This window comes from Mytilus edulis, chromosome 8 (assembly GCF_963676685.1).
Source record: "Mytilus edulis chromosome 8, xbMytEdul2.2, whole genome shotgun sequence".
Lineage (NCBI taxonomy): Eukaryota > Metazoa > Mollusca > Bivalvia > Mytilida > Mytilidae > Mytilus > Mytilus edulis.
In genome coordinates, this window is record NC_092351.1 from 89,836,434 (window position 1) to 90,106,593 (window position 270,160).

The 270,160-nt window shown below is 33.0% G+C and overlaps 8 protein-coding genes, 4 long non-coding RNA genes and 1 pseudogene across 14 annotated transcripts; 6 read left to right on the forward strand and 7 right to left on the reverse strand.

The window, feature by feature from the left end:
- The first annotated feature begins 20,448 nt into the window (after positions 1-20,448).
- On the forward strand, positions 20,449-24,205 carry LOC139486593 (beta-1,3-galactosyltransferase 1-like). Its single transcript, XM_071271519.1, has 2 exons — positions 20,449-21,299; positions 22,351-24,205. Exon 2 carries the CDS (start codon positions 22,783-22,785, stop codon positions 23,908-23,910), a length of 1,128 nt encoding a protein of 375 aa, XP_071127620.1. The 5' UTR covers positions 20,449-21,299; positions 22,351-22,782; the 3' UTR covers positions 23,911-24,205.
- A 15,627-nt stretch (positions 24,206-39,832) lies between these two features.
- LOC139484519 (ankyrin repeat domain-containing protein 29-like) lies at positions 39,833-40,483 on the reverse strand. Its single transcript, XM_071268250.1, has one exon. The coding sequence runs from the start codon at positions 40,481-40,483 to the stop codon at positions 39,833-39,835; it is 651 nt and encodes a 216-aa protein (XP_071124351.1).
- A 133-nt stretch (positions 40,484-40,616) lies between these two features.
- LOC139484520 (ankyrin repeat domain-containing protein 29-like) lies at positions 40,617-41,291 on the reverse strand. Its single transcript, XM_071268251.1, has one exon. It carries the CDS (start codon positions 41,289-41,291, stop codon positions 40,617-40,619), a length of 675 nt encoding a protein of 224 aa, XP_071124352.1.
- Positions 41,292-41,403: 112 nt separating this feature from the next.
- Positions 41,404-42,240, reverse strand: LOC139484521 (ankyrin repeat domain-containing protein 50-like). Its single transcript, XM_071268253.1, has one exon. It carries the CDS (start codon positions 42,238-42,240, stop codon positions 41,404-41,406), a length of 837 nt encoding a protein of 278 aa, XP_071124354.1.
- Positions 42,241-42,305: 65 nt separating this feature from the next.
- Positions 42,306-43,601, reverse strand: LOC139484522 (uncharacterized). The gene has a single exon (XM_071268254.1). The coding sequence runs from the start codon at positions 43,599-43,601 to the stop codon at positions 42,306-42,308; it is 1,296 nt and encodes a 431-aa protein (XP_071124355.1).
- Positions 43,602-50,334: 6,733 nt separating this feature from the next.
- Positions 50,335-183,542, reverse strand: LOC139484523 (ankyrin repeat and KH domain-containing protein 1-like; annotated as a pseudogene).
- Positions 86,519-91,538, forward strand: LOC139486605 (uncharacterized). 2 transcript variants are annotated; one of them, XR_011655619.1, is made up of 5 exons: positions 86,519-86,872; positions 87,225-87,303; positions 87,869-87,959; positions 90,776-90,854; positions 91,420-91,538. It is a non-coding gene; the product is annotated as an uncharacterized lncRNA (long non-coding RNA). The 2 variants fall into 2 exon arrangements; XR_011655618.1 differs by lacking the exon at positions 86,519-86,872 and adding an exon at positions 86,890-87,080.
- On the forward strand, positions 92,547-93,316 carry LOC139486607 (uncharacterized). Its single transcript, XR_011655620.1, has 2 exons — positions 92,547-92,630; positions 93,195-93,316. It is a non-coding gene; the product is annotated as an uncharacterized lncRNA (long non-coding RNA).
- On the forward strand, positions 109,998-124,906 carry LOC139486604 (uncharacterized). The gene is made up of 10 exons (XR_011655617.1): positions 109,998-110,078; positions 110,643-110,733; positions 111,766-111,844; positions 112,410-112,500; positions 113,542-113,620; positions 114,186-114,276; positions 122,833-122,911; positions 123,476-123,566; positions 124,141-124,219; positions 124,785-124,906. It is a non-coding gene; the product is annotated as an uncharacterized lncRNA (long non-coding RNA).
- Positions 143,766-145,276, forward strand: LOC139486608 (uncharacterized). Of its 2 annotated transcripts, none has more exons than XR_011655622.1 (3): positions 143,766-144,364; positions 144,513-144,591; positions 145,155-145,276. It is a non-coding gene; the product is annotated as an uncharacterized lncRNA (long non-coding RNA). The 2 variants fall into 2 exon arrangements; XR_011655621.1 differs by having other exon boundaries at positions 143,766-144,156.
- Positions 168,558-169,202, reverse strand: LOC139484524 (protein unc-13 homolog C-like). Its single transcript, XM_071268255.1, has one exon. The coding sequence runs from the start codon at positions 169,200-169,202 to the stop codon at positions 168,558-168,560; it is 645 nt and encodes a 214-aa protein (XP_071124356.1).
- Positions 183,543-210,235: 26,693 nt separating the features above from the next.
- Positions 210,236-213,455, forward strand: LOC139486594 (2-oxo-4-hydroxy-4-carboxy-5-ureidoimidazoline decarboxylase-like). Its single transcript, XM_071271520.1, has 3 exons — positions 210,236-210,282; positions 211,943-212,127; positions 212,972-213,455. The coding sequence occupies exons 1-3, from the start codon at positions 210,257-210,259 to the stop codon at positions 213,313-213,315; spliced, it is 555 nt and encodes a 184-aa protein (XP_071127621.1). The 5' UTR covers positions 210,236-210,256; the 3' UTR covers positions 213,316-213,455.
- Positions 213,456-216,377: 2,922 nt separating this feature from the next.
- LOC139486595 (DNA-binding protein SMUBP-2-like) lies at positions 216,378-256,119 on the reverse strand. Its single transcript, XM_071271521.1, has 16 exons — positions 255,928-256,119; positions 253,857-254,020; positions 246,684-246,879; positions 245,896-245,996; positions 242,148-242,308; positions 236,730-236,930; positions 235,600-235,824; positions 231,579-231,676; positions 228,050-228,232; positions 226,496-226,614; positions 224,002-224,096; positions 223,008-223,131; positions 220,307-220,483; positions 219,623-219,833; positions 217,974-218,106; positions 216,378-217,184 (listed from the first exon to the last, which is right to left on the reverse strand). The coding sequence occupies exons 1-16, from the start codon at positions 255,996-255,998 to the stop codon at positions 216,411-216,413; spliced, it is 3,033 nt and encodes a 1,010-aa protein (XP_071127622.1). The 5' UTR covers positions 255,999-256,119; the 3' UTR covers positions 216,378-216,410.
- Between the last annotated feature and the right edge of the window lie 14,041 nt (positions 256,120-270,160).

Consider the following 270,160-nt stretch of genomic DNA (forward strand, 5'->3'; position numbering starts at 1 on the left):
CATTTTTTTTTTGAAGGAGAATGATTGAAATCGCAGTGTCATCGTACCGTGCAACATGAAGTTCAAAGTTTAAATTCATGCACAATTTCTTTATACGGGTTAATAATCGAGGATGCGTTTTATTTTATTTTCAACTCCACGTAAAAAAATCGAGAAAAAAAGCATGCACAAAGTTAGGATAAAGATATGATGATCTTAAGACACATAATTAGTTGTCCTAAAGTTAGTAGGAGAAATGTGATATATCCCAAGTTAAGAGAGCTTCGAGAAAGACTTGTCAATTTAAGATAGTCTTAGGACACGCCTAATCCTAAGATAGCTTCGATAACACCACCCATTGTTACAAACTAAAACTGAGGGAAACACATCAAATATAGGATGAAAAAAAAACGAATCAACGGAAACCCTAAAGTGCAACAACAAAAAACAACAATGTAACACACACAGAAACGAACTATAAAACAACAATGTAACACACACAGAAACGAACTAAAAATAACAATTGCCCTTTTCCTGGCTTGGTACTGGACATTTTGAGAAAAAATAAATGGTGGGTTGAACCTGGTGTTGTGGCTAGCCAAACCTCCCGCTTTTATGTTTGTATAAATCAGGTCTTTGGTTTTCGCTTTTGAATTGTCCTATCTTGTGTTGGAGTTAATCGTTATTGAAACCTTTTGGGTGATTTTTTTGTTTTTCCAGTAAATATCGTCCTTTTAGTTTTTGATGCGTTTTAATATATTTCAGTTACAAAGAATATCAACAAACATGCGGTACACTCCAGAACAGCTGTGAAAGTCTTCATTTGGTCTATTTAATATGACAAAGTTCTTACGTGTTACCGGTGTCTAAACTCAGTTCAAACTAGTGAATCATGCAAATATCTAAAATATCGCCTGTTAAAAATTATTTTTTAGGTTTTGTATTGCGTTAATTTCACTCTGAAACAGTTGTTGTTAGGGATAAGGGATTGATAAATACCCTGCCACGTCCTGTTTTGCTTTTGTAGATATGTTCTGCGTTGTATCGATTTGATGAGTAAGCCTAGTTCATATATTGTTTGTTCTTGTGTTTGTATGTGCCTGTCCTTTGTCAATAGCTTGTAGTTCAGTGGTTTCATATATTTCATGACTTGGTCTTTTATGGCCGATGCAGTTTGTTTGTTCTCATTGTTGAATTAAGAAATAATTCATGGAAGCCATAGATTGTTGGAAATTTACACATGGCCTGGGCCGTGATATTCGAATTTCATCCTGAGCGTTTAGGGGCCAGCTGAAGGACGCCTCCGGGTGCGGGAATTTCTCGCTACATTGAAGACCTGTTGGTGACCCTCTGCTGTTGTTTTTTATTTGGTCGGGTTGTTGTCTCTTTGACAAATCCCCCATTACCATTCTCAATTTTATTTTTTATAATATAGTACACATGCAATAACTATCACAGCACAAAAATGAAGCACTAAAAGCAGAATATAAGCATAAGCTAGATATAAAGGCTAAAAGCATATAAGTGTAAACTAGGCATAAAAGCTGGTAAAAATGCATAGCATAAAAATTGAAAAAAATGGGATAAGATCTAGATGGTAAATAAATTTGCATAATATATAAACTAAAAGTCTGCACAAACTGTGCACTTACAGTCATTTCCATTCCATGACTTTAATAAATTTTGAACTGACTAAAATTAGCAATTTTTCTAAAATCATCAGGTAGATCATTCCATAAAACAGCAGCTGTGTATTTAAAAGAGTTCTTACCATAGGTTGTTGTTCGGACCCTAGGTATATCTACAATATTACAATATCTAAAATTATATTTACAGTCTTTCAAAACAAATAAATTATGTAAGCATGGTGGTGACAATTTATATAAAATTTTAAAACACTCAATAGCCATGTTACGCATACGTCTTATTTTCAGTGATGGAGCCTTTGCTCGTAAAAGTAGTTCATCATATGAACTAACATAGTCTTCATATATAAATCGTAAAGCCCTTTCCTGAATTTTTTCCAATTTGGTGGTGTTATTTTTGTCGCAAAAATGCCATGCCAAAGGACAAAAATTAAAATTAGATAAAATAAATGTGTGGAAAATTGTCAGTTTATTCAATTTAGTAAGGTAGCAGCCAATGCGCTTTAAAACATTCAGTTGTTGGGATGCTTTACGACAAATATTTTTAATGTGGTGATTAAATTAAGTTGATAGTCAATATCAATACCCAAAAGTTTGACAATCTCAGCACAGAATATTTTTGCTGACTGTATATTAAAAACAGGCTTTTTTGCAAATGTTTTATTTCCAACTGCAATGGCTTGGAATTTGTCAGGATTTGCCTGCATACAATTAAATCTGAACCAGTCAATTAAAAAAGCACTTTCTCTTTCGAGTGTACATAATAAATTATCAAAATCATTGTCAGCATAAGACAGAGTATTGTCATCGGCATAATTATACAAGGTACCATGTTCAATAAAATAAAATATGTCGTTTTTAAAAATATTAAATAATAGTGGCCCCAGGATTGAGCCTTGGGGTACCCCTTTCTGGATGTCAGCCCAACTGCTGAGTACTCCCTGAAGTTTGATTTGTTGCCTACATACAGGCCATGTTGACTTGCTGAAATGACTAAATATGCAAATAATGCAATAGAAAATCAAATAAAACAAAACCTACCTCAAAAATCAGTTTTAATACAATATCATACCTATTCCGATGGTTCACGTACAAAACAGAAAATTTTCAAATTTAGTGGTTTCATTTGTATGACGTCATGTTTTGAAATGACTTAAATGCGCCAAAAAGATAAATAGACTTTCGCGGAATTTTATTTAATTTTCATTTTGTTGACTTCTCCGAGCTCTTGTGCATTACTTCTTTTTATTATGCATACGAATAAGAATAAAAGTTATTTTGTCTTTTTTTAATTGCACTTTTTAAAACAATAAAATCGGCAAAGGGTCTGCAAATAGGTTCCAATATATGTAGATTTACGTGGGAAGTATATTGTAACAGTCATTATTATGTATATCTCTGAGTCTGCGCTAAGTATATTTTATCGAGAATTTTATCACAGTGTTGTTTACAAAGCTAAAGAAGCACGTCATATTAGAATGCCTTATAATTGTCTCTAATTACTTACATCCACTTCATTTAAACTTTGGTGGATAATAGTTGTCTCATTTGCAATCAAACCACACGTCTTTCTTTTTATGAATAATAATGTATTGTCGAGCCTGCAACTTTTGTTGCAGAAAAGCTCGACATAAAGATAGTGATCCGGCGGCGGCGTTAGCTAACTTCTTAAAAGCTTTATACTGTAGAAGGTGGAATACCTGGATGCTTTATTCTTTGTATATAGATGCCTCATGTTACGAAATTTCCAGCAGTCACATGTCCAATGTCCTTGACCTCATTTTCATGGTTCAGTAACTACTTGAAAAAAAAGTTCAGATTTTTTGTAATGTTAAATTCTCCCTTATTATAAGTAATAGGATAACTATATTTGGTAGGTGCGTACTATGCAAGTTTCTCATGCCCGTCAGACAGTTTTCACTTGAAATCAACCTCATGTCATGGATCAGTGAACAAGCTAGGTTAAGTTTTGGTGGTCAAGTCCACATCTCAGATACTATAAGCAATAGGTGTAGTATATTCGGTGTATGGAATCACTGTAAGGTGTACATGTCCAACTGACAGGTGTCATCTGGCCTTGACCTCATTTTCATTGTTCAGTGGTTATAGTTAAGTTTTTGTGTTTGGTCTGTTGTTCATATACTATATGCAATAGTTGTACTATATTTGGTGTATTGAATGATTGTAAGGTGTTACAGTACATGTCTAGCTGAAAGGTGTCATCTGACCTTGAACTCATTTTCATGGTTCTGTGGTCAAAGTTAACTTTTTGAGTTTTGTTTTTTTTTAATACTATATGCATAAGGGCAACTATTTTCGGTGTATGGAAATATTTTATGATCTATATGTCAGTGGCGCAGGTTTTATTTGACCTTGACCTCATTTTACGGTTCATTGCTAAGTGTTTAGTATTTGTGTTTTTGGTGTGTTTTTCTTAATTTATATGCAATAGGTCAACTATATTTGTTGTATGGAAGAATTGTTAGCTTTGAAATATGACGCTACAGTTTGTTAAATTAGATAGCAAGTACCTATAAAATTCCATGTCGATCAAAAAATTAAATATACCTTGCTTATAAAAAAGAAGATGTGGTATGATTGCTTGCTTGCATTGTTTTAGGATGCTTGCCCAAACATCGTTATTAAGATTGACACCTAAATTCAATGGACAGACAAAGTAACAGTCGAACGATAGAAATTCAATGGACAGGCGAAGTAACAGTCGACCGATAGAAATTCAATGGACAGGCGAAGTAACAGTCGACCGATAGAAATTCAATGGACAGCGCCATAATAGGCTCTATTGTCCGGAACTGTTAACTATGTTTTAGCTCGCTCTCTCTCTTCGCTCTCCATTGTAAACTAAACATCATTGTATACATGTGTTAGTCTGGAGCTGTATTAAACAAGTAACATTCAATTGCAGTTGAGTGATGACTTGATGCCCTGGTGTAGTTTCATCTTAACTGGCGTGGTGGCAGCGTGATTCGAATTTACGCCTACAAGAAAGGTTTATTATTCATCATATTGTTGAGACGAACATCGGGACTGACTAAAACCTGTCTAGGTCATCCGTAAATAAATATTTACCGTGAAACTTAAACTGCATTATAAATAAGCAAAAGCATTTAACACAATGGCTAATACTCACAGAGCACCTAAACAGTGGTGTCTTACTAAAATTGAAACTGTAAACTCATTTGAAAACTGGAGACAAAACATAATATACACGTTATCATTAGACCCACATTTTGCACCATTCTTAGGAGACAACGTACAATGGCAAAAGAAAACTAGGTTTGGTCCCAACCGTGGCTTTTTGAATGATGGTGAAGATGTAGCCGAAGCAAATAGGCGTACACGTGAACAAAAAGTCAGCATGTTAGAATTAATGCTTGGTCAAATAGCCAATTATTGCCCAGTTATATCTAGAAACACAATAGTAAAAAATTCTACTTCTATTGAAAATATATGGCAAACCATCCGTTTACATTATGGATTCCAATCAACGGGTGCTCATTTTATAGACTTTGCAGCAATACATTTTGAACCGAACGAACGTCCAGAAGACCTTTATCAACGAATAATGGCTTTTGTTGAAGACAACCTGCTCCGTCGCGATACCCAAATAACGCATCACGGGGGCGCAATCGAGGAAGATGAAGAAATGACACCGTCACTTGAAAACTTTGTCGTTCTAACATGGTTAAGACTAATACATACAGACCTACCGAAACTGGTCAAACAAAGATATGGAACAGAATTGAGATCGCGAACATTGTCGTCAATAAAACCGGAAGTTTCGCAAGCGCTTGACTCATTACTTGAGGAACTCCGTAATTCTGAGGATGCAAAAGTTATGCGAGCAGCTACTTCTAACTTTCCTGCAAAATCCAAGTTTGTTCATGAAGAAAAACTCAAATTATCTTATCCACGCTCTATTAAAAGTTGTCCGTTGTGTAAAGCAACAGGCAGACCCGACCGCCACTTCCTCAGCAAGTGCTCTTTCTTACCGAACAGCGACCGAAAATACATGGTTAAAGCCCGACAAATTGCCGGAATATTAGATAATTCAGATGACGAATTGTCAGACGTAGAAGTCGACAATGTTTCTAAACCTATGCATTCAGTAAACCGAGTCCAAGTCCGCCAGTCTCCGTATCTTGACGTGTTCCATACACATTATAACACGCGTTTAACTATTGATAGTGGTGCGACCGGCAATATGTTACGTGCTTCCGCAGCTAAACGAATGGGTATTGAAATAAAGTCTAGCTCACAATCTGCACATCAGGCCGATGGATCTTCACCTCTCAAAGTCATTGGGGAAGTGCACACTAATTTCACACGTGATGGACGTGAACTACATTTTGAGGGTTTAGTCGTCGAAACTTTGGATGTAGACATCTTGGCTGGTATTCCTTTTATGGAAAAAAATGACATTTCTATCCGTCCCGCTAAACGTCAAGTAATACTGGGTAACAATACCGTTTATACTTATGGCTCCGTTCAAAACACGTCCGAACATCATACAGTCCGTCGGGCACACGTTTTACGTGCTCCGGCTCAATTTACAACTATTTGGCCTGGTGATTTTCTTGAAATGCAATTACCATCTGATATTTGCTCAACTGATGATACATTCGCCATTGAACCAAGATTAGAGTCGCATGTTTCATCAATGCATGCTGGAAAGGATTCAAACGTGTGGCCCCCGCCAAATTTGATTACAAGTGTTGCCGGCAGAATTCGTATTCCAAATTTGACACAGGAACCCCATAGTTTAAGACGCAACGAACACTTTTGTCAAATACGATCAACATATGTTCCAGAGTGTATAAGTGATGCCGTCGAATCAACTGAGAACATTGATAAAATAAATCACCCAAGATTGACAAATCATTCAGAATCAGTAAAAATTGACCCAGATAATTTGTTATCTCAAGAGTTAAAAGTAAAATTCAGGGATACGGTCAAAAACTTTGATGATGTTTTCGACCCATATTTCAAGGGATACAATGGTGCCGCCGGTCCATTTCAAGCTAGAGTGAACATGGGACCAGTCCAACCACCGCAACGCAAAGGCCGTGTGCCGCAATATTCCCGTAATCAACTAGTAGAACTTCAACAAAAATTTGATGAACTTGAAGCAATTGGTGTTTTAAACGCCCAGAAGATATTGGCGTATCTGTAGAATATGTTAACCCGTCATTTTTAGTTAAGAAACCAAATGGCAGTTTCCGTTTAGTTACCGCATTTGCAGACGTAGGCCGATATAGCAAACCCCAACCGTCACTCATGCCAGATGTTGATTCAACCTTACGTCAAATAGCACAGTGGAAATACATAATAGCAACAGACCTTACTAAATCGTTCTACCAAATTCCACTTTCGAGTGATTCAATGAAATACTGTGGTGTAGTAACCCCCTTTAAAGGTGTGCGTGTGTATGTGCGCTCTGCAATGGGCATGCCAGGCTCAGATACAGCACTTGAGGAGCTAATGTGTCGTGTTTTAGGTGATCTGGTAGAAGAAGGTGTTGTAGCTAAAATAGCTGATGATCTTTATTGCGGTGGAAATACCCAACTCGAATTACTACAAAACTGGACAAGGGTTCTACAGACTCTGCAAAAGAACAGTCTAAATTTGTCTGCTACTAAAACGATTATCGCACCCAAAACTACAACTATTCTTGGATGGATTTGGCAATTAGGAACTATCAAAGCCAACCCGCATCGTATTTCTACCTTATCAGTTTGTCCACAACCAGACAAAGTATGTGGTTTACGGTCTTTTATTGGAGCGTATAAAGTACTCGCACGAGTAATACCAGATTGTGCTTCATTACTAGGTAAACTTGATGATATGGTAGCCGGTCGAGAATCTAAAGAAACTATAAAATGGTCAGACGAACTTACTGATATATTCTCACAGGCACAGAAAGCTCTTTCAACAAATCGTTCAATATTTTTACCTCAACCAAATGATCAACTATGGATCGTTACCGATGGTTCTGTGAAAAAACATGGCTTAGGCGCTACCCTTTACATAACACGTGATGATAAAATACATGTTTCCGGATTTTTTAGTGCAAAACTGCGAAAACGCCAATTAACGTGGCTGCCTTGTGAAATCGAAGCACTGTCTATTGCCTCAGCTATTAAGCACTTTAGTCCGTATATCATACAATCAAAACATAACACGTGCATATTGACCGATAGTAAACCCTGTGTTCAGGCATTCGAGAAGCTGTGTAGGGGAGAATTTTCAGCAAGCCCACGTTGTTCGACATTTCTTTCAACAGCCTGTAGATATCAAGTAACAGTAAGACATGTAGCAGGAGCTGCTATACTTCCGTCCGATTTTGCAAGTCGCAATGCACCAGACTGTGAGGATTCAGCCTGTCAAATCTGTACATTTGTGCAATTTACTGAAAATTCAGTTGTTAGACATATCTCAACAAAAGACATTCTTGAAGGGATTCAAAAACTTCCGTTTACAAGCAGGAACGCCTGGATATCAATCCAAACAGAATGCCCGGACTTACGGCGTACACATGCTCACTTGCGCCAAGGGACCCGACCGTCAAAAAAACTTACTAATGTAAAGGACATAAAACGCTATCTGAACAATGCGTGTATTGCTAAAGACGGTTTACTCGTTGTCAAGAGAAACGAGCCGATGGCTCCAACACGTGAATGTATTGTTGTTCCTCGTCAGGTTTTAGACGGACTACTTACATCGTTACACATCCTTCAACCTATCAACTTAAATCTGTCGTACACCGTTACTTCTTCGCACTTGATATGGATAAAGCAATTGAAACTGTCAGTAATGGATGTCATCAATGTGCCGCTCTTCAAAAAATTCCTCACAAGTTAAATGTACAATCTACAGGTGACCCACCAGAGACAATAGGGTCTGCATTTGCTGCAGATGTGATGAAGCGTGAACGACAGCTTATCCTAGTTGTGCGTGAATATGTTACGTCATACACAGCCGCTCGCTTGATCACAGATGAGCGCCAAGAAACTTTACGTGAGTCTTTATTGTGTCTTTGTGTTGAACTATGTCCACTCGATGGACCATTTGTCGTTGTTCGTACCGACCCTGCACCAGGATTCCAAGCCCTGGTCAACGATGAACTTTTGCGCCGACATAGAATTACCATAGAAGTTGGTCGTTTCAAAAACAAAAACAAAAACCCTGTAGCCGACAAGGCAATTCAAGAGTTAGAAGACGAAATTTTGCGACAAGACCCGAATACACGATGTATATCACCCCTGTCACTCACTCTGGCTATTGCCCGTTTAAATTCTCGCATTCGTAACCGTGGGTTATCCGCAAGAGAAATGTGGACTCAACGTGATCAATTCTCAAACAACCAAATACCTTTGACAGATCAGAATCTTATTCAGCGTCTACATGAGTTACGAAAGTCGAACCACAGTTACAGCGAAATTTCTAAAGCTCCCTCTGGAGCCCTACCCGAAACTCTGCATTTAGAAGTTGGTGATCTAGTTTACTTATATAACGACCGAAACAAAACTTGTGCTCGTGACCGATACCTAGTTGTTTCTACAGACAATTCTTGGTGCAACATAAGAAAATTTGTTGGTTCTCAGTTACGCAATACATCATACCGTGTAAAAAGGCGTGATTGTTATAAAGTCCCGTCACTATTAAACACTTTACGCCAACAGGATACTTATAGTCACGACAATTCTACATCTTCAGACGAGGACGATAATACAGTGAAAACACAAAGCCCGCCTAAACCTATTGACATTCCGAATGTAATATCCATTCCTCATTCACAGGAGTTAGAACCGGAACTTTTCGAAAACGAACCAAGTGACTTAAGCTTACCAATAGGCGAAAATGAATTACAACACGACCCTGATGATCAAGTAAACACCGATGTAATTCGACGATCCACACGGAAACGCCATCCTCCTAAATTTCTTCAAGACAATTATTTTCTATCTAAGTGAGAGACAAATCATTGTGTACTAATATAACTAGTGTGGACCATAAGCACAAAAACAATTTGCGTTGGAATAGCAAATTTGAACTATTATTTGTTTGATTATTATTATGTATAAGTGGGGCAGAATAATCCCCGATAACACTTGAGGGCAGTCTACCCTATGAAAGTGTTTTTTTTTTCAACAATTAATATGTTTGTTCTTGTAACATTTATGCAGAGTCTTAAAAGTAACTTTAATTTAATATATGAGGAAAGAAAAGAAAAACTGGTAACGCCATAATAGGCTCTATTGTCCGGAACTGTTAACTATGTTTTAGCTCGCTCTCTCTCTTCGCTCTCCATTGTAAACTAAACATCATTGTATACATGTGTTAGTCTGGAGCTGTATTAAACAAGTAACATTCAATTGCAGTTAAGTAATGACTTAATGCCCTGGTGTAGTTTCATCTTAACTGGCGCAGGCGAAGTAACAGTCGACCGATAGAAATTCAATGGACGAGAGAAGTAACAGTCGAACGATAGAAATTCAATGGACAGGCGAAGTAACAGTCGAACGATAGAAATTCAATGGACGAGAGAAGTAACAGTCGAACGATAGAAATTTAATGGACAGGCGAAGTAACAATCGAACGATAAAAAATCAATGGACAGGCGAAGTAACAGTCGAACGATAGAAATTCAATGGACAGGCGAAGTAACAGTCGAACGATAGAAATTCAATGGACAGGCGAAGTAACAGTCGACCGATAGAAATTCAATGGACAGGCGAAGTAACAGTCGACCGATAGAAATTCAATGGACAGGCGAAGTAACAGTCGAACGATAGAAATTCAATGGACAGGCGAAGTAACAGTCGAACGATAGAAATTCAATAGGTAGGCGTAGTAACAGTCGAACGATAGAAATGCAATGGACAGGCGAAGTAACAGTCGAACGATAGAAATTTAATGGACAGGCGAAGTAACAGTCGAACTTCGGCTTATCGTGTCGGTCTTGTACATGTTCACACTATGCTTCATATTCGTAGTGCATTAAATAATGTAAAATCAAATGAAAACGATTCGCACAAAAGAAATATAATATTATTCTGTACGTGCATGTCTCTATTCAAAGCAAAATATTAAATCGTTGTCATTTTTGTTTGTTTTGTCACATGCTATATTTCCTGTTACCACAAAATTAAAACACACATTTTAATAAATGAAAAGGGAGATTATTTTACAGATTAAAATACTGAATAGCATTAAAAAGCTTCTTTACCATCGGTCGATAACTTAGTCAGGTGAAGTGCTACACAATAAAATCCAGGTTGACCATATTAGGTTGATTGAATAAAACAGGTAAGTCTTATTTAAATTTATAGCAATTACTATGCTTGTTTCGATTTCTTAATAATTGCTGCAACATTTCAATTCATCAATTCGAAGAAAAATCACAAAAATGATAATCTGTCATCAAGAAATCTGTTCGTGGAACATTTTAAATATCCTATATTTGCAATTTGCACCAGGATTTCAAATACACTGAATGAAATCAATAATGTGTATCTGAAGTTACCTTCACATGGATCGCCCTAACCTTTGAAACCTAAGCAGGATGAGTAAATATCTTAAAATAAATAACTATATGATCTTCAAAGAAGAGCAAAAATGATAGAGGGTGTGGACGGGGTTTACAGAATAGAAAAAATAATGAGGGGAAAATCAGAACAACAATGTTATGGGTTGCTAAAATATAAATAAAGACTTACTGCAAAAATTAATAATTGGTAAATTATATTGATTACAATCAAGAACAATGTCCAGAATACAGTTATGCTTTTACAGAATAGCTATTATTTTTTAAGATAGAGAATAATGAGTGAAACAAATAAGAAAACAGAAATGACGGACATAATCCTTACCCTCCTGACATCCTTACCCTAAGGCCACACCAATTTGATTTATAGTTCTTTGGACAAAAGCTTCAAAAAATATGGGTCGAGCGAGCGAAATGTTTTTGATTGTAAAAAATTCTTGAAAATGAGTTTTGTTGAGGCGGGCGCTCTACAAGTGGAGCGAGCGGTATATTTTTTTTTTAAATTGTGCAATTTAGAAAATTTATGTACTTGTTAAAACTGGGTAACTTCAAAGAAAAAGGAGGAGAAACGTGCTCTTATGCATATAATTTGATGTAGTTGTGTCTGTAGTACAGTCTATAATACCATACCCAACTTTCTGGTTCGCTTTGGTTTAGAATAATTTTGACTATTTCCGTCAAAAAGCTTTAACTGTGTGAATTTTTATTTAAATTCACACAATCATGTGTATATATTAAAGAGGTGAAAGCGGATTAAGTTTATCCAGAGGCATTATGGAAGGTAAATAATATATTGTATGGAATAAAATTAATTAAGATATGTGTAAATATGTAAAAACAAAATGCCCTTGAAAAATTTAAACATCTTTAATATAGTGGTTTTCATATATGGTAGTGATAGTTTATTGGCTGCTTGACATCTAATTAGAACTATTTATCCATAATATATAGGATCAACATAAAGAGTGAGATGAATATTCCAACACATTCTTGAGAAAATAGTTATGTCAGTTATATTGGTATGCATGTAGATCTCATTGTAGTGCACATACGTATTCCCTTTAAATACATAAAAGTCCTTAAACCACATTCACATGCATTATTCTGATTTGGCAAAATACATTTTCCTTTTGCCCCTGAAACTTGAAATGTATTTCAAACTGAAAGTGGTTGCATCAACATGTCTTATTATTATTTGCAGGCCACCACCACTTTGATCTCGAATATTTGAACTCTTAAGCTTTAATTGTCAATTACAAACGAGTTCTGAGTGCATGTCAATAGACTAACAGGGGATATGGGTTTTCATCAAAATAAAATAATGTCATTTTTTTTTTAAATCATGTTAATTTAATGTCAATTTCATCAAAGACAGAATAGCTCTATCTATGCCTGTTTTAGTCCAAGTTTACTCTGACGTCCAACGACTGTTTTGCCTGACAAGATGGGGCCATTGGGCACCTTGTCTGAGACCTGAATAACATATAATGTTATATATCAACCACTTTTCAAAACAATATATCCCAAATAAACGAGTTATAAAATGTTGAAAAAAAAACAATTCACATTAATAAGTAATCGATTAACCGTGTACGTATGTGCAATATTTGTGGCATAATGTCATTCTAGAGATTTGCATTTTTAATTAAAATCGACCACCAGGTAAATACAGATAGAAGTGACGTACACATCAGTAAGTCGCTGACAACCATTTATTCAAATATGATTTCGGGGAAGACATGAATATCAAGCACCTTTTATTATTTTTATATACTAAATTCAGTACAATAAAACACAACTCCATCAGAGATGGTTCTTTTTACTTTCAATGAAATAAGTAAAGCCTATACCGCATATTCACCTATAAAAGGCGCCAAAATGACAAATGTAAAACAATTCAAATGAGAAAAACAACGACCTAACAATTGTACATAAAAGATGAACGAAAAACAAATATGTAACACAGCAACAAACGACAACAACTTACTGATTTACAGGCCATGACTTGGGACCGGCATAGATTCATATTTCATAATATTTTAATATGCTTCTCTTTTGAATTGTTTTACATTTGTTATTTCGGGGCCTTTTATAACTGACTATGCGGTATGGGCTATGCTTATTGTTGAAGGCCGTACAGTTGTACATTTCCATGTCATTTGGCATTTGGTCTCGTTGGAGAGTTGTCTCATTGGCAATCATATCACATCTTCTTATATCAAGTAAACATAAAATTTTAACAAGTTATATTTGTTAATGCCCGCGTCACACTGTCCCGATTTTAACGCCGATAGCAACACGATTATGGAAATTTTCAAAATCGGGACTGATCGTATCCAGATCGGGCTATTTGTAGTGCCATCTTTAACCATCGTAGAACCATCGTCCACTTTTTCTAGCATTCGGGGACAACTTCGGGAAGGGTTCTAAATTTTTTAACATGTTAAAAAATCCCCGAAGGTGCGTCCGATGTTTAGGGTTCGTATTGAGTTCGTATCACCATCCTCACCATCGTAATGTCACCGGGAACGCATCTTTGAATATCGTATTGCATTCGTGTTTCCATCGTTTCCATCGGGCAGTTTTGACATTACGATGTCTACACGAATGAATAACGAAGATAACCGAAGGTCTTACGATGGGAACACGACTTCGTGAAGACCTCGTAATCCCGTCGTGATGCCATCGAATAAAAGTACGAAGGTGACAAGATGGAACTACGACGGCAATAAATCCAGCTAAATGTAAGTTAATTTTCGCGCTTAAATGCATTTAAAGTACCATGCGCGATATGCACTGGTCAGTCTAATACGACAGTTAAGAAAGACGTTCACAAAACATGGACCTCATATCATATGATTCTATGAGAACAAGAAAGGCGACAGCGTTGTTTCTATTAATTCAAATGGAACAAGAAGAGCAGGTATTACAGGCTCAGGATTTACTTTTTCAAATAAGATATTATTTTTTGTCAATTTTTCATATCAAATAACATAATAAAAATCATAAACGCGCCTCGTATACCAACACTGCAGGTACACGTATATAGGGAAACCAACTTTTTTTTCATTATTCTGATTTTTTATGTATCGTCTGAGTTGTTGTCACACGAATGTTTACTCCATAAACATTTTGTTTTCTATATGTCATATTATGCCGCATTTGTTGCTTTCCCCACAGACCTTCTTTCCTTTTGAATAAAAGGGATCAACGAACCCATTACCTTACCTTTAAGATAGATCAGTAAACATGGGCATAATTATGGGTGATTATTCAGACTAGTGCTGCTGCACACATTTTACAGTTCAAACAAGGCAATGCCGAGCGTGGCATCCCCTCGTATGTAACATATTGGGGACAAATATGGACACTATATTTGTATATGACACATTTAGAAAATGGTAAATTGAATACGCATATTTGATACATAAACTATTTTTTTTCGAAATCAACCAAATTATTCAGTAACTGGAAATACCCACGGTCTTCCGTCTTATGATTAAACCAAAAATTAAATGTACAATATAATGTATATTCAATATTGATCAAACAATTTAAAACGTGTGATGCCTTCGACATATAATTTAAATGCATCGTAAGCTGTACACGACGTCTTTTAGACATCGTATGGCCATCGCGCTATCATCGTAATCCATCGTGTAGCCTTCGTGATCCATCTTGTAGGCTTCGGCTGAGATATGAAGCTTAAATACCGTCTTCGGTTAACCTTCGTATGTCCATCTTTTGCTATCGTATATACTCTCGGCACCCTCGTATAGACTTCGTTATTCATCGTACTTGCTTCGGTCACTTTTGGGTATTTTAACGAGATCGGGACCAACTTCGTACGAACTTGCAATTTTCGCATTCGGTTGTCCATCGTATATAAAAATCGAGACAGTGTGACGCGGGCATAAATATGTATAATAACAATGTTTTAGAACATATTCATCCCTTCTCTTCCAATGAAAAGTCAGTTTCCTCCTCTATTTTTCATAGTACATGGTTTTTAATGCACAATGAAATACTATACATGAATGACTTCTCATTGTCAGATAATTATCTAAGTGAGCACTAATGATGTGTATAATCCCCTGAGGCATTTTCCCCGGGAAAAGAGCATACTTATTAAAGATGAAAGAGCAAATATTAAAACAAAACCTTTTGAATTTTGCAAATGTTCATACATTTTCTAATGGTACACATATATAGAATAAAACAATGGGGGTAAGGATGTATGTAAAATAATATTTATTATATACCTGGCATTTGAGGGATTTTTTTTCTTTCAAGAAAACAATGCCAGACTGCTGAAATATACATGTAAAGCAAAGGATTTTTTTCGGAGAAACACAATACATATGAAATTATCAATAAAAAGTAAGCATTTCATATTTAATGGTCTGAATTTAAAAGTATATATACAGAGAGTTTTATATTTATAAAAAAAAAATGAGGAAGTCTCGTTTTGGAAGGTCACTCCAAAGTGTGAAGATGTTCTAAATTGGTCAGACAATACTTGGTCATGTTTTGACTTGGGCTTAAACCTTCATAAAACAGACCAAGTATTGTCTAACCTATATGTATTGACCCATACACGAGATTTAATCCTGTACAATATTTGTTAAATGAAAGGATTTATAAACTTATATGTTATCGATTTAAATTCCAATACACAGGTATTTATTTATATAATAATATTATATATTAAAGAGGCATTAGAATATAGGAAAATGATCTTGACCAATTAAATTGTTGGATTTGATTTTTCTTAATTGTGGAGAATTGATCATGTTCTTAGTATGGCATTATACTATTGTTTAAGCCTATTTAAAGTTCAAAACAATGAGTTTCTGCAATAAGTTAAAACTGCTTCGAGGTACATTTAGCAGATTGAAATGATTTGACCATTGAAACGGATACTGCGGAAATTTACCCCAAAGAACTTACTTTAAATAAATCAAATTTATTCGGTAATAACTGTCCTTTCCTGGATTTAGATATTTCGGTTTTAAACGGGAAACTCCACACTAAAATTTACGACAAAAGAGACGATTTTTCGTTCCCTATTGTTAATTTTCCATTTTTAGATGGTGATGTTCCTTTGGCACCATCTTACGGTGTTTATCAGAGGCGGATTTAGAGGGGGGCCCAGGGGGCCCGCCCCCCTCCCCCTTTTTGGGAAAAAATTTGGTTGCTTATATAGGGAATCACTGAAGCGTGACTGGAGCGGGCCATAAATTACTTAAAACCTTTACTAAATTTGTCCATAGATATAAAGATTTGGTTTTGAAGTTTGTTTGTACCTGTAGAAAACTTATTTCAAACGGAATAGCACATGCTCATTCTTTACGGAAATTCTGTTAACAGTGCTCGGAAATTTAGAAATGATCCATGTAAACTTGTCGCTCCTTTAAATAAACTTATTCTAAAAGGCTACCTATTCAACACTGTAATAAGATCATTGAATATTGTTTTTATTGGTATAAATATTGATTTTGTTACCAGTAAACTAAAAGCTAATTAAATATTCCTAGTATGTTATATGTATATACATATTCATGGATCTACAATCTGTCGATACCTGTAACTTGGCATTGTACAAGGTCATGTTTTTCTCTGGCTGTTTATGACGTCTTTACACTAAATCCATTGGACGTTGGATGTGTACGGATTGATAGTTTAGTCTTAGTTGCATGATTTTTTTATTAGTTGTTAGTGGCTTTAAACTAGCTGTCAGATAACTGCGAGTACTCTCAGATCTGTTCATTGTGTCTTTTTGTGTCGGGATGTATAAGTACCGGGCCACGTCCACTTGTCTTTTTGTCCATCTGATGAGTTAAGCCTTTTCAACTGATTTTTATAGTTCGTTCTTATGTTGTACTGTTATTCCACTGTCCCAGGTTAGGGGGAGGGTTGTGATTCCGCTAACATGTTGAACCCCGCTACATTATTTATGTATGTGCCTGTCCCAAGTCAGGAGCCTGTAATTCAGTGGTTGTCGTTTGTTTATGTGTTACATATTTGTTTTTCGTTCATTTTTTTTTTTTACATAAATAACGCCGTTAGTTTTCTCGTTTGAATTGTTTTACATTGTCTTATCGGGGCCTTTTATAGCTCACTATGCGGTATGGGCTTTGCTCATTGTTGAAGGCAGTACGGTGACCTATAGTTGTTAATGTCTGTGTCATTTTGATCTTTTGTGGATAGTTGTCTCATTTGAAATCATACCACATCTTCTTTTTATAAGTCAGGAATCTGATGTACAGTAGTTGTCGTTTGTTTATGTAATTTATACGTGTTTCTCGTTTCTCGTTTTTTTATTTTATATAGATTACACCGTTGGTTTTCCCGTTTGAATGGTTTTACACTAGTAATTTGGGGGCCCTTTATAGCTTGTTGTTCGGTGTGAGCAAAGGCTCCGTGTTGATGGCCGTGCATTGACCTATAATGGTTTACTTTTTTTAAATTGTTATTTGGATGGAGAGTTGTCTCATTGGCACTCACACCACATCTTCCTATATCTATATATAATTTAATTCCGAAACAAACAAACAAACAAAAACAGAAATTTACTGGTGTAGTAAAATAAGTACTAGTAATGCTATTGTTATAATATCAATAAATTCAAACCACTTGAAAAATTAAACTACACAAAAGCAATGCAAACAACTTTTTTTTAAATTAAATGTTACAAAATATCTAGCTAATAGATAGAATATATACTTTGTTCTCTAAAAACTAAATACAAGTTTTCAAAGAAACATATAATATAAATACATATACAATAGTTAATGTAAACAAATACAATAAGATATTTTAGAAGTACAAAATTATGGTTAAAATAATCTGTATAATCTTTGAGTGTGCCTTGTCTTCTATTTTTTTGCCTGCATTCGTTGTCAATCCATGATTTATTCGATTTCCGTTTTTGTGTATTGATATGAAATATTAATCCACATGACAAAATTGCTTTCATTTTCTCTAAGCCGGACATATTTTAAAATCTCATCTTTATGTCATGGAGTCATTTTGGACCTCATTTTATATTATGGTGAAAATTTAGTTTTCAGCAAAAAGACATAAGTTTAAGATATTTTATTTATTTAAGGGGGTTCGCGGGTCTAAATCATTTATATAGGATTTCTGTAAATTTTAAGATAAATGAACTTTATTTTAAAGGTCACAGAAAAATAAAATAAAAAAGTGGGGTCACCGTTCATTTGCGCTCACAATCTGCCTTCGGAAGAAGCATACATTTTTGTAAAGATCATTGTTTTCTGTTGAGGTAATAGGAGAAATAAAGGTAATATCGGAAAAAAAGAAAGAAATTTATTACAGAAATCACTCACATTTTACAATAATTTAGTTTAAGTACAGCTTATATGGAAATTATATTAAAAAATATAGGTCACCGATGAGTTAAAAAAAGATATTTCAATTTTAAAGCCAAAAAATGGCATTTTTCTAAAGGGCAGATAATTTGGAACTTTTTCAATGATTAATACATTTTAAAAGTCATCTGGGGCCAACACGAATTGTTTGTTTTGAATGATTTTTGTACCATATGATAAGTAACAACTACAAAAGGTAACAAATAAAATTTGAAATGAAAAACAAATGTTTATTTTTTTTCTGAAATTTTTATACCCTCGAGCCTCCTTAATGTTCATTTCGAAGCTGCAGTATTTATTAAAAGTATTTTTGTTTTATATTCGTTCATTATTGTTGAAGGAAATCATTTTTATATTCTCGAAACATTTAAGATAAGAATTTCACATCTGATAGATATTTATTTTGGCATTTGTCATTTAGATTTTCTCTTTGTTAGGCTTTATTTTTTTAAGATGTTTAGCGACAAGCTAAGTGGACACAATTAGACATGTTTTTTTACTAATTCTATTGTCCGGTAAACACAAACAAGTTGTTATGTAAACAACCATGTCTAGGTAACCTGGTCAATTAGGGTTCTTTGTCCTGTCCAGCAAAGACCTTTCCACGCCCCTTTTTACCCCAAAATATCAGGGTAACTAAGATAGCTTGATTGTTTAACGAATCTGATTGGACGAACCTGAAACAGTAACGCAAAATCGAACAAGTGAATTTCGGTCCCAAAAGTGGCATTATCGAATGCGCTTTAGAAGATATAACATCTAAAACCATCTTCACTGTGTTTGTTATAACTGTTTTCAGGCCCTTACCCATACTCATTAGTCCGTAAGGTGTGCTGTTGGTTAAGTCCAACCATAACAGGCAAACGACAGTCCACCCAACCCAGCATCCGACAAACCAGATAACAGTCAGAAACTCCAAGTCTGATAACTATATAACAAATTATTAGGCAACCCGATCGTCTAATTGATAAGTTAAATCTGTTTTTCATTTTGAAGTAAATTAATAAGCCTACCACAACTCTCAATTTTATCTTCCTGAGGTAGAAAACTCCTCGCTCTAAATTTAATAGTACATACCTTTAAATAGAAAAACAGATATAACTGTAACTGCACGAAGCAAGACACAACTGATGTTTTACGGTGTAAGCAATATACAAGTCACTTTGTAAGTAATGAAGTTTATGAGAGGCTGATGCTATGTTTCCTTCTGGCTTTTTTCATGACAATTTTATCGCGGTAAAGCTGTGATGTTTTATCAACATTTTTTTAGCAAACTATTCAGAATAATTGTATGATAGCAATATTTTTCCTTTTTTTTTAAACTGAGAATCTGGATTGAACGTTATACTTCCCATCCCACTATAAAGTACGCGGCTGTTATTCTATAGAAAATAACTTTAATATGTTTATTTGATCATTTGTTAGAGTAAAATGAATATAGAGATTTATTAGCTTAAGAACTGACACGAAGAAGGCACGAAATCTTTATACATGTACATGTAAGACGAAAAACGAATATCAATGGGTCGAAGAATGATTTCAAATATTACAATGTGAATCGATCGGATTTTTATAATCCAACACACCGATGTGTGAAATCTCTGAGGTGGATTTTTTTTTTTGGAGGGTGAGTGCAGGTTGCCCTACCCCCTTTTTTGTGGAGATATTTTTTATTATAAAGATTAAGATAGTGAATCACTAAAGCATGAGTGGAGTAGCCCTCTTATGCAGTCGGTCCCCCTTTCCCACAATCCCTACCCCAACTCACTTACGAAAGTTTCTGGATCCGCCACTGTTTTGAAAAGTTTTGCATCATTACATGTACATGTCCCATTATTTTAACGATAGCTTAACAAAGCTTTTTTATTACATACCTTATTTGTTTCGAAAGTTAAAATGTGCGACAAATTTATTTTTGTTTTTCGGTATTTCTGTCTTGAAAACAGAGGAAAATATTGTTTTTGTCTTATTATAATATTATCAAAGATGGAAATGTAAGAATTTAAAACCGTAATTGGCAATAACACACACTTACTACCAAACGAATTATACGTTAAAATTATAGTTTGCACTTTTATAAGGAGAAATAATTACCATGCATAGGTCACTATTTTATATCTTGAAGCATTAAATTTTGTTGAAACTTGATAACCGGACGTTTTAATTAAAAGAAAATAAATCCATACAGGTATTTAATAATCTATAGAAAGTTCATTCAAGATTGTATCCTTATGATAAGCCTCGAGCTCTAGAACGCATCATGACACACCGAACAGGCTTTCTTGTCTTTAAAGGAAAATACATAACTTTAATAAACTCAAATAGATCACACGTATTATAATAAAATACGAGGTGTGTGCCATGATTATGAATAGATGGCGATGATACAGTATATAAAGTAAATTGATAAAGTGAAACATTATATACACGTTAGGAAAAGTAGGAACATTTGTATATATATAGGCACAGTACTTATAGTTAAAAATATGATATCTCTCTTTGTTATTACGAGAATGACATACGATGTTTTTAAATAATTATACATGTACTTAAGAGTTAAATAATATACTTTTTTTACTAGTATATGGGACAGAAATATCTGATGTTTGGATAAAATAAAAGGGGGTGTATGGTTAGTATGGATATATTCATAAAAAGTAAACAAAGTATATCGCTTACTGCAGAAATCGTTGGGAAGCTGGGATGCTTTTGGTAAGTACATTTATTAGCTACGGAAATTTGATGAACAATGGTATATGTTTTGTATGTATTTGTTCAAATCTTCAGGGTTAAGATATAAATTAATTGCCACAATTTAATCAAAAAACTATATAAATACTTGTTCCGGTTTCATACTAAAATGAAATACCACTCAATAAAGAGACAAGTTTTTTAATATGAAAATATTTGGAAACTTTTCTATTTTGTTCAAAACTTAACCATTGTTTTATCATTCATCAAGCAATATCGAAACTATCAAGGATATTTGGAATTTAGAAACCACCGATTTAAAAAAAAAATGCATGTGCACTGATAATAAGATAATAGCATTCAACTGGAGATTCACAGACAATAGACAATACTTTATTTTACATATTTAATATAGTTCATTTACTGAAGGTAGACTACAACAAAAAAACTATCTAATGGAAACTACTATATTTGTCAAAATGACAACAACATAGAAACCCTGTTTTAAGGTGGTACCTAACACTACAGGGAGATAACTCTGTAAAATCAGCTAAACGTTTTAATTACGTTGTGTTGAAAAGGGAATATTAAGCTTCTCAATGATCAAAATAAGTGTTTGTCAAACTGCTATATAACCAGTGTAAAATGGTTGGTTCAAATTTTTTGAAATTTTTATATTTTTGTCATAGGGTCAAAGTAAATACTCTGCTGTTGTTTTTTATTTGGTCGGGTTGTTGTCTCTTTGACACATTCCCCATTTCCATTCTCAATTTTATTTGTCAAAATTTTATGAAAATTAAACGAGCCAAATTAATTTTAGTTAAAGTATTGGGTACCACCTTAAGGGTTTTTTTGGTTTTTTTTGTCAAATACATACATGTATATATATTCTGAATACATTGTACTCCTGTTTTATCCATGTAATGCCTTTAAAAATTTTACAATCAACTTTTCTTTTGAGTTTTGTTCTTTCTTTATTATTCAATTGCAAAAGATATAAATATTATTTCAACTTTCGTATTCGTATTTATTTTATTTCTTTATTTATACATGGTATAATTTGTAATTGCAGATGTCGGTTTCTCATAGGAAATATATGTTTATTGAACGATGCCGTTAGTATCTAGAAATACCTTAACCACACAATAATCCATTTGACATACAGCAGTACAAGAGGCAGATGCAACAGTATTGTCTATAAACTATGTGCTCATAAACAGACTCTCGTATCTGTTACCCTGTTTCATAACAAAAGTTTGTTACATAGAGAAACCTACAAAGGTCTTCCTGAATTATTTGAACAAGCGATGTACGCAGCTGACTTGGATAGACATAGACATAAAATGGTCTAGTCAACTCGCAAAAATTCTAGCTCAGAATGAGGATACAGTTATTGTAAAAAAAAAGATATAAAATTTGAAGTATTTGAGTGAAACTATACACATAAATACTCGTTTTAAAATTAAATTTTATACTTCAACATAAGAAATAAAGTTTTCACAAAATGACTGAATTGGACAACAACAGATCTAAATCTTCGGTTGGCTATTTCTTACTTGTTTTTGTTACCCTAGTGTTAATGGCCTCATTATCTCTGTACGCTATAACCAGTGGTCATTTCAACAAGAGAAGAAACATTGTTGAACGGAATACTGAGAAGTCTTATATGCATATGGTGGTAAATACACTAACTGGAACAATAATTGATGAGGACCAAAAATATGCCATAAATGGTTTTAATCAATCGATACTTAAAGGGTCAACATTGAAATGCTTTGGACATGACTTTGAAATTCTTATTAATGAGCACACACTCTGTGAGAAATCGGATGATATAGACATTCTCATTCTTATATCAAGTTCCCAAAATCAGTTTAATGAGAGAGAGGCCATTAGAAAATCATGGGGATCCAAATGTAACCGAAACGACACGGCAATTAAGTGCTTATTTGTGATCGGAAATGACCGGTTAACTTCGGGTGTTTCTACGAAGGATTCCGGTTTACAGGAAGAAAGTACATTATATAAAGATATTGTACAAATTGACTATATCGACTCATATGGGAATTTAACATACAAGACTGTGTTCAGTATTTCATGGGCCGCGAGATATTGCTCGTCAGCTAAGTACGTTATGAAGACAGACACTGATATGTATGTAAATACGAATCTACTCCCCTTTATCACAAAGAAAGCACCAAATACGTTCATAGGTGGATATTGCTGGGGACTGTCGACCCCACACAGAAATAGAAATTCTAAATGGTATGTGTCGTTCAAAGGCTATAAGGAGAACAAATTCCCCCCAATGTGTTCAGGAACTGGATATATTATCAGTATGGACTTAGTCCTAACTATTTTACAGACGACTGAATATATTCCATTCTTTTATCTAGAGGACGTGTACATTGCAATGTGCTTGAAAAAAATGCATGTTACGCCAACCTATTTACTGGGTTTTAACAATATGAAACCGCGCTTCAATCCATGTTTTTATAAGAATGATATCATTACGTCACATGGTGTAAAACCAAGAGAACTGGTTACTTATTGGAACCAGATTAAATCGTGTAATGTTTCAATTGTACAAGAAAATGTATACAAACCACGCCCATTACTGAGAGTTAATTGATGAGCAGACTCTACCGAGAAAGTGTTTAGTAGTTAAATGTATACAAACGACGCCAATTGCTGAGAGTTAATTGATGATCATACTCTACCGAGAAAGTTTAAAGTAGTTAAATGTATACAAACCACGCCCATTGCTGAGAGTTAATTCATATTCAGATTCTACTGGTAATTGAGATTATGAACTAAGACAAATAATTAAAAAAAATTATCATAGCTTAAACTCAAATATATTCGTTCTATGTAAAGGCGTAGATTCTAATTGTTAAATTAAATGGGAGAAAATATTTTGAAATAATTTGCATTTGGATAATTTGTGGTCGGGATTAAAACAACACACATGTGCACTGATAATAAAGTAAAAGCATTCCACTAGCGATCTATACACAATATTTCATATACTGAGGGTAGATTACAAAAAGAAACTATCAAATGGAAACTGCCATATTTGTCAAAATGTCAACAACATAGAAACCATGCAATACTTATTTTTTTAGTTGTTGTATACAAGGTAAATAGATATATGAAGATGTGGTATGAGTACCAATGAGACAACTCTCCGTCCAAGTCACAATTTGTAAAAGGTAAACCATTATATGTTAAAGTACAACCTTCAACACGGAGACTCGGCTCGATTCGAACAGCAAGGTATGAATGGCCCCAAAATGACTAATATTAAACAATTCTAACAGGAAAATCAACGGCCTTATATACATAAAAACATACAGACGGTTATAAACTTCACCAGTAAGCGACAACCACATGACTTACGACAAGTACAAACAAATGCAGCGGGTACACATTTTTTATAACGTTTTTCATTAACCTGAAACAGTAGTATAACATAGAAAGACACACTATAAAGTATCAGTTTGGAAAAGGAAATATTTACAAATTCAAGTAAATATAAATCTGAACGAATAAATTTGATATATGAAACAATATAAATACAATATGTAAAACAATTGTCAAAAAGACAACTATAACCTGGGACAAAATGGCGTTAAATAAAATAACGTACACAGGAGACTTCAAATACAATAATTTTGTTGTAGTACAGAAATGTGTTTTACAAAAAAAAGTTTGTTTATAGTTTGAGAACATAAGTCAGAATCATTTTAATACTAAAACCAAAAGGTGGTACATATAAAAATAATAAGACGAGATATAGCATGAAATAAACAAACATTAAATAAGAAAAATGCATTACAAATTGTGTCAACAGGTCAAATCGACACGAAAGTACGATTTCAAAGTTAATTTTAAACTTGCTTCAAGTAATAATTAATACTTAGTAATACTTCCAGGTCTTTAAAGATGGCATATTTCGGCTTTAATATTGATTCACCATATAGGATATTTCCATATGGAATTCACATATTTATTCTAAAACTAGGTGTTGGCATGATACAGGTTATACTCGTCTCATATATTTCATGATGGTATGATACTCAACCCCTAACGGGATGGATTGTGCTTGATATTCGTATGATGAAGACATAATCTTTCAATTAGTTGAATTGATGTATGGAGCTGGCATGTCAGTTCTTTTAAGCTTGAGTTTCATTGTGCGTATTGCTGTGTGTTTTTCTACATTGGCTAAAGGTATAAGGTCTTTGTTAGTCTTGTATGATTTTTGATTTTAATTTCTTTTATATATTTCGGAGTTTAGTATGACGTTCATTATTGTAAATTCAGTTATTTTCGTGTGTACCAATTTATTTGGTTTGAGAAAATCTTGCATTTTCGTGGATATTCAATGTTGTTGTTTTGGCAAAGACTGCATGCATTCCTTTAGAAATTTGTACTTGGTTGAAAATTTAAATTCATGGTTTGCCTGTGCCCACGAAATCCACGAAACTTGGTATCTAACGAATAATAATGAATACACAGTATAACTGAACTAGTACACATCTTTGTTTGGGGGCCAACTGAAGCACGTCTCCAGATGTAGGATTTTCTCGATGTATTGAAGACCCATTAGATGTCTTCGGCTGTTTTCTGCTCTTTGGTCGGTATGTTGTATCTTCAACATATCCCCATTTCCTTTCTCAATTTAATCATCCAATAAGACAGGAATAAATGATTCCATTATAGAAAAAGGCATGGTGTAGAAATAAACACTGGAAAATTCAAATATGACAACTTTCTAAAAACAATTATTACATAATATAAATGGAATCTATTGAAAATCACGAAATTAATTCAATAATAATTTTTTTTTAAACCACACACACACACAAGATTAAGTTCCAGAATTTTGGCAGCCGCATAGACAGCGGGGTTAAACCTGTTTCTAGATCCCCACTGTCCCCTATACCTCTAGCCAAAGTGAAACACCTGCACAGTAATTCGCACAGTAACACTCACTTTAAGTCAGAGTCCGATGTAAGAACAGGTAAAAGAAGAAACTTAGCAAAATGACAATGATCAACATAAATTAACAAAGTGCTACTAGCAGTAACTGACATGTTATCTCGAGACCTTATTTAAACTAATTGAAAGACTATGTCTTCACCATATGAAAATCAACCACAATCACATCATAAAATATCAAAGAAACCAAAGGGACAGTAAAACTCATAAATCGAAAATAAACTGACAACGCCATGGCTAAAAATGAAAAAGACAAACAGACAAACAATAGCACACATGACACAACATAGAAAACTGAGGAATAAGCAACACGAACCCCACCAAAAACTAAGTTTGATCTAAGGTGCTCCGGAAGGGAAAGCAGATCCTGCTTTACATGTGGCACCCATCGTGGTGCACATATTATGGGTGCCACATGTGGAGCAGGATATGCTACCCTTCTGGAGCACCTGAGATCACCCCTAGTTTTTGGTGGGGTTCGTGTTGTTTATTCTTTAGTTTTCTATGTTGTGTCATGTGTACTATTGTTTGTCTGTTTGTCTTTTTCATTTTTAGCCATGGCGTTGTCAGTTTATTTTCGATTTATGAGTTTTACTGTTCCTTTGGTTTCTTTCGTCCCTCTTTTACTTTGGATTTAAAATACGTTTCAAAAATAAATCTACACGTTACGGTTGTAGAATCATTGATTCTTTTGGATTCGAGCGTCACTGATGAGGCTTTTGTAGACGAAACGCGCGTTTGGCGTTAATACAAAATTTTATCCTGGTATCTATGATGAGTTTATTTACAACCGCTGGGTCGATGACACTTATGGTGGAGTTTTAATTCCCCGAGGGTATCACCATTCCAGTAGTCAGCACATCTGTGCTGAGATGAATTATCATTGATAAGGTCATAAAAGGGGAGGTTTTGCATGCCACAAAACCAGGTTCAACCCACCATTTTTTTCTTTAAAAATGTCCTGAACCAAGTCAGGAATATGGCCATTGTTATATTATAGTTCGTTTCTGTATGTGTTACATTTTAACGTTGCGTCGTTTGTTTTCTCTTAATTTTGAGTGTAAATTCACATTGCGATAAGACGTGTCACGGTACTTGTCTATCCCAAATTCATGTATTTGGTTTTGATGTTATATTTGTTTTTTCTCGTGGGATTTTGTCTGATGCTTGGTCCGTTTCTGTGTGTGTTACATTGTAGTGTTGTGTCGTTGTTCTCCTCTTATATTTAATGCGTTTCCCTCAGTTTTAGTTTGTTACCCCGATTTTGTTTTTTGTCCATGAATTTATGAGTTTGAACAGCGGTATACTACTGTTGCCTTTATTCATAGTTATGAATTAAATGTTTACAAAACTTATGAATTTTTGAAACACTAAGGCTTTTTTTTACCTCAGACAAAGATTATCTAAGCTGTATTTGGCAAAACTTTTAGGAATTTTGGTCCTCGATACTCTTCAACTTTGTACTGTATTTGGCCTTTTTAACCTTTTTTAAGACGTAGACACTCTTTCCGAATGGATTAAGGCAGCGAGGTCGTTGATACAAATCAGAATTAAGAAACTGAATGGGTCTATCAATGCCCATGCTAAGTCAATCTTTAAAGGGAAAATTCACGATTTTTTACTTATGGTTTAAATATGTTCATTATGACATAATATATATATTCACAAAGTTTTATCGCTATATGTGCAGTAATAAAGGAGAAATTCAATAATTAATGAAAAAATATCAACTACTTCCTGTAGGTCGCGACGTTTTCTCCTGATTTTTGCATGCCGGGATTTAAAATACAATCATTAAAAGTCTTGGTTTTTAATCATATTTTAACGTAATCGTAAGCGCGCCGATGACTTGTGCTTTATCTAATAACCATCCGATAATAAGAAGATAAAACGCACAGACGTTCAATTGTACACATTCATGAGATAAACTTTCTATGTTAAACGTATATATTCGAATTATTTTTGTAGAAAACACTAAAAGTTATAAATTTATTTTTAATAAATGCATTTTCGGACTGATAAGGTGAACAAATTAAAGTACAATAATCTGTTAAGACAATATATTGGTGTACTCTTATTGACCTTTTACTATCTCTGCTATAACTAGATTTATACGATGTGTGTATTCACGGTTCTGTGTCAATACTCGTAGATGGCTTGTTGAAAGGTAAATTGTTATTTGCACTTCGGTATTTAACCACGCCTCTAGGGCACACCTTGCCAGGTGTGACTGTCTATTCGGATCAATGGATTATAAAACAAGGGAGCATTCAATACACACATTTAAAATAAATATTCAAGTTGGTGACAAATAAAAATTGATCGACGTGGAATTATCTAATTATATTTGGTGCTATTATTTATTTAAATTCAAATAAGTTAATTTACTAAGAAATACACAATTTTCGGTTAAAGACCGGAAACTTAATTCATATGTCAGAATGAAGTTATATACACCTCTTGTCTTTGATTTATGTCTCATAAAAAAGGGGAACTTAGAAATAATAAATAGCTTTACCAAAGCATTTTAATTTGTCTTTATCAGGCGAAAAAATGTACGAGAACACTTACATTTAGGTTTTTGAAAGCCATGTATTAATTAATATCTGAAACTATCTGAAGATAACTCTACCGAAGCGGAATATAATATGTACGAATAAAGAAAAAAATACTTTTGTACTTAAGAGGTTTAAAGAATTGACAGGAAATTTAAGGATCTTCTTGGAATGGAATCGAAAATTAGGAATAGATATTCTTTTCAAGTGTGAAAAACGTCAACCAAATTTATTCACAATCGGGAACTTCCTTAATTTAAATAATCTTCGTCTCCCAACATATATAATACTTAAATAACTATTTGACCAACGAGGTTTAAAATTAAAAGTCAACGAATTTAATGTTATCTTTCTCTATTTTTGAATGTAATTATAAGTCCGTTCAACTTGCAAGAATACCCCTAAAGCGGACAAATATCCGACAAGCAGTTTATTCTTTAAATTGCTGTCATTGAATATCAAGAAAGAAAATAAATTCCGAAATTGATTTGAAACTTTAATACTCAATAGTTCTCCTAGAAAATATTCACATCCCTTGTGGATTATAGTGTACGTCCAGTTGCATATATATTACATGAAAGTCGGAAAATTGTGTTGATGACGAATTTCGTCCTTTATTCGAGAACAATCTAATTGATATATAAATCTGTGATTTTACTATGTTCATAACTTCGATGAACCAAAGCAAGTTATATATCGACCTGTATTTAAATCAAATTGTTGCTTTTTTTCTTCTTCTTCTTTTGGTACAAATAGTCTATCGAATTCGTTGATTATATACTGTTGGCATACTAGTACTATACGTGGACTAGTCTATTTACAAAACTTTGACCCCAATTTACACAAAATGTATGTTTCTTTCTTATGTTCAATGTATACATGTATATATTTTGAATTGCGCTATAGTTCCGTAACTTTCTATCCAGGCGTATAAACGAATCGTCGACAAGTGCGCACATTTTTTTAAATCAATATGTCTGGTATGTTCCAATCTGTCCTAAACTATTGACAACGAGTATATATTACATTTTCCCAAATTAACCCTTGAAATATGTAAATAGATTTGTATTTCTTCAAATCTTTTTTTTTTACATTATTTATTATTTTTATAAATAATATTCTTTACACCAGAAATGTTATTTAAAAACAAGCGTATTAGTTAAGTAATGACTAGTATATTATATCACTTTCGGACACGCAAGACAGAGATGTATATTATACATGCACCTGATAGTTCAAGATGGAAAGTTATAAGTGATCGGTCAGGTACACTGATCAATACCTACAGAGGTGTAACGATGCATGAACTTGCAAGCCCGCCGGACAGGAAATCGATTGAATACCTGGACGTGTCACCTTACACCCCTCACAATACATTTGGGAGTAATACCTTTAGCCATGCTGGTGATCAGATGAGGGAAGATCCGAATTTATTTGAATAAAGTTTATTACTTTAATGAATTATGAACGAATTAGATTTTCGAAAACAATTTCCACAGAACACTTATTTATGATTTGAACTTTGACTTTTTAACTAATTCCAATATTAACTGTTTAAAAATAACAGACTACTAGATATGGTTATTAAAAAAAAATAAGAACATTTTCCGTATCAAGTTAGTTATTCAGATAAAACAACCGTACGATTGAAGATATCGACACGTAATTACGACTACATCGGTTACTGTAGTTTTGTTCCTTTGTGGTTTATAGACATATCGTGACTTTTCATCGTAGAAGATGACAAAATGGCGGAACGCAGAGAATTGATACTCAAAATTTAAAATCGATGAGGATCTCTTATTTAGCGGAATAAAACTTTAATATCTATAAATTTGAGCATTTTTATTCAGAATGGACATAATATCAATTTTTGATTTTTTTGCGAAGTTTCCCTTTAAAGACCCAAATGTTGCAAAACACCTATCCTACCTCCATGACAAATATGTTGTTGTCCCCGCAGATAAAGCCCCAAACAACATCGTTTTTGTGTGTAAAACTCATTACATTAACTGCTTGATAAACGAATTAGGTATTGACAATTCACTTGGAAACTCAACATATACCCTCACGACACTTACCAAAGAGGAAATCCTGGATAATCATAGGTCTGTTCTGTGTTCCTTTGGAATTTCAACCAAAGATGAAGAACTAGATCTGCCATCACTGTATTGGATACCTAAACTACATAAGTGTCCTTACAAACAACGGTATATTGCTGGGTCTTCCAAGTGCTCCACGAAACCTCTTTCTAAATTATTAACATCTATTTTATCCGCAATCAAAGACGGGCTTCAAAGTTATTGTGAAACTGCCTATTCTAGAGGGGGCGTGAATCAGATGTGGATACTGAAAAATTCCAAAGATCTTTTAGAGTACATACATTCTAACTCTCTTTCATCTTGTAACAGTATTAAAACATTTGACTTTTCTACTCTTTACACCAGTATTCCACATTCCAAACTAAAATACAAATTGCAAGAGTTGGTATTGCTTTGCTTTGTAAAAAAGAATGGCCAACGTAGATACAAGTATCTTGTCTTAGGGAGGGATAAATTCTACTTTGTAAAGGATCACTCTGATTCGAACAAAAAATTCTCTGATATTATCAAGATGCTTGATTTCTAGATTGACAACATATTTGTTACGTTCGGAGGACGTGTTTTTCAGCAGACTGTCGGCATTCCAATGGGAACAAACTGTGCCCCTCTACTTACCGACTTGTTTCTTTATTATTATGAGGCTGACTTCATGCAGGAACTTCTTAGGAAGAAAGAAAAGAAGTTAGCAATATCATTTAACTCTACTTTTCGCTATATAGATGATGTTCATTCATTAAATAATTCAAAATTTGGTGACTATGTGGAAAGCATATATCCAATCGAGCTAGAGATAAAGGATACTACAGATACAGTTAAGTCGGCCTCATATCTTGACTTACATCTAGAAATTGACAATGAGGGTCGGTTGAAAACAAAACTTTACGACAAAAGAGATGATTTCAGCTTTCCAATTGTGAATTTTCCATTTCTAAGTAGCAACATTCCAGCAGCACCTGCATACTGGGTATATATCTCCCAATTGATACGATATTCCCGTGCTTGCATTTCCTATCATGATTTTCTTGATAGAGGGTTGCTGCTCACAAGGAAGCTAGTAAACGAAGAGTTCCAAATGGTGAAGTTGAAATCATCCCTTCGTAAATTTTACGGACGCCATCACGAGATGGTTGACCGTTATGGAATAACCGTTTCACAAATGATATCGGATATGTTCCTTACGTCGTAACTACAATCCCCTTCTCTTTCATGAATGTGACTTACCGAATTATACTATTTACCGGATTTGATATCACATAAGCAACACGACGGGTGCCGCATGTGGAGCAGGATCTGCTAACCCTTCCGGAGCACCTGAGATCACCCCTAGTTTTTTGGTGGGGTTCGTGTTGTTTATTCTTTAGTTTTCTATGTTGTGTCGTGTGTGCTGTTGTTTGTTTGTCTTTTTCATTTTTAGCCATGGCGTTGTCAGTTTGTTTTAGATTTATGAGTTTGGTATCTTTCGTCCCTCTTTTTTGACCCTTTTTTTTTTTTATCAAAAATACATAAAATACGGATAAAAGATTTTATAATGGTCCTTTTTTGTCTAATGGTTATACAATCAACAAGCTATATTTCTATATAAATATAATGAAAACAATATAGAACTTCAACTAACAATTGGTAACAAGATTTTGTTATAACCTGAAAAGGAATTTGACTATAAACTTCAGTCTATATTGCTGACATGACACCTAAGAATAGTTTTAGCTTCATGTTGAAAATTGACATTGTTGCAATAGAATTTATCAATAATGCAGTGTAATCTTTGTCGGGACTACCTGAGCAATATATATATTTGGATCATTTTGTTAAACAAACTCCATTTAAGATCTAGATGATATATGGAAAAATAATAATGCAGAATTGAATGACTATTCAATCTGACAATAAGGTTTCATAGGTAGTGATTTTGAAAAGTTGAAAGGAAATGAATAGATAGACTACAGCCAATGGACATAAAGTGATGACAACTATAACATAGCTTTCATATGTACTATATGGAATGTAATACAATTGTACCAAAACCAATTATGTGTCACTGTCACATGTTTTCAGAAGACCTTAAAACTGGATAAATACATTTTATTGACATTGGAATATTCTTGTAATTCATATCAATACTATTAGTTCTTTTAATATTCCTCTTTTTCAGTAAATCAATGACTCAGAAGAATAAAAAAATTATATGATGTATTACAAGATTCAGTTAATGGCAGGGATAATACATCTGAGTATACATAAAGATACGGAATATGTAACATGTAACATAAATAGTAAAATGGAAAATTTAAAACTTAAGGTGGTACCTAACACTACAGGGAGATAACTCTGTAAAATCAGCTTAACGTTTTAATTACGTTGTGTTGTTAACGAAATATAAAGCTTCTCAATTATCAAAATTAGTATTTGTCAAACTGCTATATAACCAGTGTAATTTTCTGATAAAATGGTTGGTTCAAAATTTTTTTGAATTTTTTGTCAAAGGGTCAAATAGTGGAGCGGCGGAGAGGACAATTTTAGAAATTTAAATTACCTAAATACCTCATGGGATTTTAATAGCTCATTGGAAAGCTGAAATCGTGTAGTTTTTGAAAATATGTGACGTAAATATAAAATCTGGTACAATTATACCGAAAATCAAGGTCAAAGGTCATCACTTAAAAAATTCCTATTTTCATCTGGAGAAACAATACCATTGATATTTTTCAAAATTAATAATCTATTCAATAAATTATATGAGTGGTGTTAAGTAGAAATGCGTTAGTTCATACAAAATCTTTTTCATATTTGCACATGACGTCAGAACAACGTTTTATTTAACTTTTTTTAAGGTTATCCGTGGTATACAAGTTATAAAGCCTAATAAAAAACAGTAAAAGAATTACCTTCAAGTTGATATTTGACCTCGGCAAATAGCATTTCTTGAATACTTTATGATAAAAGTTTTCCAAAGAGTATCCGAAATGCATAGTTGATAAATCAAACAAAATGTGCAGCCATGTTAAATTTCAAGTTTTCAAGGATTCGACATGTCACTGAGTTTTCTTAAAACGAATTCCAACTATCTCAATACAAGATATCTTTTCTTCATATAATATAGTTATTGGAATGATATATTACTCGATGTGTGCAATCGTGTTGTAGAACAAATTCAAAATTTGCGACATGACCGTTTTGGTATCTATGGTGAGTTTATTTTCATACCAAATGAAACGTCGAAAAAATTATAGCAAATTAAGATAAAGTTACCAAATATTACGACAAGAACTATTTGTCATGTTATTTCATCTGTGTCATCACCTGTGGCGGCTGATTCTGCCCGGAAATTGTTACAACTACCTAAATTTTGACAAAAACATAAATCAGTGCAAGGAAGACCCTGGTCCTTGCAAACACATGCTGCCTGGCATGCTTTTCCCCCTTACACGAACAAATGAGATCTTGTAGAAAGTCTTATGCCATTTGTCCCTCAAAGAAAACTAGCTCTAACTTGTCATTTTTTGCAGTTTTCCAACCAAAAGCACCTGGGGAGCCATTATTATTTTTGGTTGGCTAAATATGTTAAAATGGAACAAGTTGTTCGGTACAGTTACTAGACAATTCATGTGGCAAGACAGATCCCTCTCTGCACATTATTCTACGAATTACCCACAACAAAGGTAAAGGGTAAGCACTGCATTAGCGAGGATACCTTTTCGTCATAGACTAATGATTTGTCCTGTTTCCGTTCAAACCGTTGTCTGATACTAAATCCGAATGTTCCATTTAGATCTGAATTTTGGAATATAGCACGCGCCATCGAGTGAAATTTGTTTTTACCGTCAATCGTTTCGGTATTAAGGTCAATATTGTCCACACCTTCTTGGATTAAGGAACCACAGTTAGCTATACCGAATGGGACATAATAACCACCTTGTATTTTTGTTATTTCAGCATTCGCTACACTCGTCAAAAACCTCCAAACCTCGTCATACTTGACACAAAAACCATGTGCATTTAAATTTTCAATCAAAGACTTCGATTCGAACTCATGCTACAACTGTGCTGCAAGATTAAGACTAAATGGAGTAGTTATGTTATTACAATTTGACACCAGGCACTTTGCGAGAGCAGCACATTTTCTTCGAATTTCATGCGAAATATCCATTGATACTGAAGAAAATGTTTCAAAAGACTTTTTGTCAAGAAGTAAACAAAACTTATCAAACAGGGTGGTATCATTACTTCTAACATGTCCAACGATACTTCGTCATTTGCAGGATAATAATAAGATATATAAACATTTTTCATTTTGTTTTTCTTTATATTGAGGCTTCTTCATAAAGTACATGCATATCGGTTTGTTCGTTGTATTTAAGTAGGCTTTTATCTCAAAAATTTCTAATTCTGCTTAGATGTTATTCGCTGCTTTACCAGCGTCTCCAATGGAAATATCGCTAGCAAATACAATGCTAGATTTAGCTTGACCTTGTTGAGCAAAAAATACAATGACATCCGTAGTAGTACTTCTCAAGTTAAGCCTTAAGTTTAGAGATATTACAGTATGTCTTAATTACTTGATGAGGTAAAAAAAAGACTGGTACATTGTCAAAAGTGATGACAATACAAGAGACTTTTTGTCACAAATAAGGTCACTCTCCACATTTTCAACTAATCTTTCAAATGCCAAATCATACGCAGATTTATCAGTGGATTTTTGTCTATATGCCAAGTATGTGGTCCGACATGGTGCGTGATACACTGCATTATTGAGCAAATTATCTGGCTCTTTTCGATTAGTCATTTCAGCGTCGCATGCTCTAACAGCAGCTTTTAAAGATTGACTAACCATTCAGTTGATGAAATTGTATGTAATTGTTTTCACCCTTTTATGAGACATTTTTTGCAAATAATACACTTTGATGTATTGTTATCAATATTTTCAAGCACCAAAGAATTAGATAAATCGGAATGTATATCTGGTGTTTCCTTTTCAGATGAAGAACAGGATACTGATTTGAAATTCTGCTTACTTGAGTAGCTTTTATAAAATGACCTATGATACCTAAATACTGGTAATTCACTTGCTGTTTCATTGCAGAATTTATTCAAATAACTGAAAAAATCATCACGTCTCTTTGCTGCAGCATTTATCAGACTTTTTCTTCCAGATTCTGTTGATGTTATTAAAATTTCTTCAACAAAAGAATCGCAGATAGTACATTTGTCAACACCAACATCCACTTTTCTTTTTTGGCATCTGGCGGGACCAGTTTTAACACAGGCAGACAAGTGCCTGTGTGTTTTAACGAGACTGTTAAATTGTCCATTTGATTGAATAAAAAACAAATCAAACACACCTGAAATCCAAACAAACCCTACAATGATATTCACTTTCCAAGTTAAATTCAACAAAAACGAATAAAAAACTATACCAAACAACATAAATTAATCTCAAGGCTTCGGAAATTATAAAATGAACAAAAAATATGCTTGAAAATGATTACAAATGACCTTCGCTAAATCGCTGAATATGGGACTGTAACTAGAAACCACAACAATGTCGGTAAATCTGTGACAAATATTCGGACTTTAAATCTGGATAAAAAGCATATATTTAGCCAAATATCTATCTTATTAGAAATTAACTTAAAAAAGTAAATCGGGTCGATTGAAGTATTATAAGGTGGCTTTACTGTTGTGCCTTTAAAATACACCTATACTGCACGTGCAAATAATGCTAGGTGAAAAACGATGAGTTTTCAGTGTTATTTTCAACCATTTTGCAGATGCATTGTGCTTTACATATAGGACTATTTGGAAATGCTCTTATATTGTATGAAGTTCAAGAATAACTGTATTTGCCAATTTCGTTCACAAATTATTTTTTAGAACGGGTTTGTTATGAATTTTGTCTACCGAATCAGCAGTGGGGTATTCGATGCAAATTGGGTAACGTTAGTTAAGGCTATTTTTAACGTCATTTGTATCACATTTGATATTTACGACAAACATTTTTCTAAAGCTGAATAATCGATAGACAATTTAAGACCTTAAAATTCCATGAGGTATTTAGGTAATTTAAAATCGTTAACTAAGCGACTTTTTCAACATTCGCCGCTCCACTAAAAGTAAATACTTTCTCAAAAATTTATGAAAATTAAACGAGCCAAATTAATTTTAGTGCTGTTGGGTACCACCTTAAATGGGTATACAATACAAATATTAAGCATAAAGATTGCAAGAAAAAGGTGTTTGAACCTATAAATTGTCAAAATATGAAAATACATGATAAAATTGATATCTGGCTCCTCAACCTCGTGAAAAAAAAATTTATATATTGTAAATGAAGTAAACGTCACCCATCTATATACTGTAGATTCATTATTATTCGTTACATACCAATTTTCGTGTATTCCGTTTAATCTGGAACCACAAATTCCAATGTACAACGAATGACAAATTTTCTATAAGAATTAATAATGACTTTGGCAAATCCAAGAAATCAACTATTCACGAAATCAAATATCCAGGCAAATTCATGTTTCCAAAATCCTTAAAAATTTGTACCCACGAAAATGATGAATCATCAGTAATGTATTTTACCACATCTTACAATAATATCTTCAAAGTTTCAGTACTCACAAATCGTTCAAGTACTTGTCCAAAGAATCTTGACATTTTATGTTGTTATATCCATCTAATCAATCATAATCTTCTTTGACGTTTTTGTACAGTTAAGGTTGTTGTAATGATTTGATTGGTTGCTAGTTCAAAACTGAGCCATACGTTATATCTAATTACATTACGGTTTTGTTGTTCTTAAGTTTAGGGTATTTTCTTTACTGCAACTTAGATGTGTTATAAAGTCTGTTAACAAAATTTACGATGTGGTTAATGTAGGAAAGCAGGTAAACAGGACAAAAACATAACATAAAACTGACGTGAACAAAATGAGACATATAAAATTGAGAATGAATATGGGGAATGAGTCAAAGAGACAACAACCCGACCATAGAACAGACAACAGCTGAAGGCCACCAATGGATCTTCAATGTAGCGAGAAACTCCTGCACCCGGGAGAGTCCTTCAGCTGGCCACTAAACAAATATGTTACTAGTACAGTGATAATGGATGTCCTACTAAACTATTATCACATGTGGATACTAGATATTAAACATTACAAATGTAGGATCTAAAAATTATACACTTTAACATAATCATAAAAGGAATCTTTTAAATACCACATGTTACATCTTTAGGGTTATTTAACACCACAGCAAATTTAACATAACACATGTGGCATCTACAAATTATACACTGAATCAAAACCATATACAAAATCTGACATAACACATGTGATATCTACAAGGAACACACTTAAACAAATCCATATAAAAAATCTGACATAATACATGTAATATCTAGAAAGAACACACTGAAAAAAATCTATATCAGAAATAAGACATAAAACATGTGAAATCTACAAAGAATACATCTAGACAGTAATTCAACAACACAACAAAAGCCTTCAAGAAATCTGTCATATTAAATGTGGCATTAAGACAGTTATTCAATAACACAACAAAATTATTCCAAAAATCTGTCATAACACAAGCGGCATCTTGAGAGTAATTCAACACCACAACAAAACCAAATAAGAAATCTGACATTACACATGTGGTAATAAGACAGTAATACAAAACACAAAAAATCTATAAATAGCTGAAGGTCTTCTTATATATCTATGTATAAAATCAATTACATATCAAAGAGAAACGTCAGCAAACATAGAAATAAACAAAAATTGGGACTCCATATTTATATTCAGTGTAACTATATCATACTTTAATTGAAATATGAAGCCCATCATCACAACAAAACCAAATAAGAAATCTGACATTACACATGTGGTAATAAGACAGTAATAAAAAAAAACATAAAAAAATATATGGAATAGCTGAAGGGCTTCATAATATATCTATGTATAAAATCAAATACATATCAAAGAGAAACGTCAGACATCAAACAGAATTAATCAAATATTGGGATTCCATCTTTATATACAGTGTAACTGTATTATACTTTGATTGAAATATGAAGCCCATCACATGAAAGTTAAATAGCACAAAAACTGATCTGACTCTTAAGTAAAACGAAATGCAATTTTAGAAAACAATGAAATATTTCAAAACTACCAAGTATTGATAGAATTACAAGGTTGATAAAGTGTGGTGCAGATGTATTTATTGGCACATAATAGTTTTACTGTGTCTAAATCAAAAAATGTTTCTTCTGTTCCTAGTGATAATATAAAGAAAAAATAATGTTTTGTGAGGCTTAGCTGTACTTTTGTTATATAAGAACGAACCGCTGACTATTATCACGAGTTAAGAAGATTTTTTTTTCTCTTTCTTCATGTGTTTGTTACAATCATTACTATAGATGTATGTCCATTTTATGTTTGGACATTAATGTCTGGGTTATGTTTCATTAATATATTTTTTTATTCTGGTGTGGTAATGGAGAGATGACCTGATCAGTTGTGTGCCATCCTTGTCACATAGATCAACCTGAGGATTATTGCCATGGACAGAGGACTACAACCATCATTGTCACATAGATCAACACAAGAATTCTTCTCTGACAGTAACTTTACTATATCAGTATGTCCTTCATAACTTGCCATCAACAGAGGACTACAACCGTTCTTGTCACATTGACCAACATTAGGATTCTTCCTTAACAGTAACTTTACTATTTAAGTATGTCCATCCTGACTAGCCATGTTTAAATGACTACAATCATCATTGTCACATAGATCAACATGAGGATTCTTCAATAACAGTAACTTTACTATTTCAGTATGTCCTTCCAAACTTACCATCAACAGAGGACTACAACCATTCTTGTCTCATTGATCAACATTAGGATTCTTCTCAAACAGTAACTTTACTATATCAGTATTTCCTTCCTGACTTGCCATGTACAGAGGACTACAACCATCATTGATCAGCACCTTCTCTAACAGTAACTTTCCTATATCAGTTTGTGCTTTATAACTTGTCCAGAACAGAGGACTACAACCATCCTTGTTACATAGATCAACATTAGGATTCTTCTCTAACAGTAACTTTACAATATTAGTTTGTCCTTTATAACTTGCCCAGAACAGAGGACTACAACCATCCTCGTCACATAGATCAACATTAAGATTCTTCTCTAACAGTAACTTTCCTATATCAGTTTGTGCTTTATAACTTGTCCAGAACAGAGGACTACAACCATCCTTGTTACATAGATCAACATTAGGATTCTTCTCTAACAGTAACTTTACTATATTAGTTTGTCCTTTATAACTTGCCCAGAACAGAGGACTACAACCATCCTCGTCACATAGATCAACATTAAGATTCTTCTCTAACAGTAACTTTACGATATCAGTATGTCCTTGATGATTTGCATGGTACAGACGACTACATCCATCCTTGTCACATAGATCAACATTAGGATTCTTCTCTAACAGTAACTTTACAATATCAGTATGTCCTTCCTGTCTTGCCATGTACAGAGGACTCCAACCGTACTCGTCGCATAGATCAACATTGGGATTCTTCTCTAACAGTAACTTCACAATATCAGTATTTCTTTTATAACTTGTCCGGTACAGAGAACTTCAGCCATCCTTGTCACATAGATCATATCTTTACTATGTCAGTATGTCCTTCCAGACTTGCCATGTACAGAAAACTCAAACCTTTATTGCAACATAGATCATTATTAGGATTCCTCTCTAACAGTAACTTTACCATATCAGTATGTCCTTGATCACTTGCATAGTACAGAGCACTACAACCATCCTTGTCACATAGATCAACATTAGGATTCCTCTCTGACAGGAACTTTACTATGTCAGTATGTCCTTCCAGACTTGCCATGTACAGAGAACTCAAACCATTATTGCAACATAGATCATTATTAGGATTCCTCTCTAACAGTAACTTTACCATATCAGTATGTCCTTGATCACTTGCATAGTACAGAGCACTACAACCATCCTTGTCACATAGATCAACATTAGGATTCCTCTCTGACAGGAACTTTACTATGTCAGTATGTCCTTCCAGACTTGCCATGTACAGAGAACTCAAACCATTATTGCAACATAGATCATTATTAGGATTCCTCTCTAACAGTAACTTTACTATATCTGTATGTCCATTCTGACTAGCCATCAACAGAGGACTACAGCCATCATTGTCACATAGAACAACATTAAGATTATTCTCTAACAGTAACTTTACAATATCAGACTGTATGTCCTTCCTGACTTGCCATGTACAGAGGACTACAATTGTCACATAGATCAACATTGGGATTCTTCTCTAACAGTTACTCTACTATCTCAGTTTGTCCTTTAGAACTTGCCATCGACAGAGAACTACAGCCATCCTTGTCACATTGATCAACCTTAGGATCCTTCTCTTACAGTAACTTAACAATATCAGTATGTCCTTGATCACTTGCATGGTTAAGAGGACTCCAGCCATCCTTGTCACATAGATCAACATTAGGATTTTTCTCTAACAGTAACTTAACAATATCAGTATGGCCGATACAACTTGTCATTAACAGAGGACTCCATCCATCATTGTCACATAGATCAACCTTAGGATTCCTCTCTAACAGTAACTTTACAATATCAGTATTTCCTTCCACACTTGCCATGTACAGAAGACTACAACCATCCTTGTCACATAGATCAACATCAGGATTCCTCTCTAACAGTAACTTTACTATATCAGTATGTCCTTGATCACTTGCATAGTACAGAGCACTACAACCATCCTTGTCACATAGATCAACATTAGGATTCCTCTTTAACAGTAGCTTAACAATATCAGTACGGCCGATACAACTTGCCCTTAACAGAGGACTCCATCCATCATTGTCATATAGGTCAACCTTAGGATCCTTCTCTAACAGTAACTTTACTGTATCAGTATGTCCATAACAACTTGCCATAAACAGAGGACTCTGTCCATCATTGTCACATAGATCAACATCAGGATTCCTCTCTAACAGTAACTTTACAATATCAGTATTTCCTTCCTCACTTGCCATGTACAGAAGACTACAACCATCATTGTCACATAGATCAACATCAGGATTCCTCTCTAACAGTAACTTTACTATATCAGTATGTCTTTGATCACTTGCATAGTACAGAGCACTACAACCATCCTTGTCACATAGATCAACATTAGGATTCCTCTCTAACAGGAACTTTACTATTTCAGTATGTCCTTCTAAACTTGCCATCAACAGAGGACTACAACCATCATTTTTATATAGATCAACCTTAGGATCCTTCTCTAACAGTAACTTTACTGATCAGTATGTCCATAACAACTTGCCATAAACAGAGGACTCTGTCCATCATTGTCACATAGATCAACATTAGGATTCTTCTCTAACAGTAACTTTACTGTATCAGTATGTCCATAACAACTTGCCATAAACAGAGGACTCCGTCCATCATTGTCACATAGATCAACATTAGGATTCTTCTCTAACAGTAACTTTACTGTATCAGTATGTCCTTCATAACTTATGGAACAGAACAGAGGACTATAACCATTATTGTCACATAGATCCACATCCGCATTTTTATGTAACAACCACTGAACCATATCAGTATAACCATTACAACAAGTCTCTACCAGTGGAGTGGAACCTAATCCATAGTGCTCCTTTGGTGTCACTGTATCCTTGATGTTAGCTAATGTTTCTTGTTGTGATTTGTCCAGTTGCTTTAAGTGATGTAATAACTGTTCTCTGAATGATGATACTTTCATGTTATTGTTATTGAATACGACTGTCACCTTGCCTGCTGACCAGTCCTTTATAAATCTTTTTAAATATGATTGGAAAAAATCTTTTGGTATTTCAATAATGAAGTCTATGTTACTGTTCTTGTCATCTGGTGATTTCTGATAAATAAAACGTTCATGTACTAAATCACTGTCACCATGATCTATCAAACATTCAATCATTTTTTGACCAAAGTAATGAACAAGAAAGTCAAACAATTTATCATGTAGAGCTCTATAAGTGCCGTTCTTGATATATATAAATGTACCATCTAAAGTGTCAAGTTCCTTCTTCAGTTTTGCCTTTGATGTACTTCTGTTGATATCACAAGCATTACATGTGTCTTCTATGACATTTCGTTGTTCATCTGAAACTTTACCCTGGAACCATGTTTCTTTCATTTCATTATTAAAGAGAACTAATAAAGCAAGACTACATATTTTATACTTGCCTTCGTCATTTCGCATACTTAAATTGTCTAGTTCATTTTTATAGAAATTAAACGGATTATTGAAAAATTCTTTAACATCTCCATTTTCTACCCCAGGATATAAAGAGCATAAAAGTGGAAAGAATTCATTCTTTTGTGATAATTCATCAATATTGTCAACGTGTGTACCAATATAGGTTTTTGCTATAATATTTTTTTCTTCAGATGTAAGACATATCTTATCTGATATTAAGTTACATTCACAGGATTTAAATGGTGATAATATTTTAAACTTTTCATCTTTATAGACTTGTAATCTACAAGATACAATAATCTTACAACATTTGTCTGCAATAGTTGTGTCAATCACTGGTAACATTTGCCTCCAGTTATCAATCTGCTGTTACAAATTTACTTTAAACGAAAAACTAGCTTCTCTATAACTTTACCAAAAAAACCGGTTTATTTGTTTAAGAATCATATGTGTAATCTATCCTATCTCTTAAACAACACGTACCTCATAAAAGATAACACACAAAAATAACCTTTCATTCTGATAAAAAAAAATGTGTATAATATTCATAATTTTTGAATTGACCTATAATACCTTTAAAACACTCAATAAAAAGTTTTATTTGAACCACATCTCGTGAACAAACTTCAGATTTTCAGCCTTTTAAAAATACGGCCTCACTTCCTTTAAAATCAAAAACCTTACTTAATATGTGTGCCATCCCTTGAAAAGCCAATTCTACTTGTTGCACTGACATAGAAATATCTTGATTTTCCATTAAGAAAAATGAAAGTAACTGAGTTCTTACCTTTTATATTCCTTCGCGTTATTTTAGACAATCCAAGTCGATCGTGGTCAAACGGCATCAAATTTTGACTTATGTGACGAAGTCAATATGATTAAATATATTTTATTAAGTAATTACAAAGTCAAGAAAGATTCTAAAGTTCAAATGTTCGAATGTTCACAAACTGTCTTTAAAGTTGAATTGTTCGAATTTTCAATATCTCACACGGGCACGTGATCGTATAGTATAACTGTTCGTTCCTGTTAGAGTATTACGGATATTAAGCGCAAGAGTTCCAGCCTACCCACGAGGGGGGAGACCTTGGCGGAATCTCCGGTACCAATCTGTCCTTATCGAATTCTCGTCTAATCGAATTCTCCTTGTAGTCCATTGAGGGATCTTATATAGTCCAGTGGTCCATACAAATGTCTATAGCTGTAGGCCGGTTACATAGTCGTCTGTTTATGGAGTAATAGTAATATGTGGTTAATTGTCAAACCATGCAATTAACCCCTGAAGGATACATGTTATTTCACAGTAGACATGGTCATTTATTGGCTGCAGGTTATATAAATTTCTTTTCGTTATAAGGCTTAACGAATACTGTATGCGTAGTAATTTGCACGGGTGGATTCACCCGTGCATACCTTAGCGGGAATTAAATCATTCGACGGTTTGCATTCAATCAGTCTACACGTTTATTTTAATTGCTGTTAAGGTCTGTTTGACTTTTTTCTCCTTCATGTCTGACGAGGAAATCCTAAGTTCTCCTGAATGTACATCTTCAAGAAGTCATCATAGGTGTGAAGTTGCAATCCTACAAGCAACCCTACAGCTGATGCTTTCTCGTTGTTTTCCACAGGACATTGGTCGTCTTACTGTCCAGAAAAAGCCAACAAGTCTAATAACATCAACAGTTCCAAATGAGGTATTATCTTTGATTGACTTTAATTTATGCTTAGACACGTATGAGAATGAGTTAGTACAAGTTTATAATGTAAAAGGTCTATTATACAATAGCTTACAAATTTTGAAAATAAAACTTTTATTGGCCGATTTAAAAAAAAAAAAAAAAAAAAAAATAGTTTTACCTATACTTGAATCTGGCTATTTTTTGAAAATTACCGATGCACCTACTTCTGTATTTTTGAATAACAAAACATCTGCTTTTGAACATAAAGATTTCGTTAAACGTGCAATTGCAGATTTGGTATGCACGGGAGTTAGCACTCCCCCTTTTGTTGTTAATCCTTTATCGGTGTAGGTCAACTCGATTGGTTGATTGTTGACCTCAGACACGTACATCAATACGAAATGTTATTAAAATTTAAATACGAGGTTGTAAAAGAGGCCAAAATGTATGCAGCAAATAAACATTTTGCATTTAGTTTGATTTAAGACATCATCGGGGTACTATCATATAGATATGCATGTTAAATCACAAAAGTTCTTGGGTTTTGATAGAAAAGCGACACTAAAGTTAAATATAACACATTAGTTTTATCTTTTGTGCTGAGCTCAGCTCGTTACATTTTCACTAAAATGGTATGCCCTCTAGTAAAAATGTTGGCAAAGTAAAGGATTCAAAATAATTGTATATCTAGATTATGGACTTGGATTTGAACATACTGAAAAATTATGTTTAAAAGTTTCAAAAGAAGTATTGTCTGATTTATTGTCAGCTGGGTTTTTGCCAAATTATGGGAAATTTTTTTTAGACTGGCTTGATTTTGTATGGCATTTACATAGGGGTACTTCGAGTTTACCCGAACAGAAAATGTTTGAATATTTTGATATTTTTTTTGTTGCTTTATCACTTATAAATCCTTCTAATACGACTGCAAGGAAAGTTGCAGCGGATATTGGTAAAAATCATTGCATTATCACCCTTATCATTGTCTTGTATTGAAACTTGATGCTAAAATGAATGAATGAAATTTGAGTAAAAATTTCTTTATGCGGACCTTGACGCTTTTTGTTTTCTGATATTGTATGTAGATTGTACAGTGTACATGTGTTTAATATGCGGACCTGGTCGCTTGTATCACGGACCTGGCCGTGTTTTTCTGTCCTTGAAGGCTAGGATATTGCATATCTTTCCATGTCTTGTATTGAAACTTGATGCTAAAATGAATGAATGAATTTTGAATAAAAATTCTTTATGCGGACCTTGCCGCTTTTTGTTTTTTGATATTGTAACTATAGATTGTACAGTGTACATGTGTTTAATATGCGGACCTGGCCGCTTGTAACACGGACCTGGCCGTGATTTTCTGTCCCTCAACGATAGGATATTGCATATCTTTCCATGTCTTTTGTAGATCTCTGTGAGATAAGGAATGGAAAGATATCTACAAACTCTTGCGCAAACGTGGGTTACTTAATACAGCTTTTGCAGTTATGGATGTAACTAAAAAGAGTAAATCATATTCCACAAACAAGATATACGATTTATATTTTAATAAATTCAAAAAAATATTTGGTGCAGGAAGTACAATTTTAAGTTTTTGACAGTGAAAAAATATATCTACGGTGTCCTTGTATCTCACAGAATTAATACAGTCAGCTTGTTCAGTGTCCATACTTAATTCTAACTTTTACGCAATTAAGTGGTATCACGAACTGTGTTTATATCCAAACCGTGGTTACATTGTCTTAGAAAGAGAAAAGAATTTTGGCGAAACCTTTACAAAAGAAAGAACCAATCACAGCGGATATGATTGCTAAACTATTTAACCTGTATGTGATAATTGGCTTATGCTTAATTTTTTAGATACAAAGAACTCTCGCTTATAGGAACGAGTGATATCAGTTTTTTAAAACACACGTTGAAATTATAGACCGATATTTAAAGACAAGGTAGTATAGTTATGGTAGCAAGTACGGATATACCGACTTCATTATCCTGTTAATTTTTTAAAACATTATTGTGACTTAGCAAGTCTTAAGATTGATTCTTCGGAGTACAATTTTGTTCTTTGCAGTCCCAAAAAAAAAAAAAAAAAAAAGATACCTTAGTATTGAGTAATATAAATAAGCCTTTATCTTATACTAGAGCCAGAGAAGCTTTAAGCGCAATAGGGTTAGACTAATAAAAATTTGGTTTGCATAGTTTACGAAACGGAGGCGCTACTCAAGCCGCAAGCAACGGTGTTTCAGATACGCTTTTCAAAGTTTATTATATACAGTCTTTCGCCTTTTGTCTCGACTGGATGCTGCAAACCTACATCCCATAGTATATTTGTGTTTTGTGTTATTAAGCCTTGTATATAAAAAAAATGCTTAATGTTCGGTTGAACCCGTGAAAAAGAACATAAATGTCTATAATATTCGTACAGATCGTTATTAAGTGTCCAAAGAGTACATTTCATTGAATGTTCGGTTATGCTGTAATTAATTCCTTTTCAATGAATTTCCTAATTAATACTCCAGTAATAATAATAATAATTAATGATATGAAACACAAATTGTGTTACACATGTGGTATCTACAAAGTATACACTTGCATAAAACCAGACGACAAATTTGTTATAACACATGTGGTATCTACAAAGCATACACTTAAACAAAACCATACGAGAAATTTTATATAACTCACATGTGGTATCTATAAAGTATACACTTAAACAAACCCAGACTAGAAATTTGATATTACACATGTGCACTCTAAATTAATAAACTCCAACAAAAGTATATAAGAAATCTAACATTGCACATGTTGTATCTACAAAGTATATACTTAAACAAATCTTTATGAAAAATATGACATAACACATGTGGAATCTACAAAGTATACACTTAAACAAAACCACACAAGAAGTCTGACATAACACATGTTGTTTCTACAAATCATACACTTAAGGCGAAGTGTACGTAATTGCACGCCTCTAGCGGAATACGGGATTAAAAACGTTCGTCGTTAGTTACGCAGGTTATCTCCCTTACTCCAAGAAAGGATATACAAAAGAGAAACTACTTTTTGCGGTCTATGATCATGAATCCAACAAGCACACTTGTCTTAAAACCTAATAGAAATTATCTGAATTACTCCAATTAAAATCCAAAGCATTCTGTACGTTGTTCTGTGTACAGGCTGACTTTAAAACACTGATTTTTTTAGACGCGTAGGAGAAGGCATTTCGTGTTTATGATATCAACAGATAGAAAAAAACACCTCACAACAAAATTATAAACAAATAAACAAATAAACATGTAACAATTTTACTTCTATTGATATCAAATTACTTAAAATGAAACCTGAAATGACCCAAAAATATCGTTTTAAAAAGCCGTAGTCTTGAACGAAAAACACAGTATTCAACGTAAAGTTTTAAAAAAAGGTTAAAAATTAATGAAAGACGTGTGAATTTAATTGTTGAATAAAAAAGACGTTGACATGTTCGTATTTTGTGCAATTGAAAATTTTAGGACATGATTTATATTCATATAAGAAATGAGACGACACCAAGAGAATTATTTGACCACTAGTGCAACACTTACAAGTCGGAAGAACAAAGATGGAAAAGACAAAACATAAACAAATCAGGCCAAAAATATTACTCAGTAACTTAAAAGTTGTCTCACTCTAACATTTATCTTAGAATATGTCATTTCAACTCCCAGTTTTCAAGTTTTTCTACCAGGTGCAGAAAATAAACAGGTGTCTTCTATTCCGTCCGCAATTTATGGGAAAACTAAATCTAAATTTAGAACCAAATTGAAATTGAAAGTACACATGTAAGATACAATATTACATGTCATTTCTTCTTTATCTAATTCCACTTTCGAAGATATATATAGCGAAATCTGTTTTCTTTTACTGCGCCTGTGTGCATCATTCACAATTAGGGATTGCAATTTTAAAGTAACAAGTCTCAAGGTTATGAATGAATGGAGTATAGTATTACGAGGGGGGAGGGGGATAGGACCTTTATCGGGACTCCGGGATCGGGGTTTTAAGCTCCGGATTTCGGGATTGACCCTTTCGGGATCCAGGAATTCTATTTCCGAATTTCGGGATGTCGGGATTTAAATTTATTTAAATTGGTGACCTCGGGATTACGTGTTTTTAAGCCCGAGATTTCGGGATCTGGACCCCTCCTTCCCGCCTCTCTCTATTACAGTTTAAGAAAATAGGTCTGGAAAGTTTTGTGACACTTGTAACTGCAATTTAATATTTAGTGGAATAAGAGGTGAAATGTGTTCAGACTATTACATTTCGATTGCATTTTAAAGATTTTTATTTTAAAATTTAACCAAAGTTAACTGCAACGGATTTTTAACGACCTCGATGATTATCCATGAGAATCTCGCACTCGTTAGCTCTATGCTTTCACCTAGTTCATGATCATACAAGAATTGAGATGCCTGTGGTTTACTAGTCTTATTATATAAGACTTTGGAGTTCATATCATTTACATTCAACGAAATTGTAACACATGTGGTCAGCTACAAAGCATACACGTAAACAAAACTCTACGAAAAATCTGACATAACACATGTGGTATCTACAAAGCATACACTTGCACAAAACCATAGAAAAATCTGACATATCTTACACATGTAAAATCTAAAAGTATATACTTCCACAACACCATAGAAGAAATCTGACATAACATGACACAACTCACATCTACAACATGTACAAAGTATACATCTAAACAAAAATATGTAACAAATCTGATTTGAAATATGTGACATCTACAAAATATACACTTTAACAAAATCATATAGGAAATCTGACATCACACATGTAATTTGGAAGAACCAACTTCTTCCTTAAAAGCATAACCGACTGACTTCTTGCAGATTAAATCTCTTAAATTTGATGAAGACTTTTCTACAATCATGACGGTCTTTATAATATCTAGTTGATGGTTATCTGCTATAAAAAAATTCCTAAGTAAACATCTATCTGAGCGTCAATGATAAGTCTTATGTAGACGAAACGCGCGTCTGGCGTACAATCCTGGTACCTTTGATCACTAAAACCTTCAGCTTTGTTGTCTAACAGTAACTTTGTTATCTTTTTGGTTCCATGCAGGGCACTTAGCTTTTAAGTACTACCACCTTCATCGATCTAGGCATCAATGTCTGTGTTATGTTTAATTAACAGCTGTTGTATTCTAGTGTTTTTTCTGTTACATGAAAGGATCAGTGGTGTATGGCAATAATAATTTGTAGCCGTCGGCTGTTTTCTGTTCTTTGATCGGCTTGTTGTCTGTTTGACACATTTCCCATTTTCATTCTCAATTTTATCACATACATCAGCATTATGATCCGTCTCTAATAGAAACTTTATCAGTATTTCCTTCATGATTTGTACAGAGGACTTCAGTCATTATTGTCACAAAGATCCACATTAGGATTCTTCTCTAGCAGTAACTTTAATATGTCAGTATGTCCTTGATAACTTGCCAAGTGTAAAGGACTAAAACCATCCTTGTCACATAGATCAACATTAGGATTCTTCTCTAAAAGTAGCTTTACTATGTGAGTATGTTCTTCCTGACTTGCACAGTACAGAGGACTCCAGCCATAATTGCCATATAGATTAACCTTAGGATAGTCCTCCAACAGTTATTTTGCTATATCAGTATGTCCTAGATAACCTCCCCGATATAGAGGACTATAGCCATCATTGTCACATAAATCAACATAAGGATTCTTCTCTAACAGTAACTTTACTATGTCAGTATGTCCTTCATAACTTGCCAAGTGCATATGACTAAAACCATCATTGCTACATAGATAAACATTAGGATTATTCTCTAACAGTAGCTTTACTATGTCAGTATGTCCTAGATAACTTGCCCGGTATAGAGGACTACAACCATCCTGGTCACATAGATCAACATTAGGATTCTTCTCTAACAGAAGCTTTACTATGTCAGTATGTCCTTCCTGACTTGCACAGTACAGAGGACTCCGGCCATAATTGTCACGAAGATCAACATTCGGATTCTTCTCCAACTGTAGCTTTACTATATCAGTATGTCCTTGATAACTTGCCAATTGCAGAGGACTTACACCATAAATGCTACATAGATCAACATTAGGATTCTTCTCTTACAGTAACTTTACTAAATCAGTATATCCTTCCTGACTTGCGATATACAGAGAACTCCTGCCGTTATTGTCAAATAGATCAACCAAAGGATTCTTCTTCAAATACAGAGTAAGCTTACTCAAAAACGTGATGAATTCTGTTTTCAAAATACACAAGACTTGTACAAAGTCATTGCTTCCAAAAACTTTACTTATTCAAAAAATGTTGTTTACAATGAAATATCAATAGATGAAGATAAAATATCTTCACTTCATAAACAATATAAATCTGATTTTACTAAAGATGAGTGGGTTAAAATTTGTCTCTTTGAAATCCATTTTTTAACTCGAGTTTGAAGCAGCTGAAGATGCAGAGTTTGAGGAACAACTCGCAGCAAAATACATCTTTCTTCAGAACATAGATGCTGTCAAAGAGATATCAAAATCTATAAATCGGACATCAAAAAGAACTATAAAATCAAGACAAAAGAGACAGAACACTGCATCTGAAAATGACGAAATTCACTTATATTCTGAAAAGGTTCACATTGTCAAGAAGGTAGAGTTTGAGCTTACAAATTTATTTGAAAATGAGATTGAGAAAGTTGTTGTGTCAAATTGTATCAACAAATGTAAACATGTGTTCTCCTGTCATGTCTTTGCTGAGTTGAAAAATGAGCACTGTTTGAATAATGAAGAACTGATTCAGACTATTCAGCTGCACTTAAACCGAAAGCATGACCTTAAATGTGGTTTAATTATTTTATTACAACCTGACACATTTGCCTCTTTCCTAGCAGATAATGGCAAAATAGCTCGCTTTAAATTCTTAGAGGAGTTCCAACAAACAGGTCTTCCAGAGAGCATTATATTTTCTTACAGACTACCAGATCTGACAACAAAACCAGATGTTGATATTCCTGAAACTATTCCACAATGTGAAGAATGTCACAGAAGTGACGATAAACCATCAGCTCCATTGCATTGGAAAAATTTCAACTTGTTACAAGAATGGTCACTTGATGTACCATTGTCGGTACAAATATTACTTGAATCTTTTGTCAACCAGAAAAGCTTAGACAGGTCATCTGAATTAGACAATTTTGTAAAGACCAAACTTTTGAAACTTTATAGTATATATGATACACTCTTGAATCTTACTAATAGAAAAAATTACTGTGGAGTTTTACAAGATCTAAATACACAGGAACTTGCCATGAATTACCAATCAGTTGGTACAGTGTTTAGCATTTCATCAAATAGTGGTGCTACTCTTAGTCTCAATTCTGCAGAAAAGAAATTAAAACAGAAAGCTGCGGATGACATATGCAACTACAATACCTATATCCGGAGGTACCCCATGAAATATCAAACATTGGCAAGAATGAGAGACAATCTGGTATCTTTACAGGAGTGTTTAATAGTTGTAATTATGGATAACTTAGTACGGCTGAAGGATTCTTCTCTAACAGTAACTTTACTATGTCAGTATGTCCTTCATAACTTGCCAAGTGCATATGACTAAAACCATCATTGCTACATAGATAAACATTAGGATTATTCTCTAACAGTAGCTTTACTATGTCAGTATGTCCTAGATAACTTGCCCGGTATAGAGGACTACAACCATCCTGGTCACATAGATCAACATTAGGATTCTTCTCTAACAGAAGCTTTACTATGTCAGTATGTCCTTCCTGACTTGCACAGTACAGAGGACTCCGGCCATAATTGTCACGAAGATCAACATTCGGATTCTTCTCCAACTGTAGCTTTACTATATCAGTATGTCCTTGATAACTTGCCAATTGCAGAGGACTTACACCATAAATGCTACATAGATCAACATTAGGATTCTTCTCTTACAGTAACTTTACTAAATCAGTATATCCTTCCTGACTTGCGATATACAGAGAACTCCTGCCGTTATTGTCAAATAGATCAACCAAAGGATTCTTCTTCAAATACAGAGTAAGCTTACTCAAAAACGTGATGAATTCTGTTTTCAAAATACACAAGACTTGTACAAAGTCATTGCTTCCAAAAACTTTACTTATTCAAAAAATGTTGTTTACAATGAAATATCAATAGATGAAGATAAAATATCTTCACTTCATAAACAATATAAATCTGATTTTACTAAAGATGAGTGGGTTAAAATTTGTCTCTTTGAAATCCATTTTTTAACTCGAGTTTGAAGCAGCTGAAGATGCAGAGTTTGAGGAACAACTCGCAGCAAAATACATCTTTCTTCAGAACATAGATGCTGTCAAAGAGATATCAAAATCTATAAATCGGACATCAAAAAGAACTATAAAATCAAGACAAAAGAGACAGAACACTGCATCTGAAAATGACGAAATTCACTTATATTCTGAAAAGGTTCACATTGTCAAGAAGGTAGAGTTTGAGCTTACAAATTTATTTGAAAATGAGATTGAGAAAGTTGTTGTGTCAAATTGTATCAACAAATGTAAACATGTGTTCTCCTGTCATGTCTTTGCTGAGTTGAAAAATGAGCACTGTTTGAATAATGAAGAACTGATTCAGACTATTCAGCTGCACTTAAACCGAAAGCATGACCTTAAATGTGGTTTAATTATTTTATTACAACCTGACACATTTGCCTCTTTCCTAGCAGATAATGGCAAAATAGCTCGCTTTAAATTCTTAGAGGAGTTCCAACAAACAGGTCTTCCAGAGAGCATTATATTTTCTTACAGACTACCAGATCTGACAACAAAACCAGATGTTGATATTCCTGAAACTATTCCACAATGTGAAGAATGTCACAGAAGTGACGATAAACCATCAGCTCCATTGCATTGGAAAAATTTCAACTTGTTACAAGAATGGTCACTTGATGTACCATTGTCGGTACAAATATTACTTGAATCTTTTGTCAACCAGAAAAGCTTAGACAGGTCATCTGAATTAGACAATTTTGTAAAGACCAAACTTTTGAAACTTTATAGTATATATGATACACTCTTGAATCTTACTAATAGAAAAAATTACTGTGGAGTTTTACAAGATCTAAATACACAGGAACTTGCCATGAATTACCAATCAGTTGGTACAGTGTTTAGCATTTCATCAAATAGTGGTGCTACTCTTAGTCTCAATTCTGCAGAAAAGAAATTAAAACAGAAAGCTGCGGATGACATATGCAACTACAATACCTATATCCGGAGGTACCCCATGAAATATCAAACATTGGCAAGAATGAGAGACAATCTGGTATCTTTACAGGAGTGTTTAATAGTTGTAATTATGGATAACTTAGTACGGCTGAAGGATTCTTCTCTAACAGTAACTTTACTATGTCAGTATGTCCTTCATAACTTGCCAAGTGCATATGACTAAAACCATCATTGCTACATAGATAAACATTAGGATTATTCTCTAACAGTAGCTTTACTATGTCAGTATGTCCTAGATAACTTGCCCGGTATAGAGGACTACAACCATCCTGGTCACATAGATCAACATTAGGATTCTTCTCTAACAGAAGCTTTACTATGTCAGTATGTCCTTCCTGACTTGCACAGTACAGAGGACTCCGGCCATAATTGTCACGAAGATCAACATTCGGATTCTTCTCCAACTGTAGCTTTACTATATCAGTATGTCCTTGATAACTTGCCAATTGCAGAGGACTTACACCATAAATGCTACATAGATCAACATTAGGATTCTTCTCTTACAGTAACTTTACTAAATCAGTATATCCTTCCTGACTTGCGATATACAGAGAACTCCTGCCGTTATTGTCAAATAGATCAACCAAAGGATTCTTCTTCAAATACAGAGTAAGCTTACTCAAAAACGTGATGAATTCTGTTTTCAAAATACACAAGACTTGTACAAAGTCATTGCTTCCAAAAACTTTACTTATTCAAAAAATGTTGTTTACAATGAAATATCAATAGATGAAGATAAAATATCTTCACTTCATAAACAATATAAATCTGATTTTACTAAAGATGAGTGGGTTAAAATTTGTCTCTTTGAAATCCATTTTTTAACTCGAGTTTGAAGCAGCTGAAGATGCAGAGTTTGAGGAACAACTCGCAGCAAAATACATCTTTCTTCAGAACATAGATGCTGTCAAAGAGATATCAAAATCTATAAATCGGACATCAAAAAGAACTATAAAATCAAGACAAAAGAGACAGAACACTGCATCTGAAAATGACGAAATTCACTTATATTCTGAAAAGGTTCACATTGTCAAGAAGGTAGAGTTTGAGCTTACAAATTTATTTGAAAATGAGATTGAGAAAGTTGTTGTGTCAAATTGTATCAACAAATGTAAACATGTGTTCTCCTGTCATGTCTTTGCTGAGTTGAAAAATGAGCACTGTTTGAATAATGAAGAACTGATTCAGACTATTCAGCTGCACTTAAACCGAAAGCATGACCTTAAATGTGGTTTAATTATTTTATTACAACCTGACACATTTGCCTCTTTCCTAGCAGATAATGGCAAAATAGCTCGCTTTAAATTCTTAGAGGAGTTCCAACAAACAGGTCTTCCAGAGAGCATTATATTTTCTTACAGACTACCAGATCTGACAACAAAACCAGATGTTGATATTCCTGAAACTATTCCACAATGTGAAGAATGTCACAGAAGTGACGATAAACCATCAGCTCCATTGCATTGGAAAAATTTCAACTTGTTACAAGAATGGTCACTTGATGTACCATTGTCGGTACAAATATTACTTGAATCTTTTGTCAACCAGAAAAGCTTAGACAGGTCATCTGAATTAGACAATTTTGTAAAGACCAAACTTTTGAAACTTTATAGTATATATGATACACTCTTGAATCTTACTAATAGAAAAAATTACTGTGGAGTTTTACAAGATCTAAATACACAGGAACTTGCCATGAATTACCAATCAGTTGGTACAGTGTTTAGCATTTCATCAAATAGTGGTGCTACTCTTAGTCTCAATTCTGCAGAAAAGAAATTAAAACAGAAAGCTGCGGATGACATATGCAACTACAATACCTATATCCGGAGGTACCCCATGAAATATCAAACATTGGCAAGAATGAGAGACAATCTGGTATCTTTACAGGAGTGTTTAATAGTTGTAATTATGGATAACTTAGTACTGCTGAAGGATTTTTCTCTAACAGTAACTTTACTATGTCAGTATGTCCTTCATAACTTGCCAAGTGCATATGACTAAAACCATCATTGCTACATAGATAAACATTAGGATTATTCTCTAACAGTAGCTTTACTATGTCAGTATGTCCTAGATAACTTGCCCGGTATAGAGGACTACAACCATCCTGGTCACATAGATCAACATTAGGATTCTTCTCTAACAGAAGCTTTACTATGTCAGTATGTCCTTCCTGACTTGCACAGTACAGAGGACTCCGGCCATAATTGTCACGAAGATCAACATTCGGATTCTTCTCCAACTGTAGCTTTACTATATCAGTATGTCCTTGATAACTTGCCAATTGCAGAGGACTTACACCATAAATGCTACATAGATCAACATTAGGATTCTTCTCTTACAGTAACTTTACTAAATCAGTATATCCTTCCTGACTTGCGATATACAGAGAACTCCTGCCGTTATTGTCAAATAGATCAACAAAAGGATTCTTCTTCAAATACAGAGTAAGCTTACTCAAAAACGTGATGAATTCTGTTTTCAAAATACACAAGACTTGTACAAAGTCATTGCTTCCAAAAACTTTACTTATTCAAAAAATGTTGTTTACAATGAAATATCAATAGATGAAGATAAAATATCTTCACTTCATAAACAATATAAATCTGATTTTACTAAAGATGAGTGGGTTAAAATTTGTCTCTTTGAAATCCATTTTTTAACTCGAGTTTGAAGCAGCTGAAGATGCAGAGTTTGAGGAACAACTCGCAGCAAAATACATCTTTCTTTAGAACATAGATGCTGTCAAAGAGATATCAAAATCTATAAATCGGACATCAAAAAGAACTATAAAATCAAGACAAAAGAGACAGAACACTGCATCTGAAAATGACGAAATTCACTTATATTCTGAAAAGGTTCACATTGTCAAGAAGGTAGAGTTTGAGCTTACAAATTTATTTGAAAATGAGATTGAGAAAGTTGTTGTGTCAAATTGTATCAACAAATGTAAACATGTGTTCTCCTGTCATGTCTTTGCTGAGTTGAAAAATGAGCACTGTTTGAATAATGAAGAACTGATTCAGACTATTCAGCTGCACTTAAACCGAAAGCATGACCTTAAATGTGGTTTAATTATTTTATTACAACCTGACACATTTGCCTCTTTCCTAGCAGATAATGGCAAAATAGCTCGCTTTAAATTCTTAGAGGAGTTCCAACAAACAGGTCTTCCAGAGAGCATTATATTTTCTTACAGACTACCAGATCTGACAACAAAACCAGATGTTGATATTCCTGAAACTATTCCACAATGTGAAGAATGTCACAGAAGTGACGATAAACCATCAGCTCCATTGCATTGGAAAAATTTCAACTTGTTACAAGAATGGTCACTTGATGTACCATTGTCGGTACAAATATTACTTGAATCTTTTGTCAACCAGAAAAGCTTAGCCAGGTCATCTGAATTAGACAATTTTGTAAAGACCAAACTTTTGAAACTTTATAGTATATATGATACACTCTTGAATCTTACTAATAGAAAAATTACTGTGGAGTTTTACAAGATCTAAATACACAGGAACTTGCCATGAATTACCAATCAGTTGGTACAGTGTTTAGCATTTCATCAAATAGTGGTGCTACTCTTAGTCTCAATTCTGCAGAAAAGAAATTAAAACAGAAAGCTGCGGATGACATATGCAACTACAATACCTATATCCGGAGGTACCCCATGAAATATCAAACATTGGCAGGAATGAGAGACAATCTGGTATCTTTACAGGAGTGTTTTATAGTTGTAATGATGGATAACTTAGTACGGCTGAAGGATTCTTCTCTAACAGTAACTTTACTATGTCAGTATGTCCTTCATAACTTGCCAAGTGCATATGACTAAAACCATCATTGCTACATAGATAAACATTAGGATTATTCTCTAACAGTAGCTTTACTATGTCAGTATGTCCTAGATAACTTGCCCGGTATAGAGGACTACAACCATCCTGGTCACATAGATCAACATTAGGATTCTTCTCTAACAGAAGCTTTACTATGTCAGTATGTCCTTCCTGACTTGCACAGTACAGAGGACTCCGGCCATAATTGTCACGAAGATCAACATTCGGATTCTTCTTCAACTGTAGCTTTACTATATCAGTATGTCCTTGATAACTTGCCAATTGCAGAGGACTTACACCATAAATGCTACATAGATCAACATTAGGATTCTTCTCTTACAGTAACTTTACTAAATCAGTATATCCTTCCTGACTTGCGATATACAGAGAACTCCTGCCGTTATTGTCAAATAGATCAACCAAAGGATTCTTCTTCAAATACAGAGTAAGCTTACTCAAAAACGTGATGAATTCTGTTTTCAAAATACACAAGACTTGTACAAAGTCATTGCTTCCAAAAACTTTACTTATTCAAAAAATGTTGTTTACAATGAAATATCAATAGATGAAGATAAAATATCTTCACTTCATAAACAATATAAATCTGATTTTACTAAAGATGAGTGGGTTAAAATTTGTCTCTTTGAAATCCATTTTTTAACTCGAGTTTGAAGCAGCTGAAGATGCAGAGTTTGAGGAACAACTCGCAGCAAAATACATCTTTCTTCAGAACATAGATGCTGTCAAAGAGATATCAAAATCTATAAATCGGACATCAAAAAGAACTATAAAATCAAGACAAAAGAGACAGAACACTGCATCTGAAAATGACGAAATTCACTTATATTCTGAAAAGGTTCACATTGTCAAGAAGGTAGAGTTTGAGCTTACAAATTTATTTGAAAATGAGATTGAGAAAGTTGTTGTGTCAAATTGTATCAACAAATGTAAACATGTGTTCTCCTGTCATGTCTTTGCTGAGTTGAAAAATGAGCACTGTTTGAATAATGAAGAACTGATTCAGACTATTCAGCTGCACTTAAACCGAAAGCATGACCTTAAATGTGGTTTAATTATTTTATTACAACCTGACACATTTGCCTCTTTCCTAGCAGATAATGGCAAAATAGCTCGCTTTAAATTCTTAGAGGAGTTCCAACAAACAGGTCTTCCACAGAGCATTATATTTTCTTACAGACTACCAGATCTGACAACAAAACCAGATGTTGATATTCCTGAAACTATTCCACAATGTGAAGAATGTCACAGAAGTGACGATAAACCATCAGCTCCATTGCATTGGAAAAATTTCAACTTGTTACAAGAATGGTCACTTGATGTACCATTGTCGGTACAAATATTACTTGAATCTTTTGTCAACCAGAAAAGCTTAGACAGGTCATCTGAATTAGACAATTTTGTAAAGACCAAACTTTTGAAACTTTATAGTATATATGATACACTCTTGAATCTTACTAATAGAAAAAATTACTGTGGAGTTTTACAAGATCTAAATACACAGGAACTTGCCATGAATTACCAATCAGTTGGTACAGTGTTTAGCATTTCATCAAATAGTGGTGCTACTCTTAGTCTCAATTCTGCAGAAAAGAAATTAAAACAGAAAGCTGCGGATGACATATGCAACTACAATACCTATATCCGGAGGTACCCCATGAAATATCAAACATTGGCAGGAATGAGAGACAATCTGGTATCTTTACAGGAGTGTTTAATAGTTGTAATTATGGATAACTTAGTACGGCTGAAGTATCATTCAGACCCCAATCCGGGTGAAAATAGATCAATGCAGCTATGCACACTGCCTATAACTATAAAAGGTGTACCTATTAATTCACTTGAGATAGAAGAAACATGGCATGATCAAAATATATGTGACCAATCTAATTATTGTCCATGCAAACTAGACCAAATACTCACAAAAGAAGATTTTAACCAAAGAATTCTATCACTGCTACCAGAGAAAGAAAGCTGTTTTACACGGTTCAGAAATATGATGACCTGGACATTATTTGATATTTGGAAACAGATTGCTGAAGGTTAGTATACATTTCAAAATAACTTGTAGATTTGCAATTTAAATCCAATTTTAAGGAATGGTGGAAGTGCTCTTGAAAAGAATCAACTAATGCTAAAAAAAATTAAATGACAAAACATAAAAAAGTTTCTATCTAGCAATTCAGAGAAAGGTAATATATTTCATCTCAAAGCAGTACACACTATCTTCTCATCACTGGCATGAACATGGTACCATACCATATGGATCACTTGGTATATTATAATATATACTGTAATTAAGGCAAACTTGCCACTGGTATCAATGAATGAAATGGTACAAATCTCTGTAAGTATGTTAATGGCTCCCCTGTAACAGAGGTGGCATTTATGTTTACCCTGTCCGTCCATTCATAATTGGTTGCCGTTCTTTAACTTCAGTATGTCTCAACCAAATGATTTGAAACTTATACATAATGTTCATTACCTCACAACATAGATCAAGTTGAATTTGGGTGCAGTCACTTTAACCTTTCTGCAGTTATGCCCCTTTATTACATTAAATGCAAGCATGTGCATCATCTGTGTCCCATGGACACATGCTACATTTATTTATTTCTAATGTCCTCTTTTAAATTACAGATACCAAATTTCCCTTTTGTCCTAATCATTCTGACTGTTTAAGCTAAATAAATACAGTATACCATTTAAAAAAAAATCAGTTTCCATTTTAACTCTCAATTTTAGATGACGATGAATTTCTGAGGCTTGGTGGTTTGGAAAGAAACATTTGCGAAAGTGATACATTAGAGAGATCTTTTGCAGCATTGGATATTCAACCAGAGGAAATGGGGGATATTGAAGTAATTTGATTCAACATAAAAAAAATGTGTGCTATTTTTTTTAAAGAAATTTATTTGGGCAACAATATGTTATAGTTTTTAAATGTATACATAACAATTATTTTTGAACAGATTAAAGTGAGAAAAAAATCCATAAGTTTAATGCAACATAATTGTTTTTGTTTTAAAATTATAAAAAAGATTTATTGGTTGCTTTTTCTTAGAAAGATTAACAAAGATGCTTTGAAAGGGTGAAATGGTAGTTTATTACAAACAATCATAAGACAACAGTTGTTTCAAGCTAGATACATATTAAGCAGTCAACATTTTGTTTTAGATTCACGAAGAATTAGTGCAAGAAACAGATTCTGAAGGTAGTGACTGTTCATTATCTGAAAAGAGGGACGAAAGATACCAAAGGGACAGTCAAACTCATAAATCTAAAACAAACTGACAACGCCATGGCTAAAAATAAAAAAGACAAACAGAAAAACAATAGTACACACGACACAACATAGAAAACTAAAGAATAAACAACACGAACCCCACCAAAAACTAGGGGTGATCTCAGGTGCTCCGGAAGGGTCAGCAGATCCTGCTCCACATGTGGCACCCGTCGTGTTGCTTAAGTGATTACAAATCCGGTAAATAGTCTAATTCGGTAGGTCATATTCATGAAAATGACGAAGACAAAACAATTGATTATGAAGTATGTTTAAGTGAAGATGAGAATAGAGAATAAGCATCAACAGCAGAAGAGATAGATATTGAAGAAGAAATCTACTTGCAGAACATTTTTGAAGATGTTGAGATCAAAATTACATCTGACACAGAATTAGACAATTTGGACTCTTATTTTAAACCTTTGGATCAATCCACTGATGAAAATACACAAGAGTCTGTTGAGTCAGAAAATGAAGACGAAAATGTACAAAGTACAGATGAAGTGGTAACAAGCCAAAGTTCAACAATTAACCATGACCTGGTTGCAGGGAGATTTGGATTTAGGCAACATCAATCACCTCCGATGTTGACAAGACACCCACCCCCTGCAACAGGCAGAGATGACGATATACAGAAACTTAGAGAGGTACTTGATAACATAATGACGAAGGTTAACTCCAATGATGCTGCACAAGGTGGTTTGAAAATACTATTTGCTCCGGACAACAAAATAGGCAGTAATTTGCTAAAACTCTTGTCTTCATCCAAAAAATATAAAAATTTTCTTCCCGAATTTCCGATACTACATTTGCGTAAATCAAAGATAACAAACTTTTGTACTGCATACAGAAATGCAGGTATTATAGAAATACTAAAATATCTGAGAGATGAGGAATTCAATGACTGGAAAAAACTCATATCAGCCGAGCACATCAACATGGCATCCAAATACATAAGGCGTTTATCCATTGCTCTGAAGGTTGCGTTTGTTACTAAATTTTTGCAAACCTTACAAGTTGAAGAACAAAATGTCATGAAAGATGATTTGAAGAATGAGAATGCAAACTGTATGAAATGAAATGATCAATTTGAGAATTTTTTAAAATACGGAAAGTCGCAAAATGCTACATTTATGCTACATACTGAAATATTGAATCATAGTGAAGAAATAAGTGCACTGTCGTTTGCTGAACGACTTGGTGGTTTGGAGGGATATTTACTAATGTTACCAGCAGTTAAGATGTCCTTACCTTTTGCATTTCTAAACGGTTCTTCGTCATATGCAGCCTATGCTGTTAATCTATTACACGAACATTACAAATCTGGTATATTTTATCAAAATGTGAAGGCTGCTTTGTTCACAACAACACATCAAAAAAGTCCGTACAATTTTGGTTTGGACACCCAGAGAGAACTAGACCACAAAGATGTTCTAAAGAGTTTTAGATCTGGAGCAACAATGTCATATGTTGTGCCAAGAATGGCTTTAATAGACTCTTTAAATGAAGCGCATGATGCAAGCAGTAGTACAAAAAGTTTTAATGTAGACTAAGGACGAAATAAGTAGTGATCATAAGCGGAACAATTTACTTGGCCTTTCATTAAACCAAACTGACATTAACTATATCCTTAGGATTGCACGTTTGATCCTTCGACAGAATGCCTTATCAACAGACGATGACATTAAAGTTGTAAATGTTTATTCAATGCCAACAAATATTTTGCCAGAGACAATGCTTGATTCAGCAACATATGAAGCAGGAAAGTACTTGATAACAAAATATATTGCATCCTTTGAATTGTTTGGATACAAGAAGTGTGACATCCCAGATGTTGTGACAATTGAAGGTCCGAAAGAACTATTGAAAAAACTGAAGGTTACGAAAGGTGTCACTATCAGAAGGACTGGTACAAAGCAAGAATCACTGATCAAAAGTGAAAGAGATGTCAAAGAAAGTAAACGCAAAAAGACAGTTACCCGACAACATAAAATAGTAGATAGTTTAAGTTCAGAAATGAATGCATGCCAGGCATTTATGAATTCTGATTGCTCAAAACCGAAAGTTCAGAAGTCGACTGGAATTCAAAAGGCCTTACTTGGTAAATAAAAAACAGCTTATCTATAATTAAGGTAGATAGGGTGTCTTCCTCCATCTTGGATTTTGAAATACTAAAAACCAAGGTCTAGATCTTTGATGAAATGTTCAAATTTTTATAGTAGTAGGTAATTCATGTGTAAGAATTTTCATTATAATAAAGAAAATGCCATGTTTGATCATATTTATGATTGTATTTTACAAAAATAAGAATTCTTTTGTTTGATTCATTTTTTTCCAACTTTGTCAAATAAGGGGAGGCAACTCAAATGCAAGGGCAGATAATTCAGATAGTGTTACTTTTACAATAGAATGTGTTAGGAATTTACCAATTTTTACATGTAGCAAGAAAACGAGTCCGGTGACCCCATTTTTTCTTTTTCTTATCTGAAAGCATAATATTGAAGCTATCTTTTCATATTTTATCTCAAAATTCTATGGTGTGGTTTGCGTTTTATGGCGGAAAAATGGGTTTTCCATGCATAATCTATACAAAATCTTGACAATTTTGAACAACCTGTAGCGTGAAAATAAGTCCGGTGACCCATTCTTTTTATTAATGTTTTTATACAAGCAGGATATGAACTACATTTTGGCAAATTATTAAAAGATTCTATGGATTATAATTTAGACACCCCATCTACCTTAACAAGACATCCAGTGAATATAATGCTGACCTAAAAGATTTTCTACTACTTGGACAAACTGCTGTACCAAGTTCATTGTTTTCAGCAGCAACTCATGCAACCGTTGAGTTTGCTGGTGTAAAGTTTAAGACACGCTCTGTAGATGGGAAACTCTACTTAGAATATGTTGAAAAATCCATTATCAACAAGATTTTGAACATCGCTCCTTCACTCCAACGTTTAGTAGTGTGTGAGGAAAAATATACCTTTACGCCAGATGACTTTAAAGCTGCAACAAGATCCCAAAGGCAAAAGACACAAACCTATCCAATTTCACATTTGAAAACGAAAGAAGAAATTCTGAGCGCAACAAAATTTGACAAGACAACAATTATAACAACAACTGAGGGTAAAAGTACATATTTGGCAAGTAATGCAGAAGACCTGAAGTTCCAGAGAAATATAGTCGTTGATTTTGATAGTGAGCTCCATTTGTCACAGTGTAACTGTATTTCGGAAGAATGCCAATGCGAAATATATACAAACCCCATTCAGTATAACTTTAGTCTTTTGGGAGAATCATCAATTCATACATTAGAGGATATAAAACAGTGCAAAGGGGAAGTAGAGATGGCGCAGGTAGATTGGCTCCTCCATTACCTTCCTGATTTAAAACCTGGCAAGTCTTGTATAAGTTTTTTATCATCTGGTGACATTGATGCAATCACAATTCACATGTTTACACTGTCATATATGTGGCCCCGATCAGTTGATGGAAAATATCTTCATCCTGTGTATATTGTTTTACAAAAACCTGGGTCTGTAATGGATGTATACAATATAACAGAAATCCTACAAATTCTTGAACAGGCCTGGAATGACCCTTATATTGGAATCAAAATGTCAATATTTTTGTCACTTGGTGGAAATGACTTTCTCCCAAAATTTTATGGGATATCACATTCAACTATCTTACAGACTATAATGAAAAACCAAAATTTGCGAGAAAACTTAGTCAAAGTACAGCACAACAACAATAAAATTGAAGTAGAATTTGACCCAAATTTGTATGTTGAATTAATGAAGATTTTGTACTGTCCCAAGGCCTATAACTACTCTGAACTATCGTTTGAGGAAGTAAGGCAACTTACTATTAAAGTTCCAACTATTAAAGACACTAACCAGAATAGGAATCCAAAATTGTGGTTACCAGCATCCTCTGTGTTAAGAAAGTTGTCTTTAAATGTCATCTGCTATATTAAATATTTATTGACCGCAGGAACTGCTGATACTAGACTTCCTAATTTTTTATCAGACGGTTGTCTTACAAAATCAGTTTCTGGTGAAATTGAATTCGAACTAGGAGAAGAAGCTCATGTTGAAGATATAAATAGTATGATATTAGTTCCATCAAATGTTTTGTTGGAGAAAAATAAACAAACAAGAAAGAAAAAAACGTCCAAACGGAAGCAAAATGAAACACCACAGAAAGGAAGACGCAAGAAACTTCAAAACAGGACATCAACTCCCAAAAAGAATTGAGACATCTAACTCTGCACATTTTACTTTATTTTTACTTTTTGACAAACTTGTTATTTGTATTTTTTTTTGCTGATATATTTATATAAATACATGTACTGAATTATTAATCTTCCGATTTCTACACTTTGATTCAAATAACGGGAGTTTCTCATAGTTAGTCAAGAAAAAAGAGATAGTATCTAATGCTCCCCCGCTAAGCACAAAGCATTTTCCATTTCCTGCAAAAACTGGTCAAATAGGAATACGAATATTCATTCTAATATGACTAATTATAATGTAACACTTTCATTTGTCTTGATTTTTCAAAAGAAGGGGGATTCTGCTAGAGCCTTAGTGTACTTTTCTTTTAAAGAAATTACAGGTAATTGTGAATCCCTTCATCCATATGGATATCTAAATCATTTGTACAATTTAAATGTAATCTTATTTTTATTTTCCATCCCCCCCTTTAATTTTGTTTTACTGTAGTTTAAAATGTATGACAAGCACCAAATGTGTGTGATGAGTAGTAAAGAACTGAAACAGATGTGAAAATATGCATGTTCAATTATAAAATTATATTTTAATTTCAAACTTTGCATATTTATTATACACACAACTAAGTTTAACAGTTATTTTTCTTGTTTTTTTCTATCTTAAAGATAGTGGGACATAAAATTATTTTATTTTCATGAACGATATTATGTGTATTATAATACATCTGAAATTCTGTTTAATGTTTTAAAAATAATATCATCCAGTTGTGTGTACACACTGTATATAATCACAAAGGATGCAGAAATTATCGATTGCACCTGTGTAATGTTAATTTTACTGATAACATGTCATTACTAAATGAACGGTGAAAGCCACTTAAGTTTTATGTTGTTTTTATCTCAACAGTAGTTGTATGAAAATTTTCAATTTGAGGGCTGTGTGTAGCACTGTAACAGTAACTTCACTATATCAGTATGTCTTAAATAACTTACCACGTATGTAACAAATTATAGACCAATTTCTGTACTTCCCGTTTTATCAAAACTTTACGAAAAGCATGTATCAAAACAATATATGACTACCTAAAAAGATTAAATCTTTTACACCCAGCACAGTCTGGGTTTCTACAAAAACACTCTTGCCAAACTGCCTTTATCAATGTCATAGATAAATGGATACAGGATATGAATGATGGTGATATCAACTTAGCAGTCCTGTTGGATCTTAAGAAAGCTTTTGATGTAGTGGACCATGATATTCTCTGTAAAAAACTTGAAATTTATGGATTTGATAATACTGCTGTTTCTTTTTTTAAATCATATTTGAATGAAAGAACTCAACAAGTACACATTGGTAATGCTCATTCTGAAAAACTTTATCTCAAGTATGGTGTCCCCAAGGCTCCATATTAGGCCCCCTTCTGTTTATATTATACATAAACGACCTTCCTATTTATATAGAAAAATTGTTGCTCTGATTTATATGCCGATGATTCAACTTTACATTTTTCTGGTAATTGTTATCAAACTCTACAGTCAAAGGTACAAGAAGATTTGCATGGTGTAGAGGAATGGTGCAATGATACCAATATTTTCATCAATAAAAATAAAACAAAATATATGATTGTTGGAACGAAAATCTTTATATAAAATCGGACATAATACACGCAATATCTACAAAGAACACACTTAAACAAATCCATATAAAACATCTGACATAACACATGTGATATCTACAAAGAATATACTTAAACAAATCCATATAAAAAATATGACATAACACATGTGATATCTACAAAGAATATACTTAAACAAATCCATATAAAAAATCTGACATGACTCATGTGATATCTACAAAGGACACACTAAAAAAAAATCCATATAAAAAATCTGACATGACTCATGTGATATCTACAAAGGACACACTTAAAAAAATACATTTAAAAAAATGGGACATAATACATGTGATATCTACAAAGAACATATTGAAACAAATCCATATAATAAATCTGACATGACTCATGTGATATCTACAAAGAACATACTTAAAAAAAAATCCATATAAGAAATCTGACATAACACTTGTGATATCTACAAAGAACACACTGAAACAAATTTATATAAAAAATCTGACATAACACTTGTGATATCTACAAAGAATACACTGAAACAAATCTATATAAAAAATCTGACATAACACATGTGATATCTACAAATAACACATTTAAACAAATTTATATAAAAGATCTGACATAACACATGTAATATCTACAAAGAACACACTGAAACCAATCCATATAAAAAATATGACATAACATATGTGGTATCTACAAAGAAAACAATTAAACAAATCAATATAAAAAAATCTTACATAACACATTTGTAGATATCTACAAAGAACACACTTAAACAAATCCATATTAAAAATATGAAATAACACATGTGACATCTACAAAGAACATACTTAAAAAAAAATCCATATAAGAAATCTGACATAACACTTGTGATATCTACAAAGAATACACTGAAACAAATCTATATAAAAAATCTGACATAACATATGTGATATCTATAAAAAATCTGACATAACACATGTGATATCTACAAAGAATACACTTAAACAAATCCATATAAAAAATATGACAAAACATATGTGATATCTACAAAGAATACAAATCCATATAAAACATCTCACATAACACATGTGATATCTACAAAGAATATACTTAAACAAATCCATATATAAAATCTGACATAACACATGTGATATCTACAAAGAATACAAATCCATATAAAACATCTGACATAACACATGTGATATCTACAAAGAATACACTTAAACAAATCCAAATATAAAATCTGACATAACACATGTGATATCTACAAAGAACACACTGAAACCAATCCATATAAAAAATCTGACATAACACATGTGATATCTACAAAGAATACACTTAAACAAATCCATATAAAAAATATGAAATAACACATGTGATATCTACAAAGAACACACTTAAACAAATCCATATAAAAAATCTGACATAACACATGTAATATCTACAAAGAACACACTGAAACCAATCCATATAAAAAATCTGACATAACACATGTGATATCTACAAAGAATACACTTAAACAAATCCATATAAAAAATATGAAATAACACATGTGATATCTACAAAGAACACACTTAAACAAATCCATATAAAAAATCTGACATAACACATGTGATATCTACAAAGAATACACTTAAACAAATCCATATAAAAAATCTGACATAACACATGTGATATCTACAAAGAACACACTTAAACAAATCCATATAAAAAATCTGACATAACACATCTACAAAGAACACATCTAGACAGTAATTCAACAACACAACAAAACAATTCATGACATTTGCCATAACACATCGTCGCTGGGCTTCTAAAATGTCGTATATGACTTTTTTGGCTAATAATGCTTTTTGACACCAATGGTCTGGGCGGTAGGAAATCTTTGGTATTACAAAATAGCATACAGTTAGACCAATCAAAATGTGTGAAATAAGACAAATTACAAAATTGCCAATTTCTGTGAAAATGATTTTAGTTCTTGGATAATCCAGAAATGTCAAAGTTTTTATTTCACTGCTATTTACAAAAATGTTCAAGTTCATATACGACATTTTGGAAGCATGCATTTTGCCAAAATTTTCAAAGCCTGTTTGTGAGACATTTTTTTCTTCAAAAATTTGTAATTTACAACATTTTAGAAGCCCAGCGACGAAATGTGATATCTTGATATCTTTAAGAAATCAGACATAACACATGTGGCAACTAGACAGTAGTAGAAAAAAATCTATGGAATAGTTGAAGGACTTCATTATATATCTATGTATAAAATCAAATACATATCAAAGAGAAACGTCAGCAAACATAGAAATAAACAAAAATTGGGATTCCATATTTATAAACAGTCTAACTATATCATACATTCATACTTTAATTGAAAAATGAAGCCCATCGCATGAAAATCAAATAGCACAAAAACTGATCTGACTCTTACGTAAAAAGAAATGCAATTTTAGAAAAGAATGAAATATTTGAAAACTACCAAGTATTGATAGAATTATAAGGTTGATAAAGTGAGGTGCAGATGTGTTTATTGGCACATTATAGTTTTACTGTGTCTAAATCAAAAAAAAATCTTCCCTAGTGATCATATAAAGTAAAAATAATGTTTTGTGAGGCTAAGCTGTACTTTTTTTTAATATAAGAACGAACCGCTGAATATTAACACGAGTTAAGAAGAATTTTTTTCTCTTTCTTCATGTGTTTGTTATAATACTTACTGCAAGTCTATATTACGTGTATCTGCTCCTTTATTTTACAAAATATGTCTAATATCCTCATGCCCTACTTTACATGCAATAAACATAGGGCTGTTGCTATATTGATGTTAGCATTGTGGTCGAAAGGAAAACTGACTGTATTTATCTTACCCATAAAACAGGCTATGTGTAATTGGGTAGAACCAGCTACTACCTCAAAGGCATTATCCAATGACTTCATACAGATGAAACCTTTTACATTTGACGAAGCCTTTTCTATGAGAAAATTAACCAATGTCCGTCTTTTTTATATAGTGTTAATCTTTGATGGTTATTATATTTATCTGCTACGGCCTTTTTTATAATGTGCATATATTTATTACAGTCAGCATTGTTCTCTAACAGTTACTTTTTTACTTTACGATTCCATTCTTTACAACCTCCATCATATGTTTGGACATTAATGTCTGGGTTATGTTTCATTAATATATTTTGTATTCTAGTGTGGTAATGGAGAGATGACCTGATCAGTTGTGTGCCATCCTTGTCACATAGATCAACCTCAGGATTCTTGCAATGGACAGAGGACTACAACCGTTCTTGTCACATTGAACAACATTAGGATTCTTCTCTAACAGTAACTTTACTATTGAAGTATGTTCTTCCTGACTTGTCATGTTTAAATGACTACAACCATTATTGTCACAAAGATCAACATGAGGATTCTTCTATAACAGTAACTTTACTATATCAATATTTCCTTCCTGACTTGCCATGTACAGAGGACTCCAACCATCATAGTTACATAGATCAATATAAGGATTCTTCTCTAACAGTAACTTTACAACATCAGTATTTCCTTCCTGACTTGCCATGTACGGAGAACTTCAACCATTAGTGTCACATAGATCAACATTAAAATTCTTCTCTAACAGTAACTTTACAATATCAGTGTGTCCTTTCCGATTTGCCATGTACAGAGAACTACAGCCATCATTGTCACATCAACCAACATTAGGATTCTTCTCTAACAGTAACTTTACTACATCGGTATGTCCTAAAACACTTGCCCAGTACAGAGGACTACAGCCATCCTTGTCACATAGATCAACTTTAGGATCCTTCTCTAACAGTAACTTTACAACATCAGTATGTCCTAGATGACTTGCCACGTACAGAGGACTACAGCCATCCTTGTCACATAGATCAACTTTAGGATCCTTCTCTAACAGTAACTTTACAACATCAGTATGTCCTCCAAGACTTGCTTTGTACAGAGGACTCCAGCCATCCTTGTCACATAGATCAACCTTAGGATCCTTCTCTAACAGTAACTTTACCACATCAGTATGTCCTCGATGACTTGCTATGTACAGAGAACTACAGCCATCCTTGTCACATAGATCAACTTTAGGACCCTTCTCTAACAGTAACTTTACAACATTAGTATGTCCTTGAAAACTTGCCCAGTACAGAGAACTACAGCCATACTTGTCACATAGATCAACTTTAGGACCCTTCTCTAACAGTAACTTTACAACATCAGTATGTCCTTGAAGACTTGCCACGTACAGAGAACTATAGGGCTTAAATTAAAATATTGTTTGTTTGCCCTTTACCGACCGACCCTATCAATTCGTTCCGCCTGAAAATCTTTTATTTGTATTTACCAGCAAGATTTTATTTTATTTTATTTTTTCGTTCCTACAAAAAATCTTATATTTGTATTTCCCGCTCAAAACTTTTTTACCGGAATCCTCGGGTTTTATGTTTATCGTATAAGGTCTAGTCCGTTTGGTATCACGTGAGCGTTTGACATGCACACTTGCATTTAGAGTTTCAAAGCATTTGTTTGAAATCGATGTTGAACGCTTTGAAACCATGATATGACGTACGTTAACTCTGTATCTTTATACTTGAAGAGCAGGGTTCATTTACTTGTTTAATACAAAATAATCAACGTGTGTACAAACTATTTTGTGTAAACGGACGTTGTATTCTATGTAGGGGTGGCCTTTTGTGATCCGTAGATCAGGATGATTATGTTAACAATGCCTTCGACCAGCATTGCTATATTATTTATATCTGACATGAACATGATGAACCAAAGGTTACAAAAGCCTGTAAAGTGGAGAATATTTGGCAGTAAAATCGCCCAAGTTTTCCATACAGATCATTTATAAATGCGATGTAAAATACGTGACAATTGAGTTTAATTCTTGTAGCATTTTTATTGGAAACATAGGCACACACGCAAATTTAAACACTAGGGACCTTTTCTACTAGTAATGTATGTCTGCCCGGACATATTTTACCAGGACAAAGTTATCTCTTACAGAAAACCTTTAGGTAGAGGTAAGCGTACAGTACAGAATATTAGTGCAAGTTTAAACTCTTCAAAGTTCCAGGCATATATAAACGTTGAAAATATGCGGCACAGCTCTATATTTTGATATTTGAAAACAAAATAGTAGTGCATATGAATTAACTTCACATTCTTCATGATATTTTTTTTCAAAAAATAGTCCCAGAAACTTATTAGCAAAAGCAAAACAGACAAAAATGACATTATGCAGATTTTGTATCTATAAAATAAAATATTATACCTACCTGCCTACCCATGAAAAAAAATATACCGAGCCAACTTATTTTTCTGGGGAAAAAAATTAAATATTTTACCTACCTACCTACCCTGTTTCAAAACATAGGGTCGGAAAAGGGCACACAAACAATATTTTAATTTAGGCCTAGCCATTATTTTTACATAGATCAACTTTAGGACCCTTCTCTAACAGTAACTTTACAACATCAGTATGTCCTTGAAGACATGCTATGTACAGAGAACTACAGCCATCCTTGTCACATAGATCAACTTTAGGACCCTTCTCTAACAGTAACTTTACAACATCAGTATGTCCTAGAAGACTTGCCACGTACAGAGGACTCCAGCCATTATTGTTACATAGATCAACATTAGGATTCTTCTCTAACTGTAACTTTACAACATCAGTATGTCCTCCAGCACTTGCCCAGCGCAGAGGACTACAACCATCATTGTCACATAGATCCACATTAGGATTCTTCTCTAACAGTAACTTTACAACATCAGTATGTCCTTCAGCACTTGCCCAGCGCAGAGGACTCTGTCCATCATTGTCACATAGATCCACATTAGGATTCTTCTCTAACAGTAACTTTACAACATCAGTATGTCCTCCAAAACTTGCTATATACAGAGGACTACAACCATCCTTGTCACATAGATCAACATTAGGATTCTTCTCTAACAGTAACTTTACAATATCAGTATGTCCTTCATCACTTGCCCAGCGCAGAGGACTATAACCATCGTTGTCACATAGATTCACATCTGCATTTTTATGTAACAACCACTGAACCATATCAGTATAACCATTACAACAAGTCTCTACCAGTGGAGTGGAACCTAATCCATAGTGCTCCTTTGGTGTCACTGTATCCTTGATGTTAGCTAATGTTTCTTGTTGTGATTTGTCCAGTTGCTTTAAGTGATGTAATAACTGTTCTCTGAATGATGATACTTTCATGTTATTGTTATTGAATACGACTGTCACCTTGCCTGCTGACCAGTCCTTTATAAATCTTTTTAAATATGATTGGAAAAAATCTTTTGGTATTTCAATAATGAAGTCTATGTTACTGTTCTTGTCATCTGGTGATTTCTGATAAATAAAACGTTCATGTACTAAATCACTGTCACCATGATCTATCAAACATTCAATCATTTTTTGACCAAAGTAATGAACAAGAAAGTCAAACAATTTATCATGTAGAGCTCTATAAATACCGTTCTTGATATATATAAATGTACCATCTAAAGTTTCAAGTTCCTTTTTCAGTTTTGCCTTTGATGTACTTCTGTTGATATCACAAGCATTACATGTGTCTTCTATGATATTTCGTTGTTCAACTGAAACTTTACCCTGGAACCATGTTTCTTTCATTTCATTATTAAAGAGAACTAATAAAGCAAGACTACATATTTTATATTTGCCTTCGTCATCTCGCATACTTAAATTGTCTAGTTCATTTTTATAGAAATGAAACGGATAATTGAAAAATTCTTTAATATCTCCATTTTCTACCCCAGGATATAAAGAGCATAAAAGTGGAAAGAATTCATTCTTTTGTGATAATTCATCAATATTGTCAACATGTGTACCGATATAGGTTTTTGCTATAATATTTTTTTCTTCAGATGTAAGACATATCTTATCTGATATTAAGTTACATTCAAAGGATTTAAATGGTAATAATATTTTAAACTTTTCATCTTTATAGACTTGTAATCTACAAGATACAATAATCTTACAACATTTGTCTGCAATAATTGTGTCAATCACTGGTAACATTTGCCTCCAGTTATCAATCTGTTGTTGGTTAGCAGTAAAATTACCACAAATATCATCTACAATGAAAACTGTCTGTTTACCAGGCTTGTAATAATCTCTTATATCTGTTGGAGCATACACTGGTATTATTTTGTATCCCTCTTTCTTAAATACTAGTGCTGTATGTCTACTGATAAAAGATTTCCCAACTCCTGATGGGGCAGTTATAGTCACACAGCTATTGTCCTGTAAACATTCCATGACATAATCACTGGCTCTTGTAGTCACAAACATCTTATCTTTCTTTTCCCAGTCTTCTACTCGAATTTTTATTTGCTCTGAAAAATATGTTAGTGCAAATTAGAAATAATTTCAATTCAGCATTATACCTTATCATTTAAAACAGACATGAAATAGTAAGTTATGGTTGTGTTGTGATTAAAAAATAAGTACCAACCACAAAGTATATATCTTATAGTATAGACTATAGCAAGTAGTCTACAAGATAAATTGACCATTAAATACTTCTTTCACCGATTCATAACAAAATGGTTAATTAGTGTGAAGTTTATATGCATGGTATACAAATAATAAATGGGAAATGTGTCCAAGGGACACAGATGATAATCCCGCTTGCATATAATGTTATAAAGTGACATAACTCATCAACTGTAAAAGCGACGCCACCCTTTGTACTTAATCTGAGTTTTGTGGTAATACGCATTGTGTATATGTTTCATAATATTTAGTTGAGGCAAACATAAGTTAGAGAACGGAAACGAAAAATCAAGCATTTTTCCATTTGCAAAGGGGCATAACTCTAGAACGTTTAAAGTGACGCACAAAAAATTCAAACATGGTCCGTATTAAGTGGTAATAAACAATGTGTATAAGTTTCATAACAATTGGTTGAGGCAAACTTTAGTTGGCTCTTTTTTAGAAGAAATACACAATAGACAATTGTCAAGAAGGAAATGTAAACTTCTTAGAACTATAGACTATATTATTTTCATACTTTGGTTGGGACAAACTAAAGTTAGAGAACGGAAACGAAAAATTTATAGCAATATTTCCATTTGGACAGGGGCATAACTCTAGAACGGTAAAAGTGATACCACAAAAATTCAAACGTGATCTGTGTTTTGTGGTAATGAGCATTGTGTATAGGTTTCATAACAATTGGATGTGGCAAACTAAAGTTAGAGAACGGAAACCAATTTTGGGATGTACGGACGGATGGACAGACAGATAAGAGTAATAATTGAATTCCCTTTTTAGTTTTCCATTGGTATCATTTTAATTTATCAATTGCTTTTAAATATAGATATAGGCAAATCTACTCACATGAGAACCTTAAAGGTGAAAAAATGACAAACAAAGTAATTGACCAGCAACTACTGATAACTGACTGTTTTTATGGCCAGGAAGATGCCAAGGGTACTTTAATAGTCTGACAACTTCGTTTGTGGAACCAAAAGAAAAGTAATTTGGTCCAAAAACCCAAAATATACTTTCATGTAAGAAACATAATAATTTGACCATAAAGTTGAAAGTCGTATGTTAGTCATGTATGAGGGCGATTCTTACACATGTTAAATATCATAAAATCTGACCTGCAAGTCAGCATGTACAAACAATCAATTTGACTTTGAGGTGAAAGATCAACTGTGTAATGTAATGAAAATTACGATAGTACAAGTAACCTGCTTTTATGAGAGAAAAAAAATACAAGTAATTAGACAATACATTGCATGTTGACAGTTATTCTTTTGTTCATGAAGATGTCAATGTTCAACCAAAAAATGTCTAGAATAAATTAGTTATGGTCCTGAAACTAAAGAGACAGACGTTGTCATTTGGTTATTTCATACCCCTGCTTGCCAATTATCATATCGAAAGAAAAACTAAAGACATTAAAGAAGCCTGTATCAATCACCTGGTAAATTGATAAAAATTATGCAACAAGAATATTTGTATTGAATGGAAACTGTGTAGGTCTAAGAAGATCTGTCTAGCTTACCAATTCAGCTAAACCAAGTTTTTGTATATATATTTTCTATGACTTTTTTTATGTCAGTTTTACTGTATCTGCTTTAGTTTTTGGGATAAGAGACGAAAGCTGCAGTTTTACCCCTATGTTTTTTTTTTCGCAACAGTGGCCATATTTGTTTATGGGTATAATCCCTGGATATGTTTTTGAAAATATATTTGATAAAAAAAAATCAGGTAAATTTTACCTATTTTTTCAAAGAAGAAAGTTTTTTAAGATAACAACGAAGGACAGACAACAACGGATCCAAGTGATTGCAATAGTTTAGTTGACCCTGTGGATCAGGTGAGCTAAACGTTATATAACGGATGACCTTGCATAATCATCTACCCTTTGAATTAGATGAGATTGAAATAAATATACCCTGAATATGCTTTGGAATTGGATCTTCATCTTGTTTTTGCAATTCAGTTTCTAGGTTTTCTGAAACAAAAAAAGGTTACTCAAACATCTATTATACCGAACATGCTTTAAAATATGCTCATTTGGATTAAATAAGTTAATAAGTAAGACGTGGCTATATATGATTTGTGACATTAATGGGCGATGACACATGTCAAAAGTTTAATACTGACCAATAAAACTTTACTGTGCTTTTAATGAATTAAATATGTCAATCAAAAAGTGGCACGATTACTATATCTTATTTTCAGAAAATTAACACATGCAGCAGATGTTAGTTGGATTTGTATTTCAGTTCATTTACTCAAAAAACAAAGGAAAACATGCCGTTTATGTTACATTTTATACTCATTAAGCACCTGTTTAAACTTAATGATAATTTAAAGTTTTGTCTATTTGGTGCAGCGCATACTTGAAAGAATAGGATAACGTATGATTGTAACAAAAGAGAGGTGAAAGATACCAAAGGGACATTCAAACTTATTAGTCGTAAACCAACTGACAATGCTATAGCAGCAAGATGTTAAACTGGTTGGCATGATTTCTCTATATCTGGTTTTACTACACCAAACCAATTAAACACTGTTCGATATGATGATATTGTTTCTTTGTTAATTTGTATAATTGTTTTTGAATTGTTGATTTCGCTCCATTTTGTGCCTTATCAATTGAGTTCTGACAATACATGTCAAACTGCAAAAGAAAACTTCAGTTTATTTCTTTGACATTGATATAATTGGTGATTTTTTTAAACACTTAACTAAATCATGTAAGAAGTGCTGCTGGTTGTGAAAAATGAAATAGTTAAAATGTTATTTGTCAGTTTGCTGTCTCGTTGACATTTATCCAAAGTGTCCATTTTTTAAAGGACAATCAAAAACTCTCAACCAGTTACTTTGATCTCAATATTCTACCAAAGTATAAATGTAATAATTTAGATACTCACTCAATTTCACATCATGCTCCTTATATTTCTAAAATTCAAAACAAATTAACATTAAACATGTTAAAGGTCAAGGTACAGTCCATAGTCTATGTCACAGATTTTAGTAAAATTTTGCATTCAACTTTGGCTTGTTGAACCATTATTGAAAATCTAGCTAAAAAATAGTACATTCACCTCTTTTATTTTCTGAAATATTACTAAATGAAATCTTTCAAAACAATCGAACATTTATATAAAAAGCACATACAACATGCATTCTTGAATTAATTTCTTAAAATCGTCCAATTACAAATGCATAAATTTGTTTTAAAAAATGATATGCTATTAATACATAAATTTCCGTTTAAAGGGCATAAAATAATCATAGGGTCGATTTCTTTGTTTTTGGCGTATTAATCAATCTGTAAACTATTTGGGAATAAAAAAAATCAAATATCAAATGTTACAATGTGATGACGTTACGCTTATTTCGATGTTTTGTGCTACTGCTACACCTAAAACACAATTTTTATTGATGTGTACTTTAACAAAATCTTTTATGCAAACATAAAAAGTTTTATTTTTTATATATTAAATGATTAAACATTGTATCCCTGCATTGTAGTTGTTTAAATGAAATGTTTTGGATATGATAAATTGATTGAATAGTTGACTGTATTTAAGACAACATTTCGCACTTTTGGTTATATCGTGGCTGCCTGATTTTGTTAGAAGTAATAATAATAATAATATAATAATAATTCTTTGTTTAAAGAGGGTTACACAGTTAGTTATAAATCTAATCTTCCCTGAGACCCTCATTAGATACATAGATATATAACAAACAAGAATCATGACTATTGGCAGGAAAACTGTCAATCCTATGTAATTAAGATAATAGAACATCCCTTCTACGAACAGGGTTTGAACCCACAACCTCAGTGTTCATGAGTGTTGACAGGCTTTGTGGTCACTCTAAATTAACAACTTACAACCACATGGACAATGAGGCACATGACAACGACAAAGTATTTAACAAATAAACACAAAATAAGATGTAAAGACAAGCCGATTCCTATATTTATTCCCAAGAGCCTTATAGTATGGATAGAGGCTGTATAATAACTGATTTTTTTTTAATGTTACTTACACTTTCTAAATCTGTTAACTCTTTTTGAACTGTGCCGAACTGTCTGTCTGTCTCTTTACAAACCCTCTGAGCATATTCACTTAGAATGTGTGTCTGCTGGCGAATTTCGGCCACTATTTCTACATCAAGTTTTGTTCCACTCAGAAAATTCTGACCTGTAAAAGAAGTTGAAATGTAAGCTTCTTCATAAGGATTTGCAATTTCCATTCAAATGACATGATGTTGTTTATCAAGCCTGAAAATTTATACATGATCTAGAAATTCCTTAAATATTCTTATGTTAAAAGTTTACCAATTCAAAACCAGTGCTTTCAAAAGTAACCGGTAGTTCCACCGTCTATGCAATATAAAGGTGCCGCCTACTTTCACTTCACCAAAAAACTATTTCTGAACATTTTTATTTGACAGGAAATTTCTTAAAATATTTACGCTTTAAAATATGAAGCGATTCAAAAAAGGAAGAAAATCACTTGTGTTTACCTTAGTAACATATCAAATTTAAGGTGTGTCAGTCATTCTGATAAGTCTATATAAATATTTTATCCAATCAGGTAACTCTTTTCAAAATGCCTCGTAGGTAGTGAAGGTCGTTAAAATAACCTTGTTGTCGTTTCAAAGTACAAGTGTGTTTTCCAATGGGAATCACTCAGGCTTTTCACTTAATAATATGGTTGAGTTACGATAGACCCAGGAGTAAATGAAACGTGCAAGTTTGCTTGACACAGGCACTTGTTTCTTCTATCCATGGGATGATCCACTATCGACTTATATTTTAATAGGAGCTCCCAATAGATAGAAACAAGTGTCTTTGTTGCTTGATCATGGATTACAAAACGACGAAAAACAACAGATGAAGATATAAGTATGACATCGAGTAAAATACAACAAATTCGTTAAACTGTCATTCTCAATAAATAAAGTCATAAAAAGAAAATCCTCTCATGGTTTTTAGTGCAACTTCAAGCATTATTTGTTGCCTAAAATTTAACAACATAGATTTTTATTCTTTTTGTCATTATTGACTATGAATAAATAAACAAGATAAATGAAAGACTAAACAATTATCATAGGGTTCACAGTTATACATGAAATTTGTTAACAGAATCAAATAATTTTGATGATGTTTACTTGTATTGTAGATAATTTATTTCATTTTATCAGGATTACTATCTTTACTGGATGTAAATAAAATTTGAAATGATTTTGAATTTTGGATTTTAAACTTAATAATTATTTTTCTAAACATAAGCTATTTTAATAATCTATATCAGTAAATTAAAACCATACTAAATAGTATTGTTATACACATATGCACTTTCACAGTACTACAATCTGTCAATACCTATATTTTGGCATTGCACAAGGTCATGTTTTTCTCTGACTGTTAATGACATCTTATTACTAAATCCATTAGATGTTGGATGTGTGCTGACTGATATTTCAATCTTGGATACAGGATTTTTTTTATTAGTTGTTATTGCCTTTGAACTAGCTGTCAGTAACTCTGAGAACTCTCAGATCTGTACTTTAGAGTCTTTTTTGTTGTGGAGATGTATAAATACTCTTCCATGTCCGGTCTGTTTTTGTTAGATGTGTTTTCTGCTTTGTAACAATCTAATGAGTTAAGGATGTACACCTTTGAAAATGCCCAATTTTAATGATTTTCCCATTTTTCATCGATTTTTACCTATTTTTGGGCTATTATCGTTAAAAAAATCACAGTTCAACAATTAAACTTTTTTTCATACTTTCTAAAAAGATGGAGTGGACCAATCTGAATAAATTTTACTTAAAAAAAACTATAGGTAGGTGCTAATATAAGAAATTTTTATCATATTTTGACGCTTTTTTTTGTAAAATTTACCATTCTGTCAACTTTGTATTTTTGTGATTTTTCTCAGTTTAAAGAACAACATGCATATTATTTCAACTTTTTTGTTATAAATGATTGAAAAAATACATATCTAAGAAATTTGAAAAGACCAAAATGATATGGGATATACATGAATCTTGTAAAATGTTTGTTTTTTTTATCCCTCACCCATTTTCTCAAAATTTTGGCTAAAAATACAGACTTGATTGGCCGTAAAATTAAAAAACTGGATTACTCAAAAACCATTCATTGTAAATACACAATTTTTTCACAGAGTTATGTTTGATTATAATATTTTTAAAATTCATTGATATTTTCAACATGTATTACATGTTTTGGAAATAATTCAAGAACGAGATTTCAACGAGACTGAACGAGACTGAAAAGTCAGAGGAATACATCCTCAAGCCATTTTCAACTGATTTTTATAGTTTGTTCTTATGTTGTCCTGTAACACCACTGTCCCAGGTTATGGAGAGAGTTTAGTGCTCACAAATATGTTTAACCCTGCCACATTCTTTATGTGCCTGTCCAAAGTCAGGAGCCTGTAGTTCAGTGTTTGTCTTTGGTTCATGTCTGTCTCATATTTGTTTTACGTACATTTTCTGTTATAATTAGGGTGTTACTTTTCTCAATTGATATGTTTCATACCGGGGCCTTTTATAGCCAACAACATGAACAATACAGTATTGAATTTCTCTTTGTTGATTGCTGTACTGTTGCCTATAATTGCTTACATCCACTTCATTAAAACTGTGGTGGATAGTTGTCTTATCATGCAGCAATCATACCATATCTCTCAATATTATATTAATATCATTAACGGTGCAAATTTTACTTCATCAGATGTGCATTTCGACATTTAATGTCTCTTCAGTGATGCTAAAAACTTTGAAAATCAAATACATAAAACAAACGTTGTAGAGTTGATTAATCATAAAATAACAGTATATATAAGTTTCTAAAGTTGTTTGTCATTCTCTTGATATTTTGTAGCTGTGATATTTTCTGTGTAACAATTCAGGTACCAGCAAATCATTTTGTGTTTATTTTTGATGCTCTTGTAAGAGCAGTGTACTTGTGTTCACTGCTATTTGGGCACACAGTATACACTAGAACACACCGCGAAATCGCGGGCATTTAGAGCGTGCCTGAAAGTATGTAAGCCGTGGTTGGATGAATTTTTATAAAAGATTTTATGACTGGAGAATTTTCAGGAAAGGTATCAAGAGTAATAGGTACTTGGGGACAGGACAATTGTTTTAGCCCTCCCCCTTTTTTCTATTAATTTCAATTATTTTTCGCGTTTTTCTGTATACTTTGAACAGACATATACTATAATCTATATATAACATATGACTGCCGTTGAAAGTAAACTTGGAATTGATAGTAAATAGCAAATACAATGTACACTTTATTTATAGTATGTGTATGTTCATATAGCATACAGAAAAAGCGAAAATGATTGTCCTATCCCCCAAGTACCTATAGGTGGCACGGTAGTATTAACTGGCCCATAACGGATACTGATAGCCTTTTTAGGATTTTCACAACTTTCTAACACTGCCAAAAATTCTACATACACAGTTAACTGAAGTACTTTCATTTATACTAATCAGAAATAAATTTGAATATGTATCATGACCGTTTACTTTTTTTGCTATTTTTGAAAACCTTAGGCCACTAAAAATTCATTTTCACCTGTACACCTGATTCATCCCTCAGTTCGGAAAAGTATGTTCAGTTGATACTGTATTTTTGTCCAATCACATTGTTCAGATACATTGACTTAAGTAGGGTACACAAAAGAGCAACCTAAATTCCGGAATGCAAATACTACCGTGCTACCTTTAAAAATTATGTGTAATTTTAAACAGTCCTAAACGGAAGTCTTGTCTATGACTTAAAAGTCAGTCCACTGACGGAAACAATATCCGGATGCCTGTATTTTCGTTTTCCTCCCAAAATAACCCAAACGGAATTATCATAAGCGAGGATGACAAATGCGACTATGCATGGTACCTATAGGACACAAAGGCATGTTGATGAATTTACTGTGGAAGGAACAGAAGCGACACACAAAATGAGGTTTTCTCATTTAATAGTATAGATTTTCTGCCTCTGTAATTCAGGTAGGAGTTATTTCTGTGCTGCTGATATTTCATCCTCCTTTTCACTTTTTTATAACAGTACTTAGTGTAGCTATTTCTTATCATATTTTCTTTTTATCAAAAACTAGAGGCTATAAAGACCCGATGTCGCTCACATTGGTATATTGTATATTCAACATAGGGCAGTCTCCAACATTGTAGATGAGAATAGAATTCATGACAAAAACCTCTGTTTTGTTGATTTTGTATTGCTGATCATTTGACGGTTAGTTTCTCTTTATCGTCTTTAGATTTGCCCAAAACACAAAAGTGGGTATTTATATTTGCTCAAAACACAAAAGAGGGTAAAGAAGCATTCTATGAGTATTGCATGGCAATACATAGTCCCCTACCGGTTAAAAATTCTGCATTGGAACAAAATTCTAACTGGATCTATAACATGACATGGTGTAAACTATATAACAATTATCAAGTCAATATCGTCAAGCATGACGGAAAAAAAAGATTGAAAACTGATTATTTAAGTGAATTTTCTAAGTTCAAGGACCATAACTCTGCAAAAAATCATCAGACCGGAACGAAATTCGAAATTGATCTGTAACTTTTCATGATAAAACTACATACAAATTTTCAAATCAATATCTTCAAGCATGAAGAATAAAAGTTTGGAAAACTGATTTGCCGGACTGACGGATGAACAGACAGACAGACAGAGTGTAAACCAAAAGCCCCCTTCAACTTCGTCGGTAGGAGACTAAAAAAAATCCTCATTTAAGGGCAATCAGTCCTATAAAGAGTGACAGTCTACTAACTATATCAGCAAAATTTGACTTGTTAGCAGAGCTTGACTTGCTGATCATTTTTTGTGTTTTAAAGTGTCTACTATCAATTATAATTTTTATCATATAGAGCTAAGTGCCCGCCAAAAATGGTGAAAATCGTCATTTAATGCCAATAACTCGAAAAAGGAGTCGTCGGACTATTTCCTCCATCATCTTAATTGTAGATCTTGTATTGCTGATCATTTTTGCTTATTTTAGTTTCTATATATCTATTCCAATTTTTAAGATATAAGGCAAAAACGCAAATAATTGGTAATTTGGTCACAACATTCAAGCAAATAAATCAAAGGGTAATAACTCTAATAAGGATTCGACTGACAGTCTTGACGTATATAGACAATTGGTAGAGCTCAACATTCTGAACATTTTTGATCCAGTCAGATTTTCTCTATTAGTAATGGTTTTCAAAATAATAGGCAAAACTTGCATTTTACTCCTACGTTCTATTTTTAGCCATGTCAGCAGTATTAGTTGGCAGGCGGGGCATCGGACACATTTTTTAAAACTAGATACCCAATGATGATTATGGCCAAGTTTGGTTAAATTTGGCCCAGTAGTTTCAGAGGAGAAGTTTTTTGTTAAAGTTAACAGACGACAGATAACGGACAACGGACGACAAGTTATGAGAAAAGCTCACTTCTAATTGACCTTAAGGAAGCTGGCTTGTCATGTTTTGGATTTTTTGTCAGATTTTCAGAATCCTCTGGTTTTATCCATTTGAATGCCTTGAAAAATATTGCCCGGTGACCCCCATTTTTCTTTTTGTAAATCTTCTACATGTATAATGATAAGCTATCTGTAAAAGTCTTATAAAATTTTAATTACTTTTTAACAGTTTTTAAGAACTTCAACCTGTCAATGATAAAGCTATGAAAAGTCAAGAGAGAATATTTTCCCGCCAAAATTTCAATTGCTTATATCTCGAAAACAAACACGTTGACCTATATATTTTTTTTTGCTCTTTGAATTCCTTTATTAATTCCCTATCAATATAAACTAATGTTTTGAAAAGTTAATTACTCTGAAACTGAGAAGCGAACTCCCTTAAATCCAGATCATGTTGGGAATTCTGCAATGAGAGAGCAACAAAACAACATATATCATACAATCATTTACCATTTGTTTCCCATCTGTTTAGCTCTCCTAAGATTCTGTTTTCCTCTGGTTTACTCAGACTGAGGCTGGTAATAAGTTGTTTCATCAACTTGAAGGAATCTGCATATTTTTTAGTAGTCCATTCGGTAAAGTTACAATGTGCCCAAGGATTACGTATGTCTATTCGTATCTTATAAAGAAATATATATATATATTACATGTGTAACCTTCATATTCATGTATACAGACAATTGTAATAACTATTCACATGACTTTAAGGGCTGTAGAATTACAATATGTTACAGAACATTAAGAATAAATCATAAACGTCAAATAGGTTGATATATATATATATTTTTGGTTTCCACAAATTCAGCAAACAAATCTGCATAAAATTTGCATTTCGTTTAGCCATGACTCACCCACAAATCCTGTTCCCTTAGATAAATTACAATCGATAATTTGTGTTTTCCTGGACATTTGATTTTGATGCTTTGCCAGAGTCTTCCTACAAACATATAGAAAGTTAATGCCTCACTGAAAATTTAAATTTGTGGATACCAACAAAATGAAAGAAAATTGGAACTCCTCCAATTATAATGATTCCTCTGTACCTGGACATCCTTTACCTGAACTGGTCTTAAACTCCCTTGTGGCACAAAACAGTCAAGAGAAGTGCCATGAACCCTTGATACACTATCCCCCTTTTAGCTCATCTTTATACTTTAAATGAACTTATATGATCAACTAGAAGTACTGTGAGCACTCCTCAATTAAACCCCTAAAACAATAGCACACAGGGGTACATACTTACACAAAACATGAATAATTTGGCATTAAGGCTACCTTAAGTTTAGCTAAGTTTGTGGCCTAAATATTTTAACATATAAACTTCTATAAAAGTCCAAAGTGTTAAAATGGACATTTTTTTAGAGATTTTTCAGCGAATAAACTTTCATGATTTAGCAATATCATATAAGAAATTTATCCGAAAAAAAATTAAAAGTATATTTCGATAAATATAAACAATTAAACAAAGTTCAATGAAAAGTGCTAAAAGTGTTTTTGTGTTATTGTCGGGAAACTGGAAAAAATCCTACTTTTGCTGTTGTCTATGGGGAAATAAATATTCAAAAATTTCCTCTAGATACTATCTTTTGATTTTACGAAGCTAATGCCAAAGTTTGGTAAAAACCCAGGATGGTTTATGAATCTAATAATGTTTTAAAAACTTTAACTGCAGACTGTATGCAATGTTAACTGGAAGAAAAACTAAGTCCATTTAAAAGTAATATACGGATAAACAGGAAATATTTTTTTTTACAAAATTTCCTTCTAGATACTTTCTTTTGATCATAAAAAAGATTCTGTCCAAGTTTTTAAGAAATCCAAGGAAGTTTAAGAAAGTTATTAAAATTTTAACCACAGAGTGAATGTACTGTTTATTGGCAAAAAAACTAAGTCTATTTATAAGTAAAATACGGATATACAGGATTTTTTTATACAAAATTTACTTCTGGATACTATCTTATGATCGAAAATGTATAAAGATAGAAAGGGAGTTTACTTCAATGTATATAAACAATTTACCAAAGTTTCATGACAATTTAAGAATTTTTGAGTTAATGTCCAAAGTGTTGACAACGGACGGATCAGGACAGAGGGTGAACGGTATACTACAATACATCCCGTAAAGGTGTAATACCACCAAATCATGGTAAGTCACATCCGGTTGCATACGAAAGTAGGCCTAAAAAAATATTCCCTTGAATTTGACAGTTGTAGAAAATTAACCCTGCATTTCAATGCACTTAAATTTTTCTGAGTCGTAAATATGTATGTTGGATGTCTGAAAGCATCATTCTTTTTTTATTTGATGGTCTTATAAAATATTTTGGAACGTTAAGGTTACGTAGTTACCAAAGCAGGTAACATGTAAATAACAGTGTAAAAATTGGGTTGTTTACTTCCGGCGATGATTATTTTCTTATATGCAATGAAATGTAGTGTGAAATTTTCACTGTATCACTGGAAAGGATTAAACTTTACACATGCAAAGTATTTTTTTGGTTGAAATAAAGGTAAATACTGTACAATTTTTTTAAAAGTGCCAATTTAACAAAGACTAATAGGGAAAAATCAATGGTGGTATTACACCTATTTAGGGAAACTACATATGCACTCGTGACCTTATTGTACTTTCATTTTTAAAAGTTATTAATAAACCAGTTCATACATTGTAAACATGGACTATTCGGAATGGATTTAGACACAGAGAGCACGTTTGAGGTAAAATTGCCTTGAAATGAGGGTTTACGGGTGTTTTCTAAGTCAAATGAGTGGACAGACAAAGCTGTATTTAGTTTACTGTGTTAAATTTTAAATTACCCTGACAGATTTGTTTATACAACATGTGATTTTTTTTTATTTCAGTGTTAACCATGTTCTGAAGAGCATTCTGTTGAAAAATCTCATATGTGAATTGGTCTGCAGATGACACTTCAGCATTAAAGTAAGTATCAGCTATCATCATGTTTTTTGTTTTTTTTTTGGCCGCAAAAGTTTACAATTTGCCATTGTGCCGTCTACATTTTGCACAGACAATAAATCATCTAAACACTTATTTGCCCTGGATTTATACACATCAGAATCCAGTCTCACATACTTAAACTTTATAATTCTTACCAATTATTTTTTGTACCAGCATTCCAAGGGACATAACCCTTTTTAAAAACATTTTGAGGTATTTTTTTATTACTCTTTCTCCCCATTTTCTAATGTAAAATACAAGAAAGTGGACTCTTTGTGTAAATCTATTAGAAATATACTGTTATGAGTAAATAAAAAGACTTTGATACCAGTTACAATAAATGATTGACTGAAAGGGAACCGTTATTTGTCACACTAGGCGAACAGACCAAAAACTTGAGTTACACATAAGGGCTTATAGAAACTTCCGTGTAGACTGTTAACATTTATAGAGACAGTTCTTTCAGCTAAAACACTTTAATTATTGATTTAACATTACATTTATTTCATTTTTGCGGGGAAATAATCACATTTGTTTTAATTTTTAGACAAAAGATATCAAGTTTTGATGAAAAAGGAAGGAAGGAGGAAAAATGGACCAAAACAGACCAAAACAGACCTTCAAATGAACTCTAAAAGGTGCAATAAAATTGTTTATCATCTTAAAGTTGTCTTTTGTATTCTATATAATTGTTTGAATGCATAGATCATGAGTTTATGATCAGATATTAGTCAACACTGCATTTTATAATAATACACTGAAATTAGGATTTTTCGAAGAAATTAGACTGAAATTGCCGTAGGATATGGCCTTACATTATAGTGATTTTCTCTGAAACTATAGCTCTGACTGAGACAAAACTTGACAGTTATGCTTGAAATAACTTGCAATTGGAGGGGAAAAAATTACATTAAGTTTTTTTGACATTTAGGTGTTCTAAAGGTGTAATACCACCAAATCATGGTAAGTCACATCCGGTTGCATACGAAAGTAGGCCTAAAAAAATATTCCCTTGAATTTGATAGTTGTAGAAAATTAACCCTGCATTTCAATGCACTTAAATTTTTCTGAGTCGTAAATATGTATGTTGGATGTCTGAAAGCATCATTCTTTTTTTATTTGATGGTCTTATAAAATATTTTGGAACGTTAAGGTTACGTAGTTACCAAAGCAGGTAACATGTAAATAACAGTGTAAAAATTGGGTTGTTTACTTCCGGCGATGATTATTTTCTTATATGCAATGAAATGTAGTGTGAAATTTTCACTGTATCACTGGAAAGAATTAAACTTTACACATGCAAAGTATTTCTTTGGTTGAAATAAAGGTAAATACTGTACAATTTTTTTAAAAGTGCCAATTTAACAAAGACTAATTAATAGGGAAAAATCAATGGTGGTATTACACCTATTTAGGGAAACTACATATGCACTCGTGACCTTATTGTACTTTCATTTTTAAAAGTTATTAATAAACCAGTTCATACATTGTAAACATGGACTATTCGGAATGGATTTAGACACAGAGAGCACGTTTGAGGTAAAATTGCCTTGAAATGAGGGTTTACGGGTGTTTTCTAAGTCAAATGAGTGGACAGACAAAGCTGTATTTAGTTTACTGTGTTAAATTTTAAATTACCCTGACAGATTTGTTTATACAACATGTGATTTTTTTTTATTTCAGTGTTGACCATGTTCTGAAGAGCATTCTGTTGAAAAATCTCATATGTGAATTGGTCTGCAGATGACACTTCAGCATTAAAGTAAGTATCAGCTATCATCATGTTTTTTGTTTTTTTTTGGCCGCAAAAGTTTACAATTTGCCATTGTGCCGTCTACATTTTGCACAGACAATAAATCATCTAAACACTTATTTGCCCTGGATTTATACACATCAGAATCCAGTCTCACATACTTAAACTTTATAATTCTTACCAATTATTTTTTGTACCAGCATTCCAAGGGACATAACCCTTTTTAAAAACATTTTGAGGTATTTTTTTATTACTCTTTCTCCCCATTTTCTAATGTAAAATACAAGAAAGTGGACTCTTTGTGTAAATCTATTAGAAATATACTGTTATGAGTAAATAAAAAGACTTTGATACCAGTTACAATAAATGATTGACTGAAAGGGAACCGTTATTTGTCACACTAGGCGAACAGACCAAAAACTTGAGTTACACATAAGGGCTTATAGAAACTTCCGTGTAGACTGTTAACATTTATAGAGACAGTTCTTTCAGCTAAAACACTTTAATTATTGATTTAACATTACATTTATTTCATTTTTGCGGGGAAATAATCACATTTGTTTTAATTTTTAGACAAAAGATATCAAGTTTTGATGAAAAAGGAAGGAAGGAGGAAAAATGGACCAAAACAGACCTTCAAATGAACTCTAAAAGGTGCAATAAAATTGTTTATCATCTTAAAGTTGTCTTTTGTATTCTATATAATTGTTTGAATGCATAGATCATGAGTTTATGATCAGATATTAGTCAACACTGCATTTTATAATAATACACTGAAATTAGGATTTTTCGAAGAAATTAGACTGAAATTGCCGTAGGATATGGCTTTACATTATAGTGATTTTCTCTGAAACTATAGCTCTGACTGAGACAAAACTTGACAGTTATGCTTGAAATAACTTGCAATTGGAGGGGAAAAAATTACATTAAGTTTATTTGACATTTAGGTGTTCTAAAGGTGTAATACCACCAAATCAGGGTAAGTCACATCCGGTTGCATACGAAAGTAGGCCTAAAAAAATATTCCCTTGAATTTGACAGTTGTAGAAAATTAACCCTGCATTTCAATGCACTTAAATTTTTCTGAGTCGTAAATATGTATGTTGGGTGTCTGAAAGCATCATTCTTTTTTTATTTGATGGTCTTATAAAATATTTTGGAACGTTAAGGTTACGTAGTTACCAAAGCAGGTAACATGTAAATAACAGTGTAAAAATTGGGTTGTTTACTTCCGGCGATGATTATTTTCTTATATGCAATGAAATGTAGTGTGAAATTTTCACTGTATCACTGGAAAGGATTAAACTTTACACATGCAAAGTATTTCTTTGGTTGAAATAAAGGTAAATACTGGACAATTTTTTTAAAAGTGCCAATTTAACAAAGACTAATAGGGAAAAATCAATGGTGGTATTACACCTAAATATATTTAGGGAAACTACATATGCACTCGTGACCTTATTGTACTTTCATTTTTAAAAGTTATTAATAAACCAGTTCATACATTGTAAACATGGACTATTCGGAATGGATTTAGACACAGAGAGCACGTTTGAGGTAAAATTGCCTTGAAATGAGGGTTTACGGTTGTTTTCTAAGTCAAATGAGTGGACAGACAAAGCTGTATTTAGTTTACTGTGTTAAATTTTAAATTACCCTGACAGATTTGTTTATACAACATGTGATTTTTTTTTATTTCAGTGTTAACCATGTTCTGAAGAGCATTCTGTTGAAAAATCTCATATGTGAATTGGTCTGCAGATGACACTTCAGCATTAAAGTAAGTATCAGCTATCATCATGTTTTTTGTTTTTTTTTTGGCCGCAAAAGTTTACAATTTGCCATTGTGCCGTCTACATTTTGCACAGACAATAAATCATCTAAACACTTATTTGCCCTGGATTTATACACATCAGAATCCAGTCTCACATACTTAAACTTTATAATTCTTACCAATTATTTTTTGTACCAGCATTCCAAGGGACATAACCCTTTTTAAAAACATTTTGAGGTATTTTTTTATTACTCTTTCTCCCCATTTTCTAATGTAAAATACAAGAAAGTGGACTCTTTGTGTAAATCTATTAGAAATATACTGTTATGAGTAAATAAAAAGACTTTGATACCAGTTACAATAAATGATTGACTGAAAGGGAACCGTTATTTGTCACACTAGGCGAACAGACCAAAAACTTGAGTTACACATAAGGGCTTATAGAAACTTCCGTGTAGACTGTTAACATTTATAGAAACAGTTCTTTCAGCTAAAACACTTTAATTATTGATTTAACATTACATTTATTTCATTTTTGCGGGGAAATAATCACATTTGTTTTAATTTTTAGACAAAAGATATCAAGTTTTGATGAAAAAGGAAGGAAGGAGGAAAAATGGACCAAAACAGACCAAAACAGACCTTCAAATGAACTCTAAAAGGTGCAATAAAATTGTTTATCATCTTAAAGTTGTCTTTTGTATTCTATATAATTGTTTGAATGCATAGATCATGAGTTTATGATCAGATATTAGTCAACACTGCATTTTATAATAATACACTGAAATTAGGATTTTTCGAAGAAATTAGACTGAAATTGCCGTAGGATATGGCCTTACATTATAGTGATTTTCTCTGAAACTATAGCTCTGACTGAGACAAAACTTGACAGTTATGCTTGAAATAACTTGCAATTGGAGGGGAAAAAATTACATTAAGTTTATTTGACATTTAGGTGTTCTAAAGGTGTAATACCACCAAATCATGGTAAGTCACATCCGGTTGCATACGAAAGTAGGCCTAAAAAAATATTCCCTTGAATTTGACAGTTGTAGAAAATTAACCCTGCATTTCAATGCACTTAAATTTTTCTGAGTCGTAAATATGTATGTTGGATGTCTGAAAGCATCATTCTTTTTTTATTTGATGGTCTTATAAAATATTTTGGAACGTTAAGGTTACGTAGTTACCAAAGCAGGTAACATGTAAATAACAGTGTAAAAATTGGGTTGTTTACTTCCGGCGATGATTATTTTCTTATATGCAATGAAATGTAGTGTGAAATTTTCACTGTATCACTGGAAAGGATTAAACTTTACACATGCAAAGTATTTCTTTGGTTGAAATAAAGGTAAATACTGTACAATTTTTTTAAAAGTGCCAATTTAACAAAGACTAATAGGGAAAAATCAATGGTGGTATTACACCTATTTAGGGAAACTACATATGCACTCGTGACCTTATTGTACTTTCATTTTTAAAAGTTATTAATAAACCAGTTCATACATTGTAAACATGGACTATTCGGAATGGATTTAGACACAGAGAGCACGTTTGAGGTAAAATTGCCTTGAAATGAGGGTTTACGGGTGTTTTCTAAGTCAAATGAGTGGACAGACAAAGCTGTATTTAGTTTACTGTGTTAAATTTTAAATTACCCTGACAGATTTGTTTATACAACATGTGATTTTTTTTTATTTCAGTGTTGACCATGTTCTGAAGAGCATTCTGTTGAAAAATCTCATATGTGAATTGGTCTGCAGATGACACTTCAGCATTAAAGTAAGTATCAGCTATCATCATGTTTTTTGTTTTTTTTTGGCCGCAAAAGTTTACAATTTGCCATTGTGCCGTCTACATTTTGCACAGACAATAAATCATCTAAACACTTATTTGCCCTGGATTTATACACATCAGAATCCAGTCTCACATACTTAAACTTTATAATTCTTACCAATTATTTTTTGTACCAGCATTCCAAGGGACATAACCCTTTTTAAAAACATTTTGAGGTATTTTTTTATTACTCTTTCTCCCCATTTTCTAATGTAAAATACAAGAAAGTGGACTCTTTGTGTAAATCTATTAGAAATATACTGTTATGAGTAAATAAAAAGACTTTGATACCAGTTACAATAAATGATTGACTGAAAGGGAACCGTTATTTGTCACACTAGGCGAACAGACCAAAAACTTGAGTTACACATAAGGGCTTATAGAAACTTCCGTGTAGACTGTTAACATTTATAGAGACAGTTCTTTCAGCTAAAACACTTTAATTATTGATTTAACATTACATTTATTTCATTTTTGCGGGGAAATAATCACATTTGTTTTAATTTTTAGACAAAAGATATCAAGTTTTGATGAAAAAGGAAGGAAGGAGGAAAAATGGACCAAAACAGACCAAAACAGACCTTCAAATGAACTCTAAAAGGTGCAATAAAATTGTTTATCATCTTAAAGTTGTCTTTTGTATTCTATATAATTGTTTGAATGCATAGATCATGAGTTTATGATCAGATATTAGTCAACACTGCATTTTATAATAATACACTGAAATTAGGATTTTTCGAAGAAATTAGACTGAAATTGCCGTAGGATATGGCCTTACATTATAGTGATTTTCTCTGAAACTATAGCTCTGACTGAGACAAAACTTGACAGTTATGCTTGAAATAACTTGCAATTGGAGGGGAAAAAATTACATTAAGTTTATTTGACATTTAGGTGTTCTAAAGGTGTAATACCACCAAATCATGGTAAGTCACATCCGGTTGCATACGAAAGTAGGCCTAAAAAAATATTCCCTTGAATTTGATAGTTGTAGAAAATTAACCCTGCATTACACAATATACCACTCCTTTAGCCCCCCCCCCCCCCCCCCACAAAAAAAAAATTATCTTCAATTTTTGACCCCCCATTTTAAAGAAAAAAAACCCTTTTTACATCCAAAATAAAAATTTTACCAACATTTTTGTGTGATTTTTAACTTCAAAATTAAGAAGAAAAAAAACACACTTTGTATTTATACCCCCCATAAAAAAAATAAAAATTTTTTTTTGTAAAGAGCACACCAAAACCTTAATCCTGGGGTTTTTTATAAAACTCATTTTTTCCCCTAAGGGGAGTAGTATAGTACTTGAACGACTCCAGCGCCCCCCTCCAAAAAAAAAAATTTGACCCCCAAAAAATTACCCTCATTTCAAGTAAAAGAGCCCTAAATTTTCATAAAAAAAAAAGCAAAAAAACACCCCAAAAAACACCAAATTTTCTTACTCCCAAAAAAAAACCGGGATAACAGGCAGAGAAAAAATTCTGTGGGATTTAAGAGAAAAAAAAAAAAATCAATTTTTACTTTAAAAAATGAAACAACCTACAGCTCCTGATTTATATCCAGAATTACCTATAGAAGATGGACAAAACTATAGATTACAAAAAATTTCAGAAATAGAAAATTCTTTAAAAAATGAAAGAGACAAAAGAAATTCTTTATATAAAAAATATAAAAGAGGAGTAAACTTTACAGATGGAATAGATACAACTTTAATTTCAGCATCAGTTATTTCTGCAGGTATAGGTGTTGCTATTCCTATTTTATTACCTTTACAAATAACAGCAGTTGCATGCGGAAGTGTTGGTGGTGTAATAAAATTAATAAGAAGAAAGCTTACTTTAAAAGCTAAAAAACATTACGAAATAAAAACTTTAGCAGAATGTAAATTAAATAGTATTAAAGATTTAATTTCTAGGTCTTTAACTGACAACAAAATAAGTGAAGAAGAATTTAAACTTATTTTAGAAGAGCAAGAAAAATTTAATGAAATGAAACTTATAGAAGAAACAGAAAATAGAGTAAGAAACGAAATAAAAAAAAAAATGGAAAATCTATAATTTTTATAAATAAAGTTATAATTTCTTCTATTGAAAATCCACCAAACTATGAATCGATTTTTTAATTTTTTTATTAAATAAATGGAAACTGAAAAAATGCAATGCGCTAAAAAAACAATTCAATATATTTTAGAACAAGAAGAACCATGTGAAACAGATTCTTCAGATAAAGAAAAAGGTCTTGCAAAAAAACAAAAAGATAAAATTATAGAAAGTCTACAAATAATGGTTGATAATGAATTTAAATATATCAATATACTATTTTTTTTACAAAAATTAATATTAACAGGTAGTTTTTATTTTTTAATAACAGAAATATTTGGTTAATTAAAAATGGCATTTTTATTTTATTTAATTAAAAATGGCAGAAGGGGGTTATGAGTTTAAAATAGATGATTATGATGATGCTGATTATGATGATGAAGAAAAAACACCATTAATGGATAATGATGATGAAGAGTTTCAAAATTATATAAATAATGAATTTGAAAATTCAATAGCTTTATCAGAAAATGATGCTAAAATTCGTAAAAAAGAAACTATAAAAAAAATGATTAAACAATTTTATAAAAAAAATGGTGAAACAACACGTAGTGAAATAGGTTTTTTAGTTAGAGAAGATTATAAAGGAAACCAAATATTATATGTAAAAGATGAAAAAGGTAATAATATTGCATTAACATATTTTAAAAAAGGAGTATTAAAGTTTTATAAATTTAGCACTCTTCAAAAAGAATACGGTGTTAATTTTGTCAGGGATGTTTTAGGTGTAGATGATTTTAAAATATCTGATAATTTAAGAGAAGCTAGAGCAGATTTTCAAGATTTTCAAAGAACGATAAAAGCACCAATTCGTGAACTCGATTATATAGAAATTCCATTACAAGAAATATCTACACAACAAGAAGGACAAGAATTATTAGAAATAGCAAGTAATGAAGAAACACATGTGAAAGAAATAGAAACTTCATTTATTGAACAAGGAACATCTTTCATAAATGAAGAAACACAAACATATATGAAAAAAAGAGAGATGGATGGTATAATCAATGCAATGACATCAGTAAAAGAAGAGATTGCAAATGAATTAGCAAAACTGAATGAAACAAATAAAGACTTAGCAAAAGAAAATGCCAAATTAGAACAAGCTAAAGAAGACAATGATGAATTTCAAATAGATAGAATAAGTAGTCGAATAAGAGAGTTAGAATCTGAAAGAAGTACAAGACTAGAAATACTTAATGTTAATAAAGAAAAACTACGTAGTCAAGTGAACAGATTTAAACAAACAATACATAAAATGTTAAACGAAGACAAAACATTAGGTGAAAGAATAAGAACATTATTCAGAGAACAAGGAATAACAATAGTTAGTGTTTTAACTGCTTTTGGAATGATTATTGGTGTTATTGTTGAAGCATTTACTGGTGGAACTACTTCTCCTTCTCCTTCTCCTTCTCCTCCATCAAAAGGTGGTGGTGTACAAGATTGGATAAAAAAACAATTAAAAAATCTTGGAAAACTATTATCTTTTCTTGCAGAAAAATTAGCAGCTGCATTACCAGGTATTATAGGTTCTATTGTTTCTTGGTTATTGTCTGCAACAAAAGACGTAGTAAATTGGTTTGCAAACAACTTATGGGCATTGCTTATTTTAGTTGTTAGTTTATTGTTTACTGCTGCTAGAGATTATTTGAAAAAATAAAGTGCTGTAAATCCTATTACAATACTTACAAATATTATTGCTTGTTTATTATCTTCATGATCTTCATGTTCAATTTTTTTTATTGGATCTATTTTTGGTTCTTTAGGCTTTTCAGGTTTTATAGGTTCTTGTGGTTTTACAGGTTCTTTTGGCTTAAAATCAACATGATCAAAATTTTTATTATTTAAATCATCATTTAACCCAAGTGTTTGATTTTCTGTTGCAATTATAATTTTATTATTATAACCAACAATGGTGCCAATTTGTAAAACCATATCACTGGGAGACATATATAAACCAAGTCCATAAGCATAATCAACTTTGCTTCTTGCGTATTTTAAAACATTTTGATAATTTGATATCTGAGTGGGTAAATCAATAGGACTATTAATAACATCTTGTACATTTGCTAAGAATTGTTTTTGTGCATCAAATCCTGTTCCTACTTTTAAAATTTCTGTTTTTGTTTGAGATTGTGCACCCAACAAAGCCCATACATAAATTTTTATACTTTCGTTTATTCTTTCAATTCCTGGTTGTGTAAAACCATTTTCATTATCTAAAATAAAAGTAGTCCAAGCCATACTTATATCTTTTTCATGTTTAAGTGTATCACGAATATGAAAGAAAGGACCATCTTTTCTATGATTTTGTCTATATTCATCACTTGGTTTATAAAATTCTTCAAAACTTCCTAATCCTTGAGATGAAGATTCTAGTTTTTGTCTCCAATCTGTATTTGGAGAAATATTAAATTCATCACATAATTTTTGGTATGCAGCTTTGTCATATGGGTTCTTGTAATAACAGAAAGAAGAATCTGTTGGTAAAGGTGATTTAAGTTCTTTTAAAATTCTTGCAATGCAATAATATAAATGAAACATATAAAAAGACTTTGTAAGATTTGCGTCAAGCGAAGTATTTTGTATATGTTCATTATATGAAACACCACAACCTGAAGTTGCACACCATACAGCAAAGTTTAATTGACATTGCCACCAATCAAATGAAGAATGAATCCATGTATTCCATGGTTCGTTAGTGTGTATTGATGGGTTTTGATAGTTTTGAAATAAATCAGGAAAAGATGTTTTAAAGTTCTCTTTTTGATTTACAAATATTGTTTGATTTACAAGATTTGTTTTTAATTGATGATCTTTTTCAGAATATTTAATACCTGGATTATATGAAACATTAGGATTATATTTAAATTCTTTTGTTATCATTTTTTTATATTAAAAATGTTTCATACTATTTCAAATATTGATAATACAATAAACTTAGAACAATACATAAATAACAGAAATGGAAATAAACGTATTGGTTTGAAATTTATAAGATACAGTATAGGTTGGTATAATGTTTATCATGGGTTTATTACAAAAACCGGAGAGGAACAACAAAGGATTATGAATGGTTATTATAGTTTTCAACAAATAGTGGATGAATTTCAAAAAGAAAATATTGTATTATCCGTAAATGAAGCAAATGGTATCGCTTCATTAAACACTACTACTGAGTTAAAGATAAGTAAGGGTTTGGGAAATATGTTAGGGTTTAATAATAAACGTAAATTCGAACCTGATGAATTACATTATGGAAACAAATTTGTGGATTTTGCTATCCATAAATCATTATATATCCATTTGGAACAAGTTAGCACTTCTCATAATTATCTTGATGGTAAGCCAAGTACATTATTGGCTGTTATTCCAGTCGAGAATAAAGAGTTTGGTGAAGTTATAACAGCGAGATTTGAGCATCCGGAATATAAGTGTTTAGTAAATGATGTTATAACAGAATTGAAATTAGAAATAAGAGATGAAAATAATAACAAGATAATTAATCATTTACCAATTAATTGTGTTTTAGAAGTTATATAATTTATTTAATAAAATGAGCATACTTGGTGTCAAAAAAAAAAACGTAGAAAAAGAAATATTAAATATGAAGAGTGAGCTTCAAACAATGGATACTAAGGATAAAAATTTACATCGGAGTGTCGCTGCCCTAAGCATCAGAGTTTTAAATGTTGAAAATATAGTTGGTAATATTAAAAATAAACCAGACAGAAAAATAATAAGTATATATGCTGGAATTGATGGTCCAATACATGGAAATAAAAAGTTTAATTTTGGTGTTGGTGGTGGTTATTATGTAATGAACTTTCCAGGACAAATATTGGGTATTAGTTTAGTAAGTTTAAGAACAAGCACAGATATTATAGCCATTAAGATGATTGTTAATGATAAGTCAACTAGTTACAAAATGAGTTTGGATAATGGTGTCACACACGGTTTTAATAACTTTCATACACCTTTTGAAGTTAAGGCTGGAGATTTAATAAGTTTTATTAGTATGACTAATAATTATACATGTATCAATACTCTAGTATCAGTGGTAATTGAATTATTTTTATAACAAATTTAATCCTTAAAAATGTCGGCATACGGAAACAAATTAAATCCTTACAGAAAAATAAGAGAACCTCGTGGTGTGAAAGGTATTCGTCAAAGTGTATCAATAACAAATAATCCTTCAACTATTGATCAAAATCAACAGCTATTAGTGAGATTCCCCAATCTAAGCAATAATGATGTTATTGTTCCTGGAACAACCAGATTGGCATTTGAAATAGAACTCACATCTACAGACGACAATGCAACTATATATCAAAACATAGGAAGAGCAATAGTTAAAAAAACAACAATTCGTATAAGTGGAAATGAAATTATGTCAATTGATGATAGTGATATTTATCATTGTTATGTTGATTTATGGAAATCTACATCTGAACGTTTAAATATGGCATACCAAGGAATTGGTGAAACAAACATGTTAAAACACAGAGTTGGCGCGGATGATAAAGCATCAAACACAGGCGATGAAGCAATTGCAACTGCATATGGTACAAGATTTTGTATCCCACTTGATTTTGAACTATTAGAAACTCATATGCCTTTTTATCAAGCAGGTCTTGGTGATAGACTTGAATATGAACTTACATTTAATAATTATAGCAATGTTATTAAATCAACAGATACATCTGCAAGTTATACAATCAAAAACATTTGTTTAGAATTTGATATGGTTACTGATACAGAATTAGCAAGACAGATAAGACAACAAGTTAATGGTAAGATGGTTATTTTGTACGATAGAATACTAAGACATAGAAAAATAACCAAAAACAAATCTGATACATTGTGGAATATTAATTTAAATGTTCCAGCTAGAAGTATGAAAGGAATTCTAATGTTGTTCGAAGATCCTGAAAGAACAAGTACCGAAACTTATTATAATCCTAACATAACAAAAGTAGAAATGACAATAGAAGGTGTTCCAAATCAACTATACAGTCAAGGAATGAAAGCATATCAACAATGGGATGAAATAAATAAATTCTTTGCTTTAAATTCAAAAAGAAATAAAACAACAGAAGAAGTTTTAAAGGATTTAAATTTATCCTATACAACATTAGAAAAATATCTTACAACTAATTATGCATTATGGTTAGATTTACGTTCAACAGATGACAACTCATTACACGGTTCAGGTAGAAGAATTGAAAATGCTTCTGAAGGTATTACTATCCAAATAACTAAAACAGCAGGAGCAAATAAATTAATAAATGTTTATCTGTTTGTTATACAAGATGCACAAATTAATTTTGAAGATGGAAGATTTAAAGAAGTTAATTACTAGGAATTACTGTCTTGACGAACAAGTTCTGTTATCCTATTATGTTCAGAAATTAAATCACTTCTCTTTATTTCCAATATAGTCTTTTCTTCATTCTCACAGGTTCTTTTTGTTATGAATTTTTTAAGCTTAGTCTTTGCACTAACTTTTTGTCTTGTTAATCGAAGCCAAATCCGTCTCTTGTTTCTGTCACCAAAATCTTCCTTAGTTTTATTTATTCTCTCGGTTAAATATTCAATGTCCTTTTTTATGCCGTTTATCTCCATATCTTGTAAATTTATCGTATTATTACGTTTCACTAATAATGTTTCAAGTTTTTCTAATTCATCCGACACTTTAACTAAATAACATCTTCTCAATTCAGATTCCATTTTGAAGTTACTGTAGCAATATTAAATGGCAAATTTAATTAAAAACCGCACTTTGTTACCTGTAAATATTTACAATGATCGATTTAGTTTATTTAAAAGTCATATCCTATTGAATTAAATATAAACAGTTTGCTTGGATACAGTAAACATCTCCTTAGTTACAATGAACACTTACTTAGTTACAGTAAACAACTCCTTAGATGCAGTAAACAACTCCTTAGATGCAGTAAATACTTACTTAACTACAGGTTATTGTAAATTTTACCTGAGAATTTTGTTTACAACTATTAAACTTTTACTGACGCAGTTAATTAGTTTGATGCATGATTTAACAAACGAATTCAAGTATGTTTCTTACATTTTGTCGATATTATTGAATTTGTTCTTTTATTAATATATATAATATTACAATTGACTGTAGTTAGATTTAAATATCAAATTCACAACGTTTCAACTATTCAAACCAGTAATTACTGTTTGCTATACAAAACAGACATTTAAGATTTAATGGATTTATTCAATGGATTTTAAATCTACCTAGAGATTTAAAACTTAGTCAAAAGTAATTCTTGTTCATAGAAAGCACCTGTTATTTCTTCGCCTTTTAAATCAATTATTTTATAAGTAAAAGGAATTGTATTTAAAACTTTTTCAATTACAAATATTTCTTTTCTCCAACGAGTAGTATAACCCTTTTCAAATTTACCTTTTTTTTTTGTTATTCTTACTCTAGTACCTGCTTTAAATTTAGGTTTTTTAATTTTCTCTTCCTTTTCTGGATATAAATTTTTATACACTGTTAATTCATTTTTTAATTTACTTGCTTCAACAGGTGTCATTTTAATTGAAGAATGTACTGTATTATTATAATTTTTAACTAATTTATCTAGTATATCATAATATTTAAAAGTTTCATTAGCAGTAAAGTATTTATACATATGTTGTTTCATTGTTCCTATCCAGCGTTCCACTACACTGGATTTTTCTTCATTCTCAGTTGAATATAACTTTATGTTATTATCTTTTAACAATTCTTTTACTTGTCGATTATAAAATTCAGATCCTTTATCTGACCAAATATATATTGGTTTTCTTTCTTTAAATAATGTTTTAAATGCTTCACTTACTGCTACTCCTGTTTTATTTTTCAATGGAATCAACCAACCATATTTACTAAAAATATCAATAACTGCTAATAAATATTTATAGTGTTTATTTTGTTTTGAATATTGTTGTATATCTATTAAATCAACTGCCCATGTTTGATCTATTGAATTAACATAAACACGTCTTTTAGGAAAAGATTTTATAACTCTATGATGTAATTCATCTGCTAATTTATTTGTTAGATTTGTTTTAGACATTTTGAAGTAACTAAAATGTTTTCTTTAAAAATGGAGGCAAAAAAGGATAAAATTTTATCCAAGCGAGGAGATTCATATAAACTTGTTTTGACAAAAGAATATAAACATAAAGCAAGTATTTATGTATTTAATTATAAAATTAGTCTAAAGGATGAAAAACAAGAAACATTTACAAATGCTTTTGATCACATGGTAGACTATTCCATAAAAGATTACCCTAATGGAAGAATTAAAATAGTACCTATTCATGAAATCATAATTACTAAACATAAAAGCTGGCCTATAAGAACATATAATACAGTTAAAAAGTTATTCATGGATCAAATGGAAAGATTATTAAATAGTGCTGAAGAATTAAATTTAGAAGAAGTTATTTTTGAAGTTACTATTATACCCAATAAAAGAGGAAAAGGTAAAGCTTTAAAAATATTAGATGTCATAAATAAAAGAAGTATTATCAAAATAAAAAATGATGATACAATATGTTTATCAAGGGCAATTGTAACTTCTTTAGCTTCAAACAAGTTGTTAGAAAATTTTACAAACTCACAATTAAAACACATTAAAGAGGGTAGACCATTACAAAAAAGATTAGCTGAAGATTTGCATGAACAATCAGGAGTAGAAATAAAAAAAGAAGGAAATGATTTAGATGATTTAAAAGCTTTTGAAAATTATCTTAATATTAGGATAATTGTTTTTACATCAAATAGTACAGAATATATTTTATATAATGGTAATGAAGAATATAATGAACAAATATATTTATATTATCATGATGAACACTTTGACACTATAACAAATATAACAGGATTTTTAGCTAAACGTAGGTTTTGTAAAGTATGTTTAATTGGTTATACTGAACAACATACATGCAAAGATAACACAGTAACAACTATCAGAAAACAACATATTTGTGATAAATGTAACAAAACATATACAGGTAAAAATCACAAATGTGGTGAAAAAATATGTTTAATATGTTATGAAAAATACACGGAAAGTAATGAAGAACACTTATGTTATATGAAACCATCAGTACCAAAACAAGTAAAAAATAATAAATATATATATTTTGATTTTGAAGCAAATCAAGAAACAGGAATACATATAATGAATTTTTGTATAGCTTACGATTTAGAAAATATTTATTGTTTTAAAAATAACTATGTAAAAGTATTTAAATGTGATTTCAATATTGATAATTTAAACTTGTTAGAATTAGACATAGATGATTGTTTTAGTGATGTAGAAAAAATTCCCTTTAGGGAATATGAAACCCCTATAGGAAATTCTGTAATAGACAACTTTTGTAAATATTTCATAAGAGACAAATTTAAAGACTACACTTTTATTTCACATTATGGAAAAGGTTATGATATGCAACCGATTTTAGGATACATTGTAAAAAATAAAATTGAACATAACATAATTTCTTCTGGACTAAAATTAACATCTATATTTATTAAAGGAATAAATTTAAGATTCATAGATTCTATAAATTTTACATTATGTGGATTAGCTGCTTTTCCAAAAACATTTGGATTTGTGGGTAACAAAGGTTATTTTCCACATTATTTTAATACAACAGAGAATCAAAAATATAAGGGAATTTATCCTGATAAAGAATATTTTGGTTATAATACTATGACAATTAAAAATAAAGAATTATTTGATGAATGGTATAATAAAGTTAAAGAAAAAGAATTTAAATTCTATAAAGAAATATTTTATTATTGTCTATTGGATGTTTTAATTCTTGCCAAAGGTTGTACCTTATATAGAAAATTATTTTTAAATATTACCAATAATTATATCGATCCATTTCAATATATTACAATTGCTCAATGTTGTACAAAAATATTTAAAACATTAATGTTGACAAATGAAACAATTGGAATTCACAAAAAGATGACAATTAAAGAAGTACATTCACAAAAATCAATACAATGGTTAAAGTATATTTCTTTAGAATATAATATAATGATTCAACATGCTAAAAGAGGAGGTGAAAAGAAATTATTCATTAATAATAAATGTTATAAAGTCGATGGTTATTATTATGATAGAGAAAATAAAATGCGTAATGTTTATGAATTTTTTGGATGTTATTGGCATGGATGTCCAAAATGTTATAGTCCTGAAGAAATATGTAAAAAAGATAGAAATAAAAAAACTATGAAAGAGTTATATGGCCAAACTAAAGAAAGACTTAAAACTATTGAAGATTATCTAAAACCAAATGTAAAAATTCATACAATATGGGAATGTGAGTTTGATCAACAAAAATATCCTGAAGTTGATCCACATTTAAAACCTATTGATAAAAGAGATGCATTTTATGGAGGAAGAACAGAAACTATTCAATTATACAATAATCTTTCTAATTTAAAAGGTAGATATGTAGATTTTTGTTCTCTGTATCCATCAGTAAATAAATATTGTAAATATCCTATAGGACATCCTATTACATATACAGATATTTCTGTAGATGATTATATAAAAAATCCCCATAGGAATTATTTCGGAATAATGAAATGTAAAATATTACCACCTAAAGGATTGTATCACCCTGTTTTACCTTATAAACAATTAACTAGTGATAATACACATAAATTACTTTTTGGATTATGTAGAACATGTATGAATAAAATATCTTTTAAATGTAAACACATAGATGCGTCAAGCGATCCTACTTTAAATAAACATGATAAAATACATGAAATAAAAAGATGTAAAGAATGTAAAAATATTAAAAATGAAAAATGTATACATTCTGATGAGGAAAGAGTTATAGTAGGTACATGGTCTACAATAGAAATAGATAAAGCAATAGAAAAAGGTTATAAATTACAAAAAATATATGAACTAGAACATTTTGAAAAAACATCTACAGATATATTTAAACTTTATGTAGATACGTTTATGAAATATAAACAAGAAGCTTCAGGATGTAAATGTGATCCTAAATATTGTAAAAATGATTGTAAAAACGATAAAGAATGTAAAACAAAAATACAATACATTATAGATAATACTGCTTATGATTTAGATATTGACAAAGTTAAGTACAATTCAGGATTAAGATTTATAGCTAAAATATGTTTAAATAATTTATGGGGACATTTTGGTATGAGAGATAATTTTACACAAAAAGAATATTGTTTTACTTTAGAACATATAACTAAAATAGTATTTAATAAAAAATATAAAGATATAAGTACTATGATATTAGATGAAGATATTGTTTTAACAGAATATAAAAATAAAGAAGAATACTCTAAACCTAATCCAAGTGTAAATGTTTATATAGCTTTGTTTACAACAGCACATGCTAGATTAAAATTATACGAACTATTGGATATTCTACAAGAAAGAGTTTTATACATGGATACAGATTCTTGTATTTATAATGATGATGGTTCTGAAGCTTGTAAAAAGATAGAAAGTATGATGGGAAATAAATTAGGAGATTTAACAGATGAAATTGTTTCAAAACATAACGCTAATCATATAAAACAATTTATATCTGCTGGTCCAAAAGATTATTCTATGAAACTAGATACAGAAAAACTAGTTAGCTGTTGTAAAGGTTTTAGATTAAATGCTGAAGTAGAAAAAAAGATTACATTAGATAAAAAAATAAAAATAGTTACTGATGAAAATGAAAAATATGAAACTGTTAAATATAATAATATAAAAATAGGAAAAGATCATCAACTTAAAACAGTTAAACAAGTTAAAGATTATGATTATATGTTTGATAAAAGAATGGTATATTGTGAAAATGAAAATTTAATTAGAAGTTTTCCTTATGGATATTAGAGAAGAAATTAAAAAATATATAATTTAAATTTTTTTCTTAAAAATAAAAGACAAAAAAAATGATTGAAGCTTATACTGAAGAAGATGATCCTGATGCTATTGTTATATTAGGAAGAATAATGTTATCAAATTATCAAATATGTTGTTTAAGAGATGATGGTGAATGCCCTTTAACTCCACAACAAATGAAAGTAATGGAAAAGTTTGAAGGTAAAAAGTTATCTAAATTTCCCCCTGGTTGGGATGCTTTAATTAGACCAGATAAAGTTTATGAATATGTTTTTGAAAAACAGTGTCCTGAAATTTCTTTTTAAGAATTTTTTATTTTATTTTATTATTTCTCTATACCCCTAAAAACAGGAAAAGTACAGAAATTAGGGACTCTAATTTTTATCAATTTTTTCTTATTTTTCCAATTTTTCATACAAACGTAAATTGTATTTATTTTTTATTTTAATTTCCAAACAATAAAACCAGTTAATGCCATACCACCAACAACAAATGCAATCTCTCTATTTTTCTGGTCTTCTGATGGAGTATAAAAATCACTTAATGTAGGTTTAGGTGATAATGAAGTAAATTTTTTATTCGTGACACGATAGTATAGTTTCATTGCCTGGTCAACATCATCAAAAGTCTGAACCGCATGATGTTCCTTTTGTAATTGTTCATTTATAAAATCTAATCTTTGTATTCTTTTTTTATTCCATTCTGATTGTGCTTTTTCTAATTTTTCTATAGCTTTATCATGTCTTATTTTCTCTTCATTTGCATTACTACCCATATGTGAAAATAAATAATTACTCCCTGAAAATGCAAAAGCATTTGTTATTGCCCCACCAAGCATCATTGTTAAAGCACTTGCCATTTTATAAAAACAAAAATTACTTCATAATATCAGCAGGTATTATACCTTGCTTAATCAACATATCTTTTGTTGCCATTGCAAGTAATATATCAATGGATAACATTACAACATCATTCATATTAAAATCCACTTTTGGTGCTGGCCTCCTTAATACCTTTTTACCTATTTCTGCATATCCAACTGTTAACAATGTTTCCACTCCAGCATGATATAACATATTTGCTATTTGTTTTCCGTCTTTTTGAGTTGTCATTTTAATGTACTAAATTTAATTAAATTCAAAAGGATCAATTTCTTTCTTTTGTTTTTCTGGTTTTGTTATTTCTTTAATCATAATTTCTGGTTTCTTACTTTGGTTGTAAAAAAACAATCCCAATCCAACAATACTTATAGAAAAAAGTACAAATTTATAATCAACTAGGGAACTGGAGTGTTTCTCAACCGAAGGAATATGTTCGTTTGATTCAAAATCTGTTTCTGTATCAGAATCTTTTGTTATTTGTTTGATTTTTGAATTTTCTTTTTTTAATTTTTCCACTTCTTTTTTTCTCAATTCTGCATTTCTTATTCTTACTTCTGCACCTTTCTTACCAGCAGCTACTCTTTTTGGGTCTTTTTGTTTGGGTTTTTTAAATACTTCTTTTTTTTCTTCTTTGTTTTCTATTTGTTCAGGATTTTCATTCATCATTTTTTATGTCATTTTTTTCATCTTTTTTTTGGAAATCGAGCGAAGCGAGTGGTTCGATATGTCTTGCTGTTGTTAATATTGCAGTAAAAGGAGCAAGATACATTCCATATCTATAGTACAGTTCACAACATGTATTAGTTAAAGCATTATTGATAAAAGGATCTTCCTCTAAGTCTTGTATCAAAATTGGTGGATTAACAACTTTGAAAAACTTTGATACACCCATGACATATAAATTTATAAAAGAGTTTCCTAATGTCTTGGTCATACTAGCTCCCAATCTTGCTTCATATTTACAGTATAGTTTGTTTATTTGTTCTGTTGTCATTTTATCAATATCTGACAGTTGTAATTCTTTACCCAGATATTGTTTACTACTCCCACCAGCAACAACAGCTGATAATCTTTCGCGTTTTTTTTCTTGAAGGGAACCGTTCACTTCGCTCGCTTCATCATCAATATTTATGTTTTCCACAATTTGCTCGCATAATAATTCTTCAGCATTCATTTTATACGTTTCAAAAAACGGATATAATTTATTTTTAACTTTAAAAAAATTAAATACAACATATCCAACCAATGATAAGACTGCAGTGTTTGTTGCAATTGTTAGTATTTCCAACAGCATTGCTTTTTTTATTGCTTATTTTTGTTTAAATTACTTAAGAATTACTTATTTTGGTTAAATTACTTAAGAATTACTTAAGCATTACTTAAGAATTACTTATTTTGGTTAAATTACTTAAGCATTACTTAAGAATTACTTAAGCATTACTTGATAATTACTTAAGCATTACTTAAGAATTGCTAAAAAAAATCAATTAAGTAACCAATAATCAGTAGGTTGATCTGTCTTTAATATTAATTTACGATGTTTCTTTTTTTTAAGTTCTTCCTTTATTCTTTGTCTTTCTTCCAAAGTAGGAATAACATCATTTTCTCTTAGGCAATTATCAAAACTATCTCTATCTTTTGTGTAGAACATGCATAACCATTTTGTTTGTTCTCTTAAATCTTTTAAAACAGAGTTGTATCTCTGTGAAATGACCCACACTGATTGTTCCGCATGTCTTCCTAAAAATGCAAGCTCGGACAGCATATCTTTTTTCTTTGTTAGTTCTTTTGTTGCACTGCAGTCATCAATGATATATAATGTTGGATGACCAGCATATTTTTTAAAGAACATTCTTAATAGTTCTTGTAGCTTCTCTTCTTCATAAAGGGAACCGTTTGCTTCTCTAACTTCAACAATAGGATTAACAATTATTAATTTTTTGGTTTTTGGTTTTCTAACATCACCAATCCATTCACGATTTTTGTATGCTTTGTTCCATTGGATGGTTGGACAAAGTATGACTATATATTTGAAAACTCCACTATATTCTTTTTCTAATAAATCAAGAACAAACTCTGTTTTTCCACATCCAGTTTGACCACATATAATAGCACAATGGGGATATTTTGGTAATTCATAAAGGGAATCGTTCGCTTCCATTTTTTAAGGGGAACAGTTCGCTTCCATTTTTTAAGGATAACCGGAGTGTATCTCGCTCCGCTCGCTTGCTTTTCTTTCATTTTTTAAAGTAAAAATTGATTTTTTTTTTTTTTTCTCTTAAATCCCACAGAATTTTTTCTCTGCCTGTTATCCCGGTTTTTTTTTTGGGAGTAAGAAAATTTGGTGTTTTTTGGGGTGTTTTTTTGCTTTTTTTTTTATGAAAATTTAGGGCTCTTTTACTTGAAATGAGGGTAATTTTTTGGGGGTCAAATTTTTTTTTTTGGAGGGGGGCGCTGGAGTCGTTCAAGTACTATACTACTCCCCTTAGGGGAAAAAATGAGTTTTATAAAAAACCCCAGGATTAAGGTTTTGGTGTGCTCTTTACAAAAAAAAATTTTTATTTTTTTTATGGGGGGTATAAATACAAAGTGTGTTTTTTTTCTTCTTAATTTTGAAGTTAAAAATCACACAAAAATGTTGGTAAAATTTTTATTTTGGATGTAAAAAGGGTTTTTTTTCTTTAAAATGGGGGGTCAAAAATTGAAGATAATTTTTTTTTTGTGGGGGGGGGGGGGGGGGGCTAAAGGAGTGGTATATTGTGTTGCATTTCAATGCACTTAAATTTTTCTGAGTCGTAAATATGTATGTTGGATGTCTGAAAGCATCATTCTTTTTTTATTTGATGGTCTTATAAAATATTTTGGAACGTTAAGGTTACGTAGTTACCAAAGCAGGTAACATGTAAATAACAGTGTAAAAATTGGGTTGTTTACTTCCGGCGATGATTATTTTCTTATATGCAATGAAATGTAGTGTGAAATTTTCACTGTATCACTGGAAAGAATTAAACTTTACACATGCAAAGTATTTCTTTGGTTGAAATAAAGGTAAATACTGTACAATTTTTTTAAAAGTGCCAATTTAACAAAGACTAATAGGGAAAAATCAATGGTGGTATTACACCTATTTAGGGAAACTACATATGCACTCGTGACCTTATTGTACTTTCATTTTTAAAAGTTATTAATAAACCAGTTCATACATTGTAAACATGGACTATTCGGAATGGATTTAGACACAGAGAGCACGTTTGAGGTAAAATTGCCTTGAAATGAGGGTTTACGGGTGTTTTCTAAGTCAAATGAGTGGACAGACAAAGCTGTATTTAGTTTACTGTGTTAAATTTTAAATTACCCTGACAGATTTGTTTATACAACATGTGATTTTTTTTTATTTCAGTGTTGACCATGTTCTGAAGAGCATTCTGTTGAAAAATCTCATATGTGAATTGTTCTGCAGATGACACTTCAGCATTAAAGTAAGTATCAGCTATCATCATGTTTTTTGGTTTTTTTTGGCCGCAAAAGTTTACAATTTGCCATTGTGCCGTCTACATTTTGCACAGACAATAAATCATCTAAACACTTATTTGCCCTGGATTTATACACATCAGAATCCAGTCTCACATACTTAAACTTTATAATTCTTACCAATTATTTTTTGTACCAGCATTCCAAGGGACATAACCCTTTTTAAAAACATTTTGAGGTATTTTTTTATTACTCTTTCTCCCCATTTTCTAATGTAAAATACAAGAAAGTGGACTCTTTGTAAAAATCTATTAGAAATATACTGTTATGAGTAAATAAAAAGACTTTGATACCAGTTACAATAAATGATTGACTGAAAGGGAACCGTTATTTGTCACACTAGGCGAACAGACCAAAAACTTGAGTTACACATAAGGGCTTATAGAAACTTCCGTGTAGACTGTTAACATTTATAGAGACAGTTCTTTCAGCTAAAACACTTTCATTATTGATTTAACATTACATTTATTTCATTTTTGCGGGGAAATAATCACATTTGTTTTAATTTTTAGACAAAAGATATCAAGTTTTGATGAAAAAGGAAGGAAGGAGGAAAAATGGACCAAAACAGACCAAAACAGACCTTCAAATGAACTCTAAAAGGTGCAATAAAATTGTTTATCATCTTAAAGTTGTCTTTTGTATTCTATATAATTGTTTGAATGCATAGATCATGAGTTTATGATCAGATATTAGTCAACACTGCATTTTATAATAATACACTGAAATTAGGATTTTTCGAAGAAATTAGACTGAAATTGCCGTAGGATATGGCCTTACATTATAGTGATTTTCTCTAAAACTATAGCTCTGACTGAGACAAAACTTGACAGTTATGCTTGAAATAACTTGCAATTGGAGGGGAAAAAATTACATTAAGTTTATTTGACATTTAGGTGTTCTAAAGGTGTAATACCACCAAATCATGGTAAGTCACATCCGGTTGCATACGAAAGTAGGCCTAAAAAAATATTCCCTTGAATTTGACAGTTGTAGAAAATTAACCCTGCATTTCAATGCACTTAAATTTTTCTGAGTCGTAAATATGTATGTTGGGTGTCTGAAAGCATCATTCTTTTTTTATTTGATGGTCTTATAAAATATTTTGGAACGTTAAGGTTACGTAGTTACCAAAGCAGGTAACATGTAAATAACAGTGTAAAAATTGGGTTGTTTACTTCCGGCGATGATTATTTTCTTATATGCAATGAAATGTAGTGTGAAATTTTCACTGTATCACTGGAAAGGATTAAACTTTACACATGCAAAGTATTTCTTTGGTTGAAATAAAGGTAAATACTGGACAATTTTTTTAAAAGTGCCAATTTAACAAAGACTAATAGGGAAAAATCAATGGTGGTATTACACCTAAATATATTTAGGGAAACTACATATGCACTCGTGACCTTATTGTACTTTCATTTTTAAAAGTTATTACATTGTAAACATGGACTATTCGGAATGGATTTAGACACAGAGAGCACGTTTGAGGTAAAATTGCCTTGAAATGAGGGTTTACGGTTGTTTTCTAAGTCAAATGAGTGGACAGACAAAGCTGTATTTAGTTTACTGTGTTAAATTTTAAATTACCCTGACAGATTTGTTTATACAACATGTGATTTTTTTTTATTTCAGTGTTAACCATGTTCTGAAGAGCATTCTGTTGAAAAATCTCATATGTGAATTGGTCTGCAGATGACACTTCAGCATTAAAGTAAGTATCAGCTATCATCATGTTTTTTGGGTTTTTTTTGGCCGCAAAAGTTTACAATTTGCCATTGTGCCGTCTACATTTTGCACAGACAATAAATCATCTAAACACTTATTTGCCCTGGATTTATACACATCAGAATCCAGTCTCACATACTTAAACTTTATAATTCTTACCAATTATTTTTTGTACCAGCATTCCAAGGGACATAACCCTTTTTAAAAACATTTTGAGGTATTTTTTTATAACTCTTTCTCCCCATTTTCTAATGTAAAATACAAGAAAGTGGACTCTTTGTGTAAATCTATTAGAAATATACTGTTATGAGTAAATAAAAAGACTTTGATACCAGTTACAATAAATGATTGACTGAAAGGGAACCGTTATTTGTCACACTAGGCGAACAGACCAAAAACTTGAGTTACACATAAGGGCTTATAGAAACTTCCGTGTAGACTGTTAACATTTATAGAAACAGTTCTTTCAGCTAAAACACTTTAATTATTGATTTAACATTACATTTATTTCATTTTTGCGGGGAAATAATCACATTTGTTTTAATTTTTAGACAAAAGATATCAAGTTTTGATGAAAAAGGAAGGAAGGAGGAAAAATGGACCAAAACAGACCAAAACAGACCTTCAAATGAACTCTAAAAGGTGCAATAAAATTGTTTATCATCTTAAAGTTGTCTTTTGTATTCTATATAATTGTTTGAATGCATAGATCATGAGTTTATGATCAGATATTAGTCAACACTGCATTTTATAATAATACACTGAAATTAGGATTTTTCGAAGAAATTAGACTGAAATTGCCGTAGGATATGGCCTTACATTATAGTGATTTTCTCTGAAACTATAGCTCTGACTGAGACAAAACTTGACAGTTATGCTTGAAATAACTTGCAATTGGAGGGGAAAAAATTACATTAAGTTTATTTGACATTTAGGTGTTCTAAAGGTGTAATACCACCAAATCATGGTAAGTCACATCCGGTTGCATACGAAAGTAGGCCTAAAAAAATATTCCCTTGAATTTGACAGTTGTAGAAAATTAACCCTGCATTTCAATGCACTTAAATTTTTCTGAGTCGTAAATATGTATGTTGGATGTCTGAAAGCATCATTCTTTTTTTATTTGATGGTCTTATAAAATATTTTGGAACGTTAAGGTTACGTAGTTACCAAAGCAGGTAACATGTAAATAACAGTGTAAAAATTGGGTTGTTTACTTCCGGCGATGATTATTTTCTTATATGCAATGAAATGTAGTGTGAAATTTTCACTGTATCACTGGAAAGGATTAAACTTTACACATGCAAAGTATTTCTTTGGTTGAAATAAAGGTAAATACTGTACAATTTTTTTAAAAGTGCCAATTTAACAAAGACTAATAGGGAAAAATCAATGGTGGTATTACACCTATTTAGGGAAACTACATATGCACTCGTGACCTTATTGTACTTTCATTTTTAAAAGTTATTAATAAACCAGTTCATACATTGTAAACATGGACTATTCGGAATGGATTTAGACACAGAGAGCACGTTTGAGGTAAAATTGCCTTGAAATGAGGGTTTACGGGTGTTTTCTAAGTCAAATGAGTGGACAGACAAAGCTGTATTTAGTTTACTGTGTTAAATTTTAAATTACCCTGACAGATTTGTTTATACAACATGTGATTTTTTTTTATTTCAGTGTTAACCATGTTCTGAAGAGCATTCTGTTGAAAAATCTCATATGTGAATTGGTCTGCAGATGACACTTCAGCATTAAAGTAAGTATCAGCTATCATCATGTTTTTTGTTTTTTTTTTGGCCGCAAAAGTTTACAATTTGCCATTGTGCCGTCTACATTTTGCACAGACAATAAATCATCTAAACACTTATTTGCCCTGGATTTATACACATCAGAATCCAGTCTCACATACTTAAACTTTATAATTCTTACCAATTATTTTTTGTACCAGCATTCCAAGGGACATAACCCTTTTTAAAAACATTTTGAGGTATTTTTTTATTACTCTTTCTCCCCATTTTCTAATGTAAAATACAAGAAAGTGGACTCTTTGTGTAAATCTATTAGAAATATACTGTTATGAGTAAATAAAAAGACTTTGATACCAGTTACAATAAATGATTGACTGAAAGGGAACCGTTATTTGTCACACTAGGCGAACAGACCAAAAACTTGAGTTACACATAAGGGCTTATAGAAACTTCCGTGTAGACTGTTAACATTTATAGAGACAGTTCTTTCAGCTAAAACACTTTAATTATTGATTTAACATTACATTTATTTCATTTTTGCGGGGAAATAATCACATTTGTTTTAATTTTTAGACAAAAGATATCAAGTTTTGATGAAAAAGGAAGGAAGGAGGAAAAATGGACCAAAACAGACCAAAACAGACCTTCAAATGAACTCTAAAAGGTGCAATAAAATTGTTTATCATCTTAAAGTTGTCTTTTGTATTCTATATAATTGTTTGAATGCATAGATCATGAGTTTATGATCAGATATTAGTCAACACTGCATTTTATAATAATACACTGAAATTAGGATTTTTCGAAGAAATTAGACTGAAATTGCCGTAGGATATGGCCTTACATTATAGTGATTTTCTCTGAAACTATAGCTCTGACTGAGACAAAACTTGACAGTTGTGCTTGAAATAACTTGCAATTGGAGGGGAAAAAATTACATTAAGTTTATTTGACATTTAGGTGTTCTAAAGGTGTAATACCACCAAATCATGGTAAGTCACATCCGGTTGCATACGAAAGTAGGCCTAAAAAAATATTCCCTTGAATTTGACAGTTGTAGAAAATTAACCCTGCATTTCAATGCACTTAAATTTTTCTGAGTCGTAAATATGTATGTTGGATGTCTGAAAGCATCATTCTTTTTTTTTATTTGATGGTCTTATAAAATATTTTGGAACGTTAAGGTTACGTAGTTACCAAAGCAGGTAACATGTAAATAACAGTGTAAAAATTGGGTTGTTTACTTCCGGCGATGATTATTTTCTTATATGCAATGAAATGTAGTGTGAAATTTTCACTGTATCACTGGAAAGGATTAAACTTTACACATGCAAAGTATTTCTTTGGTTGAAATAAAGGTAAATACTGTACAATTTTTTTAAAAGTGCCAATTTAACAAAGACTAATAGGGAAAAATCAATGGTGGTATTACACCTAAATAAAGGTGTAATACCACCAAATCATGGTAAGTCACATCCGGTTGCATACGAAAGTAGGCCTAAAAAAATATTCCCTTGAATTTGACAGTTGTAGAAAATTAACCCTGCATTTCAATGCACTTAAATTTTTCTGAGTCGTAAATATGTATGTTGGATGTCTGAAAGCATCATTCTTTTTTTATTTGATGGTCTTATAAAATATTTTGGAACGTTAAGGTTACGTAGTTACCAAAGCAGGTAACATGTAAATAACAGTGTAAAAATTGGGTTGTTTACTTCCGGCGATGATTATTTTCTTATATGCAATGAAATGTAGTGTGAAATTTTCACTGTATCACTGGAAAGGATTAAACTTTACACATGCAAAGTATTTCTTTGGTTGAAATATATGGAAAGCCAACGGGGTCAAAATTCTTAATTCGTAACATGTCAATTCGTAAATTGTAACTGTGTAATTTCTAAATTGTTAATTCGTAAATTGTCAATTTGTAACTTGTTATTGTTAAATTCATAATGCCTAATTCGTAAATTGTCAATTTGTAACTTGCACCTTTGTAGTTTTAACATTCTTAATCGGTAAATTGTCAGTTTGTTACTTGTAACTGTGCAATTTCAAAATGCTTCATTCGTTAATTGTCAATTTGTAACTTGTATCTTTGTATCAAAATTCGTCATTTGTTAATTGTCAATTTGTAACTTGTAGATTTTATAATTCTTTATTGGTAAATTGTCTTTTTGTATATTGATGTTTTGTTACTTGTAACATGTAACTTGTCGATTCGTGAATTGTCGATGTGTGAAATGTCGAAGTGTTAAATGTCCTCGTTGTGCAATTATGCTAACGATCATTATGACGACAGATGGCGCTCGGGTTCTTCTTCGGTGTATAATCCTCTTGTAAGTCGGAGTACCTCCATGTTGAATGTATACCTAAGTGATTTTAATCCATTAATTACAGCAAATGCGTCTAAAAAAAAGAAAAACAAAAATGTACAGGATCCCAGTTTTATTTTGTTTACTAACGTGGACTTTTGTTTGAGAACGGAAACTATAGAAAAAAACCATCCCGACTAGTTCAGTCCCTAAACGTAATTGATCTCTCCTAATTACGGGGTTAATGTAATAGTCGTTGGTCAGTGGAATATTACGACTGGATTATTCAGGTATATACAATAAGGAGATGTGTTAATTAACCGTATGATTGCCAATGAGACAGCTATCCACCAACGCGAAGCACAAATAAAGTCGATGAAAGCATCTATAGGTAACCTGGCTACGGCCTTCATCAATGACAAAACCTAATACCATGGAGTCGGCTTTAAAAGGCTACATAATTACTGGAAAACCCAGGTTCTAGTAATAAACGATTTCTATTAATCATAAAATGCTTTTATCGGACCTTTTTATTCTGACAGTAAAGGGCTGACATATATATTATATTCTGCTGTTGTCGGTTCTATTGTCGGGTTGTTGTCTCTTTGACACATTCCCCATTTCCATTCTCAATTTTATGTATTAATATATATGCCTTCTGAATTTTTCTGGTCAAGAAGCTTAAAAATTGCCTCTACCAGATTTCCTAATAAAAATGTACAACCAAAAAGACTAAAATATTCACGAGTCCCTCGATCTCAACAGCTGCCGAATGCCCCGTACTCCCAATATGAACCCCACCTGGTGCCACACCTCCTTATAGCCCGGCAACCTTACTAAATCTAACATGTTGTCAATCGTTAATTAACTGAAATGATTTACGATTTTAATCAATAAATCTATTTTTTTAAACTTTCATGTCAAATATAAAATAAAAAATCATTTGCAATGAATTCGTAACAATATAATCCTAATATCCTATTGATAAACCAGGTTGTATTCCGCCTGTCTCTTCTGTCGAGCAGTCAGCCAGGATCCAAGGCTATCATTTTACTCTAAAAATGACCAAATACATACTCCTTTGGCCAAACCCCAAATAATGTTCAAATATTTTCGTGGAGTAATAAAATTTAAGAACCTTAGTGAGCGCGCTCACATGCCCCACGTCCCAACATTGGCACTGGAGAAATAAAATAACTTTAAGAAAAAAAGTTGTATAAGAAAAAAAATGAATTATAATTTCTTGTCGATATATACATCTAAATAGTATGTCCTTATTATGTACAAGATTTCATGAAATTCTGTGGTGTGGTTTCATAGGAGTTGCGACGATAAACTGTTGCAGAGGTATATCGAAGCACATAAGTTCAAAGGGGCGTAACTTCTAGAAACTAGAGGCTCTAAAGAGCCTGTGTCGCTCACCTTGGTCTATGTGCATATTAAACAAAGGACACAAATGGATTCATGACAAAATTGTATTTTGGTGATGGTGATGTGTTTGAAGTTCTTACTTTACTGAACGTTCTTGCTTCTTACAATTATATCTATAATGAACCTTGCCCATTAGTAACAGAGAAAAATATTTGGTAAAAATTTACATAAATTTACCGAATTAATGAAAATTGTTAAAAATTGACTATAAAGGGCAATAACTCCTTAAGGGGTCAATTGACCATTTAGGTCATGTTGACTTATTTGTAGATCTTACTTTGCTGAACATTATTGCTGTTTACAGTTTATCTCTATCTATAATAGTATTCAAGATAATTAACAAAAACGGCAAAATTTCTTTAAAAATTACCAATTGGAGGGCAGCAACCCAACAACCGATTGTCCAATTCATCTGAAAATTTCAGGGCAGATAGATATTGACTTGATTAACATTTTAACTTCTTGTCAGATTTGCTCTAAATGCTTTGGTTTCAGAGTTATAAGCCAAAATCTACATTTTACCCCTGTTCTATTTTTAGCCGTGGCGGCCATCTTGGTTGAATGGCCAGGTCATCGAACACATTTTTCAAACTAGATACCCCAAAGATGATTGTGGCCAAGTTTGGATTAATTTGGCCCAGTAGTTTCAGAGGAGAAGATTTTTGTAAAAGATTACTTAGATTTATGAAAAATGGTTAAAAGTTGACTATAAAGGGCAAAAACTCCTAAAGGGGTCAACTGACCATTTCGGTCATGTTGACTTATTTGTAAATCTAACTTTGCTGAACATTATTGATGTTTACAGTATATCTCTATCTATAATAATATTCAAGATAATAACCAAAAACAGCAAAATTTCCTCAAAATTACCAATTCAGGGGCAGCAACCCAACAACAGGTTGACCGATTCATCTGAAAATTTCAGGGCAGATAGATCTTGACCTGATAAACATTTTTATCCCATGTCAGATTTCCTCAAAATGCTTTGGTTTTTGAGTTATAAGCCAAAAACTGCATTTTACTCCTATGTACTATTTTTAGCCGTGGCGGCCATCTTGGTTGGTTGACCGGGTCATGCCACACATTTTTTAAACTAGATACCCCAAAGATGATTGTGGCCAAGTTTGGATTAATTTGGCCCAGTAGTTTCAGAGGAGAAGATTTTTGTAAAAGATTACTTTGATTTATGAAAAATGGTTAAAAATTGACTATGAAGGGCAATAACTCCTAAAGGGGTCAACTGACCATTTCGGTCATGTTGACTTATTTGTAAATCTAACTTTGCTGAACATTATTGCTGTTTACAGTTTATCTCTATCTATAATAATATTCAAGATAATAACCAAAAACAGCAAAATTTCCTCAAAATTACCAATTCAGGGGCAGCAACCCAACAACGGGTTGACCGATTCATCTGAAAATTTCAGGGCAGATAGATCTTGACCTGATAAACCTTTTTACCCCATGTCAGATTTCCTCTAAATGCTTTGGTTTTTGAGTTATAAGCCAAAAACTGCATTTTACCCCTATGTACTATTTTTAGCCGTGGCGGCCATCTTGGTTGGTTGACCGGGTCATGCCACACATTTTTTAAACTAGATACCCCAAAGATGATTGTGGCCAAGTTTGGATTAATTTGGCCCAGTAGTTTCAGAGGAGAAGATTTTTGTAAAAGATTACTTTGATTTATGAAAAATGGTTAAAAATTGACTATAAAGGGCAATAACTCCTAAAGGGGTCAACTGACCATTTCGGTCATGTTGACTTATTTGTAAATCTAACTTTGCTGAACATTATTGCTGTTTACAGTTTATCTCTATCTATAATAATATTCAAGATAATAACCAAAAACAGCAAAATTTCCTCAAAATTACCAATTCAGGGGCAGCAACCCAACAACGGGTTGACCGATTCATCTGAAAATTTCAGGGCAGATAGATCTTGACCTGATAAACCTTTTTACCCCATGTCAGATTTCCTCTAAATGCTTTGGTTTTTGAGTTATAAGCCAAAAACTGCATTTTACCCCTATGTTCTATTTTTAGCCGTGGCGGCCATCTTGGTTGGTTGACCGGGTCACGCCACACATTTTTTAAACTAGATACCCCAATGATGATTGTGGCCAAGTTTGGTTTGATTTGGCCCAGTAGTTTCAGAGGAGAAGATTTTTGTAAAAGTTAACGACGACGACGACGACGGACGACGGACGACGGACGACGGACGACGGACGCCGGACGCCAAGTGATGAGAAAAGCTCACTTGGCCCTTCGGGCCAGGTGAGCTAAAAAAATGAATTGTAATTTCTTGTCGATATGCAAATCTACTTAGTATGTCCTTATTATCATGAAACTCTGTTGTGTGGTTTGAGAGGAGTTGCGATGAATAGAAACAGGACCGAGAGAATGACGTACGTACGGACGGACGGACGGGTAAAAACATTACACCCTCCGCAACTTCGTTGCGTGGAGGTATAATTAGTGTAAGCATATAAGAGATAATTGCCTCTTTCATGCAAACGGCGATATGGCAAGATCTTTTCTCTGACAAGTCAGAGGGAGAGGGCGTCAATTTGTTTAAAAGTGGGAATATTAGGAAGAGGGGTTTGAGATTTCCAAAAAAACACTGGCCTTTGTTAGACTTGTGTGATTTTTATTTTTATTTTTTTTTGGTTTAAAATCGGAGTTCAGTATGACGTCCGATATCACAGAACTAGTATACATATTTGTTTAGGGGCCAGCGGAGTTTTTCGTTGCATTGAATACCCATTGGCGGCCTTCGTTTCTTGTCTGCTCCATGGTCGGGTTGTTGTCTCTTTGACACATTTCAAATTTATGTAGGTAACGCGTGTAGTAAAAAATTAACAGTTTCATAGTTTAACGACCATGGTCATTAAAAAATATATAGAGGGGACACCTCTTAGTATATTTCGATCTAGTACCATGATCATTTTAGATCTGTATATCTGTAGGAGAACTTTGTAGATACAAATACCGGCTTTAATATACAACGGTAGAGAGAGCGCCGTCGATGTATTGACGATGCACGAGAGTAGTTTCTGAACGGCTGTCAACGCTCGGTGTACGCACTACGCTTCTTCAATGTGGTTCTATTTGAATACTGTTTTTGGGAGAGAAAAAAAAATGAGTTAGAATATTGTTGTATTTTACTCGTTGAGATCTCAAAACGTTTCGTGTAGTTTTTAATCTGCATGTTTGTTCACAATATTTCTTGACTGATTATTGTTTAATCGGGTCCTTGGCAGCAATTTAGTGTTCTTTTTGGACGAGCTTTTTTTTCAAATTGTCTGGTTCTATATCACTGAGACCACCTCGTACAGAAATATTAGCTTCTGATTTGAGCGTCTTGTCTGTATGTCTTGTAGTTTCAGATTGGTGAGCGTGTTTGAGACGCAACCAACTTCTCTGGATTTGTACTCTCCTGTTATAAATCTGACAGGTTGTCGGTATATTCTTTCAAGCTTATTGATGTTTGTAGATATAAACTGGTCCCATACTATTGTCGATATGATATCTTATTATTGACCTGAACATTTAAATATACGCTGTTTTCTCGCATTCCGGTTGACAATATCTCTTTTAGGACCTCGGTTAGTTTTCTCGTTCCTTTATATTCTATTACAAAATAGTGCATATTCAACACAGTTTTGACATGTAGTATACATTAAATACGTGACTCATTTAAAATAATTTTTCATTCAGTTTGTTTTGCAAAGTACCTATATGTTATCATTAAACATTTTATAGATATGGGAAGATGTGTTATGAGCGCCAATGAGACAATTCTCCATCCAAATAACAAATTATGAAAGTAACCCATTATAGGTCAAGATACTGCCTTCAACACGGAGCCTTGGTTCACACCGAGCAACAGGCTATAAAGGGCCCTAAAATTACTAGTGCAAACCATTCAAACGGGAAAACCAACAGTCTAATCTATATAAAAAAACCTAGAAACGAGAAACACATATAAATTATATAAACAAACGACAATTACTGTACATCAGATTCCTGATTTATGTAACTGTTCATTTCTCAGGAGCTAAATAAAGACTTCGTCCATTTGTTTCTTGTATTAAAAAATATCATTTTATATTTACATTCTTTTCTGAAATTTCAATATTGAGATTATAATATTAATGAATGATGGTTGTCAAACCATTTCTGCCATTATGCATCGAGTCCAAAATTTGCGGGCCCAGGACAATATTAGTATTTTTCCAGCACCGTCTTATATTTCATGTTTTGAGTCTTGTTTTGACCCGGTTAAATATTAATTAGAAATTTCTTGCCAAGTGACAGTCATATATTTGCGAAGTTGATAAAGAAGCGCGTTCCAGCGACACATCTATATACCATGTATACCTTCATAAAGGAAGTGACATACCTCATTGCATGTTTGGTGACCAGTACATTAAATAAATATGTTTATACGAGGTTACCTAAATATAAAACCGAGTCCCTGTTATACATGCCATATAAAACAAACAATGTATTTATTTATTTGTTATCTTTTATATGTATGCGTTGTACATAATTGAATTAAACTCCTTTGGTATATATTCCATATGGCGGTGCTCCTACTTACAAGAGGATTATACACCGAAGAAGAACCCGAGCGCCATCTGTCGTCATAATGATCGTTAGCATAATTACACAACTAGGACATTTAACACTTCGACATTTCACACATCGACAATTCGCGAATCGACAAATCACATGTTACAAGTTACAAAACATCAATATACTAAAAGACAATTTACCAATAAAGAATTATGAAATCTACAAGTTACAAATTGACAATTATTAACAAATGAAGAATTTTTATACAAAGATACAAGTTACAAATTGACAATTAACGAATGAAGCATTATGAAATTGCACAGTTTCAAGTAACAAACTGACAATTTACCGATTAAGAATGTTGAAACTACAAAGGTGCAAGCTACAAATTGACATTTTACGAATTAGGCATTATGAATTTAACAATAACAAGTTACAAATTGACAATTTACGAATTGACAATTTAGAAATTACACAGTTACAATTTACGAATTGGCATGTTACGAATTAAGAATTTTGACCCCGTTGGCTTTCCATAGAAATAAAGGTAAATACTGTACAATTTTTTTAAAAGTGCCAATTTAACAAAGACTAATAGGGAAAAATCAATGGTGGTATTACACCTATTTAGGGAAACTACATATGCACTCGTGACCTTATTGTACTTTCATTTTTAAAAGTTATTAATAAACCAGTTCATACATTGTAAACATGGACTATTCGGAATGGATTTAGACACAGAGAGCACGTTTGAGGTAAAATTGCCTTGAAATGAGGGTTTACGGGTGTTTTCTAAGTCAAATGAGTGGACAGACAAAGCTGTATTTAGTTTACTGTGTTAAATTTTAAATTACCCTGACAGATTTGTTTATACAACATGTGATTTTTTTTTTATTTCAGTGTTAACCATGTTCTGAAGAGCATTCTGTTGAAAAATCTCATATGTGAATTGGTCTGCAGATGACACTTCAGCATTAAAGTAAGTATCAGCTATCATCATGTTTTTTGTTTTTTTTTGGCCGCAAAAGTTTACAATTTGCCATTGTGCCGTCTACATTTTGCACAGACAATAAATCATCTAAACACTTATTTGCCCTGGATTTATACACATCAGAATCCAGTCTCACATACTTAAACTTTATAATTCTTACCAATTATTTTTTGTACCAGCATTCCAAGGGACATAACCCTTTTTAAAAACATTTTGAGGTATTTTTTTATTACTCTTTCTCCCCATTTTCTAATGTAAAATACAAGAAAGTGGACTCTTTGTGTAAATCTATTAGAAATATACTGTTATGAGTAAATAAAAAGACTTTGATACCAGTTACAATAAATGATTGACTGAAAGGGAACCGTTATTTGTCACACTAGGCGAACAGACCAAAAACTTGAGTTACACATAAGGGCTTATAGAAACTTCCGTGTAGACTGTTAACATTTATAGAGACAGTTCTTTCAGCTAAAACACTTTAATTATTGATTTAACATTACATTTATTTCATTTTTGCGGGGAAATAATCACATTTGTTTTAATTTTTAGACAAAAGATATCAAGTTTTGATGAAAAAGGAAGGAAGGAGGAAAAATGGACCAAAACAGACCAAAACAGACCTTCAAATGAACTCTAAAAGGTGCAATAAAATTGTTTATCATCTTAAAGTTGTCTTTTGTATTCTATATAATTGTTTGAATGCATAGATCATGAGTTTATGATCAGATATTAGTCAACACTGCATTTTATAATAATACACTGAAATTAGGATTTTTCGAAGAAATTAGACTGAAATTGCCGTAGGATATGGCCTTACATTATAGTGATTTTCTCTGAAACTATAGCTCTGACTGAGACAAAACTTGACAGTTATGCTTGAAATAACTTGCAATTGGAGGGGAAAAAATTACATTAAGTTTATTTGACATTTAGGTGTTCTATTTAGGGAAACTACATATGCACTCGTGACCTTATTGTACTTTCATTTTTAAAAGTTATTAATAAACCAGTTCATACATTGTAAACATGGACTATTCGGAATGGATTTAGACACAGAGAGCACGTTTGAGGTAAAATTGCCTTGAAATGAGGGTTTACGGGTGTTTTCTAAGTCAAATGAGTGGACAGACAAAGCTGTATTTAGTTTACTGTGTTAAATTTTAAATTACCCTGACAGATTTGTTTATACAACATGTGATTTTTTTTTATTTCAGTGTAAACCATGTTCTGAAGAGCATTCTGTTGAAAAATCTCATATGTGAATTGGTCTGCAGATGACACTTCAGCATTAAAGTAAGTATCAGCTATCATCATGTTTTTTGTTTTTTTTTTGGCCGCAAAAGTTTACAATTTGCCATTGTGCCGTCTACATTTTGCACAGACAATAAATCATCTAAACACTTATTTGCCCTGGATTTATACACATCAGAATCCAGTCTCACATACTTAAACTTTATAATTCTTACCAATTATTTTTTGTACCAGCATTCCAAGGGACATAACCCTTTTTAAAAACATTTTGAGGTATTTTTTTATTACTCTTTCTCCCCATTTTCTAATGTAAAATACAAGAAAGTGGACTCTTTGTGTAAATCTATTAGAAATATACTGTTATGAGTAAATAAAAAGACTTTGATACCAGTTACAATAAATGATTGACTGAAAGGGAACCGTTATTTGTCACACTAGGCGAACAGACCAAAAACTTGAGTTACACATAAGGGCTTATAGAAACTTCCGTGTAGACTGTTAACATTTATAGAGACAGTTCTTTCAGCTAAAACACTTTAATTATTGATTTAACATTACATTTATTTCATTTTTGCGGGGAAATAATCACATTTGTTTTAATTTTTAGACAAAAGATATCAAGTTTTGATGAAAAAGGAAGGAAGGAGGAAAAATGGACCAAAACAGACCAAAACAGACCTTCAAATGAACTCTAAAAGGTGCAATAAAATTGTTTATCATCTTAAAGTTGTCTTTTGTATTCTATATAATTGTTTGAATGCATAGATCATGAGTTTATGATCAGATATTAGTCAACACTGCATTTTATAATAATACACTGAAATTAGGATTTTTCGAAGAAATTAGACTGAAATTGCCGTAGGATATGGCCTTACATTATAGTGATTTTCTCTGAAACTATAGCTCTGACTGAGACAAAACTTGACAGTTATGCTTGAAATAACTTGCAATTGGAGGGGAAAAAATTACATTAAGTTTATTTGACATTTAGGTGTTCTAAACAGGCGTACAAAAAATATATGACAGTCGATCAGTAATTTTTGACAAATTTTATTGTTTAATAGAAAATTGAGTTTACATTGATTGTAATGTTTACCTTTGTAGCGTCAGACTGAACAACTCCTGGAAATCTGTCAATGTTAACAATGATTCCAAGCAGGGCAGATGAATCACATGAGTCATCATAAGCTGTGAAGTGTGCCATGTGTGTCTGAAGGAACAATCGGGATAAATCCACGGCACTCTTGACTCGGTAATCATATCTGGCTCTATTCCATTTAATAGTATTATTGTTATTAATTGCTTCATAATTTAATTCTTTGTGGTTCGTAGGAGGATATCTCTTTAGATGAGTTCCATATGTTTGCTGATTAATTTTGTGCAATCTCGTCAAAGAATACCAAAGTTTTGTAACAACAGGTACAACATAGTTCCTCAATACTGGAGATATGATGGTATGAAGACAAATACCCACAACTAACCATCTCTTTTTACTGTCATTTAAATCATCATGAGGACCTATAAATAAACATACCACTGCATATATATCAATTCAACAACTGGAGGGCCTATAAATAAACATGACAATGTATATCAATTCTACAACTATTGGGCCTATAAATAAACATACCACTGCATATCAATTCTACAACTGGTGGGCCTATAAATATACATACTAATATATATATCAATTCTACAACGGGAGGGTATATAAATTAACATACTAATGCATATCAATTCTACAACTAGAGGGCCTATAAATCAACATACTAATTAATGCATATCAATTCTACAACTGGTGGGCCTATAAATATACATACTAATATATATATCAATTCTACAACTAGAGGGCCTATAAATCAACATACTAATGCATATCAATTCTACAACTGGAGGGCCTATAAATACATATACAGTACTACCTGTGACATTATCTAATTAATGGTTGCCATAACAAATATGTCCTCCATAACAGCCCTATATATCCATCATTATACCCCTGTTGCTTAGTTAATACACTATGTATTAATCAAAACTAGTGAAGGATAAAGGGAAATCATGACTGCATTGAAGCGTTAAATTATATAACTTACGTCAAGTGTCTCAGGTTATATGTTTTTGTCAAATTTGATTACTGTGATTATGACAAGAAATTTCATAAATAAAATGAAATAATAAAACTAGTTGAACATATAGCTTAATAACATTTTTTTTAAATTGTCTCAGGAATGTTAGGTTTGATGTTATACCTTTTAAATATTCTAATATAATGACAACTTTCGCAATGCCTGCCTTTTTCTATTGAAAAGGTGTTTCTCAAATTAATTTTCTAAAATCAAAATTGTTTATACTTAGAAATGTTAGAGAGACTGATCATCATTCAACATTGTTTAACAAATGTTTAAGATTATCTTTAGAACAAAATTTAGACAATTCATTATTTCTCTATTGAATAAATATATTCAAAATATATTCATTACAGCAAGATTTGATAATATTGTTATTGTCATATAAATGTGGTAGAGACGATTTTCATTGATTTTATTACTTTAATCACTTCTTTGTATAGTTTATCATTATTACTTATTGACCAGTTTATCTATGTATTATTTAATCATTAGAGTATTTAGTATTAATCAGCTGTGCTTGACCGCACATTGGTAACTGTTTCTACCTGTACAATTTATATATTATTAGTTAGAGAGCTCAGGTGAATTTCTCTGTGGTCAGAATTATCTGTGTTCTCATTGGTTAATTAGGACATACCCCCAGATTTGAAATGGGTATTGTTTGAGAAAAATGGAGAATTTATATTTACTCTAGTTTGTGCTATATCTATATTGTTTGGAACGGAATTATATTTCATTGATAGTCATTTGCAGTATTTTGGACATATGGAATTTAGTATATTCACTTTATAAGGTAAGAATGCACTTTATTTACTTGAGTTGTATGAGATGAATGAATTGTATGGAACGCTTTAAGCCCTATTTGGTAGGTATAACCCTATATCCCTATATTATGTAAATGTGCGTAAAAGAGATGATTCAGGGTATGATTTATATGAATGTGTAATTTGCAAGTAGGGAGATAGATTTTTGAATGATTCTGAGAATGACCTTTGACCCTTATGTCATGAGTCTTATACGTCACATTGCTTTATACTGATACTACGTCATAGCCTGTAATTTTAATATATGATAATCAAGTTTATATTACTATTGTGATTGATTATTAAAAACATTGTAATGCTTGATTATATGGAACTGAAATGTGTATTTGAATACTTATTGTGTTGTACATTGTTTGTAGGACCCATTGATCATACAGACATATATTTGATGATAGAAGTAGAGCATTGGTTATAATGCTAATGTAATGCTGTTGATGTTATAGCCTGATTCCATAAATCGGTAAGGCTTATCTTGATCTCTATTGATTTACGTATTATTGATATACTATGGTACCTTGATATATGTTAATTGAATGTTTGATAGTTATATTCAAATGTAGATCATATACTTAGTTTTACGTTCACGATCGTTATGGCTATGATATTTTAACTTTGTATTTATAAAATGACGTCAGCTATCATAAATGCAAATATACTTCATATGTAACTGTGATAATTAATAACCTTATTATATATTTGTTATTATTATTTCAGTGCTGTATTTATTATATTTCCTGAATATTAATAAAGTATGAAGAACCCTAAACAGAGTGTTGTTATACGAGCCTTAAAACCACCCTGTTATATAAACATACTATAATTTGTTTGTGACAAAAAAGAAACCACCAAAAACAAACATTATTATTCAAAGAAATAACAATTCTATAAGAAATCAAAACGCATGGGAAAAAATTATTAGGTTTCTGCCCTCAGTTCTAATGACTATTTTATAAAGGAGCCAATATTTTTTAACATGTCCTGTGTTATAGAAGTTAAGCATTTCTTTTACTTTTTGTTCTTGGATAAGAGACATTATTATGAGAAGGTAAACATTTTTCAAATAGATTATCTCTAAGTTGTTTTGTTAATTTTACAATCAAGAAGGAAAAATTCTTCATCTCCCAGAAAGTGGCACAGTTTATATATTCTATCCTTTCTATGAATTTTATAGTATCCAATATTTTCTATTTCTAGATAATGGCCACTAATTCTTTACTTAGTAAAGTATTTGAGGTAACTGTTTTCATCATAAGTTTGTATTCTATTTTCAAATAAATTCTCATATTTTTCTGTAAATTCATTTTTAATCAAAGGCCTTAAAGATTCTACTTCATTCGAGTCCCTGCAATTATTAACTTTATCTAAAAGGCCTTGGTTGTAAAATATTCTTGACAAATGTATACCAAGAATATGTATCATGCCAGTCCATCAGTTTTGACAATATTATACACAGGACAAAAAATGATTTACCCGGTAATTAATAGACCATAAAAATGTCACGATCTAGAGAAGTGTACTTTTTATTCTGGAGACAAATTTTGGCTGTTAACTGACAGAAATTGAAGAAAACATATTTGATAAGTTTACAATTGTTTCAAAAGGCAAGATAATTTTTCTTTAAATTATTTCTTATCATAAGATTCACTTTGTTCTGAGAGATAAGAACATATTTTTCATTATGATTAGCATTTATCAATGAGCATTATCAAAATTGTATGATAACTAGGTGGGCAATTGGAGAATTAAAGTCTCTTCAGTGATGCTTGATGCACAACTCCTGTTTTGAGATTTGAAAAAAATAAAGATAAACAAAAACACTTTTTTCTTAAACTATATAATGATATTTGTAGATTTCCTGAATTATAATAAATTGTAAAACTTTGTTATCAAAATTTATTGTAAAAGGATTGATATTGATCATTTTATTTTCTTAAGAAACAGGTTTGTTAAATTACTAGGTTCATGGTTCCTTTTAACATATCATTTGCATGATTATAAGGTATAATTAATAATAATTCATTTTATAATATAAACGAACCATTGAACACAATGTACATCATGTACAATAACTTTTATTACTTAGAAAAATAATTATTTAAAGGATTCTCTTTTTTGTTTTCAAACGCTAGTCAATAACTTATCGTTGATTTTTTTGTCATTTCTTCCCAAGATTCTTACCAAGAAGAATTTAAAAGAATAAGAAACAAAAAAACAAATAAAAAAAACATACAAAAATAAATAAAAACATTTTTTTTTAATCAAAACTTTAAAAAATAAAAATAAAAATAAATAAAGGAGTAGGTTCAGTAAGACCCCTTTTTGGCCCCGAAATATAGCAGTTTTTCAAAATTGTGAAAATGTAATCTTTAAGCCATTTATTGGAAAGTAGAATGTTTCTGCTACATGAATATTGGCTGTTTTTGACAATACAGTGCACATATATCGGGTACTAGCCACATTAGGTCTTGCTTAATTACTGAAATCTTCAAATTTTTTGCATTTTAGTTAAATTTTACACGGTTTCCGTCTTAAATGGAAGTGGCCGCATTCGTGTTCATTCATAATATTGAAACGTAAGTTGTATTTGATGATAATACATAATATATATAAAGACTGAGGATGAACATGGATGCCGCCACTTTCATTTTTGACAAAAACCATCTGAAAAGTAACGTCATTTGGCATTTTTGATAGATTTTTCATATTTCAGCTTAAATCGGAGCGTTTTTAATGACTAAATCAGTTAAAATCTATCACATAAACTAATCGAATTAATTGAAATAGACACTTAAGTGTTTAAAAAGTGTCTAAAATCTTTCGTAAGATGAACTTGAAAATTGAGGCCAAAATCATCGGTCCTTTCCGGACCTACTCCTTTAAAGACAGAAAAATCAACAAATAATAGAAATTAACGAAGACTAAAACAACATTTTATTCTACATTAAAATAAAAAGGTGAAATGTCAGTTTTAAAAGAAACCCGAATTACCTGTACAGGTAAATTTAAATGAAACATACATGCTGAAAACTTCAAGCCTGATTGATTTCAACAAGTAACATAACTAGATAAAACATCAACCTATGTTTTATAATCCAAATAAATGGTCAATATCTCAAGATTGAATACCCCAATTAATGGTCACCACCAGATGTTGACCATACAAGAGGTTGAACATAATTAAAAGGAGGTCCCAGGTTGAACTGTACCAATGCATATCAATTATACAACGAGAGAGCCTATAAATAGACATACCAATGCATATCAATTCTACAACTGGAGGACCTATAAATAAAATCACCACTGCATATCAATTCTACAACTGGAGGAACTATGAATAAACATACCAATACATATCAATTGTAAAACTGGAGGGCCTATAAATAAACATACCACTGCATATCAATTCTACAGCTAAAGGCCCTATAAATAAATATACTAAAAAATATCAATTCTAAAACTGAAACACCTATAAATAAACATACCACTGCATATCAATTCTACAACTGGAGGACCTATAAATAAACATACCACTGCATATCAATTAAACAACTGGAGGTACTTTAAATAAACATACTAATGTATATCAATTCTACAACTGGAGGACTTATAAATAAACATACCACTGCACATTTATTCAACAACTAGAGGGCCTATAAATAAACATACCACTGCATATCAGTTCAACATCTGAAAGACCTATAAATAAACATAACAAAGCAAATCAATATTACAACTGGATGGTCTATAGATAAACATATCAACGCAACTCAATTCTACAACTGAAGGCCCTATGAATAAACATACCAATGAATTTCAATTGTTCAGCTGGAGGAATTATAAATAGATATACCAATGCATATCAATTCTACAACTTGAGGGCGTATAAATAAACATACTAATACATATAAGTTGTAGAACTTGAGGGCCTTCAAATAAACATACTGATACATATCAATTGTACAATTGAAGGGCCTTTAAATAAACATATTAATGCTAACAATTCTACAACTGGAGGGCCTATAAATAAACATACCAATGCATATCAACTCTACAACCGGAGGGCCTTTAAATAAACATTCTCATAGATATCAACTCTACAACTGGAGGGCCTTTAAATAAACATTCTCATAGATATCAATTCTACAACTGGAGGGCCTATGAATAAACATACCAACACATATCAATTGTATAACTGGAGGACCTATAAATAAACATACCAATGCATATCGATTCTACAACTGGAGGCCCTATAAATAAACATACCAAGGCATACCAATTGTACTACTGGAGGGCCTATAAATAAACATACCAAGGCATATCGATTCTACAACTGGAGGGCCTATAAATAAACATACCAATGCATATCAATTGAACAACTGGAAACTCTATAAATAAACATACCAACGCATATCAATTGTACAACTTAAGGAACTATAAATTTAAATATCAATGCATATCAATTCGACAACTGAAGGCCCTATAAAATAAACATACCAATGCATATCAATTCTACAACAGCAGGACCTATGAATAAACATTACAACACATATCAATTCTACAACTGGAGGAACTATAAATAAACATGGAAATGCATATACATTCTACAACCAACTAGAGGCCCTATAAAAAACATGCCAATGTATATCAATTCTAAAACTGCAGGGCCTATCAATAAATATAACAATGTACATCAATTCTACAACTGGACAACCTATGAATAAACATACCAATACATATCAAGACAACAACTGGAGGGCCTATAAATAAACATACCAAAGCATATCAATTGTACAACTGGAGGGCTTATTAATAAACAAACCACTACATATCAATTGTACGACTGGAGGAACTATAAATAAACATACCAATTCATATCAATTCTACAACTTGAGGGCCTATAAATAAATATACCAATATATATCAATTGTACAACGGGAGGGCCATTAAATAAACATACTAATACATATCAATTGTACAACTGGATGACCTATTAATAAACATACCAACACATATTAATTCTAAAACTTGAGGACCTATAAATAAACATACCAATGCAAATCGATTCTACAACTGGAGAGCCTATAAATAAACATACCAACGCATATCAATTCTACAACTGGAGGCCCTATGAAAAAACATACCAATGAATATCAATTCTACAACTGGAGGACCTATAAACATGATAAATAAACATATCACTTCTACAATCATGACAATAGTAGAGCCTATATATAAACATATCATTGCATATCAATTCTCCAACTGGAGGCCCTATACCTGCTATAAATAAACATACTAATACACATCCATTCTACAACTGGAGGACCGATAAAAAACATACAAACGCATATCAAATGTACAACTGGACGACATATATATATATATATAGCTATAAATAAACATAGCAATGCAGATCAGGGCCAATAAATCAACATACCACTGCATGTTAATTCAACAACTGGAGGCCCTATAAATCAACATACTAAGACATATCAATTCTACAACTGGAGGACCTATAAATAAACATACCAATGCATATCAATTCTACTACTGGAGGGCCTATAAATAAACATACCACTGCATATTAATTCTACAACTGGAGGACCTATAAATAAACATACTAATACATATCAATACTACATTGTGAGGGCGTATATATAAACATATCAACGTATATCTATTCTACTACTGGAGGGCGTATAAATAAACATACCACTGCATAGTAATTCTACAACTGGAGGGCCTATAAATAAAATACCAATGCATATCGATTCTACAACTGGAGGGTTTATAAATAAAAATACCAATGCATATCGATTCTACAACTGGAGGGCCTATAAATAAAAATGCCAATGCATATCGATTCTACAACTGGAGGGCCTATAAATAAAAATACCAATGCATATCGATTCTACAACTGGAGGGCCTATAAATAAAAATAACAATGCATATCGATTCTACAACTGGAGGGCCTATAAATAAAAATAACAATGCATATCGATTCTACAACTGGGGGGCCTATAAATAAAAATACCAAGGCATACCAATTGTACTACTGGAGGGCCTATAAATAAACATACCAAGGCATATCGATTCTACAACTGGAGGGCCTATAAATAAACATACCAATGCATATCAATTGAACAACTGGAAACTCTATAAATAAACATACCAACGCATATCAATTGTACAACTTAAGGAACTATAAATTTAAATATCAATGCATATCAATTCGACAACTGGAGGCCCTATAAAATAAACATACCAATGCATATCAATTCTACAACAGCAGGACCTATGAATAAACATTACAACACATATCAATTCTACAACTGGAGGAACTATAAATAAACATGGAAATGCATATACATTCTACAACCAACTAGAGGCCCTATAAAAAACATGCCAATGTATATCAATTCTAAAACTGCAGGGCCTATCAATAAATATAACAATGTACATCAATTCTACAACTGAACAACCTATGAATAAACATACCAATACATATCAAGACAACAACTGGAGGGCCTATAAATAAACATACCAAAGCATATCAATTGTACAACTGGAGGGCTTATTAATAAACAAACCACTACATATCAATTGTACGACTGGAGGAACTATAAATAAACATACCAATTCATATCAATTCTACAACTTGAGGGCCTATAAATAAATATACCAATATATATCAATTATACAACGGGAGGGCCATTAAATAAACATACTAATACATATCAATTGTACAACTGGATGACCTATTAATAAACATACCAACACATATTAATTCTAAAACTTGAGGACCTATAAATAAACATACCAATGCAAATCGATTCTACAACTGGAGAGCCTATAAATAAACATACCAACGCATATCAATTCTACAACTGGAGGCCCTATGAAAAAACATACCAATGAATATCAATTCTACAACTGGAGGACCTATAAACATGATAAATAAACATATCACTTCTACAATCATGACAATAGTAGAGCCTATATATAAACATATCATTGCATATCAATTCTCCAACTGGAGGCCCTATACCTGCTATAAATAAACATACTAATACACATCCATTCTACAACTGGAGGACCGATAAAAAACATACAAACGCATATCAAATGTACAACTGGACGACATATATATATATATATAGCTATAAATAAACATAGCAATGCAGATCAGGGCCAATAAATCAACATACCACTGCATGTTAATTCAACAACTGAAGGCCCTATAAATCAACATACTAAGACATATCCATTCTACAACTGGAGGACCTATAAATAAACATACCAATGCATATCAATTCTACTACTGGAGGGCCTATAAATAAACATACCACTGCATATTAATTCTACAACTGGAGGACCTATAAATAAACATACCACTGCATATTAATTCTACAACTGGAGGACCTATAAATAAACATACTAATACATATCAATACTACATTGTGAGGGCGTATATATAAACATATCAACGTATATCTATTCTACTACTGGAGGGCGTATAAATAAACATACCACTGCATAGTAATTCTACAACTGGAGGGCCTATAAATAAAATACCAATGCATATCGATTCTACAACTGGAGGGTTTATAAATAAAAATACCAATGCATATCGATTCTACAACTGGAGGGCCTATAAATAAAAATGCCAATGCATATCGATTCTACAACTGGAGGGCCTATAAATAAAAATACCAATGCATATCGATTCTACAACTGGAGGGCCTATAAATAAAAATAACAATGCATATCGATTCTACAACTGGAGGGCCTATAAATAAAAATAACAATGCATATCGATTCTACAACTGGGGGGCCTATAAATAAAAATACCAACGCATATCAATTCTACAACTGGAGGCCCTATGAAAAAACATACCAATAAATATCAATTCTACAACTGGAGGACCTATAAACATGATAAATAAACATATCACTTCTACAATCATGACAATAGGAGGGCCTATATATAAACATATCATTGCATATAAATTCTCCAACTGGAGGCCCTATACATGCTATAAATAAACATACTAATACATATCCATTCTACAACTGGAGGACCGATAAAAAACATACAAATGCATATCAAATGTACAACTGGACGACATATATATATATAGCTATAAATAAACATAGCAATGCAGATCAATTCTACAACAAGAGCAATAAATCAATATACCACTACATATTAATTCAACAACTGGAGGCCCTATAAATCAACATACTAAGACATATCAATTCTACAACTGGAGGACCTATAAATAAACATACCAATGCATATCAATTCTACTACTGGAGGGCCTATAAATAAACAAACCACTGCATATTAATTCTACCACTGGAGGACCTATAAATAAACATACTAATACATATCAATACTACATTGTGAGGGCGTTTAAATAAACATATCAACGCATATCTATTCTACTACTGGAGGGCGTATAAATAAACATACCACTGCATAGTAATTCTACAACTGGAGGACATATAAATAAACATACCAACGCATATTGATTCTACTAATGAAGGGCGTATAAATAAACATACCAATGCATATCGCTTGTACAACTGGAGGGCCTATAAATAAACATACCAATGCAAATCAATTCTACTACTGGCGGGCGTATAAATAAACATACCACTGCATATTAATTCTACAACTAGTGGACCCATAAAAAACATACCAACGCATATCAATTCTACAACTCGAGGCCCTTAAAATAAACATACCAACGCAAATCAATTCTACAACTGGAGGGCGTGTAAATAAACATACCAATGCATATCAATTCTACAACTGGAGGACCTGTAAATAAAAATACCAATGCATATCGATTCTACAACTGGAGGGCCTATAAATGAAAATACCAATGCATATCGATTCTTTAACTGGAGGTCTTATAAATAAAAATACCAATGCATATCGATTTTACAACTGGAGGGCCTATAAATAAAAATAACAATGCATATCGATTCTACAACTGGAGGGCCTATAAATAAAATACCAATGCATATCGATTCTACAACTGGAGGGCTTATAAATAAAAATATCAATGCATATCGATTCTACAACTGGAGGGCCTATAAATAAAAATACCAATGCATATCGATTCTACAACTGGAGGGCCTATAAATAAAAATGCCAATGCATATCGATTCTACAACTGGAGGGCCTATAAATAAAAATACCTATACATATCGATTCTACAACTGGAGGGCCTATAAATAAAAATACCAATGCATATCGATTCTACAACTGGAGGGCCTATAAATAAAAATACCAATGCATATCGATTCTACAACTGGAGGGCCTATAAAAAAATAACAATGCATATCGATTCTACAACGGGAGGGCTTATAAATAAAAAATACCAATGCGTATCGATTCTACAACTGGAGGGCCTATAAATAAAAATACTAATGCATATCGATTCTACAACTGGAGGGCCTATAAATGAAAATACCAATGCATATCGATTCTTCAACTTGAGGTCCTATTAATAAAAATACCAATGCATATCGATTCTACAACTGATGGGCCTATTAATAAAAATACAAATGCATATCGATTCTACAACTGGAGGGCCTATAAATAAAAATACCAATGCATATCGATTCTATAACTGGAGGGCCTATAAGTAAAAATACCAATGCATATCGATTCTACAACTGGAGGGCATATCAATAAACATACCACTGCATATTAATTCTACAACTGGAGAACCTGTAAATAAAAATACCAATGCATATCGATTCTACAACTAGAGGGCCTATAAATAAAAATACCAATGCATATCGATTCTTCAACTTGAGGTCTTATAAATAAAAATACCAATGCATATCGATTTTACAACTGGAGGGCCTATAAATAAAAATAACAATGCATATCGATTCTACAACTGGAGGGCCTATAAATAAAATACCAATGCATATCGATTCTACAACTGGAGGGCTTATAAATAAAAATACCAATGCATATCGATTCTACAACTAGAGGATCTATAAATAAAAATACCAATGCATATCGATTCTACAACTGGAGGGCCTATAAATAAAAATGCCAATGCATATCGATTCTACAACTGGAGGGCCTATAAATAAAAATACCAATACATATCAATTCTACAACTGGAGGGCCTATAAATAAAAATACCAATGCATATCGATTCTACAACTGGAGGGCCTATAAATAAAAATGCCAATGCATATCGATTCTACAACTGGAGGGCCTATAAAAAAATAACAATGCATATCGATTCTACAACGGGAGGGCTTATAAATAAAAAATACCAATGCATATCGATTCTACAACTGGAGGGCCTATAAATAAAAATACTAATGCATATCGATTCTACAACTGGAGGGCCTATAAATGAAAATACCAATGCATATCGATTCTTCAACTTGAAGTCCTATTAATAAAAATACCAATGCATATCGATTCTACAACTGGAGGGCCTATTAATAAAAATACAAATGCATATCGATTCTACAACTGGAGGGCCTATAAATAAAAATACCAATGCATATCGATTCTATAACTGGAGGGCCTATAAGTAAAAATACCAATGCATATCGATTCTACAACTGGAGGGCATATCAATAAACATACCACTGCATATTAATTCTACAACTGGAGAACCTGTAAATAAAAATACCAATGCATATCGATTCTACAACTAGAGGGCCTATAAATAAAAATATCAATGCATATCGATTCTACAAGAGGGACGAAAGATACCAAAGGGACAGTCAAACTCGTAAATCCAAAACAAACTGACAACGCCATGGCTAAAAATGAAAAAGACAAACAGAAAAACAATAGTACACACGACACAACATAGAAAACTAAAGAATAAACAACACGAACCCCACCATAAACTAGGGGTGATCTCAGGTGCTCCGGAAGGGTAAGCAGATCCTGCTCCACATGTGGCACCCGTCGTGTTGCTTATGTGATTACAAATCCGGTAAATAGTCTTATTCGGTAGGTCATATTCAAGAAAGGGAAGGGGATTGTAGTTACGACGTAAGGAACATATCCGATATCATTTGTGAAACGGTTATTCCATAACGGTCAACCAACTCGTGATGGCGTCCGTAAAATTTACGAAGGGATGATTTCAACTTCACCATTTGGAACTCTTGGTTTAATAGCTTCCTTGTGAGCAGCAAACCTCTATCAAGAAAATCATGATAGGAAATGCAAGCACGGGAATATCGTATCAATTGGGAGATATGCACCCCGTATGCAGGTGCTGCTGGAATGTTGCTACTTAGAAATGGAAAGTTCACAATTGGAGGGCTTATAAATAAAAATACCAATGCATATCGATTCTACAACTGGAGGGCCTATAAATAAAAATACCAATGCATATCGATTCTACAACTGTAAGGCCTATAAATAAAAATACCAATGCATATCGATTCTACAACTGGAGGCCTATAAATAAAAATGCCAATGCATATCGATTCTACAACTGGAGGGCCTATAAATAAAAATACCAATGTATATCAATTCTACAACTGAAGGACCGGTAAATAAACATGCCAATACGTATCAATTCTACAACTGAATATGTTATTTCCTAACACTGGAGAGTCTGATGAGTTGTCCCTACATATGTATTTGTATTTGTTTTTCTGGTATCTAGCTATAGTATACAAGTATGTAAAAGTAGAAATTAAAAAAAATGTTGATATTCATATAATATATATTCACAGTTACTGTAGTAGAACAAAAATGTAGTCAAGAATTAAAAATATTTGTTTTAAACATCCAACCCTTAACAACATAGTCAGGTGGTGATGTACAGGGATTGCAAATGCCTAACTATTGAAAAAAAAAGAAAACAAAAAGAAATTAATAAAGCGAAGAAAAACATACTTAATCTTATAATAATACAATCCAATTATATAACCCTTAAAATTTCGACAAAATTTAAATGTATCTTTTAAGTGTGGAAAATGCTGAAACTATGTATTTCTAAACAGTTGAGTATTGCATATGCATTCCAGTCCATAAAATGATTCTGGAGATATGATAACGATTTTAAAAAACTGGTTGATATTCTTTGACCTAATGGTCAATGAAATTAAAACTGTTTGAGGTTTGATATACACCTGAATGTTTGGCGCATATGTTTATTAATGACTACCCGGGTATGTGGTCTGCATGAATAGATAAGCAATTGTCTAAGTAATTATAACATGAAGATAAATATAATCTATTGATAAATATTTGATACAATTAGAGATCCTTTTGTTAATTTTTCAGAACAATGTGTGAGTTGTTTAAAAAAAATACTCTAAAAAGTAAAATTATAAATAGGAAAGTACATTATTTTTCTCTTTTATGTTTGAAACCCTCCTGTTCAAACAACCGGTCCAAAACTTCATTTTCTAAAGACAAATAAGTGCAACTTTTTTCTAATTCCTCAATTCCTTTTCAATGATTTGCGGATTAACAAAATGCGGCATTTACAAAGACAGAAGTGATTCCTATGTGATGCTAAATTTTTGGCTTCAGGCGACACGATACCATCTGTATTAATAAGCGAATTAAGAGAGTCCTGTTGACTGAGGCCTGGGGCATATGACGAAAAAATGGACAATTAAGTAACAAATTATTTTTTTCTTAAATTGTAGATCTATATCATGTATATTCAACCTACAGGCGATCTCTAAACAGACTTTTTTTTATTTTTTTACTGTACAGACAATCATGTAAAAATCACTCCTTCATGATCTTTTATTGGATTTTCGAAAGGGTTAGCTATTAGGGTTTTAGCTATGGTTTTGAGCGCTAAAGTCCGGAACCTGTCTTGGATAAGGCAGTTGTTGGATAGGCTTAAATGCAAGCTAGAAAAATAATTAATTTAATGTCATTCAACTTCTTCGCAAAATAATTATTCACATAAACAATTTCACTTTATTTTTCAAAATAACACATCAAAATGAAACATATGGTTGTTTCCTTCTAGTTTGCATGTTGCAATGTTATCTTTCGAAATAGAGTTCTTTTACAAGATTTATGCCTGACATAAAACAGTAACATTCATTGACAAGAGTGCACACGCTGAAATGTCTCGCCTTCTATACTAATCATTGATATTATGTTTATAGTCCTAAGTAAAAAGCTAAGCTTTATAACAACTGTACCATAAACTTAACATTAACCAAGATAACTAAACAAAGACCAATGAACCTTGAAAATGAGGTCAAGGTCAGATGAACCATGCCAGGCAGACATGTACAGCTAACAATGCTTCTATACAACATATATAGTTGACCTATTACTTATAGTTTAAGAAAAATAGACCAAAACGCAAAAACTTAACACTGTGCAATGAACCGTGAAAATGAGGTCACGGTCAAATAAAACCTGCGCGACTGACATAAAGATCATTAAATATTTCCATACACCAAATATAGTTGACCTATGGCATATAGTATTAGATAAAAAGACCAAAACTCAAAAACTTAACTTTGACCACTGAACCATGAAAATGAGGTCAAGGTCACATGACATCTGCCCGCTAGACATGTACACCTTACAATCATTCCATACAACAAATATAGTAGACCTATTGCATATAGTATGAGAACAACAGACCAAAACACAAAAATTTAACTATAACCACTGAACCATGAAAATGAGGTCAAGGTCAGATGACACCTGCCAGTTGGACATGTACACCTTACAGTCCTTCCATACACCGAATATACTAGCCCTATTGTTTATAGTATCTGAGATATGGACTTGACAACCAAAACTTAACCTTGTTCACTGATCCATGAAATGAGGTCGAGGTCAAGTGAAAACTGTCTGACAGACATGAGGACCTTGCAAGGTATGCACATATCAAATATAGCTATCCTATTACTTATAATAAGAGAGAATTCAACATTACAAAAAATTTGAACTTTTTTTTCAAGTGGTCACTGAACCATGAAAATGAGGTCAAGGACATTGGACATGTGACTGACGGAAACTTCGTAATATGGGGCATCTATATACAAAGTATGAAGCATCCAGATCTTCCACCTTCTAAAATATAAAGCTTTCAAGAAGTTAGCTAACGCCGCCGTAGCCGCCGCCGCCGCCGGATCACTATCCCTATGTCGAGCTTTCTGCAACAAAAGTTGCAGGCTCGACAAAAATCCATGTCAGTTTTCTACATCTTTACATAATATTTCTCAGCTCTCTCAATCCAAACAACCAATCGTATTGATGTATTGCATTTTTTTTAATTAATCAACTTGTTTATTTATTACTATTTCATATATTATTATTTGAATCTGTTATCTTATACAGAATATTATTTCTGAAAACGTTTAAGTATGAAATTTTTAATAAACAGTTGTACTTCATTGATCATAGATGAAACTGCAACTGAGAGAGAGAGATAAAGATGAAACTTTAACGACAGTCTTCACAATTAACTTTTGGAGACGTAGCCAAGACAATAATTTTTTGGAAAATTTGTATTGATTGTATTTGCCTGAAGTAAAAATTCTTACAAGTCCAATAGAAATCGTACAAGCCCTGGCTGTTGGACATCTGTGGCCATGTCTGAGACTATATATTAGACAGAATATAAGAACATTGTAATTCTCGCTGAAGTTCCAATCTGTACCTTTTTTACAATGCAACTGCTGAATTTTATTATTTTTTTTCATATAAGGTGTTAGGTTCTACTTACTTTGTAATGTATAAATGTGAATGCATTGCATGGTATACAATTCTGTCACTTTATTGGTATGCATGCTTATATATCTTTCGATATGATAAGAGAAAATTAGATAATTTATAAATCTGAGAATATATAATTTGAACCTTTCTGTAGTTTCGATGTTTTGTAATCAAACTGTTAATATGAGTTCAGTTTTTAAATACTACAGTACTGCATATGACCTTAGATTAATATAGTCATGACTGTTTATTATTTTTCCTTGTACAGCAAACATTTTATGAATTATAATACATTCAATTTGTGCTAGTCAAACTACTAGCAACATGTATTCGCGGTCTTAGATCTTTAGATACCAATGTTACGATATTACAGTTTATGAATTTTATAATAATTCTACAGTTATGTATTCTCCGATTTCTCTCGGAATTTACCCATTTGATCTTCTTACATTGAAAACGGCATCGAAAATATGTCCTTTATCATTAGTTGCTATAAGATGCCTTACCTGTACAGTTGTTGCTAGGGTACTCTCTTCGAGGTCCACGTTTCTATTATAAATTGTGGGTAGCTACTCAGTTACAATTGTCATTTGTACCGAAGACATTGAAAGAAGCAGATCAGAAAGGTTGGAAAGGAAATAGTTATAAAGCAAGCAGAAGGATTAGTCAAACAAAGTGAAGTGTTTGAGAAAGGCTGAGACAGTTAGTTCGGTACAAATTGTCCACACGGAGCTGGTGCCAAGGTTTTGCGTTTCACATCTCTCACTATTGTAGTGAGGGTTCGCTGATATACCATGCCTCGGTGCTACCCTGTTGTTCCGACAGTTATAGACAAACATATCAATAAGGTGTCATATGAAAGTTTACACAGTTCAAATTTGTTTCATACAAATTAGGCTCCATACATTTAGATTTCAGCCTATAGTTCCAAACATTTGGTTTTAACAAGTATCAGACTGAAACAGTTTCAATTTACCAAATTCGGGTTAGGTTTTTATGTGTTGGAATTCATTTTATGTAGTATTTGTTTTGAAATTTGGTAGTATAGCGTAAACTGTTTGACTTTTGAAATTTTGCATTGCTCTTCAAATCCCAAGAAAATGGTACGAACCCAAGGATAAAAATATTAACACGCCCTCGCCCGGCTTCACGTTAAACAAATATAGTTGTCTGGTCTGTAATTTAACTGATTGAGTCACAATACCGATAATGACATTTTGGCTGAGTTTGATAACCCATGACAGGTAATGCATATAAAGCAGGAGACTCTTACCCTGTTGACACACACGATCTTGCTCCTTTTGAGATTATTTGAATCTCTCAGTTTTTTATTTGTTACCTTAATTGTCTTTTTAATCGAATAACGCGATTTGAACATCGATAAACAACTTTTGCCTTAATTCAAAAACATTTGATTGAATGTTGATTTATAATAAAACGTCAGTAGTTACAAAGTCCAAAAGTGTACTTATTTTTTCATACCTAAGTTGTCGAGCACACTGGTCTGCTCTTGTCACATGTACATTCAGGAGAGAAATATTGTCTTTTTGTGAATATTAAAATTTAAAAGTCTGTTTGTGCAGGTTAAGAAATTAAAGATTGCTATTTTTATAAAGTCTACTATTTTTTATACAATTTTGATAAAAGGTCGTCTCGATTTTTGTTCATGTATTTGTGGTCTTCTTTACATCGATATAAGGTCCGTTTGAATATGCTTGGTAACTTAATTTCAAAATTGCAAATCTTTGCTGCATATCTATCGATTCCTTTGGAAATTTTCCCCTGACTTTCTATGATCTAGCTGTATCTATATTCGGATAATTAGCATGTTCCAGAAAGGTTTACGGCCAGTAGAAAAATAAATTGAAGATGGTAATCCAGAAATTTATTCGCATAGCGACATTTTCAAGCAATTTTACATCAAGGTGTAATACCACCAAATCATGGTACGTCACATCCGGTTGCATACGAAAGTAGGCCTAAAAAAATATTCCCTTGAATTTGACAGTTGTAGAAAATTAACCCTGCATTTCAATGCACTTAAATTTTTATGAGTCGTAAATATGTATGTTGGGTGTCTGAAAGCATCATTCTTTTTTTATTTGATGGTCTTATAAAATATTTTGGAACGTTACGGTTACATAGTTACCAAAGCAGGTAACCAGTAAATAACAGTGTAAAAATTGGGTTGTCTACCCTCGGCGGTGGTTACTTTCTTATATGCAATGAAATGTAGTGTGAAATTTTCACTGTATCACTGGAAAGGATTGAACTTTACACATGCAAAGTATTTCTTTGGTTGAAATAAAGGTAAATACTGTACGATTTTTTTAAAAGTGCCAATTTAACAAAGACTAATAGGGAAAAATCAATGGTGGTATTACACCTATTTAGGGAAACTAAATGTGCACTCGTGACCCTATTGTACTTTCATTTTTAAAAGTTATTAATAAACCAGTTCATACATTGTAAACATGGACTATTCAGAATGGATTTAGACACAGAAAGTACGTTTGAGGTAAAATTGCATTGAAATGGGGGTTTACGGGTGTTTTCTTAGTCAAATGGGTGGACAGACGAAGCTGTATTTAGATTACTGTGTTATATTTTAAATTACCCTTACAGTTTTTGTTTTGTTTATACAACATGTGAATTTTTTATTTCAGTATTAACCATGTTCTGAAGAGCATTCTGTTGAAAAATCTTATATGTGAATTGGTCTGCAGATGACACTTCAGCATTAAAGTATGTATCAACTATCATCATGTTTTTTTTTTTGTTTTGGCCGCAAAAGTTTACAATTTGCCATTGTGCCGTCTACATTTTGCACAGACAATAACTCATCTAAACACTTATTTGTCCTGGATTTATAAACATCAGAATCCAGTCTCACATACTTAAACTTTATAATTCTTACCAATTATTTTTTGTACCAGCATTCCAAGGGACATAACCCTTTTTAAAAACATTTTGAGGTATTTTTTTATTACTCTTTCTCCCCATTTCTAATGTAAAATACAAGAAAGTGGACTTTTTGTGTAAATCTATTAGAAATATACTGTTATGAGTAAATAAAAAGACTTTGATACCAGTAGCAATAAATGATTGACTGAAAGGGAACCGTTATTTCTCACACTAGGGGAACAGACCAAAAACTCAAGTTACACATAAGGGCTTATAGAAACTTCCGTGTAGACTGTTAACATTTATAGAGACAGTTCTTTCAGCTAAAACACTTTAATCATTGATTTAACATTACATTTATTTCATTTTTGTGGGAAAATAATCACATTTTTTTTATTTTTTAGACAAAAGATATCAAGTTTTGATGAAAAAGGAAGGAAGGAGGAAAAATGGACCAAAACAGACCAAAACAGACCTTCAAATGAACTCTAAAAGGTGCAATAAAATTGTTTATCATCTTAAAGTTGTCTTTTGTATTCTATTTAATTGTTTGAATGCATATATCATGAGTTTATGATCAGATATTAGTCAACACTGCATTTTATAATAATACACTGAAATTAGGATTTTTCGAAGAAATTAGACTGAAATTGCCGTAGGATATGGCCTTACATTATAGTGATTTTCTCTGAAACTATAGCTCTGACTGAGACAAAACTTGACAGTTATGCTTGAAATAACTTGCAATTGGAGGGGAAAAAATTACATTAAGTTTATTTGACATTTAGGTGTTCTAAAGGTGTAATACCACCAAATCATGGTAAGTCACATCCGGTTGCATACGAAAGTAGGCCTAAAAAAATATTCCCTTGAATTTGACAGTTGTAGAAAATTAACCCTGCATTTCAATGCACTTAAATTTTTATGAGTCGTAAATATGTATGTTGGGTGTCTGAAAGCATCATTCTTTTTTTATTTGATGGTCTTATAAAATATTTTGGAACGTTACGGTTACATAGTTACCAAAGCAGGTAACCAGTAAATAACAGTGTAAAAATTGGGTTGTCTACCCTCGGCGGTGGTTACTTTCTTATATGCAATGAAATGTAGTGTGAAATTTTCACTGTATCACTGGAAAGGATTGAACTTTACACATGCAAAGTATTTCTTTGGTTGAAATAAAGGTAAATACTGTACGATTTTTTTAAAAGTGCCAATTTAACAAAGACTAATAGGGAAAAATCAATGGTGGTATTACACCTCAAGCTGCTATAGCGTGCTATACTCGTCGTTTGCTACTTAAGGAGGGAAATGATAACATTGAATGGAAGTTTTGTTTATTTCAACTATTTACTATTTAACAGAACGTTTAAATATTTACAGGGGTGGTAATATTTTGTCACCAGATTTCCCACTGATTTATAAAGAGGATTTAAAGTGTGTTGCACATGATAAACGCACTGTTTTGTTGATAGAATAGTAAACAAAGAATGCCTAAAATTTTGTAACATTGTTATTAATATGATCTAATAATGACACCAGTATTGTTCACTGTAATTTTCAATCAGATTTTGATATTGATAAAATATTTAGATATCATCTATTGTTATTTCAGGAATGTTTTTTAAATCAATCGTATCTTTACTTTCTGAATGAAATTGTGTCACGAAGCCTATGCTTGATGTTCTTGGCATCCCCGAAACGGTTATATCATATTAATCAATTGTAAAAAAGAATCATTTTAGATTGCATTTGTATTTGTTGATATATCATTATTGCCTTTAAATTAAAGCATCATTGGTGCTGTGATCCCGCCAATTTTGTAGCTGGTCAGATATATTTTTTAAATTATATCAACTCATGCAAGACATTTCAAGACAACCATCATCACCATCAAAACTTGGTAAAAGTGATTTTGGTAAAAAGTTAAATTAAAAAAAAAAAACAGAAAATATTAAGGGACAATCTGAAATAAAAGTATAACTTTCTAATAGACAACACAAGGATTGAAAAGTAGAACGTTATTTTCATTATTATTACATTTAAAAATTACCAGAAAAAAAATCCTTTCAAAATCATTCCTTGTAGATCATAAAAGTATGAGCAAACCAATTACTACTTCTTAGGTACATCTGACAACCAAAGTGATTGGAATTACAGATGGAAATCCTAGGAGAGTTCTATGCATAATTTCAGATCATATTCTCAGGTTTTGTGATGAACAAAAAACTTAATATATCACTATTGCAGCAAGTGAAAAAGATTATCATTTTATATTTTTTTTCATTTAATAAAACAAGCTCTAAATTTACTTGTAAATCTTAACACTCGAAATGATAACATAGATCCAGCATGGCTGAATCAAAAATTATGTTGGTCACAACTCGTCTATACTCAGTGCAATATAAAGTTAAACAAATGGCTATTATCATGATTTTCAATTAATGAAGACTGAATGTCTAATATATGCTGCTGGGTTGCAGTCCCGTTGATGAATTGCCAACATCTATTATCATTAACATGATTTTCCACTAGTTCAATCCAACTGTATACTACTTATTGAAACTTATAGAACTGAATAATCTCACGCACCCCCTTTCGGTTTTCCAAGAACAACAAGACTAGGGTTGATACCATCAGTTCATTTCGAATATTTGAAATTCACAGATTGAAATAAAAAAAGTTTGCTACTAACCAATATATTTCAGACTAAGCATGATGATATCAATCATTGGTTAACAGTTCACCTTAGCAGTACAAATATAACACAAAATCAATGTATACCTGTAGTTCGTGGTAATTTTTTCTGTATATCTTCTACTTGAATCTGTAAATCAGGTGGTATTTTCCGTTTTAATGGCCTAATTTGAGTAGTTCTTGGTATTTTCCGTTTAAATGGCATAAGTTTAGTAGTTCTTGGTATTTTCCGTTTTAATGACCTAGGTTCAGCTGGTTCGGACATCCTGTTCTACCTTACACTTTCATTCATTTAAACAGTTGTCTTTTAAGTTATTTTTGCACCATAACTGCAAATATAAAAAAAGTTAATGAGATATATTGCTGATCAATATTGCTGTTTACAGTTTCGAACTGTCCATTATAGTTTTCAAGATAATAGGAATAAAATGTTTCACTGAATGCAGAGGTCGAACCCTGAACAGTTAGGGCAAGTTTGGACACAATATTCAAGCTTGATACTGTCTGAATTTGGATTATGATAAAAAAAATTGACATAATATAGGTTTCTGACACAAAATAAATGTGGTCAAAGATCTTAAAAATTTGAAATCAGACATTTAATTTACCTCGAATGGTCTGATATGTAACATCTAACAACATGGTTAGATTCAGCATATAAAAAAAACCATTTAATTGTATTTGAAATCAAACCAAGTTTAATTTTGGACCCTTTAAACCTTGATATGGACTAATTTGAAAACAGGGCCCAAAATAAATGCACAATAAGTTTAATTTTGGACCCTTTTGACCTCAATGTAGACCAATTTAAAAATGGGGCCCCAATATCTCAAAAAGTAATACAAGGTTAGAACCCCTAAAAATTAAAGACTTTAAATTTATCCCATTGAAATTGGTAAAAAGATTTATTTTCAATTGAAGATTTCTTGCTATTGCGCAATACTGTGCAATTGAAGATTTTTGCTATTGTGCAATACCGTGCAATTGAAGATTTTTTGCTATTGCGCAATACTGTACAATTAAAGATTTCTTTCTATTGTGCAATACTGTGCAGTTGAAGATTTCTTGCTATAGCGCAATACTGTGCAAATGAATATTTTTGCTATTGCACAATACTGTGCTGTTGCGCAATACTGCGTTGTTGCGTAATACTGTGCAATTGAAGATTTCTTGCTATTGCGCAATACTGTGCAATTGAAGAAATACTGTGCAATTCAAGTTTTCTTGCTATTGTGCAATACCGTGCAATTGAAGAAATACTGTGCATTCATGCTATTGCGAAATACTGTGCAATTGAAGATTTCTTACTATTGCGCAAAACTGTGAAATTATTTGAAATTTCAAAAAAATTTCAAGAAAAACCAGATGCTCCGCAGGGCGTAGCTTTATACGACCGCAGAGGTTGAACCCTGAACGGTTGGGGCAAGTATGGACACAACATTCAAGCTGGATTCAGCTCTAAATTTGGATTGTGATTAAATAGTTGACACAGCAGAGGTTTCTGACACAGAATGAATGTGTTCTAATGAACTTAAAATTTTTGTTTTCTCTTAGAGCAATTCACTATGCTGTTGAATATTAATCCTCTCAAAAAAATGTTTGAAGAAATTTTCTTTTTTATTTATGAAATTTCAAATGAGAAAAATTGAACCCAATTTTTTTAATCACATCCCCCTTTCCCTTATTCCAAAACTAATCTCAATTAAAAATTCTAATGGAGTTTGCAACAATAACTACTCATTTAAATACATCATAAAATATTAAGATGTAAAAAAACTGCTTGTTATCACTGAATGGTAAAGATTATTTTAATTTATCAGTTGGTAGTAAAAAGTGAATATACATTGTATATTGTATATAACAAAGATTTAAGTTGATTCTGGACAAAGAAAGATAACTCCAATTAAAAAAAAATCTTGCTATTGCACAATATTTTGCAATTAGATATTTCTTGCTTACTATTCTGGACAAAGAAAGATAACTCTAATTAAAAAAAAATTTGCTATTTCACAATATTGTGCAATTAGATATTTCTTGCCATTGCGCAATACTGTGCAATTGAAAAGACTTGCTATTGCACAATACTTAATATAATAATTTTAGATCCTGATTTGGACCAACTTGAAAACTGGGCCCATAATAAAAAATCTAAGTACATTTTTGGATTCAGCATATCAAAGAACCCCAAGATTTCAATTTTTGTTAAAATCAGACTAAGTTTAATTTTGGACCCTTTGGACTTTAGTGTAGACCAATTTGAAAACAGGACCAAAAATGAAGAATCTACATACACAGTTAGATTTGGTATATCAAAGAACCCCATTTATTCAATTTTTGATGAAATCAAACAAAGTTTAATTTTGGACCCCGATTTGGACCAACTTGAAAACTGGGCCAATAATCAAGAATCTAAGTACATTTTTAGATTCAGCATATCAAAGAACCTAACTGATTCATTTTTTGTCAAAATCAAACTAAGTTTAATTTTGGACCCTTTGGACCTTAATGTAGACCAATTTGAAAACGGGACCAAAAGTTAAGAATCTACATACACAGTCATGACAGTTAGATTCGGCATATCAAAGAACCCCAATTATTCAATTTTGATGAAATCAAACAAAGTTTAATTTTAGACCCTTTGGGCCCCTTATTCTGTTGGGACCAAAACTCCCAAAATCAATACCAACCTTCCTTTTATGGTCATAAACCTTGTGTTTAAATTTCATAGATTTCTATTTACTTATACTAACGTTATGGTGCGAAAACCAAGAAAAATGCTTATTTGGGTCCCTTTTTGGCCCCTAATTCCTAAACTGTTGGGACCTTAACTCCCAAAATCAATACCAACCTTCCTTTTGTAGTCATTAACATTGTGTTTAAATTTCATTGATTTCTATTTACTTAAACTAAAGTTATTGTGCGAAAACCAAGAATAATGCTTATTTGGGCCCTTTTTTGGCCCCTAATTCCTAAACTGTTGAAACTAAAACTCCCAAAATCAATCCCAACCGTTCTTTTGTGGTCATAAACCTTGTGTCAAAATTTCATAGATTTCTATTAACTTAAACTAAAGTTATAGTGCGAAAACCAAGAAAATGCTTATTTGGGCCCTTTTTGGCCCCTAATTCCTAAAATGTTGGGACCAAAACTCCCAAAATCAATACCAACCTTCCTTTTGTGGTCATAAACCTTGTGTTAAAATTTCATAGATTTCCATTCACTTTTACTAAAGTTAGAGTGCGAAAACTAAAAGTATTCGGCGACGACGACGACGACGACGACGACGACGACGACGCCAACGTGATAGCAATATACGACGAAAAATTTTTCAAATTTTGCGATCGTATAAAAATATGAATCCCCCCAAAAAAATTTATAAAATATCCCCCAAAATTTTTGAGCCTCTTTGAGTATTAACTGCCCAACTCCAAGCCTCCCCTTTGTGGTATGGAACCTGGTAGTACAATTTTAGAGAGATCCATACACTTTAACACAAGTTATTGTCTGGAAACTAGAAAAATGTTTGTTTTTTTGCCCCTTTTTTGCCCCTTAATGGCCTTATTCTTAATGTTTGGGACAATTATCCCCAAACTCAATCCAAGCCTTCCCTTTGTGATATGGAACCTTGTGCTACAAAGTCAGAGAGATTCATACACTTACACACGAGTTATTATCCGGAAACTACAAAGATGGTTGTTTTTTAGCCCCCTTTTGGCCCCTAATTCATTGTGTGGTATTGTACCTTCTGGTAAAATTTCTTAAAGATCCATCCAATTAAACTTAAGTTATTGTCCGGAAACCAAATGTGTCTTCGGACGACGACGCTGACGACGCCGACGACAACGACGACATCATAGCATTATAAAACCCTAAAAAAATGTTTGCGGTCGTATAAAAATGCATTTACCTCCCCTAAGGGATCGATTGACAACTTCAGCTATTTGACTTATTGGTAGATCATAATTTGCTGAACATTTTTGTGAATTACATTTTCTTTCTATTCATTATAGTTTCTGCAAAAATGGTTAAAAAAGTCTTCAAGGGCAATTACAACTGTACAAGCCCTATTGATGATTTCGATTATGAATGATTGTAAATAACATTTTGCTGCTTGCAATTTCTTTCTATCTTTTAGTTTTTCACTTCAACCTTCTGCAAAAATTTGGTAGACATCGTCTTTTAATGTCTATTACTCCTAATAGGGGGACAATTGACGATTTCTGCTATACTGACTTACTTGCAGATCGTATTTTGCTGAAGAGTTACAATTATGCAAAGAAAGCTGCTGGTGAGGAAAATTAAACATCACCACAAAAAAAAAAACAAGACGAATCCATGTTTAAAATTATGTCCATAATAGGAGACGAATATTGTACATTTTTGCTCTTGTGACTATGGCTGATGAACCCACCCCATTTACTTGGATTTTCGCCAAAGAAGTTAAAAGATAATTGAGGACCTCATTGTTATCTTTTAATAATGTACTTGTATACAAAAATATCAAAAGTTGGAACACACTGCTTATTTAAATATTACATTTTCTGTCTATTGTCTACTATCTGGACAGAATATATTTGACATTATAAAAAGCATCCACAGAAAAGAAATTGTTGATCGATCTGAATAAAAATATACTTGTAAATAAAAATTAACCTAGAATGGTTAAAGTGACACCACAAAATTTAAAATTGATCTGTATTTTGTGGTAATAAGCATTGTGTATAAGTTTCATAACAATTTGGTTGAGACAAACTAAAGTTAGAGAATGGAAACGAAAAATTAAGATTTTTTACCATTTGTAAAGGGTCCTAACTCTAGAACGGTTAAAGTGACTCCACCAAAATTCAAACTTGATCTGTGTTTTGGGGACATAAGCATTGTGTATAAGTTTCAGTCAGAGCTCTGACATAAACAAGTCAGAATAAAATGACTTCCATAGGTCAGATATAATTTCATGTAAGTGTTGTCTCCCTTCTTGCACTCAACAGAATATGACTTGTACAGGTCAGTTTATGTCAGACTTTAATTTATCATAAAATGACTTCCACAGGTCAGCTTTTGCATAAAATATTGTGACTTAATATCTTCATATTCTAATAAGATTTATGTCCCTTTTTAATGCATTTTGACTTAGAGAGGTCATTTTTGTTCTGACTGTAAGCAGTCATTTCTACCACTTTGTTATCAATCTCCATAAAATATAGTGATTACTAGTTTCGAATCAAAGAGTTTAAAAAGTGGGGCTCATCATACCTTCTTCTTTCCAGAATCTTAACATAATATATTTATCTCATCAAATTCAATCATTTCCAAATACAAACAAAAACCAAAGCAGAAAAAATGGATCATACAATTTTCTGTCAATATCAAAAGATTTACAAAATACAATATTGGATACATTAACTAGTACCATGACAATACTTCAAATCTTCCAAGGAAAAAATAAGGGATCTATTCTCATCCACTTTTAGCTAAATTTATCAAGAGCAAAACATTTATTATTTTAATATTTCATTGAGGTAAATACTGTTGTGCAAACTGACTCAAACAAGTCACACTATGTTCTGACTTCAAAGAGTCAGTCAAAACTAAACTTATTTCAACCTTTAAGTCTAGTACTGTCATATTGATTTAAAAATGTATGAGAAAGCCAGATATGGGACAGAGAAAATATTAAGGTCCCCTAAAGTCACAATGAGGACAAAAAAAAAATATTTGGTATATTCAATATTTAAATGCATTTTCTTTTAAACAGGTCAAATCATGTTTTGACTTAAAACTAAGGCAGCCCAAAACTAAATTTATTGAAATTTTTAGAGTGGGGCACTGACATATGATATTAAATGAAAGTATGGGAACGTCAGACATAAGAAATATATGTAAGATCCCCTAAAATAAATAACCATTTGACTTAATTGTTTCTAAACATTTATCAAATAAATTCACAAATGGCAGATTCAGAAGCAGGGCTTAAAGGAAGTACACCTAGCTTTGATTGGAAAATTTGTTCTGCAATCTGACTTGAACAGGTCAAATCATGTTCAGACAAATTCACTTAAACAGGTCAAATGGGCATGTTCGGACAAATTGACTTAAACAGGTCAAATCATGTTCTGACTTAAAAGAGTCTGTCAAAAACTAAATGGCTTGCAAAGTTCTGTAAAAGTTGTGCATTATCATGATTGTGATGTGATTGTTAGAATGTATGGATACAAGTAGGAAAAAAAATCACAAAAAATTAAGTCACAATTATAAGAACTATATATATAAAAGATAATTTGGTATATTTTTGATATCTTAATATTTCATTGAGGTAAATCCTGTTGTGCAAACTGACTTGAACAAGTCACATTATGTTCTGACTTCAAGGAGTCAGTAAAAAACTATACTTTAATTAAGTATTGCAACTTTAAGTCTGGGATTGTCATATGCATTTAAGAATGTATAAGAAACTCAGATAAAAGACACCCAATAATAAAGTCACAAAAATGTGGACTATAAAAAAGTGTATTTGGTATACTATTATTTAATATTCAAATGTATTTTGTTAACAAATTTCTCCAAATTATTTAAAAAAAATTATTATATTTCTGTATTTTCATGACTTTTTTTCTGTTAAATTAACATTTGGAACTTTCGGTTTTAAAAAACATTATTTTAAAAACCATTTGACTGAATTGTTTCTTAAAAAAAATTATGAATTAATTAACTCAACAGTAGCAGATTTTGATATGGAGGGCCCCGCTTAAAGGAGGAAGACTTAGTTTTGATTGAACATTTTTTTTTCTGTAAACTGACTTTAACAGGTCAAATCGAGTTCTGACTTCAAAGAGTCAGTCCCAACTAAACTTATTTCAACTTTTACGTCTAGTTTTTTTCATATTGATTTAAAAATGTACGGAAAAGCCAGATAAAAGACAGAGGAAATCAGGTCCCCATACGGCACAATAATGAGGACTATAAAAAAGTTTATTTTGCATATTCAATATATTTAAATGTATTTTGTTTTAAACCGGTCAAATTATGTTCTGACTTCAAAGAGTCAGTCAAAAACTTCAATTTAGCTAATTATTACAACTTTTTAGTCTATATAATATATTATTTTAAACCATTTGACTGAATTGTTTCTAATAAACCTATCAATTAATTAACTCAACAGTAGCAGATTCAGATAAAAGGGAAAAAGGGGGGGGGGGGGCTTAGAAGAAGAAGACCTAGTTTTGATTGGATTTAATTTTCTCTGTAAACTGACTTTAACAGGTCAAATCATGTTCTGACTTCAAAGAGTCAGTCAAAACTAAACTTATTTCAACTTTTAAGTCTAGGATTTTCATATTGATTTTAAAATGTATGGGAAACCAGATAAAAGACTGATGAAATAAGGTCCCCTTAAGTCACAATAATGAGGACTATACAAAAATGTATTTGGTATATTTTATATTCAAATGTATTTTGTTAACAAATTTCATCAAATTAATATCTTAAAAATTTATTCTATTTCCGTATTTTCATGACTTTTTTTCTGTTAAGTTAACAAATAGAACTTTTGGTTGTAAAAAACATTATTCTAAAAACCATTTGACTGAATTGGTTCTTAATTTTTTTTTAACTCAACAGTAGCAGATTCAAATAAGGGGAAAAGGGGGGGGCTAAGATGAAGAAACATAGTTTGATTGGATTTTTTTTTCTGTAAACTGACTTTAACAGGTCAAATCATGTTCTGACTTCAAAGAGTCTGTCAAAACTAAACTTATTTCAACTTTTAAGTCCAGGATTTTCATATTGATTTAAAATGTATGGAACATTTTTATTTGATATATTCAATATTCAAATGCATTTTGTTTTTTAAAGATTTTCATCAAATTATCTAAAAAAAAAAAAAAAATATTGTATTATTTCTGTATTTTCATGACTTTTCTTTTCTGTTAAGTTAACACATGGAACTTAATTGTGGTTGCAAAAAAAATTATATTTTAATAACCATTTGACTGAATTGTTTCTAAAAAAAAATCAGTAATTAATTAACTCAACAGTAGCAGATTGATATTTAGTGGGGAGGGGGATTAGAGGAAAAACACCTAACTTTGATTGGACATTTTTTTTCCTGTCAACTGACTTTAACAGGTCAAATAGTGTTCTGACTTCAAAAAGTCAGTCCCATCTAAACTTATTTCAACTTTTAAGTCTAGTTTCTTCGTATTGATTTAAAAATGTACGGAAAAGCCAAATAAAAGACAGTGGAAATAAGGTCCCCATACAGCGCAATAATTAATGAGGACTATAAAAAAGTTTATTTTGCATATTGATTATTCAATATTTAAATGTATTTTGTTTTAAACTGGTCAAATTATGTTCTGACTTCAAAGAGTCAGTCAAAAACTTCACTTTAACTTATTATTACAACTGTTAAGTCCGGCATTGTCATAAATATATGCATTTAAGAACGTATGGGAAAATCAGATAAAAGACACCCAATAATAAAGTCACAATAATGAGAACTAATATTTTATATTCAAATATATTTTGTTTACAAATTTCATCAAATCATCTTTAAATTTTATTATATTTCTGTATTTTCATGACCTTTCTTTTCTGTTAAGTTAACACATGGAACTTTTGGTTGTAAAATATATTATTTTATACCATTTGACTGAATTGTTTCTAATAAACTTATCAATTAATTAACTCAACAGTAGCAGATTCAGATAAAAGGGAAAAAAGGGGGGGGCTTAGAAGAAGACCTAGTTTTGATTGGATTTAATTTTCTCTGTAAACTGACTTTAACAGGTCAAATCATGTTCTGACTTCAGAGAGTCAGTCAAAACTAAACTTATGTCGACTTTTAAGTCTAGGATTTTCATATTGATTTTAAAATGTATGACAAACCAGATAAAAGACTGATGAAATATGGTCCCCTCAAGTCACAATATTGAGGACTATAAAAAAAAATGTATTTGGTATATTTTATATTCAAATGTATTTTTTTTAACAAATTTCATCAAATTTATATCTTAAAAATTTATTTTATTTCTGTATTTTCATGACTTTTTTTTCTGTAAAGTTAACATATAGAACTTTTGGTTGTAAAAAATCATTATTCTAAAAACCATTTGACTGAATTGTTTCTTAAAAAAAATTAATTATCCCAACAGTAGCAGATTCAGATAACGAGAAAAAAAGGGGGGGGCTAAGATGAAGAAATCTAGTTTGATCGGATTTTTTTTCTGTAAACTGACTTAAACAGGTCAAATCATGTTCTGTTAAAAAAATGTTGAGAAGAAAATACTATGAAAATCAGACTAAGTTTGGTGACTTTGTTGTCCTTCAAGAAGTGGTACATATAAATACATAATATTTTCACTACAACTATCTATTGGGTGTTTTTTATATAGATTTTTTAGCAACATTTATAACTTTGTAATTTATGTTCAATTGTACACTTGTTATTCTTAACATATATTTTTTTGGGAACAAAATCTTGTCAGGGTTTCTTATGGTACTAGCATGACAAGAGCATTCATATTCTTAAATACTCTAAACATTAAAAACAAGTCATTATCTTCAGATCATTCTGAGTCTTTCTGGCCTTATTAAATTAAAGTCAGAACATTCAGACTTTCATAAGTCAGAACATTCTGACTTTCATAAGTCAGAACATTCAGACTTTTATAAGTCAGAACATACTGACTTCCAATGTTCTTCTCACTTCTGTAGAAACAAAGACTATCTATATTTCAAATAAAAGGTTAATGCTTTATGTGGCTAAGCATCTGGGGTAAGAATTATAGATGTGTAACTTCATAGGAAAACATATATGCCATATAATTAGGGATTGACCCTGTACATGTATGTCATTCAAATCTTCTTGAAATGACGAACAGGAATATTATATGGTTTAGGGGTGGTGATCCAGACCATTTCAAAAAGGGGGATGGGGATGACCCCAATGGACTTTCCCTTTATTTCATTTGATTTGTTGTATTGTCCCATATAATAATATATAGGCTTAAGGGGTGGGGATCTCAACCGTTTACATGTTTTCAAACATGAGGGGGTGGGGTGACCCCAAGGGACTTTATCTTTATTTCATTTGATTTGTCTTGTTGTCCCTTACACTAATATATATGGTTCAGGGGTGGGGATCTTGACCATTTACATGTTTTCACACTGTAGGGGTGAACAACCCCCCCCCCCCCAAGGGACTTCCCCTATATTACATTGGGTTTGTTTTATTTTCCCATACAAGAATATATATAGTTTAGGGGTGGGGATCTCGACCGTTTACAAAATATAAGAACATTCGCAAATGGCAGGGGAGGGGGTAAACCCAGAGACTAGCCCGGTATATTTCATTCAAATCAATTTGACATTATAAAAAGGAATATATATGGCCGTTTACAGGTGGGGATCTCGACAATTTTCAAGATATAAGATCATTCTCAAATGACAAGGGGTGGGGCGACCCATAGAGACTAGCTTGGTATATTTCATTATACTTTATAGAGAGAAAAAAATTGAGTTAAGGGGGCAGGGATCTCGACTGTTCAACATTGTCAAATGACAGGGGTAGGGTGATCACTGGAGCCTTACCCTACATTTCATTTGATTTGTTTTTAATATCATATTCCATGTTCATAATTGAAAAACCCGTTTTGTGAATCTCTTTATAATGTTCTCAAGTTAAAATCATTTTTAAAATAAAAATAAAAAAATATTTCGGTTCTTTTAGTTAAACCCTCCCTTCCCTTTTCCTTTATTAAAATTGTTCCGATTTCATTTCATTTTCATTAATATCAATATTCAAAAGATCGTTTTTTCTCATTGGGAGAAACGAAAAAACAAATATATTTATAAGCCGCAAACTCGGAAAGGTTAAAAAGTCAATTCATGATTGAGTTTAAAAATAGAAAAATCACGTGATGATGTTCAGCTCGAAGCAATAATTTTACTTTTAAAATTGCACTGACTGGTTATTAATGTTAATACTGTTTAAGACAACACGAGTTGTCTCCCGAAAATAACAGTTCATTATCATAACAACATTTTCTGACCTGAACAAGTCAGAATTGTCAGACACCAGGGGGGTGTTTGGATATACGCCTGAGGCGGCCTATAGTTACCCATAGGTACCTATGGTTTGATATTTTATACACAAAATATCAAACCATAGGTACCTATGGGTAACCATAGGATGCCTCAGGCGTATATCCAAACACACCCTTAGTCATCTCAAAGGCCACGCGTCCGTATTTACAGGTCACGCGCCTTCATGAAACAGCAACAAAATCACTTGCAAAGACCTTCTTCACACGCAAAAAATATTAAAATGGCCATGAAAATACGGAGGTAATATGTATTACCTTCTGAAAATGACCACATTGACCTAGATTTTCAATAAAACAAGAGTGCACACGCTGAAATGTCTCGCCTTCTAAAAAAAATGAGGTCAAGGTCAGATGAACCATGCCAGGCAGACATGAACAGCTAACAATGCTTCTATACAACATATATAGTTGACCTATTACTTATAGTTTAAGAAAAATAGACCAAAACACAAAAAAATAAACACTGTGCAATGAACCGTGAAAATGAGGTCATGGTCAAAAGAAACCTGCGCTACTGACATAAAGATCATTAAATATTTCCATACACCAAATAAAGTTGACCTATGGCATATAGTATTAGATAAAAAGACCAAAACTCAAAAACTTAACTTTGACCACTGAACCATGAAAATGAGGTCAAGGTCACATGACATCTGCCCACTAGACATGTACACCTTACAATCATTCCATACAACAAATATAGTAAACCTATTGCATATAGTATAAAAAAACCAGACCAAAACACAAAAATTTAACTATAACCACTGAACCATGAAAATGAGGTCAAGGTCACATGACATCTGCCCGCTAGACATGTACACCTTACAATCATTCCATACAACAAATACAGTAGACCTATTGCATATAGTATGACAAAAACAGACCAAAACACAAAAATTTAAGTATAACCACTGAACCATGAAAATGAGGTCAAGGTCAGATGACACCTGCCAGTTGGACATGTACACCTTACAGTCCTTCCATACACCGAATATACAAGCCCTATTGCTTATAGTATCTGAGATACGGACGTGACCACCAAAACTTAACCTTGTTCACTGATCCATAAAATGAGGTCGAGGTCAAGTGAAAACTGTCTGACAGACATGAGGACCTTGCAAGGTACGCACATATCAAATATAGTTATCCTATTACTTATAATAAGAGAGAATTCAACATTACAAAAAATCTGAACTTTTTTTTCAAGTGGTCACTGAACCATGAAAATGAGGTCAAGGACATTGGACATGTGACTGACGGAAACTTCGTAACATGAGGCATCTATATACAAAGTATGAAGCATCCAGGTCTTCCACCTTCTAAAATATAAAGCTTTTAAGAAGTTAGCTAACACCGCCGCCGTAGCCGCCGCCGCCGTCGCCGGATCACTATCCCTATGTCGAGCTTTCTGCAACAAAAGTTGCAGGCTCGACAAAAACGTGAATAATCACTATATTTTCAATAACTTCTCGTTCGAGAAACTCCCAAAACAACGACTCTCAAACACATGATCTCTCGCAAAAAACCACGTGATCGTATGTGTCTTAGATCGGCGGCAAATTCAAAATATCTTCTGGTTTGACGGACTCGATGGAAAACTACGCAAAACAAAAATTGACCCGTACAGGTCAGAATGTCAAAACATTTTCTGACTTGAAGAAGTCATTTTATTCTGACTTGTTTATGTCAGTCTCTCAGCTCTGACTGAGTTTCATAACATTTGGTTGAGGCAAACTAAAGTTAGAGAACGGAAACAAAAAATTCAGCAACGTTTCCATTTGTAAAGGAGCATAACTCTAGAACGATTAAAGTGAGGCCACCAAATTTCAAACTTGATCTGTGTTTTGTGAAAATAAGCAATTTGTATAAGTGTCATAATATTTGGTTGAGGCAAACTAAAGTCACAGGGGATTAATTATGTAACGTTATTTCAAATTAAATCTTAAAAAAGTAAGAAAATAAACACAATTCATTTCTAATATTGATTCAACAAAGGATACATTTAAATGTTCATGATCTTGCGGAATTGTCTATTTGAAAACAAGAAGCCTCATATGGTTCTCTATAAGACTTAATTTTGTACCATCTAAAATCAGAAATCCAGTTGCAGGCTAACTTGATAGGGATGATGATTTTAATGATTCAGAAGGTAAATGGATAAAATGCATGGTGATTCCAGGTGCGGGAATTTCTCGCTGCATTGAAGACCTATTGGTGACCTTCTGTTGTTGTCTGTTCTGTGGTCGGATTGTTGTCTCTTTGACACATTCCCCATTTCCATTCTCAATTCTATAATTGAATATTCGAAATGATTCATTTAGCTTATAAAATCTTTCTCTCTCATCAAAATCAATGCGAACCTGAGTATGTATTGAAATTCACTCGCGGTTAAAATCAAAGCGCTGTAATTTTTTTAAAAGATTTAAAAGAACAACATTAAACAGTCATATTTTATTGTACATTTATGTTCATTTAATGAATTAATCATTAAGACAAATAATTCATATTTTATCAAGGTTTCCAATAGCAACGTATATATCAAGTATATTTTTTTTCGTGGTCATGAGTCTTGAGTCAGCAGTGGTACAAATTCGCAATGATTGCAGTTCTTCTAGTTTATCGTAACTGTTCATATTAGTTGACTGTTAGTAGTTCAAGTTGACTTTAGTACGAGCTTGTAAAAGTATGAATGGACTTGCTTCCCTGGAAAGAAAACTGAGTTTGTGTTCTACAGTACAAAAGTTATGAGACACAAATCAGACAAATGTTTACCACTACATGGATCAATGGTGAGGTCTGACTGGGGCTATGGTTTTTTTTGGAAAAAAAAGTTTGTTTCCATTTTTTGGAGAAATAAATATTTTGTTTTTGATTCTGAGAAAAAAAAATTGTTTGTTTCACCCTCAGCTGCCACTATATGTAATGCTAAAATTGAAAGAAACAAGAATGTGTCCTCAGTACACGAATGCCCCACTCGCACTATCATTTTCTAAGTTCAGTGGACCGTGAAATTGGGGTAAAATCTCTAATTTGGCATTAAAATTAGAAAGATCATATCATAGGGAACATGTGTACCAAGTTTGAAGTCGATTGGACTTTAACTTCATCAAAAACTACCTTGACCAAAAACTTTAACCTGAAGCGGGACAGACGGACGAACGAACGAACGGACGAACGAACGAACGGACGCACAGACCAGAAAACATAATGCCCCTCTACTATCGTAGGTGGGGCATAAAAAATTGTTTTCGACTGGCGAAAAAAAAAATTGTCCAGAAAAAAAAACCATAGCCCCCCCCCCCCCCCCCCCCCCCCCCCCCCCCAGAAAATCAAATGGTTGCTGCCTAATTTACTTCTCATGTCAGCCATTTTGTTTTCAATGTTGTTTTTGTCAGATACGATTTTACTTGAATTTACACATTATTTGTCGGCGATTTTCTGTATAAAGCTAGCGGTTGAACAAAATGAACATCGCTGTCATGAATAATAATGCTAAAAACAAAGTTTTGACATCCATTATAAGGAGACTTTGGTAAAAAAGTTTGCAAAGTTATTTTTTTATTTCCTCTCAAGTCGGGCATGTCGAGCGTAGCTAGTAACCAAGTCGAAAGTCCGACTGCAAAAGTGGAAGGTCGCAGACCTCGGACAACCTCTAATTTGAACCCCTGCCTCCAAATTGAAAAGATACAAAAATTTCGTCTTATAATCTAAAATTGCTGCCAACAGCATGAACGGTGGAACTTATTTTAAGACTACTGACGTAGTTGACTACGTATTGACGACAAACAATATTCCTACAACTTTTGCCATTTGGGAAATCTAAACTACTTGTCTTTTCGGCGATTAAACATTTCATACATTTGTTCTTTGACAGCTTAGCCAAAATCTCAGGGGATAATAAACTACATAAATATTCCTAATGTGCCCTACTTCCTATGTGCAACTTCAAAACTTTTGGATAAATCGACGATCATTTAAGGTTTTTCTGGTCATATTTTTTGTAATCAAGAATTAAAAGTATGAAAAAACTTTCCAATTAGTTATAAATAACATAACATGCAGCTAGATAATAACAATGGCACATATTTCAGCATTTATTTGGTAGAACACAAATCTAGGGTGCTCGCATAAGGCAGCTTAACTGCCTAAAAACGAAATATTTCTTATGCCACAATAATAAGAAATCAATCAATTGAAAAGGTTTATCCTACCCTCCAAGATAAGACTATAAACAGTGGAAACCACCGCCACCAACTTCCCCCCCCCCCCACAAAAACAACACAAATGAAAAATAGTACTATTCAATTCCTTTTTAAATAGGCACTGGCTACGGTTACATGGAAATGTAACAATAATAAAAATATTATTGTTACATTGGAGACTAATTGCCGGAATGCAAAGTTGGGTAAGGAACCGATTAATTACGAGTGTAACAATAATTATTGAGGCTACGGTTACATTGCATTATTGTTACATGAAAAACAGCAATGTACGCTAGATTTATTAAACTTAAATCTTCTATATAGTTTTGTACGCTAGATTTATTAAACTTAAATCTTCTATATAGTTTTGTTGCTTAATTCATTCATGTCGTCTACTAAATAATACTTGTTATAATAATAAATAATAAATATTATTATTCAACAAATGGTGTTTAAATAGTTTTAGATATTAATGGATTTGATGTTCTTAAATATTCTACTTCAAATTAGTAGTGCCAAAGGCGAAAAATATAGTTCAATGGTTTGTTGTTGAAAACTCGGGCTGAGAAAACTGTTCACTTTTAAGTATTTAACTGCACACCTACTCGTATTACCGTCATTATACTTTGAACAAAAGATGAAGAGATTCCTATTACCAATTTTGTTTGGGTGAAAAATTTAAAACTTGCATGGGATGCTTTTGAAACGAAACTGAAACAATATCAAGACATAAATTTCATACTGCTATACAAACGCACTTACCAAAAATTGATACATCAAAAGCAAAGTTTGCTAACTGTGAACTAACACTGAACTTCTGTATACATGTATAAAATTGAGAATGGAAATGGGGAATGTGTCAAAGCGACAACAACCTGAACATAGAGCAGACAACAGCCGAAGGTCACCAATGGGTCTTCAATGTAGCGAGAAATCCCCGCACCCGTCGGGGGCGTCCTTTAGCTGGCCCCTAAACAAATATAGGGTCTTTGCATCGGAACTAAACACATTTATTCAAAAACCAGTTGTTGGCATGACACGGGTTATGTTCTTCTCATATATGTTATGATGGTATGATACTAAACCCCTAACGGGAAGGATTGTGCCTGATGTTCATATGATGAAATCATAATCTTTCAGTCAGTTTAATTGAAGGGTTGAGATCTCACAAACATGTTTAACCCCGCCGCATTTTTGCGCCTGTCCCAAGTCAGGAGCCTCTGGCCTTTGTTAGTCTTGTATTATTTTAATTTTAGTTTCTTGTGTACAATTTGGAAATTAGTATGGCGTTCATTATCACTGAACTAGTATAAATTATAGACAAGAAACTAACATTAACAAATCATACAAGACTAACAAAGGCCCGCAAAGGCTCTAGCTGACTTGAGAAAGGCGCAAAATTGCGGCGGGGTTAAACATGTTTATGAGATCTCAACCCTCCCCTATACCTCTAGCCAATGTAGAAAAAACAAACGCACAACACTACGCATAGTAAAACTCAGTTTAAGAGATGTCCGAGTCCGATTTCAGAATCCATGGAAGACATACTATAAAATATAAAAAAAAATTTAAAAAATGTATGTTATACTTGTATGTATTGTAGATATAAGATAATGTCTTCAACTTTTATTATTAAGTACATATTACTAGTCCCATCGAACATTGCTGTTTTTCATGTAACAATAACGCAATGTAACCGTAGCCTCAATAATTATTGTTACATTCGTAATTAATCGGTTCTTTCTCCAACCATGCATTCCGGCATTTAGTCCACAATGTAACAATAATATTTTTATTATTGTTACATTTCCATGTAACCGTAGCCAGTGCCACAAGGAAAGGAGGTGGATTTTTTTTAAAGTAAACGATATAAATCATCAGGTAACAGGAGCAGATAATTACTGTTCTGACCATATCTGTTGCGCGTTTTTTCTACACTCCGTGAATAAGAATAAAAATCAATCAATTCCATAAATGGGTTTCACCACGCATTGTGCAGATTGAGCACGGTAAAATAAATACGTGTACACATTATTTGAGATCACCATTGTATATTACCTGTATGATTGGGAAAAGACTTTATATGTCTGATTAACTTGTGTCTCATTCTTTTTGCATATTTTAGCAAATACAATATGTTTAAACCTGTATGGTTTGAAATCTAACTCGCAATCGGACTCCGAGTCCGACAGTTAGTGTAAATCTCTAATACCATATATATTAATCAAACCACAGGTTGTATAATGATGGACATGACTTTTATAGCCACCATTTATGAGAACATGTACCAGGTTGTAATGGTTTTTGTATGATTTAGTTTGGTATGAGATTTACATCATCAATTTCAAATTAATCAATTACATTATTATATGATGTATAATTATGGTAGTTTCATGATTAATAATAATTTTATAATTTATGAAAAAAAGGATTCAATTTATCTCAAGAACGGTTTTAAACATTATTATGATTGAATCGTAAAACATATATGAATCTTTATTGCATTAGCAACAACATTGCTTTAGCATAATACAATAGATAATTACATAGATTTATAGTTAGGCTTTTTGACCCAGCTTGTACACATGTTGTAACAGAAAAATTAGCTTTCGTGTATTTGGCCATGAACAATAATACTTTGGCAAAAAATTAAATCTAAGTGTTCTATATGCACGACAAATCAACACAAAATGATATTCATCTTCAATATTATTCATTTTACAAGATCTACAAATACGATTGTCTCTAGGAATATTGTCATAGCGACCTGTTTCTAAATATAATTTCAAGCTTCCACTACGTAGTTTTGTAAGTATATTGGTGTTAAAATCATATTGTAAATAATTCTCCAAACAAAAATCTAGTTTGAAACATTTATAGATAGACAGTTTTTCACAAGCATTAATATTAGCATACCAGCTTTGATAATATTGATCGTTGATACATGATTTAATAAGGTCAAATGACACATTTATGTGATCCTGGTTAATCCATATATAATTCAAACCTAAACTAAACAAAAGGTCTCTTACATTGGATGCCCAATTTGGTTTGCCATTAGTAGCATCAATACATAAAACTTTATATACATCATACACAATATTTGGTTGGTCCTTAATTAAATGCAACCAATATTTAACAATTCTATATTTTCTTGAAATACACATCGGAGAGTGTCCGAGTTCACCACATAAAAACAAAATTGGTAAGTTTTACCCAATTTGAGTATATATCGACAAAACGATTATGAACATATTCTATTTCGTTGACCCGATGAAATCCCCACACCTCGGACGCATAGTTCAGAACGGATCCAACCATACTATTGAATGAAAAACACTGTTGACTTGGACCAATGAATACTCTTTTCATCGAGTTGATTAAAGATGATAGAGCTCTAGCTCCTTGTTGTGCCATTCTTTTTTGAGTTTGAACAAATTTACCATTGAAATGTAGCAGCATACCAAGATATAAATATGATTTGACGATTTCAAGTTCTTGGCCTTTGAAATAAAACTGGTCAGTTACGGGCTTCAAACCATTTCGAAATACGACAATTTTTGTTTTGTCCGTATTTACAGTTATATTCCATCTCCTACCGTAACAGTAGAATGAAAGTTTATCTAATAAAATTTGCAATGCATCGAGAGACTTTGCTAGCAGAACTGTATCGTCAGCAAATAATATCAAATATATGAGGTAACCATTAAGTTCGAATATGTCACCATTGTTATCAACTTGTATATCACTGATTATATCGTTAATGAAAAATAGGAATAAGAGAGGAGAGAGTTTCACTCCAAGAAAATTTACAAACGCATCAGATAAGCCGTCTTTCGTTCTAATTCGTAGACACACGGTTTCAAATACTGCTTTAATAATTGTTATAAATTTCCCACTGACTCCACTTTGTAATAACTTGTACCAGAGAATTCTCCGAATTACCTTATCAAAGGCTTTGCGGAAATCGACAAAAGCACAATAAACTTTAGACTTCTGGTGTTATATGTGTGATATGATTCCATGTAAAATGAATATGGCATCAACAGTTGACCGGCCTAGTCGAAATCCGAACTGATTGTAAATAAGCTTTTCTTCGTCATCGGCCCAATTGATCAATCTGTTAGTCAAAATAGATGTACAAATTTTTGACATCACACTAACTAGAATTATAGGACGGTAATTATTTGGGTCGGATAAGTCTCCACTTATAACTGTTATAAGGATTCCTTCTGTCCAAAAATCAGGGAAAATTCCCCTATTGAATATGAAATTAAAAAGCATTTTCAAAATCGGAGCAAAAAAGTTCGGCCCGGAAATAAACATTTCATTAATAATATTGTCACTTCCCGCACTTTTTCCAGTTTTAAGTTTTGAGATAGACTGCAGAATTTCATTTTCGGAGATTTCATTATCCAGCGAATCTATAACAATGTCATTTAAAAACGAGTTAGATTCAATCAGATTTATAACTTCTTCGCAGATATCAGGAGGGTTTCCACCAAGTAACTGTTCGAAATGTTTAATAAGTAAGTCACTGTCAGCAAGACATTTATTTTTGTTCATTGGTTTAAATGCCGACCAAAATTTTCGAGGGTCAGATTTCGCAAATTTGCAGAGTTCCTGACCTTAGCTCGCTTATAGGTGGTCACCGCCAACCGTTTTGTTCAGTTGTACTTGTTTCGGGCTAAAATAAAATGCTGGCGATTAAAATCAGTTGGATGACGTTGGTAAAAATTTCTAGCAGAGTTAGTCTCGTCTCGCAGAAGCACAGTTTTGGTTATCATGGCGTTTCACACATGTTGCGCTACGTTTCTGAACAGTTTTACCAAAAACAGCAAAAGCACTGTCATATAAAATACGGTTTATCTCCCTTACTGCATTATTAATATCATCGGCACTATTCATGTTTCTGACCAACGAACTAAGTAACTCATTATGTTGTGATAGCAGTTGAATATAGTCTTGGTTTTTACTAGAGTCCCATTTAAGGTATTTGGGATCACTTAGCAAACTGTTGCTCTTGATATTGTTATTTATACCTAGCTCGTATGATAAAGGAGCATGATCAGAAAATTCATTAAAGTCTATTACACCAAAGTTCTCGATAATACCATAAATTTCGGGACAAACCAGCAAGTAATCAGTTACACTTTTACCCCTAGATGTACAAAAAGTATAAGATCCAAGAGAATCATTATCGAGACGACCATTCGCAATAGTTAGTCCTGTATTGTAACATATATAGTTGTATTAACTTGCGTCCGTATGCGTTTATTACTTTGTCCATCGAGCATCGTTTTGAAATTGTAGAAGATACAACGGGCTCAACGCAGTCGATATACTTTACTAAATTATCAGTCTCAAGAATACTATCTAGCTCGCCAGTGTGGCTATTCATATCACCACAAACAATAACTGAACCTTTATATTTATATTCTAAAAAAATATTTTCTATATCATCATGAAAATCATTATCACAAATTCGATTAAAGTTAGACTTTTCGTGAGGTATATAAACAAAACATATATATAAATCATCATTCAAATTAAAATGTAACTTAGAAAACTTTATAAGCACAATACCATGATCGTATTCTTTTTCAATAGAAATACCTTCAAAAATATTATTTTTACAAAAACAGCAATACCTCCTTCTTCTCTTTGGCCTATATTTTTCTTTCTATTAACAGAAGTTACCATAGTGAAACCTTCAATATTTATCAAAATGTCTTTTTTTAACCATGTTTCACATAAAAATAACACATCATAACTATTTATTAAGTTCAAGAAATCATTGTCATCATAACAAGACTCTAATTAAGCCATTAATGTTCCATGATAAATATTTTAAAGAGTATGCATGTTCTCTGGGTAACCGCTGAGGTTTATATTCCTGGCCGCCAACATGAATTTTGTCCCTGAATAAGTAGGCTTTTACATTTTGGTCTCTGAGTTCTTTCATGAGTGGTAATAGTTCTTTCCTGCGATTTTGAACATCTGTTTGTAACTGTTCTGATATTCCAAACGAAGAATTTTTCAAGGTTTTAGCGTTTTTTTGCACTAGTTCACGGTGCACATATGAAGAGAATTTGGCTAATATTGGTCTGGTCTTCCCGCCTTTTCTACCAATACGATGAGCATCTGACAGCTGAATTTGATCTGAGTTTTCGAGCTTCATTGTAACTTTGCAAAAGTCAAGTATAATATCAGGACAATTTTCAACTTCAGTTTCTGGAATATTGTAAAATATCAAATTGTTCGACATTGATTTCATTTGGACGTCCAGAAAACTTTCTTTTAGTTTGTCATTTTCCTTTTTCATATCGGACAAAGAAGATCGAAATTCATGGCCAACATTTTTAACTTCCTTTTTGTGAGTTTTTAAAGATTTAGAAATGTTATTGACCTCTGTTTTAGGTTCCGTTAGATTACTTGTGTTTGTCATTGTTATCGCTGATGTGCTGCGAACACCTTTCTACCTATCCCATACGGTCATCGAGATATTTAGTACCCTGTTCAAGGCTGATAACTTTGGCATTAAATTGAAGTAACAATGCTATCAATGTGTTCGAGTTTATCAAGTTTCTCTTGCAATTTTTCCATGCGTTGAACTATTTCATCCACCTATGGTGGTCTCTGTTGTGATATTTGTGACTGTGTAATAGGCGAAACATGTTGCATACTAGGTGGTGGGTACATTCCTGTTGTAGGACTAGAGCAGAAATATTGCTGTGACAACGGGAATGAAGGACCATGTTGGTACATAAAGTTTTGGTCAGCCTGATTAAACTGTGCTTGATGATTCTGATTGTTCATATTACTTTTGTTTATGTTTACATGTGTAGGTACTCCATCGGAACCGCTTGGTGAGTTTGTTGTTGAATCATGCTCAACTGTATTTACATTTGAATTTTAATTCTTCTTTTAGTTTTCTTTTTGTAGGTTTCTTACTTTCAGAGTCACTCAATAAACTAACATTTTTCCTTTTAGCACTTTTACCGGGCATTTATCGTATAAATACTGCAAATAACTTCACTTTTCTTCTCAGCTCTTAAAAGAAGTCTACCTGCCATATTGTCACGTGTTGTATATACATCTTTATTCTCACAAACCAAATTACAAAAGTATAGGATAATTATACATATTCCAATACAATTACATAAATAAATTAAAGAACCTTAGTGAGCACGCTCACATACCCCACGTCCCAACATTGTCATTAGAGAAATGAAACAAGTGTAGGAAAAAAAATTGTATAAGAAAAAATATTGAATAATAATTTCCCTTCAATATGCACATCTTCATAGTATGCCCTTATTATCTGCAAAATTTCATGAAATTCTGTTGTGTGGTTTCAGAGGAGTTAAGATGACAAACTGTTACAGAAGTACATGGAAGCAAATAAGTTCAAAGGGGCGTAACTCCTAGAAGAAAAAAATGAATCGTAATTTCCTGTCGATATGCACAACTACATAATATGTCCTTTTCATCTAAAATGGTTTTGTGAAATTCTGTTGTGTGGTTTGAGAGGAGTTGCGATGACAAACTGTTGCAGAAGTACATAAATTCCAAGCGAGAGGAGTCAACAGTATAGCGAGGCAAATAAGTTCAAAGGGGCGTAACTCCTAGAAAAAAAATGAATCGCAATTTCCCGTTGATATGCACAACTACATAGTATGTCCTTATTATCTGAAAAGGTTTCGTGAAATTCTGTTGTGTGGTTTGAGAGGAGTTGCGATGACAAACTGTTGCAGTAGAACATTAAAGTAAATAAGTTCAAAGGGGCATAACTCCTAGAAAAAAAAATTGAATCGCAATTTCCCGTCGATATGCACAACTACATAGTATGTCCTTATTATCTGAAAAGGTTTCGTGAAATTCTGTTGTGTGGTTTGAGAGGAGTTGCGATGACAAACTGTTGCAGTAGTACATTAAAGTAAATAAGTTCAAAGGGGCGTAACTCCTAGAAAAAAAATTGAATCGCAATTTCCCGTCGATATGCACAACTACATAGTATGTCCTTATTATCTGAAAAGGTTTTGTGAAATTCTGTTGTGTGGTTTGAGAGGAGTTGCGATGACAAACTGTTGCAGTAGTACATAAATTCCAAGGGAGAGGAGTCAACAGTATAGTGAGGCAAATAAGTTCAAAGGGGCGTAACTCCTAGAAAAAAAATGAATCGCAATTTCCCGTTGATATGCACAACTACATAGTATGTCCTTATTATCTGAAAAGGTTTCGTGAAATTCTGTTGTGTGGTTTGAGAGGAGTTGCGACGACAAACTGTTGCAGTAGAACATTAAAGTAAATAAGTTCAAAGGGGCATAACTCCTAGAAAAAAAAATTGAATCGCAATTTCCCGTCGATATGCACAACTACATAATATGTCCTTTTCATCTAAAATGGTTTTGTGAAATTCTGTTGTGTGGTTTGAGAGGAGTTGCGATGACAAACTGTTGCAGTAGTACATAAATTCCAAGCGAGAGGAGTCAACAGTATAGTGAGGCAAATAAGTTCAAAGGGGCGTAACTCCTAGAAAAAAAATGAATCGCAATTTCCCGTTGATATGCACAACTACATAGTATGTCCTTATTATCTGAAAAGGTTTCGTGAAATTCTGTTGTGTGGTTTGAGAGGAGTTGCGATGACAAACTGTTGCAGTAGTACATTAAAGTAAATAAGTTCAAAGGGGCGTAACTCCTAGAAAAAAAATTGAATCGCAATTTCCCGTCGATATGCACAGCTACATAGTATGTCCTTATTATCTGAAAAGGTTTTGTGAAATTCTATTGTGTGGTTTGAGAGGAGTTGCGATGACAAGAAACAGGACTGACGGACTGACGGGTCAAAAACATTATATATACCCTCCGCAACCCGTTGCGTGGGGTATAATAATGTACGTAAGTAGATAGAGGCATCCACAATTGTTCACCCAGAAAATTATCTCCATAATAAGTTTACATAGCTCGTTCAGTTCTGTACATTTTTTTAATTCGTTAAGTCATGAAACTTCAATGTGTTTGGTCTATTTCTATAATAAAATGCAATACATTGTTTTCTACAGTTATCAAAAGCTGACCAATTAAAAATGTAATGGTATTCATCACCAATGGCATCTGAATTACACAATACACATGTTCTGTTTTCTCTTTCTATGTTTTGCCATCTTCAAGTTTCTGTTTGAAATTTCATGTTCAAGGTTCGAAATTTTAAGAAATAAGGATATCTGCCTGTCACTCAAAATATTTAAATATTTCTCAAACGCTAATGTATCTTTAAATAAACGATAATTTAATGCTTTTGGTGATTCCTGCAGGCTTGCTAGCCATTTCTGTTTGAATTAATCCATTAAATTCTGTTTGATGGTTACATGTAGCCATGTTTTATTTACAAAAAAGATATTGTCCCATACATATGACAAGCCACACGTGTCTAAAACTGATTTGACTTGTTTTAACCATAAAATATTTGTACCATATTTGGCAAGTTATACAAAATAAAAGGCAATTTGTCAGGTTTTCCGTTTACCAATTTGAACCAATAATTTATCATTCGTAACTTGATTGAAATATCTAATGTATATCCTCCCAATTCATCATAAATCATAAAATCAGGAGTAGACTTTTTTACTCCAAGTAATATTTTACAAAATTTAATATGAACCCTCTCGATTATTGAACTATTTCCAAAACCCCTTCCCACCCATACAGAAGTATTGGTTTTACAATTTTATCAAATAGATCGAGTTGGCATTCAATTGACAGATTATGTATTCTACCTTTTCAAATAATATCGTACATAGCATGTGTTGTTTTTTCACATTGCTTTTTTTTAGCTCTTGAAAAATTTCCTGACCTAAACAGTAATACACCAAGATAAGTCAATTCACTCACAATATCTAGTATTATATTATCATACTTAAAAACAATATTCTACGGTAGTTTACCTTGTGAAAAAATTACAATCTTACTTTTTTTCCACATTTACTCTTAGTTTCCATAACTCACAATATTCTTATAAGGAGTCCAGTTGTCTTTGTAAATATATCTGAGATTCTGCCATTAAGACAGTATCGTCAGCATATAAAATGACAAACAATTTTAAATAAATATTTTAACTCTATTTCTAACTCATCAGAGATAGTGCACAAACCTTCTATATTATTATTCTGTAAAACCAATTCCAGATCGTAAAGATAAATGGAAAAAAAGCAAAGGAGAGAGATTCTCTCCCTGCCTAACACTAATGGAACAAGGGGAAAATTCAGAAAATCTGATCCAAAGTGAAAACGTGATTTGATATTGTTGTACATGTTGACGATAACGTTATACATCTTTCCGTTAATCGAATGCTTTATAAGTTTTGACCAGAGACCAGACCGCCAAACAGTATCAAAAGCTTTCGCAAAGTCAACGAAAGCGCAATATAGTTTCTTCTTTTTCCTCTTTAGCAACTCAAATAATATGTGAATAACAAATAATTTGTCTACTGTGGAATAACCTTTTTCTGAAGCCAGCCTGGTTTTCATTTAATAATAAATAATCCTCTAAGAAAGAACTCAATCTAAAATTTAAAACAGATGTGAAAAGTTTACCCAGGCAGCTGAGTATAGTAATTGGTCTATAATTCTGGGGATCAGATTGGTCACCCTTGTTTTTATAAAAAGGTATAATATTTCCCATGAGCCATATTTCAGGCAAAGTACCAGAATCAAAAATCATATTAAAAAATCACATAAACCGGTATAAAAATGTGTGATGTGTTATTAATTTCTGAATTCAAAACTTCATTCAACATGAGAGCTCTTTTAACAAAAATAATTATCGACTCCTAGGAGTCGATATTAAGAATTGAACGATGGACACTTATGACGTGAATTTTTCTTGCTACCTGATTGGAAGATATTACGAGACGTGAATAATCAAAATTTATTGATTGGTTAGGACAATCCAAACCTAGTAAATGTCCTTCAATCCCGTAGAGTATCGGATTTGTCGTCTCTATTTTAGCAATTAGATTTTACACAGGTAACTTTAATCTATAAATAGACGAATCTTCTGGAGTAAACAACAACGTTAAACGATACTATTTCATAACGTGTGACCTCACGTGTGTGGTAAAATTTGTTGATTGATGCACGTGGCTATTCTAGTAAATGAATTAATCTACAAAGCGAGAGCTCTTTCCATTTTCATCAGCTAAGAGTCGAATATAGCACTTTTTGAAGGCTATCGCTTGTTCTCGACTCCTAGGAGTCGAGATTAAGAATTGAACGATGGACAGATAGTGCGTGAATTTTTCTTGCTTCCTGATTGGAAGATATTACGAGACGTGAATAATCAAAATTTATTGATTGGTTAGGACAATCCAAACCTAGTAAATGTCCTTCAATCCCGTAGAGTATCGGATTTGTCGTCTCTATTTTAGCAATTAGGTTTGACACAGGTAACCTTTATCTATAAATAGTCGAATCTTCTGGAGTAAACAACAACGTTAAACGATACTACTTCATAGCGTGTGACCTCACGTGTGTGGTAAAATTTGCTGATTGATGCACGTGGCTATTCTAGTAAATGAATTAATCTACAAAGCGAGAGCACTTTCCATTTTCATCAGCTAAGAGTCGAATAGCCCTTTTTGAAAGGCTAACGCTTGTATTGACTTTCAAGTTAATTTCCAACTTTGCGGAAATGTTACAATTACTCTAAAAGAAACACGAATCTGGATACGGTCTGATATTCCGGAAAGTTCTCGTTATTACATGTTTCGGTTCCAATTAAAATTAATGTTTACATTGTTTATAATAATGTACAGACGAGAAGCAAAATACTTTTCTTTAAATACAAAATATTTATTGGCACAAAGTCATTAATTATAACAATGAATGGTTTCTTTTCAAAGTCAGACCTGTACAGTAGTATTGCATATAATAATATTTAAACAGACATATATTCATAATGAAAAGTTTATAGGATTATATGATTGCGGGATATTTAGATAAATGTGAGTGGAAATAATAAGACCATATTACAATAATCACATGGGATGTTTAAAAATCTTAATTAGGATAAGAAAACATTGACATGAAAAAATATCACGGCCTTTTCACTGGTTTCAACAACCAGTGAAAAGGCCGTGATATTTTTTATTTAGCATGAAAGGACAAATTGTCACCGCCTTTTCACGGTCTTTTTCTACCATCAAATATTTTTCACGGCCTGTAGACATATTTTTTTTACAAAAGTATTTTCACGGGGTTTTCACGGCCCTGTGATATTTCACAGACATTTCACGGCCATTTCATGGGCTGTTGTTACAGTAGCGTAAGTATCTGTTTCTTCCAAGCTATAGGCAGTCCCCTTTAAGGGGAAAGAACTTACACTAGTGGTTCGAAGCCGAAATAATATGTCCAGGCCAAGGCAACCGTTATCTTGTAAACAGTATGTTAAAATTAGCCAGTGTGTCTGCCATTACAAAGCAGTGTACATGTATCTCCATATCATATTTAGTTTGGTATAATTGGTGACCTGCTGACAAATAATCCTGTTTTTTTAATTTAGAAACCAATAAGTAATTGAGTTTGATTTAATTTATAAAATTCGTTATCAACTTGAAGTTCTAAATACAAGTATGATAAGTGTAATATTTGCTAAAAAATAGCTTTACCTTTTCAGTCAACGGTAATACACGTCATGTTTATACAAGTACATTTTTGTAAGATTTGTTTTTCTTTTGAATGTTTGACGGTCTTTGACCAATCTCTCCTTAATCCTGTCATAAAATGATTTGTAAAAGTAATTATTTTTGTAACCACTGATATTTTCATATGCTTTCAGATTTTGTTCATGGTTTATAACTTTAGTTAGTAGTTCTAAATAAGAGTTCAACTTTTAATCTCATTAAGAAATATCGAGAAATCTACATTAACGATGTTAAGTTACTCATTGTAATTGCAGAAGGCCTTCCAAAATTCTCATTTAAGGCTTGTTTAAAAGCAGTATTTGAAGATCATAGACTAATGATATTTCCTTATTCATTATTTTTTTCTTAAATGAGGGTCAATGATAGTAAAGACAACCAATTTCAACAATTTCAACCCCCATTTTCTACATGAGAAAATGACTGAACAAAGTGATCCAAAGTCAGGAATATGACAATTGTTATCCATTCGTTATCCCTTTTTTCGATTTGTTTAAGCTTTTGATTTTGACATTTTATTACGGACTTCCAACTTTGAATTTTCCTCGCAGTTCGTTATTTTTGTTATTTTACTTTCTACAGCATATGCAGTCGATAGCAATTGAAATTGGCGAAAAAGAAGAAAAGATGACAGACATATGTCTGACCTGTTATTTTGGTGTTATAATGAAATGCAAATTTTAAAATAAAAATCATAATTTTTTTAACATATTTTTTACTGTGCAAAAATGTAGGCTCAAGGTTCCATGACTTAATAAGGTAAAATAATCTCTGTTGTAAGGACCTTTACAAATGTTTATGAAACTGCATGAATAATAATTGGCTTTTCGTTACAAAGGTTCCCCTTAAACTGACCGTGTACGAATTTGATTTAATCCCCCTTCTTGCTATTTTATGAATAAGATCTAATTTGGTAGATCACATTTTGGGAAAAGAGGATAAGATGAATTTAAGACAGTTGGAACATATGCGACGTCAGGTGTTTCATAACAGTCAAAACATTAACAAATCATAGATACCAGGATTGAAATTTGATATTTGCGCCTGACACGCGTTTCGTCTACAAAAGACTCATTAGTTACGCTCGAATATAAAAAAGTTAAAAAGGTCAAATAAAGTATGAATCTGAAAAGCATTGAGGACCAAAAATGTCTAAAGGTTTTGTCGAATACAGCTAAGGTAATATATTTCTGACGCAGAAAAGCCTTAGTATTTCAAAAATTCAAAGATTTGTAAACATTCAATTTATAATTATGACCATATCAATATAAAAAATAAGTCATCTCAAAACAGAGGTGCTGGCTACTGGGCTGGTGATATATTCGAGTAATAAGTACCCAACCATCATTGGCATCGTCCCAGTTGTTGTGAATAAACTCATCATACATACCAGGACTGAAATTTTGTATTTGCGCAAGACCCTTACTAGGACTCATATGAAAAACACAAGTACAGTCGAAGAGAAGAACCCAACCTACCATTTTATTAAATCCAGAAATAAAACCATACCTAAGTAACAGCAATCAATATCCGAATCCATCTACGGTCAACTTTGTCTAAGTGTCATAACTATTTTGAAATCTATCAGTTGATTTAACTATTTCTAAATCTATCTATTGATTTAACTATGTTTAAATCTATCAATTGATTGTTAAAAATCGCACCCGTACAGAAGCTCTATTTTTTAGCTGACGAAACGCTAGGAAACGAGAAGGTTATGAATGTGTTGAAACCGAACTCATGGGCACTCCAATCTAAAAGACTAGTATAATCAAAGAGCTGAATAGATCTGAGGGGAAAGACGGCCCTTGTTTCTATTTTTTGTTTAGGGGGGGGAGGGGGGGGGGGGGGTAATCTTTTGATAGTCTTCATATAAAGAATGAAAAAAAGAAAAGCTAGAACATGTAGAAAGGTTGGCAATTTTTAAAACAATTGCTGTTTAATGTAATTTCGTTTCCTTAATTTAGGATTCAATTTGGACCAATGGAAGAGATCTGCATCTTCTAAATCTAAACATTCAATTAAAGTTGATAGTTAATTATCTAAAGTTCAACTGAATTCTGTCATTTAACAACAACTACAATATTTTTTTTAAATTTTAATTGTGTACCACTGAACTGCAGGCTAGGGCCATTTTCCTATTTTGTGACAGTAAGTAAGATTTTTATTATATTTTTCTTCAGGAAGTTAGAACTGAAAAATCTATTCAGTTTTAAATTTCTATTGATAAAGTTCCCAGTTACAACTCTCATCACAGGGATACAGGTACTAATAATAAACAGCTGCGCCATGAGCGCATGATACGCCCGACGTCTTGTGTGGAAGTTTTATGCAATAACCATTTATTGTTTTTGAGACACGGCGGGACATGTGACCCCCCCCCCCCCCCCCCCCCCCCACCCTGTTATTTTTTTACAAATATCACTAAAATAAAATTTTGAATGAAACCAAAAAGTATACAGATCTTTAAATTAGTATAACAAAGAAGTGTGTACAGTTTCAAGCAATAATCATAAATTGTTTTTGAGATACGGCGCGACATGTAAAAAAAAAACCTCCCCTTATTTACAAAATACTCAATAACTCAAAAATAAAATTTTGAGTCATCACCAAAAAGTATACAGATCTTTAGATTAATATAACAAAGAAGTGTGTAAAGTTTTAAGCAATAATCATAAATCGTTTTTGAGATACAGCACGACATGTAAAAAACCCCTCCCCCTTTTTTACAAAATACTCAATAACTCAAAAATGAAATTTTGAATCATCACCAAAAAGTATACAGATCTTTAGATTAATATAACAAAGAAGTGTGTAAAGTTTTAAGCAATAATCAAAAATCGTTTTTGAGATACGGCGCAACATGTAAAAAAACCCTCCCCCTTTTTTATAAAATACTCAAAAACTCAAAAATGAAATTTTGAATCATCACCAAAAAGTATACAGATATTAAGATTAATATAACTAAGAAGTGTGTAAAGTTTTAAGCAATAATCAAGAAACGTTTTTGAGATACGGTGCGACATGTGAAAAAAAACACACCCCTGTTTTAGTTACAAAGTGCCGTAACTCAAAAAGTTTAAATCTTATTTTCACCAAAAAGTATACAGATCATTTGACCATCATAAGAAACAACTTTATTAAGTTTCATGAAATTTGGATAAGTCGTTCTCAAGTTACGGTGCGACATGTTTACGCCGGACAGACGGACAGACGGACGGACGGACACCGGACATTTGTATACCATAATACGTCCCGTCAAAATTTTGACGGGTGTATAAAAATGTGGCATTTTTTATATCTGAACTTTGGGTGCTGAATTGTGGCGTTGAATTAGAACAATTTCAACTATCAAATTTGAGCTTCTAAAAATCAAAAGATACCAAAACTAACACTTTTTAATGTCTCTTAGTATAAGTTAACATCTATTTAAAGCAACAGAAAGCATACTTCATGTATCAGACTAATGAAAAATGGCCAGAAGTTAATTTTATATGAGCCTGTGCCAAAAATAAGAGGTTTTCAAATAAATTGAGGCCTTATGTCAAATGTAATAATCTTCACTTACCACATTTTTATCAAAAACACTTTAACATGTTATAAATGTACTTTTAATGGAAATTTAAGTTTCAAATAGCATAACACATGTATATAAAATGGTCTTTAGCAATGTCATGCTTAACAAAACAGGTTGTCAATTTAGGCCGTTCCCCACATTTGCATATTAAAAAGCATGAAAATGATATGGGAGATGGAGATATGCTTCTTTTTGCTAAAATCTTTGCTTAGATATGATAAAACATGGAGCCTGGATGTAACAAGACTGTGACAGTCTTGTTACATACAGGCTCCATGTTTTATCATATCATATTTTCAACTATATATGTAGACAGTATGGTCTGATGCAAAGTTTATTAACTTTCCTGTTTAAAACCTGAATGAAATTTCAGCTTCAAAAGGCCAATATTTTAACCACTAGCTATCCAACAGAAGAAAATAAAGGTAGTCTGTGAAACAGAAATGGTTTAAACAACCAGTAATAAGTGTTTTTGATATAGATTCAGTGCAATCTGTTTAGGAATACAACTTTTAAGTGCATAGAACTTCACATTTCATCTGCTGCGCATACTGACCGTTAGACTTAGACTATTAAAACAGCACATTTTGCACACTATTTATGTTTTTATCTACTTTTTTTTGTGTTCAGAGTTCACAAATGAGTAAAACAACTGAAATATTAAAATACCACAAACACAAATAGATATTAGAAAAAAACCTGTCAGAGAGAAATTAAGCATGTTGTTTTTGCAAAAATATTGAAAAAAGTGAAAAAGCTACATTTTGGGCATTTAACCAGAAAAGTGACTTTTTCACAAAATTTCTATCAAATGAAAGTGAAAATCATTTCTTATCATGTAGTTTGACAAATTAATATCAATAGATCATTCAGAGAAGATGTCAAAGTAAAAATTCAATACGATAATTTCGCGAGAAACAGAAGGGAAATGTGTAAAAAAAAAAGTGTATCAAGTCAATCTATTCATTTGTGTGTCTCTTTTTCATTAATCTCAGTAAGATTTGTTGGGGGGTTTTCCACACCGTAAAAACAAAATGAATGTCGTGATGGGATGTCACTGTGGTCAACCCCATAGGGGATTGACGGCTTGAAGCAGTCTTTCCCCAAAAATAAAACAAAATTGAGCATTAAAGCAGACATGTCATACAGAGAAAGGTTGTCACTTGATCTCTCTTCGAAACATGAAAACAAAATATTTGTTGATTTTTCTATTGTTTATCAGTGTTTGTGAATTTGCTATATTATCACATTGGTTACAATGTAATACCTTCGTATTCCAAGGAAATAAAAAAAACGTTGTTTTTAGTTCATACTTTTTCTGCTGCAACCAATCAATTCATCATTTCTATAAAGTAAAGCAGGAAACAGGATAAATATAATCGATAAATAAATAATAATAACGTATTCCGCTGTTCGCCGAGTTGGAAGCCTCCTATTAGGTCTGATGATTTCATAGTGAACGGATATATTGTTTCCAAGTTATTCGTCTGTGAAGTATATCTCATTGTCTCTTGTCATTTTCAATAAATTACTGATGATGATTTGTTAAACTCCTTAGGCACGTATGATTTTGAGATTGAGAAGATAAAAAACGCCAAATCATGTTAAGGCAGCAACCATTTGATTTTCGGGGGGGGGGGGGGGGGGGGGGGGGGGCTATGGTTTTTTTTTGGAAAAAAAAGTTTGTTTCCAGGTTTTGGTGAAAAAAATCATTTGTTTTGGACCCGGAGAAAAAAAAATTGTTTGTTTCACCCTCAGCTGCCACTATATGTAATGCTGAAATTGAAAGAAAAATTTTTTTTTTCGGTTTGTTGCTAAAAAAATAGATTGTTCTTCGCCGAAGGTGAAAAAAAAGTTTGCACAGAAAAAAAAACATAGCCCCCCCCCCCCCCCCCCCCCCAGAAAATCAAATGGTTGCTGCCCTAAGTGTTCCTATCTTTTCTCTGACATATAATTTCAATCTATCTAATTGGGAGGGGGGGATAAAAAAACAAAAAATACCGAACTCCGAGGACTACAGAGAGTCTATGATAAAATGGCAAATCAAAAGCTCAAACACATCAAACGAATTGATAGAAACTGTCATATGTACCTCACTTGGTATAAGCATTGTCTAATGTAGAAAGTTTTCCTAGTATCCATATATTTCCAAAATTCATCAATGTGAACAAAAAGTTAACAATTCCTTGTATTTCTATAAAACATTGTTGCCACCTTAATCAGAAATAGTGTATCCGTGAACATGGTGAATACTCACAAAAATCTGCACTTCGCCTTAGATTCTTTTATAGACCCCTATATACACATTCTTTAATGATATATTGAACAATTATGCAGTGCAAATCATTCTGTTCTTTTATCTATTTATTTTTGTTTTAAATATAAAGTCATTTATGAATCCATTTTCCCCTGAACAACGTACTGATCCATTTAAATTTCTTTGTTAAACAGCTATTTAAACCTACACTCGTATCATTGTCCCCCTTCGCACAAGGTACATGGTCTAGTAAACCTTTTATTACTCATCACGTGTTCACAATTATTTAGAATGACTAGTATTATAGAAATATGAAAAACTACTATGCATATCGAATAACAGTACACACGGAAAAATAAATTAAATAATTTGAAAACTTTATACTGTACGAACCGGATGTTATTTTTAGATTTGAGACATATCAGTATCAGGAATACAGGAAATGTACAGGTCTCTGTCTGTTTTAGTTAAAGTGGTGTCTTAAAATAAAGTTTTAAAGTCTTTAAACACTTTATTTTTTTAATATATGAGTTTCTATTTCACTGAAGTATTGCTCGCATTATCCTTTGTTCATAATGTAAGAATTGCAGAATGCAAAAATGGTTAACAGCGCAGATAAAATACTTGTCTTTACAAAAACCAGTCATGGTTATTGTGTAGGATTAAATAGTGTCCCCCATGAAATTATGTCCCATGGACCAAATTTCATGGATATGATCTATGAAATTTGGTCCAGGACATAATTTTATTATAAAATATTATCCACCTCTATGTAAAAGTGTCCCTTGACAATAAATACTATTGTGACCTTCGTTGGACATTTTTTCATAGTGAAATCATGTCCATATTGCATAAAAGTCTTGTCTAATACCAAAAAATTTATTTAACAAAAAATAATAAGACTTAATTGACATTTGTATTTAAATAAGCAATAGGAATCTATGAATTATTTTTAACATCTTTGAATTATCCTTTTTAACAAGATCAATAGTGTCAGGAATAATATTCATAAATGCTTGATTGCCGTTTCTTCTTGCGCATACGTTTCGGTCTTGGAGGCGTCACGAGAATGTCCTGTTCAATAACAGTTATATCATCAGTTGGGATAGTGTTATTGTTGTCCTGTTCAACGGGTAGAAACATATCCCTAAGTCAAAGAGAAACCTCAAATAAATCAAATGATGATGTGTTTAATGGGGATTTACATTTGGACTGAGCAGAAGGAAAATCATCTACATATATTTGCTCATTATTTTCATCATCACCTTCTAAATGATCTCCTATCATTATTGTCAAATTCTGGAGGGTATTGACCATCAGACACATAATTATACAGCTGTTTATATTCCTCACTTTCCATTTTTGTTCACATCTGTGTTGTCTTTATTTAATTTTCAATTATGATTTAACTAATTGATTAAAACATTTAAATGATTTCTAAATTATTTCCCTTGTATAGGGACAGAAAAAAATAGCTACACTATGAAATATTGTCCTTTGGGACATAATTTTATAAATCATCCATGGTACTAGGGACAATTTTTCACTAGGAGAGACACTATTTTATGGTTTACAAATGTGATATTTTGTCCCATGAACAAAATTTCACAGCTGAACATGTGCTTATGTTTCAGTTTTAGTGCTTTGCTTGCATGTGCTATGCTTTTTATTTATGAACTTTTTACTAGCAATATAGCTATCATAATTTGTATGTCTCATATGTGTGTTTTATGTATCTTAATATGTGTGTTGTTATTGTTATTAATGTCGGCAAAAAGCTCTACAGAGCTTATGTTTGTATTTAATGTAACCCGACTTGAAATAAAATTTCTTATCTTATATCTTATCTTATGTTCTAGAGGACACAATTTCATGGGACACTTTTTTGGCTTACAATTTGTTCAAGAAGTTATTGAAAATATGACTAAGTTGAACATTCTGTAATTATACCTTTTAAGCATGGAATCTTTCTTTTTAATGGAGGTATCAAATCCTATAGAAAATTCACAATCATCTATATCTATATCAATTTCAGCGGTCAGTGAACAAAAACACTTACGATAATCTGTCTGAATCAGCGATCCGTGCACAATACAAATATTCACAACGGTAACTAACAGAAGAGACTTGAGAAAACTGGTACCCAGTCTGAACGAATGATATCCTATAAATATTTAAACTGTAACAGGAAACATTTCAAATGAAACCAGAAAACATTTGATGACGTGTTTTATTTTGACACATGACCTAACTATGGGTGTGTTTGGATATACGCCTGAGGCGGCCTATGGTTACCCATAGGTACCTATGGCGGTCTCACTAATTAGCGACAACAAGCGTCAACAAGCGACAAGAAGCGACAACAAGAATTATTTTAGCGACAACAAGCGACAAGAAACTATTTAGCGACAAGAAAACATTTTTTTTTAATTAAAATTAATTATTGCAATGAATTTTAAAAGAATATGCAAAGAAAATAATTTTAGCGACAAGAAAGTTAAAATTGATAGAAAAAAATGAAACATTATTTACATAATATTTTATCATCTATTATGAATAACAGCCAGTATTACGTTTAATCATTGTATTATGAGATTACTTTTCCTTGTGTTTTAGAACATATTATTTATCTTATAATTTGTTTTTTAAAACTCTTTTCGTGCAATATGTATTAAGCTCGCAAAATGAATTACTTGTGCATCATTGTCCTGAAAATATTGACACAAATTGTGAAATACAAAGAACTGAAACCAAACAGGAGGAAAAGAAAATTGAAATGTGAATGTTTTCATCTTTTTATTTGTTTATTGCCTCATTAAACGATATTTATCATGTTTATGCATATTGATTGAAGATGAAAGGAAATTAATGACAATCTTGAGTTTTCAACAGGTGTTCACTATTTACAATGATTGTATATTCTGGCGCGTGTAATTGTATAGTCTGACGCGTGTACAAAGTTGACGGTGTTAATTGGATGTTATTGTACACGCTTAAATAATAAAGATGGCAAAGCGTGGCTGAGAGTTCTACAAATAAAGCATCGAATTGACATAACAAGAGTACACTTAGAGCATAGTATTAAGCAAATGAATCAAAATATTATATTCTATTATGCCCGCTCCATATATATCTCCATTCGTTTATTCATACTTTGACTTTGATGAAAACAGATACATACATTATCTTATACATATTCTTCATATTTAAAAATTAAAAAAAAAAGAAGCTCAATCTCTTTCTTTTTCACAAAAGTCAAATTTCTTCATCTACCAATATACTATTTAAATATAAACTTCACAATCTCTTTCTTTCTCACAAATGTTTCATTTCTTCGTCTATCTATATAATAAAACATTTTAATTAGACATATCTGCTCGTATATTTAAAAAACCCATTAAATACAAATTTCTTTATATCTAATAAAAAAAAATGTTTTATTGTCGCTAAATAGTCTTCTTGTCGCTTGTTGTCGCTAAAATAATATTTGTTGTCGCTTCTTGTCGCTTGTTGACGCTTGTTGTCGCTTGTTGACGCTTGTTGCCGCTAATTAGTGAGACCCACCTATGGTTTGATATTTTATACACAAAATATCAAACCATAGGTACCTATGGGTTTGGATATACGCCTGAGGCGGCCTATAGTTACCCATAGGTACCTATGGTTTGATATTTTATACACAAAATATCAAACCATAGGTACCTATGGGTAACCATAGGCCGCCTCAGGCGTATACAAAATATCAAACCATAGGTACCTATGGGTAACCATAGGCCGCCTCAGGCGTATATCCAAACACACCCTATGCTAACATTATCAGGTGTTACAATTTAAACAAGTTGATTAATTGGTTGTAAATTATGTCACGTTTGTTGCTAATGCTTCTTGGGAAAACGGTACTATTTATTCTGCCATAGGCGACAATGTTAACATTTTCTAAATTTACCACTTTTTAAGATAAAAACCTGGATAAAACAGTTATATGTTGTGTTAGTACTTTATTACTCTGTTTTAAAAATTAAAGCCAAATAGTATCATGACCAACTTCCAACGGAGCTTGTTTATGTTATCCATGCCCACCGTCATTTTGCACCAAATTTATGAAATTTTGCAAGTCTTTTCGAATAATTTTCTAGAAAATATATCAATAGGTTTTAAAATTTATATTGTAAATATACACACTGCAGTTATTCATAGATAAATAAAAAATATATTGTACCCTTACATCCAATCACAGCGCTCCTAATTTGACTTCCTTCACCTGCCTTGGGTACACAAAAGGCCAACCTAATGCTGGGAAAATTAAATACTACCGTTTTCCCTCTAAACGATATGCACGTGATGTAGTTGGCTAAAACGTTTTATTTTGTCAGTTTTTACGGAAATTATTCAAAAAACAAATAGAAATTAACAAATTGCTTCAAACCGAGACTGCGATTTGTTATTACAATTTATTTTGCGATACATTAAAAAATTATAAACAAATCAGAGTTTGCCAATTTCCCGAAAAATGGTTTCTTTGTGATTTCTTTCACTTGTATGATTCGTATGCAATTTGTTTCTGGGTTTGTGTAAACTCATTTCGGTTTGAAAACAATCTCTATGCAAAGTCTTTTTGAAAATTGAGACGATAAAAAAAGAACCCTACAAAACAGAGCTAGACCTACATTCATCTTAATTTGAATGTTCCAAAATCAATCAAAGTAATAGCATGTTTAAGTGCACTTACATAACGTCGATTTCTATTCGACACAGCACTTTTGTTTACTTGGAATATCGTATGAAAAGAATTTAACAGTAAATTGGTGGAAAATACACTGACTATCAACCAATCAAAACCTGAGACTACTATAACTGTGTTATAGTAGTCTCAGTCAAAACCAAGGATTCTTACATAAGGTGTTATTACATCAAAAAATTTCATAACATTATATCAGTTGTTTTTATAATATAGCATCTTTCGTTATAGCGCTACCGGTTTTATTAAAACAGCCTGTGGTCCATTTGTGAATACCACTACTGTTTGGCTCGTTCATTTTTGAACTACCTAGTCATATTCAGTATCTTAGTGATCTCTTCAACATGAAAATAAAGGCAACAGTAGTATACCGCTGTTCGAAATTTATAAATCGATTGAGAAAAAAAAACGGGTTACAAACAAAACACATCAAATATAAGAAGATAACAACGACACAACAGAAACACTAAACTGCAGCACACACAGAAACGAACTTTAATATACCAATGGCCATTTTCCTGACTTGGTACAAGACATTTTTAAGAAAAATGGTGGTTTGAACTGGTTTTGTGGCTCGCCATTCCTCCCACCTATGGCAATGTTAAATACAACATTAAAATGACAACATATTAACATGACAGGCCTACAATACAAATAAATGGATGAACATACAGTGGACAAAGAAACACACAATTATGCGTCCATCTTATATAAGAAAACTGTTTGGTAAAAAACTGTGTTACATGGAACATGTCTTTTGATTGGGCCTTCCTTAATTATAATGGAGTAAACTGTGGTACATAATTGACGTTGTCGATTAGATGCTTTTCCAACTGGTGTGTGATTGATTCAGCTATGTTTGATGAGATTTCTTCTATTCCAAGGTCGATGGGTTGTACATTTGTTTGGATCTTCGTCGACTCTATACCTTATGTTCCTGGTAGGCTAATGCATAAGGACATGCCTTTTAATCGTACATTTTTCTCAAATGTCTGAAAAGTCATTCATCTGCCAGTGTTGGCGGCATACTCCATAATATATCTCACTTTACTGATTTAGATTTGTTAGATTTTGCTCTCGATATTTTTCTATGCCCTAAGGCCTAATCAATACGAACTCCATCAAAAACTGGGGTTGATTCAAGGTGCTCCGGAAAAGTAAGCAGATCCTGCTCTACATGTGGCACCTGTCGTTTTGCTCATGTCATTACAATCCCTGTTATTCAGTCTTATTTGGAAGGTCACATTCGTGAAAAGTGGACGGGATTGTAGAACTTATCCGCTACCATCTCTGAAACGGATATTCCATAACGGCCAACCACCTTGTGATGGCATCCGTTAAACTAACGATGGGATGACTTCAACGTCACCACTTGGAAATCTTGGTTACTAGTAATAGTCATGCCGGTATTGACTCGTTCCAATTGAAACCGTCAGCTTTGATTTGAATTAATCAAAGTAGTGCATTCATTTATTGTTGAATGGTTTATTCTTAACCCTTCTTGGATTACATCAATAAAGCTGTTATTTCCTTATATCTTGACTTCCATCTCGAAATCGATAATGAGGTTTGGTTGAGATCTTAACTTTTCGACATAAGAGATGATTTCAGCTTGTCAATTTTATATTTTTCATTTCTATGTAGCAACATTCCAGCATCATGTACATATATTTCTCCCAACAGATACGATATCCTAGAGCTTGCATTGCCTATAATTATTTCCTTGATAGAGGGTTGGCGATCACAAAGACGCTTTTAAAACCAAGAGTTCCAAGTGATTAAGATGAAATCGTCACTCCGGAAATTTTACAGACGCAATTACGAATGCATTGTAGATGGTTATGTAATATCTGCTCCGATTGTTTTAACCACAATCATTTTCTCTTTTCCTCGAATGTGAACTACCGGATTAGATTTATCACCAGGTCTGTACTTACATGAACAAATGGAAGGGTATCACATGGGAAGCCGGAGCTGCTGCTTACCATTCCGGGACACATTAGATCAACCCTGTTTCTTTATGTGAATCTTGTTAATCAATTGTTAGACTTCTATGCTGTATTTTATTAACTATTCTTTGTCTTTGTATCATTTTTCGTTTTTGTCACGGCTTTGACAGTTTGTTTTCGACTTTTGCGATTAACTTGTCCTTTTGGTATATTTTGTCTCTCTTTTACCGTCGATACATATATGCCTTTATCTAGAAATTGATCTTGATGGTAGGTTGAAAACAAAAGTTTACGACAAAAGATATAATTTCAATTACTTAATTATGAACTACCATTTCTATGTAGCATCAGTTCAGCGGCGCGTGCATACGGATTATATGATATATCTCTCACTTGATTCGATATTCCAGGGCTTGTATTTCCTATCATGTTTGCATGATGGAGGGTTGCATACAAGGAAGCAATTAAAACCAAAAGTTCCAAGTTGTGAAGTCGAATTCATCCATTCGTAAGTTTTACGGATGCCATTCCAAATTGGTTGACCGTTATAGAATGTCCGTTTCAAAGATGATAGCGGATATGTTTCTAATGTCGTAAATACAATCCCTTCCCTTTTCCCCGAACGTAACCTACAGAATTAGACGTATCACCGGGTTTGTACTTATACGACGGATGTCACATGTAGAGAAGGATCTGCTTGCCCTTCCAAAGCACATGAGATCACCCAAAGTTTCTTTGTGGGGTTCGTGTTTCTCAGTCTTTAGTTTTCTATCTTGTGTTTATGTACTATTATTTGCCTGTTTGTCTTTTTCGTTTTAAGCTATGACGTTGTCAGTTTATTTTCGACTTATGAGTTTGAATGTTCCTCTTGTATCTTCTGCCTCTCTTGTCTAAGTTGACTCTCATTAGTTTGATTATTTTACATCTTATGCTAACTAATCTGTAAGAAGGGGAATATTAAAAGCTAGCTTTCCCAGGTTTCCTTAGGAATTTCACATCTGACATTTTTCAGTCAGATGGTATATATCTCCTATCTCAATATATTTTTTGGTTGTTTCTAAATCTTATTTAGAAGTCATTTGTATGTCTTTTCATAATGATCATTTTATGGTACACCGTTTTTACCTATCTTTTTAATTTTTCGAATAATTGTCAATATTAACGAATTATTTTGAAAGGAAAAAATAGTTTTTAGATCACAGTGTTAAACCATCTATAAGGAGTCTGACAATAAAGGCAATGTTGACCAACTTGTGAATCCTTTTAAAGTTTCTCTCTATCCACTTTGACATAAAACACTCAAGGATATAGGGGTAAATTCAGTAAATAAATATACGTCATCAGGGACCGTCCATTTGGGGGTGAGCTTTCTTTCTAAAACTGAAGTCATGTGCTCTTCTGATTGGTAGATAATGTTTGTAATAAATATTTTTTGGTAGATGGATCAAAACTAGAGTTAAAAAAAATGCTGAATGTACTATTTTTTCCCCTACAGGGTTGAAAAGTAATTGGGGTCAGTATAGGAATTCAGTGCGAATCTACATTGTTTGTAAACAAGGCCATGTGAATGCCCAAAAATGCCGCATGACCCTATGTTTTTATTGTTGCAAAAGATAGGGCTACATTTGTACTTTCATGAATGATATATGAAAGTTTTTAATTTCTAAAGGTAAATCAGGTATAAATTTATTTCCACACATAGATTAGCATTGAAGTCAATGGGAGATTTTTTACTGAATTTGCCCTTATAACTCCTATTAAGGTTTCGGTTGACAATTTCAGTCATGTTGATTTAAGCTTCCTACACGATACAAAACAGGGGAGAAATATGTAATTTAGGGTAATCACTTCTTTATGGGGAGAAATTTCTCTCTATCTGGTATTATTTACAAGACAATACCTAAAACTGCGATATCAAAATAGATAAAATTTCAAAAGCAATAACTCCGAAATTGGTTGTTTATTTTTTCTGAAAAATAATTTCATTGTAGCCAGGGGGTTCGAGTGGTTCGTACAATCCACCAACCCCCACCCCAACCCCACGAAAGAAAATAACCACTTTTAAATCGACGTTTTGTTTGAACTGTAACTGTTGAAGTTGAGTATGGTTGTATCCACCCACCCCCCTTTCATTCCCCCTTGAAAATTCCTGGATACGGGTCTTGAGTTAGATAAAGGCAACAGTAGTATACCGCTGTTCAAAACTCATAAATCCATGGACAAAAAACAAAATCGGAGTAACAAACTCAAACTGAGGGAAACGCATTAAATACAAGAGGAGAACAACGACACAACACTAAAATTTAACACACACAGAAACGGACCAAGCATCAGACAAAATGCCACGAGAATAACAAATATAACATCAAAACCAAATACATGAATTTGGGATAGACAAGTACCGTGACACGTCTTATCCCAATGTGAATTTACACTCAAAAATAAGAGAAAACAAACGACGCAACGTTAAAATGTAACACACACAGAAACGAACTATAATATAACAATGGCCATGTTCCTGACTTGGTACAGGACATTTTTAAAGGAAAAAATGGTGGGTTGAATCTGGTTTTGTGGCATGCCAAACCTCCCTCTTTTATTATATAGCCATGTGAAATATAACATCAAAATGACAACACAACACAACAGGACTACAATATAAATAAATTGGAGAACACAATTGACAAAGAAACACACGAACAACAGCCAACAAAAGGTAACAAGTTCAAAATTTTAATACGCCAGAAGTGCCTTTTGTCCACACAAGACCTACTAGTGACGACCAGATACAAAAGTTTGAAAGCCGAAACAAGTACAAAGTTGAACAGCATCGAGGACCAAAAGATCAAAAAAGTTGTGCCAAAAAACGGCCAGGGTTTTCTGTTAGTTACCAGAACATCCCTATTATTTAGAATAATTTATACTTTTGCAAACAGTAAATTTTATAAAATTACTATACAAAAGCTGTACATGATAAAACTGAAGTATTAACTAATTACAGGAAACGGGGAAAGCTGACAAAAAATCTTTGGACTCTTTTTTTAATTCAGAAGATAGTTGATATACGTATTCAACATTTTAAAGAACACTTTACTATTAACAATAACCACAATAAACCTATTTCTCGTATCAGGCATAAACTAAAAGAACTAGCCAAGGAATTTCTTTTTGTCCCGGCAGATAACGGCTGACTTCATTTTCAGAAAACGACATCTGTAACAAAAATAAACTTTTAGCTACCGCTTTACAAGCAGAACCAAACACAATGAAAGTCCCAACTATGTATTGACTTCCAAAGCTACACAAAACACCTTACACATATAGATCTATTTCTTCTTCGAGCCATTGTTTCACTTCTAAATTGTCCATTCTTCTTACCAGTACACTTGGTACAATCAAAAACCTGATAATAAATTGTTCAAATAAGGCCTTCGAAAATAGTGGAATTAATTACTTTTGGAGTGTCAAGAACTCGTTGGAAGTACTTGATAAATTGCATGCTTATATTGGTGATTTCGAATCTGTTCAAAGTTTTGATTTTTCTACCCTGTATACCACATTGCCTCACATTCTCATTAAGAAAAAATTCACACACATAATTCAATGGGCATTTAAAAAGTCAGAATGTGAATATATATGTTCAAACTCTTTTAGGTAATTTTTTAGTAGCAATAAACAAAACAAAATATGTCAATTGGACATGCTTTGATACTGTATCTGCCCTTGAATTTTTACTAGACATCATTTTTGTTCGCTTTGGAGATTCCGTATATCGTCAGGTTATCGGAATTCCAATTAGGACTAACTATGCACCACCTATTGCGGACCTGTTTTTGTATTGCTATGAGTTACAATTTATGAAAAAAATCAGCAAAGACACATCGAAACAACATCTGATAAACAAATTTTTAAAATACTACTTTTAGATATTTGGATGATATTTTGGCTCTCAATAATGACGACTTCACTAGGTATACTAAAGAAATTTATCCTGTTGAACTTACTTTAAATAAAGCTAATACTAACAATGACCTTTGCCTTTTCCTCGATCTTGATATCTATACCACTACCGGAAAGCTTAATACTAAAATTTATGATAAAAGAGGTGATTTTTCATTGCCTATCGTTAATTATCCATTTTTAGATGGTGAAGTTCCCTTGTCAACATCTTACGGTGTTTTACGGTGTTAATATATCTCAACTTGTACGATTCCCTCGTGTATGTAACAATGTTTTAGATTTTAACGAGAGAAATTTATGTATTACTGAAACATTATTACACCAGGGTTTTCGATATCACAAACTAGTCAAAACATTTACTAAATTTTATCATCGGTATAAGGACTTCATTCGTAAATATAGCTCAACATGCAAACTTCTTATACGTTAAGGTATTTCACATCCATTTTTTTATGGAAATATTCTTTATAAAGCACAAAAATGTCAATATTCACCTCAACAAAACCTTTAAATAGACTTATTAAGAAGGGATATAGTTGCGACACTGTTGTCAGGTCATTAGAGATTGGATATTTTGGCGTTAATATTGAGTCACTTATAGGGTCTTTGCATCGGAACTAAACACATTTATTAAAAATAACAGTTGTTGGCATGACACGGGTTATGTTCTTCTCATATATGTTATGATGGTATGATACTAAACCCCTAAAGGGAAGGATTGTGCCTGATATTCATATGATGAAATCATAATCTTTCAATTATTTTAATTGAAGTCTGGAGCTGGCATGTCAGTTAACTGCTAGTAGTCTGTTGATATTTATGTATTATTGTCATTTTGTTTATTTTCTTTGGTTACATCTTCTGACATCAGATTCGGACTTCTCTTGAACTGAATTTTAATGTGCGTATTCTTATGCGTTTACTTTTCTACATTAGCTAGAGGTATAAGCAAGTGTTGATATCTCATAAGAATGTTTAACCCCACCGCATTTTTGCGCCTGTCCCAAGTCAGGAGCCTCTGGCCTTTGTTAGTCTTGTATTATTTTAATTTTAGTTTCTTGTGTACAAATTTGGAGCTTAGTATGGCGTTCATTATCACTGAACTAGTATATATTTGTTTAGGGGCCAGCTGAAGGACGCGAATCTACATTGTTTGTAAACAAGGCCATGTGAATGCCCAAAAATGCCGCATGACCCTATGTTTTTATTGTTGCAAAAGATAGGGCTACATTTGTACTTTCATGAATGATATATGAAAGTTTTTAATTTCTAAAGGTAAATCAGGTATAAATTTATTTCCACACATAGATTAGCATTGAAGTCAATGGGAGATTTTTTACTGAATTTGCCCTTATAACTCCTATTAAGGTTTCGGTTGACAATTTCAGTCATGTTGATTTAAGCTTCCTACACGATACAAAACAGGGGAGAAATATGTAATTTAGGGTAATCACTTCTTTATGGGGAGAAATTTCTCTCTATCTGGTATTATTTACAAGACAATACCTAAAACTGCGATATCAAAATAGATAAAATTTCAAAAGCAATAACTCCGAAATTGGTTGTTTATTTTTTCTGAAAAATAATTTCATTGTAGCCAGGGGGTTCGAGTGGTTCGTACAATCCACCAACCCCCACCCCAACCCCACGAAAGAAAATAACCACTTTTAAATCGACGTTTTGTTTGAACTGTAACTGTTGAAGTTGAGTATGGTTGTATCCACCCACCCCCCCCCCCCTTCATTCCCCCTTGAAAATTCCTGGATACGGGTCTTGAGTTAGATAAAGGCAACAGTAGTATACCGCTGTTCAAAACTCATAAATCCATGGACAAAAAACAAAATCGGAGTAACAAACTCAAACTGAGGGAAACGCATTAAATACAAGAGGAGAACAACGACACAACACTAAAATTTAACACACACAGAAACGGACCAAGCATCAGACAAAATGCCACGAGAATAACAAATATAACATCAAAACCAAATACATGAATTTGGGATAGACAAGTACCGTGACACGTCTTATCCCAATGTGAATTTACACTCAAAAATAAGAGAAAACAAACGACGCAACGTTAAAATGTAACACACACAGAAACGAACTATAATATAACAATGGCCATGTTCCTGACTTGGTACAGGACATTTTTAAAGGAAAAAATGGTGGGTTGAATCTGGTTTTGTGGCATGCCAAACCTCCCTCTTTTATTATATAGCCATGTGAAATATAACATCAAAATGACAACACAACACAACAGGACTACAATATAAATAAATTGGAGAACACAATTGACAAAGAAACACACGAACAACAGCCAACAAAAGGTAACAAGTTCAAAATTTTAATACGCCAGAAGTGCCTTTTGTCCACACAAGACCTACTAGTGACGACCAGATACAAAAGTTTGAAAGCCGAAACAAGTACAAAGTTGAACAGCATCGAGGACCAAAAGATCAAAAAAGTTGTGCCAAAAAACGGCCAGGGTTTTCTGTTAGTTACCAGAACATCCCTATTATTTAGAATAATTTATACTTTTGCAAACAGTAAATTTTATAAAATTACTATACAAAAGCTGTACATGATAAAACTGAAGTATTAACTAATTACAGGAAACGGGGAAAGCTGACAAAAAATCTTTGGACTCTTTTTTTAATTCAGAAGATAGTTGATATACGTATTCAACATTTTAAAGAACACTTTACTATTAACAATAACCACAATAAACCTATTTCTCGTATCAGGCATAAACTAAAAGAACTAGCCAAGGAATTTCTTTTTGTCCCGGCAGATAACGGCTGACTCCATTTTCAGAAAACGACATCTGTAACAAAAATAAACTTTTAGCTACCGCTTTACAAGCAGAACCAAACACAATGAAAGTCCCAACTATGTATTGACTTCCAAAGCTACACAAAACACCTTACACATATAGATCTATTTCTTCTTCGAGCCATTGTTTCACTTCTAAATTGTCCATTCTTCTTACCAGTACACTTGGTACAATCAAAAACCTGATAATAAATTGTTCAAATAAGGCCTTCGAAAATAGTGGAATTAATTACTTTTGGAGTGTCAAGAACTCGTTGGAAGTACTTGATAAATTGCATGCTTATATTGGTGATTTCGAATCTGTTCAAAGTTTTGATTTTTCTACCCTGTATACCACATTGCCTCACATTCTCATTAAGAAAAAATTCACACACATAATTCAATGGGCATTTAAAAAGTCAGAATGTGAATATATATGTTCAAACTCTTTTAGGTAATTTTTTAGTAGCAATAAACAAAACAAAATATGTCAATTGGACATGCTTTGATACTGTATCTGCCCTTGAATTTTTACTAGACATCATTTTTGTTCGCTTTGGAGATTCCGTATATCGTCAGGTTATCGGAATTCCAATTAGGACTAACTATGCACCACCTATTGCGGACCTGTTTTTGTATTGCTATGAGTTACAATTTATGAAAAAAATCAGCAAAGACACATCGAAACAACATCTGATAAACAAATTTTTAAAATACTACTTTTAGATATTTGGATGATATTTTGGCTCTCAATAATGACGACTTCACTAGGTATACTAAAGAAATTTATCCTGTTGAACTTACTTTAAATAAAGCTAATACTAACAATGACCTTTGCCTTTTCCTCGATCTTGATATCTATACCACTACCGGAAAGCTTAATACTAAAATTTATGATAAAAGAGGTGATTTTTCATTGCCTATCGTTAATTATCCATTTTTAGATGGTGAAGTTCCCTTGTCAACATCTTACGGTGTTTTACGGTGTTAATATATCTCAACTTGTACGATTCCCTCGTGTATGTAACAATGTTTTAGATTTTAACGAGAGAAATTTATGTATTACTGAAACATTATTACACCAGGGTTTTCGATATCACAAACTAGTCAAAACATTTACTAAATTGTATCATCGGTATAAGGACTTCATTCGTAAATATAGCTCAACATGCAAACTTCTTATACGTTAAGGTATTTCACATCCATTTTTTTATGGAAATATTCTTTATAAAGCACAAAAATGTCAATATTCACCTCAACAAAACCTTTAAATAGACTTATTAAGAAGGGATATAGTTGCGACACTGTTGTCAGGTCATTAGAGATTGGATATTTTGGCGTTAATATTGAGTCACTTATAGGGTCTTTGCATCGGAACTAAACACATTTATTAAAAATAACAGTTGTTGGCATGACACGGGTTATGTTCTTCTCATATATGTTATGATGGTATGATACTAAACCCCTAAAGGGAAGGATTGTGCCTGATATTCATATGATGAAATCATAATCTTTCAATTATTTTAATTGAAGTCTGGAGCTGGCATGTCAGTTAACTGCTAGTAGTCTGTTGATATTTATGTATTATTGTCATTTTGTTTATTTTCTTTGGTTACATCTTCTGACATCAGATTCGGACTTCTCTTGAACTGAATTTTAATGTGCGTATTCTTATGCGTTTACTTTTCTACATTAGCTAGAGGTATAAGCAAGTGTTGATATCTCATAAGAATGTTTAACCCCACCGCATTTTTGCGCCTGTCCCAAGTCAGGAGCCTCTGGCCTTTGTTAGTCTTGTATTATTTTAATTTTAGTTTCTTGTGTACAAATTTGGAGCTTAGTATGGCGTTCATTATCACTGAACTAGTATATATTTGTTTAGGGGCCAGCTGAAGGACGCGAATCTACATTGTTTGTAAACAAGGCCATGTGAATGCCCAAAAATGCCGCATGACCCTATGTTTTTATTGTTGCAAAAGATAGGGCTACATTTGTACTTTCATGAATGATATATGAAAGTTTTTAATTTCTAAAGGTAAATCAGGTATAAATTTATTTCCACACATAGATTAGCATTGAAGTCAATGGGAGATTTTTTACTGAATTTGCCCTTATAACTCCTATTAAGGTTTCGGTTGACAATTTCAGTCATGTTGATTTAAGCTTCCTACACGATACAAAACAGGGGAGAAATATGTAATTTAGGGTAATCACTTCTTTATGGGGAGAAATTTCTCTCTATCTGGTATTATTTACAAGACAATACCTAAAACTGCGATATCAAAATAGATAAAATTTCAAAAGCAATAACTCCGAAATTGGTTGTTTATTTTTTCTGAAAAATAATTTCATTGTAGCCAGGGGGTTCGAGTGGTTCGTACAATCCACCAACCCCCACCCCAACCCCACGAAAGAAAATAACCACTTTTAAATCGACGTTTTGTTTGAACTGTAACTGTTGAAGTTGAGTATGGTTGTATCCACCCACCCCCCCCCCTTCATTCCCCCTTGAAAATTCCTGGATACGGGTCTTGAGTTAGATAAAGGCAACAGTAGTATACCGCTGTTCAAAACTCATAAATCCATGGACAAAAAACAAAATCGGAGTAACAAACTCAAACTGAGGGAAACGCATTAAATACAAGAGGAGAACAACGACACAACACTAAAATTTAACACACACAGAAACGGACCAAGCATCTGACAAAATGCCACGAGAATAACAAATATAACATCAAAACCAAATACATGAATTTGGGATAGACAAGTACCGTGACACGTCTTATCCCAATGTGAATTTACACTCAAAAATAAGAGAAAACAAACGACGCAACGTTAAAATGTAACACACACAGAAACGAACTATAATATAACAATGGCCATGTTCCTGACTTGGTACAGGACATTTTTAAAGGAAAAAATGGTGGGTTGAATCTGGTTTTGTGGCATGCCAAACCTCCCTCTTTTATTATATAGCCATGTGAAATATAACATCAAAATGACAACACAACACAACAGGACTACAATATAAATAAATTGGAGAACACAATTGACAAAGAAACACACGAACAACAGCCAACAAAAGGTAACAAGTTCAAAATTTTAATACGCCAGAAGTGCCTTTTGTCCACACAAGACCTACTAGTGACGACCAGATACAAAAGTTTGAAAGCCGAAACAAGTACAAAGTTGAACAGCATCGAGGACCAAAAGATCAAAAAAGTTGTGCCAAAAAACGGCCAGGGTTTTCTGTTAGTTACCAGAACATCCCTATTATTTAGAATAATTTATACTTTTGCAAACAGTAAATTTTATAAAATTACTATACAAAAGCTGTACATGATAAAACTGAAGTATTAACTAATTACAGGAAACGGGGAAAGCTGACAAAAAATCTTTGGACTCTTTTTTTAATTCAGAAGATAGTTGATATACGTATTCAACATTTTAAAGAACACTTTACTATTAACAATAACCACAATAAACCTATTTCTCGTATCAGGCATAAACTAAAAGAACTAGCCAAGGAATTTCTTTTTGTCCCGGCAGATAACGGCTGACTCCATTTTCAGAAAACGACATCTGTAACAAAAATAAACTTTTAGCTACCGCTTTACAAGCAGAACCAAACACAATGAAAGTCCCAACTATGTATTGACTTCCAAAGCTACACAAAACACCTTACACATATAGATCTATTTCTTCTTCGAGCCATTGTTTCACTTCTAAATTGTCCATTCTTCTTACCAGTACACTTGGTACAATCAAAAACCTGATAATAAATTGTTCAAATAAGGCCTTCGAAAATAGTGGAATTAATTACTTTTGGAGTGTCAAGAACTCGTTGGAAGTACTTGATAAATTGCATGCTTATATTGGTGATTTCGAATCTGTTCAAAGTTTTGATTTTTCTACCCTGTATACCACATTGCCTCACATTCTCATTAAGAAAAAATTCACACACATAATTCAATGGGCATTTAAAAAGTCAGAATGTGAATATATATGTTCAAACTCTTTTAGGTAATTTTTTAGTAGCAATAAACAAAACAAAATATGTCAATTGGACATGCTTTGATACTGTATCTGCCCTTGAATTTTTACTAGACATCATTTTTGTTCGCTTTGGAGATTCCGTATATCGTCAGGTTATCGGAATTCCAATTAGGACTAACTATGCACCACCTATTGCGGACCTGTTTTTGTATTGCTATGAGTTACAATTTATGAAAAAAATCAGCAAAGACACATCGAAACAACATCTGATAAACAAATTTTTAAAATACTACTTTTAGATATTTGGATGATATTTTGGCTCTCAATAATGACGACTTCACTAGGTATACTAAAGAAATTTATCCTGTTGAACTTACTTTAAATAAAGCTAATACTAACAATGACCTTTGCCTTTTCCTCGATCTTGATATCTATACCACTACCGGAAAGCTTAATACTAAAATTTATGATAAAAGAGGTGATTTTTCATTGCCTATCGTTAATTATCCATTTTTAGATGGTGAAGTTCCCTTGTCAACATCTTACGGTGTTTTACGGTGTTTATATATCTCAACTTGTACGATTCCCTCGTGTATGTAACAATGTTTTAGATTTTAACGAGAGAAATTTATGTATTACTGAAACATTATTACACCAGGGTTTTCGATATCACAAACTAGTCAAAACATTTACTAAATTGTATCATCGGTATAAGGACTTCATTCGTAAATATAGCTCAACATGCAAACTTCTTATACGTTAAGGTATTTCACATCCATTTTTTTATGGAAATATTCTTTATAAAGCACAAAAATGTCAATATTCACCTCAACAAAACCTTTAAATAGACTTATTAAGAAGGGATATAGTTGCGACACTGTTGTCAGGTCATTAGAGATTGGATATTTTGGCGTTAATATTGAGTCACTTATAGGGTCTTTGCATCGGAACTAAACACATTTATTAAAAATAACAGTTGTTGGCATGACACGGGTTATGTTCTTCTCATATATGTTATGATGGTATGATACTAAACCCCTAAAGGGAAGGATTGTGCCTGATATTCATATGATGAAATCATAATCTTTCAATTATTTTAATTGAAGTCTGGAGCTGGCATGTCAGTTAACTGCTAGTAGTCTGTTGATATTTATGTATTATTGTCATTTTGTTTATTTTCTTTGGTTACATCTTCTGACATCAGATTCGGACTTCTCTTGAACTGAATTTTAATGTGCGTATTCTTATGCGTTTACTTTTCTACATTAGCTAGAGGTATAAGCAAGTGTTGATATCTCATAAGAATGTTTAACCCCACCGCATTTTTGCGCCTGTCCCAAGTCAGGAGCCTCTGGCCTTTGTTAGTCTTGTATTATTTTAATTTTAGTTTCTTGTGTACAAATTTGGAGCTTAGTATGGCGTTCATTATCACTGAACTAGTATATATTTGTTTAGGGGCCAGCTGAAGGACGCGAATCTACATTGTTTGTAAACAAGGCCATGTGAATGCCCAAAAATGCCGCATGACCCTATGTTTTTATTGTTGCAAAAGATAGGGCTACATTTGTACTTTCATGAATGATATATGAACGTTTTTAATTTCTAAAGGTAAATCAGGTATAAATTTATTTCCACACATAGATTAGCATTGAAGTCAATGGGAGATTTTTTACTGAATTTGCCCTTATAACTCCTATTAAGGTTTCGGTTGACAATTTCAGTCATGTTGATTTAAGCTTCCTACACGATACAAAACAGGGGAGAAATATGTAATTTAGGGTAATCACTTCTTTATGGGGAGAAATTTCTCTCTATCTGGTATTATTTACAAGACAATACCTAAAACTGCGATATCAAAATAGATAAAATTTCAAAAGCAATAACTCCGAAATTGGTTGTTTATTTTTTCTGAAAAATAATTTCATTGTAGCCAGGGGGTTCGAGTGGTTCGTACAATCCACCAACCCCCACCCCAACCCCACGAAAGAAAATAACCACTTTTAAATCGACGTTTTGTTTGAACTGTAACTGTTGAAGTTGAGTATGGTTGTATCCACCCACCCCCCCCCCCCCTTCATTCCCCCTTGAAAATTCCTGGATACGGGTCTTGAGTTAGATAAAGGCAACAGTAGTATACCGCTGTTCAAAACTCATAAATCCATGGACAAAAAACAAAATCGGAGTAACAAACTCAAACTGAGGGAAACGCATTAAATACAAGAGGAGAACAACGACACAACACTAAAATTTAACACACACAGAAACGGACCAAGCATCAGACAAAATGCCACGAGAATAACAAATATAACATCAAAACCAAATACATGAATTTGGGATAGACAAGTACCGTGACACGTCTTATCCCAATGTGAATTTACACTCAAAAATAAGAGAAAACAAACGACGCAACGTTAAAATGTAACACACACAGAAACGAACTATAATATAACAATGGCCATGTTCCTGACTTGGTACAGGACATTTTTAAAGGAAAAAATGGTGGGTTGAATCTGGTTTTGTGGCATGCCAAACCTCCCTCTTTTATTATATAGCCATGTGAAATATAACATCAAAATGACAACACAACACAACAGGACTACAATATAAATAAATTGGAGAACACAATTGACAAAGAAACACACGAACAACAGCCAACAAAAGGTAACAAGTTCAAAATTTTAATACGCCAGAAGTGCCTTTTGTCCACACAAGACCTACTAGTGACGACCAGATACAAAAGTTTGAAAGCCGAAACAAGTACAAAGTTGAACAGCATCGAGGACCAAAAGATCAAAAAAGTTGTGCCAAAAAACGGCCAGGGTTTTCTGTTAGTTACCAGAACATCCCTATTATTTAGAATAATTTATACTTTTGCAAACAGTAAATTTTATAAAATTACTATACAAAAGCTGTACATGATAAAACTGAAGTATTAACTAATTACAGGAAACGGGGAAAGCTGACAAAAAATCTTTGGACTCTTTTTTTAATTCAGAAGATAGTTGATATACGTATTCAACATTTTAAAGAACACTTTACTATTAACAATAACCACAATAAACCTATTTCTCGTATCAGGCATAAACTAAAAGAACTAGCCAAGGAATTTCTTTTTGTCCCGGCAGATAACGGCTGACTCCATTTTCAGAAAACGACATCTGTAACAAAAATAAACTTTTAGCTACCGCTTTACAAGCAGAACCAAACACAATGAAAGTCCCAACTATGTATTGACTTCCAAAGCTACACAAAACACCTTACACATATAGATCTATTTCTTCTTCGAGCCATTGTTTCACTTCTAAATTGTCCATTCTTCTTACCAGTACACTTGGTACAATCAAAAACCTGATAATAAATTGTTCAAATAAGGCCTTCGAAAATAGTGGAATTAATTACTTTTGGAGTGTCAAGAACTCGTTGGAAGTACTTGATAAATTGCATGCTTATATTGGTGATTTCGAATCTGTTCAAAGTTTTGATTTTTCTACCCTGTATACCACATTGCCTCACATTCTCATTAAGAAAAAATTCACACACATAATTCAATGGGCATTTAAAAAGTCAGAATGTGAATATATATGTTCAAACTCTTTTAGGTAATTTTTTAGTAGCAATAAACAAAACAAAATATGTCAATTGGACATGCTTTGATACTGTATCTGCCCTTGAATTTTTACTAGACATCATTTTTGTTCGCTTTGGAGATTCCGTATATCGTCAGGTTATCGGAATTCCAATTAGGACTAACTATGCACCACCTATTGCGGACCTGTTTTTGTATTGCTATGAGTTACAATTTATGAAAAAAATCAGCAAAGACACATCGAAACAACATCTGATAAACAAATTTTTAAAATACTACTTTTAGATATTTGGATGATATTTTGGCTCTCAATAATGACGACTTCACTAGGTATACTAAAGAAATTTATCCTGTTGAACTTACTTTAAATAAAGCTAATACTAACAATGACCTTTGCCTTTTCCTCGATCTTGATATCTATACCACTACCGGAAAGCTTAATACTAAAATTTATGATAAAAGAGGTGATTTTTCATTGCCTATCGTTAATTATCCATTTTTAGATGGTGAAGTTCCCTTGTCAACATCTTACGGTGTTTTACGGTGTTTATATATCTCAACTTGTACGATTCCCTCGTGTATGTAACAATGTTTTAGATTTTAACGAGAGAAATTTATGTATTACTGAAACATTATTACACCAGGGTTTTCGATATCACAAACTAGTCAAAACATTTACTAAATTGTATCATCGGTATAAGGACTTCATTCGTAAATATAGCTCAACATGCAAACTTCTTATACGTTAAGGTATTTCACATCCATTTTTTTATGGAAATATTCTTTATTAAGCACAAAAATGTCAATATTCACCTCAACAAAACCTTTAAATAGACTTATTAAGAAGGGATATAGTTGCGACACTGTTGTCAGGTCATTAGAGATTGGATATTTTGGCGTTAATATTGAGTCACTTATAGGGTCTTTGCATCGTAACTAAACACATTTATTAAAAATAACAGTTGTTGGCATGACACGGGTTATGTTCTTCTCATATATGTTATGATGGTATGATACTAAACCCCTACAGGGAAGGATTGTGCCTGATATTCATATGATGAAATCATAATCTTTCAATTATTTTAATTGAAGTCTGGAGCTGGCATGTCAGTTAACTGCTAGTAGTCTGTTGATATTTATGTATTATTGTCATTTTGTTTATTTTCTTTGGTTACATCTTCTGACATCAGATTCGGACTTCTCTTGAACTGAATTTTAATGTGCGTATTCTTATGCGTTTACTTTTCTACATTAGCTAGAGGTATAAGCAAGTGTTGATATCTCATAAGAATGTTTAACCCCACCGCATTTTTGCGCCTGTCCCAAGTCAGGAGCCTCTGGCCTTTGTTAGTCTTGTATTATTTTAATTTTAGTTTCTTGTGTACAAATTTGGAGCTTAGTATGGCGTTCATTATCACTGAACTAGTATATATTTGTTTAGGGCCCAGCTGAAGGACGCCTCCGGGTGCAGGAATTTCTCGCTACATTGAAAACCTGTTGGTGACCTCCTGCTGTTGTTTTTTCTATGGTCGAGTTGTTGTCTCTTTGACACATTCCCCATTTCCATTCTCAATTTTACAAAATCACTTATGATCTAGTTATCAGTATAGATGCAACATCTAGGCTGATTCCAATAAGCTGAGCATCAAGCGCAACTTTGTAGAACAGACACCAGGAAAATGTCATTCTGCCCAAAATCATACGGGAACGGGATGCCTTATAACTTCCCACTATCACCACCCCGATTTTGAATGCCTCAAGGCTCGGCTAACCGTGGCAAAATAGACTACGGTGTCAAAAGAGGGACGAAAGATACCAAAGGGACAGTCAAACTCATAAATCTAAAACAAACTGACAACGCCATGGCTAAAAATGAAAAAGACAAACAGAAAAACAATAGTACACATGACACAACATAGAAAACTAAAGAATAAACAACACGAACCCCACCAAAAACTAGGGGTGATCTCAGGTGCTCCGGAAGGGTAAGCAGATCCTGCTCCACATGCGGCACCCGTCGTGTTGCTTATGTGATTACAAATCCGGTAAATAGTCTAATTCGGTAGGTCAAATTCATGAAAGGGAAGGGGATTGTAGTTACGACGTGAGGAACATATCCGATATCATTTGTGAAATGGTTATTCCATAACGGTCAACCAACTCGTGATGGCGTCCGTAAAATTTACGAAGGGATGATTTCAACTTCACCATTTGGAACTCTTGATTTAATAGCTTCCCTGTGAGCAGTAACCCTCTATCAAGAAAATCATGATAGGAAATGCAAGCACGGGAATATCGTATCAATTGAGAGATATATACCCCGTATGCAGGCGCTGCTGGAATGTTGCTACCTAGAAATGGAAAGTTCACAATTGGAAAGCTGAAATCATCTCTTTTGTCGTAAAGTTTTGTCTTCAACCGAAGTTATCCAGCAATTCTCATTCTGTAATTCTCTTTATGAAAAGCTTTCCTGTAATTCGTCATCCTGCAATTAATTGCGTTTGGAAAACTACTTGAGCGATTTTATTTTTCTTTAAAATCTTAGTTTTTGCCTTCTTTGTTCGAAACAAGATTTATATTGAAAATCGAAGATTTTAGATCCCATTACCAAATGTTTACTTTAGTTCGTAGATTTCTAACTCATATTTACGATTTTATAACTGGCATTTACAATTTAAAAAAACATAACGACGATTCAAACAAAGTATTATCTGTTAAGTCAATGATGTGATTCGTATTAACGCATGTTTTACCCACATTTGAGATTTTCAAAATTCATATTAGGAATAAAAATGTAGAATTTTTATGTAAAATAAATGTTTTCATGGTATACAGTATACGGTCGTGGTGAGGTCTTCAAGATCGTGAAGAGCGTGGCCAACTTTGAACATGTTCAAAACAATCGTGGTGCGGTCGTGGCGAAATCAGGTCGTAGTAGAAGCGTAGTGAGAGCGCACTAAGATCGTAGTAAGATCGCAAAGGTCGCTGTACAATCGTAGCGAGAGCGTAGCGAAAGCGTAGCGAAAGCGTAGCGAAAGTGTAATTCTATTCGGAGAGACTGCGCTACGATCGCACAGCGACGTTATCACGACCTCACTACGACCATCACGTTCTCACTGCGACCCAACTACGCTTCCACTACGACTATACCACGCTGTTCACGACCATAGTACGATTCTAGCACGCCCTTGCCGTCCTCATCACGCTCTTCTTACGACCTGACTACGTTCACACTACGACCATCATTCTCATTGTCATTTTCACATAAAATATATAAAAAAGCTCCCTAGATTTTGTTTGTTTGAATGTAATTATCCATTTGCTCTAACGGCTCAACCATGCTTCTCGTTTTTATATAGATTAGACCGTTGGTTTTCCCGTTTAAATGGTTTAACACTAGTAATATTTTGGGTCCTTTATAGCGTGCTGATTGATGTGAGCCAAGGCTCCGTGTTGAAGGCCGTACCTTGGCCTATAATGGTTTACTTTTATAAATTGTTACTTGGATGGAAAGTTGTCTCATTGGCACTCATACCACATCTTCCTATATATATTGATACATCTATGTCATCTCTGCTATCGTTCACTAAAATATCGTCATTGAGCTTCATGGACCAGCAATAGGTTGTAATTTAGGTTGGATTGGTCGGTCCGACATCTCTGCTTGATCAGGATTCGTTACTTTGCTCCCTCTGCATCTACATCAACTCCTACCACCACGCCCACGTGTTCTGGTAGATTTTGGTGGCATGACTGTATTGTTTCCGAGAAATCTACGATTTAATCAGAAATAGAAGGAATTGAACTGTATTGATATGGAACACAATGTTGAAGTTATTGCTGAGAACGCAGTAAGATCGCGCTATGAACGTAGTATAATCGTGGTAAGAACGTGTTATACTACTAATCGCAGTAAGATCGTTTTGCAATCGGATAACTCGTGGTATGATCGTAGTTAGAACGTGAAGAGCGTAGAAAGATCTTGATAATCGTAGTGAGGTCGCCGAATAAGCGCGATGAGAACGTGGTATAATCGTAGCGGGATCTTTGTAGAAGCGTAGAGAGGACGTAGTAGCATCGTGAAAGCAACGAAAATTTACATTTTCATGCAGCTCATACCGCGACCTCACCACGATCTAAAATTATTTTAGATCGCGGTGAGCGTTGTGCGATCGTGGTCTAATTGGACTGGGGCTTAACAGACTATACGCATAACTTTTACAGGGGTGATTGTGTTCTTGAAAACAGTGTTGTATTCTTGGACATTCGACTGAATGATATGCTTTATTATTTAAGCATTACAATATTACTGAATATGCGCTTCTGTAACGACCAATGCTATATTTTGTAAAAAAAACCAAATAGTGTTCATTAAGGTCAGATTTAGGAAAATGTTAAGTTATCAAAATTTATACGTTTTAAAATATAAGATTATATGAAATTTCTTTTGTGTAAATTATGCTCACAAAAGTACATAGATAGACCATATCAAATTCATTTTTTGCAGCACTCACACCACATATAAAAATGCAACGGCTTCAAGCAAATATCTTGCAAGATGTCCAATGTCGGATTTCGCCGCTTTTTACAAATAAACTGTCATTTTCAACGTTATTTATTGAAATTTTAGATTTGTTGCATGCCAAATAGTGCTTTTTCGTAATTGTACTTTAACTCGACAAAACAGCTAAATACGTTTTGATAATTTGCGTAGTCAAAACGACTTCGTTTTCAAAAAAATGAAATATCTTTCAAGTTTGTCCACCTGACGATTTTCCTACGTTTTCAACGTTGTCGATATGGTGGATCATCTGTATATATTCCTCAGATAGAATTTTTTTGATAGTCAGTTACTATCAACAAGATCACACAGTTTTAAAAAAATCCAATGACTGGGTTGTTCGTTTTGTCATATTTGATGAGGTTCTAAAAAAATGTGTATTACGAGAGGATAAACAATCGTCTTTTTCAAATTTGGGAAACGTTAAACTGCGATTTTTTTTTTATTTCTCTGCAACAAGTTCATATAAATATAGAACTTGAAAGTCAAAATAAAATTGGGTCTGAAGCGTTAACATGTGACATGAATATAATTAACCCTTTTTTCTGACAATCATTATCGTTTTATTTCTTAACCTATATGCTCCGTTTTTATAAGCATGACCCGTTTAACTTGTTATTCACGACAATTTTTGTTTTTATTAAACAAAATATATATATATCTTCTTCCTTTTCGGGTCTAATAACAGTGCATTTTATTACGTTTTATGTCAATTGGTCTCTGGTAGAGATGTTTCGTTGGCACTCATCATACCGTATGTATATATATATATCTTCTCATTTATCTTCTCATTTCATATAGACTAATCATCGGCACTACCCAAATACGATATATTTTGTTGTTTGTTGCTTACGTTACTTTCAGTGGGAAATATTCATGCATATTCAAAGGGAAATAACTCCCATAAGATGTCTTCTGATCACTCCAGTCAAAATTAACCAAATCATTCTAAAGAATAGACGAACAATTTGGTGAAAACAGTTTGCTAAAATCTTTTACGGTTTTAGAGATATAGCGATAACAAGAAAAAGGGGATGCGGGGAGATAACTCCTGTAAGGATAAGTGTTCGGTCACACAGGGTGAGTTTTGAAACCCCCATTACTGTACAACATCATTGGCCAAAAATCCATTCGATATGTTGTAAGACAAAAAAGCATCTCAGACGGCAGAAGAAAAACAAAAATAATCAGAAGAAAAACAAAAGGTCTTTCCACGAAAAGTGGAAAGACCTAATATGGGGACGAAGTCCCCAATTACGGTAGAAAAATCAATGAAAAAAAAAAAAAAAAAAAAAATCTGGGAAAATTTCCCGAATTTTTCATTGTACTAATGAACTCAAAATCGTTAACGTTTTTTTTCAGATCTAGTTCCTGTTCCGGTTTTCCCGCGTTTGCGCAGAAATCTGTCTTGTTTGCATGAGACTTTGATTTTTTTTTTATATTTACCAGTCTAGTAAAACATAAGATTGGATCTCAATACAAATTCAATTTTAATAATTGTTTGATATGAAAAAAACGTTACGTTTCCTGATGAAAGCGTTTCTTTTGTTTACATCGAATATGACGTCATAACTTAAAGAACGTCACAGCTAATTCCCTAACAACAGAACCAAAATCGGGAACGTTACGTACGGTATTTCGGTTTCTTTTATCAACATGATTGAATTAAGAAAATAATACATACAGACTTCGTCCCCATTCACAGGTTATGCCTGCCTCATATTAATCATTAATCGCCATAAAACGTACGAATTTGACGTTACCCGCATTTAAGACGCAATATCGTGCGTAAGGTCAAAGCCAAACTCGATAAATTACGCTTGGGCCACCCATGAGGCCCCTCATGGGGGGGTTCTAGTAATCACATAATCACCATTTTTTTGCCAATATAATCACATAATCATTAAATATTTGCTTATCTTTAGTAATCAAATAATCATAAACTAAAAATACAGTCCTAGGTAATCAAATAATCATGAAATATTTGGCTTAATAATCAAATAATCATTAAAAAAACGGCCAAGTAATCACATAATCAAAAACCCCATGAGGGCCCTCACCCATTTTCAAACCCACTGTCTCTGTAGTTCTCGATGGCTAGGGATTATATACCCTGACCTAATGAATAGCTATTGAATAGTACTACATTGTTTAATATGGGGACGAAGTCCCCAATAACAGTAGAAAATTCAATAAAAAAAAAAATTCGGGAAAATTTCCCGAATTTTTCATTGTATACATACTAATGAACTCAAAATCGTTCAAATTTTTTTTTGTCGTGTTTTGAAATCCCGGACCTGCGCAGAAATGTACAATGTACTTCCTTTTTCCGGTCTCGTTTGTATGAAACTTTGAGTAAAATATATATTTATCAGTCTAGTATAAAATAGGAAGGATCGAACGCGCAATACTAATTTCATTTTTAATAATTCCTTGATATGAAAAAACGTTACCTGATGATAGCGTTTCTTTGTTTACATTGTATATGACGTCATAATTTAAATAACGTCACAACTAAAATCCCTAACAACAGAACCAAAATCGGAAACGTTCCGGTATTTCCGTTTCTTTTTTTTAACAAATAATTAAGTTACAAAAAAATAATTCATACAGACTTCGTCCCCATTTACAGGTAATGCCTGCCTCATCATCGATTATGGGGACGGAGTCCCCAATAACAGTAGAAAATTCAATAATAAAAAAAAATACGGTAAAATTTCCCGAATGAACTCAAAATCGTTCAAATTTTTTTTGTCGTGTTTTGAAATCCCGGACCGGCGCAGAAATCTACAATGTACTTCCTTTTTCCGGTCTCGAAAACTTTGAGTAAAATACATATTTATCAGTCTAGTATAAAATAGGAAGAGACGCAATACCAATTTCATTTTTAATAATTCCTTGATATGAAAAAACGTTACCTGATGATAGCGTTTCTTTGTTTACATTGCATATGACGTCCTAACTTAAATAACGTCACAACTAAAATCCCTAACAACAGAACCAAAATCGGAAACGTTACGGTATTTCCGTTTTTTTTAACAAATATTTAAGTTACAAAAAAATAATTCATACAGACTTCGTCCCCATTTGCAGGAAATGCCTGCCTCATATTAGGGTAAGGAATTTTTATAGAAAGTTCCTGCTTGACGCTAGTGCAAAATAGACAAAAACACTCTTTTTACAGAGCACCTGTATATAGGATTATTACTTTTAAAAAACTGTATATATTTCTTTTTTTTTCTTTTTGACTTCATGCGCAACACGTTGAGATCAGTTGATCACAGTTGCGGTAAAAGATCAAAGAAATCCGGAAATTATTTGATAGCCCTTCCGTTATGATCAGGGTTTTAGTATTGGTATATCGTATGACCGAACATGACAAAAAGCCAAGGTGATTTTTATAAATTTCAGTTTTAAGATCTTTTAAGGTTTCTGAGAAATGGGAATTATTTCCAGTTTTTGTACAATAACTCAAAAGAACATTGAGTAGTTATCCTGAATCTTTGGTGACTGCATGGTTTAAATCTATTAAAGTAACATCCTTTTACCTGTTTACTATTTTGTTGGGTTTTTTTTTGTAAATTTCTGATGTGACATTTTATAGGAGTTATGACTTATGGATCTTTATTTGTACTTAGGAATATCAACTTGGATAAGGTACTCGTTGGATTTACTGAGAGATACTCTTGTACGTATACTTGCTTAGTAAAACAAATGGAAACACAGAATTAAACCCATTTTATTTATTGTTGGTCCTTGCCCTATGAACATGATGAAGATTAACCCTCAACGTTATTGGCTAGGACTAGATGTCCAAGGAATTTTATATGATTAATAGCTCATTTACATATTTACTCAATGTAATAATTATGTAAGCTGACAATTATCGAATCAAGTAGTTAATATCTTTAGAAATATGATTACTCCCACAACAGTATTTGAGAACTGTATAAAATACACATTTAATTATTACCGAAGGGGTGATGATTAATATGAGGCAGGCATTACCTGTGAATGGGGACGAAGTTTGTTTTAATTATTTTTTTTGTAACTTAAATATTTGTTAAAAAAAGAAACGGAAATACCGTAACGTTTCCGATTTTGGTTCTGTTGTTAGGGATTTTACTTGTGACGTTATTTAAGTTATGACGTCATGTTCAATGTAAACAAAGAAACGCAATGCATCAGGTAACGTTTATTCATACCAAAGACAAATAATGATTAAAAATGAAATATTGGTATTGTGTTCCTTGAGTTACTATATTTTACTAGATTAAATCAAAGTCTCACGACAACAAGACTGGAAGAAGGAAGTAGAGTTATGTGTTCTGCGCAGATCCGGAAATTAAATAACCCGACCAAAAAAAAATTGAACGATTTTGAGTTCATTAGTACAATGAAAAATTCGGGAAATTTTCCCGATTTTTTTTTTTTTTCTTTTTTTTATTGAATTTTCTACTGTAATAGGGGACTTCGTCCCCATATAAATTACTGATGCCTTCATTCATTTTCTGATGCACATATGCTTGCAGCCAACACAGGGTGCAATATTAATGAATTTGTACTTATTGAAAAATATTATCTTGTCACATTTGTCTGGGACGAGGTGACTTTATTAGGTAACAAACAGTAATGCTAATGCTGCTAGGATGAAATTGTAAAAAATAATCAGGACAGGACTCGAGGAGTTATGTCTTATGAGAGAAAAAAAGCAGGATAACAATTTAGGTTAATAAAAAGTCAGGATTAACTAATAAAATAAAGGCAGGACCAAAAATAGTAAAAAATGAAAATGCAGGACAGAGATTACAATTGAAAAAAAATGCATGACAAAAATTCTCATCATATCCTCCCCCTCCCCCCTATAAAAGTCAAATGGTAGCTCCCTTATGAAGATTTTTTTCTTCAGAATGTCACTTAAACTTAAAAAAGCTGTGAATTACGAAATTTTATTTTTTGCAGAATGTCACTTAAACCTATACATGCTATATCTGTCATTTTTTCAGTTGTCCTATAAATTATTTAAATATTTAAATTTTATTTATTTTCAGAATGTCACTCAAACCTATATCAGTTGTGAACTCTATGAGTTATGAAGATTTCATATCTATATTTGGTAACGTGATAGAGCACTGCTCCTTATGTGCTGCAGCAGTATGGAGAGATCGTCCATTCTCAGACATCAACAGTCTTCACAAGTCTTTCTGTCAGTTTGCTGATGAACTTCCTATCGGTGGTATGTATTACCTGTAAAAGGGGGGCAAAAGATACCAGAGGGACATTCAAACTCATAGATCGAAAAAAAAAAATGACAACGTCATGGATTTAAAAAAAGGAAAAGAAAAACAGACAAATAATAGTACAAAAGACACAACATAGTAAACTAAAGACTAAGCAACAAAAAAAACACCGAAAACTGGGGCTGATCTCAGCTTTTCAGGAAGGGTAAGCAGATCCTGTTCCACGTATGTCATGTTGCTAATGTTATAAATGTGTGAATCTCAGGAGGGGGGTATTTTTTTCCTGTAAATCTCACCAATAAATATTTTGCTGATATCTGCCTTATTTACATGATTATCTCCCTTATTTAGGGATTATGTACCCTTGTGTTGATTCAATGCTAAACATATGGAAATTTTATAGAAAATCTACAGCCTTTATCCTTGTACTCTCATATTTGGCAATTTGATGACTGATAGATATAGGATTTTTGCATGTAGTGCTAGCGTTGAGTAGTGCTAGGATTGATTTCCTAAAAACAAATTTATCAATGTAGCTATTGATTAAAACAGATATAATTATGGACCAAATCAAGTACGGTACTCCTTTTATGGTGCGCTCGACTTTAATGAATTAGCACAAGGTCACTGTGAAGGTGTTTTTGAATTAACAGGTTGCTTAGAACTTTTTGTAAACAAATACTAGCACATTGTTAATTTCATGTAAATTTCATTAGCAATTTGATACCAATTTCATCATTTACATGTATACATCACAGCAATAAATTCTGTTCAAACTGGTTATAAGGGCTTTTTAAGATGAACAATATCATAGTTTTTAATTCTAAATATTTTTTTCAGGAAAAGAAGGCATTTTAAGACTACATCCGGACTTGGCAGGAAGACTGGCCATGTCGGGTGGACTGACCAATGAATCCACCAAGGAACAACAAAGTGCAGGTCTAAATACACTTTCTGACCAAGAAAAACAAAACATGCATCATTTAAATCAACAATATAAACAAAAGTTTGGCTTCCCTTTTGTCATATGTGCTCGAGAAAACAAGAAGGAAGCCATTTTGACTGGGCTTGAGAGGAGATTGAATAATTCAGGAGAAACTGAGGCAGTTACAGGGGTTGAGGAAGTTAAAAAGATCTGTCGACTGAGACTTTTCGATATTGTAGACTCTTCTTCAAAGCTGTGATATATATAATGTACTGAGACAAAGACATGCATATAAGTAGAGTGAGAGGGAGAGAGATATGTATTTTTTTAATGAGATAATTAATTTTACCAATTATCAATGGAAATGGTGATTATAAAAAGATTAAAAATAAAATTTGATTTGTCAATATTGTCATTTACCGATAATTGAAATAAAATCTTAAAAAAATGTTTGTAATCAGACTCAAAAATTAAAAAGTTCAAATAAACAAGAACCAACAGCCTGGTAAAAAATAAGCCATTTTGATTTTATTTCAATTGCAAAAAAGCCACTTTAAACTATAGCATGGAGGTCAGCTTTTATCAGTGGATTGAAAGCCAGAGTACCAGAGAGAACCACTGATCTTTGGCAAGAAAACTGGCAGTCCAGAGTCAATTAAGATTGAAGTCGAGAGACCCTGACAAATACAAGTTTTGACCTCACAACCTCATTGTTATCAGGCTAGTGATACAGTAGCTATAGGTCAAAGTGGCCACTAAGAGGTTTGAAACCTTTATATAAATATGTAAGACAAAATTCAAAAATAATATTACTAAAAATGGGAATGGAAATGGGGAATGTGTCAAAGAAGAGACAACAACCCGACCATAGAGCAGACAACAGCCAAAGGCCACTAAATGGGTCTTCAATGCAGCGAGAAACTTTTTCTGTCATACTGATGTCTTATACAATTGATAGATGTTACCTGGTAGATTTATAAAGCTTTTAGATTTTGTCGAGCATGCAACTTTTGTTGCAGAAAGCTCATCATAGGGATAGTGATCTGGTGGCAGCGGCGGCCTTAACTGACTTCTTAAAAAGATTTATATTGTAGAAGTTGGAAGACCTGAATGCTTCATACTTTGTATAAAGTTGCCTTATGTTACTGAGTTTCCATCTGTCACATGTCTATTGTCCTCGACCTCATTTTCATGGTTCAGTGACTTCATGAAAAAAAGTTAGGATTTTTTGTTATGTTAATTTGTCTCAGTAATAGGATAACTATATTTCGTATGTGTGTATCTTGCAAGGTCGTCATACCTGTATGTCAAACAGTTTTCACTTGACATCGACCTCATTTCATGGATCAGTGAACAAGGTTAAGTTTTGGTGGTCAAATCCATATCCAGATACTTTAAGCAATTTGTCTAGTATAGTTGGTGTATGGAAGAATTGTAAGGTGTCCAACTGGCAGGTGTCTTCTGACCTTGACCTCAGTTTCATGGTTCAGTGGTAAAAGTTAAGTTTTTGTGTTTTGGTCTGTTTTCTCATACTGTATCCAGTAGGTCTTCTTTATTTGGTGTATGGGATGATTGTTAGGTGTAAATATCTAACTGGTAGGTGTCATCTGACCTTGACCTCATTTTCATGGTTCTGTGGTCATAGTTGAGTTTTGAGTGTTTTTTGGGGTTTTTTTTCTCGAATACTATATGCAATAGGTCAACTGTAAGTCTGTATTTGGTGTATGGAAATATTTTATGATGTACATGCCAGTATAGCAAGTTTTATATGACGTTGACTTCATTTTCAGTTCATCGCTCCGCGTTAATTTTTTGTGTTTTGGTCTGGTTTTCTTGAACTATAAGCAATAGGTCATCTATATTTGTTGTATGGAAGCATTGTTAGCTGTACATGTCTGCCTGACTTGGTTCATCTAACCTTGACCTCATTTTTATGGTTTATTGGTGGATGCTTGGTTTTCTTGTTTATGTCTGTTTCTTAGGAACTACATTGTATAAGCAAAAGGTCAACTATATTTAGTGTATTGAATGATTGTGGGATGTACATGTATTTCTTGCTTGGTTTATATGACCTTGACCTCATTTTCTTGGATCATATTAAGTTTATGTAATAGTTGTAGTAAAGCTTTATATTTTAGGACTATCAACATAATATCAATGGTTAGCAAAAAAGGCAAGACATTTCAGCGTGTGCACTCTTCTTCAAAATATAGGTAAAAAAAAGTGACCTTATCATACCTTCTCTCGTACCATAATCCACTTAAAAAAAGAACAAAACAAGATAGAACAAGCTTCTCAGATCATGATTGAATTTTATGATACAAGTCTGTATTATGATCATAAAATTAACATTATCAACAATCGATGAAATAAGTTCAAATTTCACCTTCTCAGTTCTCGCTCAACCTAGTCCACAGCTCAGGCTTGTAAAAATGCTGTCGGACCTGTAAAATTCATCTCTTCGAGCCAATAGAATCTGACTAAAATTGTCATAAATTTCAGCTAGGGCTTAATTATATTTGGGTGACAGAAAACATAAAAGACTTGTGTTGGCCAGTGAACCATGCAAATTATGGGTAGTTCAGATTAACATGTACACAGTATACTGTCTCTATACACCAAATATAGCTAACCTATTACTCATAGACCTATAATCTGAAAGATTTAACATCAAAGGGACATGTAACCTGTCGAAACCATAGTCAAAATAACTGATCAATGACTTTATATTGAACCATATTACTACCATGGAAACTCCTCATAAATACCAGGATTAAAATTTTGTAAGACAAAAGTGAGTTTTGTCTACAAAAGACTCATCTGTGACGCTCGAATAAAAAAAGTTAAGAAGGCTAAAAACAGCAGGAATTGAGTTGAAGAGCATTGAGAAACCAAAATTCCCACTTAATGACCACAGAACCAGGAATCAAGGTTTGGTAATCCCTATCTAACAGTCAGGCATACCTTGCAATCTAAATAACAAATGCAGTTGTCCTACTACTCATAAATGAAAAATGTTGGATGATCAGAAAATAAGGCACTTGTATTCTAAATATCAAAGTCTCCAATTCATGAAACTACTATGATCTACGATATAACTGAATATCAAGGGCGATTTATATTAATGCTGCCACCAGTTTAGCCTACTATTAATATAGGGAAATGCCTGTAACCAAGTCAGGAATATGACAGTTGTTTTCCATTCATTCTGTTAGGTGATCATAGTGATATAGTCAAACATTTGATTTTGTCAGTTTTAATGGATTTTCCTTTTTTGTTGATACTATTACTTTCTTCACAGACTAACACAAAAAACATGGATGAAACACAAATAATTTATTATCACAGCAAACATTATTTTGATTTTTTCTTTTTTTGTCGATCAGCTTCCATTTCTGATCGTTTCTTGTCCATCTTCTTTTGTAATAATGCTTTCTGTTTAGCGTCTGGCAATTTACTTGGTACACCACTGCCCCTATATAACACCCCTTCTTTGATAATGGTAGCTCTCGAATGTGCTTTAACAGCATCGCCACACCCATGAACCTCTGCCATAGAATGATTCAGACAGAATCGTCTCTGACAGAATTCACATGTATGACCCAAGGTCAAGGTCTTAACCTTACATTTGGTAAAGTTACATTTACTATCGAGTTCCTTCGTTGAGGCAATGAGTGCATCAAAGTCATCTGGATCGACATTTTGTAATTTAGCAATCACTTCTTTCTCAGCATTTGTCTTCATATTTTTTGTTGAGGTTGGTGGCTTTTTTTGATTTTCTGGTCTATTTTTAGCACTTTCTTTTCTATTTTTAACACTACTAGCAGATTGTGTAGCCTCTTTCTGACGTCTAGCACAATGGATTTCATGAAGGCTATAATTAGCTCTGATGACATCCTTACTACAATGCTGACATATTAACTTGTCATTATTAGTAGGAGTTGTTTCCCTTTGTGATTTAATTTCACCAAGATGGGTTGAGGTTAGTATTTCCTCCTGTTCCTTAGTTTGTTGTTTTTCAGATAAATCTTTTTCCTCAACAAATTTTATGCCTGGTTTGGAAACAACAAGATGCCTCTCTTTGTCAATACCCCTGCTGACATGAACAAGTCCTAATTTCTCCGACAACTAAAATAAAAAAGGAATGTTTACTTTTTTAAAAATACTTTTAAAGTGAACAGGAACAGCATAATACTGGAATAGTAGGTTGTGTCTGCAATATTTTCTTAGTATGACATTTAAATCTTTTTTTAAGGTTTAATGGTTCTTTTCAATGGCCTTGTAAAAAGCATTTGTTTGGCCTTTTGTGGTTAAATTCTATGTTCTTTGGTTTCTGGTTGAATGCTGTTTCATTGGCCATCATACCACATCCTCTTATATTTGTATAAGGTAATTGTAAAGTTTCCAGTTAAATGTCTAGCACAAATATAGCTTCAAATTATACACATGGAAAATAACCTGATATAGGGAATATTATCAGTTACATAGTGTGCTAGTGACCTAAGAAGGTATATAAGGGGTAAGTAAATTCAATATGGGGTGAAAAGCTTTTAGTGACAAGAATACATGATGAATATAAAAATAAGATATTTGTTATGATTAACACATTCTTTATGTCCAAATTCCGCAGCCTGTAATTCAGTGATTGTTTTTCTTTATTCATAAATCAGATGTTTGGATTTCTCATTTGAATTGTTTCACATGTTTTTATGTCAGAACAATTTTTAAATATCTCACTTTAATAGGTGTTGCTCATTGTTAAAGGTAATGTATTGACTTATAGCTGCTTTTAAACATTCACTTCATTTGGTCTCAGCTGGATATTTGTCTCATTAGCATTAATCATACCACAACTTCTTATATTTTTTATAAGAGATCTATCTAACATGTATCCACTAATGCATGTATATACCATACCTCGTGTATTATAAGTCGATCATACGAGTTTAATGAAGCAGGAAACTCCATTATCTCTTGACTTGGATCTTTTACAAACTTGTCTAAATGTTCCTGATATTCCTGGGTCTTCTTCAATAATATGGCCTCATCCCTGTCAAAATCAAATCAATGTTATTTTTTGGCATAGGTTTTGCAAGAAAAAAGGTGCCAATGTCAAATGTATGTAAAATCTAGAGATAATAACTTCCCCCCCCCCCCCCCCCCCCTGATTTTCCATGGCTTATATCTTGAAAACAAGCACACAGATCTTTTATTTTTTTCAGCTTTTTTTAGTTGCTTAATTGATGTACTTTCAATTTATAGCAGTCTTTTAAAAAGCTTATTAATTTGCAACAGAGTAGCAAACATCCTTTAATAAGTTCAAAGGGGATATTTTTATGATTTCATCAGGAAATAAAGGAAAATATTTCCCAAGAGAAACTCCTCATACATATAGTATTATGCTCTTATATTTTCAAATTGATTATAATTAGTGTTTCCTTTACTAATTATCAGCAAATTGGTTTGTTCTGTTACACTAATGTCCCAACATAAAGAGGATTAGAGCATTCACAAATCTAAAAATATAAGACCATAATGCTATGAATAAAAAAAAAAGGTTATATCACAGCTATATATTTTTAATGTAATAGTGTATTATTTTTTAGATTAAATATGCTCTAGATTTCTCTTACGAATATTAAATATTGTCTCTATCCATATCTTGACAGTTTTCTTAATGAATTAAAAATGTTTAGCTATATTGTTATGAACATTTATGGTCCTACATCCTTAATTATATTTTGGCTTTAAACAGATTTTGCTTTTCTCTGCTGTTTTTGAAGTACATTTGTATCTACACTAAATTAGTTTGATGTCTACTGGTTGATATTAAAAGTCTTATTAAACATGCTTTATTTGTTAGTTGAAATTGTCTGTGATTCCTGGACCGCCACTGTGATGAGTCAAACTCTTTCCAACTGATATTTACAGTTTGTTCTTGTTTTGTTCTGTTACACTAATGTTACACTAACGTTACACTAACGTTCCACTAACGTTACACTAACGTTACACTAACGTTACACTAATGTTACACTATGTTACACTAATGTTACACTAATGTTCTAACATAAAGAGGATTATAGCATTCACAAACACTTTAAAACTTTGTTTGTGCTTGTTCCTAGTGAGGAGTCTTTAGTTCAGATGTAGTTTTTGGTTCTTGTCTGTTCCTAGTGAGGAGTCTTTAGTTCAGATGTAGTTTTTGGTTCTTGTCTGTTCCTAGTGAGGAGTCTTTAGTTCAGATGTAGTTTTTGGTTCTTGTCTGTTCCTAGTGAGGAGTCTTTAGTTCAGATGTAGTTTTTGGTTCATGTCTGTGATTTTGGTTTTTTAGTTCATTGTTTTGTTATAAATTAGGCCATTAGTTTTCTGGATTAAACTCTTTCATATTTCTCATGTCTTGACGTTTTATAGTGAACTATACCGTATAGGTTTTTCTCATTGTGTAAGGCTGTACAAGAGCCTAAAATTGCTTACATCCACTTCATTAGAACTCTGGTGAATAGTTGTCTCATTGGCAATCATATCACATTTCCTTGTTTCTATATTCAATTGAAAAAGAAAAAAACCTTTCAACAGTTCTTTTTGACACTTCATTATCTCCATGACCTTTCAGTTGACCGCTATGTGCTGGTTTCTCAATCTGTTTTGGTTTCTGTTTCTGTTTTGGTTTTGCCCCTTGGTCTTTCTGACCTTTCTGACCTTTCTGAGTGGTTATCTTCACTGACAGGAGGTCACTCAAATGATCAGGTCTTAATAGTTTGGCATTAACTACTCCCTCTGAAATGAAAATTAAAATGGGATTGATTTTGAGTTAATTAGTGTCAGTTTAACCTTTTATAATCTTCGGGTTTGGTTTCTATTTATTTAATTACGTCATAAACAAATACTATAAAAACAAAACAAGATACTTCGCTATGAGGGGTCCTACATTTCTGTATTCATTAATTTTTTAGGTATTTTTTTTCTATTTCTTTTTTTTTCACCATATTTTCTCTACTCTTAATTGTTTTGTCTATTCTTAATTTCTTTACCCATTTTTGTGTAGATTTGACCCCATCCATACCCTTTCTTAGGATACTGTTACATCACTTTAAACAGGAAGCGGATGAGGAATGGATGTGAAAACTACTTCCCACCAAACACATACTCACATGCACAGTATGAATTGATATTAATTTCAACACAGAGTTCTTTCTTTTTATACATATATATGATTATAGAAAGTCAGCCAAACATTAACTTTTAAATACCTTCTATATACTGATGTGCCGTCTGTACTTCTCCATTACAGGTCATATACTCCACTAAGGACTTGAGGAACTTATCATGTCCGACTGTCTCACTATCACACACTACCATTAGATGTCTCCTGGCGCGGGTAATGGCTACATTAATTCTTCTCTTCTCTGCAAGGAATCCAACTTCACCTGTGGAGACAAAACAAATGTAAAGTTTTCATGCAATAGTATTTTAACATGTAAATATTCATGTAAAACTATTTATGTAATATACTCAATAACAATCCATGTAAAATATTCAATAAAATAAAAACCCATGTAAAATGTTCCATAGAATAACAATCCATGTAAAATATTCCATAGAATAACAATCCATGTAAAATATTCAATAAAACTAGAGGCTCTAAAGAGCCTGTGTCGCTCACCTTGGTATATGTGAATATTAAACAAAGGAAGCAGATGGATTCATGACAAAATTGTGTTTTGATGATGGTGATGTGTTTGTAAATCTTACTTTACTAAAAAGTCTTGCTGCTTACAATTATCTCTATCTATAATGAATTGGCCCAGTAATATCAGTGGAAATGTTAATAAAAATTTACAAATTTTATGAAAATTGTTAAAAATTGACTATAAAGGAAAATAACTCCTTAGGGGGTCAATTGACCATTTCGGTCATGTTGACTTATTTGTAAATCTTACTTTGCTGAACATTATTGCTGTTTACAGTTTATCTTTATCTATAATAATATTCAAGATAATAACCAAAAACAGCAAAATTACCTATTCACGGGCAGCAACCCAACAACGGGTTGTCAGATTCATCTGAAAATTGTAGAGCAGATGGTATTGATCTGCTAAACAATTTAACCCCATGTCAGATTTGCTCTAAATGCTTTGGTTTTTGAGTTATAAGCCAAAAACTGATTTTACCCCTATGTTCTATTTTTAGCCCATGGCCATCTTGGTTGGTTGAACGGGTCACGCCACACATTTTTAAAACTAGATACCCCAAAGATGATTGTTGCCAAGTTTGGATTAATTTGTCCCAGTAGTTTCAGAGGAGAAGATTTTTGTAAAAGATAACTAAGATTTACGAAAAATTGTTAAAAATTGACTATAAAGGGCAATAACTCCTAAAGGGGTCAACTGACCATTTCGGTCATGTTGACTCATTTGTAAATCTTACTTTGCTGAACATTATTGCTGTTTACAGTTTATCTCTATCTATAATAATATTCAAAATAATAACCAAAAACAGCAAAATTTCCTTAAACTTACCAATTCAGGGGCAGCAACCCAACAACGGGTTGTCCGATTCATCTGAAAATTTCAGGGCAGATAGATCTTGACCTGATAAACAATTATACCCCATATCAGATTTGCTCTAAATGCTTTGGTTTTTGAGTTATAAGCCAAAAACTGCATTTTACCCCTATGTTCTATTTTTAGCCGTGGCGGCCATCTTGGTTGGTTGACCGGGTCACGCCACACATTTTTTAAACTAGATACCCCAATGATGATTGTGGCCAAGTTTGGTTTAATTTGGCCCAGTAGTTTCAGAGGAGAAGATTTTTGTAAAAGCTAACGACGACGGACGACGACGACGGACGCCGGACGACGACGCCGGACGCCAAGTGATGGGAAAAGCTCACTTGGCCCTTTGGGCCAGGTGAGCTAATAAAAACCCATGTAAAATATTCCATAGAATAACAATCCATGTAAAATATTCCATAGAATAACAATCCATGTAAAATATTCAATACAATAACTTTCCATGTAAAATATTTAGTTGAAGTAATTGTGTCAGCACAGAGCTTAGATATCAGTACCTCAAGTTAATTCAAGTGACATAAGTTCAGAAATGAGCTATTTAAAGTGTATACCAAAGTATTCACTGAAATAATCAAATCACATCTGACGTTTAATTGTATGTCACAGGGGGTCAAAAGTGATTTCAGATTTAAATGTCTAGAATTTTTTGGCATTTACAAATGAGTTCCATTTTGGAAGTTAAAGGCCAGGTATACAAAATTTTTTTTAAAAAAGAATGGAAGGCTAGGGATTTTTTATTGTCTATGTGTATTTTTGAGAGGTACTTATTTATATAGTATTTAGTTTTCTATTTTGTGGCTTCTGTATTATTACTTGTCTGTTTGTCTTTTTCTTTTTAGCCATGGTGTTGTCAGTTTATTTTCAATCTATGAGTTTGACTATTTTGGTAACCTTTCAATGACTATTTTAAATAACTTGTTATTTGATTGCTATATTTCTGTTATCACACATCTACTATACAGATTGATTGATGCTGTTAAACACCACTTTCAACAATATAAGCTGTACCCTCTCTGCAAGTTTTTATTGATGGATGATGCAAGACTGCCTGTATAGAACCAGACCTTTGGCATGAAAACTGGCAATCATAGTCAATTAAGATTGGAGTTAAACACACCTGTGACCTGTCATATGCGCGGTTGGAATACCTTTAGGATTACTTCTAACAACTGATATCTTACCTTTAGGATTACTTCTAACAATTGATAAATTACCTTTAGGATTACTTCTAACAACTGATAAATTACTTTAGGATTACTTCTAACAACTGATAAATTACCTTTAGGATTACTTCTAACAATTGATAAATTACCTTTAGGATTACTTCTAACAACTGATATCTTACCTTTAGGATTACTTCTAACAATTGATAAATTACCTTTCGGATTACTTCTCACAAGTGATATTACCACTGCTTCCTTTTCTCTGCCCTGGAATCCATCAACTGATTTAACCTCTACTTTGGGGTAATTAGAAGACAATCTCAGTCTCAAAAGCTCAACCTGTAAAACATATATAAGTTTTGTTAAAGAATTGTCTGCGTCATACAGAAGCTTCCCAATAATCAGAACAAATATAGTCCTATAAAAAGGTATTGCCTCTGTATACACTCTACATGACAAAGGTAATATTGTTCTATGTACCCTATAAAATGTAAGGTCCAAATTAATAAATCAACAAATCCTTACTGTAGTGTTTAATAATTAATTTTCTTCAAGCAATATATACCTGTGAAGACACTTATAAACAGGTCAACCTCTCCTAAAGGTAACAACAAAATGATGAACGCAGCTCTTAGATAGATTAAAATATGAAATATTCCCATTCTTGCTGCTAAAAGGAGCAATTGCAAGATGAATACATTTCCTGACAATTTAAGGGGCAATAACAGCTGAATCTTTCTGAAGATTTCTATATAAATATATTACCTGTTGATTGTAAGGGGCCATAACTACTATATCTAAAGAGCAGGCTAATGCCACTACAAGGCAGCACTCACACCCACAAAGTGGAAAGGGATTTATATAAGTTGCAAAACTTGTTTCCCAATCCACTATAAGTAAATATGTTTAAACTAAACTGCTATATCTTTTTAAAGATGTGTTTATATAGATCTTACTTATAGGTTGTAAAAGGGCAATAACTGCTATATCTTTCTGAAAGTGTCTATATAAAGATCTTACTTGAAGATTCTACGGGGCAAAAACTGCTATATCTTTCTGAAGGTGTCTATATTTAGATCTTACTTGTATATTCTAAGGGGCAATAACTGCTATAGCTTTCTGAAGGTGTGTATAATAAGATCTTACTTGTAGATTGTAAGGGGAAATAACTACTATATCTTTCTGAAGGTGTGTATAATAAGATCTTACTTGTAGATTGTAAGGGGCAATGACTGCTATATCATCCTGCTTCAGTCCATAAGATATTAGTTTTTCAACATGAGTAGTCACAATATCAGCTTCACCTGTTAAAAATTAAATTAATATTGTAGTTAACCCTTTTCCTCTGCAAATTTTAGAAACAGATAGGTGGACGTGGGTTTTTTTTACACCAGGAATCAATATAATTGATGTTATTCCACTGCATGTAGATTTTGATGGTGAAATAAACATTTGATTGGTTGAAACTATCAGTGTGACCTTGAACAAAACTTCATATTCCCCTCTCAGTATCATATTCCCCTCTGAACATCATACTTCCCTCTGTAGATCGGGACTTTGTAGCATGACGTTACCCGTGGTTAATGTGCATACTATTTTGAAGGTGGTTTTATTGAAATAGCGTTAGATAAGTCATTACCGTTAAAATAAAAAGACTATTAATCTACTTTTGATCCGTACTGTTTATCAATGATTATGCCGTGTTTAGCTATTTAAACAAGCAGATAAGAAAAACAAACGTTTATAAATTAATATATTATATTCAGTAAGTAAATGAAGCATAGGCAGTGGAATAAAACATTCATTTCCCTTAGCTTCAAGAGATATGATTGATTGTTGGTTGCTTTACGCCTCATTAGCACAAAAAGGCTATATCGCAGCGATCGAGAGATATGAAGATTTTTCACCCTCGAAAAATCACATTTCCCTCGGACATAGCCCTCCTGAAATATGAATATTCTTGGGTGAACAAATCTTCATATCTCCCTCAGGAAATAAATGTATAGTATTGCCTACATATCAGTTTACCTAGCACAAACAAGAGGCTCTCAAGAGCCTGAATCGCTCACCTGAATTTTTTTGGTTTAATCTCATATCAATGATTATTTTGGCTTTTCAATTTATTTAAATGTTCTTTGAATCGTCCTATTTTCTTCAAAAGCAAAAAAAAAATCATTTTCTCCTATGTTCTATTTTAGCCATAGGAGCTATGTTTCTTGACATACAAGGAAATGAAATATAAAATTTATACTAGATACTCTGAAACTCTAAAACTCATTTAGCCTAAGTTTGGCTGAAATTGATACAGCAGTTTCAAAGGAGAAGATTTTTTAAAGTAAGTCAACATGATGAACAAATTGTGAAAAAAGTCTTTAAAGGGCAATAACTCCTTAAGAGGTCAATTGACAATTTTGGTCAAATTGACTTATTTGTAGATCTTACTTTGCTTAACATTTTTGCTTTTAACAGTTTATCTGTATCTATAATAATATTCAAGATAATGACCAAAAACTGCAAAATTTCCTTAAAATTACCAATTAAGTGGCAGCAACCCAACAATGGTTTGTTTGATTCATCTGAAAATTTCAGGGCTGATAGATCTTGACCTAATGAACATTTTTATCTCTGTCAGATTTGCTCTAAATGCTTTCGTTTTTGAGATATAAGCCAAAAACTGCATTTGACCCCTATGTTCTATTTTAAGTAACGGCGGCCATGTTTTTTGACGGATCAAAAATCGAAGCACACACTTTGTGCAGGATAATCTAAGGAACAATCATGCTAAGTTTCATCCAAATCCATTCAACAGTTTCAGAGGAGAAGATTTTTTAAAGTTAGCAAATATGATGAACAAATTGTGAAAAATTGTCATTAAAGGACAATAACCCCTTAAGGGGTCAATTGACAATTTTGGTCATATTAACTTATTTGTAGATCTTACTTTGCTGATCATTTTTGCTGTTTACAGTTTATCTTTATCTATAATAATATTCAAGATAATGACCAAAAACTGCAAAATTTCCTTAAAATTACCAATTAAGTGGCAGCAACCCAACAATGGTTTGTTTGATTCGTCTGAAAATTTCAGGGCTGATAGATCTTGACCTAATGAACATTTTTACCCCATGTCAGATTTGCTCTAAATGCTTTCGTTTTTGAGATATAAGCCAAAAACTGCATTTGACCCCTATGTTCTATTTTAAGTAACGGCGGCCATGTTTTTTGACGGATCAAAAATCGAAGCACACACTTTGTGCAGGATACTCTAAGGAACAATCATGCTAAGTTTCATTCAAATCCATTCAGTAGTTTCAGAGGAGAAGATGTTTGAAAAATTGTTAACGACGACGACGACGACGACGACGGACGCCAAGTGATGAGAAAAGCTCACATGGCCTTTTAGGCCAGGTGAGCTAATAATATGTCCCTCAAAAAAGTTCATTAAAAATTTGTTTACCAAACTTTACACACACACAAAAAATGAAAACACAAAAAAAGGGACTCTGTACTTGTTCCATTTCCTCCTTAAGCTGAAAATGTGGAAATCAGTAAAATTAATTTTTGGCTTTCTTTTTCTAAACCATGTAAAATAAATTAAAAAAAAATAGTTGGAACCCTTCCTTTTCAAAGAGGAAACCAAAGAAACTGTCTAAATATTTCTTGCTGAATGCTTTATAATGAGTAGTTTGTATTTAAGCCAAACCTTCATTTCCCTTAGATATTTCTTCTGGTAGATCTAATTCATACATTTCACATCCTGCTGTATCTATTAGTAACAGAGGCTCGGATGTTTCCTCATTATCAGTTATGCCTTGGATATCCCTACAATATAAATGTTATATGATCTTATATTGATATGACAGTATAATTTTTTACTTTGATATACCTCATGTTAAAATGCCAGATTTTCATTTGCTTATACAAGGGAGATAATTTACTCTTTCCCATGGCTAAGCAGGAGACAACTTTTTAAATGTCAACCTGTGGTGCAGACCAATCACAGATTGATAATTTAAAGGAAAATGAATTGAGTTTACATCAAATAATTTTTAAAAAAGAAAACACTCAATTTCTACATTTTGGCTCATGACTTTTTCACAGACTGTATAAAATAATAAAAACTTGCTTCACTTCTGTTGATTTTTCTATTATATTATCATATTAATCAAATAAAAAATAATCCCATTTTTGTCAATTGTTAACAATGGCAATTATAATTGCACATATAAATTTCTGCATTCCAAGTATTAGACTATTTGTTTGCCTGATTGTGTTTACAGTTTCCGCCTAAAAAAGGCAAATAAATGTTTGCTATATACATAGTTGGTGCTTCACAGCCTGGTGCAATGCATTCAAATTGTCAATGTAAAGGAGAAGGTTCACAAAGGGTTAAAATTGACCTTAAATATTATTCTCTAATTTATGTGCTATTTTCACATTTCCTGACCAGTGTGTGCAAGATGGTTCCTACAGTCCTTAAAAACCTTCAAGGGGGTCTTTTAATGCATTTTAATGTTATTTTTTGGCATCTTCATACTTTTTAAAGCCTATAGCCATTGTAAAAATAACTGTTTTGTTTTAAAATGTGGACAAAATAGCTCTTTCAAAATTTCCATTTGAGAGCTTTCATGGGGGAAATCCCCCGCAAATAGTGACAGTTGGCAGGTATGAGAAAATATTTCCCCTCACTAGAGAAAAATCTGTACTCTGCAAATGATTGGTTGGAATTAAATTGTGACGTTAAATTTTCTTGTTTTCTTCTGAATTTTATTTTTGTGACATCATGAAAAAAGGCGAACATGCATGATGACGTCACATCAAAAGTAACGGTACACAACTTTCCTCAAATCTTTGATAAGGAAGGATAAAAATCATATGCCTTCATAGCCTTCAACTCTATAAAATAGAAATGCTACTTCACAATGTAGGGAAAACAATAGGGAGGATGGCTTACCAAGTGCATAAGGATTCACTATTTCATTTATTTATTTTTTGTGTTTTAACACCTCTTTTAAGCACCGCTTTTAGGCTATTTCGTGGCCGCCAGTTTTTATTGGTTGAGGAAGACGGGGTGCCGGAGATACTGACCATTTCGTCATGAAAACTGACAATCCTAGTCAATTGAAATTGGAGTTGAGTGCACGCACATGTTCTGGGTTCGAAACTCACAACCTCAGTGTTGACTGGCTAGTGATTATAGTAGTAACTACTTAAACCAGTTAGGTCTTGGGGCCCCTTATTAGGATTAACATGATACCTTAGCAGATGATCCGACACTGAAGGGTGAGCCACCAGTTTACCATCATATAACTGATCTGATGACCACTGCATGATGATCCGATTCATTCTGTATTGTGTTGTCAACATCCTCATTATCTGGTTGTCATAGAGACCAAGGACACGTTCCATCAAGGTTATCTCCAATCCACTCTTAGCAGCCCTGTGGTACAGAAAGTAGAACAATGAAGTATTTAGTTTATGATAACTTCAGAGTAGACATCTACAGTTTCGACACACTGGGGGACCAGAAAAAAATGTTGGATTAAGCAGGGTGTTGGAATACTCAGGTGTCATATTAGGCAAGTTGCGCTGTTTAGGGAAAATCTTGGCTCTGAGAGCAGTTTGCTTTGGATATAACATCCTGGAGAGCTGGCTTATAAGACAAATACAGAGGAATAATTATTATTAATGGAGTACCAGATTTTATGGATTTCATGGGTACAGGTCTGCTTAGATTTTCATGACTTACTCAGTATAGTAGGAGGTAACTGTAGATGGTCACCCGCCAGTATACATCTGGGTACTTACTCGTTACTCAGTATAGTAGGAGGTAACTGTAGATGGTCACCCGCCAGTATACATCTGGGTACTTACTCGTTACTCAGTATAGTAGGAGGTAACTGTAGATGGTCACCCGCCAGTATACATCTGGGTACTTACTCGTTACTCAGTATAGTAGGAGGTAACTGTAGATGGTCACCCGCCAGTATACATCTGGGTACTTACTCGTTACTCAGTATAGTAGGAGGTAACTGTAGATGGTCACCCGCCAGTATACATCTGGGTACTTACTCGTTACTCAGTATAGTAGGAGGTAACTGTAGATGGTCACCCGCCAATATACATCTGGGTACTTACTCGTTACTCAGTATAGTAGGAGGTAACTGTAGATGGTCACCCGCCAGTATACATCTGGGTACTTACTCGTTTCTCAGTATAGTAGGAGGTAACTGTAGATGGTCACCCGCCAGTATACATCTGGGTACTTACTCGTTTCTCAGTATAGTAGGAGGTAACAGTAGATGGTCACCCGCCAGTATACATCTGGGTACTTACTCGTTACTCAGTATAGTAGGAGGTAACTGTAGATGGTCACCCGCCAGTATACATCTGGGTACTTACTCGTTACTCAGTATAGTAGGAGGAAACTGTAGATGGTCACCCGCCAGTATACATCTGGGTACTTACTCGTTACTCAGTATAGTAGGAGGAAACTGTAGATGGTCACCCGCCAGTATACATCTGGGTACTTACTCGTTACTCAGTATAGTAGGAGGTAACTGTAGATGGTCACCCGCCAGTTTACATCTGGGTTCTTACTCGTTACTCAGTATAGTAGGAGGTAACAGTAGATGGTCACCCGCCAGTATACATCTGGGTACTTACTCGTTACTCAGTATAGTAGGAGGTAACAGTAGATGGTCACCCGCCAGTATACATCTGGGTACTTACTCGTTACTCAGTATAGTAGGAGGTAACAGTAGATGGTCACCCGCCAGTATACATCTGGGTACTTACTCGTTACTCAGTATAGTAGGAGGTAACAGTAGATGGTCACCCGCCAGTATACATCTGGGTACTTACTCGTTACTCAGTATAGTAGGAGGTAACAGTAGATGGTCACCCGCCAGTATACATCTGGGTACTTACTCGTTACTCAGTATAGTAGGAGGTAACAGTAGATGGTCACCCGCCAGTATACATCTGGGTACTTACTCGTTACTCAGTATAGTAGGAGGTAACTGTAGATGGTCACCCGCCAGTATACATCTGGGTACTTACTCGTTACTCAGTATAGTAGGAGGTAACAGTAGATGGTCACCCGCCAGTATACATCTGGGTACTTACTCGATACTCAGTATAGTAGGAGGTAACTGTAGATGGTCACCCGCCAGTATACATCTGGGTACTTACTCGTTACTCAGTATAGTAGGAGGTTACTGTAGATGGTCACCCGCCAGTATACATCTGGGTACTTACTCGTTACTCAGTATAGTAGGAGGTAACTGTAGATGGTCACCCGCCAGTATACATCTGGGTACTTACTCGTTACTCAGTATAGTAGGAGGTAACTGTAGATGGTCACTCGCCAGTATACATCTGGGTACTTACTCGTTACTCAGTATAGTAGGAGGTAACTGTAGATGGTCACCCGCCAGTATACATCTGGGTACTTACTCGTTACTCAGTAAAGTAGGAGGTAACTGTAGATGGTCACCCGCCAGTATACATCTGGGTACTTACTCGTTACTCAGTATAGTAGGAGGAAACTGTAGATGGTCACCCGCCAGTATACATCTGGGTACTTACTCGTTACTCAGTATAGTAGGAGGTTACTGTAGATGGTCACCCGCCAGTATACATCTGGGTACTTACTCGTTACTCAGTATAGTAGGAGGTAACTGTAGATGGTCACTCGCCAGTATACATCTGGGTACTTACTCTTTACTCAGTATAGTAGGAGGTAACTGTAGATGGTCACCCGCCAGTATACATCTGGGTACTTACTCGTTACTCAGTATAGTAGGAGGTAACTGTAGATGGTCACTCGCCAGTATACATCTGGGTACTTACTCTTTACTCAGTATAGTAGGAGGTAACTGTAGATGGTCACCCGCCAGTATACATCTGGGTACTTACTCGTTACTCAGTATAGTAGGACGTTACTGTAGATGGTCACCCGCCAGTATACATCTGGGTACTTACTCGTTACTCAGTATAGTAGGAGGTAACAGTAGATGGTCACCCGCCAGTATACATCTGGGTACTTACTCGTTACTCAGTATAGTAGGAGGTAACTGTAGATGGTCACCCGCCAGTATACATCTGGGTACTTACTCGTTACTCAGTATAGTAGGAGGTAACTGTAGATGGTCACCCGCCAGTATACATCTGGGTACTTACTCGTTACTCAGTATAGTAGGAGGTAACTGTAGATGCCTAGATGGTCACCCGCCAGTATACATCTGGGTACTTACTCGTTACTCAGTATAGTAGGAGGTAACTGTAGATGGTCACCCGCCAGTATACATCTGGGTACTTACTCGTTACTCAGTATAGTAGGAGGTAACTGTAGATGGTCACCCGCCAGTATACATCTGGGTACTTACTCGTTACTCAGTATAGTAGGAGGTACCTGTAGATGGTCACCCGCCAGTATACATCTGGGTACTTACTCGTTACTCAGTATAGTAGGAGGTTACTGTAGATGGTCACCCGCCAGTATACATCTGGGTACTTACTCGTTACTCAGTATAGTAGGAGGTAACTGTAGATGGTCACCCGCCAGTATACATCTGGGTACTTACTCGTTACTCAGTATAGTAGGAGGTAACTGTAGATGGTCACCCGCCAGTATACATCTGGGTACTTACTCGTTACTCAGTATAGTAGGAGGTAACTGTAGATGGTCACCCGCCAGTATACATCTGGGTACTTACTCGTTACTCAGTATAGTAGGAGGTACCTGTAGATGGTCACCCGCCAGTATACATCTGGGTACTTACTCGTTACTCAGTATAGTAGGAGGTAACTGTAGATGGTCACCCGCCAGTATACATCTGGGTACTTTCAACAGTGGAATCCAACAGGCTGCTTCTATTGCCTGGTAAATAGAAGAACAAAAGAACCATTAGTGTATAAGGCTGCTTCTATTGCCTGGTAAATAGAAGAACAAAAGAACCATTAGTGCATAAGGCTGCTTCTATTGCCTGTTAAATAGAAGAACAAAAGAACCATTAGTGCATAAGGCTGCTTCTATTGCCTGGTAAATAGAAGAACAAAAGAACCATTATTGTATAAGGCTGCTTTTATTGCCTGGTAAATAGAAGAACAAAAGAACCATTAGTGTATAAGGCTGCTTCTATTGCCTGGTAAATAGAAGAACAAAAGAACCATTAGTGCATAAGGCTGCTTCTATTGCCTGGTAAATAGAAGAACAAAAGAACCATTAGTGTATAAGGCTGCTTCTATTGCCTGGTAAATAGAAGAACAAAAGAACCATTAGTGCATAAGGCTGCTTCTATTGCCTGGTAAATAGAAGAACAAAAGAACCATTAGTGCATAAGGCTGCTTCTATTGCCTGGTAAATAGAAGAACAAAAGAACCATTAGTGTATAAGGCTGCTTCTATTGCCTGGTAAATAGAAGAACAAAAGAACCATTAGTGCATAAGGCTGCTTCTATTGCCTGGTAAATAGAAGAACAAAAGCACCATTAGTGCATAAGGCTGCTTCTATTGCCTGGTAAATAGAAGAACAAAAGAACCATTAGTGTATAAGGCTGCTTCTATTGCCTGGTAAATAGAAGAACAATAGAACCATTAGTGCATAAGGCTGCTTCTATTGCCTGGTAAATAGAAGAACAAAAGAATCATTAGTGTATAAGGCTGCTTCTATTGCCTGGTAAATAGAAGAACAAAAGAACCATTAGTGCATAAGCCAAGTTGTTTACTGTGGATTCAATTATTTTCGTTGCAACCAATTTTCAAGGATTGAGTAAAATTTTCATTTACATGGATATTTGATTTCCTGGTTTAGTCAAAGTCTGCGTACATTTCTATATAACATTTGTAATTCATAGAATTGGAAATTTGTGGTTCCAAGGTAACCACAAAATCGACAAAAATTGGTATCCAACGAATAATAATGAATCCTCAGTATGTATTTTTAGGAGAAAGATTTGTTTGTATCAGAATCTGTTTTTATTTGTTGTGTTTGTTCGTGTTGTTTTTGTGATGTTAAACAAAGATAACTGCTGACATTGGGATTAGGGACAAACAACAATATAAATAATTTTGATAGAAAAAAGAATCCATAATTTGTATATATATATATATATTATGTATACTGTAAATTCAGATATTATTGTCAGGTTTTAACTAAGGCAAATAATGCGACTTGGTGAGTATCGCAATAGTTAGAACTCACACTTTAATGTTTGTGTTGTTTATTCTTTTCTATGTTGTGTCATGTGTACTATTGTTTGTCTGTTTGTCCTTTTCATTTTTAGCCATGACATTGTCAGTTTATTTTCGATTTATGAGTTTGACTGTCTCTCTGGTATCTTTTGTCCCTCTTTTAATATCTGACACATATATATTAATAAAGCATAAAATGCATTAAATAGTCTAGCATTCTTGTACATTCTTCCAAAATCGCAATAATAAATGCACACAATAATTTTTATATTTACAGGATTGCAATGTGATTGACTAGGTTTCATATGAAGAAAAGTTCCATCAATTTCCTTAAAACCCAAATTTTAGCCAAATGTCAGTGTATTTAAACAGCTGTGAAATGCATGTAGACATTCTAATTATTGACCTCAAATCCAATTGCAGTCTTTTCTCCTAAAGAAGAATTATCCATGCAAGTTTGGTAAAGAAGTTTTTTACCTCAAAATCATTCAGGGTTTTTATCATCCCCATGCATATTATCCACCAAAGATTAGTAGAGATCTAAATCATGACTTAACAAATATCGTCCAGAAATCAAACTTCTTCCAAAAGTTTGTCGATTTATAGTTATGGTAACCTTGACTTTTGACCGGCTGACTCAAAAACAATAGCAGTTTTGATATATTCTATGGAGCATTTTCAAGCTAAGTTTGGTAAAGTTTGGGCATATAGTTCAAATATACCAATCAGAAACCAGAAGTATACCTTAATTTCAGTCTCTTAGTATAGGAACAGATTTAAATGATATTAAACCTTCATCAAGTAAACATGGGATCAAAAGTATGAAATGCCAATAATATAGCACATCTTTATATGTTCCCTTCCGATGATATAAGGATCTATTTTGGTCATATGACTCTTGTGCCGAAAGAACTTTAATAACATGAGGCAAAAACATGGCAAGAGATAAATATCATAAAGGAGCTGTATCTGAGGAGAATATAATTTCCTAGGAATTAGTATATTGTAAATTCAGAAATCTTTGCGTGCATTTATTATTGGGATTTTGTCATTTTAGACTAAAATGCGATTTATTGAGAAAAATCCTGTTGAATTAACATAAAAAATTTCAAAATGTGAGTTATAATTGCGAATATATCACTATTTTGGTAATAATTTCAGAATTTACAGTATAGAACCTAAAAGTATGGTGATAAATAAAACCAAATGGGTTACCCTTGTTTCACTTTCAATGTTGACATTCTTTTCCTTTTAATAGCTGAACAAGTGTAGTCAATATCTAGCTAAAAGGTTAAATTGAGGCTGCATGAATAAGATTCAATGAGGACAAATTATTGACTTGCAAGTCAATAATTCTTAAGCGATCTTTTTTAGCATCTTTTGGCAAAGTGTCAAACTGTCTGCTTATAATGAAGTTCTGCTTTTATCCATCATGTCAGCACTTCAAACAAAAAGAATGGTATTTAAGATGTTTGTTTCAATCGTAAAATTAAAATTGAGAATGGAAATGGGGAATGTGTCAAAGAGACAACAACCCGAACAAATAAAAAACAACAGCAGAGGGTCACCAACAGGTCTTCAATTTAGCGAGAAATTCCCGCACCCTGAGGCGTCCCTCAGCTGGCCCCTAAACAAATATATACTAGTCCAGTGATAATGAACGCCATACTAATTTCCAAATTGTACACAAGAAACTAAAATTAAAATAATACAAGACTAACAAAGGCCAGAGGCTCCTGACTTGGGACAGGCGCAAAAATGCTGCGGGGTTAAACATGTTTGTGAGATCTCAACCCTCCCCCTATACCTCTAACCAATGTAGAAAAGTAAATGCATAACAATACGCACATTAAAATTCAGTTCAAGAGAAGTCGAGTCTGATGTCAGAAGATGTAACCAAAGAAAATAAACAAAATGACAATAATACATAAATAACAACAGACTACTAGCAGTTAACTGACATGCCAGCTCCAGACTTATTAAACTGACTGAAAGATTATGATTTCATCATATGAACATCAGGCACAATCCTTCCCATTAGGGGTTTAGTATCATACCATCATAACATATATGAGAAGAACATAACCTGTGTCATGCCAATAACTGTTTTTAGAATAAATGTGTTTAGTTCCGATGCAAAGACCTTATCAGTGACTCAATATTAACGCCAAAATATGCAATCTTTAATGACTTGACAACAGTATCGTAATTATATCCTTTCTTAATAAGTCTATTCAAAGGTTTTGTAAGTTTCTGAGGTGAATACTGACACCTTTGTGCTTTATAAAGAATATATCCATAAAAAATTGGATGTGAAATACCTGAACGTATTAGAAGTCTGCATGTTGAGCTATATTTACGAATGATGTCTTTATACCGATGATAAAATTTAGTAAATGTTTTGACTAGTTTGTGATATCGAAAACCCTGGTGTAATAATTTTTCAGTAATACATAAATTTCTCTCGTTAAATTCAAAACATTGTTACATACACGAGCGAATCGTACAAGTTGAGATATATATAAACACCGTAGCTTATATATTATTTTCAATAGACCAAGTTATAGATTTTATTAGACAGAAACGATATACTGACATTTCCCAACTAACCTGTGAACATTCATCAATGACCCCAAGGTCAAAGTGTTTATCATCTAACAGCTTCAGTGGCCCATCAGCAGATGCACCAGTCATGGTTGCCAAGACAACATCAGCTTTCTTCAGGATCTGTTTAATGGCCGTCTGCTCTCTCTGGACTAGTTCTTTTCTAAGAGATTTCATATCTTGTCTTAACCTCTGTCTCTCACCTTTGTCTCTGGTTTTCTTCAGTTTGGACTAATATAATATGAATTATACATCACATGATTTTTATAAAATAAAAGAATGATTATTAAAAAGAAAATGGTTAAAGACATTTACTTTTTGTGGAGACTTGATAATAATGAAGAAGTTCTCATCTATTTTTTTGTAGTTGTGTCAAATTTCATGCAAGATGTATTTGAAAAGACCAGATGTTAACACAGGTGTAAATTGAGCTTCCTCTAAAATGCATTACTTTCCATATTATAGAAGTGCTAAAGATTTGATTGACATATTAATGAATCATGATAATGATTGTCACATAAACTGCTGAGAAGAACATACTTTAAAAGTTCTGAGCATCCTCCAAGTAAGAATAAATCTATGATCCCTGGTCTCTGTTGAAATGAGATACATGTGTATTACCCGTACTAGAAATTAGTAATGAGAACACTTCAATCTTCACTTCACAGACAATTTGTATGGAATCTGGTTTTCTGGTGTACCAAAAAACAACCTTAATTAGTTGTCTCTAAATATATAGTCAAACCAAGTACATAATGTCTAAAATCTGACAATCAAAATTTTGCCCCTTACCATGGCTTTATCCATATCACTTCTGACATCCTCGACCAGCCTTGTATCATCACTGGTAGATAATATGGCGTCCAGTGAATACTTACCATAGCTTTATCCATATCACTTCTGACATCCTCGACCAGCCTTGTATCATCACTTGTAGATAATATGGCGTCCAGTGAATACTTACCATAGCTTTATCCATATCACTTCTGACATCCTTGACCAGCCTTGTATCATCACTGGTAGATAATATGGCGTCCAGTGAATACTTACCATAGCTTTATCCATATCACTTCTGACATCCTCGACCAGCCTTGTATCATCACTTGTAGATAATATGGCGTCCAGTGAATACTTACCATAGCTTTATCCATATCACTTCTGACATCCTCGACCAGCCTTGTATCATCACTTGTAGATAATATGGCGTCCAATGAATACTTCTGAATATGTTTTAATACTCTGGCAGGGTGACCAAGTCTAACAATCTTCTGTTTATTAGCTGCTAATCTTTCTACTAAGTTATCTACTGCTATGTTGGAAGGAGCACAGGCTAAAATCTGTAAAAGTTATATCACCATGACATTAATAATGGAAGCCATGTTTGTCATTGAAAATTAAATATAATTCTTTTGTACATGAACAAACTGTAACATTTGATACAGTTCTCCTGTTCATCTCTACAATTTGTAAACATTTCATACTGAAAAGTAGGAAATTTACATAATGGATTTATTTTTGCTTATTTTGTAATTAAAAAAAAAATGAAAATATTTCCCCCACCAATTTGTATTCTTCATATATAGTTAAAATCAATGACAAGAAAAAATTGTTGACCCAGAGATATGTCTGGCCTTTATGTATTTTTGATACATTGTAGTATAATGCAAATGTTGAAGTTGTATTAGCAATACATTGACATGTTATCTATGCAAAACATCCAAAGTCAATGAACTATGACTAAAGGTGCCATCCCAAAATAACCTCCAAGGAAATGAGAAATGTCAATGAACTATCACTAAAGGTGCCGGCCCAAAATAACCTCCAAGGAAATGAGAAATGTCAATGAACTATGACTAAAGGTGCCGGCCCAAAATAACCTCCAAGGAAATGAGAAATGTCAATGAACTATGACTAAAGGTGCCGGCCCAAAATAACCTCCAAGGAAATGAGAAATGTCAATGAACTATCACTAAAGGTGCCGGCCCAAAATAACCTCCAAGGAAATGAGAAATGTCAATGAACTATCACTAAAGGTGCAGGCCCAAAATAACCTCAAGGAAATGAGAAATGTCAATGAACTATCACTAAAGGTGCCGGACCAAAATAACCTCCAAGGAAATGAGAAATGTCAATGAACTATCACTAAAGGTGCCGGACCAAAATAACCTCCAAGGAAATGAGAAATGTCAATGAACTATCACTAAAGGTGCCGGCCCAAAATAACCTCCAAGGAAATGAGAAATGTCAATGAACTATCACTAAAGGTGCAGGCCCAAAATAACCTCAAGGAAATGAGAAATGTCAATGAACTATCACTAAAGGTGCCGGACCAAAATAACCTCCAAGGAAATGAGAAATGTCAATGAACTATCACTAAAGGTGCCGGACCAAAATAACCTCCAAGGAAATGAGAAATGTCAATGAACTATCACTAAAGGTGCCGGCCCAAAATAACCTCCAAGGAAATGAGAAATGTCAATGAACTATCACTAAAGGTGCCGGCCCAAAATAACCTCCAAGGAAATGAGAAATGTCAATGAACTATCACTAAAGGTGCCGGCCCAAAATAACCTCCAAGGAAATGAGAAATGTCAATGAACTATCACTAAAGGTGCCGGACCAAAATAACCTCCAAGGAAATGAGAAATGTCAATGAACTATCACTAAAGGTGCCGGCCCAAAATAACCTCCAAGGAAATGAGAAATGTCAATGAACTATCACTAAAGGTGCAGGCCCAAAATAACCTCAAGGAAATGAGAAATGTCAATGAACTATCACTAAAGGTGCCGGACCAAAATAACCTCCAAGGAAATGAGAAATGTCAATGAACTATCACTAAAGGTGCCGGACCAAAATAACCTCCAAGGAAATGAGAAATGTCAATGAACTATCACTAAAGGTGCCGGCCCAAAATAACCTCCAAGGAAATGAGAAATGTCAATGAACTATCACTAAAGGTGCCGGCCCAAAATAACCTCCAAGGAAATGAGAAATGTCAATGAACTATCACTAAAGGTGCCGGCCCAAAATAACCTCCAAGGAAATGAGAAATGTCAATGAACTATCACTAAAGGTGCCGGACCAAAATAACCTCCAAGGAAATGAGAAATGTCAATGAACTATCACTAAAGGTGCCGGCCCAAAATAACCTCCAAGGAAATGAGAAATGTCAATGACCTATGACTAAAGGTGCCGGCCCAAAATAACCTCCAAGGAAATGAGAAATGTCAATGAACTATCACTAAAGGTGCCGGCCCAAAATAACCTCCAAGGAAATGAGAAATGTCAATGAACTATCACTAAAGGTGCCGGACCAAAATAACCTCCAAGGAAATGAGAAATGTCAATGAACTATCACTAAAGGTGCCGGCCCAAAATAACCTCCAAGGAAATGAGAAATGTCAATGAACTATCACTAAAGGTGCCGGCCCAAAATAACCTCCAAGGAAATGAGAAATGTCAATGAACTATCACTAAAGGTGCCGGCCCAAAATAACCTCCAAGGAAATGAGAAATGTCAATGAACTATCACTAAAGGTGCCGGCCCAAAATAACCTCCAAGGAAATGAGAAATGTCAATGAACTATCACTAAAGGTGCCGGCCCAAAATAACCTCCAAGGAAATGAGAAATGTCAATGAACTATCACTAAAGGTGCCGGCCCAAAATAACCTCCAAGGAAATGAGAAATGTCAATGAACTATCACTAAAGGTGCCGGCCCAAAATAACCTCCAAGGAAATGAGAAATGTCAATGAACTATCACTAAAGGTGCCGGACCAAAATAACCTCCAAGGAAATGAGAAATGTCAATGAACTATCACTAAAGGTGCCGGCCCAAAATAACCTCCAAGGAAATGAGAAATGTCAATGAACTATCACTAAAGGTGCCGGCCCAAAATAACCTCCAAGGAAATGAGAAATGTCAATGAACTATCACTAAAGGTGCCGGCCCAAAATAACCTCCAAGGAAATGAGAAATGTCAATGAACTATCACTAAAGGTGCCGGCCCAAAATAACCTCCAAGGAAATGAGAAATGTCAATGAACTATCACTAAAGGTGCCGGCCCAAAATAACCTCAAGGAAATGAGAAATGTCAATGAACTATCACTAAAGGTGCCGGCCCAAAATAACCTCCAAGGAAATGAGAAATGTCAATGAACTATCACTAAAGGTGCCGGACCAAAATAACCTCCAAGGAAATGAGAAATGTCAATGAACTATCACTAAAGGTGCCGGCCCAAAATAACCTCCAAGGAAATGAGAAATGTCAATGAACTATCACTAAAGGTGCCGGCCCAAAATAACCTCCAAGGAAATGAGAAATGTCAATGAACTATCACTAAAGGTGCAGGCCCAAAATAACCTCAAGGAAATGAGAAATGTCAATGAACTATCACTAAAGGTGCCGGACCAAAATAACCTCCAAGGAAATGAGAAATGTCAATGAACTATGACTAAAGGTGCCGGACCAAAATAACCTCCAAGGAAATGAGAAATGTCAATGAACTATCACTAAAGGTGCCGGCCCAAAATAACCTCAAGGAAATGAGAAATGTCAATGAACTATCACTAAAGGTGCCGGCCCAAAATAACCTCCAAGGAAATGAGAAATGTCAATGAACTATCACTAAAGGTGCCGGACCAAAATAACCTCCAAGGAAATGAGAAATGTCAATGAACTATCACTAAAGGTGCCGGCCCAAAATAACCTCCAAGGAAATGAGAAATGTCAATGAACTATCACTAAAGGTGCCGGACCAAAATAACCTCCAAGGAAATGAGAAATGTCAATGAACTATCACTAAAGGTGCCGGACCAAAATAACCTCCAAGGAAATGAGAAATGTCAATGAACTATCACTAAAGGTGCCGGCCCAAAATAACCTCCAAGGAAATGAGAAATGTCAATGAACTATCACTAAAGGTGCCGGCCCAAAATAACCTCCAAGGAAATGAGAAATGTCAATGAACTATCACTAAAGGTGCCGGACCAAAATAACCTCCAAGGAAATGAGAAATGTCAATGAACTATCACTAAAGGTGCCGGCCCAAAATAACCTCCAAGGAAATGAGAAATGTCAATGAACTATGACTAAAGGTGCCGGACCAAAATAACCTCCAAGGAAATGAGAAATGTCAATGAACTATCACTAAAGGTGCCGGCCCAAAATAACCTCCAAGGAAATGAGAAATGTCAATGAACTATCACTAAAGGTGCCGGACCAAAATAACCTCCAAGGAAATGAGAAATGTCAATGAACTATCACTAAAGGTGCCGGACCAAAATAACCTCCAAGGAAATGAGAAATGTCAATGACCTATGACTAAAGGTGCCCGCCCAAAATAACCTCCAAGGAAATGAGAAATGTCAATGACCTATGACTAAAGGTGCCGGCCCAAAATAACCTCCAAGGAAATGAGAAATGTCAATGAACTATGACTTAAGGTGCCATTTCCATTTAAATGACCTAAATTCAAAATTACCTTGTAAACTTAGGCCACATTTAAAAGAATGTCTGTTTCCCCTCCCCCGGGTCTACCCTTTGTAAACAGACCAGTAAGGCAGGTTCTTTTTTTTTTTTTTTTTTTAACTGGATGTGATTGTCATAGCATGGTCACATGAATGGTTTGACTTGTCCAGTCCAGGCCACTTATCAGTTGTTTGTGCTCAATTTGAGTGTATTTATTTAAATTATCAATCCTTCTGCTTTCAAGCACTTTCCAAAAATGGAAACAAATTATTTTCAGGAAAAAAATAATTTCAATTGTTTTGTGGAAAATAATTTTTTGCCTTGGGGGCTTATTTTTGACCCAGGTGGGGGGAGGGGAAACAAACATATTTTTAATTTTGGCCTTATAATGCAAATGTTTCAAAGTCAACCAACAATAATTAGGGGGTGGGACATACAAATGCTTATACAACTGCATACCAAATATTATTGACTCACCATTAGTGGTTCATCTTATACTCCAATTTGGAGAATAAAATAAGTTTAATGCTTATACTGACCTAATCACAAAATAATAATTAAAATGTTAACTTAGCAAAAATGTAAAAGTAAAGAGTCTATGACTGAAGGGGAGGGGCCAAATAATCGCCATGGGAATGAGATGTGCTAATTCTAATTAAACTGCATTCTAATTATAATTGACCTATCACTAGTGATTCCCCTTAAACTGACCTAATCACAAACTAATGAGATGCCCAATGCTTATTAAGATACTACTGACCGAATCATCCACTTTAACCATCAGCACCACTGTTTGAACAGCTTGAGTGGATGACAATAGAGAACAGAATCTTTAAATTTTTAGGTTAAACACACAGGAAAATCACCAATATTGTTTGAGGAATAGGTCATGTACTATCGAAGTTGGTGTCTAAAAACTAATCAATACTGTACTTTGACAGATCCAGGATAGAGCATATAGGGCATACCCTTTGATTGCAAAAACAATATCCACAATTTATATGTTCTTTGAGCATCCAAAAAAAATGACTGATCAATTTTTTTTCTAATTACAAATTTTAAAAAATCCTGGTGCCTTACCTTTTTACCCTGTTTGACTGCCTGGATTATGATTTCTATGATAGTTGTAGTTTTGCCAGTACCTGGAGGTCCGTGGACAACAGCAATCTCTGGCTGACTTAAAGCAAATCTTACAGCCTCTTTTTGAGATTCATCTAAGTTACTATTTATATAATATATCTCTAAAAAGTAATGAAAAAAGGTATTTTCTAAATGGAAATATATTACAAATTTATATTAGAAGTTATTTAATTTAACAATACAACATAGTTTTTGTTAATATTCTAACAGCAAAGTGAACCATATCTTTTACAAAGTAGTCTGCTTGCCGAAAAAGGTCCATATCGTGACTTGCAGCTGATATTTTACACTATAAATCATTTTGTATTGAAATAAATTGCTTCTCTGAGCACAGCTGGATTCAACCGCAGAGGTCCAACCCTTAACAGTTGGGGCAAAAATGGACACAATATTCGTTCTTGATACAGGTCTGAATTTGGATTGTAATTAAATATTTGACACATGATAAGTTTCTGACACAGAATAACTGTAGCCAAAGAACTTAAAATAAGTTTTAGAGTTAGAATTTATATTCAATGTTTTGCTTTTGTGCAATGCACTATGCTAATTGACCCCTTCCCCGAAAAAAAAAAGAATACACACCCCCCTTTTTCTTGCTTTTGTGCAATACTCTATGTTGTTGCAAATTGACCCCTCCCCCCTTTTTATTGCATATAAAATAATATTTGAAGGAATTTTCTTTTCAATTTTTTAAATCTGAATTGAGAAAATAAATTGACAGCTAATCACTTCAAGACAATTCAACATTTCTTTCTACATAATTTAAAAGCAGTGTAAGGGAGGTAATCCAATCATATAATTTGTACTTTTTTTAATTGTTTATTAACAAGGAAACCCTTGTCTTCCCCTTTTCTTGCCCCTAGTTCCTAAAAGGTTTGAGCAATAAACACCCAAAGCATATCCTAACCATCCCTTTTTCGTATGGAAGAGGGACGAAAGATACCAAAGGGACAGTCAAACTCATAAATCTAAAACAAACTGACAACGCCATAGTTAAAAATGAAAAAGACAAACAGAAAAACAGTAGTACACATGACACAACATAGAAAACTAAAGAATAAACAACACGAACCCCACCAAAAACTAGGGGTGATCTCAGGTGCTCCGGAAGGGTAAGCAGATCCTGCTCCACATGTGGCACCCGTCGTGTTGCTTATGTGATAACAAAACTTGTGGTATAATTTCAGAGAGATTTATACACCATTCCACAACTTAATATTGTCTGGAAACAAGAAAAATGCTTATTTGGGCTCTTTTTCGCCCCTTATTCCTAAACTGTTGGGACCCGAACCCTCAAAATCAATCCCAACCTTCCTTTTGCGGTTATAAGCCTTGTGTTTAAATTTGATAGATTTCTATTTACAATTACTAAAGTTATTGCCTGGAAACAAAATGTGATACCAATATATGACCGCAATTTGTTTTTACATTTGTATAAAAAGTTGATTTTTTTTTTGGGTGGTTAAATGTATGGGCACTTCAAAAACTTTCATGCCATATATATATGTAAAGAGAATAATGTTACCTTTGCTTTCTAAGGGGAGAGACAACTCTGTTTCGTGGAATAAGACAGATGCTAGCTTAGGTGATTGCATGGCTGAGAATGACCTAACCTTTGCTTTCTAAAGGGATATATAACTCTGTTACCTGGAATAAGACAGATGCTAGGTGGCTGCATGGCTGAGAATGACCTTACCTTTGCTTTCTAAAGGGAGATACAACTTTGTTTCCTGGTATAAGACAGATGCTAGGTGGCTGCATGGCTGAGAATGACCTTACCTTTGCTTTCTAAAGGAGGAGATAACTCTGTTTCCTGGAATAAGACAGATGCTAGGTGGTTGCATAGCTGAGAATAGCCTTACCTTTGCTTTCTAAAGGATAAGACAATTCTGTTTTCTGGCATAAGACAAATGATAGGTGGCTGCATGGCTGAGAATGGCCTAACCTTTGCTTTCTAAAGGGGGAGATAACTCTGTTTCCTGGAATAATACAGATGCTAGGTGGCTGCATGGCTGAGAATGGCCTTACCTTTGCTTTCTATAGGGGGAGATAACTCTGTTTCCTGGAATAAGACAGCTGCTAGGTGGCTGCATGGCTGAGAATGACCTAACCTTTGCTTTCTAAAGGAGAAGACAACTCTGATTCCTGGAATAAGACAGATGCTAGGTGGCTGCATGGCTGAGAATGGCCTTACTTTTGCTTTCTAAAGGGGGAGATAACTTTGTTTCCTGGAATAAAACAGCTGCTAGGTGGCTGCATGGATGAGAATGGCCTTACCTTTGCTTTCTAAAGGAGGAGATAACTCTGTTTCCTGGAATAAGACAGATGATAGGTGGCTGCATGGCTGAGAATGACCTTACCTTTGCTTTCTAAAGGAGGAGACAACTCTGATTCCTGGAATAAGACAAATGCTAGGTGGTTGCATGGCTGAGAATGACCTTACCTTTGCTTTCTAAAGGAGGAGACAACTCTGATTCCTGGAATAAGACAGATGCTAGGTGGCTGCATGGCTGAGAATGACCTTACCTTTGCTTTCTAAAGGAGGAGACAACTCTGATTCCTGGAATAAGACAAATGCTAGGTGGCTGCATGGCTGAGAATGACCTTACCTTTGCTTTCTAAAGGAGGAGACAACTCTGATTCCTGGAATAAGACAGATGCTAGGTGGCTGCATGGCTGAGAATGACCTTACCTTTGCTTTCTAAAGGAGGAGACAACTCTGATTCCTGGAATAAGACAGATGCTAGGTGGCTGCATGGCTGAGAATAGCCTTACCTTTGCTTTCTAAAGGAGAAGATAACTCTGATTCCTGGAATAAGACAGATGCTAGGTGGCTGCATGGCTGAGAATGACCTTACCTTTGCTTTCTAAAGGAGGAGACAACTCTGATTCCTGGAATAAGACAGATGCTAGGTGGCTGCATGGCTGAGAATGACCTTACCTTTGCTTTCTAAAGGAGGAGACAACTCTGATTCCTGGAATAAGACAGATGCTAGGTGGCTGCATGGCTGAGAATAGCCTTACCTTTGCTTTCTAAAGGAGAAGATAACTCTGATTCCTGGAATAAGACAGATGCTAGGTGGCTGCATGGCTGAGAATGACCTTACCTTTGCTTTCTAAAGGAGGAGACAACTCTGATTCCTGGAATAAGACAGATGCTAGGTGGCTGCATGGCTGAGAATGACCTTACCTTTGCTTTCTAAAGGAGGAGACAACTCTGATTCCTGGAATAAGACAGATGCTAGGTGGCTGCATGGCTGAGAATAGCCTTACCTTTGCTTTCTAAAGGAGAAGATAACTCTGATTCCTGGAATAAGACAGATGCTAGGTGGCTGCATGGCTGAGAATGACCTTACCTTTGCTTTCTAAAGGAGGAGACAACTCTGATTCCTGGAATAAGACAGATGCTAGGTGGCTGCATGGCTGAGAATAGCCTTACCTTTGCTTTCTAAAGGAGAAGATAACTCTGATTCCTGGAATAAGACAGATGCTAGGTGGCTGCATGGCTGAGAATGACCTTACCTTTGCTTTCTAAAGGAGGAGACAACTCTGATTCCTGGAATAAGACAGATGCTAGGTGGCTGCATGGCTGAGTATGACCTTACCTTTGCTTTCTAAAGGAGAAGATAACTCTGATTCCTGGAATAAGACAGATGCTTGGTGGCTGCATGGCTGAGAATGACCTTACCTTTGCTTTCTAAAGGAGGAGACAACTCTGATTCCTGGAATAAGACAGATGCTAGGTGGCTGCATGGCTGAGTATGACCTTGACTTAGTCGGTTCAAAGCACTAAAGATAAAACACAAACAAATTTTATCTATAGATTTTATTTTTTATTTTCAAGTTTTGTGAAAACTGTTCAAAATAATTATAATATGATTAATATTGCCACATTGTACCTGTATCAAAGAAATTGTAAATATTTTACAATGGATTTTAGATGAAGCAAATTTATGAATGAGATTGAAGACTTTTTAAAATTTATTTCTTTCTGATTTGAACTCTGCACTTTCCTGGCCATGACATTTGAGAGATGACTATCAGTGAAACATTTACCAAACAACAAATTTATTTGAAACAAAAATCTTTTTTCATTGGCAAACTCCAAACATATTACAAGTTCTAAATATCCAACAGTCTTGGCTTTATTGTAACAGATTTCAATCATAATGATAAAATATCTGACATCAAAGCTAAATAGTCCCAAAAGAGATGTAATAAATCAACTATCATACATATTGGCAAAGCCCTCAGGTCAGCATACCTCCATTTAGTAGATATGAGAAGATGTGGTATGAGTGCCAATAAGACAACTGTCCATCCAAGTCACAATTTGTAAAAGTAAACCATTATAGGTCAAATTATGGTCTTCACACAGTCTTGGTTCACCCCAAACAGCAAGCTATAAAGGGCCCCAAAATGACAAGTGTAAAACCATTAAAAAAATCCATTATTTTTTGCCCAATCTTTACTCACTTTTTGATTCTTTTATATGTCACATCATTGGCTAATTTAGTCAGCTTGTACAGTGAATCATCGTCCAATGAAAACAAGTCCTGGCTGTCATCAAATGCCACATTGATCTCTGTCTGACTAACTCTTGTGATGATTCCAGACCCGGCATTGTCTGTCTGTTGATCACTTGATGACGGACACAATCCTACTATATCACCTGAAATTTGTGAAATAATTTTTTTTTTAAATTTGTATTTTGCAATATCTGCTTTTGACTCTTTTAAATACAAACTTAACTGCCCATTTGACTGGACATAGTTGGGTATTCATACATATTGTACTTCCAAACAGATGTCACCAAAGCATGGGTTTAACTGCCCACAGGATAAGACCAATTGACCATATTACTATACTCATTAGACTCTTGGTATTCCTACATTATTTGGAAAATACACATAATATCAATGATTCAATTAGACATCAATGTAACCTTCCTCTAATTTTAAGGAAAAAAAAACTTTCCCTACAACTTTAAAAAACTAGAGGCTCTAAAGAGCCTGTGTCGCTCACCTTGGTCTATGTGCATATTAAACAAAGGACACAAATGGATTCATGACAAAATTGTATTTTGGTGATGGTGATGTGTTTGAAGTTCTTACTTTACTGAACATTCTTGCTTCTTACAATTATATCTATAATGAACTTTGCCCATTAGTAACAGAGAAAAATATTTGGTAAAAATTTACATAAATTTACCAAATTAATGAAAATTGTTAAAAATTGACTATAAAGGGCAATAACTCCTTAAGGGGTCAATTGACCATTTAGGTCATGTGGACTTATTTGTAGATCTTACTTTGATGAACATTATCGCTGTTTACAGTTTATTGCTATCTATAATAGTATTCAAGATAATAACCAAAAACAGCAAAATTTCTTTAAAAATTACCAATTGGAGGGCAGCAACCCAACAACCGGATGTCCAATTCATTTGAATATTTCAGGGCAGATATATATTGACTTGATTAACAATTTAACTCCTTGTCAGATTTCCTCTAAATGATTTGGGTTTCAAAGTTATAAGCAAAAAACTACATTTTACCCCTGTTCTATTTTTAGCCGTGGTGGCCATCTTGGTTGGATGGCCAGGTCATCGGACACATTTTTCAAACAAGGTACCTCAAAGATGATTGTGGCCAAGTTTGAATTAATTTGGCCCAGTAGTTTCAGAGGAGAAGATTTTTGTAAAAGATAACCAAGATTTACGAAAAATGGTTAAAAATTGACTATAAAGGGCAATAACTCCTAAAGGGGTCAACTGACCATTTCGGTCATGTAAACTTATTTGTAAATCTAACTTTGCTGAACATTATTCCTGTTTACAGTTTATCTCTATCTATAATAATATTCAAGATAATAACCAAAAACGGCAAAAATTTCCTCAAAATTACCAATTCAGGGGCAGCAACCCAACAACAGGTTGACCGATTCATCTGAAAATTTCAGGGCAGATAGATCTTGACCTGATAAACATTTTTACTTCATGTCAGATTTCCTCTAAATGTTTTGGTTTTTGAGTTATCAGCCAAAAACTGCATTTTACCCCTATGTTCTATTTTTAGCCGTGGCGGCCATCTTGGTTGGTTGACCGGGTCACGCCACACATTTTTTAAACTAGATACCCCAAAGATGATTGTGGCCAACTTTGGATTAATTTGGCCCATTAGTTTCAGAGGAGAAGATTTTTGTAAAAGATTACTTAGATTTACGAAAAATGGTTAAAAATTGACTATAAAGGGCAATAACTCCTTAAGGGGTCAACTGACCATTTCGGTCATGTTGACTTATTTGTAAATCTAACTTTGCTGAACATTATTCCTGTTTACAGTTTATCTCTATCTATAATAATATTCAAGATAATAACCAAAAACGGCAAAAATTTCCTCAAAATTACCAATTCAGGGGCAGCAACCCAACAACAGGTTGACCGATTCATCTGAAAATTTCAGGGCAGATAGATCTTGACCTGATAAACATTTTTACCCCAATCAGATTTCCTCTAAATGCTTTGGTTTTTGAGTTATAAGCCAAAAACTGCATTTTACCCCTATGTTCTATTTTTAGCCGTGGCGGCCATCTTGGTTAATTGACCGGGTCACGCCACACATTTTTTAAACTAGATACCCCAATGATGATTGTGGTTAAGTTTGGTTCAATTTGGCCCAGTAGTTTCAGAGGAGAAGATTTTTGTAAAAGTTAACGACGACGGACGACGGATGACGGACGACGACGGACGACGACGACAACGGACGCCGGACGCAAAGTGATGGGAAAAGCTCACTTGGCCCAGCTAAAAAAGTCTGAAATCTATACTCCACTGAGCAATTCACTATGCTGTTGAATATTAATTTTTCCAAAACTGATATCAATTCAAATTTCTAATGGAGTTTGCAACAATAACTACTCTTTTAAATACATCATAAAATATTAAAATGTAAAATAAAGTGCTTGTTATCACTGAATGGTAAAGATTGGTTGGTAGTAAAAGTGAATATACATTGTTTATTGTATAAAACAATAAAAAAAAACTTCATCAGCAACATTTAATATTGGCAAATTTCCAATGAAGTTATTTACATAAAGTTATTGGCAAATAAAAATAGAAAATGACATCATAGTCATGTCTGGCAAATATCCAACATACATTATCTAAAAACATTTTAGATAAGATAAGGAAAAAAAGCTTCATCAGCAACATTTTAAATTGGCAAATTTCCAATGAAGTTATTTACATAAAGTTATTGGCAAATAAAAATAGAAAATGACATCATAGTCATGTCTGGCAAATTTCCAACATATATTATCAACTACTATTCTATACAAAGAAAGATAACTCCAATTGAAAATTAAATGCTATTGCACAATATTGTGCAATTAGATATTTCTTGCTATTGTGCAATACTGTGCAATTGAAAATTTCTTGCTATTGCACAATACTTGATATGGAATCCTGATTTGGACCAACTTGAAAACTGGGCCCATAATCAAAAATCAAAGTACATGTTTAGATAAAGCATATCAAATAAGCCCAAGAATTTAATTTTTGTTAAAATCAAACTTAGTTTAATTTTGGACCCTTTGGACCTTAATGTAGACCAATTTGAAAACTGGACCAAAAATTAAGAATCTACATACACAGTTAGATTTGGCATATCAAAGAACCCATTTATTCAATTTTTGATGAAATCAAACAAAGTTTAATTTTGGACCCCCATTTGGACCAACTTGAAAACTAGGCCAATAATTAAAAATCTAAGTACATTTTTAAATTCAGCATATCAAAGAACCCCAAAGATTAAATTTTTGTTAAAATCAAACTAAGTTTAATTTTGGACCCTTTGGACCTTAATGTAGACCAATTTGAAAACGGGACCAAAAATTAAGAATATACATACATAGTTAGAATCGGCATATCAAAGAACCCCAATTATTCAATTTTTGATGAAATCACACAAAGTTCAATTTTGGACCTTTTGGGCCCCTTATTCCTAAACTGTTGGGACCAAAACTCCCAAAATCAAACCCAACCTTCCTTTTATGGTCATAAACCTTGTGTTTAAATTTCATAGATTTCTATTTACTTATACTAAAGTTATGGTGCAAAAACCAAAAATAATGCTTATTTGGGCCCCTTTTTGGCCCCTTATTCATAAACTGTTGTGACCTCAACTCCAAAAATCAATCCCAACCTTCCTTTTGTGGTCATAAACCTTGTGTTTAAATTTCATTGATTTCTATTTACTTATACTAAAGTTATTGTGCGAAAACCAAGAATAATGCTTATTTGGGCCCTTTTTTGGCCCTTAATTCCTAAACTGTTGGAACCAAAACTCCCAAAATCGATCCCAACCGTCCATTTGTGGTCATAAACCTTGTGTCAAAATTTCATAGATTTCTATTCACTTAAACTAAAGTTATAGTGCGAAAACCAAGAAAATGCTTATTCGGGCCCTTTTTGGCCACTAATTCCTAAAATATTGGGACCAAAACTCCCAAAATCAATCCCACCCTTCCTTTTGTGGTCATAAACCTTGTGTTAAAATTTCATTGATTTCTATTCACTTTTACTAAAGTTAGAATGCGAAAACTAAAAGTATTCGGACGACGACGCCGCCGACGACGCCAACGTGACAGCAATATACGACCAAAAAATTAAAATTTTTGCAGTCGTATAAAAAGGGGGAGGCAACATTAAGGATGGGCATGTAAAATTTGTATGTCTTAACCTATATGTAGCTACATAAGGGGGCTGAACCCCCTGCTCCCCGTTAATCCGCCTCATATTATAAATTTCATTAATCTAACTGGTACTGAGCCTTATGAGGATAAATTTGCTTTCAATTGCATTATAAATTTAAAATTTACCACTGCATTGTATTAAGCATATCTAGACAATATTGTGAAATGAGTTATTTCCCTTTGTCCATAGAAAGAATGTTCATGTAGACCAAATAGATTCATACACCATTTACTTCTCCCTGTGACTTGTGTAAATCTAATTAAACAGGTTTTCTATAAAAAAAGTTTTTTTCATTAAATGTTAATCTTAAATTTATCCTTTGGATTGTTTCACATTTTGTTTGAGGGGCATTAAAATAAACATGACAAGCAGTATCAAACAAGTGAAACTGCGAGCTACTGCCCACTGATGATACCCCTGCCGCAAGTGGATAATATTAATTGTGTAAAAATAATATGCAAGTGTTCGGTAAGAAGGAAGTTGTCGAGTGATGAATCTGAAAACGCATCACACGGTATAGCTGACTTATATTAACCCTTAAACCAAATTTCAGAAATCCTTGTATTGTAGTTCCTGAGAAAAATGTGACGAAAAATTTTCAACTTGGCTATCATGTGTAAAATCAAACAAGTGTTCGGTAAACAGGAAGTTGTTGAGTGATGAATCTGAAAACGCATCACACGGTATAGCTGACTTATATCAAGCCTGAAACCAAATTTCAGAAATCCTGGTAGTGTAGTTCCTGAGAAAAATGTGACGAAAAATATTCATGGGACGGACTGACTGACAGACTGACGGACTGATGGACTGATGGACTGACGGAAGGACAGACAGAGGTAAAACAGTATACCCCCCTTTTCAATGCGGGGTATAATTAAGAACTAAAGCATTCTGACATAGGGTACCGTATAGTGGGGAATTTTCACTGGGTGTTTATTTTTCCCTTATTTTGGCTGATTAAAGAAAATCGTGAAAAATAAATTCTGTGAAAAATTAATGCATACTTTTAGTACTTTCTAATAGGTAAAGCGTCGGTGGTAGGTCAATAACAGTATAGGACAGTTTTAACAACAAAAACAACAAGGGCATTGAACATGTTGATGTATTTTATACCAGAGTGCACACACTGAAATGTCTCGCCTTCTTTACTAATCATTGATAATATGTTGATAGTCCTTAATATAAGTCTTTATTACAATTGTCACATAAACTTAACATAAAACAAAAAAATTAAACATTGACCAATGAACCATGAAAATGAGGTCAAGGTCAGATGAATCATGCCAGTCAGGCATGTACAGCTAACAATTCTTCCATACAACAAATACAGTTGACCTATTGCAAACAGTATAAGAAAAAACAACTTAACACTGAGCAATTAACCGTGAAAAAGAGGTCAAGGTCAAATAAAACCTTCGGGACTCATATATATAACGTAAATATATATTTCCATACACCAAATATAGTTGACCTATTGAATATAGTGTTAGAAAAAATAAACCAAAACTCAAAAACTTAACTTTGACCACTGAACCATGAAAATGAGGTCAAGGTCAGATGACACCTGCCAGCTAGACATGTACACCTTACAATCATTCCATAGACCAAATATTGTAGAAGAAATGCATACAGTATAAGAATAACAGACCAAAACACAAAAACTTAACTCTAACCACTGAACCATGAAAATGAGGTCAAGGTCAGATGACACCTGCCAGTTGGACATGTACACCTAACAGTCCTTCCATACACCGAATATACAAGACCTATTGCTTATAGCATGTATAGTATCTGAGATATGACCTTGACCACCAAAACTTAACCTTGTTCACTGATGCATAAAATGAGGTTGAGGTCAAGTGAAACTGTCTGACGGGCATAAGGACCTTGCAAGGTACGCACATACTAAATATAGTTATCCTATTACTTATAATAAGGCCAAATAAAAATATATGTGTGGTTCCAGTTACATACTTTTAAAAAATAGAGTCCGTAGGTCGCCTTTTTTTTTTTTTTTTTTTTTTTTTTTTGAATGTCAAAATCCGGAAAAAAATCGTGTGTTTACCGACATTTTTTCTGGTATTATACACGCCCCAACCGGAAGAGTGCAATTTTTACATGTGTTTGGTTGTAAAATAAACAGTCATGATACGTTTTTAGTTAATTTTGTTGCATTCTGTTATGAATTGTTGCATTTTAGCCATAACAGATACTTGTGATGGAAATTCAGATGACAGAAATCTATGAATTTAATTATTTTAATTCACATTCCTCAAAATTTGATCGTTTGAAAATTTATTTTTCAGAAATGAAAAAAAAAGTTCTAGGGTCGGGGGGTTTTAACTAGGGTCGGTCGGGTTACTGGAACCACACATATATTTTTATTTGGCCTAAGAGAAAATTTAACATAAAAAAAATAACTTTTTTTTCAAGTAGTCACTGAACCATGAAAATGAGGTCAAGTACATTGGACATGTGACTGACAGAAACTTCATAACATGAGGCATCCATATACAAAGTATGAAGCATCCAAGTCTTCCACCTTCTAAAATATAAAGCTTTTAAGCAGTTAGCTAACGCGCCACCACAGCCGCAGCCACCGCCGCAAGATCACTATCCCTATGTCGAGCTTTCTTCGACAAAAGTCGCAGGCTCGACAAAATGACTGTCTAGTGTGTGTATCAATTATTGTCAGATAGATTATGAGAGTACGGTACTCTATCAGGTAATTAACCTTATTAATTAGTGTTAAACTACATAAGAATTGTAAACCAGATTGAAAAATCCACAAAAATAAAAACCGCCAAAATTTTTCATATACTCTGTTGCCCGTCAATCACCAAATTTTACACCCGCAAAAATAACCCGCTATACGGTATTTATTTTGCAAGTACCTGATGTAATATTATGGGATGGAAATTCCTTTATACCACCAGAAGCCTCAAAAGATAAGATAGTTCTCCCATACAATCCTGTTTTACGTCCACTAATTCTAAGCTTTAACAGACAAACACCCCTTCTTTGCAATTCCTTGGGTGGTAACTTCTCTGTCAAAATTCTGAAATAAAACAAATTAACAAATTTTAGCATGTTGATATTAACTCAAATATAAGTCAAATTTCTTTATTTTTCACAAAGCAAAGCATCAGCATAGTGATAGTCAGAAATTAGAATGAAACGTTATGAATCAGCAGATTTTTCATGTTTCATCGATCATCATTTGTAAGTTCAACCACAAGTTATAATTATATTTTACTTAGTTTAGTGGCTAAAATAACATTTATCTTGTCATTATTCGCTCAGTGTTCATCATGAAAACAATCACATTAATTTCAAATAATTTTAAGAAAGCACTGTGAGATGGGAGTCAATTAATGTAACACTGACTTTTATTTTCTGAACAAGCTCATTTCTTGTCGACTTCATAATTATTTCAAACATTTTAATAGACGTCACTTAACTTTTAATTTATAATTCTTGCTTTTTTCATAGTCATGTTCATTTATTTTCAACACGGACCAAAAATATGAAACTTGGAATTTAAGCCCTGCAGTTACCTTTAATTTCAGAAGTGATTTAAGGGGTCACAGTCACCCCTTATGAAGGCTTTAATTCTGGTCAATGCAAGGGGTCTCATTGGGAGGTTAAGACAAGTCTGATCTGGGATTCCGCTTACCATTTTGTCAGATTCCTGTATACCGCTTACACTATGTCATGTATATACAATGTACAATGTACGTAAGCAATTCTCATTTTTTTGTAAATTGCCATGTCCTGCTAGACCTCATTTCCCGTTTTCACGGCACAATCATTTTACTTTCACTTGCCACGCTTACAAAAAGTCAGCAGACCCCAATGAGACCCACAATGCAGACTTATAGTTTGGTGCCCCCAGTTACCCCCTTTTTAAAATTTATCCTAGATCCGCATTTGAATATGTTCACTTTTTTATCGTTGTTCTATGAATATCTGTCTTTATATGGACAATGAAATCACATCTTTTAAAATTATATATGATGGTCCCACAAAAATGTTGAAAATGCATAAATTTCATTTTTTTCCAGCTTCTCTCATGCGATAGCGGTACCTTTTTAGTCACTATTTAAGTGTTGCGTTTAAGTATGATTTGTAACACTTTATAGTGACTGAACAGGTAAAAAACAAACAGAAAAACAACACTACTTGGAACAGCACCCTGCTATGTCTTGGTATTGTATGAATAAAAAATCAGATTGGAACAGCATGGACAATATGTTAGTTGTACGTCCTTGTGAATAGCAAGGAAAGCTTCATATATCAATTATAGATAACGCATTTTTTTTATCGTCTATCAGGTTTTTCATACATTTTCTGGTCACATTTTCACAACAATCGTTCAAAAAGGCTTAACTAACTTTGTGAAAGTTTCAAACAATGTAAAGTGTTTCATTCCCCAAAAATCTTGAGCGTTTCTGCGAAAAAAAATCCACGCAATTTTGTGAATGAAAGAGGAAAGTAGATCCTTACGCGTTGCATTCGCGCATGTTATTTGCATACTGACCCAATAATCACGGTCCGTCCACTGATACTGACATTATCAGCGAGTACACATCAAAGGAAATATGTACAAATTACCGATAAACAATATATACATGTATTTTCTGAATAGGGAGAACTGACCCTCAGCAAACAGACCTAGGTCAAAACCATGATAGTTCCTGTCACAATTAATATATGTGGTAACCTGTTTAATAGATCAAACGGTTGCTATGAATTATATTAAACAAAACAAGGCCAGTCTTTACTAGTATAGTATAGTGTCCCTGATCATAAATAAACTGCTGGTGGATTGCTGTACTGTTAACATAAAGCAAATCCTCATTGTCCTCAAATTATGTGACAACTGTCAAAACTGCCATTACTGGCAATATATCAAATCATAAAATGTCTGATATTGTAATAACTAATAATGACAAGTGTTTTAACCTTGTTTCTTCTATTTCAGTTTCTCTTTCTAAATCTAACAGTTTAAGATGAGTCTCAATGAATTTTTCCATCTCTATTTTACATCAGAGACATATATACATATATATATATATATATATGTCTCTGTTTACATATATTTGATAAAAACAAAAAAGATGAAAAGTTCCAATCGTTGGTCCAAATGTGGGATAGGGAGAGAAACTTGCTTTCCGATACTTTTACTGTTACTGTTACTGGTAGGTTCCTCCTATCTAAGGAGCACTCCCGAAGGATACGAATATGAATATTTACATATGAATATATATGATATTAAAATTTAAAAATAAAATCATGTCAATGTCGGATACTTTCAAACAAGGTTTTGTACTATACATATTATAAATCATAATGATATAAAATAAAATGCTTCGCTGAGTGTAGCCTGATACGACCGCAGAGATCGAACCCTGAATAGTTGGGACAAGTTTGAACACAATATTCAAGCTCGTTACTGTAAATGTTAATCATTCGGGAGTGCTCCTTAGATACAGTAACAGTAACTGGCTGAATTTGGATTGTGGTCAAATTTTTGACACAAAAATTGTTGGTTTCTGACACAAATAAATGTGGTCGAAGATCATACAAATTCCAATTTTTTTTTATTATTTGTGTTTCAAATTTGAAATTTTGTACACAAAATACTAAAAGAAACAATATGACCCAATTAAAATTCGAAAAAAAAATCTTGAACGTTTTGGACAATCACCTCCAAAATCAATCCAAGCCTTCCTTTTTTTTTATATGAAACATTTGGTCATTTCAGAGATCTATACACTTACACCAGAGACATATATATCCGCTAACACACGTTATTGTAAGGAAACTACAAAAAATGATAATATATCATAGATTAAAATAAAGTTATTGCTCGGAAACTGAATTTATTGTCGGACGGGTATTTTCCAATTGTCTGGTAGCCACAATACTGGCCTTTGTTCCACGATTGTGGCATCGATCCCCGAATTTTTAAATGCCATGAACAACACGACGGATACCACATGTGCAGCAGGATCTGATCATAATCCGGAGCACCCGAAATCATCCTAGGTTTTGTGTTGCTTAGTTTTGGGGTGGCTATGTAGTATTCAGTTGAATTGTTTGTCTTCTCGTTTCATCCATGGTGTTGTTGTTTTCTCTTCAACTTATAATTTTTGATTGTCCCTTTGGTGTCTTCTGCCTATTTTTCCATTTTTACACTTTTATCGTTTCTCTTGTGTATCTCATGGGAATACCAGAAAATTGCGTAAGAAGATGAGATAATATAAAAAATAAAATTGACTTTGTCAAATAGATAGGAGTTGATGATGTTTAAATGTCGAGTGTCAAAAGAATGCTTCGCCACTGGTATGATTTATTTCACTCGTTCCTACTAATAAATCTTTTGTGGATAGTTGTCTCATTGGCAATCATACCATATCTTCTTTTTTATATTATAAACTATTGAAGAACTGTAAAATTCATGTTCAACGATTTGACTCATTTTCTAATATTTGATTTATAACATATATCCAAATTGCAAAAAATCAAAACGAACAAATTCCCCATAATGTATCCGCATTTCCTGTGTATTTGTTATTAGAAACCTTATAATCAACCATCGAGTTGACCTCCGATGATTGTCCATGGTCATTTGACCATGTTGACCTAATATAAATATAGATACAAATATAAATACAGAGAGGCAGACGCTGACATGTAATGATGACTTTTCTAGGTCGGTTTGATTTCATGTAATAGATTTAACAAATTTGTAAATCATCGTTTTACTTCTATTAGAATGATTTTATTTTTTTTGTGGACGGAATCAGTCAACAAAATAGTTCTTTTCGGTTGCTCCCATGTTTCACTTTTCAATGTCAAGTATTTTTTACATCGCCGGGTTTTAAATTATCTGTTCAGTAAGGATTCTTCTTCGTCAAAATTATCTCCCCATTACGCCAGTCAGTTTTTACAATCGTAAAAATGGAAGCATTGTAGAGATGACGCACTGCCAATTTAGCTCTCACTACAAACCAGTAAAAGTCTGAAATGGACTATATCTGTATCGACTGATTTTTACTCGACCAGTCTGAATTGGTCTGACTTTTACTTGACATTACTCGACCCAAGTCTGAACCATACTCGACTGTACTGAATCGTACTTGAGCCTTATCTTTGCCATTGAAAATAGTCTGAACTATTACTTGACCAGTCTGAAACAGTCTAAATCCATTCTGGAACTGTACTTGATCTATAATTCCAGTCTAAACCATACTTAACCACAGGTCAAAACAATACTCGACCAGTTTGAACCATACTGGATGCGTACATTGCCTATGAAAATTTTAAAATTGTTTGTATTCACATTGAACGACAAATTTATGTGACGTATATAATTTTTCTGACGTCAGACACTCAAATCAATCCATGTGTTCTTAGACAGTAGATGTTTTTGTGTCCTGTTAAATTGTTTCTTTTAAAAGTTTTGGATTCTCATAAATTCTATGTATAACTTTTGGACTAGTTTGAATCTCGGTCTATTTCTGTAATTTATTCTTACATACTTTTGATTTTTTAACCCTGTATACGTACATTGTCTATATAGATTTTAAAATTGTTTGTATGCACATTGAACGACAAATTTATGTGACGTATATAATTTTTCTGACGTCAGACACTCAAATCAATCCATGTGTTCGTAGATAGGTTTTTGTGTCCTGTTAAGTTGTTATACGATGATGACTGATGTACCCATATTTTGACTATTTTATTAATTGTGACTGTTTATTTAACGCATCATGTAAATGTAGCGGAATTTGATGAGACTGTTATTAAAGTGAGAGGGTTAGCGCTATAGAACCAGGTTTAATCCACCATTTTCTACATTTGAAAATGCCTGTACCAAGTCAGGAATATGACAGTTCTTGTCCATTCGTTTTTGATGCGTTTTGTTTTTTGATTTTGCCATGTGATTATGGACTTTTCAAATTGATTTTCCTCTGAGTTCAGTATTTTTGTGATTTTACTTTTTTCAAATAACCTCTACTTTTTTAACTGTTAAAAATAAATTTCTTTTTTACTGACATATATTACCATGATAACAACATCCAACAAAATCAATGAATTGTTTAACCTTATATAAAACATATATCTATTATCATAGATTATCATATATAGATATTATCATAATTTGGAATAATTTGTTTTATACCTCTGCTTGGGGCAAACTCATTAATAAGATCACACCTGGTCAGAGGTATTAAATTCTGAATACCATTTATTCAAAATTGCAACATTCTGTTTAACTTAAATAACAAGGCCTTTTGAATATACTAGATAAGTAATACCCGATTTTTAGAGAATAGTGCTTTCTTTGTACCTGTAAAACACACATGGGCAGAATCAATTTGCGCCAATTGCAGTTTTGAAAAGGTATTAAATGCGCCACTCTCTTTTATTTTGATGGTATTAATTGCGCCAATAAATGAAATGAAATTGCGCCACATTTACCTGTAAATATTTTTACCTATATCATACCTGTACATGTTTTAACTATACCATACAATGAAGATGATACATGTACTATATTTAACCTTCTGTACTGAGGTTATTAAACCATATTAAAGTGTTTTTTGTATGCCATTTCTTTAAATTTAATTGAAATAAATTTTGACTGTTACTTTGGAACACATTTCCTTTTTTTAAAGTTTATCCGGTCATTAAAGATTGTATATTTTGGCGTTAATATTGATTCACTTTTAGGGTCTTTGCATCGGAACTAAACACATTTATTCAAAAACCAGTTGTTGGCATGACACAGGTTATGTTCTTCACATATATGTTATGATGGTATGATACTAAACCCCTAACGGGAAGGATTGTGCCTGATATTCATATGATGAAATCATAATCTTTCAATCAGTTTAATTGATGTCTGGAGCTGGCATGTCAGTTAACTGCTAGTAGTCTGTTGTTATTTATGTATTATTGCCATTTTGTTTATTTTCTTTGGTTACATCTTCTGACATCAGACTCAGACTTCTCTTGAACTGAATTTTAAATGTGCGTATTGTTATGCGTTTACTTTTCTACATTGGCTAGAGGTATAGGGGGAGGGTTGAGATCTCATAAACATGTTTAACCCCGCCGCATGTTTGCGCCTGTCCCAAATCAGGAGCATCTGGCCTTTGTTAGTCTTGTATTATTTTAATTTTAGTTTCTTGTGTACAATTTGGAAATAAGTATGGCGTTCATTATCACTGGATTAGTATATATTTGTTTAGGGGCCAGCTGAAGGACGCCTCCGGGTGCGGGAATTTCTCGCTACATTGAAGACCTGTTGGTGACCCTCTGCTGTTGTTTTTTATTTGGTCGGGTTGTTGTCTCTTTGACACATTCCCCATTTCCATTCTCAATTTTATTTTTTACAGAGTTTGTCTTTAGTGCCGTGTGGAGGCAGTAGAGTGCCTCCCCGTGCTTCAGGTTTATGCTCTTATAATATACTAGATTATGGAGTGTGTGTCCGAGCGAGAACTGCTCTAATTCATTACTTTAGGAATATTTATCAAAAAGTAGTATTTCAATATTCAGCCCCATTCTACTATTTAATACTGATAGCGTTTGACATTTTTAGCCGATCAAATTTATCAATTTTATATAACTTCAATTATTGTATGCTGGTTCATATTCTGGACGCCAATCTTTGCTCCTTTATTATATAATTCACTAACAAAACAATTATGAAGCTTAGAAATGGAAAATTACTAAATACTAAACTTGTTCAAAGGGTATCCACACGTCTCAATCTTCAAAATCGGTTATCTAAAAATACTACCATCGCTAACATTTTTAACAATAAAAATCGTGGTTACCCTTCTATCGATAAGTGTCATGCCAAAAAATGACTTACATGTCCCCGTCTTTCCACCAACAATACGGTAAGGTCCACGTTTAATGGTCGCACATTTTCTTTAAATTTTGAAACTGACATAACTTGAAAAACAAACAGTATAATTTATTTACTCACATGAAACAAACCGGGGTGTGGTATTCAGTACGTAGGAGAAACTGGACGATATTTATCTAAACGCACTCAAGAACATCTGTATCGTTTTAAAAGACCCAATACATTCAAAAGTATCATTTACCAACACCTTAAGAAGCACAACCATCCTTTTAAATATTTAGCAGTTCAACCTTTAGAAGTAGTAAATAAGCAGCCTGGTGAATCGCATTCAAAGTTTGTACGATCACGGAAAATAATTGAATTAAATTGGATTAAAAAGTTACAGACTGTTTACCCTCTCGGTCTAAATGATAATATCATGGGAATTGGTAATATATCTAGAACCAATTCCGTTAACATTTTGGATATAGTTTCTAAAACTGTTCGTAAAAATTGTTCTCACGGTCGTAGAACAAATCACAATCAAAGAAAATTTCGGGCCAATCATACCAATATTTCGGACCTAATTTCTATTTCAAAAAACAACGGCAGACATTATCTGTTAACAAAACTCTGTTCGTTACCGGTTAATAAGTTAAATAAAATTTTGGAGGATTGCAACACAATTTCATATAGCAGTCCTAAGTATGAAATTGTTCAAATTATTATGGCATATTGTTATTCTAAATTATTTCCCAAAATTGATCGCCCTGAAGATCATAAAAAACATTTTATTAAAATTAAGTATGTCAATAAAGGCTTTGATTTTGTAAATATTTCCGGTATATTTAACGACCATTCTGTTAAAGAACAAATTCCTGGGTATTTTGACAATACTGAGCTACCTCTTATTTGTTATATTTACAAGAAATCTACCCGGAAATTTGTGTTCAATTATAGTCAATTGTGTAAAGATGTTAATATCAGTGAAAATACACCTACTTCATGTTATTGCAGTAATTCCGAATATATTTATGGACCCATCTCCCATGTTATAACAGGAGATCTTAACATCGTTCAAGACCGAGAGTTAAAATCATTCCTCAGTAAAGGACCTAAATATCGTCCCCCGTCAATTATTAATTGGAATGAGTGTCGTAATATCATCCACGACTCACTCCATACTTACTGAATGAAATGGATAAAACGGGAAAAAGCTGACAAAAAATCTTTGGACTCTTTTTTTAATTCTGTAATGAAGATAGTTGATATACGTATTCAACATTTTAAAGAACATTTTACTATAAACAATAACCACAATAAACCTATTTCTCGTATCAAACATAAACTAAAAGAACTAGCCAAGGAATTTGTTTTTGTCCCGGCAGATAAAGCTGCTAATAATATTATTATTGTTTGACGTAAATTTTACATTGAGGTTCTGAAAAAGGAAATCACCAATTCACCAACATTCCAACTGACTCTATTTTCAGAAGACGAAATCTGTAACAAACATAAACTTTTAGCCACTGCTTTACAAGCAGAGCCAAATACAATGAAAGTCCCAACTATGTATTGGCTTCCGAAGCTACACAAAACCCCTTACAAATATAGATTTATTTCGTCTTCAAGCCATTGTTCAACTGCTAAATTGTCTATTCTTCTTACCAGCACACTTAGTACAATTAAAAACCTGATAATAAATTGTTCAAATAAGGCCTTCGAAAATAGTGGAATAAATTACTTTTGGAGTGTCAAGAACTCGTTGGAAGTACTTGATAAATTGCATGCTTATATTGGTGATTTTGAATCTGTTCAAAGTTTTGATTTTTCTACCCTGTATACCACATTGCCTCACATTCTCATTAAGAAAAAATTCACACACCTAATTAAATGGGCATTCAAAAAATCAGAATGTGAATATATATGTTCAATCTCTTTTAGGTCATTTTTTAGTAGCAATAAACAAAAAAACTATGTTAATTGGACATGCTTTGATACTATATATGCCCTTGAATTTTTACTAGATAACATTTTTGTTCGCTTTGGGGATTCCGTATATCGTCAGATTATCGGAATTCCAATGGGGACTAACTGTGCACCACTTATTGCGGACCTGTTTTTGTATTGTTATGAGTTACAATTTATGACAAAAATAAGCAAAGACCCACCGAAACAACATCTGATAAACCAATTTAATAATACTTTTAGATATTTGGATGATATTTTGGCTCTCAATAATGACGACTTCAGTATGTATATTAATGAAATTTATCCTGTTGAACTTACTTTAAATAAAGCTAATACTAACAATGACCACTGCCCTTTTCTCGATCTTGATATCTATATCACTAATGGAAAGCTAAATACTAAAATTTATGATAAAAGGGATGATTTTTCATTTCCTATCGTTAATTATCCGTTTTTAGATGGTGACGTTCCCTTGTCACCATCTTACGGTGTTTATATATCTCAACTTGTACGATTCGCTCGTGTATGTAACACTGTTTTAGATTTTAACGAGAGAAATTTATGTATTACTGAAAAATTATTACACCAGGGTTTTCGATATCACAAACTAGTCAAAACATTTACTAAATTTTATCATCGGTATAAAGACATCATTCGTAAATATAGCTCAACATGCAGACTTCTAATACGTTCAGGTATTTCACATCCAATTTTTTATGGTAATATTCTTTATAAAGCACAAAGTTGTCAGTATTCACCTCAGAAACTTACAAAACCTTTGAATAGACTTATTAAGAAGGGATATAATTGCGATACTGTTGTCAAGTCATTAAAGATTGCATATTTTGGCGTTAATATTGAGTCACTGATAAGGTCTTTGCATCGGAACTAAACACATTTATTCTAAAAACAGTTGTTGGCATGACACAGGTTATGTTCTTCTCATATATGTTATGATGGTATGATACTAAACCCCTAACGGGAAGGATTGTGCCTGATGTTCATATGATGAAATCATAATCTTTCAGTCAGTTTAATTGAAGTCTGGAACTGGCATGTCAGTTAACTGCTAGTAGTCTGTTGTTATTTATGTATTATTGTCATTTTGTTTATTTTCTTTGGTTACATCTTCTGACATCAGACTCGGATTTCTCTTGAACTGAATTTTAATGTGCGTATTGTTATGCGTTTACTTTGCTACATTGGTTAGAGGTATAGGGGGAGGGTTGAGATCTCACAAACATGTTTAACCCCGCCGCATTTTTGCGCCTGTCCCAAGTCAGGAGCCTCTGGCCTTTGTTAGTCTTGTATTATTTTAATTTTAGTTTCTTGTGTACAATTTGGAAATTAGTATGGCGTTCATTATCACTGGATTAGTATATATTTGTTTAGGGGCCAGCTGAAGGACGCCTCCGGGTGCGGGAATTTCTCGCTACATTGAAGACCTGTTGGTGACCCTCTGCTGTTGTTTTTTATTTGGTCGGGTTGTTGTCTCTTTGACACATTCCCCATTTCCATTCTCAATTTTAAAATTTTATTTTTATCAATAGTTTTAAAAATTAAATTACTTTCTTTTTCTGACATGTTTAATCCAAGACTTCTAAAAAAATTGGCAAATTCATTTTTATCCAACATTCCGTTTCCACCATTGTCGAATCATAAACATTGCTTTTATCTTTTCTCTACTTTATTTTCCAATGAAGGACGCTTTGTTTGTAGTTTTGGTTTTTCTGTCTTGAAAGGCTTTACTACCTCTGTGGGGCTCTCGTCAAATCGCTTTTTAGAAACTCTTTCAGCTCGTAGTTTTGTTTTATTTAGAGCTGTACTTGCACAGTTGTTCCATTTTTCTTATCCCTTACTGCCATACTTTTTATATGCCGCTCCTTTAGAAGTTTTTGAACTGGTGTTGTGTTATCCCTCAAGCACAGAATGATCTCTTCAAGATCAGATAACCATGATCGTTTCTCATTTTCATCATCAACATCAATCTCCATTTCTAACACGGGGATATTGGCGAGCCTAAACCTGCCTTCAAGATGTCCCAGTACGCCACTATATCCCTTGAGGCTTTCTAGTTTTGTATTTTTGGTGATCGTAAACTCGCCCTTTTGTTTGGACCCGCCTGTTGCGGAGACTATGGTTGCAGTTGTAGCATCAGTACCATAGTATCGGATACACTGAGGTGTCAAAATACAGCAACGTTTTACCCAGTGTGTCCAATTTGCCTGCTTATTTGTGCATTTGTACACTTTTCCTTTTTTCATTACCTCTTCAACCAACCACATGAAGAGATCGTCGATACAGATTTGTATTTTTTGCTTTGACGTGTACGAACAGGTAGTATCTTCCATTATAAATAGCATTTCTTGGAATGTTAATTTGTCTTTTCTAAAGGCATCATCTGAAGATTTGAGATTTTGAGATAAGACAAAATTTTATCTAATAGCCAGTTTACCTCCTCGAGGTAAATTACAGGTGGGTACGTGTCTTCCTTAACCAGACGATTCAATATGCACCATAGTTTGTAAACGTCTTCCATTTCAAGCTTACTATTCACCCTAGATTTAATGTTGTTCCAACTCATTTCCTCCAAATCACTGCAAGTTTTCGAATAAGTCACCCCGTTTTCTCTCAGATGTTTTCTTACGTATTCTTTAAAATCATAGAATTTTACATTAGGCTCTGAGAAAGTGTCACAAAATTATGCGCTCGGAAAACGTGATTGACTCGTATTTCGACGCATTTTTCAGAACTAGTTGTAATATTTCCTTGTTGATATGAATCCTGGTTGGACTATCTAGGGAATATATATCTTGCCAAACACAAGTCAACTGTTCTCCCGGCATTTTTATCTGCAACACCAAGAATAAATAATATGAATAGAAACATAAACTGAATGCCAAACATTTATAGCGACGAATCGACGACGATTAATGTTGATAAGGGACAAACGTTTGAACAAATAAAAGATAACAAAAAAAACCAGTTAGGGTTTAAATTTTTAGTGTTTGTTAGAAGGGAAATCCAGGAAAATTCTCAACTTTGTCAGATCCATTTAAGAGTATACGTTTGTATATGGTTTACATTTTCGGTGTTTGTTAGTAGGGAAATCCAGGAAAATTCTCAACTTTGTCAGATCCGTTTATGAGTTTGTATATGGTTTACATTTTCGATGTTTGTTAGAAGGGAAATCCAGGAAATTCTCAACTTTGTCAGATCCGTTTATGAGTTTGTATATGGTTTACATTTTCGATGTTTGTTAGTAGGGTAATCCGGGAAAATCATAATTTTGTCAGTTCTTTTTATGTGCATGCTCTGGTATCCGGATGGTGTTACCAGGACGTGTGGTTAGTTTGTTATTATGTTTGTTTCATTGGTAGCCTTGTGTCCGTTTTGTTGGCGTGAATTATAAAATCATTTCTTGGGAAGTTTGACTGTTTTGCTTTACCGAAAAGCAGCAGCGTAAAATAGATATTTCTCATGCTAATATAGATTTTAGTTCATAAATTCTTAAATTACGAATACAAATTTTTTATTTCCAAAATTGATCGAAAGAAACACGCGATACACATTGTTATATATTTGCTATGTAATAATACAATCCAGTTTCTATAACTAATTTATTAACAAGTACATCGTTTGATGGTCAGACTACAGAATGACAACATGTGTATAAGAACTTCAATTGATCTATTTAATTACATGTTTATTTAAGAATGTGCAGACATGTGAGAGTTGCTGATCTGTCAATTATAATTACTGTAACAGATGATACGGTAATATAGTGAGGTGAACTTTATAACACACATGATACATAAATTGAATAGTTATTGTATATCGGGAAAAAAAAAGTAATTTCATATTAATGTTATGACCATTGATCTCAAAATATCAAAAAAATTAGGTTCTGCAAGCCTTTTAATCTTTCAACATGTTCAATGCCGTTTTCACTATAATAAATACATTTTAGGATTTCAAGATATTGTATAGCTTACATTTAATCTTGGACTGTTATAGGTTTGCTTTTCAGAAGTAATAGAATAATCGTCAACATATTTGAGGTGAAACTAACAAGGTTAAAACATGAAGCAAACAGACAAAGAAAATAGCGAGGGGCAACTTGTATGTTCAATAAAAACAGACAATTCGACAAAAAAGGGGAATAACACAATAACAAAACTACACCATTAAAAGGGAAACTTCGCCAAAAAAATTAAAAATTGATATTGATATGTTCATTACGTATAAACAAAATTCATACTAATAAGCAGAAATTCTCAGCAGAAATTATCGCTTGGACAGTTTGAAGATGCGGGGTCGGTAGAAGCCTATGGTTAATTTTATATCCCCCGGGCCCTTTTCCCCATATATAATAAGTAAAAATACGTTGAAAAACTGCATTCGGTAAGAAAATTTTAAATCTCAAATTTCACTTACCAGTTATTAAGGGGGTTCGCGGGTCTAAATCATTTATATAGGATTCCTCTATATTTTTCTATAAATGAACTTTATCTTATAGTTAATAGAAAAATAAAATAAAAAAATGGGGTCACCGTTCATTTGCGCTCACAGTCTGCCTTCGAAAGAAGCATACATCTTTGTAAAGGTTGTTTTTTCTGTTGACCCAATAGGAGAAATAAAGGTAAATATCGAAATAAAAAAAGAAATTTATTACAGAAATCGCTCAAATTTTACAATAATTTAGTTTAAGTACAGCATATATCGAAATTATATTAAAAAATATAGGTCACCGATGAGTTAAAAGAGATATTTCAATTTTAAAGCCAAAAAATGGCATTTTTCCACCAAAGGGAAATAATTTGGAAGTTTTTCAATGATGTTTACATTTTAAGAGTCATCTGGGGTCAACACGAATTAATTGTTTTGAATGTTTTTTGTACCATATGATAAAGTAACAACTCCAAAAGGTAATAAATAAAATTTGTAATGAAAAACAAATGTTAAATTTTTTTCTGAAATTTTTATACCCTCGAGCCTCCTTAAGTCGAAACAATAAAATCGTATCCACGGTTGCCTTCAACAATATGTAAGGATATATCTACAAGCTATTCTCAGCTATATAGGATTTTATAATGTTATTGTATAATAAATGTATACATTAATCTAACTGAATTGTTGAAGATATATAGTACGATTAACATTCTTATAGTGTTTATTGAGTCATTAGTCAGCACGTGTTCCTGTTCCAAATCTGGAACATCGTCAGGAATTTCATAAGAGAGTCATTGCATACTAAACTCTGTGAGATCCTGTGAGGTAGGGCATGTATTCTTCTTATCCAAATTTGGATTAGAACAGTTATAACTCCTTGGTATTGTGTATTATGTCTTCTATCCAAATTCGGATAATATTAATTTCTGTCCATATGTGCATTGTCGATCTTGTATTCCTTAGCTTAACTGTGGGAACTGTGGAAAAAAAGAAGCAGAAATACTAAACAAGTTCTGTCTGTTTTTAAATAAAGGCAATAGTAGTATACCGCTGTTCAAAACTCGTAAATCTATGGACAAAAAACAAAATCGGGGTAACAAACTAATACTGAGGGAAACCGGAAGATAAAAAAGACCATGTACCAACTCTTTCAAACAACTAACTATCTATATCAGAAATATATGTCACAAAAAATGGTACAGAACAATTTTTTTTTAAAAGTGGATCCATCAAAAGCTACAGAACAAGATGAAATCCCGGTACGCATTTTTAAATAATATGATTCAAACTGCACTCTCATTTCACCCAAGGAATACATAACATTAGCTGTATTTGACATAACCTTTCGAAATTTTGGGTCCTGAAAACTCTTCAACTCCGTACTTTATTACGCTTTTTTTACTTCTTTTTTTTTCGAGCGTCAATGATAAGTCCTTTGAAGACGAAAGTCTGGCGTACAAAGTTTAAACCTGGTATCTATGATGACTTTTTAATACATCTTTTCAGATAGGGGAGTGCCACTAGCCTGTCGACAGACAAATGTTATACCGAAACTCATAAATAGGTAGCCAATAATCACAGAGCTGTATCTCTAACTTGTATATACTGCAAACTTTTAGATCATATTGTAGTCAGTTACACCCTGAAACTTCTGGATAATCATAATATTTTAGTGGACAATCAATATAGATTTAGAGTGAAAAGTATCTACGAAGCACAACTTAACATTAAATCACGAATTACTTAGCATTTTTAACAATGGCGCACAGACAGATCCCTTCAAATCATATTTTTCAGAGGCATTTGACAAGTTCATCACATTAAATTATTAAACTGGACAATTCTGACATAAGGGACATATATCTGAAAATGGATTTCAGGGTTCCTTACTTACAGACTGCAAAAGGTTGTACTTGACGAGTAGATAAACTTGAAATTTTATATTTTGCGCGTTTCGTCTACTAAAAATGTTATAAAAGCCAAATAAAGTACGAAGTTGAAGAGCATTGACGACCAAAAATTGCCAAATACAGCTAAGGTTATCTATTCCTGAGGGTGAAACGCCTTAGTATTTCAAAATTCAAAGTTTTGTTAACAGTTGATTTATAATTATGAACATGTATTAATTGATACATGTATCTAAAGTCAACATAGAAGTGCTGACTACTGAGTTGGTGATACCCTCGAGGAATTAAAACTCCACCAGCAGTGGTATCGACCCAGTGGTTGTAAATAAACTCATCATAGATATATAGTAAAATGCCTGTAACCATTAAATGCCCTATGGTTGTTAAAGGTAATTTATCAATTTTTTTTAGCTTTCATTAACGACTTTCCTGTCGCAGTTACAACATACACCCCACTTACTTGCACTGTAGATGAATGTATTCCTTACATAACAATATTTTAGCATCTTACAAAACCATCTGGACCATCTAGAAAATGGGTAAGTAACTTGGTGAATGCACTTTCAACAAGAAAAATAACTCCTTTACAGTAACAAGACCCGAGGCACCATGCAAAGACAACTACACACTGAAAGGCAACATTTGCTGCTCACAAAGAAGCTATTGAACCAAGAGTTCCAAATGGTGAAGTTGAAATCATTCCTTCGTAAATTTTACAGACGCCATCACGAGTTGGTTGACCGTTATGGAATAACCGTTTCAAAGATGATATCGGATATGTTCCTTACGTCGTAACTACAATCCCCTTCCTTTTCATGAATGTGACCTACCGAATTAGACTATTTACCGGATTTGATATAACATGAGCAACACGACGGGTGTCACATGTGGAGCAGGATCTGCTAACCCTTCCGGTGCACCTTAGATCACCCCTATTTTTTGGTGGGGTTCGTGTTGCTTATTCTTTAGTTTTATATGTTGTGTCATGTGTACTATTGTT

What these genes read in the sequence shown, in the direction of transcription:
- LOC139486593 (XM_071271519.1), top strand. Translation starts at nt 22,783, where the DNA reads ATGACTGAATTGGACAACAACAGATCTAAATCTTCGGTTGGCTATTTC.
- LOC139484519 (XM_071268250.1), bottom strand. Translation starts at nt 40,483, where the DNA reads ATGGCAAGACAGGAAGGACATACTGATATTGTAAAGTTACTGTTAGAG.
- LOC139484520 (XM_071268251.1), bottom strand. Translation starts at nt 41,291, where the DNA reads ATGTTGATCTATGTGACAATTGTAGTCCTCTGTACATGGCAAGTCAGG.
- LOC139484521 (XM_071268253.1), bottom strand. Translation starts at nt 42,240, where the DNA reads ATGGCAAGTTTAGAAGGACATACTGAAATAGTAAAGTTCCTGTTAGAG.
- LOC139484522 (XM_071268254.1), bottom strand. Translation starts at nt 43,601, where the DNA reads ATGTTACCAGTGATTGACACAACTATTGCAGACAAATGTTGTAAGATT.
- LOC139484524 (XM_071268255.1), bottom strand. Translation starts at nt 169,202, where the DNA reads ATGACAAACACAAGTAATCTAACGGAACCTAAAACAGAGGTCAATAAC.
- LOC139486594 (XM_071271520.1), top strand. Translation starts at nt 210,257, where the DNA reads ATGACCGAACATGACAAAAAGCCAAG. An exon ending in GAACATGACAAAAAGCCAAG is followed by an intron (nt 210,283 to 211,942) that starts GTGATTTTTATA and finishes ATTTATTTTCAG; the next exon opens with AATGTCACTCAAACCTATAT. An exon ending in TGATGAACTTCCTATCGGTG is followed by an intron (nt 212,128 to 212,971) that starts GTATGTATTACC and finishes TATTTTTTTCAG; the next exon opens with GAAAAGAAGGCATTTTAAGA.
- LOC139486595 (XM_071271521.1), bottom strand. Translation starts at nt 255,998, where the DNA reads ATGGAAAAATTCATTGAGACTCATCTTAAACTGTTAGATTTAGAAAGA. An exon ending in ACATATAAAAGAATCAAAAA is followed by an intron (nt 245,997 to 246,683) that starts GTGAGTAAAGAT and finishes TTTTATCTTTAG; the next exon opens with TGCTTTGAACCGACTAAGTC. An exon ending in TCATTGATGAATGTTCACAG is followed by an intron (nt 231,677 to 235,599) that starts GTTAGTTGGGAA and finishes TCTATTTACCAG; the next exon opens with GCAATAGAAGCAGCCTGTTG.